General features: G+C 39.9%; 1 protein-coding gene and 1 pseudogene across 15 annotated transcripts; one reads left to right on the plus strand and one right to left on the minus strand.

Annotated features, from left to right (window-relative positions):
* Positions 1-50,522: 50,522 nt before the first annotated feature.
* On the minus strand, positions 50,523-219,691 carry HUWE1 (HECT, UBA and WWE domain containing E3 ubiquitin protein ligase 1). 15 transcript variants are annotated; one of them, XM_045051047.1, is made up of 86 exons: positions 216,915-217,144; positions 213,201-213,340; positions 208,075-208,140; positions 207,725-207,858; positions 184,638-184,706; positions 178,744-178,842; positions 177,828-178,034; positions 176,312-176,464; positions 155,337-155,399; positions 152,706-152,783; positions 151,601-151,648; positions 151,450-151,518; positions 150,746-150,845; positions 149,339-149,460; positions 148,894-149,044; positions 148,631-148,758; positions 147,897-148,037; positions 147,581-147,686; positions 145,941-146,075; positions 145,335-145,436; positions 144,766-144,846; positions 135,354-135,460; positions 135,003-135,180; positions 127,286-127,377; positions 126,472-126,683; positions 123,462-123,519; positions 122,234-122,410; positions 118,705-118,950; positions 117,551-117,684; positions 116,632-116,726; positions 106,568-106,759; positions 104,225-104,441; positions 103,694-103,816; positions 102,514-102,751; positions 101,894-102,124; positions 100,493-100,615; positions 99,900-99,995; positions 99,054-99,323; positions 96,979-97,131; positions 95,274-95,401; positions 94,966-95,047; positions 94,134-94,310; positions 93,514-93,673; positions 92,879-93,237; positions 89,809-90,004; positions 88,418-88,585; positions 87,190-87,335; positions 86,708-86,774; positions 85,519-85,733; positions 81,794-82,005; positions 81,167-81,349; positions 78,413-78,585; positions 77,911-78,059; positions 77,078-77,153; positions 76,145-76,243; positions 75,423-75,556; positions 75,067-75,235; positions 73,491-73,719; positions 72,680-72,858; positions 72,306-72,395; positions 71,992-72,146; positions 70,789-70,834; positions 68,564-68,848; positions 67,241-67,496; positions 66,910-67,040; positions 66,168-66,382; positions 65,804-66,092; positions 65,563-65,665; positions 64,267-64,813; positions 62,977-63,580; positions 62,166-62,287; positions 61,897-62,053; positions 60,524-60,656; positions 60,044-60,246; positions 59,314-59,441; positions 57,935-58,031; positions 57,226-57,381; positions 56,321-56,566; positions 55,895-56,012; positions 54,947-55,087; positions 53,713-54,000; positions 53,492-53,597; positions 52,696-52,813; positions 52,214-52,395; positions 51,735-51,925; positions 50,523-51,147 (listed from the first exon to the last, which is right to left on the minus strand). In XM_045051047.1, exons 5-86 carry the CDS (start codon positions 184,680-184,682, stop codon positions 51,045-51,047), a joined length of 13,281 nt encoding a protein of 4,426 aa, XP_044906982.1. In that variant the 5' UTR covers positions 184,683-184,706; positions 207,725-207,858; positions 208,075-208,140; positions 213,201-213,340; positions 216,915-217,144; the 3' UTR covers positions 50,523-51,044. The 15 variants fall into 15 exon arrangements, with proteins under 15 accessions (XP_044906982.1, XP_044906979.1, XP_044906981.1 ...); XM_045051044.1 differs by lacking the exons at positions 207,725-207,858; positions 208,075-208,140; positions 216,915-217,144 and adding exons at positions 219,256-219,354; positions 219,557-219,691; XM_045051046.1 differs by lacking the exon at positions 207,725-207,858.
* A 10,996-nt stretch (positions 219,692-230,687) lies between these two features.
* Positions 230,688-231,570, plus strand: LOC101092087 (annotated as a pseudogene).
* Positions 231,571-288,358: the final 56,788 nt, after the last annotated feature.

Raw genomic sequence — 288,358 nt, forward strand, 5'->3', positions numbered from 1 at the left:
AAAACAAAAATAAACTATTGTGATTACATCAAAATGAAAAACTTCTGCACAACAAAGGAAACAATCAACAAAACTAAAAGACAACCTACTGAATGGGAGAAGATATTTGCAAATGACAAGTCCAATAAAGGGTTAGTATCCAAAAAATATGGAAAACTTATACAACTCAACACCAAAAAAACCCACAAACAATCCAACTAAGAAATGGGCACAGGACATGAACAGACGTTTCCCCAAAGAAGACATCCAGGTGGCCAACAGACATACGAAAAGATGCTCAACATCACTCATCATCAGGGAAATGCAAATCAAAACTACAATGAGCTATCACCTCACAGCTGTCAGAATGGCTAAAATCAAAACCACAAGAAACAACAGGTATTGGCAAGGATGCAGAGAACAAGGAACCCCTATGCATTGTTGGTGGAAATGCAAACCCAAAGAATACAAAAACACTAATTCAAAAGGATACATGTACTTCTATGTTTATAGCAGCATTATTTACAATGGCCAAATATGGAAGCAGCCCCAGTGTCCATCGATAGATGAATGGATAAAGAAGTGGTATGCATATACAATGGAACACATTATTCAGCCATAAAAAAGAATGAAATCTTGCCATTTGCAACAACATGGATGGATCCAGAGGGTATAATACTAAGTGAAATAAGTCAGGAAGAAATACCACATGATTTCACTCATATGTGGAATTTAAGAAACAAAAGAGCAAAGGAAAAAAGAGAGAGAGAGAAACCAAGAAACAGACTCTTAACTATAGAGAACAAACTGATGGTTACCAGAGGGGAGGTGGGTGAGGGGTTGGGTGAAATGAGTGACGAGGATTAAAGAGTACACTTATCTTGATGATCGCTGAGTAATGTACGGACTTCTGGAATCACCATACTGTACACCTTAAATTAATACAACACTATATTAACGATAATGGAATTAAAATTTAAAAACTAAGGGGTTTTGCGAAGAAGAGAGGGAGAATGTTTGAATGTATCCTCTGTACGCCAAGGATTTAAATTTTTTTAAATGTTTTTTATTTATTTTTGAAGGAGAGAGAGACAGAGCATGAGTGGGGGAGGAGCAGAGAGAGATGGAGACAGAATTTGAAGCAGGCTCTAGGCTCTGAGCTGTTAGCACAGAGCCGAATGCAGGGCTCGAACTCATGAGCTGTGAGATCATGACCTGAGGTGAATTCGGATGCTTAACTGACTGAGCAACCCAAGCACCCCTGTATGCCAAGGATTTAAAAAGAACTCTCATATTGAAGAAAGAACAATTGACTCTCATCATGTTGCAAATATCTAATGAAATAATGGATCCAAGCAATGCCTATCTAGGGCCAGAAAGTCAGGAGAGAGGGCCAGACATACATGCCTCCTGATGGAAGAACTCACAGTACCACCTATGATGAATTCTTGCCCAAAGATTGAACCTATACCAGATCAACCTGTAGGGACAACTCCCAGTTTATAGATATCTAGGCAACAAAGGCACATGTTGAACAAGACCATGAGACGCAATCAGCCCGATATTGAAAACTTACTTCAGGTTTCTACTTGAATGTCACCTCTTCAGTGAGGTCTGCCCTGACCATCTTATATAAAATAGCACTCCCTCCCTTATCCCAAACCACCTGGCACTCCTCCCTTTGCTCTGCTTTGCACTTAGTATCATTTGAGTTTTAAATTATTACTTGTTTATTATTTGTCTCTGTCCTTCAAGAAAGTGGCATTCATGAAGGCAGGGGCTTTGTCTGGTTGTTGTGTTGCTCTGTCCCCAGCAGCTAGAACATGGCCTGGTACTGATTTAAGCAATACATAAACATCTGTGTAGTAAATGCATTCATGAGTGAATGGATCTGGCAGAGCATCAGAGCAGTAGTCCCAGCCCATATCAGCCCTCATGATAATTCTCCCATCTGCTTTCTGTCCATCAGAAGCAGGTAGGCTCCTTATTTCCAAACCCTTCCCCTTGCCCCCAGGACATTAAGGCAGAAGTGGGGCTTACAGGTCATCTTCAAAGGCTATTGCACATTTTGTTTCAAAATATACTCCCTCAGTCTTATATATAATAAATATGACTTCTGTTTCTCTTTTCCTGGAGTGAGGGAAACTGAAGTATAAAATCCTGTCAACATTCTCTAGATAAATTCCTGGTACATAGAATTACTTGAGTCACAAGAAGTCAGTTGGCGAATTTCCTTTTTCTTTACTCTGGAGCAGTTAATAGCAATAGCAGTTGATAAATTGAGACAAAGTGACAGAAGCATATTATCTAGAGCTGTACTCTTCAATATGCTGGCTACTGGGTGTATGTGTGTATTTACATTTAACTTAATTAAAATTAAATAAAGTGATACGTGCTATAACATGGATGAATCTTGCGGACATTATACTAAGTGAAATAAACCAGTCACAGTAGGACAAATACTGTATGATTCCACTTACTTACCTGGAGTAGTCTAATAGAGACATAAAGTAGAATGGTGGTTGCCATGGGCTGAGGAATGATTAATTGCAGAGTTTTAGTTTTGCAAGAGAGAGGAAAAGTGTTCTGGAGATACATGGTGGTGATGGTTGCAGAGCAATGCAATGTACTTAATACTACTGAGCTGTATGTTTAAAAATGGTTAAGATGATAAATTTCATGTTATTTTGTTATTATTTTGTGTATTTTACCACAATAAAAAATAAAACTTCAGTTTTTCAGTTACACTTGCCACATTTTTTTAATTTTTAATTTTTAAAAAATTGTTTTATTTTAGAGAGAGACTGTGCAGGGGAGGGGCAGAGGGAGGGAGGGGCAGAGGTAGGGAGGGAGAGAGAGAGAGAGGTAGAGAGAGAGAGAGAGAGAGAGAGAGAGAGAGAGAGAGAATCGCAAGCAGGCTCCATGCTCAGCATAGAGCCTGACATGGGGTTTGATCTCATGACCTGGAATCAAGACCCCAGCCGATATCAAGAGTCAGACACTCAACCTACAGAGCCACCCAGGCACCCCTATACTTGCCACATTTTAAGTGCTCAATAGCCATATGTGTCTAGTGGCTACTGTATTGGACAGTGGAAATATAGAACATTTCCATCAATGAGAATGTTTTATTGGACAGTGCTGGTCTAGAGTTATGGCAGAAATCACTGGAAGAACTAAAACCAAAATGAAGTTGAAGAGGTAAAAATAGTTGTCTTTGGGGCTGCAATATGGGGGTGGGAGGGGCAGACAGAAATCTGCTTTTCACCAAAAGCCTCATGGGACTGTGGGACTTATTCCCAGGCTCATGAATTACTGTGATAAAAACGTTTAAAGGCCAAAGGGTACAAACTTGCAGTTATAAGATGAATAAATTCCAGGGATCTAATGTACAATGTGGTGACAACACTGCATTGTACACTTGAAAGTTGCTATGAGAATAGAGCTTTAATGTTCTCATCATAACAATACACAACAGCAACAACAAGATGGTAATTATGTGAGGTAAAGGAGGCACATTAACCTTTTTGTGATAAGCATGTCACAATATATATGCATATCAAATCAACACATTGTACCCCTTAGACTTATACAGTGTGTTATATGTCAATTATACCTCAATAAAGCTGGAAAAAATGTCTGAAGGAAAACTCACTCTCTCAGGCCCCATCAGAGAGTTGGATCACACTATCTTTCCCTTTTTTCTTCTTCTCCTGTTTCTTCTTTTTTGCTTTTTAAAATGTTACGATAATTATCATAAAGCGAGAAATTCAGTGGCAGTTAGTATATTCACAATATTGTATAGTCACCACCTCTGTCTAGCTCCAAAACGTTTCCATCACCCCCAAAGGGAAACCCTGTACCTGTTAGGCAGTTTCTCCCCGTTCTACCCCCTTGCCCCTCCCAGCCTCTGACAACCACCAATCTGTGTTCTATGTCAATGGATTTACCTATTACAATATGTGACCTTTTGTGTGTGGCTTCTTTCACATAATGTTTTCAAGATTAATCCACCCTGTAGTATGTATCATGTACTTCATACCTTCTTATGACTGAATAATATTCCATTGTATATATGGAAAAAACACATTTTGTTTATTCATTCATCTGTTGATGGACCTATGGGCGGCTGCTTCCACCTTTTGGCTATTGTGAATAGTAATGCCATGAAGATGTGTGTACATGTATTTGTTGAGTACCAGTTTTCAGTTCTTTTGGGTGTCTACCTAGCAGTGGAATTACTGGAATTGTGGTTAATTCTGTTTAGTTTTTTGAGGAACTTCCAAACTGTTTCCACAGTGGCTGAACCATTTTTCATTTCTACCAGCAGTGCACAAGGGCTCCAATTTTTCCACATTCTTGCCTACACTTGTTTGTTTGTTTGTATTATAGCCATCCTAGTGGGGATGATATCTCACTGTGGGTTTGATTTGTATTTTCCTAGTGATGAATGGTGTTAAGCATCTTTTTGTGTGCTTCCTGGCCATTTGTATATCTTTGGAGAAATATTTAAACCCTTTGCCCATTTAAAAAAATGTTTTTCTTTTTGTTGTTGAATTGTAAGAGTTCTTTACATATTCTGAATATATATCAGATACATAGTTTACAAATATTTTCTCCTGTAGGTTGTCTTTTCATTTTCTTGACGATGTCCTTTGATGCACAAAAGTTTTCAATTTTGATGAAATCCAGTTTATTTTGTCTTTTGTTTTCTGTATTACTAGAGCCTCTTCCTGGGTGAGGCTCAGCTTAAGACTCTCAGTATCTAGAAAAGCTCGACTTTGAGATGGACCTTACTACCTTTCATCTTCACTTTTTAACTCCTGCTCCATCCCAGCTCTGGGCCCCCATGGAAGGATATTTGTTTTTTGGGTGTTGAGTTTGATAAGTTCTTTATAGATTTTGGATACTAACCCTTTATCAGATATGTCATTTGCAAATATCTTCTCCCATTCTGTCAGTTGCCTTTTACTTTTGTTGATTTTTTTCCTTCACTGTGCACAAGTTTTTTTTATCTTGATGAGGTCCCAGTAGTTCATTTTTGCTTTTGTTTCCCTTGCCTCTGGAAACATGTCTAGTAAGAAGTCGCTGAGGCTGAGGTCAAAGAGGCTGATACCTGTTTTCTCCTCTAGGATTTTGATGGTCTTCTGTCTCACATTTAGGTCTTCCATTCATTTTGAATTTATTTTGTGTATGCTATAAAAAAGTGGTCCAGTTTCATTCTTGTGCATGTTGCTGTCCAGTTTTCCCAACACCATTTAATGAAGAGACTGTCTTTTTTCCATTGGATATTCTTTCCTGCTTTGTCAAAGATTAGTTGACCATATAATTGTGGGTTCATTTCTGGGTTCTCTATTCTGTCCCATTGATCAATGTGTCTGTTTTTGTGCCTATACCATACTGTTTTGATGACTACAGCTTTGTAATATAGCTTGAAATCTGGAGTCATGATGCCTCCAGTTTTGTTTTTCTTTTCCAGTATTTGGCTATTCAGGGTCTTTTGTGGTTCCATACAAATTTTAGGATTATTTGTTCTAACTCTGGAAAAAAAATGCTGGTGGTATTTTGATAGGGATTGTGTTAAATGTGTAGATTGCTTTGGGTAGGAAATTTTCTATTGGGTTCTAAAAAGAAAGTGTTATCTTTTTTATAATAAAGAAGAAGAAATAAGAATATAGACATATATCTGCTCATTTTTGCAAAGAAAGAAACCCAGGAAGGATAAACTATAAATGAATGCAACTATTCACCTCAGAGCCAGGGTGGGAATCTGGGCACTCTGAGAAGCCCGCCATTTCTGACACTTTCAGGGCCAGGGGAAGGGGTAGAGAGCAGAGGGACCCCCCCCCCCCCAGAAGGACTGTAGGTCTGCTCCCCACCCCAGGCCACCAGAGGCTTTTCAGATGGACAAAATTTCCATGTTGCTGATCTGAGCTGGCATAGTTAGGGCAAAGGCCCTACCCAGCCCTCCAGGTGTGAGATCCCTAGGAACCAAGGCTGGGTGCAGGGAGTGTGCCCAGCATAAGAACTGCCAGGTGCAGGTTAGCTGAATGCCCTTGACCTAACTGGTTCTGTGACTTCACCTTCAGCCTGCTTCATCCTGCCCTCTGTTAGAGCCATTAGCATCCAGGCCCACAGTAGGGGGTAGGGGAGATTAGGGCCCATATCTAACACCAGGATATTTTTTAATTCATCCAACCAATTCCTTATTGAGCACCTATACTGTTCTAGGTGCTAGGGAAACCATGGTGACCAAAACAGACATGAACTCCTGCCCCAGGGAAACTGCCATTCTGGCAGAGACAGCAAACAGTTAACAAACAAATCAGTACATTATGTCAGGAGGTGATGAATGCCCTGAAGGAAATGAAGCAGGGCTAGTACTTACCAGTGGTGATCAGGGAAAGCCTTTCTGCGGTGACACAGGACCTGAGACTGGAATGATGACCTGAAGGAGCCAGTTGTACATTGATATGGGAGAATGGGTGTTCCAGGCAGAAGACAGTGTAAAGATCCTGAGTTGGGGGTGGCTGGCTTAATTGGTTAAGTGTCTGACTCTTGATCTCAGCTTAGGTCTTGATCTCAGGGTCGTGAGTTCAAGCCCCTCATTGGCTGTGCACTGGGCATGCATCCTACTTAAATAAAATAAAATAAAATAAAACAAAATAAAATAAAATAAAATAAGTAATAGTAAAGTAAATATTAAATACAATACAATACAGTACAACACAACACAACACAATACAGGTCCTGATTTGGAAATAAGCTTTGCTAGTGACAAGGATCCAATAAGGGCAGAAATGCTTGTGTTTTTGCCAGGCACACATTCCAGCATGGCTCAGTCTGGTAGCACAGAGGGAGAAGTGAGGGAAAAGGTTCTTTTGGAGTGGGGCAAGTGCAGATGGTGGTGGAAAGGGTCATGGGCCCAGAAGGTAGGTATAGATGTATGGCATTTCAGTGACTCTGCTGGGGGTAGGGCTGGCATAAAATTAAGAATTGAGGGTAAGTCAGGGTTAGAATGGGTGGGGGGAAGGGAGGGGATGTGGACAGGGAGGTGGAGTATTCCTGGACACTTTGAAGGGTACCAAGGGACCGCCTCACCTTCCTGCCCCTTTCTTTTCTTCCTCCCCAGGGGAGGCCCCTCCTGCATCTGGGGAGAGCCTTGGTTGCAGATGGCAGGTGCTTCCCACCCAGCAGAAGACCTGACCCCTATAGTGTATGCCTGAGACTGCATGATGGCCTTGGCCTATGAGAGTGGGAGGGGAGATTTTAAATCAGAGTCTTTTTGCTCCCACTCCCTTTTCATCCCCCTCCACCCCCTTTTTTAGTCAGAGGCACAGACACATAAGAAGGGGCCAGCACAGGCACAGCCCCTGGGTCACCCAGAGACATCCACATACAGTGACCATGCATGACTTACACACACACAGACACACAGCACAAACACAGATATAGGCACACATATTCTGACATATGGCAACAGCAAACAGAGACACATACAGACAGAATCACCCAGAGACACTGAGTATAGTGATTTTCAGTCACTCACAAGGAGATACAAGCCACATAGAGACCTATGCATGCATAGACAAAGCCCATGAGTACAGACAGAGGCAGAGTCCACACAAGCTAACATACGGTGATACCAAACCAGACCTGTGCAGATACAGTCACACAGGTACACACTCACAAAGATACTGACTGAGAAACAAAGGAGCATGCAGACTGGAATCGTGCATACCTATAACAAGCCATAGAAATTTTCTTAAAACACATTGTCAGAGACAGGCACACAGAAAAAGATATCATCATGCACAACCAATGATATCCAGTGTGTCTCTTTTTGGGATGTAGCATCCATTAGTGATCACTGCCTGGACCCATGATTTCATTAGGAGCTAGGCTTGAGTGAATTAAATGAAGTGAGAGAGGGACAATTAAACAGATAAATCACAATTATGGACCATAGAATTTAAGCTGGGTAGGTTAGGAAGTGGGGACATGAAAGAGGTGGAACAGTGAAAAGGTAATAGAGTCAATAGATTCTAAGTGCAAATGGGGTTGAAGGATGTGATGGTTAATTTTATATGTCAATTTGACTTGGCCACAGGGTGCTTCCTGTTCCCATGACCTTATGCTCTGAGGGCCTAGAGGTCTTGTTTCCAAAAGGAGGAATGCTTCCACCAGGAGACACAACAATGACTACACTGAACTGGTGTCACCTGGACACTTTGGGCTCCTCATACCTCTGAATCAACAAGTAAAGAAGGGAGTTACTGTGCTTGCTGGGGTGACTGATCCTGACTACTCAGGGGAAATTGGACTGCTGCTCCACGATAGAGACAAGGAAGAGTATGTCTGCAGAAGCCTAGCTGGCTTAGTCAAAAGAGCATGTGACTCTTGATCTCAGGGGTTGTGAGTTTGAGTCCCCACATTGGGTGTCCAGATTACTTAAACTAACTAACTTAAAAACAAAAAGTGGGGCGCCTGGGTGGCGCAGTCGGTTAAGCGTCCAACTTCAGCCAGGTCACGATCTCGCGGTCCGTGAGTTCGAGCCCCGCGTCGGCTCTGCGCTGATGGCTGGGAGCCTGGAGCCTGTTTCCGTTTCTGTGTCTCCCTCTCTCTCTGCCCCTCGCCCGTTCATACTCTGTCTCTCTCTGTCCCAAAAATAAATAAACGTTGAAAAAAAATTAAAAAAAAAAAAAGAAAAACAAAAAGGAAGAGTACGTATGGAATACAGGGGATTCCTTAAGGTGTCTATTAGTGTTACAGTGCTCTGTGATTACAATGAAAAACTACAACAACCCAATCCAAGTAGGAGTGCTAATGGCCCAGACCCTTCAGGAATGAAGGTTCAGGTTACCCAACCAATAAAGAATCACAACCAGCTGAGGTGCTTGCTGAGAGCAAAGGGAAGGAATACAGAATAGGTAGTGGAAGAAGGTGGTTGTAAATACCAGCTACAAGCATATGACCAGTTACAGAACCAAGGACTGTAATTGTGAGTATTTCCTCCTTGTTTTGTGCTATAGGCTGAATTTTTTGTGTCCCTCAAAATACATATGTTGAAGTCTGTGAGATAGTAGAAAATATATATTAGTCTCTATCCCTGGTTCCTGATGCAAGCCTCCTGAAACCCTTGTAATTTCCTGTGTGATAGAAGGAGTGTCTTTTGTTCTAATGAAGTGATTCTGGGTGGGCTCCTGGATGGCTCCTGGATGAGGGCTGGTCATTGGCAAAACTAAACCATGATTAGAAACTTGGAATTTTCAGCCCCATCCCTCCATTTTCTTGAGAAGGGAAAAGGGATAAAAATGGAGTTAATGATTGATTGTGCCTACATGATGAATCCTCCATAAAATCCTCAAAGTAGAAGGTCTATAGAGCTTTGGGGTTGATGAACAAGGTGTGGAGGTGTTGAGAGAGTGGTGTGCCCAGAAAGGACATGGAAACTCAGTGTCTCTTCCCACCTACCTTTCCCTATGCATCTCTTCCAGGTGACAACCTGGACTTGTGACTGGCATCTGGATTTGGGGGTGGGGCAGTCTTATAGGACTGAGCCCTTAACCTGTGGGATCTGACTCTATCTGTAGGCAGATAGTATTAGAATTGAATTGAATTGTAGGACAACCAACTGATTTCACAGAGAATTACTAGGTGGTTGGAATGTGTATTTCGAATCCACCGTCAGTTTGGGTTTTGAAACCACCACGATTCTGGACAAGAGAGGTATTGGAGAGTGTCACAGTGAGCCAGGAAAATGTCCTCAAAACCCAAAGGGGAGTGATGAGGGGCTCAGCAGATGACGAACAAAGATGCACAGAGGGCCATATAACCTGATGTTTGTGTCTCAAAGGAGCTGGGGGACTTCCTGAGGAGGGAAGGAACATGGTTTGGGGTTGTGCATGAAGTTCAAGGAGAACACCTGTGCCTCCTGGATCAATGGTATGAGAGCTATGGGAGAGAATTTACTGCTTGAGAGAGCTGCAGTATTGTCCAGCAAGATTCAGGTTCCCATTGGAGCAAGAAGGTAAATTCAACCTTCAGTGAGGAGGCTGAGGATGTAGGGATTCTGGTGATAATCAAATGTGAGTTCTAGTGTCTCAGATGGGTCAGAAAAGAGGGTTTTGGGATCTCTGTTTCCAGCCATGGTAAAGCAAACAGGATTAGATTCACTCTTCTCCTTTAAACAACTGAAAAACCAGATAAGATATATGGAACAGTGGTTTCTAGAGATTAGACAACAGGATACATGGGACTGTGATTCCTGAGAGAAGGTAAACAGATAGTTGAACCATATGACTCCCTGGAGAGAATTTTCAGGTGCCATGTGGGGTGTGGGAGGGACTCAAGAAGAGCCTGGTGATCTTCTTGAGTTTAGAAGACATAGTAAGAGGGGCGCCTGGGTGGCGCAGCCGGTTGAGCGTCCGACTTCAGCCAGGTCACGATCTCGCAGTCCGTGAGTTCGAGCCCCGCGTCGGGCTCTGGGCTGATGGCTCAGAGCCTGGAGCCTGTTTTCCGATTCTGTGTCTCCCTCTCTCTCTGCCCCTCCCCCGTTCATGCTCTGTCTCTCTCTGTCCCAAAAATAAGTAAACGTTGAAAAAAAAAAAGACATAGTAAGAGTTTGTGGAGGTTAACAACAGCTAGAATTCACAGAACTGGGCAGAGTACTATGGAGGAGGAAGCTTCACAGAGAGAGAAACCTCCTTTGGAGATCTACAGAGGGTTCCCTTCAAGTCTTCAACCAAATACTGATCAGCAAATGTATGTGAAGATACTGCCTGAGGCCAGGAAAAGTCTACTGAAGAGGATAAGAGGAACAGTCCTCAGAGGTAGTTCATCTCCAAACCAGTTTGAGTGGAAAAACCTCTTATGAAGCATTGAATAAAGGACTCAGAAGGGTATTGCCTCAGTACCAAGTTAGCTCTAGACTATCAAATTAGCTCTGAACTAAAGACGGTTTAGGTCCAGCTTTAAAAACCTAAAAGCATGCTTCAAAAGGATCACATTGATTAAATGTGTCCCAGAACAACTCCCCACCATGTTTAAATACCCCCCAAATTCAGCACTCAACAAGGTAAAATTTACAATGTCTGGCATCCAATAATAGATTATCAGTCATGCAAAGAAGCAGGAAAATACAACCCATAAGGAAGAGAAAAATAATCTATAGAAAATGACCCAGATGAGAGAACCAATAGACAAAAAACATTAAAGCAGCTTTTATAAATATAATCCATATATTCAAGAAGGTAAAGGAAAGAATGAGCATGGCTGAAATACCACACCCAAAGAAGACCCTGCTGCATCCCCCAAAACTCAGAGCCGAGATCCAGTACTTGCTAGAGAGAATATGGTTGTGGCTCATTGAATGGTGGAACTTGCTCAAAATCTGCTTTTTGGAACTTGCCAGAAATCCACGCTCTAGGAAGCCAAAGAAGGCTGTTCATGGGGAGCTATGTCATCAGAGGCACTCTGCTACAAAACTACCTGAGGGAAGGTGCCAGGAGAGGTTGCTGGCCACTGGGCACTGCTGCTTGCTGTGCATCACAGGAACTGGAAAATGAAGCTGTGAGTATTTCAAATACCAGAAGCAAATCACTACTAACCCATATGATGGGGGATTTCAGAGAGAATCTGATGCCATTGGGTGCTGGTGGTCACCATGTACTGCAGGAGCCAGGCACTGGAGAATCTGAGAGTGCTTTAGGACCCTGGTGCTGGAGAAAGCTGTGTATGGTGCGGGAACCTGCTGAGTGGGCACAACAGAGCCAGGAAGAAAAACCGTTTTCCTTCTTGCAATGTCTCTCCAGTGCCCTCTACTGGCAAAGCTTCAGGGCCAGCTGGCAAAAGAAAAATTTTTTTTCAAAATTTTTTTTATTTATTTAAATTTTAGCTAGTTAACATTCAGTGAAATATTGGCTTTGGGAGTAGAATTTAAATGGGCCAGATCCATTTTCACAGAGCAAGCATAAAGAGTGAATTTGAAGCCAAGAGGAAAAATCAGCAACTGGCACAGTCTACCCCTTTGACTACTCAGCTTATGTGTGCACCCCTCTACACATAATTGAATTCTTATACAACAAAACAATGTATAGCTCTCCTTCTCATAAAAGAGGAAGTTGTCACTCCCCAAAATAAGACACATAGTCTCAAGAGTAATTGTATCCATTGTTGCCTGTGTTAATTATTCCTCAAATTTAGTCACAGTCCACTGATATTCTAATATTGAAAGACTAAATTTTAAGATTAACTTCCAACAACTATTTGTATATAAAATAAAAATGGGAAAGAGAGAGAAAAATAAAATAGCCTAAATTGCTAGCATATACATAAACACATAAATATAACAAGCAAAAAGAAAATAGGCAAAGCTACAATAGTACTCATTTCTGTAATTGATCATGAAGCTGTAATTGTCATCTGTGGCTTTCTTCTTCCACTATCAATTCTGTATTTCCCCTGCCTTCCTCCAGCAACTCAGGTACTCTTTTTTTTTTTAACCTAATGGAATGACTCAAACTTTCATTTCTAAAGTGTCTGAGTCCTCCATCATCCTGTCTGTTGTGAATTACTTTAGTTTTCCATTAACTTTTACTATTGGGCATGGTAGTACTAAGAGGCATCCCAGATAATCCTGAGTTGCAGGCATAGTCTTCCTTGCCTCCATTGTGTAACAGCAACCTGATTTCCCCTTGGTAATGAAAATCAGTCACTACAACCAGTGAATTAACTCTACCTCCCCCCACTTTTATTTGCCTGTAGTTTCATTGGCATAGGAGCCCAAAATAGCTCAGCTTCCAATTCAGTGGAGCTGTTGTTGTGCCCCCTAGTGGAGGCTTCTTCCACTGGCAAAGAATCACCAAAATGTAGAGGACAATGTCTCCAGCTTCATTAGGGTCTTCCCACCCATACCCATTCCAATTTACAGGACCCTCATCCTTCCCCATCAATGCCCTCACTTTAACAGTAGACACCCTGCAAGACTACAAATTCAGTTTGCATTGTAATTCAGCCAATTGCAGGGTGAGAGTCTGCATTTGATTTTCAATAATCTTAGCTCTCCAGCTATAGGAGATAAGGGTCTCCTTCAGGGCACACCTAGATCTTAGGTCATTTATATGGTGCTTAAGCTGAGAATTCAAATCTCTGAACTCATCCTTTTCTTCCTCTACTTTGTCCAGCAATATTAGGAGCAACCGGCCAATCTAATTATTTTTGTTAGTTTTCAAAAAATGTTTCAAAGTCTCATATACACTATCACTCAGCTTTTTCTTATAAGCGGTTGATTAGGACGATCCAATGGATATATTTTCTCTTTAGAAAATATATCCATTTTCATCAGTGCTCTCTTTATAATGGAAATTGAGTCAGTAGCATCTTTAAATTTAATCAGATTAGAGAGCCAACTCCAGAAACTCCAGACCCAATTTAGAAAACTCATCCTTAACACTCTGTTCATCTAACCCCACTCCTGGCACCAAAATCTGTATTAGTCAGTGTTCTTCAGAGAAACAGAACCAACAGGATATATTTATGTATAAAGAGATGTATTACAAGGAATTGGCTCATGAGATTATGGAGGGTGAGAAGGCTCAAGATCTGCAGCCAGCAGAGATGGTGTAGTATATAGTACATAGTATGTAGTATATAGAGCTAATGGTATAGTTCCAGTCCCAGTCCAAATGTCTGAGAACCAGGAGAGCCAATGGTGTAGTTCCAGTCCGAGTCTGAAGACAGAAGAAGACTGATGTCCTAGCTGAAAGACAGCCAGTCAGGCAAAGAAAGAGTGAATTCTCTGTTACTCAGCCCTTTTGTTGTTTTCAGGCCTTCAGTGGACTGGATGAGGCCCACTCACATTGGGGAGGCAATCAACTTTACTCAGTATACCAATTCAAATGTTAATCTCATTCAGAAATATTCTCATAGGCGCACCTAGAATAATATTTAGTCAGTTATCTGGGTATCCCATGCCTCAGTCAAGTTGACACATAAAATTAACCACCACAGGGGCTTAGACTTCCAAACTAGCAGAGCTCAAAGTTGCTATGATGGGAAGCAAAAATTCTATGCATGGGTTATTAGACACAATAGTGAGAGGGGCCATTCCTACTCTTACCCCTTGATTTCAGGACCCATTTATACTGGTCATGGGGGAGATGGCACCATGTAATGGTCTCTGATTCAAAGTGCATACTCTGTCCTATAAAACAGAATCTTATCCTTTCAAGGTGTTGTTTTTTAACTAGCATCATAACTGAATCTTCAAAGCCATTCCACCTTTCAATTAAGCCAGCTGCTTCCAGATGGTATAGTATGTGGTAAGACCAGTTAATTCCATAGACATGAACTCATTGCTACATTTCCTTTGCTGTGAAATGAGTTTCTGGATCAGATACAATGCTGTGCAAAAGAGTCCGCAGATGGTGGTGTTGGCACAAGCATTACGGGTGGGAAAGGGAAAAGCATATCTAGAAAATGTGTCTATTCCTGTGAAGATGAATCTCTGTCTCCTTCCATGATGGAGGAGGTCCAAAATAATCAACCTGCCACCAGGTTGGTTCCCAAAAGGAATAGTGCCATTCCAGGGACTCAGTTTTCATCTCTGTTTGATGGCAGATTAGGTACTCAGCAATAGCATTAACCATACCATCCTCAGTATAGAGAAGCCCATATTGTTGAGCCCAGGCATAGTTCCCACCCTCACCACTTTGTTCATGGGCTTCTATGGACTGAATTGTGTCCCCAAAATTTATATGTTGAAACCCTAACCCACAGTGTGATGGTATTTAGAGATGAGGCCTTTGGAAGACAATTAGGTCATGAGGGTGGAGTCCTCATGATAGGATTAGTGCCCTTGTAAAAAGAGCCTTTCTCTCTGTTACATGAGCAAGAAGATGGCTGTTTGCAAGCCATGGAGAGAGATCTTAGCAGGAACTAAATCAGCCTGCACTCAAATTTTGGAACTTCTTAGCCTCCAGAACTGTGAGAAATACATTTCTGTTGTTTAAGTGACCCAGTCTATGGTGTTTTGTTGTTATGACAGCCTAATGAGACTAGTCAAAGAGGTTGTTGCCTGTTTTCTCCTCTAGGATTTTGATGGTCTCCTGTCTCACATTTAGGTCCTTCATCCATTTTGAATTTATTTTTGTTTATGGTGTAAGAAAGTGGTCCAGTTTCATTCTTATGCATGTCACTGTCCAGTTTTCCCAACACCATTTGCTGAAGAGACTGTCTTTTTTCCATTGGATAATCTTTCCTGCTTTGTTGAAGATTAGTTGGCCACATACATTTGTGGATCCATTTCTGGGTTCTATTCTGTTACATTAATCCATGTGTCTATTTTTATGCCAGTACCATACTGTCTTGATGATTACAGCTTTGTAATACAGCTTGAATTCCAGGATTGGGATGCCTCCAGCTTTGGTTTTCTTTTTCAACATGACTTTGGCTCTTTGGGGTCTTTTCTGGTTCCATACCAATTTTTGAATTGTTTGTTGTAGCTCTGTGAAGAATGCTGGTGTTATATTGATAGGGGTTGCATTGATGTGTAGATTGTTTTGGGCAGTATTGACATTTTAACAATATTTGTTCTTCTAATCCATGAGCATGGAATGTTTTTCTATTTTTTGTGCGTCTCCTTCAATTTTTTTTTAATTTTTAAAAAATCTTTTGGGGCGCCTGGGTGGCGCAGTCGGTTAAGCGTCCGACTTCAGCCAGGTCACGATCTCGCAGTCCGTGAGTTCGAGCCCCGCGTCGGGCTCTGGGCTGATGGCTCAGAGCCTGGAGCCTGTTTCCGATTCTGTGTCTCCCTCTCTCTCTGCCCCTCCCCCGTTCATGCTCTGTCTCTCTCTGTCCCCAAAAAAATAAATAAACGTTGAAAAAAATTTAAAAAAAAAATCTTTTATTTATTTTTGAGAGATAGAGAGAGACCGAGTGAGAGCAGGGGAGGAACAGAGACAGAGGGAGATACAGAATCCAAAGCAGGCTCCAGGCTCCGAGCTGTCAGCACAGAGCCCGACACGGGTCTCAAACCCACAAACCGTGAGCTCATGACCTGAGCCGAAGTTGGATGCTTAACCAACTGAGCCACCCAGGTGCCCCTCCTTCAATTTCTTTCATAAGTTTTCTATAGTTTTCAGTGTACAGATCTTTTACCTCTTTGGTTAGGTTTATTCATACATATCTTATAGTTTTTGGTGCAGTTGTAAACAGGATCAATTCCTTGATTTCTCTTTCTGCTGCTTCATTATTGGTGTATAGAAGTGCAACCAATTTCTGTACGTTGATTTCATATCCTATGACTTTGTTGAATTTGTATGTCAATTCTGGCAGGTTTTTGGTGGAGTCTTTCATGTTTTCCACATAGAGTATTATATCATCTGCAAAGATTGAAAGTTTGACTTTTTCCTTGCCAGCTTGTCATACGGCATTCTTATTTGTCACAGACACTTCGAGTGCCAATGGATCTGCTGGATCATAAGGTTTCAACTGAAGAGGAGCTTGTACTGAAGCTGCAGAGCTTTAGCTTGCTCTGGTCCCATTCGAAACTGGAAACTGTGTGGGCAACTCTGTAGATGGGTTCAAAGTAGCATACTGAAATGTTGCTTCCAAAATCTAAAGAAGCCTACCAAGGCATCTAAATCCATTTGGGCTTCTATAACAAAATATCACAGGCTGGGTGACTTATAAGCCACAAACATTTATGTCTCCCAATTCTGAAGGCTGGAAGTCCAAGATCATGGCACTAGCAGATTTGATGTGTGGTAAGGGCCTGCTTCCTTGCTGATAGCTCACTTCTCACTGTAACCTCACATGTAGAAGGTGAGAGGTGAGAAAATGAGAGGTGAGAAGGTGAGAGGGAACTCTGTGGGGTCTTTCATAAGAGCACTAATCCCATTTATGAGGGCCCCACCTTCATGACCTAAGCACATTCAAAGCACCTCCTAATACCTTCACATTGGGCATTAGGATTTCAACATGTGAATTTTGGGGGACATAAACATTCAGACAAAGCACAAGGGTTATACCTCTTTATGGTAGGAGGTATGAAGTGTAGCAACTTGTCTTTCACCTCAGAGGGAACTTTTCAACATACTCCAGACCATTTAACCCCTAGAAACTTCACCGAGGTGGTAGGTCCCTGAATTTTTGTGGGGTTTATACCCAACTATATTTGTCAGTGTTCTCTAATGAAAGAGAATGAATAGGATGCGTATATATTGGAGAGAGATTTATTTTAAGGAACTGACTCACATTATTATGGAGGCTAGCAAGTCTACAATCTGCAGGGTGAGCTGGCAGGCTGGAGACTCAGGGAAGAGCCAGTGTTGAAGTTCAAGTTTGAAGGCCATCTGCTGGCAGAATTACTTCTTGCTCAGGGGAAGTCAGTCTTTGGTCTAGTCAGTCCTTCGACTGATTATATGAGGCCCACCCACGTTAGAGGATGATCTGCTTTACTCAAAGTCCACCAATCTAAATGTTAATCTTATCCAAAAAACACCTTCACAGAACATCTTAGAACAATATTTGACCAAATATGTGGTCACAAGCCCAGCCAAGTCAATGTTATAAAATTAACTATCACACCAACCTTTTCATTCTTATTAAGGCATCTAAGGTACTTGATACTTCCTTTTCACCGGATCCAATCAGCATTTCATCAATGTAGCAGCCCAGTGTGATGTTTTGTTGAGTGTCAAGATGATTAAGATTTCTGCAGACTATATTATGGCAGACACCAGGAGACTTGATGTATCCCTGAGACAAACTGCTGTTCTTTTCTTTCTTTCTTTCTTTCTTTCTTTCTTTCTTTCTTTCTTTCTTTCTTTCTTTCTTTCTTTCTTCTTTCTTTCTTTCTTTCTTTCTTTCTTTCTTTCTTTCTTTCTGTAACTCCATGCCCAACCTGGGGCTTAAACTCACAACCCTGAGATCAAGAGTCACATGCTTGGGGTGCCTGGGTGGCTCAGTTGGTTAACCGTCCAACTTCAGCTCAGGTCATGAGCTCATGGTTCATGAGCTCAAGCCCCACATTGGGCTCTCTGCTGTCAGCGCAGAGTCCGCATTGGATCCTCTGTGTCCCCCTCTCTCTGGCTCTCAAAAATAAATAAACATTTTTAAAAAAGAGTTGTATGCTCTACCAGCTGAGCCAGCCAGATGCCCCCAGGTTATACTGTTGTTCTCGGCAGTTAAAGCAAATGGTTTCTGGTAGTCCTTGAAATTTAGTATGGAGAAAAAGTCATTAGCCAAGCCAATACCTGCATACCAAGTTCCAGGAGTTATATTGAACAATTTCAGTAAATACACTGTATTTGGAATAGCAGCTACAATTGGAGTCACCACCTGGTTAATTTTTTTAAGTTTATTTATTTGTTTTGAAAGTGCACACACACATGCAAGCAAGGGAGGGGCAGAGAGAGAGGGAGAGAGAGAATCCCAAGCAGGCTTCAGTTGTCAGCACAGAGCCCAATATGAGGCCCAATCTCATGAACCACGAGATCACGACCTGAGCTGAAATCAAGAGTCAGACCCTGAACCCACTGAGTCACCCTGGCATCCCACCACCCAATTAAATTTATGATAGTCTGTAGTCATTATCCAAGATTCAGCTGACTTCTACACAGGCCAAACCGGTGAGTTAAATGGAGACAGGATAAGTATCACCACATCTACTTTTTAAAGTCTTTTATGGTGATACTAATCTCTGCATTCTCCTCGGGATGCGTTATGATTGGTTTACTAACGTTAAAGGGAGAGGAAGTTCGCTTTCACTTAGTCCCTTCTTACCATAATGGCCCTCATTATTAACAGCAAACTGATGTGGGGATTATGCCAGTTTCTAAGTATGTTTATTCTAATAATAAATTTAGGAACCAGGGAAATAACCACAAGGTGGGTTACTAGACCAACTGGGCTCAAGGGGAATTGAGGTAAAATTCTATCACCTGACCATCACTTTGTAAAGTAAAAGTGAAGCCCCCACTTTCTTGGGCCACAGTGGCATTTTGGGTCCCTGGGAATTAGTGTCAATTCAGAGCCAGTGCCTAGGAATCCTCATAAAGTCTGGGTATTTCATTTTCCTCAATGCACATTCACTCTATTAACTGGCCACAGGTCCCTTGGGGGAAGGCTTGGAGGAAGCTTTGTGGTATGTTCTTACAGCAATGGTGCATGTTCCTTCCTCAAGGGAACCTGACCTTCCCTTCAGTCAAAGGGCTCTGGGTCTGTGAATTGACTTCAGACTGAAAACAGCAAGAGGCTGATTCTCCACTGTGGTGACTTGAGTCAGATTTCTGGCTACTAGATCTAGAACTTATATAGATTAGCAATATTCTAATAGGCCATTCATCTGTTTCATTCCTAGGGACATCATGATCAGTTTGCCTATACATTCATGCTGCTCTTTATGGTAGATGTTCCTACCTTGTCTTTGGCAGTTAAGTGTTGCCACTTGGCCTCTACTTTTCTGGGAAGCCATCATCCCCGTTGAAACCAGAGAGCTTGTCTTAGTGTATTCAGGCAGTTCGAACAGAATATAATAGATTGAGTAGGTTAGAAACAACATTTATTTCTCACAGCTCTGGAGGCTGGGAAGTCCAAATAAGGCACTTGCAGATTCAGTGTCTGTTGAGACATGCTTTCTGGTTCATAGATGGCTGTCTTCTTACTGTGTCCTCACGTGGTAGAAGGGATCTCTCTGGAGTTTTTTTTAAGGGCATTAATTCCATTCTTGAGGGCTCCACCCTCATGACCTAATCACCCCCCAAAGGCTCCACCTCCTAATACCATCACACTGGGGGTTAGGTTTCAACATATGAATTGGGGAGGTACATTAAGGGTATAGCATTCTCCCCCTGCCCCCCCCCAAATTCACGTCCATTTAACATGCAAAATACACTCATTCCAACCCAATAATCCCAAAAGTCTTGACTCATCTCAGCATCAACTCTAAAATTTAAAAGCCTCATCAAAATATTATCTAAATCAGATATGAATGAGATTCAAGGTACGATTCATCCTGAGGCAAATTGCTCTCCAACTGTGAACCCAGCAAGTCACGTGCTTCCAAAATTTAGTTTTGGCACAAGCACAGGATAGACATTGCCATTCCAAAAGGGAGAAATGGAAGAAAAGGAAGGAGTGACATGGTCTGCGCAAGTCCAAAATTCAACGGGCAAATTCTGTTAGACCTTAAGGCTCAAAAATATTCCTCTTTAGGGGTGCCTGAGTGGCTCAGTTGGTTAAGTGTCTGACTTCAGCTCAGGTCATGATCTCAAGGTTTGTGGGTTTGAGCCCCATGTCAGGCTCTGGGCTGACAACTCAGAGACTGGAGCCTGCTTCAGATTCTGTGTATCCCCATCTCTTTCTCTGCCTCTTCCACCCTTGTGCTTTCCCTCTCTCTCAAAAATAAATATTTTTATTTTTTTCTTTTCTTTTTTTTCCAATATATGAAATTTATTGTTAAATTGGTTTCCATACAACACCCAGTGCTCATCCCAAAAGATGCCCTCCTTAATACCCATCACCCACCCTCCCCTCCCTCCCACCCCCCATCAACCCTCAGTTTGTTCTCAGTTTTTAACAGTCTCTTATGCTTTGGCTCTCTCCCACTCTAACCTCTTTTTTTTTTCCTTCCCCTCCCCCATGGGTTTCTGTTAAGTTTCTCAGGATCCACATAAGAGTGAAAACATATGGTATCTGTCTTTCTCTGTATGGCTTATTTCACTTAGCATCACACTCTCCAGTTCCATCCACGTTGCTACAAAGGGCCATATTTCGTTCTTTCTCATTGCCATGTAGTACTCCATTGTGTATATAAACCACAATTTCTTTATCCATTCATCAGTTGTTGGACATTTAGGCTCTTTCCATAATTTGGCTATTGTTGAGAGTGCTGCTATAAACATTGGGGGTACAAGTGCCCCTATGCATCAGTACTCCTGTATCCCTTGGGTAAATTCCTAGCAGTGCTATTGCTGGGTCATAGGGTAGAACTATTTTTAATTTTCTGAGGAACCTCCACACTGTTTTCCAGAGTGGCTGCACCAATTTGCATTCCCACCAACAGTGCAAGAGGGTTCCCATTTCTCCACATCCTCTCCAGCATCTATAGTCTCCTGATTTGTTCATTTTGGCCACTCTGGCGTGAGGTGATATCTGAGTGTGGTTTTGATTTGTATTTCCCTGATAAGGAACGACGTTGAGCATCTTTTCATGTGCCTGTTGGCCATCCAGATGTTTTCTTTAGAGAAGTGTCTATTCATGTTTTCTGCCCATTTCTTCACTGGGTTGTTTTTCGGGTATGGAGTTTGGTGAGCTCTTTTTTTTCTTTTCTTTTTTTTTTTTTCAACGTTTATTTATTTTTGGGACAGAGAGAGACAGAGCATGAACGGGCGAGGGGCAGAGAGAGAGGGAGACACAGAATCGGAAACAGGCTCCAGGCTCTGAGCCATCAGCCCAGAGCCTGACGCGGGGCTCGAACTCACGGACCGCGAGATCGTGACCTGGCTGAAGTCGGATGCTTAACCGACTGCGCCACCCAGGCGCCCCTATGGTGAGCTCTTTATAGATTTGGATACTAGCCCTTTGTCCGATATGTCATTTGCAAATATCTTTTCCCATTCCGTTGGTTGCCTTTTAGTTTTGTTGGTTGTTTCCTTTGCTGTGCAGAAGCTTTTTATCTTCATAAGGTCCCAGTAATTCATTTTTGCTTTTAATTCCCTTGCCTTTGGGGATGTGTCGAGTAAGAGATTGCTACGGCTGAGGTCAGAGAGGTCTTTTCCTGCTTTCTCCTCTAGGGTTTTGATGGTTTCCTGTCTCACATTCAGGTCCTTTATCCATTTTGAGTTTATTTTTGTGAATGGTGTGAGAAAGTGGTCTAGTTTCAACCTTCTGCATGTTGCTGTCCAGTTCTCCCAGCACCATTTGTTAAAGAGACTGTCTTTTTTCCATTGGATGTTCTTTCCTGCTTTGTCAAAGATGAGTTGGCCATACGTTTGTGGGTCTAGTTCTGATGTTTCTATTCTATTCCATTGGCCTATGTGTCTGTTTTTGTGCCAATACCATGCTGTCTTGAGGATTACAGCTTTGTAGTAGAGGCTAAATTCTGGGATTGTGATGCCTCCTGCTTTGGTCTTCTTCTTCAAAATTACTTTGGCTATTCGGGGCCTTTTGTGGTTCCATATGAATTTTAGGATGGCTTGTTCTAGTTTCGAGAAGAATGCTGGTGCAATTTTGATTGGGATTGCATTGAATGTGTAGATAGCTTTGGGTAGTATTGACATTTTGACAATATTTATTCTTCCAATCCATGAGCAGGGAATGTCTTTCCATTTCTTTATATCTTCTTCAATTTCCTTCATAAGCTTTCTATAGTTTTCAGCATACAGATCTGTTACATCTTTGGTTAAGTTTATTTTTAGGTATTTTATGCTTCTTGGTGCAAAAAATAAACATTTTTAAAAAGTAAATTTCCCTGGACTCTCAACAAAAGTTTTTTTAAAAAAGAATATTCCTCTTTGGCTGGATGCTCTGCTCTCCAGGCCCATTGGGGTGGAGGTCCTACCTTCCAGACACACTGGAGAGAGGCACATGGTGGCAGGTTTACTCCACAGCTTTTCTGGGCATGAGTTGGGCCCCTAAGGCTTTGGGCATCTGGCCCCCAGGCAGTTCTCTGCTAGGGCCCCATGGTTCAGCTGGCTGGGGTCCTCAGCTTGCAGCTCTGCCTGGAGGCCTGGTCCTTTGAAATCTAGGTGGAGGCACCATGTCCCCATGGTGCAGCCCATGCCATCTTGGGCTGCCAGAGCTGCACCTGAGGTAGCTGGCGAGCTTGGTATTGAGTGCAGGAACAGAACCCACCACCATGTGAGGCAGTGTTGGGCAATATGCCAACACCTCCTCCTTTGAAACCGTTCTGTCCACAGAGCCCTTGTACTCTGGGCCTATGACTGGACAGGCAGCCCTGATGATCTCTGGATTGCAATCAGGGTCATTCTTCCCTGAAGTCATACCTGGCATGCAAGGAAGACAACCACAGAGCTTCCAAGGATGCAGGTGTTCCTCTCACTAATGGATTTTTTTTTCTTTAGAGAGAGAGAGCATGAGCAAGGGAGGGGCAGAGAGAGGGGGAGGGAGTGAGGTAGGGGAGGGAGAGAGAGAGAGAGAGAGAGAGAGAGAGAGAGAGAGAGAGAATGAATGAATCTCAAGCAGGCTCCATGCCCAGTGCAGAGCCCAAAGCAGGGCTCAATCTCATGACCCCAAGATCATGATCTGAGCTGAAATCAAGAACCTGACACTCAACTAAGCCACCTACAGGCCCCATTAATGGATTGCTTAATGTCTTAGTGAATGAGGTGTCTTCTGAGCCTCTTCATGGAACATAGGGGTTGTATGCAGGCCATCCATGATAAATTCTGTCCAATATTCCTATCACCCTAAGCTTGTGGGTTCCCTCCTGTATATCATGCCAGGGCACCTCTGGCATCTCAACCTCATTAATATGGGCCACAAAGAGTCCCAGTTTCAGTTAATCAACGAAGTAAGCTCTTAGAGCCACCTTCAGCTGCATGTGCTGACACATTAAATCCAGAATCTCTAGTAAGTGTATCAATTCATATCAATGAATTATGCCCTCATTCATCTAACATCCTTTAGAATCTGCTTCTGCACTGATATCCCAGGCTTTGGCCAATATACACCATCAAAGTCTTACAATTCTTTTGGTATATAAGCTGTTTTCTCCTTGGTCATAGCATGCACTTGTTCCCCTGGAACGTGCTGACCTTAGTTATGGTTCTATCAGCAATAAGGGGTGGTTGTTATTGGTCTTGAGGAGAATCATCATCCCCTTTCAAGGCATTTGGACCAAGTTTTTTACAGTATTTTCAAAGAGAGAAAGGCTAGGCTCAGACACTGAAGGGCAAGCTACTTCCATTAGTAAGGGAGGCTCAGAATAACTTGGTAGTTCAAGATTGTCAGTGTCATCTGGAACCAAACTGATGTTACCATTCCAATTTCAGGATCCCATTTTTTGCCAGTCAGTGCCCTAACTTTCACATGAGAAGCTTGCCGAGACTGTGAATTCAATTGTCATTGCAATTCAACAACCCCTACAGTTAAATATTGTATTTTATTTTCAGCAATATTGGCCCTGTAGCTACAATAACTAAAAGCATCTTTTTAGGCATCATGAAAGCTCTCTGGTTCTTAGACTGTGGCTTGAGCTGAGAAATTAATGGGCCTAAGCTTGTCATTTCTCTTTGTAAGTGCTCAGTGCACTCAGAATAATCCATCCCACATCTGAGTTTTTATTGCCAGCCATTATTATTGCCATAATGGTCAAATGCAGCAGCCATTTAGGCTTCCAAGGATGTGCTTCAGTTGACATTTCATCATAATTAACCATAGATTGATTAATCATGATGCTACTGTATGCCATGGATTACAAGCATCCATTTCTCATTGGTAGGCACTGTGCTCAAGCCCAGAGGTGTGAACAAACCAAACCCAAAGTCTCATCTCTGCAGGTCTGTTTCCTAGGACCACTCTTGGTGACAGACAGACACTATTGGTATCAGCCTGAGTCCTATCTGTAAAGAGGAATGACACAGTAATTTGAACAGGGTAAATTAATATAAGGAATTACCTATAACAGGGATAAGAATAATGAGAGGTTGGCTAGGAGGATATAAAGAGAACTCTAAGGAATACAGGAATAGCAGATATAAGAAGTAGTCACTAGGGCGCCTGGGTGGCTCAGTCTGTTGAGTGTCCAACTCTTGATTTCAATTCATGTCATGATCCCAGAGTCATGGGATTAAGCCCCACATTGGGCTCCATGCTCAGTGTGAGCCTGCTAAAGATTCTCTCTCTCTCTCCCTCTGCCCCTCTCCCCAGCTTGCCTTCTCCCCCCTCAAAAAAACAAGTAATCACTACTTCTAGGGTGAAGTACAATGCCCTGGGACTGAGATCCAGATTTTGTTGGAGAGGCATGACTATAGCTCATTGAATGGCAGAGAAGTCACTGTGGTGCTGCACTGGTGAACTTGCTGGAAATCTATCCTCTGGAACTTGCCATAAATCTGCCTGCCATGGGATTCACGGAGTGCTGCTGGCCTCTGTGCACCTAAGGAGCCAGGCCCTGGGGAAGCTGCAGAATCCAGAAGCACTCAGCTTGCTACCAAAATGCCTGAGAGTTAAGTGCTAGGGGGAGCAAAAAGCTGCTGATCACTGGGTGCTACTGGCCATCATGTACTGTGAGGACCAGGCACTAGAAAAGTTGTGAGCATTGCAGGAGTCTGATGCTAGAAAAAGTGATGTAGAAGGAGACTGCCAAGCAAGCACACAGGAATCAGGAAGGAAACCTCTTTTTTCTCTTGCAATATCTCTCTAGCACCCTGTACTGAGAAACCTTCAGTGCTAGCTGGCAAAGGAAAAATAGGTAAAATATGCTCCATTATCACAGAGCAGGCAGAAAGGGTGAATTTGAAGTTGAGAGGCAATAAATTGACAAATAACACACCAGGGGTCAAAGAAGAAATCATAAGGAAAATTAGAAAGTATTCTGAATGGAATTAAAATGAAAATATAATTTATCAAAATTTATGGAATCCAGAAAAATCAGTGCTTAGAAAGAAATTTGTAGCATTAAACGCTTATATTAAAAAAGAATAGTCTCAAACCAATGACCTCAGCTCAAGAAATTATGATAAAAAGAGGAAATTAAACCCAAAATAAGCAGAAAAAGGAAATAACAAAGATAAGAGCAGGAATCACAAGTAGAAAACAGAAAAACAAAGAGAAAATCAAAGAAACCAATAGCTGGCTTTTTGGGAAGATTAATAAAATTTACAAACCTCTAGCCAGAATGAGGAGGGAAAAGAGAGAGAAGACCCAAATAACTAATATCAGGAGTAAGATATGGGACAACACTATAAATCCTACAGAAATTGAGATAATAATAAAGGGATGTTATAAAGAGTTTTATACTCACAAATTTGACAATTTAGATAAAATAGACACATTCCTTAAAAGACACAAGCTACCAAGCTCACTCCAGAAAAAATACAACCTGAATAGCCATATGTCTTTAAAGAAATTTATTTCATAGTTAAAGACGTTTCCATAAAGAAAATCCCATGCCAGATAGCCTCACTGGGCATTCTATTTGACCAAACAGTTAAGGAAGAAATAATAGTAGTTGTATACAAACTGTTCAAGGATATAGAAAAGAAATATATTAATTTTCTATTGCTGCATAACAGACTACTATAAACTTAATGGCTTCAATCAATATTCATTTATTATCTCGGTTTCTGTAGGTCAGAAGCCCAGCACAACATGACTGGGCTCTCTGCTCAGGGTATAACTAGGCTGCAATCAAGATGCTGGCCACACTAAGTTCTTGTCTGGAGGCTCTGGGGAAAAATGCTTCCAAGCTCATTCTTGTTGGAAAAATTGAGTTCCTTGCAGTTGTAGGATGGAGGATCCCACTTTCTTGTAGGCAATCAGCTGAGGCTATTCTTTTCTCCCAGAGGCCACTGTATTCTTTGCCATGTGACCCCCACCCCCAGGTCTTCGAGCCAGCAACAGTGTGTCAAATGTTTCTAGTGCTTTTGATTTTGGACAGTTACATCTTCAAACTCCCTTAACAGCAGTAACTAGATTCATGTTTAACTAAATAACTAGGAGAAGGTATGTGTATACCAGAGACTGGGAATCTTGGGGGCCATCATAGAAATTTGCCTAACACAGGGTGGGAACACTTCCCAACATATTCTATGAGTTCAGCATTATTCTAATCGTGATACCTAATCAGACAAAGAAATCCCAGCAAGTAATTTCATGGATATCAACACACTGATTGTAAAATGTATAATAGAGAGACAAAAGACCACAGTGGCCAACATTCAATATTGATTGAAGGAGAACAGAGTAGGAGGACTGATACTACCCAACTTTAAGACTTACTATAAAGCTACAGTATATAAGCCAGCATGGTATTACCAAAAGAATAGACCTAGATCAATGGAATAGAAGAGAGAGCTCAGAAATAGATCCACATAAACATAATCAACTGATCTTTGACAAAGGAGCAAATGTAATACAAGGGGGCAAAGATAATCTTTCAACAGGTGCTGGCACCTGTCAGGATAGCTATTATTTAAAAAGGGGGATGGCACCTGGCGGGCTCAGTTGGCGGAGCATGTGACTCTTGATCTCAGGGCCATGAGTTCAAGCCCCATATTGAGTGTGGAGATTACTTTAAAAACAAACAAACAAACAAACAAACAAACAAAGTATTGGCAAAGATATGGAGAAATTAGAACCCTTGCACACTGATGGTGGGAATACAAAATGGTGCAGCCACTATGCAACAGTATTGGGGTTCCTCAAAAAATGAAAAATAGAATTATCATATGATCCAGCAATTCCACTTCTGGTTATATCTCCAAAAAAATTGAAATCAGGATCTCAAAGGGATATAAGCACCCCTGTGTTAATTGCAGCAGTATTCAAAATAGCCAAGATACAGAAACAACATAAGCATCCATTAATTAATGAATAGGTAAAGAAAATGTAAATATATACAATGGAATACTATTTATTCAGCCTTAAAAAAGAAGGAAAATATGCAATATGCAACAACATGGATGAAACTTGATGACAATATGCTAAGTGAAATAAGTCAGTCACAGAAAGACAAATACTACATGATTCTACTCATATGAGGTATCCAAAATAGTCAAATTCATAGAATCACAGAATGGAATGGTAGTTGTCAATGGTTGGAGTAAGAGGGAAATGGGGAGTTACTGATCAATTGGCATAAAGATTCAGTCAAATAAGATGGATAAGCTCTAGAGAGCTGCTGTACAATGCTGTACCTATATAGTCAACAATAATGCATTGTACTTTTAAAAATTTGTTAACAGGGTAGATCTCATATTAAGTGTTCTTACTACCAAAAAAATGGTGCTGGAACAACTTGACACCCACATGCCAAAAAAGGAATCCAGATACCAACCTTATACCCTTCACAAATATTAATTCAAAATGGATCACAATCCCAAACATAAAATGCAAAACTATAAATCTCCTAAAAGATACCACAGGAGAAAATCAAGATAATCTTGGGATTGGCAATAACTCTTTAGATATAATGCCAAAGACATGATCCATGAAAGGAAGAATTGATAAGCTGGACTTTGTTAAAATTTAAAAATTTCTGTTCTGTAGAAGACAGGAGAATGAAAAGATCAGCCACAAACTGAGAGAAAATATTTGAAACGACCTATCTGATAGAGGACTGTTATCCAAAATATATAAAGAATTCTTAAAACTCAGGGTACCTGGGTGGCTCAGTTGAGTGTCCGACTTCAGCTCAGGTCATGATCTCAAGGTTCACAAGTTTGGACCCCACATCAGGCTCACTGCTATCAGGGCAAAGCCTGCTTCAGATGCTCTGTCCCCCTTTCTCTGTGCCCCCACCCCTGCTCGCGTTCTCTCTCTCTCTCTCTCAAAAATAAATAAAAACATTAAAAAATGTACTTAAAAAAAGAATTCTTAAAACTCCATAGTAAGAAAAGTAACAACTCAATATAAAAATGGGCCAAAAACCTCAACAGGCACCTCACCAAAAAAGATATCAGGTGGCAAATGAGCATATGAAAAGATGCTCCATATCCTATGTCATTAGAGAAATACAAATGTAAACAACAAGGAGATAATACTACATACCTATCAGAGTGGCCAAAATTCTGAATGCTGACACCACCAAATGCTGGTTAGGATACAAAGCAAAAGGAATTTTCGTGCATTGCTAGTGGGAATGCAAAATGGTACAGCCACTTTGAAAGTTTGGCAGTTTCTTACAAAACTAAACATACTCTCACCATATCATCCAGCAGTCATGTTCCTTGGTATGTTTACCTAAAGGAATTTGAAAACTGTGTCCACACAAAAATCTGCACATGGAGGGGCGCCTGGGTGGCTCAGTTGGTTAAGCGTCCGACTTTGACTTAGGTCATGATCTCACGGTTCGTGAGTTCGAGCCCCGCGTTGGGCCCTCTGCTGCAGGCTTGAAGCCTGGAGCCTGCTTCACATTCTGTGTCTCCCTCTTTCTGTGCCCCTCCCTCACTCACACTCTGCCTTTGTCTCTCTCAAAAATAAAATAAAACATAAAAAATTTTTTTGGGGGCGCCTGGGTGGCGCAGTCGGTTAAGCGTCCGACTTCAGCCAGGTCACAATCTCGCGGTCCGTGAGTTCGAGCCCCGCGTCAGGCTCTGGGCTGATGGCTCGGAGCCTGGAGCCTGTTTCGGATTCTGTGTCTCCCTCTCTCTCTGCCCCTCGCCCGTTCATGCTCTGTCTCTCTCTGTCCCAAAAATAAATAAACGTTGAAAAAAAAATTAAAAAAAAATTTTTTTTAAAATCTGCACATGGATATTTGTAGCAGCTTTATTTATAATTGCCCAAACTTGAAAGCAACGAAGATGTCCTTCAGTAGGTGAATGGATAAACAAACTGTGGTACATCCAGACAATGGAATAGAATTCAATGCTAAGTAGAAAAGAGTTATCAAGCCATGAAAAGACATGGAAGAACCTTAAATACATATGACTAAGTAAAAGCAGCTGATTTGAAAAGGCTGTATATTATATGGTTCCAACTATATGACATTCTGGAAAAGACAAAACTGGAGACAGACAAAACTGGAGATCAGTGGTTGCCAGGGGTTAGGGAAAGGGAGGGAGGAAAGAATAGGCAGAGAGAGAACAGAGGATTTTTAGGGTAGTGAAACTATCCATTATAATGGATATATGTCATTACATATTTTTCAAACCTATAGAATATACAACACCACAAGTAAACTCTAATGTAAACTATGGACTTTGGGTGATTAGGATGTGTTAATGTAGGTTCATCAGTTATAACAAATGTACCACCTAGTACAAGATTTTGATAATGAGGGAATCTATTCATGTGTAGGGGTGGAAGGTTATATGGGAAATATCCATACTTTCTGCTCAATTTTGCTATGAGTCTAAAACTGGTAAGGGAGCCTGGTGGCTCAGTTGGTTGAGCGTCTGACTCTTGATTTTGGCTCAGGTCATGATCTTGCAGTTGTGGGATTGAGCCCCACATTGGGCTCCATGCTGAGTGTGGAGCCTGCTTAGGATTCTCTCTCTTTCTTCCTCTGCCCCTCTCCCCTGCTTGGGTACTCTTTCTCTCTAAAATAAAAACATAAATAAATAAAACTGCTGTAAAAGTAAAATCTTTGTTACAAAAAGGATATTATGAGAAAAGAAAGCTACAGATCAAATATCCCTCGTAAACATAGATATGCAAGTTTTAAACAAAATTTGAGTAAATCAAATCCAACATAATATATAAAAAGGATTGCATATCATGACCAAGTAGGGTTTAATCCTAAGAATACAAGGTTGGTTTAACACTTGAAATCCAATCAGTGTAACTCATCATATTAATGGACTAATAAAGCAAAAATATATGATCATCTCAACGGACACAAGTAAAAACATTGACAAAACCTAACATCCATCTGTGACTTAAAAAAAGAAGAAACAAAAACCAATCTCTTACAAAATTAGGAGTTTGGGGGTTTCTTCAACCTGATACAGAGTATCTACATACAACCTACATCCAATTTCATTCTTCTTTTAAATCTAATTTCATTCTTAAAGGTAAAACGTAGAGTGTTTTCACCCTAAGATCAGAAAAAGTCAAGGAATGGGGCGCCTGGGTGGCTCAGTCGATTGAACGTCTGACTTTGACTTAGGTCATGATCTCACCGTTTGTGAGTTTGAGCCCCGCATCAAGCTCTGTGCTGACAGCTCAGAGCCTGGAGCCTGCTTCAGATTCTGTGCCTCCCTCTCTCTCTGCCCCTCTCCCACTCATGCTCTGTCTCTGTCTCAGAAATAAATAAACATTAAAAGAAAAAAGAAAAAGTCAAGGAAGGATGCCTACTCCCACCATTTCTGTTTAACATTGTGCTGGAGGGTCTAGCCAGGGCAATAAGGCAAGAAAAATAAATAAAAGTCAGACTGACTGGAAAAGAAGTAAAACTGTTTTTACTTGCACACAACATGATTACCTATGCAGAAAATCCTGTAGAATCTACAAAAAAACCTACTGGAACTAATAAGTGAGTTTAGCTAGATTGCAGGATACATGTTTAATAGAAAAAAAATTGTATTTCTATATACTATCAATGAATGGTCAGAAATTGAAGTACAAAATACAATACCATAAAAAGGTGAAATACTTGGGGGAAAATTTAGCAAAAGACTTGCAAATGCTTTACACTGGGAAGCACTGGAAATTAAAGAAGAGCAACATAGATGGAGAGATATACCATGTTCATGGACTGAAATACTCAATATTGCTGCAATGTCAGTTCTCCACAAATTAATCTATAGATACAATGACATCCTAATCAAAATACCAGGAGATGTTTTTTGGAGGGGTGGGTAAAAATTGACAAGCTTTTTATAAAATTCCTATGCAAAGTATCTAGAATAGCCAAAACAACATTATAAGAGAGGAACAAAATTGGAGGGCCTAACACTACCTGATTTCAAGGCTTCTTACAAAGTTACAGCAGTCAGGGGTGCCTGGGTAGCTCAGTCAGTAGAGCGGACTCTTAGTCCGAAGTCTTTTACATGTCTAGATATGGTTCTGCACTTCCCTAGCCGCTCTTTCTCTTCCCTTTGTCTCTCCGCAGAAGGGGGTCCCTCCCCTCTGTGCCCATGTGGCCTTTTTTTTTTTATCTCCCCTAGTTTGCAGTTACCTACTTATCTTTTTTCCAGCTTTCTCATTTTCTTCCTAGTAGATTCAGTCTCTTTTCCTCCCAGGCTCTTGTGTTCAAAGCCCTTTGGCTTCTACACTTCTTTGTTTGAGAGACGTGGGACGTAAGGATCCCCCTATTTCTCTGCCATGTTGGAACTCCTCATTACCAGAGCATACGACTCTTGATCTTAGGGTCATGAGTTCAAGCCCCACATTGGGTGTGGAGCCTACTTAAAAAAAATAAAATAAAGTTACAGTAATCAAAACAGCATGGTATTGGAATCAAGATAGACAAATAGATCAATGGAACAGAATAGAGTCAAGAAATAGAAGAGGCCTAAATAGCATCATGAGGATGGACTACAATAGGTGTAACTAGTCACCACTGATTTAGATAATCTTTCCTGCAATATATTTGTGCCCACGCAATTTTGTACATCAATAAGTAAGTGTATCTGTAGTGTTAAAAGTGGTCAGGGTGGTCAGATCCCGAAGGTGGTAGTTGACTGAAGGCAGGGGCTTATGGCTGTTTTTTTTTTTCATAACTGCATATGCAGTGTCTAGTGCCTGGTATCTGGGAGGTGCCAAATTAATATTTCTTAAACTGATGAAACCCATAAGAGTCATGCATAAATGCATGATCTCTGAAATGCCGGCAGAATCACAAGTGCACACTCCTGCAGGTACAGTCACATGTTAATATGAGCAAATGTTTACTCAATGCTTCTTATGGGCCAGGCACTGTGTTGAGCACCAGATAAGTATTGTTTCATCTTATGCTCCACCAAATAGAAATGATTAGGATTTGTGTTTTGCAGATGAGGAAACTAAGGAACAGGGAGGTTCAATACTTTGTTCAAGGTTACTTAGCCAGTGTCAGAGCCAGGATCTGTACCCAGGCTAGTTTGTCTAATTCCAGAACCTATGGCCTGACTACTATGCAAGTACACACAAGCCCAGAGAGACCCAGGGATACACAGAGAAAATTTTTGGCTATAAGAAAGCTAGTTCCAAACTCAGAGGCAATTCCATGCAGACATGTGCTCACACAGTCTCTCTCCCTCTCTCTCTCTCTCTCTCTCTCACACACACACACACACACATACACACACACACACAGAAACACAAACACACTCACTGATGGCCACTCTTTCATGTCAAATACTGACTGAAACTCACACTGTTAAAAAGGAAACCACAGGCTCAAAATGGAGTCACTTACGCTAGGCCAAGTCACCAAACTGGGGCTTAATACCTAACCTAGTTGTAGTTTCAACCTCTCCCAGACATGTAGTCTTAACCAGTCAGCCAGGAATTTTCTGGTCAGCCCCGATAAGGTAACCTGTCACATGGGCCTTCTCTATCCCCAAAAGGAAAATGAGGTAATCTACCTAATACGACCCCTTTTCCCCCAAAGGAGGTCACCGCACCCCAAACAATCCCCTTTTCTGTTTCTGACTTCCTTGTCTTGCCTTTAAAAACCTTTCCCTTTCTGTGGCCCTTTGGAGCTCCCCTCTACTTGCTAGATGAGATGCTATATGATTCATGAATGGATTAATATGGCCAATTAGATCTTTAAAGTTTACTTGATTGAGTTTTTGTTATTGAACAGATTTGGTGGCAGCATCAGGATCCAAAGTGAACTTCTGACAGCATTTGGGGACAATGAGAAACATAGGTGTGGTGCCTGTGAGCTCTTGAGTTCTCTGTTTCTCCCTGTTTCCAAGGGCCTTTGGTAAGTTTCTTTCAGTTCTGAGCTCCATTTTCTTTATGTTGAGCTCCCAATACTAATTTGCTTTCCACAGTTCCCTATTTTGACTGAAAAACCTCAATCCTGTCCCCAGGCCCCAGATTCCACATTCGGAACTGTTGTAGGTTACTGGACTGAGTTGGACTGGGTCTGGTTTAAAAACTAGATGGGGTCCAGGATCAGACTGGGTCTGATTTAAGCTGGGCTGGGTACAGTATAAGGCCTCAGGTCAGTAAAACTGTATTTTAAATAAAGCCTAGTTGCTAACGGGAATCTTGGAATTAAAAAAAAAAGTCTCAAACATTGGTGGGCATGGATCAAACATTTGAAGGTTGTTTAAGCACTTGGCACCTCAAGTAAACTGCCCTGATAGGATAAGTTAGTCACAGAATGGGTTAGAGTGATACTCGCCAACCTTAAGAAAACTTCTTTGCAACAAGGTACACTGTAAAACACCCCACAATTCCAAACCTCATGTCATGTCCTTCTTAGGCATTGGTTTGGCTCTGAGAAACCCAAAGGTCTAGCTAATTGAAGTGAGATCCTTTAAATTTTGAGAGTTGAGTGTGCTACCTTCAGGCACACCTGCTTATGTCTAAAAACTATAGTCCCTGAAGCGGCAGATATTTAGTAAAATGGCAAAATCTTTCTAAAAGCAACCTAGAATTACAATGAGCATTACAGGGAATGTTCCAATTAGACAAGATTGTTCATATACAAAGTGCACTTGAAGGCAAGAGATCCCAAATTAAACAGAATGAGATACCTGTTTTAACTGGTATGCAGAAGTCTCCAAAAGACTTCAATATTCCAAAATAGCTTCATTAAGAGATTCATCACAGAAGGCTAATGAAAAATTAAAGACACAAGGGGTTATGTGAAACAAAACACAGGCTGCCAGCTCTTCATCAGCTTGTACACATGCTGGTAGGACCTGGTAAAGCCCAGAAATGGATGCAGGAAGCAAGATGGTAAAACCCCGAGGATGATATTCAATATCCTGGACCTTCAACATCTCAGAGACTGGAAAAATCTCGCAAAATGGCACCTGAACCCTTACAAGCCATTCCTAGGGTCTTCCTTGCCCACACTGATCGGTTATTATACAAACTTGCAAACAAAAAGAAGGTGAATCAGTGGAAGACTTTAAAGCCTGTTTAGAAGCCTTCTTTCTACAGCATTTGGGGTTCCATACAATAAATAAGGTCACCCAGCCTGCTCTATTTGTAAGTGGATTATCTCCTGAAATTAGTGGATTGGTAAAAAGACAGAAAACAGGATGGGAGGCCACTGGCCTGACTGAACTCATGACCATAGCTGAGCATTTTAGAAGAGCCCTGGAGCAAGACCACAAACAATAATCTGCCAAGCTATTAGCCTTATAGTTACAGCGGCCCCAAGGCCAGAGACATAAAATAACATGTGGGCCTCTCAAATTGCACCCTCCTAGGGGTACAGCATCAAGACACTGGCTCAAGGATCCATGTCTCAGCTGTAATCACCTGGGACACTGGAAAAGAGATTGTCATCAAAGGTCCTATGCAAATTTTTCCTGAAGGCCCTTATATGTACCTCCAAAGGAGGGCCCCCACATGGTGTCCTCCCACAGCTGATGGGACTTCGAGGGGTTCTCTGGTAAAGTATTAACAATAATTCCCTTAAACAGCCAAGAGGAAACTAAAATTAAAATTAATGGGAAACTGTGCCAAATTCTAGTTGATAGCAGAGTTATGCTTTTCTACCTTAAACTCCACGATCACAGGACAAATCCCTTGGAGTAATAAGGAGGTTTCCATAGTGAGGGTATCTAATAAAATTCAGAGAGAGTTTATATCTCAACCAATACAAATAACTCTGGGACACTTCACTGAGAAACATTCTTTTTTGCTGAGATGCAGCCTTAGTCAACCTATTAGGTAGAGATCTCTGTAAATTAAAAGGGCTAATATGTTTTGCCTCCAATGGAGACCTCCTCTTGGAATTTACTCACCAACTCAAGCCGATCTTTTTTAAAAAATGTTTATTTATTTATTTTGAAGGAGAGAGAGTGTGTGTGTGTGAGAGCAGGGGAGGGGAGGGACAGAGAGAGAGAGAGAGAGAGGGAGAGAGAGAATCCCAAGCAGGCTCCACACCATCAGTGCAGAGCCTGACGTGGGACTCGATCTCATGAACTGTGAGATCATGACCTGAGCTGAAATAAAGAATTGGATGCTTAACCAGTTCAGCCATCCAGTCACCTGCAAGCCCGATCCTTTATATTTCTTACAATTTGTCCTTGACATAGAAGAGGAAGACTTCTAACAAAAGTACCCTGATTTTAATCGAAGTGCCCCCAAATCTGTGGGCTACTTCTAATACAGACACTGAAAGAATAAAAAGTGCAGAGCCTATAAAAATTCAAATAGACATAACTAAACCTCTTTCTAAATCACCTCAACATCCATTAAAGTCCGAGGCCAAACTTCACACCCATAGTGTAAGACCTGATCCCCCAGGGGCTAATCATTCTCTGTACTAGCCTCTGTAACACACCCATAGGTCCTAAACCTAATGCGTGGGGATGGTGATTTGTCCAGGATTTGAGAGCTATTAACAAGATAGTTATTCCCCATTTCCCAGTTGTCCCAAACCTGAACACCTTTCTGTTACAAGTCCCACTAGACTCAAATGGTTCATTGCTGTAGACCTTTGTTCAGCATCTGTTAGCTTCCCTGTAGACCTTAACAGCCAATATCTGTTTGCCTTTACTTGGGACGATTGACAATATACCTGGACAGTTATGCCTCAAGGGCTCACTGAGGCCCCTTCTTATTTCTCCCAAGTGCTACACCAAGATTTAAGTACCCTCCAATTCCCCAGGAAATTGAGCCTTTTACAATATGTAGATGATTTCTTGCTGTGCTCAATTACCAAAGAAGCATCCATAAAGGATTCCATTTACTTGCTACAACAGTTAGCTGAAAAGGGACATAAAGTCTCTAAGGAAAAATTGCAAATTGTCTTTAAGTTCTGTTCATTACCTAGGTCATAATCTAAGCACTGAAGGAAGTCAGCTATTTCCAAAAAGAATTAAACTAATGCAGGGATTTCCTAGGCCCACAAGCAAAAACTTCATGGGTTTCTGGGCTTGACTAGCAATTGCAGATTACGGCTCCTAATTTTTCTCTGTTAGCTTCTCCATTGTATGAACTTACTCAAATTTCAGTCCTTGAGCCCCTTCCTTGGGAAGATAAACATGAGCAGGCCTTCAAGAGCCTAAAACAAGTGCTAAAAGAACTGTTTGTCTTAGGGCTACCTGACCTACTCAAAACCTTTCACCTTATTTGTGCAAGAAAGGGATAGTGAAGCCCTTGGAAATGCTCATGCAAGAACTGGGTAATGAACATATGCCTATTGCCTATTATAGCACACAACTCGCTTCACTTGTTTGCACCTGTTCCAGCAGTCTTAAGGCTATAGACACAGATGTGAAGTTAATAGAAGCCTCAGAGGATCTAACTCTAAAAAATCATGTCTATTTACAAACTCCTCATTCTGTACAAAGTTTTCTTAATTCTGAATTGACTAAACCATTTTCTCTACAAGCAGATTAACCTCCTATGGGATCCTCCTGCTTCTACCACCTCATCTACATCTTTAACATTGCAACACCCTTAATCCTGCTACACTACTACTACGCCTGCCCAATGAAGACAAGCCCCGTGACTGCGAGGTGATAACATCCATTTCATTGCATTGCATCCTGATTTATGAGACACCCTTTTAACTCATCCTGATTTAATCTTGTTTGTGGACAGGTCATACTGTAGACATGAAAAAGGGAATTTCCAGGCTGGGTATACTATTACTATTCGATATGAGCTACTCAAAAAGGGAAACTTCCCCAAGCTAAATCAGCCCAACGAGCAGAGCTCTGTGCCCTTACCAGAGCATGCCAGTTATCAGGACAAACTGTTAATATTTATACTGATAACCAGAATGTCTTTGGGGTTATCCATGATTTGGGGATGTTATGGAAACAAAGGAGTTTTCTTACATCCTCTGGGAGCCCAATGAAAAGTGGGCAAGTAAATGGCCTTCTCACTGCTATTCTCTACCTTCTGTAATTGCTGTCATTAAACTTGAGGCTCAGGGCACCTGGGTGGCTGAGTCGGTTAAACATATGACTCTTGGTTTTGGCTCAGGTTGTGATCTCATGGTTCGTGGGATCAAACCCCACATTGCGTTCTGCACTGACAGCGCGGAGCCTGCTTGGGATTCTCTCTCTCTCTCTCTCTCTCTCTCTCTCTCTCTCTCTCTCTCTCTTTCTCTCTCTCAAAATAAATAAATAAATAAACTTAAAAAAAATAAAATTGAGGCTCACACTGAAAGGACTGAACCTGAGTATCAGGGAAATGCCCTGGCTGACTCTCATGCAAAGTCAGCCACAACAGAATCTGTAAAGGTTGTGGCACAAGTGGATGAAGTCCATTCTGCTTCTGCTAGACTTTTACTGGGATGCCCTCAATGCCAGAATTTTGCCATCCTGATGTCCTTACAACATGGCCACAGTCAGAATCAGAGAAATTAAGATGGGCAAACAATGTGAATTAAATGGTCAGGGCTATGGGAAACCCCAGATGGCTACTTAGTTCCTCCCAGCTCCCTGGCAAACCCTGTTTTTCAGTTTTTACATTCCTTCACCTACTCTGGTGCATTTAAGATGACTTAAATTGGAAATAGACATTGGTGGGGAGACTTCTATAAAACTGCAAAAACAGTTTACCACCAATGTCTGACTTGTTAGGTCTATCATCTTGGAAAAAGAGTTTTTGTTCCCTGAGGCCTCAGACCTTCCTCTGGACCCTTTGAACACCTGCAGTTGTACTTCATTCAGCAGCCACTTAATATGAAGGTATCAATATGTTCTTGTTACTGTATGTGTGTTTTACTGGATGGATTGAAGCATTCCCCTGCCACAGGGCTGATCCCCTAACAGTGGCAAAGACACTGTTAAATGCGTTTTCCACTTGGGTTATACCTTCCATGATCTCCAGGGATGGAGGAACCCACTTCATTGGGCAAATCATACAAGCTTTAACAAAAAACCTTGCAAACTTCTTGGAATTATCACTGTCCTATCACCCTCAGTCATCAGGCAAGGTCAAGCGAACTAAAGAGATCCTCAAACTTAAAATATCTAAATTTGTGGAAACTACCAGAATCCCTTGGCCTAAGGTACTGTCTTTGGTCTTGCTGACTATTTGTAGCACCCCCTTTGGAAATCATAATCTCACTCCATACAAGATAGTCACTAGCAGACCAGTGTTTATTGCCATAAACCTTCTGCTGATCCCTTATCTCAAGCTAGTATGGCCAGCTACTGTAATTCCTTAATGTCTTATGCTCAAGCCTATCAACAGGTTAAAGAAGTTTTCCCATATCCCAATTCAAAGGTCCCAGCCTAGAGCCTGGTGATTGGGTATTCTGGAAATGTCATCAGAGGAAGACAGCCCTCCAGCCCCATTGGGAGGGGCCTTACCAAGTGCTCCTGACCACTGATATTACTGCAGAACTAGAAGGCATTGAGCCTGGGGTACATACACACCTCACACTAAAGAAGGTTTCACCTGAAAGCTGATTCTGTGCAGTCTGGAGGCCTCCAAAGCAAATTGTCAAGGAAGAAAAAACAAAAAAAACCCCACAAACTGACAAGGAAGAGAAGTAGCTGACATTGGGGTAGACTGCTTCTGCTCAAGACATCAGACCAAAAAGTAAGGAAAAACAAGCAAACAAACAAGCAAAAAAAAAAAAAAAAAAAAAAAAAAAAAAAAAAAAGAAAAGAAAAAAGACATCAAATCAAGACTTCCTACTTTATTTTTTTAATTTTTTTTCAACGTTTATTTATTTTTGGGACAGAGAGAGACAGAGCATGAACGGGGGAGGGGCAGAGAGAGAGGGAGACACAGAATCGGAAACAGGCTCCAGGCTCTGAGCCATCAGCCCAGAGCCTGACGTGGGGCTCGAACTCCCGGACCGCGAGATCGTGACCTGGCTGAAGTCGGACGCTTAACCGACTGCGCCACCCTGCCACCCCAAGACTTCCTACTTTAAACATGAAGCCCTTTCTCCTTTTTTCCCTTTCCTTTACTGGCATTGGCCAGGAAACATAATGCCCTCATCTGTATTTCCTAGGTCATTGCTAAGATGAGCAGTAACCTTTCAGATTGCTGGATTTGTCATCCAAGATAGCAGTCTACCCATGATGCTAGAGACCCCCTGGTCCTCCCTGTGGCCAATTTCTATTCCTATGTCACTTCAAACTACAGTCAACCACACCCCACCCTTAGAAGTCTTTTACTGAGCTCAACTTCTAAAAAAATTTTTTAATGTTTATTTATTTATTTTATTATATTTTAAAATATAATTTATTGTCAAATTGGTTTCCATAAAACACCCAGTGCTCATCCCAACAAGTGCCCTCCTCCATGCCCATCACCCACTTTCCCCTCTCCCCCACCCCCCATCAACCCTTATTTATTGTTGAGAAAGAGGGAGACACAGAATTCAACGCTGGCTCCAGGCTCCAAGCTGTCAGCGCAGAGCCTGATGCGGGGCTCGAACTTACAAACTGCGAGATCATGACCTGAGCCGAAGTTGAACACTTAACCAACTGAACCACCCAGGAGCCCCTTTTATGGCCAGAACATCCAGGGCCTTGTTTTTACCTTTCTCTAATTATAAATGTACACACCCAATTTGACACAACTACCTCCATAAATCTTAGTACACTTGCACCCCCACATTCCCATGATTATCTAGATCAGACCTACTCTACTCCCCACTCACTGAGATCTACCCAGCAGCGCCCATCTTTGCAAAGCATTTAGAACGACTATTTCAGGCTCAGGGATTCTCTTCCCCATAAGAACTGAAAACCTGACTGACCGCTGGCTTGAGTGAGTAAATGCAGGAATCCCTGTGGGTGAGTCTGTTAACAGTATCACCCTAATGGGAATGCTCTGTGCAAAGACAGGGTTTGTCTTTGTCTGTCATTCTCTATGGGTTTATGAATGCCTAGATGGCTGGGCTGGCATGTAACCTATCAATGCCTTTTAGGTTTTCTAACTGTGCCCCTAACTTTCCACAACTGAACTAAGACACATCATTGGTCAACTCTCCTGTATTTACATCATTGAGTTAGAAAGGACTTACCAGGAGGTTTTCAATGACTCAGAATTCACTGAACCAGGGCCCTACTTCTCTGGCTAGGAACAAATGTAAATGAGGCTATGATCAGGACCCCCTCCTTAACTCTTGAAGATATTGTAGATTCTGTTGCTAAGACAATAGTTGCCCTAAAAAGATCCTTAGACTCTCTAGCCAAAGTAGTTATTGATAATAAGGATAGCCCTTGACTATCTTTTAGCTGAGTAAGGAGGTGTCTGTGCTGTGGCCAACACCACCTGCCGAATTTGGATTAACGCTTTTTTTTTTTAATGTTTACTTATTTATTTCAAGAGAAAGAGAGAGAGCAAGTAGGGGAGGGGCAGAGAGAGAGAGGAGGAGAGAGAGAGAATCCTGAGCAGGTTCCTCTCTGTCAGCGCAGAGCCGGGGGTGGGGCTTACTCATGAACCGTGAGATCAAGACCTGAGCCAAAGTCACCAGTGGGACACTTAACCAACTGAGCCACCCAGGTGTCCCTGGGGAAGTTGAAACAATTGCATAAGATCCTGGAGCAAGCCACTTGGCTTAAAAAGGGGATTCCTTCAGCAGGGTCTTTCTTTCACTTATTTAATTTTGAGTGGTTTGGGTCTTGGGGACCATCACTCCAAAGTGCATTCCAAACACTGGAAATTCTCCTGCTCGTTATAATCATAATAATCTCCCCAATGCATTGTATTCTCTCAAGAGCTTGAAATGCGTGTTTGTAGCTGCTCATGCCAAGCAAATTATCTTCCTGAGACTGGGGTGTCAGAAAAGGGACTAAGAGAATGACCAACTTAAAGACTGTGACCCCCAAACCATGACTTGTGAACATCACAAAGGTTAAGACCTGTGGATACCACACAAAAGGAGAAACAACTGCAAGAACTTCAGAGTGAAAGCTGGGAGTAGTTCTAATTCCTTAAATTTTGATCACATTTCTAAATTAAGCTGACAGTCTGATCAAACGGGGGAAACTATTAAAAAGGAAACCACAGGCCCCAAATGGAGTCATTTATGCTAGGCCAAGTCACCAAATTGGGGCTTAATACCTAACCTAATTGTAGTTTCAACCTCCCCCAGACATGTAGTCTTTTAAAAATCTTTTTTAACATTTATTTATTTTTGAGACAGAGAGAGACAGAGCATGAACGGAGGAGGGTCAGAGAGAGAGGGAGACACAGCGAAGCAGGCTCCAGGCTCTGAGCTGTCAGCACAGAGCCCGACTGGGGGCTGGAACTCACGGACCCGTGAGGTCATGACCTGAGCCGAGGTCAGACGCTTAACCGACTGAGCCACCCAGGCGCCCCCGCCCCAGACATGTAGTCTTAACCAACCACTCAGGAATTTTCTGGTCAGCACCAAAAAAGTAATCTGCCACATGGGACTTCCTTCTCAGTCTCCAAAAGGAAAATGAGGTCATCCACCTAATAAGACCCCTTTTCCCCCAAAGGAAGTGACTTCATCCCAAATAATCCTTTTTTCTGTTTATGACTTCCTTGTCCTGTCTTTAAAAACCTTTCTCTTTCTGTAAGCCTTTGGAGCTTCCCTCTGCTTGGTTAGATGGGATGCTGCCCGATTCATGAATGGATTAATAAAGCCAATTAGATCATTAAAATTTACTCGGTTAAATTTTTGTTATTTAACAACCCAAGCACCACAACTCAAGGCACCAAACCAGGGTCACGCGCGGTCACACCGTCACACATCCACTTTTGGAACGACAGTGCACAGTTAGCCCCCACGAGCCCATTCGGTTACAGCAGTGCACACGCAGTGTCACACGATCACTTGCAGTTAGACCACACGCAATCTCCCCAACACAGTAACAATGTCCCCTCCCCTAAGTCGTCCTGTTACACAAACCCAGAGTCACACCCACTAATTTTCCAGGAGGAGGGGCTAAGGGAAGGCGGTCTAGGCGTGGGGCCTCCGGCTGAGCTGTTTCTGGTAGGCGCTGGGGTTGCCGGGCAGAGAGCGCCTGGGCTCCATATCCCGCTCCGCCATTGGCTGGAGGTCGCGCTGGGGCGGGGCTTGACGCCCGGCTTCCGTCCTCAGTGGCCGAGGAGCAAGTTTGCTTGGAGAGGGTGACCAACTGTCCTGGTTCGCCCGGGAGGTGGGATTTTCAGTGTTTAAACCAGGCAAGCACCCGGCAAACTCAGAAGAGTTGGGCGAGACTTTCCTGCAGTGGCGCGCAAGGCTGGGTGGGGCGCTTCTAGATCCTAGAGATTTCGTCTGAGAGGGGAGTGGGCAGGGCGTGCCCACTGGAACTAGGCTATTTATTTTCAATTGTAGAAACACATGCTCACGGTGAAAAATAGACAAGGAAATCACCATCATCATCATCATCATCATCACCATCATCATTATTCAGAGGTGGCTCTGGCTTACCTTAGGCCCTCAGTCGCCTTTCCCGTTAACAATGCTTTGTTTCACCTAAGCCTGCGTAAGCCTATTAATGACTTTTTCAGAGTCCTCGCCGGTGACTTGTGTCCCGCCTGGAAGAGGGCAGCAGCAGCCTCCTCAGACTTCCCCGGCCTCCACGCTGGCCCCTCCCACCTACTCTTCACCTGCAGTAGAGAGGTCTGCGTCACATCTCTTCTATGCAATATATTCCCTTTGGTAGTTCCCACCTAACTCAGAGTTAAAGCCTGGGATTTGGCCCCTGTCTCTCTGACCTCAACTCTTAGGACACTTCCCATCATCACTCACCTCTCTAGAACCCCACTGGTCTTCCTTCTAGATGCCATGCAAATTCCCACTTCGGAGCATTTACACTGGCTGTTCCCTCTGCCTGGAACACTATTCCTTGAGATACTCCGATGGCTTATACTCTTGCTCCTTTCAGGCAGGTCTTCTGAGCTTAAATATCATCTCTTCAGAGACGCCTTCCTCTGACCACCTCAGCTAAAATAGCCTCCCCCCCTCAACTCTCTTTTTACATCTGTATTTGTCTTCAGAAAAGAAAATACGTCACTCACTCCCTGATATATGTGTTTATTGTCTGCCTTCCCCATTAGAATGTCAGCTTCATGTTAGCACGAATTTATGTCTCAAGTGTTCACTGCTTGCATCCCTAGCCTGACACACAGCACATGCTCAATAAATGTTTGTTCAATGAACAAAGCAGGAGGATAGAAGTGTAATGAGTGGTGGAGGCTGTGGGGCCTCAATGTTGTGGTCCACCCAAACCATTCACATTAACATCCCCCCTCCACCCCCCCCCCCCACGCACACACTCACCATGTTGTTGGCAAGCCAAAGAGTTTGGGCTGCCAATTTCCATTTGAATTTATAATATTAAAAAGCATTAACAGGAGTATAGGATACATATCATTTGGCACCTTATTGTGCATATTTTGAGGTTCTTCATTGTGTCAGTGCCCCTGTAGCTAAAGTGCAGGAGCATGAACCTGCCCTGAGTCAAGAAAGTTGGTAGTGAGGGAGAACACACAACATGGGGTCTGTGGGGTATCTCAGAGGAAAGATGTATCATGGGATTTGGGCAGGTGATTTGGGGACAATTCAAAAAAGTGAAAATTTGGTCTAGATTGAATAGTATCCAGAAGTGGGGGTAATTTTGTGATTGGGTATGCTACTACATCTTCTCTATAGAGAGGACTAGAAAGAGGCTAAAACTGTAACTGGCAAAAAAGAAAAAAAAAAAAAAGAAAGCAGCCACTCATTAATCAGGATAGGGGATGTTGGGTGATTTCTGTGGTTTAGACAATGTCTCTGACGTTTTGTCTGTGTTCAGACATGATTTTGAAGTGGTTTCAATTTTGTCTTTTTTTTTAAGTTTATTTTTATTTATTTTGAGAGAGAGAGAGAGGAAGCAGAAGAAGGACAGAGAGAGAGAGAGAGAGAGAGAGAGAGAGAGAGAATCCAAAGCAGGCTCTGCACTGTCAGTACACAGCTCAATGTGGGGCTCGAACTCATGAACAGTGAGGTCATGACCTGAGCTGAAATCAAGAGTTGGATGCTCAACCGACTGAACCACTCAGGCGCCCCTCAATTTTGTCTTAATCCAATGGTTACAGAATGGCCTTCTCTGATGTTGATATTCTGTGAAATTGTTTATGTTCAATGGGAAAACATTAAAGCCTAACTGTGAATGTCAATCAGGCCAGACTGCTCCCAGAAGTCAGGGGCTGCTTTTCTCTTTCTCGGTAGACATTACAAAACTACACATCAGAAAGGTGGTGCCAGTTTCTCCGTACTATACAACAGTACCCGTTTCTTCACATTCTCTCCCACCTGTGTTAACTGGAATTAACGTAAAAACTTTATATGAGTGTGTGTGTATATGTGTGTTATATACAATGTTACATTAGTTTCAGGTGTACAATATAGTGATTCAACACTTCCATACAACATCTGGTGCTCATCATGAACTTGCACTCCTTAATTTCCATCACCTGCTTAACTCATTCCACGTGCGCACCCCACCCCCGCCCTGCCGTGCCCCACCCCAACCCCACATCCCTTCTGGTAACCATCTTATATTTTAATTTGGTAAGTGGTTTCCATTGCGCTTTTAATGGATCTTTGATTATTACAGAGGTGGTAATAATTATCACAGAGGTAAGCATTTTTATATGCTTATTGCTCATTTATATTTCTTCTTTTGTGAATCACCTTTCATGTACTTGTATGTGTTTCTGTTGGGGAGTTTGTTTCTTAGTGATTTGTAAGTTTTATATATATATATATATGTATATATATATATTTTAACTTTTTTAATGTTTATTTTTGAGAGAGAGAGAGGAGAGAGAGACAGAATGAGCAGAGGGAGGGGCAGAGAGAGAGGGAGACACAGAATCTGAAGCAGGCTCACAAACCACGAGATCATGACCCGAGCCAAAGTTGGATGCTCAACCAACTGAGCCACCCAGGTACCCCATAATATATATATTTTAATATATTTAAATATATAAACACATAATACACTATACACACACACACACACTATATATATATATATATATATATATATATATATATATATATATATGATTAACCCATTGTCTGTTAGAGACATATTTTTTCCTAGATTGTCATTGCTTTTTTTATTTTTAAATTTTTTTTTAGTTTATTTTTTGAGAGAGAGAAAGAGAGGGCAGGGGAGGGGCAGAGAGAATCCCAAGCAGGCCCTGCAATGCCAGTGCAGAGCCCAATGTGGGGCTTGAACTCACGAACCATGAGATAGTGACCTAAGCTGAGATCAAGAGTCAGACACTCAACTGACTGAGCCACCCAGGCGCCCCATAAATTGTTATTGCTTTTTAATTCTGTTCACAGTGTTGCCAACATTTTAGTAGTCAAATATATCAGTCTTTTCCATTATGCTGTCTCTTATAGATTTTAGCCTTAGATTTTCCATATCCCTATCGGTTATTATTTGCTCATATTTTCATTGTGTGCTTTAAAGAATAAGTTCATATTTTTCATGCTTGACTCTTCCATTTGGAACTTATGTGAAGTGTAGAGCAAAATTTGTATTTTTTTAAATTTAAATTTAAGTTAACATACTGTGAAATACTGGTTTCAGGAGTAGAATTCAATGATTCATCACTTACATACAACACCCAGTGCTCATCACAAGTGTTCTTTTTAATATCCATCGCCCATCTGGCTCATCCCCACCCACCTCCCTCCATCAACCCTCAGTTTGTTCTCTATCATCAAAAGTCTCTTGTGGTTTGTTTCCGTCTCTTCTCTTCACCACCCTTCCCATGTGCTCATCTGTTTTGTTTCTTAAATTCCACATGAGTGAAATCATATGGTATTTGTCTTTCTCTGATTGACTTATTTTGCTTAGCATAACACATTCTAGCTCCATCCATGTCATTGCAAATGGCAAGATTTCATTCTTTTTGATGGCTAATATTCCATTATATGTATGTATATGTATATATATGTGCACACACACACACACACACACACCCCATCTTCTTTATCCATTCATCAATCGATGGACATTTGGGCTCTCTCCATAGTTTTGGCTATTGTTGATAATGCTGCTATAAACTTTGGGGTGCATCTACCCCTTTGAATATGTATTTTTGTATCCTTTGGGTAAATACCTAATAGTATAATTGCTGGGTCATAGGGTAGTTCTATTTTTAGTTTCTTGAGGAACCTCCATACTCTTCTCCAGAGTGGCTGCACCAGTTTGCATTCCCACCAACAGTACAAGAAGGTTCCTCTTTCTCTGCATCCTCGCCAACACCTGTTGTTTCTTGTTGTTAATGTTAACCATTGAGGTGGTTTCTCACTGTGGGTTTGATTTGTATTTCCCTGATTATGAGTGATGTTGAGCATCTTTTCATGTGTCTGTTAGCCATCTGGATGTCTTCTTTGGAAGTGTCTATCATGTCTTTTTCCCATTTCTTACCTGAGTTGTTTGGTCTTTGGATGTCAGAATCCCAGAGAACACAGGCAGCAACCTCTTTGACCTTGGCCATGGCAACTTCTGAAGGCAAGGGAAACAAAAGCAAACCTGAACTATTGGGACCTCATCAAGATAAAAAGCTTCTGCACAGTGAAGGAAACAAACAACAAAACTAAAAGGCAAAATTTTATCTTTTACCTTCCCAATACTTAGGCAAGTTTCCTAACCTTGACAAAGCTATTCCTCTGTAACTGGCTCTTGGCACTTCTTCTTCTTTTTTTTTTTTTACAGCCCACAGCATGCTGAATATTCATGGCCGAAGCCATTCTGCCAGGTCTATTTCAACTCCCATCTTGCTTAGCATGTCAGTTTGTCCCCCAAAGTCTCAAAGCCAGCTATACTTGCATTTTTATGCAAATTGATAGTCTTCATTTGCCTTTTTATGCTTGTGAGTTTTGCCATTTTTTTTCATGAGTCCTAAACACTCCTTCTTAAGGTTATTCTTGGGTATTTTGTTATCATTGTGAAGATAATCTATTTCTTGTTATGTTCTCTGGTTATTGCTTGTACTTGAGAAAATGTTTAATCTTGCTACCCCTGCCTGTTAAGTCTCTGTGTGCCCACTGCCCCCTGTACTTTCCTAACACCTGCCTCCTTCCCTTCAGTAAGTTTTTGGAAAGCACGGCCTTCTCAGTATTGTCAGCACATGGTAAGTGCTCAATAATATTTTATGTTTATTATGGGTAATAATTCTCTCCCCAGCCAAGGCAGATACACATCCTAAACATAGAACCATATGTTCCAGTTTATCTGGTTTGCGCCTGTGGCCCAGCATAATTATTGATAGCATCCTTTTTATTCTTAAAATTGTCTAACTTTGGATGACAAAATACATGGTCACCCTATAATTAAAAGAGGACTATTTTAATAAGGAAACAACCCATGGTAATCATAATGCACAGGCAGATCAGTGGGAATTACTAGGGGGCAAAAAGATACCTGTTTAATCGTATCAAGAAAGCAGCTATTAATTAGCCTTCATGTAGAATTAGGCCTGTTACAGACTCCCCTGCTGCCTAACTCAAATTCATCGTGAAATATAATAAATTGTCTATCTCAAAAAACTACGAAATATTTCAGATGTTATAAAGTATTATAACAGCATTGTAAGGAACACCCACGTTGTCTAGCACCACCCAGCCTAAGAAATAAAACATCACCAACATAGTTGAGGCTGTGTAATTATCCGTCCCAAACTGCATCTCCTTGTCCCCCATAACTTATCCTGAACACTGTGCAGTACTTTGTCATACTTCTGCATGGATTTTCATACTCTTTACATATACAGATGTAGTTTTTCACGCTCCTGGTATGTATGCCATGTAGTAGTTTTGTGACTTTTAAACAGGTCTCATACTTGTCAAGATTGTGCATGTTGATAAATTCAATGGATATTTTTACTGCTACACAGAATCCCACTGTATGAATTTATTACCTACTCATGCGTGTTGGACAATAAATGTTTACACGGGTGAATGCTTTGTTCATTGTTAAGTAGTCCTCTTGTTGGGAGTCAATTTTAAGTTCTAACAACTTGTGGTTCTCTTTGTTTAGTGAAGTTTCTCAACAGTTATACCTCATTTTCTGCTTTATTGAACTGGTTAGAACTGGTGTTAAGTGTTGATAGTGGTGATTGGCCACATTATGCTTCCAGCGTGATGTTGGCTGTTGGTCTAAGGCAACCTCATCAAGGTACTGTCTTTACTTTTAAGTTACCAGTAATCATTTTTAGCAAATGCCTTGCATCAATTGACAGGATTTTTTTATTTGACTGACATTGAGGTGATAAATATTACACCACACACATATCCCAAAGGCAAATCATACTTGGGGTCCCATTAGGTTTCTGTAGTATGCCACTGAATTAGATGTTTTTGTTTTTCAGGGTTATTCCATCTGTACTCCCAGCCTCCATACCCAACTCCCAAACCTTGTACCTCTCCAACTTAAATGTTAGAAGTTTATTCTTTGATTTTTTCCAAGAAATCAGTTTTTAACGAAATTTTTTAATGTTTATTTTTGAGACAGAGTGAGAGTGGGGGTGTGGCAGAGAGAGAGAGAGAGGGAGACACAGAATCCAAAGCAGCTCCAGGCTCCAAGCTATCGGCAGAGCCTGGCACAGGGCTTGAACTCAAGAACTGTGAGATCATGACCTGAGCTGAAGTCGGACACTTAAACTGACTGAGCCACCCAGGTGCTCCAAGAATCAGTTCTTAAGCTTATTTATTAATTCTACCATATTTCTGCTTATTCATTTCAAAGCCCTGCTGGACTCCCAGCCTCATCTTAGGCCACCACCATCCTTTGCTTAAGTTGTGTCAATTGGACTCCTACTGCCTTGACCTAGATTAATCTCGCCTTCTTAATCTTGACTCCCAGCCTTGGGATTCAAGTCGAGTGGCTGACAATGGAAAGCCTTCCCTGATCTTCCAGGCTAGGTCAGGTACTTCTCTGGGAACCTGGGGACCCCTTCCTACATCTGTCACAGAACTACTCAGTCTCCTCCTCCTTGGACTAGAATCTCAGTAGCAGGGACAGGGCCAATTCATCTGTCCTCTCAGGTGTCAGCCAGATGAGGCAAAGGTTAAGTGTCAATTTAAAAAAGGGAGAAAATATCTAGCAGCCATTTGCATCAGGGCCAAAGGGGATCAGCTTAAGGGGAAAATCTTTATGAAATAGGACCTCCAGAAAATGAGAAAAACCACACAAAGCAAGCATCACTCGGGGTTGTTTTTCTAACTAAACCTTTATTATTTTTTTCTTTGAAGGCTGGAACCAAAGTCCTTCGATCAGCTGTAACTGCTGGATGGAGTAAAAACCACAAGAGACTATTGGATGATCTGTGAACAGACTGGCAGATGACGAAACAAACCCAAAAAGGATGGGAAGACTGTTCTTCTGGAAAGCTAGTCAAATTACTTGCTTATTGAAATTTGTTAGAAATAAACTAAAATATTAAATGAAATCAAAATTTTAAACTGAGCTCTAGACTTGAGGCTGTTATAAAGGCTCACCAAACAGAACTGTCGGTTGGGTTGAGTTCTCAGAATGTTTCTTAAAACCTGGTTTGTTCCCCTCAAGCAAGGTGATGCTTTGTCCTTGGCTGCAATCTGTAACACCATCACCGCCCTCAAGTGCAGGTCCCATTCTAAAAAACATGCTTCCCTCAATTCCTGGTGGCTGCTGATCTCTCCTGATAACTGGGAAACCGCCTTTGAAGAAGGAAGATGCACCAGTAGTGGTGGCAGAGATGGTTTTCTGGAGTCCATTTGCATCTTTTCTCCAGATGTCTAGCATGTGCTCAAGAGTTGTTTCTTTTAAGTTTGAAAAAAACTCCATTGTGAAAAGTGAGTTATGAAGAGTGCTCTTTATTTGAAACCTCCACAACACAGACGCCAATCTTGTCTCGCATTGAATCATTAGCTGTGCACATCAACACATTCCAAGCACAAATTAAGAAATGCAAACAGAACAAAAAAATATATATATATATAATTTTTTCCCCTATCCAAAGGTTTCAAGTCTCAATGCAGCAAATCCTTCTGAACACAGAATCTGAGGAGCACACTGTTCAAACAGTTGGGACAAACAGGTCCCTGCAAAGGCTAATGCCTTTTTAACACATGGGCTGGGGATCATGGACGGCATGGAACAGGGAGGAGGAGGTGAGGAAAAGGGAGAGGGAGAGAAAATGAGCAGGAGAGGGGCAATGGGTATGCGCTGGGGAAGCTGGGACACACACATGGTGAGTTGATGGATTTCATTTATTGGTTTTTGACATTTTCTTTCGGGTTCTTTTTTGTTTTCATTTCCCCCCATTCCCAGGTCCAACAATGATAGAAAAACCCCACAGTGGTGGGCAGAGCCTTATTAGGCCAGCCCAAAGCCTTCAGAGCACTCCTGGATGGCCAATAGTAGCATGTGGCGGAGCTTCTCAAAGCTCTCATAGGCAGGCAGGTCCAGCTGATTAAAACTAGGGAAAGAAGAAAAATCAGTTTGTGACAAAAGATTATAACCAAATCCCTGTGTTCCCATGGTGCCCACTGACATGTCCTCCCTAAGGGAACCTACTCCTCACTTCTTGAAGACTTGCAGTCTTATCCTAGCCTTCTCTGCCCTTTTCTAATCTGGCCCCAATACTGGCCATGACGCACCTAAAATGTAAATCTGACCCTGTCACTCCTTAAACACCACAGCCTTGCCTATGGGCTAATGTGCAAGCTCCAAGGATGCCTTTGGGGTCACTGGTGATCCAACCTCTGCTGAGTTATTCAGCCTTCTGTTGCCTGCAACCTCTTGCTCCAACTGAGCCCTGGAGTACACTGTGCTCTCATGTGGCAGTGTTGATCTGCAATGTCTCCCCAACCTACTGTGAATCTGGGCCAGCTTCTCATCTCAAACATCACCTTTTCCACAAAACTACCAAACTGTGAGCTACCCCAAGGTCTAGCATTGCTGGGGCCAGATTTGGGTTCCTGCCCTTGGGTAGGGGCCTAGAAGCAGCAAATATGTAAGCTCAATCATGAATGCTTAAAACAGGGAACAAATCCTTCCTCTTACCATGTGTGAGCTGAAGGCAGGCGATCTGTGGACCTGTCATCTCGATGGATCTGAAACTTCTGAATGCCATTCATACCTTCAAGGGCAGCAAAGCCTTGCAAGGGCACTTTGGAAGTACCCGTGACAAACTGGAGGAACTTGGCACGGTCAGCTTGGTCGAAAGAACGCAATGCTCTCCAGAACCACTGGATCTGTGGGAAAGGACACAAGAAGCCAGTGTTAGGTAGAGAGCTCTTGGAAAGAGGGGGGATAGGATTTGAAATCTTAGGCAAGTCCCTTCCGTGAAATGGGCTTCAGTTCCTCCATTCATAAGATGAGCAAAAACATCACCTGAAAACATGTTCTAGAAGGATGAAGAGTTAGGTGTAAGTAAGCTGTCACCTATACCCCCTTCATGCCCCCAAAGAGTACTGGTTTATGTGGTGTCATACAAACTAGCACTGCTTAGGGATAGGAGAAAGATGCCAGTAGCAGCTCACCTGAATAGAGTTGGACTGGTACTTGTGGTATTCAGTGTTGGATTTCAAATCATCAATGTCAATTGTGGGCAGTCCTGATATGAGTAGCTCTAACTCCTGCTCAGTGAAGATAGAAATGAGGCGCTTTGGAATGATCTCATAGAAGCCTTCTAAGAAAGCTGCCAGCTGTTTACGGATGGCTCCTGGGGAGAGAACCAACAAGCCATGCGGCATCTAAACTCACACAACTGTTAGAGGTCAGAGGTCCTCAATCTAGCTCCAGCTGCAACTAGGATTGTGAATGGTATACCTGCCTCACCTAACACTGTTTCTGGGCCCCTGTATAGGGTGAATTAAGGGAAATATTTTTTGGTCAGGTGTTTGGACTCTGGCTGGGATTTGTGGCTGGCACAGGGGAAGAGAAAAAACAATATCTGTGAAATGAGTGAGGCCTGACCTCTTCCCATATGAGCAACAAGGAGTATAAGGGACATTTCCCCTACCTGTCATTCTCATCTGGCACACCAGGTGTACATACTCCTTCTTATTCTCTTCTGTTACCAAGATGTTGGCCCCATTAGGTTTGAGGTCACGAACTTCACAGACTCCAAACTCTTGGACCTGGAACACCCAAAACACCAATCATTCATACCAGGCTTGGTCCAGGATGGGATTTATATAGCTACCTGGGAATATGTAAAATCTTTGCCATGTCCTGGGCAGAGAGATGAAGCAAGGTCATAAAAAAGTATCTTTTCTCAGGAGCTCATAACTTTGTAATAGAGAAAAGCCAAGGGTTTGGCCTCAAAACACATAGAGGCTGAAAATAAGGAAATTGTCAATGGTAAAAGGGAAAAGGCATGATTAACATGTGTAATATGATACGGTACAATCTGTATGAAAAACAATTTGGAGGAAGACTAACTTTGATATTTATTTATACAATTTTTCTACAATGAACTACTTCTGGAAATGAAGCATATGGAATTGGAGGCTTTAAATACATATATACATATATATATATATATATATATATATATATATATGTATATAAATAAAGAGGAAACTAGGAACTTGAATTGTTTTACAAATCCTGGTTTTTCTGTTTGTGATGTCTCATATAAATACCCACTGCTCACTGCACTGCTCACTGCTGGATGGGGAATGGAGCATGGGACTTAAAAGTTGAGATGCTTCCTTAGAAGCATAAGAGATTATCCAATCCCAGTTCAAGGGTGGCCCCATAATGGGTTTCCTGGACTAGCTAGAATGTGCTGTGGTGACAATTTCTTGACCTACCTCAGTGCTGAAGGTGAGGTCATAACCTAGTGTGGAGACATCATTTTCCAGCAGATAAACCAGGCCCTGGTAGAAGTGGTAATCTTCACTCTCCATATCCGTATATCTAGAAAAACATGATCAGGGTCACCATGGGTTAGGGTGCAGGAGAGAAGCATGGGGGTGGGACACAAGAAAAGAACCTGTCAAAAGAGAATGTGGATCCTTTGCCACATCCTCACCTGACAGACTTGCCCAAGATGTGTTTGTAGAAGGACCGAGTAAAATAGCACTCCAGGAGGCGGTTGTCATATACAGCTTTGGCCACAATGCGTCCAACAAACTTGAAGTAGCTGAGGTGGTTGGGGTTGCAGTGGGAAGATGGGTTGATGGTGTAGGTGACCCGGTCACCGGGTGAGGTACGGAACAAGGCATACATAGGATTAAACATCTCCCGAGAGATGATCATATACCACTCCCGTAGGAGCCCTCCAGCATCCTGCCCTTCTTCTCCTTCAAACACTATATACCTGCGTAAGAGACCAGAAACAGATGTGCAGAAAGCCCAGGACAAATCCATTCATTTATGTAGTATGACCCGAGTGAGTGAGTGAAGCAATGGCTGGGGAGTACAGGATCAGAGAACAGAAGTGAATACAGAGTGCCAGGAAAGCCCAAGGGTAGGGATCTGGGACAAAAAAAAATGCATCGACAGAAAAGAAGTCCTGAATTATCAGTAAAGGTTCATCAACAGGAAAGGTACAGAGGCTTAAATGAGGGCCTCCTCACTTAGGGAAAGCAGGGAGAGGAGGAATCCAGCGGTGTCAGAGAGGGCTGATGAGGCTGATTATCTGTTAAGGATTTGGCGGTGGAGGAGCAGGGCCCAGTCTGTCTCAGAAGTGTCTCTGACTTCCTATATGATTACATGGATGGGGAACCCATGCCAAGAGGGAGAGGAGGAATCAAGTTCCTGAGCTCAGGAGCGTCAAACTACTCCCAACAGGTCTTTCATCTCGCTGGCATTAAACTGCTGATCTCTTCTAGGTGGCTTCAGAATCACCAGTGAACAATTACCAATTTGGTGAGGAGCCACTCATGCAAGTGTGGTCTCCCTGAAGCCAGGATACCATCTGCTCAGCAGTCTTCCCATTCCTAATGTAACAACAGAGAAAGCTCTCTGCGAAGCCATCAGGTTTATCCTTATAAATGACAAAGACTCTTCGCTCTGGGATTTGTTGCGTAGCTCATCCCAAAGGCCAGCCTAGCCAGCATTAGACCGGTCTTCTGAGACCAGACCGAGAAGACAGAAGACAGCTCAGTGAGACTATCTATACCAGGTTCCTATTTGGAATTTCTGCTGGGGAGGGCAGCACCTCCCTCAGTTCCTGGGCACATCTGGTGCTTAAGTAAGTCTTCACTACCATGTAGGAAGTTGCTCCACCCTCCCATCCTCTTTTCTCTCTTATGGGGTCTTACAATCGATTCTTCATTTCTTCAGGGGATTTCCGGTGCAGTTCACGATAGGAATCTTCAAACACATGATCACGGCGGACGTGCACAGCCATGTCTTCTTTCCGAAGCCCCTCATCCAAACGTTCTAGCTCTTGGCGGAAATATCTTGGGAGGTAGAAAAGGAAAATAGGATTGGGGGTGGCAGAGCAAACTTCTGTTTGCTTGATCTTTTTTTTTTTAATGTTTATTTATTTTCAAGAGTGAGAGAAAGAGAAAGAGAGCATGAGCAGGGGAGGGGCAGAGAGAGAGGGAGACATAGAACCCAAAGCAGGCTCCAGGCTCTGAGCTGTCAGCACAGACCCCACGCGGGGCTCGAACTCACAAACCACGAGATCCTGACCTGAGCCAAAGTCAGATGCTCAACTGACTGAGCCACCCAGGCGCCCCCTGTTTGCTTGATCTTGATTAGGATGAAGACCCACAGTGATGGTCCTCCCATCCTCCCAACACTTTGATCCTTGCTCCCCACATGTTCCTCTGGGGAAGTGCCCAGTAGTTTGGAGAGGCAGGTTATTCATTACCAACTCTAAATTTTTCCCATCTCCACCGAATAAAGGCCCACAGAGTCTGTGGCAGAGAATTTCTGCTGAGCCATGCTGTAAGTATACTATGGCTACCTGCACCTCCTGTATTACCCCAAAGGATGAAATGGAACTTTAGGAGTCATGTGATTAAATAAAGGTTTTGCACTTCTCTGAGGAAGGATGGAGAAGACCAGGGAGTATTTAGGTATAATGACTGTCAGAGACACAGATGAATCTCTTCCTTCCCACCCAGCACCATTTCCAAGGGCTGCCACCAATGGAAACTTCTTTCTCTAGAAACACTCCTTCGGGAGGAATTTTGGCTCCTTTCTCGGAGAGAAGATAGCATTTGAAAAGTTCCCATCCCCACAGCCTCCAGGGCACATACTTGCGCTTGACATCAAAGTCGAGGACACGAATGTAGTCTACCAGGACAGCAAAAGGTCCATCAGCGAGGTGGGTGGTGGACTGCCGTAGGATCTGGTTTAACACAGTGCGGTGAGTCTCTGTGGGGAGAAAGGGACAGCAGGAATCAGCACGTCCTGGTTCCCAGAAGACTACAGGATAGCCAACCAACCAGCAACTTTCTTATTTCAGAGAAAAAAGTGTGGCACAAAAGGGCTTTCAGATCCGGTCCCTACCCTCACTAGCTTCATTCTCTTTCTCCCCCTACCCACCCAGCCACCCCCCCCCCCACTCTCTCTCTCTCAGTCCCATCCCTCTCCCCCATGAAACAGCTAAGAATAAAATGTATGAAATGACCCTGTAAAAAAAATGAATCCTTCTACGCTGGAGGCCTAAGAGTTCCCTGTACCTGCAAAGCGAAGGAACTTCTGCGTGTCAGGGGGCAGGCTTGAGGAGATGTGCATAGACGAGGGCTCCCTGGAGAAGAATGGGTCAAGGGAGGAAGGAGTGGCTGGGGTTAAGGGGGCAGGGGAGAGTGGAGGAGGCTCGTCCTTGATGTGTGCCAGCTGGCTCTCACGGGTGTCTCGGACAGGAGGCTTGCTCTCTCGCTCTGTGGCATGGACCAGGAAGAAGGCCTCGACGGCTGGCTGTAGCACTGGGGGTAGGAATGATAGGGAAGTTTTGAAACTTCAACATACAAACCTCTTTTCCTTCATGATCAAATTACAGAAGTACAGTATGGAAGAAATACTGAAAACCTGCAGGAGAAATACAATGGTAACAAAGAAAAATGAAGCCACGGAGGAAGTCTGAGCCTCCTTGAAACTAAAGAAAAATGGAGGGGCGCCTGGGTGGCTCAGTTGGTTACGTGTCCGACTTCGGCTCAGGTCATGATCTCGCGGTCCGTGAGTTCGAGCCCCGCATCGGGCTCTGTGCTGACAGCTCAGAGCCTGGAGCCTGTTACAGATTCTGTGTCTCCCTCTCTCTCTGACCCTCCCCTGTTTGTGCTGTCTCTCTCTCTGTCTCAAAAATAAATAAACGTTAAAAGAAATTAAAAAAATAAAATAAAAATAAAAATGGAATAGGCTGCCAGTTATAAAGATTCCCCTGGTCTAAAAAGTGAAAGGTACCAGCTACTAAAAGAGAAGGCAAATCTTTTTTTTCTGATACTAAAGTGACAGAATTTGAATTCTCCTTTGAATTCTCATTTCAGAGACAGTGAGGGGGTGATCTGGAAGGAAGAAAGTTAAGCTGGCAGAAAGGGCCCAGAGCAGATCAGTGGGTTGGGACCTTGGCCCAAAGGCCACAACTCACCTAGCACCGCATGCTGGTCATGGGATTCCTCCAGTTCCTTTAGACACTCTCCCAGCATGTCCCATAGCTCGTCCAAGCTCAGCTGCTCACTGAGCAGGGGTAACTCAGGTGGCCTCTCCTCCTTCTCCTTTTCCCCTTGTGAGGTTCCATCTGAGCCTATAGGCCACACAGAAGAGAGGCAGAAAGCCTTTGAGGTATTTCCTCCATTTAGCTTTTTCCCAGACCAGCTGTGCAGGCCATTAGATCAAGTAGACTGGCTCACCGGCTACTAAGTAATACTGAGTGACATCTGGAAGTAAGCTCTAATCCTACACTGGATGAAATTTAAATTTAAATAAAATTAATACAATAAAAAATTTGGTTTCTCACTTGCAAGAGCCACATTCAAGGAAACTGAAGCCAAGAGAGATTTGCTTCAGGTACCAGTCACTAAATGGGGGAGCCACAACTGAAACACGTGCTGTCTCCACATCTAACATCACATCACAGTTTCTTAACTCCAGGAATTGTAGTGTATGCTACGAATCTCTAATAAGGGCGTGAGATGGTGATATCGATCTTCATTGGTAAAAGCTTATTAACGTTTACAAAAACCAGCGTTCAGTGGAACTGGAAAACAGAGCTTATATATGTAGAGAGCAGGGGACCCAGCAGACACTTCATGAAGACTGGCTCTTTTGGTGCACTGGAAACAGGAAGTAGTACTGACCGATGGACGGAGTATCCTGAGCACCGGGAGATGGCTGGTCCACATCCATGGGTGACTCCTCCCTCCGGACAGAGGCCTCTGACTGGCTTGACTCCGACTGGATAAAAGGGAGACAAAGTCACATAAAGGGTGCAATGCAACTCTGCTTTCCTCAGGGAGAGGCTAGAGGCTGTTTCTACCCATTCTCACACGTACTAAGTTTGGAAAGAGGATATTTGGTCAGAAAACCCTGTGGCTTTCCAGAACAAAAGAATGGCCTTCCCACCTCCTTTGCTGTCCTCCACCCTGAGCTAGCAAGCTTTTCCGAAAAGCTCCTTAGATTCCTGCATTGCCTCCACTCTACTCTTGACCTATATCTAGTCAGACACCAGCCTTCTGGATACAGACTTGGAAGACTTCTTATGGGGACAGATTACATATATGCGCATCTACATATAAAACTCAAGTGAACAGACTGTAGGTTTGGCTCTCTGTTTCTGTTTGCTCAGAAAAGGGGAAATAATAAGGGAAAGCCTTTGATGGGTGGCATTATTCACAAAGCCAACATCTACCCTATCGGGTGTGGGAAAGACGGGGCAGAAAAAAGTACTTCATAATAATAGCTGTTTTCCCTTTCTCCCTTGTTGGGAGTCACAGCCTGCAAATTCTAGGACGTTCCCAGCATGCTCAATGAAATCATACTGTAGAATAGTAATTATACGTAAAGAAAAACCAAGCCTCAGGATACCTTTATTTCCTGGATCTTGGGAAGGTGACTTGCATGTTTCAAGAACAGGAAAACAATGAGAGTGCCACAGCATACATACATGATGCCAGGCTTTTCCTGCAGCCACTCTGTGCTGGGATCCCAACAATGAGTTGGCTATCTAGAAACCTGAGGGTTTCTTCCTAAAAGTGACTGAGTGCCTAGGTGCCAAGGTACCAAGAGAGTATGGAAAACAGAAGCAGAGGCCAGGGTAGATGGACCAGCCATAGCCTAGAAGAGGCTGTGGGACGTAGACCAAGCTTGGGAGAATTTCAAGGGCTGGATTCCTGATGTATTTGCGTTATTCCAGGAGACTGAAAAATCTTTATTCCACAGCCCCTCAGAACCCAGACACTTAGCATTATGCAGTATGCAAAAGCGCCACTATTGACTGGATAGCTGGGAGTGGGGTATGATGGCCAAGCTTTAAATCATATCAATCCAAACCAAACCAACAAAACAATGAACAAACAGTAGAGAAAACACCAACAGAAAGTAACCCTGTTGTCCAGAAGCATTCATACAGCAAACTTAATGCAAAAGCATACAAGGTAAGGGCAGTGAAACCCCACTGACGATGTGGTGGGGAGGGGAGAGAGACAAATGAATGAGGGGCCACAGGCATCATGCTAACCGTTGCTGCTTGTTGCTGTCTCCGCGCCCTTTGACCCTCACGTACCATTTGTATAATGGCATCAGCCTCAGCCTCCAGCTGCCGAACAGCTGCCTGGATGCTGCTAGCTGAGCCTAAACCGGAGGAACCTGGGAGAAAGAAAAAGAAAGGCAAGATATAAAATGTAGAAAGAGAAAATGCCCAATATTCTCTCTCCCATCACCTGGGCTGCCACAGGGCATCCTGCTGAAGTCTCTGAGCTTTATTTAGCTCAGGCAGCTACACAGTGCTCATCACCAGGCACTAAGAGCTACCATTACAAGTAAGGGCAGGGGACATGGTGGTACACAGATGGATAGTAGCAGGTAGAGAAGGTTCTGTGGGACAGGAAGAAAGGTAGGATTTGGCAGGCCATGGCTGAGGCAACATGGCTGCAAAGTTTTAGTCAGGAGTGAGCCAAGAAGCAAAACGGAGACACGGTGACTTAAACCTTATTCAGCGAAAGATCTGCCCCCAATTTCTTTGCCAGATTTCCACTCCCTTTTAATTCTCACTTGCCCTAATAAATTTCCTATGCAGACAGCTTGAGTGAGATACAGAATGCAGCCATCAACATTCTAGCAAAGTATCATCATTTCCTTTTTTGGAAAGTTCAAGCAGGATGGAGACATGACATTAGGTCCTGCCCTCCAGGGACTCTGAGTTCACCACCACCAACCCTGACCCTCAACTGGACACTCCAGTTCCATACCTAGCCTGCCTGTCTGCTTGGCTTTCTTGTTAGCTCGGCGTGTGTCGTCCCGGAGCTGGATGATGACCTGCAGTACCCTCAAGAAGAACTTCTGGGTAGATGTCTTGGATGTCAACATGGACATAGAAGGCAGCTGGAGCTCCCGGCCACCCAGAGGTCGCTTCTGAGATGCCACAATTACCACATTCTCAGCCATGTCAAACCTGGACAGTGTAGAGGTGGCTTGCGTATATTGACAGCATCAAAGCACAAACATCCAGAGTGAGCAGGGCTTTTTGGTGTTGACTAGAGGGTTAAAGAATCTCCAAAGGAAATCCCACAGTGGGAAAAAAATAGGGTCAGGTATGTATAGGACAGATAAAGAAATCTGCCCAGAGAGGGGGGAGAAAAAAAACCAAACAAACCAGGAAACCAGCAAGAGCCACCTTTTAGAATATCCCAGATTTTGGCCCCATAGCCAAATGAGTGGCTACCACCCACCTGCTCTGCATTTTGCCTTTCAGCTTGGTGGTCTGTGGCTGCTCCTCAGGTAGGCCATCAGGAGAGAGGGTCTCACACTGGGCTCGCCGTTGCTGTTCTAGGTTATATTCCCGTAACTCAGCCAGAAGGGTACCTGGGTCAAGTAGAGGAGCCAGCAAGTGTTCAGACTTCCCTAGTGAAGCAGCTGAAAGCCAAACCTTTGCAAGAAACCTACCAGGCTATTGTCTTTGCTCAGCTGCAGAGAATCTGGAGTGAGCAGAATTTTGCTGTTCACCTATGTGTGTTCATGGATCAACCATCCAGAGACTACCGATTTACCCTGCCTCAAGAATCTGTACAATCTACATGAAATGCAGATCAGTACAGAGAACAAAAAGTATCGGTTTGGGAGCCTGTATACATTTTGAACTTGAGGTTTTTGTGGTGATCTCAGGCAAACTGCTTAGCTCCTTCTCCCAGTTTACTTATCCATCTTAATAATGAGACTAATCTCACAAGGCTATTTTGAGGATAAGGAAAGAATTGCAGGAGAGTGCCTAGGACACTGCCTGGCCCATGGGTGTTGAATGGTAGCAGTCAAGAAAGGTCAGACTGTGGCCAAATTCCTCCCGAAAGAACCATATAGTTCTCATGTAGCAAAGAACATAACGTCCTGGGTCATAACAGTTTAATTAACACCCATATCACCTAAGCCCCAGGCACATTTGTGAGGAGAGAACTAACCAGGTAACCAAAATCTAGGGAGAGCCATGATTGGGATGGGAGTGGGAGAGAGCAAACAGGCTCTCTATGCTGAAAGAAAACCTGGCTCTACTCGTCAATTCAATTGCTTCATCAACCTGGGTTTAGTTTTCTCTTGGTAACAACAGGAAGGAAGATTGAAACGAGACAATTTCCAAGTGTTCTTAGAACTTTTGTACCCTCACAAGTACACAAAGGCAGAGGGTACCATTTGGACTCTCAATTCTTGAGCCTAACCTAAGTGCAGGTGCATCTCTGAGGTGGTGAAGTTGCCTAGGCAGGTTCATCATAGGACTCCTATAAGTGCCCAGAATGTAGAAGTGGAAGAAAGAGCACTGCTGGTCCTATACATGATTGTTTTCCTTTACTAATAAGCATGGATTACATGCCACATGCCAGGCACTGGCAATATAGAGAAAAGCCCAGCCTTGCTCTCCATGAACAACTGAGCAGAGGAAAACAGATGACAACCCAGTATTATCAGTGTTGCAATAGACGAAGAGTACAGGGGGCTATGCTACACAAGCGGAAGGAGTTTGATTCAACCTGGGGATTCGGGGAAGGCTTCCATAAAGAGGGGACACCTCAGTGGAAGATTTCAGAAAGACAAGACGTTTTACTCCTGTTATTACCTATCTGTTTACAAAGAGTATAGCCCAGATGGCGAGCTCCATTCAGTAGCAGCTTGAGAACAGTGTCCCGGGTTGCAGGGTCCCCCCGAGAGAGCTGTAGTAACACATTTGCTGCATCTTCCAGACCTTCTTCAGAACAAGAGTGTGACGTCAACACCTGGGAAAAAGAAAAGAGAAGGGGTGAGCCTCAACTTAAGAATTAAAACTTTATCTACTCCCATTTACCTTTTCTCCCCCAGTCTTGGGAATTCAGAAGAGCCTGGACTCACCTCCACAGAGAGCTGTAGCTGGTTTTCCGTGAGGCCAGAGGATACCATCTTAAAGTCTGCACTGCTGCTGCCCCCATCACCCACCTTTGCTGGAGATTTGCTGGCCTTAGTAGTTGTAGAAGCTTTGAGGAAACAGATGAAATACTGTAAGCCTCTAAAACTCACAGGCCAGAACCAAGAAATCACTAAATCATCCAGGGCTTCAATACGGGAAAGTAGTGAAAAAGAAAAGCCACCCACCAAAGCCAAATCCCAATGACTCAGTTTGTCAAGGAGTCTCAGGACTGTACCTTCTAAAGTGATAATCCCAAACGTTTCTCAACTGTTTCCCTACCATTGAGCCCCTTCCTCAAAATCTTCTTCAAATAATTCTTACTAGTCTGCTGTAGGGCTCATTCCCTTTACTTCCTAGGACAGCTTGGCTAGTCCTCCCTGATTCACATGGTGTCCTGCCTGTTCTTGAACTCTTTCCTGAGAACTGGCTCCTTCAACCTGGATGGAAAGGTTGGGAATTCTTTGAAAATAGGGACTTTCTCTCTCTACCCTCCTTTTGGTGCTTAGCCTAGGGAAGCCACATTCAGTGAATGCCTGCTGGTCTTTATGAGTGTCTGTGTGGGTGGATGGATGGGTGTGGGGAGGAAAAGGATGGAGAGAGTGAATTGGGACTGATGAGGTCAAGAATGAATGCCTCTGGCTCTCACAAACACAAACCAAGCTGACTGCTATCATTTAGGGAGTAATACCTGGATGGGGGAGTGAGGGGTGAGGTGGGTGTACACACCCCAGGCTTCCAGCCTACATCCACACTTACTTGAAACAGTAGTGGTAGCAGTCGTGGGGGTAGTCACCGTGGTCGAAGCAGCTACGGCAATGGTGGATATAGCCGTGGCAATAACCAGAGCTGGAGCAGAAGTGACAGGGGTGGTTGCAGCAGGGGGAGTGGGCGTGCTGGAGGCGGCAGTGGTAGTGGTGGTAGATGTGGTTGAGGTGGCAACAGTGGTGGAGGAAGCACTGCTGCCAGAATTAGCCTGTGCTTCCGATACTTTGTTTTCTGGGAGAGCAATTGAGATGAGAGAAAGGAGTCTGAGGAGTTTCTCAGTTAAGAGAGAGCTCCGGCGGATGACTGGGTGTGACAACATGTTCATGAGCTGCCCCAGGGGAGAGGCCTCGAGGCTGTATGGGGAGGTTTCCCCCTCACCACCAGCGCTCACTGGCACTGACTTCACGGAGTTCTTGCCTTTCCGGCTGACATTCATGTTGTCCAGTTTTACCAATAAGTCCCAGAAGTCTGTGCAAATGCCACTGCTGGTGGACTGTGAAGAGCATGGGCTGCAGGCCTGCTTACTGCCCCTCTCCCGATCGCTCTCACAGTTTGTTTCTTTGGTCCGCTGCTGTGTAAAGTGGCTGGGAAATACCTGCCGGCAAGAGAAGGACATGCTTGATCTAGGGGGTGCACAGAGAAAATATGTCTTCTTGACAAGGAAAGACAACTGGTTCCTAGACTCTCTACTCCTTTGGATAGCTTTGGTGACATGGGAGAGATGTCATACAGGAGTTTTATCTAACTGATGGTGAAGTGGCCCAGAGAAACAAACAAGGGCTTTGAAGGGAGATGATTAGCTAACTTCTGAGCATCAGTCTGTGTATTTATGAAATGGGGAGCACACCTATGCTGCATTGAAAAATTGTTGAGATAAAAGGAGATAATGTATTTCTGCACAGTGCCTGGCACAAGGCACGCCTTCAACAAATGGCATCAATGATTATTAAAAAGAAAACTGAACTAAGTTCTAGGTCCAGCTCCATCACTTACTAGCCACGTGACAAAGCCACTAAAAATTTCTGTACCCCAGCTTCTTCATGTGTAAAACAGCAATCATACAGATTACCGAAAGTTGTTTTGATAACGAAATAATGCACAAAAATTGTAAAAAGTAAAAAGAACCCCACAAAATTATTCACTTGACAACTCTCAGAAACAATACAGGCCTCAGCACTAACGGTGAAGAAAGACCTACTTGCTCTCTCAGAGTTCAGATTTCATCTAGGCTGTGACTGCCATCCCTCTTCCCCAAGAGTTGGTTGGGTTCAAGCTCCTCACCTTGGCCAACTGAATGAGCGTGTCCAGAACATGTCTGCAGACAACAGGAGCAGCCTGGGGGTGGATGTGGACAGTGGAGCCACTGCTTGCATGTTTCTCAGTATGTTTGCGACCCCCTGAACGTTGAATCTGGAATATATTAGTCCTGCAGCCTAGGGCTGCGTCCATAGATACTGAGAGCCAGGAAAGCTGGTTGGAGCTCTTAGACTCCATCTTGTGTAGGAGGTCCAGGGGCCGGTGTTCATGGCTGCTTGACCCACAGCTCTTGCTTGACTTTTTGCCCTTCTCCTCACTTGAGGAGAGCTTGGGTGTTTCAATGCACAGCTCACTCTCACTGCTACGCTGCAAAATGGACAGCAGGCTGCGGATGACCCAGTGGCGAGTCTGGGCATGGTAGCAGAGATTTCTCAGTACTCGGTGTAGACGGCTTGTATTAAGCTTTGGCTCATCCACGAAAAGTAGGACCAGGAGACAGGATAGGGCTTCGTGGTCCAGGAGGAGTCGTCCTCGGAGGCGGAGGAGAGTGTCTACATTACTGCCAGAAGGCCTGGAACAGAGCATAGTTTCTGGGTAACACGTAGCTAGAATGCTGGGATTAGGTAAAAGGCCTGGGTAAGGGGGATGAGCTGCATACCTCCAAGGAGGCATAAGAAGGAGAAGTGCCTAAGTCTAAGGGCTCTTAATAATAAGAGCTGCCCTCTTGTGTGCCCACTGGGTACCAAGCACTCTACAATGTCCATACCAGCTGGTACGGGGCTGCTCAGAAGACTAAAGAATTGCCCATTTTTGAGGTGATGAACAAGAGGCTCAAATAGGTTAAGTGACTTGCCTTACATCACACGATGTCTGTATCATCAATTGGTAAAATTGGATTGCACTTGAAGTCTTAAAAATAATGTTTATTTCTGCCTTCTCTAGACTACTAGGGGGTTGCCTGCCTGCCTCATATAGACTGATCACTCCCTTTGCATTTTGGCATGTTGGGTACAGTCTGCTTCAGCCTGGGTAGTAATGAACTCCTCTTCTTCTGTGGCCTAGATATTACAATCTCTAGGCAAATGGCTTTCCTTACACCACAACCTGCTGCCAGCCTGCCTTACTTTGTGATTATGGTTTACAGTAGCTACACCAACCCCAAAGTGTGGCTTTCTGAAGGCGAGTCCAAAGATTTGGCTCCCCACTCATTCAAGGCAACAGCTAGAGAGGTCACCGAGCCTCTCTACCTGTAAATTAAGGACGTTGGACTGGCAGTATATGGGAGAGATGATATGGCAAGGTGAAAAAAGACAAAGGTACCTGTTATGGCTGCTGCTACCCCCCATTTGAAAGGTGCCGCCCCTCTGCACAGCAAGGCGAGTGTACTGAACTCCACGGTTGCCACTGAGGCGACTGGTGAAAGCTGGAAGAAAAGAAATAGGAAACTGAAACTAGGGAGGCGGGTAGTATGCCGGGTCCGAGTAACACAAAGGGCAACAACAGAGCCTTGTGTATACAAATTCAAACATTTCAGAGCCCTCCCACTTGCCTCCCTCTGTACCCGGGCTTCGGAGAATGGCAGAGAGTGCAGAGGTGCTACTGTGGCCAAAGAGCCGCTCATGCATGAGTTGTCGCTGCCGGGCTTCTTGTTCTCGCCTCAGGGCTTGAGCCTCAGCTGCAATGTCAGGTGGCATCACAGCCAACACGCTATCCTCCATGTCCTCTAGGACACTACGGCGCAGGTCTGAGGGTAGGGTCTGGATGAAGGTCACAGGGTCCATGGGGGTGTCTGAGCTAGCATTCTGTGCCAGTTCCCGTCGCTGTTGCTCAGCTCTTTGCTGCGCCAGCACCTATAGAGCAGAAGATGTCAATGGGGCACACCCACAACCAGGCAGCCTGGTCCCACCAGCTCCCTGCTCACATACTTCCTCTTGGATAGCTGGAGGCAGGGCGGCCAAGAACTCAGGGCTCACTTCAGTCACACCAGGATTCCCCACCACTGCAGGAGCTGAGTTATTTGCTGAAGGGGCAGTCCGAGTTGGTGGACGAATGCCCAGCTGGTTCTGCAGGACTTCCCGGCGAATGTCATCAGGCAGAGCAGCCAGGAAAGAGGGGTCCACCCCTTCGGGTAGACTGATACCTGAGGGGAGGTGCAAGATGTGAAGGAACTCGCACCTCTACCGATGCTTAAGATGTACTTGAGTAAAGAAACTCAGGGCCTTGCTTGTGGGAAATGAGCTTTGTTTGTCCTCACTGCACACAAAAGACAGAGGACACACAGAAGGCCCACTCACCTTCCCTAGGCTCAGAATAGCACTTGTTATATGCCAGATTCTGTGTGTACACTGTCACTTAATCTTTATAAAGACCCTACAATGTAACTATTATTACTGCCTCATTATCAATGAGAATCAGAGAAGTTAAGTGATGCCCCCAGGTTCTGAAGGTAGGTCGCTGCAGAGGGAGGAACCTGAACTAGTATCTGTTTAACTCCAAAGCCTGGGCTCATCCTATCATGCAGCATTAACACACCCTTACCGCTAAGTCCTCCTCCCATGTGTATGCCGCCTTCCAAATGGAACCGTTTGACTGGTGGGGCATTTCCATGCCAAAGGCTAAAAGAAGCCTAAACAACCCCTGGGTGGCCTGAGCACACATGGAGCTCACCTGCAAGGGGATCTTCTTCTTCACTGCTTGTTGAAGGCAGTGGCTCTTCTAGGATTCCCCGGGAATCTGCTCCAGAAATGGCCACAGCAGAATCTCTGGTGGAAGAACTCTCAGAGGATGCAGGGGGAGAGCTGAAAAAAATAAATTTCAGGTTGTTTTTTGTATTAATGCTTTCCTATTTAGAAAACACTCCTACAATATCCCTTTCTCATAGAAGCTATGTTGACCTCCCTAATGCACCAAGTGTATGCAGTAGCTAACAAGTCTACATGTGGCTTGGAAGACCCGCCATCACATCTTGCCCTCTTCTTGCTCTGTACACAGTACTTACCTGTCCTCAGGGGGTGGGGCAGGTTCCCCTGACCCATCACCCCTGCCTTGCACTTCTGTGACAACTGGTGGGGCATCCCCAGGAGTGGAGCTGCCTACTGTGGGCTGCTCAGAACTGCCAGCTGCTGAGGTGTCACCCACAGCTTCCTCTAGGGTACAGGAAGCCAGGCTACTGGTGTCCATGGGAGAGCCTTCCAGTTGACTGCTGACAGCTGTCAGTGCATCAGAATCTTCAGCTCTCTCTGGGGAAAGAGAGGCTAGGAGGAAGTCACATGGAGAGGTTAGATCTCTGCCTAGAAGAGGGGGCTGAATTAAGATGCAGCCAGATTAAGGGAGCCTGTCACTTTCAGATTCCCTGCAGGCAACATTTATACATGCGTGTTGGTACTGTTTATCTAAATAAACAATGTTCCTTGAAGGAAAAAACTCCTACACCTTAAGACTTTTCCAGAGCACATCATAGGCAGCATGGTATACAGCAGGAATAGTAATTAGGTTTCAATTCATCCTGCTGGAACACTGCTGAGAATTCTGAGGCCCCATTTTAAACCAGTGGGAAACAGTGCCATGATATAAATGGTGTCTGCCAGGATGGGAGAGCTATATGTGTGTGGGGTCAGATGCTTGCCATCCCTGAAGGATACTGAAGCAGAGCAAGCTTTAAAATCACCCAGATCTGGGGGCGCCTGGGTGGCTCAGTCGGTTAAGCGTCCGACTTCAGCTCAGGTCACGATCTCGCAGTCCGTGAGTTCGAGCCCCGCATCGGGCTCTGGGCTGATGGCTCGGAGCCTGGAGCCTGCTTCCAATTCTGTGTCTCCCTCTCTCTCTGCCCCTGCCCCGTTCATGCTCTGTCTCTGTCTCAAAAATAAATAAAACATTAAAAAAAAAATTAAAAAAAAAATCACCCAGATCTGGATTTTAATCTCAGCTCAACCACTTACTGAGTGATCTGGGGCTAATATTTCATGTGAGTTTCAGTTTATTCATGGAGATAATACTGCCTACTTTAGAGGGTTGTTTCTGCATGCTCTTCTGACTGAGCCACCCAGGTGTCCCAGGAGGGTTGTTTGATTACGTCAATAAACTGCTGGCATCATCACTTGTATCATTAGACACTCAGATATATTATCACTTGAAGACACAGAGAAGAAACCTCAACTTTAGGAAAGCTAATGTGCAAGGTGAGAACATACTCTTTGAGAATTTGAGCTTCTATTATTTCTCTAAGAAAAGTAAAGAGAAACTACAAAGATGTCCATTCTCCACCCCTATACCCTCCTGCCCCCCCCCCCCCACCCCGGCAAAACCTTGAAATTCTACTCACTTATAGTGGGAGCTGGGGACAACTCCATCTGAGTCGTTTCTGCTTCTCCACTTGGCCTTGTGGGACCTAGTTCCTCTGGCTCTACGGGCATCAATAGCTGTGTAGAGCTTGCCCCTTCACCAGCTGGGGACTGCAGCTCTTGAGGAACGTCTCCCAAGGCTGGTGGGGGTGGGAGTGTTTGTTGTTGTGAGGGCTGCAGAGCGACAAGGGTCTCCTTGGACTCAGATGTTGCTGCATCGGTTGAAGATGGGGTTGTTGGGTAGCTGTCAGGCATAGGAGTCCCATCTTTCTCGGAAAGAATGACAATGGGGGTGTTAAGGGGCAATCAGCCAAGAACCCAGGGAACCACTTAATCAGCACAAGTGGCCTGACAAGTAACCCTGCCCACCCCCGGGCTATGACCGTTCCTAGGAACAGCTTGTGGCCCAGGATGAGGGCTAAGGCACAGTGCTATCTTAGTCTCAAGAAATGGAGATCTGAATCTTTGTAGATCCTAAGAATTAAATCTTTCTGTTTCCTGGGTGGAAGGGGAAAGAGTTCAAGTCACTTTATAATGATATTTGCCTCACCCTAAATATCACCTATTCCCTTCCACCTCCCTTTTTTCCCCCCGGTCCTGATTATCCAAGGAATATCTACAACTCTGATGGAGGCAACAGTGCCAAGACTAAGTATGAATATGCCACACACCAGGGAAAGTAGTAAGTTGTATAGTTATCTTCTAATTGGGGCCTAAAATCCCTACCCCACAACAATACAACTTACTACCTCACCCCGGCATGAGCAGAATCCTCTAGCAAGGGCAGCAGGCAAAAGGCCATTTTTCCTGATGACAGACCTTTTCAAAGACCTTTCTTTCATTAAAGGGACCAGGACACCTACCACCCACTTTCACTGCTTTAAAAAAAATACAATAGTCTTTAGTATAATCATTTTGCAACTCAAATGCCAAAGGAGACAGAAGGTATAGGAAAGCAGAGGAAAATTCTGAGGAGATGGGGTGGCGGAGAGACCTAATACCACACGGACCAGTTACTAAAATCATGAAATAGCTACTGACATTAAGATTAGAAGGAGGAATACGAAACTTACAGCAGTAATACCATTTAACCCACAGAGCTACCTTCCCCAAAAGCAGATTGCTCAAGATAATATCTGTATTAGACTTTTAGATTCCAGACCCACAAAGTTTATACAAAAAGGAAAAAATAAGAAGAGACTAACATAGGATTACCAACTTTTAGTTTAGCCAAATAAAAAAGAATCCCGTCAATATCACTTAATAAAAATATTTTGATACCAAAGACCTAGAAAGGACATAATTTCTTTAAATCGAATAAATTTAGCTTTCTGAAAAACTCATTAATCCATCTTTAGTTTTTTTTTAAATAAAGCTTCCTTACTTTTTAAATTAAAAAAAATTTTTTTAAATGTTTATTTTTGAGACAGAGAGAGACAGAAAGCGAGCAGGGAAGGGGCAGAGAGAGAGAGAGAGAGAGAGAGAGAGAGAGAGAGAGAGGGAACTGGAAGCTGGCTCCAGCCTCTGAGCTGTCAGCACAGAGCCTGATGTATGGCTTGAACTCGTGAACTGCAAGATCATGACCTGAGCCAAAGTCAGACGCTTAACTGACTGAGCCACCTAGGCACCCCTAAATTTTTTTTTAATGTTTATTTTTGAGAGAAAGAGAGAGCATGAGTTAAGGGAGGATCAAAGAGAGAGGCAGACACAGAATCTGAAGCACGCTCCAGGCTATCAGCACAGAGCCCGACACAGGGCTCGAACCCACAGACCATGAGATCACGACCTGAGAAGTTGGACACTTAACCGACTGACGCGCCCCGATCCCTCTTTACTTTGTTCATTTCCACTAAGGACTGGCATTTGGGAACTACCGCCATCAGGTATTCTCATGAAGCACCACACCATGGTGGTCACCAAAGGGGGCAGGACACATGGCCTTGCTATACATGCCAGAATGCAGCACAGCAAGATCAGAGCGAGAACCTGAACAGAGCACGTCGGAGGGGAAGTGTACCGCCGTGGGAAAGACAGTAGACTGTATAGTTATCTCCAAGATGGGGTATGACCCTAAAACTATACAATCTACTACCTCATCCCACAGAGCACCAGTGTTCATTCATCTTCAGCCCACCTGGGCCAGCTACTTGGGTCAGGAAAAAGAGCCAACCAATTAGCAAGAAGGTAAAAAGGCGGGTAGAGTTACCTGAGAGGTTCTGTTCGGTGGAGTCACTGGTCTTAGATGCAGTACACTGGAAAGAGAAGAGACAGACCCATGTGGGACTTTGCAAGCACATTAAGATAGGGGTCAACTATAATAGCCACCAGTTCCAACATAAGCCACCTAGGAGTTCAATGACCTGGATGAAGATGAGCACTTTAGTGAGCAAATGTATCTCCAATTTCTCTAATACATACTTGTGTTCAAGGATGGCTTGGGGACAGGGGGGACTTCCAGAGGGCTGACTGAAGAGTGAGCTGGGCTTGGCATAGGACATGACCTAAACACAATTGTGAGGCCAGCAAGAATTTCTTAAAGTTTCACCTCTCTTTATTTCCCTTCCTTGGGCTCATTTTGTCTACTCCAGCTTCTTAAATCATATACCAGGCTTACTGATTTTCTATCCCTTTTCACATGTTTGAAACAATGTTATTGTTTATATCAAGCAAAACTTCCATACAAAGTTATTTGTTAGGTCAAGCTTGTTATCCTAACTGAACATTTTGATATCCTTAACCTAATAATACCTTAACTGCTGAATGGGACATAACAGTCTTTCAACTCAAGTCTTTTAATTTCTTTGTATTTCTGTTAGCTTTTACTTCATATATTTTAAAGCTAATATTGTTTAAAGTCCCCAAAACTTCTAAACCAGTAGCTTCTTTCTAAATCAAAATGAAAAGTCAAGCCTTAGAAATGACATGTGGTTATGGGGTTCAGGGAAGGAACATTTCCTGATCTGAAGCCGAAACCTAAGCCTAACTTATTTAAATGATGGAATGGGGCCATGTTGGTAAGGTTGCCCCCACACTTGTTAAGTCAATCCTCAGAGAGTGAAGTGGAATTGAACCCCCAAGAGCATGGGCATAATCAAATTCATTCTTCTAATCTAGCTGCAGTCACTGAAGGTAGAGATTACACAGTGTGACTGGTAAGTCAGGAGCCACTCTGGTTCTTTCTCCAGTTTTCCCCAGTGAGAGACAATGGAGAAATAATTTTCCCTCTGGGTTTGAATTCTTTTTCCTAAAAAACATGTGAATGTATGGTGAATTTGGAATGAATCATTTCTCAAGTTCAATGTGAACATCCCAGGATTCTTCAATGACTGGTGCTATGTGTATGCCAAAACCACATGAAAGTAAAGGCAGACATAGCCAAAGATGAATCCTCCCAGCCCTTGCAAATCACCTGTGCACTCTGATCTCTGTTCTCCTTATCTTCTTTGCCTTTGTCAGTTATCTTTGTTTCTTCCTCAGCCAACTGTTTCCTCCGTTTCTCCCGCCTTTCTTCCAGCTCCTCATCCCTCAGGAATTCCAGGTGATTGACAATGGGCACTTTAACAACTGGATCACAGAAACAAAGATCAGAGGTTGCTCAGGGGAGGTGAGGAAGGAAGCCAAGAGGCAGAGCTTGTGGCCAGAGAATGAGGGCAACATTCTCCCATGCACTCATCCTAGCTGTGGAAGGCTCACTACTGCTCAGATAAGCAAGCTACCACATACCTGAAACACAGTCATGCATGCTCTCAGCATCAAGAACTTTGCATTCCTCTGTCCAGCGGGTTAGGGCTGTGGGGATGCTGGACAGGGTCCCTGTGAGGGAACAAAAGAGAATGAGATTCCCGGCCTGGTCACATGTCATCTGATGCAAAAATTGCCATATTTTTCTAACAAGACCCAATGTCTTATCACAAGGTTTGGCACATCACAGGTATCCAGAGATAGTAAAAGTTTTGAACTTGGCTAAATTATCAAGTGGTTCTGCCCCTATAATATGTGGTTTCTCTAGGCAGGGCAGATAATGTTCTCCTTTCCCTCAGCAGGGAAAAAGTAGAAGGCGAAAAACTCTATGTATCCTCCCTTTTCACCAAACTTGCCTGCTTGACTTGTAGCTGTGCTCTGGTCATGGAAAAAGTCATCCAGCAGCTCATCATCAGATCTGGCAATAATGTGGACATCATCGTTGCCCACGAGGAGGCGGGCTCGGCCTCGGCTTTGTAGGGGAAGGCTGCTGCTCAGCTGAAGGATGTCAGCAGCAGCAGAAGGACCAAGCAACCTGTAGGGTGATGGTGGAGTGCCATGGTCACTGTAATCCATAGGGGTGTTGCAACTGTTGTTGTGATCCTTTCTGTAACCTCTAGGAAATGCTTAATGCTATTATAGACTTGATCATACTTAAGCATAAATCTTTTTTTTTTTTTAAAGTCTTATTTATTTAGGTAAATCTCCACACCCAATGCAGGGCTCTAACTCAAGACCCTGAGATCAAGAGTCGAATGCTCCTCCGCCTGAGCCAGCCAGGTGCCCCACTAAGCATAAATCTTAGTTATCTTTCTAACCATTCCATCTGTCTGTGAACTTTATTTGGGTTGAGGTCACATATTATTCCATAGTTCCTTGTACAGTGAGTGTCACTGATAACTCCAGGAATTGTGTTAGGATATATCTCTCTTGTATACCCACTGTTGCCTGTACATGGATTATTATGTCCTTTCTTCTCACTACACTCTAAGCCTGAAGGCAGAAATACCATCATGTCTATATTTAAAGTGTTAAGTGCTTGGCATATGAAATGATTCACTGACTGTTGAATGTATACATAGGACACTGAAGCAAAAAGATACAATCTGGTATTCTCCAGAAGGCTGCACATATAACCCAAAAAGAAATGGGACAAACGTAACTCACCTCTGGAGTATAAGAGGAGGGTTGGGCTGGCGATTCCCAGGGTAATGAACATGAATGGTGTGGCCTGTATTGGCTGTCAGCTGCCTTAGGGTTCTCTGACTGCGCCCGATGCCCTGGGTGAGACGTGTTGTGGAGGAGCCACTGCCCAGCGTCAGAGAACTGTGGTCTGCATGGCGTACCATCAGTGGGTGAGTGGTAGGGATATTTCCTGGGGATGGGGGGATGTCTGCTGCAAGGACAATATGTAAAGGGGTCAGTGTCAAAAAGAAATTTTTTCCAAGGTTGTTCAACCAGAGCCATGTCTCCTGGGCCTTACTTCCTCACACGGAAACCTGAGCTTTGTCCTTTCTCCCTCATTCCCATGCCTCATGTATAATCACTGACACTACCATAGCTTATGCCACCATCTCTTACCTAGATATTGCAACAGTCTCCTAACTAGTACCTTCTCCCAATCCATTTTCCACACTACAGCCACAGTGATGCTTTTAGACCCCTCAGAAACATGCTACTCCCTCCATCTTGAAGACTCCAATCCTCTCCCCCTTCTTTATACTTGCTCTTTTGTTTTTGGCCCAGATGTCACTTGCTCAGATTCTACAGATTGGCTTAATAACCCTTTACTCTGGGCTTTCTTACCATACTACAGTGTAATGCCTGCTTACTTATGATTCCTAATAGACCATAAGCTCCTTTGAGGGAAAGGGACCGTTTTCTTTTTCACTGCTGTATTCTTAGTACCTAGGAAATAGTAGGCATCCTCAAACATTTGTTCAATTTGATTTACTAAATGAAGGGAGGCTCAACGTAAGGAAGACTGAAATCACAAAAATGTAAAAAAAAAAAATCACAGAATAGAAGGCACCTTGAAAATTATGTAATACAACCCATTTTCAAAAAAAAACTTTTCATTTACAGGTGACAAACTGAGGCTCAAAGAGGTAAGAGACTACTTGGCCAAGACAACAGACCAGCACAGTTCAGTATTTTCTGCTATACCATGCTTGTGATTTGGGGTCAAGACCTGCCTTCTCAAGACAGCTTGATTTTAAGAACTAGATGCTAAAAGTGAACTTTGATGTTGATAGAGGAGAAGGAAAGAGATTCACTCTCTCCTCCGAAAAGATGCGTCCTTGATGAACAGAGTGAATGTGCTCAAATCTACTCCCCAATGCCAAGCTCAAAGGTGTTCATTCAAACTCTCAAGATCCAGTGTTACAGATATAAGAATTGATTGCCCTGTCACTGTAGTGTGCACATGGGTGCGTGATGCAGTCAGCCTTGGTCTCACTTAAAAAAAAAAAATTCAAGCAAATCATCAAGTTGTCCAGGCTCTAAAATGGCTGCCTGTTTACTGAGGTGGAGAGAACAAAAAGCAGCCTCTCACAATTTTTTCTTCTAAGTATACATTTATTGAGAGAGATGGATTCAGATATCCCTTGCCCCAGGAAGTCAGCATAGGAAAAGAAGTGCTGTCTGTATCAGATTGATAGCTGCTCTGGTTCACTGCTTGGTTTACCCTAAAGAAGGGTATAAGAATCAAGAGATAAAACCCAGCTGAGCCCCTGTATCTTACTAGCACTGGAGAACATGTTGTCAAACTCAATGATGAGATCATCCTCCCGGTCAAAGCGCTCAAATCGGACCAAGGGAGAAGCGTTCATATCAGGGTAATCCTCATCCAATTCCATTTCAGAGCCATCGTCGTCATCGTCTTCATCTCCCTCTTCACCTTCATCATCCTCCTTAAGGGGAAAATAGGAGATGGAGAATTGCTGGAGGTAAGGGTTTTCTGAAGTCTGATGTCATGGCCACATTTGCACATGAGGGAGGGAGGCGCTGAGGCTAGCAACCCAGACTGTTGGTTTTCTCCAGCTCTGTGTTCCCATGGAAGAGGTTGTCTGAACCAACCCAAACACAGTCCCCCCTCACCTGATCATCTTCCTCATCTTCCTCCTCCTCCTCCTCTTCATCCTGACTATCATCCTCATCCTCGTTACTGCCACTGCTGTCCTCTTCCTGAGTGTGCTCCTCCTCATCCTCAGGGTCCAGGATATTCATGGAATCTAAAACAAAGGGAGCACATTGGAGGACTATACTGAGCAGCTAGCAAACAGGCTACTGTGGCAGGCCGGCAGATTGAGTGGGAAGGCGATGGGGTATCTGACTCTAGGAGAGGAAGAACCAGATCTGGGGTGATGTACAGACTTAGTGAGCCAGCCCTGATTTCCTGAGAGTGCCAATCAATGCATCAACACGCTGAGCAGGGTGGCTGAATGTGGAGGCTGGCTATAGGGTGGTGCTTCAGGAGCCATGGTCTAGGACTTGGCCAAGTCTGCTGGTGCCCCCTTGCCTTTCCAGCTCTACTTTGCTACTGACTGCATCCTGTTGGTAAGAGGGAATCTGGAGCGATGATAGCAGGTGGGTGAGAAGAAAGCGAACCAAGTAAGAAGTGACAAACTTTTGGGTAAGCAGTAGTAACATGTTATTTGAAAAACTGGCTGAGTATAAAGTGGATGATATATGTCAGCGCATGCAGACAGATGCTTCCTTATTCTGCACATGTGGGCAGCTGCCTCCAGGAAAACCCTAGTGTAGTGTCTGTCAGACGTGCAGGGCAAGAAGGGAGGCCTTTCTGGCCTCGGCACTCTCACCTTCTCGGTTGGCCTGCAAGGTGGAAGCTTGGCTGAGGTTGGAAGGAGCTTCATCCATCAGCACGTCCTCTTGTGATTCATCCTCTCCACTTCTGCTCACTGAAGGTTACAGAGCAGAGCCTTCACTGAACAACAGAGGACTTCCCTTTCCAGATTGGGTGCGTCTAAAGTAGCTATGTACACCCAGCAGATATCCACTTTTTTTTTTTTTTGGATGAGGGAGAAGACCTAGGTTCTCTGCTGTCGACTAGCTAGGTGAGCTTGGCCAGTCACTTTACCTGTCTGAGTCTCAGTTTCCTCATCTGTAAAATGGGATGATCACATCTGCTCTGCCAATCCCACTAATTGTGAAACCACAGAGGATAATGGGTGTGAAAAGTCTTGTCAAATTTAAGAATACAGGTCTACTTCCGTTTATCCTTTGATTTCCTTCATCAATAAAATAAAAACAAGTAACACATAGACCCTTGGAGCCAGGTGACAGTAGGGTACCTTTGCCGTTTTCCATTTGAGTTGTAAAAACGGGCCACCCTTAGGGAATGATCACACTTTTTACACTACTGAGACTCAGAGGCGGAAAGCCCCTGGATTTTGCTAAAGAACTGCAAGGAAAGCACTTTCTCACCCTACAGGCTCTACAGCCTCCTCTAGGATTCCATGAATAAAAAACACTCTTGATGTGCCTGATGTATCATTTATACTGATGGCCACCCCCTCCACCTCCCCCACATAGGCAACACTTCAGATCCGCCACAGGTCTGTAGATGGTTTGTGAATTTCTCATCTGTAAGATCGTCAACATCAAGACAAGCAGCAATCTAGGCTGGCTATGAGCCCTTAGGCAGAGCTGAGCAAGCAGATGATGAGAAAAAGGGTCCTCCCAAGAGAGACTGAGGCAAAGGTAAAGGCTATACTCAGTTCTGGGGCTCTCACCTATAATTGTACTGTTCCCAGATCCGCCATCCCTCTCAAGCAACTCATCTATCAGGTCCTCCAGCTCATTCTCAACCTGGAGAGAAATAGAACATATATATGGATGCACACAAGTCTATCATTGCGCTAGCATGGAAACCCTAAAAAAAGCCAGCAAGGGAGTACATATTTCCAGGATAACGTGTGACAGAGAATGTTGCATAAACACCACACATTTGGTGCTAAGAGCACAGAAACTACCATGTGCTGTCAATCCACACTCAGACTGTCCTTCAAATGGGTTCATCCCAGTTATCTCAGACCAGGCGAGTCTGTATACTATCCAGAAATACATGCAGATCTCCTCAGAGCTAGCAGCTTAGGACTGTACGCCCCATTTCTTACAACTGCTACCAGCTCCAGAAATCACAATGCTTTCTTTAGGGTCTTTAGAAAATAGCTGTTTGAATGGCTCCAGTGAGACCTGGTGCTATAGGCACAACAGTGATATTAAGGAGTTTCCATTAATGACCAGCGCCAAATAAATCAAAGACCTTGGGCCCAAAGGGCTCAGGCCAGTTTTCTACATCCACATTTCACCTGTGCCTAAGTCTGGGATTCCTGCTGGGATCCATTCCATTTCATAGTACATGGATGGCATCCTGGCCTTATCCCCACCTCTCATTTAATACAATTCAAACACATTTACTGAACATCTACTAAGCATATCATCTGTGCTCCTGTGCAAAGCAGACAGCACTGAGGCAAGGATCTAAGGTACTCACCCACCCACACCACTTGGGGATTCTGTTTAGCGCCGCAAAAGGGGTATGCTGGGTGATCTGCCTCCCTACCTGCATCTCTTGTGAACTGAGCACCTCAGGCTGCCCAGCAATCACCACTGAGTCGGTTTCAGCCTCCCCATCCATGATATCCCCATCTGCCACCTCTGTCTGAGTGACATCATGATCCTCCTCCTGCACTTCTGCTTCCCCAGGCTCGCCTGAAACAATCAACCAACCAGCAAAATAATCAAAGGGTGCCTATATGCAGGGCACCACGAGGCAAGCATGGAAGACAATAAGGTCCCTTCCCTGGGCAAGTTTACAAGTTCTCAGAGAAAAAATGAATGGGTGACAAAGGAAAAGACAAGGCTACGTGTGAGGATAGCCAAATAAGGCTGCAATTTTAAGGAATTCTTTGTGGGGCAGATTCCCACGCCACTATGACAGATCTCTATAAGGCCAGCAATTTCCCAGGGAAACAATACCAAGCCAGAAGAGTTGTGATGCCATGCCCATAAAGTAACTATGCCCACCCAGCCTGCTCTCCAGTCCATTGGCTCTAATTCCCTACCTGGGTCCTGCTGGTTGCTATTGGAGTCCTGAGCAGCTCCTTGGGCATCCTGCTCAGACTTGCTCTTGCTAGAAGCACTCTTGCTGCCAAAAAGGCTACTAGGCTGGTTCACAATCCGGGAAAGTGTTTCCAAAGGCTTCAAAGCAGCATTGACTGTGTTGGCCATGTTTGGACTGAGGTAAAGATACAGAGACGGACTTAGCACAGAAACCTGCACTAAAAGGAACCAAGGCTCATCAGAGTAACAACTGATTCCAGGGGATGGGGCATGGAGGGTACAAGGTGAGCCTGGAACATCTTGTTGTGCCAGAAGGCTTTAAAAAATTGATGGGGTCATTACCACAGGCCAAATCTGAGAATAAAAAATAATTGACGGTAGTGGATTATACCATATTAAATATAAAAAGAAACTGCAGCCACAGGGATACAAACATAAGCAGAAGGAATCTTCATTATAAAAGAATGCCTGCTAATAAATAGGAATGAGAAAATCAGAAATCCTCACTTTTCGAACAGCAATGTAAGCGATCCAGGCAGGGATCACCAATAAATGCTAACCTACTGAGTTAAAAATCTTCAGGGCATAAGATATTCATGTAATCTTCATATGAACTCAAAGCATCACCCAAAAAACATTTATTAAGTACAAAAGGGAAAGCTAATGTTTATGTGATCAAACTTAGCATCACCAATAATGGGACAAATTAGCATTATGTGTCTCCTGATGTGATGCACCAAGGGCAAATATCACCCATGTAGTATTCATGCCAGAAGTTTAACCTGAACCTAGCCATAAGGAAGCAATTAGACAAATTCAGGTTATGGAATATTCTATGAGACATTTGGCGCCTTCCAGATTCTTCAAATAGTCAACTGTCATAAAAAAACAAGATACACATGACATCAGATGCAATTAGTGATGCTCACTGGATGCTGGATTAAAACGCTCTCTCCCAAGCTATAAAGACATACTTGGAATAACTGGGGATATTGGAATATGAACTACATGTTGAATACTATTATATCAATGGTAAAATTTCTTAGATGTGACGATATTCTAGCCACGTATAAGAATGTTTATTCTTAGGAGACACATGCTAAAGTATTCAGAGGTTAAGCATCATGTTGTCTGCAATGAACTTCAAATGACTCTGCTCCTAAAAGAGGGAAGGAGAGGAGGAACTAAAGCAAATAGGACAGAATGATAACCACTGGTTAATCTACATGAAACATATGGTGCTCATTACACTGTGAGTCTAAAATTTTTAAATGTTTTTAAAAAATTAATGAGCTTGTATCAAGAAGACAAAAATCAACTTGAAGAGGCCCCATGGGCCAAAGGTGTAATGGAAAAGAATAATGACTGCAGAGATCCAAATAATTCAATCACTGGCTTAAAAAAAAAAATCAATAAAAATAGAAAAACCAGAGAAAAGTTGCATTTGAGGTGGTGATTAAATCTATTTTGACTTTACTCTAAAAATTAGTGACTTAAGAAAAAAAATTAAGTTTTTATCCTGCCTCTTAAGTAGGAACTGTATTTCAGGGTAACCAGACTTTCCCCCTTGAACTGGGGCTGTCACAGAAAAATGCCAGCTAATAATGTCGAAGGAATGACAGAAATTAGAAAAGTCATTGATAATCCCCAAAAAAACTGACACAGGAAAGGATTATCAGTTGGTGTTAAGATCATTAATTAGGTATACGGCTGATAGGAAACCAGACATTTATATAGCACCAAAACAGTAATATAGGCTACTCTCTAATAAGAAGGGGGGAAATTTAACAGTACTCTACTCTAGAGTAAGTCAATTTTATCATGATTATTAATGACAGTTCAGAGATGTGTCTCCCCATGATGGAATATGAGATACACCTCATTTATGATATATCCTAACCAATAATTTCAAATTGCTCCATTAAGCCTCTAGCTCTAATTAGAAGTTAACAGAAAACAGGGAGTAAAGGAACAAGTTAAATGACACTGCAAGGAACCAAATGGACCAAATCTAGAAGGCAAAACATTCAGCATGACAGCAGGCCTGGTCACCTTAACAAGTTAGTGTCATTAGCAGAAATAAAATGAAAATTAAAAAATTAATTAATATTCTGTGTTAGAATAACAGATTCAGAGGATATAGCTAGACGTAATGCAAGGTCTGTAACTAGATTCTGGTTCAGACAAAAATTCCTGAATATGGATTTGGGTGTTATATATGATGAAAATTTACTTACAAAAGCAAGGTAGAGATTTATAACTGGAAAAACAAAAAACCCTAATCCAACCTAGGTTATACAACAGCATATATAATATCATTTTAGTAAAAAATACATTTTGTATGTATATGAAAAAACCATCGAAGAATGTAGTAAAGTAACAGTGATATCTGGTGGTAGAAACCCAGTATTTACTTTTGCTCATCTGCATTTTTCATGATATACATATAATCTTATAATAAAAGGTTACTTTTAATTAAGATGGGGGAATCTTGGGGAAAAAATTACTGATACAGTCCAACTCTTGAGTTTGAAGCAAATGAGAAAACCAAGGTCTAAAGAAAGGCAAGTGCCTTGCTTAAAAACCACAGTACTAAGAACTCAGGTTCCCACCTATACCCAAACTTTTCCTATCACACCAGTGGCTCACTACTGATTCTGGTGAGGATACATGAAACACAAGTAAATGAAGAAATAAAAGCAGCATGATTAAAGAGAGGGTAAAAGCCTGCAGCTGGAGTTCAGGAATAATTTTACCTGGACAGGTCCAGGCTATGAGGCACTCTTGCCAGGTCATTAACCAGTCCTTTCTTCAGGAAGAGTCGAATAATGTTGTTCATGCCATTGTGCTGGGTCTTGGCTGTGGCACTGCTGTAGAAGCTGGACGTTGAGGGGCAGGACTCCATGATAGTACTGATGATACACATCACTGCTTGAAGCCTGGGAGAGAAGTTTGACACCTCTATCATATGAATACTGCCCATTCTTAGGAGTCTTAAACTAACCGGCCTCAGATAACCCTCCTGGTGCCCTGTGTTTCCTTCTGGAAGTAACATTTAAACAGGTGAGAGCTCACTCCCTGAGTGGTAGCATTCTTAATTTTCTTTACACGTAATTTAAAAAATAAGACTGAATAATCTGCTCAATTTCTTGAAGATATCAGAACTATAATGACAACATCCCTTTGTTCTAAGCTGTTTACCCTCCTCCAAATGTAATCAGTTCTCTAGGTATTTTGAGGCACTAGAACTATTTGAGAGGACCAGAGAATATACAGTGCCAGTGTGACCAGAACTCTTGTTCAAGTGCTAGGAATCCCACAGGCCAAGAATGGAGTAAAGAGATGCTACTGATTATCAGCACTAGGTCAGGCATGGGTTTTACCTGGCATGTTTCTCTGTACTCTCAGCCATAGCCAGTGCCCGTCCCAGAGCTGCTTTTACTTCATTCACAAGGGCTACTTGGGCATCTGTGCCACTCCCTGCAGCAGCTAGGCTTGCGAGGAATAGGCGGGCCAGGGCAGGTGTGTCCTTGTCTTCTGCATTCTGGGTATGTGGGAGGAGGTGGTCCAGAACAAAGGCTAGCACACTGCAGTCCTGAAAAATCATTAATTATGACATTTACTCACAAGCATAATTATGCCATATTGTTTGCACATCAACAAGGTACACATACACAAAGTTGATCCTCAAGTCACCCAGTCAGTGATTATCAGGTCCACTTTACAGATGAGAAAACCAAGGTTTGAAAGTACAAACTAAGTGAGCAAATCCAGATTTTATGCTTTTAAACTCCACTCATTTCTCACTAGTTTACACATTTTCATTTATAGGTTACTTGATATTTCTCAAAACATTTTTATGTGTGGTATTTAAAAGAACTGTTCACAGTAAACCTATAGAACAGTTAAGGCAAGTTCAGTATTTTCCCATTCTGACAGATGGGTAATATGAGGCCCAAAGAAACAGGGCCTGTGCAAAGAACTTAACCAATGGCAAGGATTCAAATCTTGTTCATAATTAAGTGCTATAATGCCTTCACGTATTCAATTAAGTTGTAATGTTTACTGATACCTATAATGTGCTAAGGACCCTAGGCTAAAAATAGGCATTTAAAAGAGAAACAGCACAGCCACAGATAGATATGCAAAAATATTTAATGCAAAGTAAATAGCAAAAAAAGGCCCAACAAGGGAAAGAAATTACGTGAGACTTGTTCCTTCTAACAAGGACTTCTGTCCTGATAATTCTTTATATTAGAAAGAAGCTTAGTTCTATTGTCATTTAAGCAGATATTGGATCAAAATTTTGGAGTTAATTAGAAAGGATGGCTGTATAACACTGAATGTACCAAATGCCACTCAACGGTACACTTTAAAATGCTTGATTTTATGTAAATTTTGCCTCAATAAAAACTGCATTGAAGAATTCTAGAGTCTGGAAAATTAGATACGGTGGCTAGGTTAAGATGGAACTATTAGAAATAAAAATTCCCCAGTACTGAATAAAATACAAAATTGTGTAAATATGTTATGTAACATTATTAGTAAAAACTGGAAAAAAAGCTTTGCAATTTGGGAAAGCAGGGTGATGTAGTAAAAGACTTGGATTTATAACCAGAGACCTGGATTACAATTCTAATCCTGTTACTCTGCAGTTTGGCCTTGAACAAGTTACTAACCTTTCTGAGCCTTCTCTACTTCTCTATTAAGGGGAGCAATACCAACAACCTTCTAGTGCTGAGGTAAGGATTAATCAACAGTATTTGTAAATCACCTAGGAGTACCCAGTACCACAAGGTCATGTGACACATAATAGATACTTAATAAATTTGCAATTAAATGTCTTATTCCACAAGGAATGCTTATATTAACTACAACTGGCATAATGAGTAAAAGCTTTGAAATAAAAGCCTAATGTATATTTAGTATACATAACTCCACAAAGGACTTGTATCTAGAATATGTAAAAAATTCAGTAGAGAACAAGAATATAAGACTTGGACACCTCACAGGAGAATATCCAAATAGCCAATACAGAAAAGGATATTTTAACCATAATGCAAAATCTAGTGGATTTGTAGTAATCCACTAGAACAGCTAAAATGAAAAATAAGAAAATACCAAGTGTTGGCAAGGAGGTATGGCAAGCATACCACATGCTGTGCTTGGTAATAATATAAATGGACACAACCACTCTGGAAAACTTTTGGTGCCATTTGCTAAAGCTGAAGAGACCAGCAATTCTACTCCTTAGGCATGTTAACACCTAATAGAAACACTTAATCCAGTTTATCCTTGAATAACACGGATTTGAACTGTGTGGGTCCACTTATATGCAGATTTTTTTTCAATATATTGGTGCCATACTGTAAATACATTTTCTCTACATTTTTTTTTTTACTGAAACCATTAGCAAGTCTTTATTTCCCTTACTGCCTTTTCATTTGAAATTAAATAGTTTTGATTAAATTGTTTCTTTCTATTTAATTAAAAAAATTGTGAACAAGCAAATTTGTATTTAAGAGTTTCAGCTCAAAGTTGCAACAATCTAAGAATTAGTGATCCAAGCAGAAATTACAATTTTATTTTTTCTCAGGGGTAATAACATTTTTCTCCCTCTAATATATGTAACCATACAAAATATGTGTTAATGGAGTGTTTATGATATTGGTAAAGTTTCTGGTCAACAGGAGGGTATTAGTAAAATATTTGGGGGAGTCAATAGTTTATGCAGATTTTCAACTACATACGTGAGGAGAGGGGAAGGAGGTGTCAGCACCCTTAAAATCCCTGCGTTGTTCGAGAGTCAACTGTATATGTTCACCAAGACATATATAAGAATGGACTGTAGCAACACTACTTTCAATACCTGTAAAATGGAAAACTACCCAATTGTCTATTAGCACTAGAATGGACAAGACTGTGTTACATTCACACAATGGAATCCTATACAGCAAATAAACTACTACCACACACAAAAATGGATATTGCAAACAAAGGAATATACACTGTATGATTCTATTTATATAAAGTGCAAAACCAATCTATGACAACAGAACTCAAGATAATGGTTGACATTATGGAAGTTTAAAAGGGAGGGGGAGCTGTAGAAAGGCATGAAGGGGTAAACTTTTGTGGAGTTTTTAATGTTTTAATTTGGGTAATAGTCATCCAAGAAAAACTAACGACTCATTCAGGAATTGCATATTTTTGTATGTATTTTAAAAAACTCAGATTAAAGTAAAACTAGCTTAAAAATGGCAGCTGATTTCATATTCTTTGCCTGCAACATTAATGCCCCTACTCTACTCTCAGACCATTTACTGCTTACTAACCATGAAATTAAAATATAGCCTCCCAAACAAGGTTCCCTTTTTGAAAAAAATCTCCTTGGGCACCCCTTTTATGTATATGGGAACATGATCAATTCCATATCAAGACATTTCTTTCCCACAGCTCTGATAAACATTTAGGCTTTCCTTATGTTCTATGTTACCAATACTATTACCATATCAGGTGTCTTTGCACAGGTGTGAGTATATCTGGAAGATAAACAGCCATTTTGTCTATTTGGCTTATTCTACTGTCCCTTAGACACCCTTATGTAGACAAACCACAGATACCTTTCAAATTACACATTTTCTCTTCAAGCCATTTCTTCTAACATAAAAGGAATAGAAAAACATAAAACAAGAAACATCGGAATCCTCGATTTTGTTTTTATTTTCCAAAGATCCATTTCTACCTTTAAAACATCTCTTCAACTTACCCATTTTTTTCCCCAACAACTTCACCAAGATCCTGTATTACCTAGATTGCTATCTACATCAGATTCCTAATTGGTCTGACTCCAAATCTTGCGTTTTGCAGTCTTTACACTGCAGAACAAGTGATTTTCTGCAAACAAATTAACAAATGGCACAAACTCACTCCCTGTAATGAGCCCGATAGCTCTGCATCATGGGGAAAAGCCTAGCTTCTTTAACGTGTCTAAGAGGCCTCTGCCTCTCAACATTGGGCTAACATGTGCAGGTTCCTAGCAAACTGTCTGACACATTTGTATCCAAATGATGACAGTATCAAATCTTAAACAGACTAGAAATATTACCTCTTTAATCAGCTCAGACTGGCCCACAGTGTAGCTGTAGTTGGCAATCAGAGTAGCGATACCAACATAGGACCTCACCAACTCTGCCAGAAGACGAAGAATAGTGGAGGTGGGCATTAAAGGTTTGCTGCCCTTGCCCTTCTGTTTGCCTTCCTCAGAGGCTCGGTCCCCTTCTTTATCTTTCTTCCCATCACGAGACTCTTCTGGAGTTGATGCTGTTGAGAAAGAGTCAAACACTGGTTCAATTTCACACTGAAATACTGGCAAACATCAAGCCTTATGTGGAAAGAGAATACTACTTCTATTCCACTTTAGGTCACTGATACAAATGGAATGTCCTCCTCATAATGCAGTGGAAGGACACATAGGATGACAGGTCTCAGATATAATTTGTGGATATGGTGCAGCAGGGAGGCTTTGCCCAACTGTTCACATATCTTCTGCCATTTCCCTCCTTTTATACAAAATTTTGCACTCCAGAAATACTGTACTAAGAGTTCTCCAAAGACACCTTACGTACTCCCTTTTACCTTTCCTTCCCACATGTCTCCCTGGCACACATTTACTTATCTAACTAAATTCAAATTCTGATCTCCTCCATAAATACTTTCCTGTCTCATCCAGGAATACGGAGACATAGTGGGTACATGTGCCCACTGTACCTTATCCCAGCATGCCTCCATTCCAGCAGTTATATTAAGTATGGTATCTCCTTGGTTAGATCTCAAAGATCTTTCCTATCCAAGAAGCAGCAGCTCTTGGAAGGTATCCTTAGAATTGTTTCCATGTGACATTTCTCTAATTGTTGACTAAGTAGCCAATGGGCTCTGGTAACACTGCTAGAATCCACCATGCAAGGTTTATGGCTAGAATTGTGTCACTGGCACCAAAGCTCTATACGCCAGCATAAAACCCACCATAAGAAATATATGTGGTGGTTTAAAGAGTAGATCTAAAAGATCTCACCACAGCAACCATTACTTTGTTAGGTAAGTCACAGTTCTACTAATTTTAGCATAGAGAAATCCTTTACTTACAGAACATGGAGCTCACCCTTGAGAAAAGTTCACTTAGACAAGTAAATGTGACAATTATGCCTGTATTCCCATATCCCCTGCCCAGGACACCCACAGTTTCTTTGTTCTCTCAAGAAAGTAACAACAAAAGAGGGAGAAAAGTAAACCATTACCTTCTCCTTGGGATGTCCCAGATGTGGAAGTCTCAGTGGAGGTACCATCTGCAGCAAAGACCTGACTCTATGGAGGAAGAATACCCCTGAGCCATTATTAATTTCAGAGACAGTTGTCTCTAAATGGTAGGAACCCTTCCCAGGGTACTCATTACGAATGCTACAGACTCTTTGGCTGATCTTTTAACCATCTTCACTCCGTACATACTATAATCTGTGGGAAGCTATCATTATAAACAGTGACTGGAAGATTGGGGGCACGTACAAGGGACAATGAGAATGAAAAATGAATTTAATATTTCCAATCCAAAGAGAGAAAAATCCCAGGGATACCCCAAATTTATCTTCATTCTTAGGCAACAGATAATTTACAGATACATCAAAATTAATACCTTTGAAATTTCCCTGGCATAACCTTAAATATGGAGAACACATAGGTATCAGAAAGCGAGAAGGAAGACAGGAGGTTGGAATTGACTTACATTAATGGAAAAACCTGACTGTGCATCAAAGTCACTGCCCTGACGAGTAAGTGACCGGTACTGCTGGTATACATCATCACCCATGTCTTGCAGGAGCTGGCCAACCTCTTGGGTCATACCCCCAGGTTTAGGATCAGATTTCTCTGCTAGAAAAACAAAAACAAAACAAAACTCATTAATAACTATGCAATGCTAATGCCTATTTGGCAGCTTGGTCAGTTTCACTTCACTTACTGTGACTATTTACATAGTGATGTGGCTAGACTTTCACTTAAGAGGAGAAACGTAGTTATGACCAAGAGAGCATGGTGGAAAGCCTCATTCTTTTACTAACTAGTTTTGTGACCACAAGCAATTTACTTATTTTTCTCACTTTCCTCAGCTTCACAACTAAGCTTAAATGAACATACTTGGTATTATACCTAGTGCAACAGAGATCAATAAATGGTTACCTAGCTATATAAGCTAAATTATTTTGGGGGGTGGGGCTGATATGTGAGGTAGAATAAAGGTTCTATGGTTGTAGAAGCAAGAAGCTCTATATGGATCAAAGTGCTCAATAGATGAAAAGCACCAAAGACTCATATTTTGACTTAATTAAAGATTATATTCACCAATTTTTGGCGATTCTGTGGGACCTATCAATTAAGTATGTCCTAAATAAAATCCTGAAGGATATGACTGGAATGCAATCTTAAGTTCCAATTAATTCACTCATGACTTTACCAGTACTTACAAGCAGCACCTTAACTAGGAATAAAGGTAGATTGGGATGGTGGTCTCAAAGGTCAGGAAGCCTAATCACACCTTCTAATACTGATCCCAGTTTTTTTGGAAACAAAGATGTTTTAGCAACAAAGAGAATGAAAACATTAGAGACTTTTTGGTATAAATTTTCCTGCCCACAAGATGCCATTATCTCCTCTTTAATCTTTGTTCATTCTTCCCTCTGTATGGGATAGACTCTCATATGTCAGCATTCTCATTCTTATCATTCAACACTTATTTCAGAAACCACTTGTTCTAAGAAACCTTCCTATAGGTCACCCCCACAAGGTCAGATGCCTTGCTTTAAGACTCACCACTACCTTGCCATCTGTCATAATGTATGACCACTGGTTTTTTCAGAGAAGTGCACATGGGCACACAAGGAGTGCTCACTATGCCATAAGTTGGTTGAGAGATCCAGGCAAAGTGCCCGGCCTCCTGAGGTAGACTAGATACATACCTTCCTCTGGAGCATGGTATGCAGCCAGGGCATTCAGCATATCATAGATCACTTCCTTGATGGTATCAGGAATGACAGGCAGAGGTGAGGGCTTCAAAGGGGTCGTCTTCACTAGCTGTACAGCATTAGGACCTTTAATTCTAAGATTCTCAAATTCATCATCTGAAGCTAAGCCAAAGTCAGACAGAGAAAAATCAGTCAACAGTGAACCAGTACCTATACTTGATTACTGATAAAGACTCATAACCAGTACCTATACTTGATTACTAATAAAGACTCAGAAGGGGGTTTGTATAAACACACATGCTTGGGACAAAAAGCCATTTCCAAACAACGTTCAAGTAGCCTACTAGGAAATCTAGCTTTTACTTTCCCTAAATCCCACAGAATTTATTACAGCAGTACCAAATAGTAAAAAGAGTACAGGCTTTGCAGTTGGGGGAGACTTGGTTTTGAAATCCAGTTCTGTTACAGAATCACTGGCCAGATTACTTCAAAAAACCTTAATTTTCTCACTCCTAAAATTATTCTTTTTTCATTCCTAAAATTTGAGGATTAAATGAGATCATACAGGAGACATGCCCAGCACAGGAGGTCAGGCACATATCTGGGGGCTTCCAAAAATAATTAGCTCCCTTCCCAACATTTTATTAAAAAACAAAACAAAACAAAACACAACTCTCCCTCCACAACCCTACAGAAAAGTTGAAAGGTTAGTAAAGCACCCATATGCTTTTCATCTAGATGCTAAGATCAAAGATATTTTTCTACATAACCATAATACCATCATTAACACCCAAGGCATTTAACACAGATATAATCATCTAATATACAGTATTCAAATTTCTCCAAATCTCTTTACCTGGGTCCAGAGTCCCATCATGGTTGGTAGTTCTTTCTAGTTTCATCATCTAGGAGAACCTTGCATTTTTTTCCCTTTATGACATTAATATTTTTGTAGAGTGCAGGTGAGCTGTCTTATAGAATGTCTCAAAATTTGCATTTAATTGCTTCCTCATAATTAAATATGGGCCAAACATTTTGGGCAAGAACACACTGATGATACAGTGTACTTCCTACTGTACCATGTGAGTCACATGTCCACTTGTCCCTCAATTACCACTTTATCTGTAAACCATTCACACTCTGTTGTCACACTAAGACAAATTCTTTGAGGGCAAGGACTAGACCAAATGAGTCCTTGGTGTCTCTGGCAGGGATTACCACAGGGCAAGTAAGATAGACAGATAGACATAAGAAATATTGAAGTACCTCTGAACTGGCCCACATGTCCCAACACTTGCTTAAGGAAGCTTTCCAAGTTATCTCTGGGGTTACACTAGGCCATAGACTTCAATGTCTCAAAGGCCAGGAGAAGGGGAGAAACTCACCAGTTCCTGAGCCTCGAGGGGCTGGAAGGGCAATGCGGATACAGCAGTTGGCTACTTCAGTGAAAATGTCTGGATTGCGGCATGCAGCTGGCCCCAGGACACGAAGGATATAATTGATTTCCCGAGAACCAAGGCTGCCAGATACAACACCAGAGGTAGTGCTACCAGCTCCACTTGTAGCTGCTGAGCGAACCACCTAGTAAAGAAAGGAAGAAGCAATGTGGATTAATGACCACTTTCTAAAACTCCAATTGCATTCAAGGAAGAGTTACCAAGGATTAAAATACTATCCAAACTCTGCCTCAAGACACTGGATGATAGTTTTAGGTTTTTGGGAAAAGATGCACTTGGGTCTTTTAAGTCCCATTCCTTCCTGATTCAAAATATGTGGCTTATAAAAAGTTACAGGATTCAGCACATCCCAAAACTATCAATTATTATAACAGATGGCATGTTATCTTTATAGAAATTGGGAAATGTATCTAGACCACTGATCATCTAAATTATAGCCCTCACATGTAAGTGCCAGCTCCTAGCCTTCCCAAATGCTGTCCCAATTTTAAACCAGAATGGTTCAAACTCTAAAAATATGCAATACCAATATCCACTCAGTGTTTAAGAACGAAATTAAACGTTTCTTTATGCCTCAAAGTCAATCATCAGTCTTAGACACAGGAAATACTGAACTATTTACAGATGGCTTGCTCTGAAACTATAGGGCTTACACATTATGCTTTTGGTCTTCACAAAAGGACTCATTAATCAATAGAAAATACAAGAAGGTATAAAGAAAATAACTACTGTATTTTCCATTATCATTCCTTTGTGAACTATGTTCACAAACATCTTTTGGAACCTTAATGCTTTCCTTACCAAATCAGTCATCTCTTTAGCTGAACATATTAACCCCAATATCTTGCCTGTAAAGCTATAATCCTAAACTCTCATTTTTTAAATACTGAAAAGTCTAATTTCACTATAAAGAATGTGCTGTAATTTAGTTATCCAGTCCTCTGCTGGACATTAGATCTCCAGTTTCTTCTATAGTGAACATTCTTGTATATGTACCTTGGCATACTTGATTTTAATTATCAAATAAATTCCTAGTCATAGAATTTCTAGGTCAAAGAATATCTCAAACTGACAGTACCAAATTGCCCTCCAATGTGGCTGCACCAATTTTCACTCCTACCAAAAAAGTAAGAGTATGCCTGGTTGTCCATACCCATACCTTCAATGGATATTATCAAGCATTTACATTTTGCCAACTTGATACATTAAAACTGCCACTGATCTTCCTTTGCTCCTCATAATCCTAAATACAATTAAGCTTAGAAAGCTCTTATCCAACAAGAACCTATATTTTCCAGGCATTAAATTTTTTTTAAATGTTTATTAATTTATTGCGAGAGCGAGTGAGCAGGGGAGGGGCAGAGAGAGAGAGAGACAGACAGACAGAATCCCAAGCAGGCTCCACAACTGCTAGCACAGAGCCTGACGTGGTGCCTAAACCCACAAACCATGAGATCATGACCTGCGCTGAAATCAAGAGTTAGACGCTTAACCGACTTAGTCACCTAGGTGCCCCCTTAGCATTTAAAAAAAATTAAAGTTTTATTTATTTTGAGAGAGAGAGACTGAGCAGGGGAGGGGCAAAGAGAGGGAGAAAGAGAGAACACCAAGCAGGCTCCACACTGTCAGCACAGAGCCCAATGCAGGGCTTTAAATCACAAACCATAAGATCATGACCTGAGCGGAAATCAAGAGTCAGATGCGAGCCAACCCCAGTGCCCCTTCCTAGCATTTTTTAAGTTGTATAAACGTTAAACGTTTTAAGTATTTTGTTTTAAAGTCAGAATTCCATCTGTATGTAGCTGTTTCTTCCCTGTTGGGCTGTCTCTTGCCCTGGATCAGTATATATGCTGTTTTTAATAGTGCTCCTTCTTTTGATTTTGCTCCTGTCAGATGAAATCAAATAGGCTGGGTGAATGAATGCGAGATGTATACTCATACACACAGAAGTATAAAGTGGTTCCACCTTTTTGGCAAGCAAGTTAAAAAATACTCATACGTTTTCATCCAATTTCTAGGAATCTCTGAGAAAAACAAATCTTAAATGTGACAAAACCATGCACAAAAATGCAAATTGCAACACTAATTATAAATGTAGGAAACAGTGTCCCAAGAGAGGAAAATGGAAGTCCAATAACATTCACATGATGACTGTTGACAAAGAATTAATAGGAGGAAATAAGACATTTGTCCTCCCTACTTCTCCCCTTTGAGGTCTTATGTTGATGTTACAAAATTTTTTTCATGTTTTTAAAAATTTATTTTTGAGAGAGAATGTGCATGAGTGGGGAAGGGGAAGAGAGAAAAGGGGACAGAGGATGTGAAGCAGGCTCTGTGCTGACAGCAGGCAGCCTGATGCAGGGCTGGAACTTATGAACTGCGAGATCATGACCTGAGCCACCCATGTGCCCCATAAACATTTTTCTCTTTTCTAATTACTTTGTCATTTTTTCCACTGCTTTGTGTTTCCTAAAATAAACATATAAACGTCTTAATTTTCCAATCTGCACAACGGGTATCTGCAAATGCTTATTAAAGTATCTGGCCTATTATAATATTCCCCAAACTTTACTACTTTTACAACTCCAAAATACAATGTTTGGAAAATGTGCTCACAGGTGAATACATGAGAAATACTCCTATAAGGGAATCAACTTTAAGACATATACTTGGTGAAAGGTATCCCAGTTCCTCATTAACAGTTTTTGGTTCAAAAAACCTATACTGCCAAAGGGGACTTTATAGGTAAGATTTATTACTGTAGTAAATGTTAAGGACAGAAAATGTTATTTTCTAGTTAAAAAAAAATCATTCAATGGGACAATCTTTCATATGTAAGCAAGCACTTGAGCACACAGCTGGGAAAGTTTGCTGGACAAAACATACAGTCTGTGTATCTAGTTATATACCCTATGAAAAACCAGAAGTGTATCTGAGATCAAGGAGAACAAAGGTATGATATAAAGCTAAACCAGCTTCTGACATCAAAAAGACTCACCTTTTCCATGGTATGACGGAGGGTGCAGGGATCCTCAATGATATGTCTTAAAAGAAGGGTGACCAGGGGGGTAAACCCATTGAAGCCTGAACTCTGGGTCAAATTCAAGATCATGCGGGTACTCTTTAGCTCTGCAAACATCATGGCGTATTTGTGGTCTCGGGTGAGCCTCAGGCAGAGACGAAGGGTGGCATGCAAAGTGTCTGGGTCTACAGGGACTCCTAGCATGCTCACACAGGCCCGGATTAAAACAGTCACCATATCCTCTGTCAGGCCCTGGATCAGGATCTCCCCAATTTTTGTTTCTTCCAGGCTCGTCTCCTTTTCAGTATTTGTACTCTCTAGGGCCAAAGGAGTATCTACAAATGAGAAAGTAAGAGTTCAGAAGTTTAATTTGACAGTTCCTTCCATATCTCTCCCGCATAGCTAGGTCAAGCACTTGGGTTTGTTTCTATTAAAAAATATACCAAACACCAATTCTAGGACCAGATAAAAGGGACTGTGTATCTTTAAGTCACCAAGCAATATGATGGGTAAGAAATCACTCATGATAAAATTGGCCAAAACTTAAGCCATAAAGGCACATGAAGCTTTATGTAACACTCCTTGAAAGATTCAAAACTGAAGGTCCATACCACTGGGTTTATTTTCTTTACGTTTGATATCCATTTCTTTGCTTTCTTCCAGCGTCTTCTCTAGTTCCTGTCCATTGCTATTTTTTGAGTTTTTATTCAGCCGTGGTACCCTCAGGAGAGTCAGCATCACAGGGCGCCGATTCCCTGTTTCCTCATTAACCTAGAAATTCAAGAAGACAAAGAACAGCTCTACAAAAGAAAAGGAAACTATAAGAGGGGCTGCAACTCCCAGGTAAAATGCTGCAATAGGAAGGAACCCTGGCAACTTTTCCCATCCTTATCACCTACAGAGAGAAAGCCTGAAGGTCCCCAAAAGTAAAGCAGCATACACAAGGCCCTATAACAAACTGGAAACTTTCCAATAGAGTATATACCATCCCTAACACTTAAAATCATTTCTGGTTGGAACAGTATCAAATTGCCATAAACAACAGACTCACGGTCTAACTAATGACTTTAGGAAGACTCCATTCTCTGTCAGCTATACCGAATTTAGTAGTGGTAATAGCGCTTCTTATAACACATGTCAGGACGTCTGGTTCAGGAAGAAGCAAACCAAAAGGCATACTCAGCATCTTCCCTCTTTTCAAAGAAGTTTACAGCACTGAGTGAGCACGTACCTGCACCATTGTAGTGAACTGGACAGTGTATCTTCTTCGGCCTGCAGTGAAACGCACACTCGTCTCTCCAGATTTCCAGGCAGAATCAATAGTGCTGTTGTTGCTTGCACTGTAACTACACCAACGCCCAGAGCGGTCATCAAACCAGCGCCAGTTGTTGTTGTTGGACTGTAGATACTAAATACAAAAACAAAAAATTTCTTTGTATTTTCTACAAGTTTGGTTGTTAGAAGAAACAGTAACTGTTCACTACTAAAGCTAACCAGGAAAAAGAAAGAATACTGTGAACATTGAGTAGAATTTTGAGAACCAAGAGAAGTTTTTTGTATACATTAATTCTCACATTCCTGATCCCTTCCGTAAGCATGAAGACCTCTACACCCTTGTCCTGCAATCCTCTGCTTTTCTTTTGTTTCCAACTGTTTTCCACAAATGGGAAACATTAGTTCAAATGTGCAGGAACCAAATTTCTGTTTCTGAGAAGGCACTGAGATAATGTGGCCTATATAATTTTTGTATAAAAAGCACTTGGCTTTTGTAGGAATTGCTGCACACTCAGTCCTTCATATAGAAGCCACTCTCTCCTCTGGAGATAGTACACTCCTTTAACATTTTCTTCCAGGTAAGTTCTAGGGTCCTTCACCCAGAAGCTCCATAAAAAAATAATTCTAACTCGCCATTCAGAAGAAAAATATAGCTACTGAGATCCCTCAAGAGATTTAGGTCTTGATCAGGCAGCTTTCCATTCATTCTTTACTACTCTACCATATTCTCTTCTGGTCTATTCTTACCTCAAGAAGCTAAGCAGTTTTGTCAACTATGTATTATATACCTTAGTCATTTGGGCTCTCCTTTTTGAAGAGATGGCTGTTTTCTCATAGAAATCTATCAGGAGCAACACGGGGGTGATCCACCTAAAAAAGAAAGAAATGATTTACTTTGGGCAAGCCAGAAAACCTGTACAATATGGGAAAACTTAACGTGATTTTATTAGGCACCTCATCTATTTTCAAACCACAAAAGGTACACAAGATTTGCCCCATACATGCTCTAGAAAAGTGCTTGATTTAGGGCCTGAGCTATAGGGCCCAAGTCTGAGAGGAACAGAAATGAAACCAGGTGAGATACAAGATCACTCACTTCGGGGTCTGGACCTCTTTTTGCTCCTTGGCGGCCTGTAGGCAGGGTTGAACCACTTCCAAGAGTTTGATTAGGACATTAAGGATGCCACTAGATTCAACGACCCAGGCACAAGGTAGCTTCAACTCCTAATTGGCCAAAGAAAAATAAATAAATACAACTTTTATTCACCATTAAGGATTGGCACAGTATAGGAAAACACAAAGCTGAACACTAAGAGAACTGCTGAATTAAAATTCCACCTCTACCACCTACTAGCTGTGTGATCTGAGTTACTTAAATTCTCTAGGCCTTCAGTGTTTAGACCCTCAGGGGTCATAGGAAGTAATAATTTCTACTTCGAATGTTAATTGTGGGGATTAAATGAATGAATGTGTGTGTGTGTGTGTGTGTGTGTGTGTGTGTGTGTGTGTACTCGTTCACTCTAATGCCCAACGCATTGCCTGGCACATTAGTATGTACTTATACAGAAGCTGTTATTAGGATCATTAATATCATTATCATTAAGGATTACCATCTAGGAAATATAATCTTACTTATGTTGAAGTTGAAAAGCTTCTGATTTACAGAGAACCTTTATATTCTTTCCAGGAAGATGGAATAATTAAACATAGCAACAGTTAGTTAGTAGTTCCCCTACAGGTGCTACACTATAAAGTAGTTCCTTTATAGGGGCTGCACTGGAAGTAATTTAAATGTCCAATAGGCAATTACTTAAACTAGGGGACATCCAAAAGATGGAATGTATACGTGACATGGAAAATATTCATAATACTGAGAGAACAAAATACAAAATTTTCTTTTTTAAAATGGTCTGATCCTAATTATTTTAAATGCATAAAAAAGGACTAGAAAAAAATTAAAGACTGTTACTTGTGATTTTTAAAAGGGGGGGGAGATTCATGAGTGATTTACGTCTGTATTATAATGTTATTGGGGACCCTGCATTCAGTACTTTGCAATCCTTCCCAAAAGTTATTTATTCACAAGTGCTATAATAAGAATTACCACTTCCATCAAAAAAGAAAACCCCAAGACTGTAAACACACAATTTGACACATACACTGGACTTAATCTCCTGAGTTCTTGTAAAGGGTCTACTCCGTTAAGTTCAGGTTTTACTGTTAAGCCTGACCTACAAATGAAGAGTCACTTGTTCAAGGTCAGTTGCCTCCTAATTCCTACGTAGGATGAAACAAGAACATGTCCTGGCCATTGTCTTGCTTAAAATAATCTGTTGATTGACCAAGTATGAAGGAAGAATCAGATTCTATCTGATGCCCATCATCCAATTTCCACATCTGACCCCACCTTTTGTCTACCAGTTAGGTTTCCTCAGAGAGGCCAAACTATCCCACAACTGTACTGGGATAGTCATTCTAAAAACCTTATAACTACCACCCCCCAAATCCTCTAAGACATGATTCAATTAATTAACACTTGTTCTGAGAAGCTCTTCCCTCATTAGCCAGAAGTGATACATTTGCCCTCCTCCTGAACTCAGAGAAAATTCTTTATACTATTCATGTGGCACAGAACACTGCATACTGTACTTAATTATATGTCTTATAGCCTATCGGACACTGTGGGCTCATGAAATGAAGAGATCATGTCTTACAATTCTACCTTCTTGAAGGTCTCAAATGGTAGGTGTTTTATAGTTCTTTAATGATGAATTACAGGAACCAAAAGATCTAAATCTTACCTCAAAAAGCAGTGTTAAAAGCAAGATTCTAGTAGCTAAATTGGAGGCTTGGGGCAGGGTGGCCATCTGACTGATCCACTCTGACACAGTTTTTGTGTCACTCGTTGTCAGGGGAAGAGCAGCTTTGATCAACACATCAGCAGCTTCCCACACCTAGAAAAGCAGAGAAGTGGCCAAGTCAGGTAACTGTAGATAGAGTATGATAAGGTTTGTCAAAACATCCTTAACCTTATAAAACACTCCCTCCACTCCCAACACATTTGCTGAAGAAGGATGAGTGAATAATGAAACATTAACTAAAGGGATTTAGTGTATCAAAAGATGCATGCTACGAAGGGAATGCCTCTAAAAAGAGGAGTTTCTTAGGCTAGATTACAAGAAGCCTCAATTTTAACTTAAAGGAAATGAATATTTAAAAAATTTCTGGGTGCCTGGTTGGCTCACTAAGTTAAGTGTCCAACTTTGGCTCAAGTCATGATCTCATGGTCCCTGAGTTAGAGCCCTGCGTCAGGCTCTGTGTGAATATCTCAGAGCCTGGAGCCTGTTTCAGATTCTTTGTCTCCCTCTCTCTCTCTGCCCCTTCCCCACTCGCACTCTGTCTCTCTCAAAAATAAACATTAAATAAAAATCTAGGGGTGCCTGGGTGACTCAGTTGGTTAAGCATCTGACTTCAGCTCAGGTCCTGATCTCATGGTTCACTGAATTCGAGTCCTGTGTTGGGCTTTGCATTGACAGCGTGGAGCCTGAAGCCTGGAGCCTGCTTTGGATTCTGTGTCTCCCTCCCTCTCTGTCCTTCCCCACTCAGGCATAGTCTCTCTCTCAAAAATAAACAAAAAAAGTTAAAAACATTTTTAATTTCTAGTGCATGTAAGTCAACCCCAAAGGTTCTCCAACTTACATTTCCATCAACAATCTTTTACTACAATTGCCACAGAATTACCATTAAAAACAAAAATAAACCAGAATGTTAGAAATGTTGGTCTTTAGTCTGCATGTTCAATTTCTTATAAATTTGACATAATTGCTGTTTTCTAGGTTTTAGTTTTCTTAAAACCATTTCTATAAGCTCTTAATATAAAAGATAACTAAACCTAGATAGATCCTATCTTGGGAAAAAAGGTTTACCCAGTTCTCCTTTTACTTTTGTGCTATCTCCATACACTAAAATTATTATGTTTACATATATCACTTAAAAAAAATTTTTTTAAAGGTTTATTCATTTTTCAGAGACAGAGAGAGACAGAACATGAGGCGGGGAGGGACAGAGAGAGAGGGAGACACAGAATCTGAAGCAGGCTACAGGTTCTGAGCTGTCAGCACAGAGCCCAACACGGGGCTTGAACCCAGACACCATGAGATCATGACCTGAGCTGAAATCAGATGCCTAACTGACTGAGCCACCCAGGCACCCCACATAAATCACTTTTTGATTTCTTCCTCTGCTCTCTTGACTTAAAAAAATATACAAAAGAAGATTCCAATGATTTAAAAACATGAACAGTTAAAAAAAAAAGGTAAATAGGACTAAAATATTAACTATCTTTTTGTGTGGGGATTCAGGGTTATTTCTTATCCTTTTCATGTAACTAGTACACGTTAATTTCATAATAAAGAAAAACACTTTAAAAGAAGACAAATATCAGGTCACAACTATTAATCAGGATGGGGACTTGTCAAAGTGGTTGTATAGGAGAGGGAAAATAAAACATTTATTCACGGTTAGTCCAAGGGGACTAACTTGGCTCAAGAGTGAGACACATTTGGAACGTTTTGGATGAATTTCAGAGGAGATGCCTAGAAAAAGAAAGCTTTGTTTTTTCCTTGAAAAGGTATTTTTTTTTTTGTTAAGTAGTTTATTCACTTTTTGCAGGGAACACTCAAGAAAGAGCAAGATTACTAGATCTAAAAAATTCAAAGAGAATATATCCATATCAAGCAAAATGCAAAAACAAAACAAAACCCTCCAAGCCCCAAGCCAACAGTTTTATTTAAAAAAATAATAATAAATCAGATTTTGATGGATGGCAGAAAAACCACTTCACACACTCCTTTCTTCTGGCTCCTGGAGAGCTCACCTGATTGACTACTTGCTTCAGAATCATGTCTCGATAGTCAGCTCCATTACGTTTGATTGCGGTCATGATCAGATCACACACCCGGTATACTGTGTCTGGCAGCTCATCAAGAAGGTGAAAGCAGCCTGGCAACATGGTATCTGTGAAAGTGTGGAGCTCATCTTGTTCCAGTGGATCAGCATCCTGGAACTTCTCTAGACATTTAGCTTCTTCCTCCTCCTGCTTTTCCCGAGCTTTTCGTTCCTCCTCCTCCTTCCGACAAGCAACTTCCTGGAGGCGGGGAAGGAAGAATGATAGCATATGGGAGAGGCGAAGACAGAGAATACTCTAAAAATGTACTGGCCCTACCATACTGAATACCTACTACCTTTCTCCTCAAGCAGGAGATATGTTCTTAGGCGTGGCAATTATTCATGAGGGCAGCCACAAAGGCTAAGGCAAGACAGGAAAAGCAGAGAAAGACACTTCTAACTCCCAAAGCATTGCAAATTTATTTACAGCATCCTGTATCACAGCCTCCCAAGAAAATCACCTGGAGAAATGGTCCTGCATTCTCTGCCAGTCTAAGTAAACTGAAGCAATTGTTATTTAAGAACAGACAAGCCAAGATTGGCCTAATTTTGGGTCTCTTATTTGACAGTAAAGGTTAACATTTCATCTGCCTCACTTAGCTTCAGGTCAGTACAATGTAGATCAGTGATGGCAAGGTTGGGATGAATGAATACTCTCATGACTTTTCTTTAGACATTAATTCCACCAATTACATTGCAGTAGTAGCAGAATGTTCATAAAAACAGTAAAGATTAATGTTGTCAGACCCTTTTGGATGTCCTATGTCCTAGTTACCTCAGGTGATTCCGCTCTTTGATCCATTGGGATATCCTGTCCTAGAGACATGGCAATTGCTCTCATCATCTGGTCCTCTTCCGACATACTCAGATCCTACAGAGAAGCAACAGAAAATCCAGCAACAAAACACATAACAACTCACAAGAAATCAGACATCCTGTGCTCAAGCTTTAGAGAAAAAGAGAAGGTGCCCTGAATGATGCTCTCTAAATTCAAATCCTAGGCTTACCTGGTTGCTACAAAAACAAAGAGGGGAAATCACAACGAAATTAAGCATAGGAAGGGGACTTCAATGTGACTACCTAGTCTGCATTTCAGAAAAGCATTTCTTCTATTGATTCCTGACTGTGGATACTAAGAGTTCTTCTGCAAAAAAAGTCCAGTAATTTGTATGGCTGGGAGATAGGAAGCTTCTGCTTATTACATTCTAGAACAGTGTTATCACAAAACAAAAATACTGGCATGCAGAAGTCTGAAAATGACAAGTAGTTTATAGAAGGGAAGACCAATGATGGAAACACAACAGAAGAAAAAACATAGCAGCAGCCAAACCAATGCCCTAGAAAATTACAACTGCTAAGCCAACTTACTCGAACAACTCCTCCCATGATTGGGGGAGGGTGGGTTAGAAGGTACTCTGTGGCCTGCTCCATGGTGCTGGTGTTCAAGAGGGCCTCCATGGCATGTTCCCTTGTGAAGCCCATGTCCATGAGCTACAAAAAGAATGCAGGATCTCAGAACCACAATAAAAGAGAAATTCAAATACATTTTTAAAAGGTTGAAACCCTTCCAAGATGAAAACAAGGTTTTCTAACTTCATATGAACTGAGAACAGTAATAAGCTAAGGCAGTTAAGTAAATAAACAATCCTTTCCATTTGGTGCTTCCACAGCATTCAAACATCAGACCTACACATTGGGGCAGGGAGCCAAGGTGATTCTCAATTCTATCCTCTAAGAAAACGGGGCTAGATGTTTATCACCATGAACAGGATCACTCTAATTCACAGATTGAGATTCATACACAGAAGCAAAAATGGATCCCCACTCTTCTGGAAAACAAACTGGTAACAGAACAAGAGCCTGAGAAACTGACCCAGACATTTTATTACTAGGAAATAATCATGAGATGTACAGAAAGATATGTACAGAAAGAAACTATACACCACTGATTTACAACATCAAATAAGAGGATTAACATCCAGTAATAAAAGAATGACAGGAAGCTAAAAAATCACCCATTTTCTTAATGACAGCAGTACAATTCTACATACTGTATGATGTTAATTAGACATAAAATCAAGTGATGAAAACCCATCTTTTCTGCTGACATTATGAATGCCTTTAAAAATAGTTATATTTCCAAATTTTCTTAAAGTGAGCATTTAATAGTTATATATGTATATTTAAAAGACATATTTGTATTTAAAAAGGACTCTAGACATAAAGAGAGCACACATACACACATAAATTCCCAGAGGAATATGCTAAATGCTCTGTGATACTGAATTGTCAGGATTGTAGAGCCTCCTCAGTCTGCTTCTAGCCTCCAATTTTCAAAATGTGGTTTATATATTTACTTAAAGACGACAAACAGAAGTTTTGTAGATAAGGTTTCAGAGAGCTCTGTTGGAGAATAAACTTGGGTCACGATACCCCTACCCTTTCCCTCTACAGATTAATGAGAAAGTAGCTAAGAACAGTTTGTGTCCAAAGAACATGGCAGCCACAGCCTATTGAGAATACTGTAAAAAAGTTTTAATACTTAACAACATGCTTGGGAGGACACAAATCTTTTACCTGTTAGGAGCATGAAAATTACACTCCAGCTTTCTCAGGAGAAAAAAGAAATGCTAAGAGGGAACAAATTTAAACATATCTCCTATCTAAGAGGACCAGGCACTCAGTGGCATGTAAACTTAGAAAACCCACAAGCAGTATACTCTATCAGGTGCAAAGCCTAGGCCCTGGAGTGGGAGGCTAGGACCCTACCTGTTGCAGTTGCTGCTGGTTGACTTGAGGTTCCCGGCGAGAGCCACCTTCTTCTTGCCCTGTGTCCTCTTCTCCTCGAGACCCCTCCTTCTCTTTGCTTAGTCTCTCTCGAATCACAGGTTCTCCTCGGAGAATGTGGCATAGGATGGCCAGCATGGACTCAGCCATTCGCCCACCATATACCTTCAGGGGTTTCCGGTTCCAAAGGTTCTTGATGCAAGTAAAGGCTGCCTAGAAATCATTTGAAAAGCTGCGTGATCATTCTATCTCAATTCAAAGCTACTGGAGGAGTAAGTCAAGGACTTACGGGAAAGTCTTTCCACAAAAGGTCAGTGCCAACAACAAAATCCTTGATCAGTACTGAGGGGGCATGGAGAAGCACACAGAAGGAGCACTGAACCCAATCTAAAGAACCAATCTCAAGTTTACAGTTCAAATATTTACACCACAGCATATTCTCCAATGGTCTCTATCCCCCTCTTCTGTAAGGCAGCCCTTATCTGGGAGTAGGATCCAATGGTTCTCCAACAATCAAGTTATTTCATTAAGGACCAAAAAGAAGGAGAGCTACCTAATCAGCATGAGAAATTTCTCTTGGTTTCAGAATGCTCAATACTCACTTTCTGAGTTACCACAAGGAAGCGGAGGGCACTGAATTGTGGAAAGTTCTGGACACCTCCAGGCAATTTGGCAGGCAGTGAATGTGGAGATTCAAGCACCGTGGTGGGATTCACCATCTTCTCCACTAGCATTAGCCAGGCATCTAGGAATTCTCCTGTGCCATCAGGTAAATCTGAATGTTCTAATCCCTCAGCAACAGGAACTTTGCCTCCCATGGACAGAGCCCAGTTGAAAGTTCTAAATTCAAAAAAGAAAAAGTATATACAGAGAATATTAGTATTGTAGATGGCGGGGGGGGGGGGCATTCAGAAGGTTCCCAGTATCTACACTGGCACTACACGTCCCTCCTCTTAGAGCTACAGCTGCTAATCTATCCAATATTTATTAGCTTTATCTTTTGGGGGAGGAGGGTTTACTCCAGATTTATTGGGGTATTACTGACATATAACATATGTAAGTTCAAGGTATACAATGTGATGATTTGATACACATACAGACTGCAAAATGATTACCACTTTTAGCTTTACTTTTCAAAGCCAAACTGAACAAACAAAAAAACAAAAGTGGTTACCAGAAGGGAAGGGAGTAGGGGAATGGGTAAAATAGGTGAAGGGGATTAAGAAGTACAAACTTAGTTACAAAACACAAGCACTTCACAGAAATGAAAACTGCGGCATAGGGAATGAAGCTAATAACATTATAATAACTTTGTATGGTGACAGATGGTAACTACACTTATTGGGATGAAAACTGCATAATGCACAAAACCGTCAAATCATAATGTTGTACACCTGAAACAAACAGAAAACTATATGTCAACTATACTTCGATAAAAAAGTGAAATTCAGCTTAGAATCTTCAGACTAAGAGAAGGAGAAAAATTATCAGTCAGAGAAACAATAGAAAAAGACAAGTCTATTAGAAAAATATGTACCAAGCACTAAAAACCAAATGAGAAAAAGCAGAGACCCTTATGAACACCTCTAAGACAGGGTGAATCCCAACCTCCAAGAAGACAGACAAATATGTCTAGTTCCCAGAATGTAAAAGGGTGTAACTAATGGCTGTCTCTATGTATCTCATGGTCACAGGACAGGTGATGTAGAAAGTTGTGTGCTAAGGCACACAGAAAGACCAAACTCCAAAAAATGCTTCTCTGTGAAACAACTCGATTCTTACTCAAAAAGAGCATTGTGGCCTCCAGAGCAGAGAAATTTCTGCAGCATGAGGTGGTAAGGATATTTCCTCTCATCAAACAGCATTGGAGATGTAAAACCAACGGAACAGATGAAGAATGTCAGCCTGAAAGAGGGGAAAAAAATTTTAGACTTCTCTGAAGCATTCACAGAAGCAGTAGGAAAATTCATGTAGAAGCCTAGAGTAAAATTTAACATTGTACTGAAGTGACTGAGAGACTGACTGGAATTCAGGTGGGTGGCTAGTCTGGTTGTTAAAATTTCTAAAGCAAAAAAGGTGATGATTTTTACACCTAGGAAAAAATACAAGGTTACTGAAATATAGTTTGATTATAAATACTTGAAAAATCTCTATATTCTAGACTAAGAAAAACCAAGACAGTACATTAAACTGCATGTAGGCTATGCATCTATAGTTAACAGGGGACCTTTCAAGTCCTCTAGGTCAGTGGTTCACTCTCCATTTAAGTAGAAAAGCAATGAATTTGATTCTGTATCTCAAGCAGAATCTCACCTGAAGCGGGGAGTAGGTGTATATGGTGGAGGTTGCCAAGATAAGCCCTTTGTGAGGAGCTTAGTGAGGGCTGAAGCTGTGGATCGAGCAGCAGGTGTCGGTGCTGTGGTGGTGCTGGCAGCATGATGGCTCCTTCTCTGGCGGACAGGAGACCCCACGCAAAGTTTAACAAGGAGTCCAAATAGTTCAGCAAGTGCTCGGCCTAATCTGGAGGAAGCTGGAACCCAAAAGTCAAAATAAGGCATGAGAGTACTCTCAGAATGGTTTCATTATAACTGACATTACTGACGATATATTTTTATGATCGACCACTTCCTCCCACACAAACACCTGGATTTGTTTCTACATCTGACAATCCAAAAAGGAAGTTCCAGAGAATAAATGCCTCTTTTGAAGGCAACAGAGAAGTATGTTGGCACTCATTATATATGTGAAAGACAAGATAAACATATTGTTAAAGTAGATATTAATGGAAACCGTCTTTGTAGAAAAAGCAACACAGCAATATGAACCAGTTAAGTAAATGAATACATCTACTGGGTTATGGAATCACTTAAAATGCCTACAGAACTTTAAACATAGCAAAACCGTTAACAATTTGGACAAGGAAAGAACATCAGATATACTATATATTGTCTGATCACAACATTAAATGTATGATCCCCAAAGGAAAAAAGATTGCTATGAAAAGCTTAACAATTTTATAAATGCCTTTCTTAAGGTGTTAGGTAGATTGTAAGTATTTCAAATTTTCATCCTTGTAGGATGCTTTTTGGTATACGTTGTTGAACCAAAGAGTAGAATCCAAACTCATGTTTGAAAATAGAAAAAGGGAAAGGAAACATGGCCAAACATATTCTACTTGGGTGTTTCTTTGCTTTTCTTAAACCATTTCTCTGTATTTTTGTTCTACAATATTACTCAAAATCATAAATGAAAATACTGCTATAGAATTTCTAAAACAAACATTTCATCATGATCCAGAGTTAAGAAAGGTTAGATCTGAGTCAAAGTAAAATCTCTTGTGTACAACAATGCACTGTGAAAAATAGGCTCTATTAGAGCTGGCAGTACATATCATACCCAAAACTTAGTAAGCTGAGTTAAACAGCCTAAGAAAAAAGGAATATGCCTTTCTTCTTAATCCATCCGAATTAGGATTTCCTAATATTAAGCGGTACAGATACTTGCACTGCTTGGCTGGATGCTGGGTATGCCCAGACTCTGAAAAACCAATGCATTCAAACCTAAGACTGCACTTTGTTTCACCTTCAGGTGAACAAACAGCAAAGTGGCTCAAAGGTTGTTAGCAAGGATAAGAAAAGAAGATAAAAGGCCAGTAGCCACAGATAAATAGACATTAAAAGCATGGGCTGGGCCCACAAATAAACCCCAGATTTTTCTAAGGTCAGAGTTGTCCAAAAGGTCTAGCAAAGAAAGTAGAGGTAAACCATGAGCACCTTCTTGGTCAATTTACCTTCAATATGGGGTTTGTGGTGGTAGATTTTCAAATTAAAATGAGTAGAAGTAAACAAATTAGAACAGAATGTAAAATTCAAGGGAGTTAAAAATAATAAACAGAATAACCAAAGTCCATTTTCTGCTTGTTTTGGGGCACAGCTCCAGATTCCCAGGAGTTATGTCTTCACTTTCCTCTACATTAAGGTGTCAGAAAGAGGTAAATATTGAGGAACATACAAAATAGGTTCCTTAAACACTGACATTAAGAGGCAAAAGACGACAAAGATCCGTGCACATCTTTAATGCAGTCTTGTATCATGTTAATGTGGTCTCCACAGAGCTGCCAAATTTACATTATTAAAACATGAATCAACCATGTCACTTGCCAGCTATGTTTAAGGGACAGAGAAAGGAAAAGGAGACTGGGTGGAGTAGCCACACAAGTAACAGGAAAACAGGACAGTTTCATACCACAGAAGCCAAGAAAAGAGTATTTTGAGGTGGTGGGCCAACTATCATCCTGCAAAAAAGTGAGAAAGGAGCTGAAGAGTATCCAATGGACTTAGCAATAGGTTACTAATGAGACATTTCAGTGGAATGGTAGGAGTAGAAGCCATTTGCAGTAGTTGATGAATAGGTAGGAAGGAATTAAAGACAAGGAGGGGTAGCTTTCAAGAAGCGAGTCTCTTATGCCTGTATCCCTAGCACTTAGTACAAAGCCTATCACACAGCAGATATTGTATTAAGTACACCTGAAAATAAGTCACCAAAGTTGAAAAGTTCCTTAAAGGAAACAACGCAGCCATATCAACTGAATTTGTCTGAGAACTGGTTAAAGCTCTGAAACCCAGAAAAGGGAGTAGAAAGAAAAAAATCACTCACCTGACAATAAAGGCTTGATTTGCTTGATTCTGGCAGCCATAGCAGGTGTGATTTTAGATTTGCCCTTAGAATCTGAAGCAGTAGGTTCATCTGTCTCCATGGGAGCCAATGTATCACCATCAAGCCCAATGCCTTCTAATAAGCCCTGGGTAGAAGCATCCATACTTGCAGCTGTTCCATCCTGTTCCCCATCTGTAGACACAGAGGAAAGCAGTAAGACCATGTTGAGTTGTCACTTACCTGGTTCCTTGTTCTGAAGTCACAAGAAATAGCTACCCATGGTGCTTGTTACACTTTAAGTTTCCATAACTTCCTAAATCTGAAATAGAAAAAGAAAAACAAAACAAAACTGTACTAACATGCTCCTCTCCTTGAAGCCCTTCTAAGTAGCTAATACTGACATTTTCCAGTGAGAGCATATGAACTGTCTTAAAACAGGGCTACCTTCTAAGACTAGGTACTGCATGACACAGGGGCACCATTCACACAGACTACAATATGAGTGGTACACCCTCCCTGCCCCAACCAATGCTGTCAAGGTGAATACCCTGTTTGAATTTCATGGCTTGCTAATAAACTCAAATTAAATATCATAAATTACCACTGGAGAAATACATTTTCTAGCATATAAGATTTTTGCATATGAATGTGAGGTGTAATCTTTTTCTTTTTTGGTGGGGATATGTGTGCTCTTAGATCTAATAATCAGCTTTAGACAAACGTTAATAAAACACATCACCAAGTTTTTTTTGTAATGTTCTAAGAAACCCTGTGGAAATGGGAGTCATCTTTGTTAAATATGTAAAAGAAATTGTTAGAAAAAAAATATATCCAGATTGTTAGGTGAAGCAATTCTTTGACAGAGTCTAATTTTGTTCATATATCCTTCCTAGTAAATTATTTTATAGTTTCTTTGAGTCAAAATTTGGTGTATTTGACTAAATTCGAGGTTCTAATTTTTGGTTTGGTCCTCTTTCTCCGAATTTATTAATACTTTATTATTTTTTTTATTTTAGAGAGTCAGCGAGTAGGGGAGAGGGGCAGAAAGAGAGTGAGATTATCCTAAGCATTTTCAACATGGAGCCCAAAGCGGGGCTCAATCTAACTGTGAGATCATGACCTGAGCCAAAATCAAGAGTTGGATGCTTCAACCTACTGAGCCACCCAGGCGTCCCTCTCCAAATTTAAATGGGCCAAAGGTTTGCGTTTGTTTTATTAGTGCTCTCCCCTCCCCCATAATAACTAGCTATTGTGTAACTCCTTATTTGGTTAAGTTATGCCTTTATTCCTTAAGCATTTTCCCTACGTTTAGTTAAACTCAGTACAATTTGTAAGCATATCTTATGGGTTTTTATATATGGAACTGTCTTCACTGTTTTCTTAATAGTCCACCAAATTAATTTCTTCCCCGTTGCAGAATATAGGGGAAAAAAGTTTCCAGGGGCACCTGAGTGGCTCAGTCGGTTAAGCGTCCGACTTCAGCTCAGGTCATAATCTCGCAGTCCATGAGTTCGAGTTCCACGAACTCACACTCTGTCTCTATCTCAAAAGTAAATAAACATTAAAAAAATTTAAAAAAGAAACTTTCCAGAAAGTTGCCTTTATTTTTTTTAATTAAAAAATTTTAAGGTTTCTTGATCTTTGAGAGACAGAGCACGAGTGGGGGAGGGGCAGAGAGAGGGAGAGACAGAATCTGAAGCAGGCTCCAGGCTCTGAGCTGTCAGTACGGAGCCCAACACGGGGCTGGAACCCACAAACTGAGATCACGACCCAAGCTGAAGCCAGATGCTTAACCAACTGAGCCATCCAGGTGCTCCAAAAGTTACTTTTATTAATTTTAGGTTTGTTGCATTAGAATCTGAAAATTGTGTATAATTTATGCTTACTGCAATTTGGAACTTTTATTGTGATATAACATAAAAGCTATTCTCTAAAATACCATTGTACAGGGGTGCTTGGTTGGCTGGCTTGGTTGGAAGTGCATGCAACTCTTGATCTCGGGGTTGTGAGTTCAAGCCCCACACTGGATGTAGAGATTACTTAAATAAAAATACCACTGTACAAAGGAGCCTAAAAGATGGCAGAGTAGGACGGCCCTGAAATCATCTACTCCCACGTTTACAACTAGATATCATCCACATCCAAGTCAATAAACTGAAGAGCAATTCGAAGACCAGCAGAACAAACTCCACAACTAAATATAGAGAAGCAGCTGCATCTGAGAGGTTAGGAAGGTCAGAAAGGCCGAGGGAGGCTGCCCACAGAAGGGAGGGAGTATAGGGTGCAGAGAGGGTAGGGAAACAGGCACTCGCACCAGGAAACTCACAAGAGGAGATTAATTCCCATAACGTTTGGCTTTAAAAACCAGAGGGGCTGTGGGCACCTAATGTGGCTCAGTCAGCTGAGTGTTCAACTCTTGATTTCAGCTCAGGTCATGATCCCAGGCTCATAGGATCGAGCCCTGCATTGGGCTCCTTGCTGAGCAAGAGTCTGCTTAAGATTCTCTTTCCCTCTTCCCCTCTCCCAGCTAGCGCATGCGAGCTGGGAAATATGCACATGAAAATAGACCCATCAAACTCACTGAGTCCACAAAACATAGGATTCATTACTACAAGGAGACCCAGAAGAGAGAGAAAGGGGGGTAGAAAATTTATTTGAAGAAATAATAGCTGGAAACTTCCCTAATCTGGGGAAGGAAACAGATAGGCAGATTCATGAGGCACAGAGAACCCCCAACAGAATCAACAAAAGCAGATGAACACAAAGACACTGTGATTAATTTTGCAAAATACAATGATAAAGAAAAAAACTGAAAAGCAGGAAGAAAAAAAGAAATAAATATGCAAAATATAGTGATAAAGAGAAGAATCAAAAAGCAGCAAGACAAAAAAAGTTGGTAACCTATGAGGGAAAACCCAGAAGGCAAGCAGATTTTTCAGCAGAAACTTGGTAAGCCAGAAGGGCATGGCATGAAATATTCAAAGTGTTGAATGGGAAAAAAATCTGTGGCCAGGAATAGTTTATTCAGCAAGGTTATAATTCAGAACAGAAGTAGAGATAAAGAGTTTCCCAGACAAAAACTAAAGGAGTTCACAAACACTAAAGCAGCCCTGTAAGAAATAGTAAAGAGGACTCTTAGTAGAAAGGAGAGATCAAAAGTGACAATATCGGGGTGCCTGGGTGGCTCAGTCAGTTAAGTGTCTGACTTTGGCTCAGGTCATGATCTTGTGGTTTGTGAGTTCAAGCCCTGCATTAGGCTTTGCAATGAGAGCTCAGAGCCTGGAGCCTGCATCAGATTCTGTGTCTCCCTCTCTCTCTCTCTCTCTGCCCCTCCCCTGCTCACTCTGTCTCTCTCTCAAAAAACAAACATTAAAAAATTTTTAATTAAAAAAAGTGACAATATCAAGGAACTCACAAAAAAGGATATAAAATGTAACAACAAATACCTAAAACATGGGGAGAGAAGAATGGGTTCAAACTTAAACCACAACCAACTAATATAGACTGCTATATGCAAAAGAAGTTATATACGAACATCATGGTAACCATCTATCAAAAACCACTAAAATATTCAAAGAATAAAAAGAAAGAAATCCAAATAGATCACTAAAGAAAATAGCAAACCATGAAAGATAAGAAAGGATCAGAAAATTTCAGAAACAACCACAAAACAAGTAACAAAATGGCATTACATATCTATCAATAATTACTTTGAATGTAAATGGACTAAACACTGCAATCAAAAGACACACAGTGACAATATGGATAAAAAAGCAAGACCCATCCTGCCTAAAAGAGACTCATGTTAGTCCTAAAGACACCTGCAAGTGGAATTCGAGGGGCTGGAGAATCATCTATCATGCAAATGGTTGTCAAAAGAAAGTCAGAATAGCAACACTTATACTGGACAAAATAGGCTTTAAAACAAAGATTGAGACAAAGGAGGACACTATATAATAATAAAAGGGACAATCCAACAAAAAACTGTAACAATTGTGAATATGCACTCACAAAGGAGCACCCAAATACACAATACAGTTGATAACAAACATAAAGGAACTAATTGATAGTAATACAATAATAGGGGACTTTAACACACCCACTTACATTAATGGACTGATCATCTAAACAGGGAATCAACAAGGTAACAAGGACTTTGAATGACACACTGGACCACATGGATTTAACAGATATATTCAAAACATTCCATCCTGAAACAAAATAGCAAAATAACACATACACATTCTTTTCAATTATACATGGAACAGTCTACAGAACAGATCACACATTAGTCCAGAAAACTAGCTTCAACAAATTTAAGAAGATTGAAGTCATACCATGCATCTTTTCTGACCACAATGCTATGACAACATAAGTCAACCACAAGAAAAAATCTGAGGGGCGCCTGAGTGGGTCAGTTGGTTTAAGTGTCCAACTCTTGATTTCAGCTCAGGTCATGATCTCAGGGTTTTTGAGATGGAGCCCCCACATCTGTGCTGACAGCACGGAGCCTGCTTGGGATTCTGTCTATCCGTCCCTCACTTGCATGTGCTGTCTCAAAATAAGTAAACATTTTTTAAAAATCTGGAAAGACCACAAATATGTGGAGGTTAAACAATATGCTACTAAACAACGAATGGGTCAACCATGAAATCAAAGTAGAAATTTGAAAAGTACATGGAAACAAATGAAAAACACAATGGTCCAAAATCTCTGGGATGCAGCAAAGACAGTTCTAAGAGGGAAATATTTAGCAATATAGGCCTACCTCAACAAGCAAGAAATCTCAAACAACCTACACCAAAAAGAGCTGGAAAAACAACCAAAACCTAAAGCCAGCAGAAGGAAGGAAATAATAAAGATTAGAGTAGAAATGATCTAGAACTAAAAAAAAAACATAACAGAACAGATGAATGATAACTGCAGCTGGTTCTTTAATCCTCAGTAAAGAGAAAGGACAAAAATAAAATCACCAATGAGAGAGGAGAAATAACAACCAACACCACAGAAATACAAAAAATCATGAGAATGTTATGAAAAACCATATGCTAACAAACTGGACAACCCAGAAGAAATGGACAAATACTTAGAAACATATAAACTACCAAAACTGAAACAGGAGGAAATAGAAAATTTGAACAGACTGATAACCAGCAAAGAAACGGAGTCAGTAATCAATAAACTCCCAGCAAACAGAAGTCCAGGACTGGATGGCTTCACAGGCGAATTCTACCAAACATTAAATCAAAGAAGACTTAATTCCTATTCATCTCAAACTATTCCAAAAAATATAAAGGGAAAGAAAACTTCTAAATTCTTTTTATGAGGCCAGCATTACCCTGATACCAATACCAGATAAAGACACCACTGAACGAGAGAACTACAGGTCACTATCCCTGATGAACACAGATGCAAAAGCCCTCAATAAACTCCTAGCAAACCAAATTCAACAGTATATTAAAAAAACATTCACCATGATCAAGTAGGATTTATTCCCGGGTTGTAAGGGTGGTTCAATATTTGCAAATCGATCAGTGTGATATATCAAATCAGTAAGAGAAAGGATAAGAATCATAAGATAATTTCAAGATGATGCAGAAAAAGTACGACAAAGAACAGTATCTATTCATGATAAAAAAAAAAACCCAACAAAGTAGGTTTAGAGGAAATATACCTAAACATAATAAAGGCCACATATGAAAAACAAAGCTCACATCATCCTGAATGGGGAAAACTGAGAGCTTTTCTTTTAAGATCAAGAATAAGACAAGGATGCCCACTCTTATCACTTTTATTCATCACATCACTCGAAGTCCTAGCCACAGGAATCAGAAAAGAAAAAGAAATAAAAGACATCCAAAAGTAAGGAAGAAGTGAAATTTTCCCTATTTCTAGATGACATAATACTATATATAGAAAACCCTAAAGACTCCACTAAAAAATGCTAGAACGGATATACATATTCAGTAAAGTCACAGGACACAAAGTCAACATACAGAAATCTGGTGCATTTCTATACACCAATAATGAAGAGAAAGAGAAATTAAGAACAATCCCATGCACCAAAAATAACATACTCTAGGAATAAACTGAACCACAGCGGTACTCTAAAACACTGATGAAAGAAATTGAAGAGAACACAAAGAAATGGAAAGACATTCCGTGCTCATGGACTTGGAAGAACAAATATTGTTAAAATGTCTATACTTCCCAAAGCAACCTACACACTTAATGCAATCCTATCAAAATACCAGCAGGAATTTTTACAGAACCACAACAAACAATCCTAAAATTTGTATGGAAACACAAAAGACCCCCAATAGCCAAAGAAACCTTGAAAAAAAAAAAAACAAAGCTGGAGGCATCACATTTTCAGACTTCAAGTTATAATATAAAGCTGCAGTTACCGAAAACTGTATGGTACTGGCAAAAAAAAAAAAAAAAACAAAAACAAAAAAAAAAACCAGACACACAGATCAACGGAACAGAAAAGAAAACCCAGAAATAGACACAACTATATGGTCAACTCATTTTGTCAAAGCAGGAAAGAATATACAATAGGAATAAGATGGTCTCTTCAACAAATGCTGTAAGGAAAAATGGACAAGATGTAAAAGAATGAAACTGGACCACTTTCTTACACCATACACAAAAATAAATTCAAAATGGGTCAAAGACCTAAATGTGAGACCTGTATCTATAAAAGCCCTAGAAGAGAACACAGGCTGTAACCTCTATGACATTAGCCATAGTAACATTTTCTAGATGTCTCCTAAGACAAGGGAAACAAAAGCAAAAATATACTATTGGGACTACATCAAAATAAAAATCTTCTGCACAGTAAAGGAAAACAACAAAATTAAAAAGTAGCCTACAGCACGTGAGAAAGTATTTGCAAATGACGTGTCCGATAAAGTGTTACTATCCAAAATATACAAACAACTTACTTCTACAACTCAACACCCAAAAAACATATAATCCAACCAAAAAATGGGCAGAAGACATGAACAGATATTTTTCCAAAGAAAGTATAGAGATGGCAAAAAAACACAGGATGTTCATCATCACTCAGCATCAGGGAAATGCAAATCAAAACTACATTGAGCTATCACCTCACACCTGTCAGAATGGCTAAAATCAAAGCCACAAGAAACAAAAGGTGCTGGTGAGGATGTAGAAAAAAAGGAACCCATTTTCACTGCTGGTGGGAATGGAAATTGGTGCAGTCACTTTGGAAAATAGTATGAAGGTTCCTCAGAAAGTTAAAAATAGAACTACCCTACAATTCAGCAATTGCGCTACTAGGTAGTTATCCAAAGAATGCAAAAACACTAATTCAAAGGGATACATGCACCCCTATGTTTAAACTAGCATTATTTACAATAGCCAAGATATGGAAACAGACCAAGTGTTCACTGACTGATAAATGGATAAAGAAAAAGTGGCACATATGAAAATGGAATGTTCTTCAACCATAAAAAAGAATGAAATCTTGCCATTTGCAAGGATGTGGATGGACTTAGTATAATGCTAAGCAAAACAAGTCAAAGACAAACACTGTATGATTTCACTCCTATGTGGAATTTAAGGAACAGAACAAATGAGCAAAAGGGGAAAAAAGAGAGTGAGACAAACCAAGAAACAATTATACAGAACTGATCATTACCAGAGGGGAGGGGTTGGGGAAGGGGTTATATAGGCAATGGGGATTAAGGAGTGTACTTGTCCTGATGAGCTTGTCCAGGTGATGTATGGAATTGTTGAATCACTATACTATAGAACTGAAGCTAATACAACACTTCATGTTAACCTACTGGAACTAAAATAAAAACTTTTAACAAATATAAAAGAAAAATTTTAAATATATAACATGGAATCAGAAAAACAAAATAGCCCTGTCCATATATGTGTGAGCCACATATAATTTTAAATTTTCTAGTAGCCACATTAAAAATTAAAAACATAATTTTTAAAAAATTTTTTAATGTTGGGGCGCCTGGGTGGCTCAGTCGGTTAAGCATCCACCTTCAGCTCACGTCATGATCTCACGGTCTGTGGGTTCGAGCACTGCATCGGGCTCTGTGTTGACAGCTCAGAGCCTGGAGCCTGCTTCAGATTCCGTGTCTCCCTCTCTCTCTGCCCCTCCCCTGCTCATGCTCTGTCTCTCTCGGTCTCAAAAATAAATAAAAACATTAAAAAAAATTTAAAAATTTTTTAATATTCATTTTTGAGAGAGAGAGAGAGAGAAAGAGAGAGAAAAGCAGAGAGAGAGGGAGACACAGAATCTGAAGCAGGCTCCAGGTTCTGAGCTGTCAGCACAGAACCCAGTGCAAGGCTCAAACTCACGAATTTTAAGATCATGACCTGAGCCGAAGTCGGATGCTTAACTGACTGAGCCATCCAGGCGCCCCAGATAATTTTTAATATACTGTTTAACCCAATTTATTCAATTTTTATTTTTCAACATATAATCATATATAAAAATTGTTAAGTTTTTATACTCAGTACGTTTAGAGTACATCTCAATTTGGACATCATATTTTCATAGAAATAGCTGATCTACGTTTATTTCATACATTTTATGCATGTATGAATATATGTGTGTGTGTGTGTATGTGTATACACACACACACACACACACACACACACACACACACACACACACACACACACACACACACACACGTAGGATGCATGCCCAGCGTGGAGCCCACCCTGGGGCTTAAAGTCATGACCCTGAGATCAAGAGCTGAGCTGAGATCAAGAGTCGGACACTTAACTGACTGAACCACCCAGGTACCGCTTTCACAGAATTTAGTTGAAAAAAAAAAAAAAATACATTCACATACCGAAGTTGTTCTAAACATACTTAGAAGCCTTCTAACAACTGAACACAGTAATAGTTGTTATATTGAAACTAACAAAAATTAAGAATTCAGTTTTCTCCATCCAATCTATATAATCTCAACTACATGTTTAGCAACCCTATTTCCAAATAAAGTCACATTTTGAGGTGCTGGGGGGTTAGTGCTTCAACATAGTTTTTTTGTGTAGGTGGGGTGGGGAGACACAATTCAAAACATAATACCCTCCCCTTTTAAGAGGAAATAAAGAAAAAAAAAGAGCAAGAGGGAAGATAGAGAGAAAGGGGAAGAAGAAAGATTGGGGGGGGGACACCTGGGTGGCTCAAGTCAACATCTCATGGTTTGTTGAGCTTGAGCCCTGCATCAGGCTCCCTGTGGTCAATGCGGAGCCTGCTTCAGATCCTCTGTCCTCCTCTCATGCTCTCTCTTTCAAAAATAAACATTTAAAAAAACAGGGAGGGAGAGCAAAAGAGGAAGAAAAAAATCCAATTTTTTTAGCTGTACTGGCTACCTTATGAGTGTTCAACATTCCACACATGGCTAGTGGCTACCATATTGAGCAGTGTGGTTCTAAAGTGTTCCACAGTCACTTAAGACAATCATTTGCCATCTTTAAGCAGGGAAATTAAGCTTCTGATAAGTATGCATACACAAATTAGAGTCCCACCATACGCTCTGATACAGTAACTTCTAGGAATTAATCTTCCCTTTACAGAAAACTATATAAAAAGATACTCATTTTTAAAAATAGTCCATTAGAAACTTAACAGGGAATGGTTACTTCACAAACCCTTTCTTTACATGGCACTTAATGTCAAGTGAAAAGAGATCTAAAATATTACCTCTAAGATAATCTCAACTATGTTAATAAAATGTATCCCCAAGGGGAAAGATCAGGTAGATACTTCCAAAATATTATTTGTGATACAAGTATGAGTAATTGTTCTTTCTACTACATCCTATAATTTTTACCATTATGTGTATATACATTTTAGAGAGAAAATGAGTGAAAATAATTTTATAATAAAAATGAAAGGAAAAAAAATTGAGGACTAAGGAAAACAGAGGTAACTAAATTTTCACACACACACACACACACACACACACACACACACACACACACACACACACAGTCACCTATAAAGACACAGAGACAGAATTCAGGAGAATTAATGGCTAAGATTTTGGTTTCTTGGTTACCTGATCTTTTTCCGCCCTGGGTCGTACCTGCCTTCTCATCCTTTGGAACCAGTTTCTGCATGTCCGCCTGGCCAAATTCACACCCAGATGGTAGGCTGCAACAAGACAAACCATGAGCAAAAAGAACTGTCATAGCTCATTTTTAAAGTTATGCTTGGTTCCTAATCTGCTTGACTGACACTATCCTCCCTGTAACAGGTAAGTTAACCTAATAGGGTATCTGCAATGATCAAGTTCCTGAGGTAGCACTCAACAAGGTTTTGAAATCAACTCTTTGGATTTGGATAACAAATTTAAAATACCTATCATGCTGACACTGCATAATAAGGACATAAGATCAAAGATGTAGAAGATAATACATTTATAAGCAAGCCCCCAGGCTGGTAAATGGGAAGGACAATACTATGGACTGAACATTTGTGTCCCCTCAAAATCGTATGTTAAAATCCTAACGCCCAATGTGATGGTATTAGTCGGTAAGGCCTTTGGGAAGTTCTTACATCTTGAGGGAGAACCCTCATGAATGGGACTAAGCATAAAATGAATAAATAAATAAGCATAAAATTAATGGGACCAAGCATAAAAGACGCTCTAGAAAGATTCCTAGTCCCTTCCACCATGTGAAGATAAAAACAATTAAAAGTCTACAACCCAGAAAAGGACCCTCACTCAACCATGCCAGCACCACAGCCTCAGACTTCCAGTTTCCAGAACTATGAACAAACAATAAAATTCTGTTTATAAGGATCCAGTCTGTGGCATTATGTTACAGCAGCCTGAATGCACTAAGACAGATAAGGAACCCTCTGAACTCTTTACTAATAGCCTTCTATCCTTGACCAAAACAATCCTCCAGGATAATTGAACTTAGTTTCTGTTAGGAAAGACAAAGATAATAAAGAGATGACCATTCCCTTACCTGTTTGGGGTACACAGGGAGAGAAGAACAGTGCTTTCCCACACCAGGGAGCAGTATAACTGGCTCAGCTTGCTCAGAACACTCAGACCCAACTGAGAACCCCACTGGTTTACGGAGATGGAACGAATTTCACTCTGCAATCAAAGTAAACAGAAGCTGATCTTTGGGATGCCCTCCTCAACATTTGTCTGTGTCTAACATCCCTTCTCATTTTCTTCTCATTGCTTTCTTGGAAAGTGAAAGACAACAGTCATGTGCAACCTTCTAAAGAAACAGTTCTGTAGATTCATTGACAGCCTTCTAATTTTTTTAGGTGGTAGGGAGCTTGTTATTTTCCTCTTGTTTCTTAATTTCAATAAACGTTTGATTTAATTTCTTGAAGGGAACATTTCACATGAATTTTATTTAATTTAATAAAAAGTCATGAAAATAAATCCCTAAGCTTTGTAATGCAATTGAATTGTTTTCTAAATAGTTTATACCTGTGCCTTTCATTTGATTTGATCCAAAGAATATACTCCTGTTCAAAGGCATAGAACAGAGGTGCTGAAACATTACATCATTAATCTTTAGAACTGAATACTTGAGAACTAAAGGCTGTAAAACTGTGAGCACACAAAAACACCCTTTGTTTCTGGAACCACAAGAGGAACCTCACACGGATGGCAGGCATAGGGTTTGATATTTAAGTAATCTTTATTAATCTGTTAATTACCACTGACTTAAATGTTCTGTGGTCAAATTTCTTTCTTGCCATCCCATTATTAGGCCTACATGCATTTGTAGAAAGATTGGGAAACAATAAGGCCAGATAAGCACCCAATTGAGGCTTGCCTACTAAGAGGTGACTACATATTCCAGTTGGCCTATATAGCTGCCCATTATTTATAGCAACCTCTTTTCCTCTCAACAAAGTCCAATTCAGAAAACAAATTATATGGTAACCCAAATTCTAATGAAAAAAAAAAAAAATACTAAGGCAAAGCGAAACTAGACAGCAACCCGAAACATAAACCTATATTACTCACTGAAAAAAAATCTGTTCTTTTAGCAGCTAGCCCAGGTAGAACTGCTTCTAAGCACAGTAAGATGCCCAGTATATGCCACAGGTATTTTACCAGCTTTAAACCAACTTGCTCACCCCTAGTTCTTACCTGTCCAACTCTGCAAGTATGAACAAACATCATGATGTAGGCGTGGGCAGCAGTAAGTGCATGCAGTAGAGGTGTGGCCTGAGCTGAGAGGGTAGCATCAGCAACATTGCCAGCACAAGCCAGTTCTCTCAATAACACTGAGCCCCCAGGGGATTCAATTGGGCGGTGTAACGGCTCCAAGGATGAAAGGATGGAGTCCAACTGAAGGAGACCCTCCTGAAGAACTTTGGGTTCATGTGACAGTGTCTGAAACAAGAATAATAATTAAATCATTAATGTACAATGAATTTCATATGCATCATGTCTTTAATAGTCACAATGGAAGAAGTGCAAGACAAGTCTCACAAATTTCAAACCTGGCCATGGTCTCCCATCTGGGTAAATGGCAGAGCCAAAATATGAATGCAGGTAGGACATACCTAAATGCTTCCTAAAGAAACATTTTACTTCTCTCAAATGAGAGGCTTTCAAATGTGGTAAGCCAATCATATTTAAAAGCTTGTGATGGCCAAACTGAAATACTGTTACAGGAAGGACTCCACACTATGTGATTAATTACAAATTTTTCTCAATAGGGAGCAATATTAGGCAAGGTTCCAAAGCATGGAAGTAAACCGGTATTAGAACTGTTCTTTTCCTAAAATAAGAGGTGATTCTAGAATAGGTATCAGCTAGGCAATCTCCTTTTTTATGAGACGACTCAAGATTATATGGCCCTTGTAATTTGCTTTTTGAGTCCACAGAAAATTCTGTCATCAAAAGACAGGAGAACTTAAGTGTCTTTCCTGTGGCTTTAAACACATCTATCCATTCTCACACAGTATCTTAGAGGTAGGATAAAGATGGATCACAGCCCCTTTTCCTCTCTCTCTTATGAACAGCACTTAATTAAATATTGCAAAGAGTAAAGCAAAATAAAACATTAATTACAGCTATGTCACAATTATGGACCCTTCCAAGTCCATAAGCAACTGGATTACTGATTTTTAGCAGCAATTACTTGCCATTGCACAATCCAGCTAATAAAGGAACTTCATAGATTTAATGCAGTCCCTATGAAAAGGTCAATGGCCTTTGGGTGGGGGTAAGAAATAGAAATCTCTCTCTTAAAATCCTTAAGAATCTCAAGGGACCCCAAATAGATATAACTATCTTGAAAAAGAACAAAGTTGTAGATCTCAAACTTCCTGATTTCCAAACTTATCACAAAGCTACAGTAATAAAAATGTGGTTCTGGCATAAAGACAGACTTTAAGACCAACAGAATAGAATAACGCCCGAAAATAAACCCTTACATCTACAGTCAAATGATTTTTGATAAGGGTGTCAAGACAAAGGTGCAAGTGGGGCGCCTGGGTGGCGCAGTCGGTTAAGCGTCCGACTTCAGCCAGGTCACGATCTCGCGGTCCGGGAGTTCGAGCCCCGCGTCGGGCTCTGGGCTGATGGCTCAGAGCCTGGAGCCTGTTTCCGATTCTGTGTCTTCCTCTCTCTCTGCCCCTCCCCCGTTCATGCTCTGTCTCTCTCTGTCCCAAAAATAAATAAACGTTGAAAAAAAAAATTAAAAAAAAAAAAAGACAAAGGTGCAAGAGAAAGAACAGGCTTTTCAACAAATAGTGGTGGGAAAACTGGGTATCTACATGCAAAAGAATGAAGTTGGGCCTTACTTTACACCATATGAAAAAATTACTCAAAATAGATCAAAGACCTGAAGGTAGCAGCTAAAAATATAAAAACACCTAAAAGGAGCCATAGTGTAAAAGCTGTGTGACACTGGATTTGGCAATGGTTTTTTAGATTTGACATCAAAAGCACAGCAATGGCAGGAAAAAAAGATAAAATGGATCTCATCAGAATTGAAAGCTTTTGTGCATCAAAGTACACTATTAACAGAGGTAAAAGGCAACCCATAGAGTGGGAGAAAATATTGCGAATCATTTATCTGATAAGGAGTAACCAGAATATATAAAGAACTCCTACAACTCAACAACAAGAATCAAACCCCACTAAAAAATGGGCAAAGGACTTGAGTAGACATCTCTCCAAAGATACACAAATGGCCAATAAGCACATAAAAAGATACTCAACATCACTAATCATTAGAAAGATGAACACTGAAACCATGAGGTTGCACTTATACCTACCAGGTTGGCTACTATCAAGGAAAAACAAAGAAAAAGAAAATTAACAAATGTTGGTGAGGATGCAGAGAAATTGGAACCCCTGTGCATTGTTGGTCAGAATGTGAAATGGTGGAGCTATGAAAAACAGTATGGTGGTTCCTTGAAAAATTAAAAATTGAACTGCCATATAGTCCACCAATCCTACTTCTGAGTGTATAACCAAAAGAACTGAAAGGAGTCTTGAGTATGATCACACTTTTATGTGGGATCTAAACAAGTTAAATTCAAAGAACCAGAGAGCAGAATGATGGTTGCCAGGGGCTGGGGGGAAATGTGGAGATGTTGGTCAAAGGGCAAATTTTCAGTTATGAGTAAGTTCTGGAGATTTAATATAAGCATGGTGTCTAGTTAATACTATATTATATACTTGAAATTTGCTGAGAATAGATCTTAAGTGTTCTCACCACACACACACACACACACACACACACACACACACACACACACACACACACACAGCCTTGAAGAAATACAGGCACACCCGTGTTCATTTCAGCAGTATTCAAAATAGCCAAAAGGTGGAAGTAGCCCAAATGTTTATCAGTGAATGAATGGATAAACAAAATGTGGCTTACACATATAATAGAGCCATAAAAAGAAAGGAAATTCTGACATATGCTACAGCATGGGTGAATCTTGAAGACATTATGCTATGCAAAATAAGCCAACCACAGAAAGACAAACAGCTTATGAATTACATGAGGTACCTAGAACAGTCAAATTCAGAGTAACAGAAAGTAGAACAAATTTACCATGGGCTGGGAGGGCAAGGGGAATGCAGAGTTGTAATTTAATGAGTACAGAATTTCAGTTTTGCAAGATAAAAAACTTCTGGAGATTGGTTTGCAACAATGTGAATGTACTTAACACTACCGAACCATACAGTTAAAAATGGCTAAAGTGGTAAATATCATGTGCTGTATATTTTACCACTATTTAAAAAAAATAAAGCACTTAATTTTTTGGCAAAACTTGAACAATCTTGAAAAAGGAAAAAAAACTACATTAACTAAACAATACCAGATTGTGTTAAAAGCATCTATGAGAAAGGATGACATAATAAAACCCAGCTCCAAAACATTCTTGAAGATATACTTTCTCTTCCAATAAACTCAGATGTTAGAACTATGTACCAAACCTAGGAACAATAAACAACTTCAACTTTTCAATGAGAAATGATGTGACACACTATTTATTAGGCACAAAATTCACCTGTAGCACATAACCACAAATTTCTTCATTATTTTTTGGTTGTAGGTAAAGGGAGACCACAATAAAAACATGTACACAGAAGTACTGCAAAATTGATTTCTAAAAAGAAATGAAAATATTTAGCCAGATGCTCTTACCAATATGGATTTGCAGACACCTGCAACAGCCTGACAGGCTGCAGATGTAGGAAAATCAATGGGCAGATTGGGAAGACCCAAAATGGTGACCAAAGGCAAGAGTCCTTTCTGATTCACAAATTCCTGGCAGTGGTCATCTGTTGTATTGTTGCTCAGAATAGATTCCACAAATTTCATCTAGGTAATGAAAATGAAAAAGAAAATGTTAGAGACTAACACCTGGAACTAAAAGGCCAGCTTGGAGTAAGAACAGGGGTAGCCTTGTATTCATGTAATCAGTATTTTCTAAGATACCAAAACCTCAGGTAAGTAAGTATAGAGATGACATGGACCCTAAACATCTGCCAAAAACACCCACAAAAAACAAAAAACAAACACCACAAATACGAATTACTTCTCCCCAATCTACCTTTTTGGCTACCTAAAGTTATATAATTTGAGTTACATAATTTGAGAGCATAGAGAGGATAAATGACTTGCTCAGAGCCACACCCATGAATTAGTGGCAAAATCAGATCTAATTCTCTTAATTTGCTCCTAGTGTGACAGTGCATTACCTCTCTCCTGGAAGCAAAAATGGATACTTTCCCTCAATGTGCCCATAATACAAATGAAAACTAGAACTCTGGAAGAGTGGTTTGGACCAAACAAAGCATTTTTTAAGGGTAACAAAGTAAAATGTGGGCAACAAACACACAGGCACATCTCTTCCAAAGATACCATCTCTGAAAGTCTTGGAAGTGCTTAGTGGGCTAGAATAATTGCTAAGTGGGCTTCCTCTTATAGAGAAATAATTCTGGGAAAATTCAAACTCTTTACTTTTTTCTTGAGACACACGGGAAGTTAAAATGAAACATCACATTACTATTTTTTTATACAAAAGAGAAATTAATGGGAAATCTAGCAAATAATGGGAAAAAATATATGTTGGACATGTTCATAGAACACAATACTGGACTGGCCTAACAAATCCCACTCTTCTGCTTGGATTCCAATTGGGAATAGTAACAATGAACAGAAAATTGGGAGTATCTAAAAAAGGGGAAGAGTGTTGTCCATTTTTGGCAAACCAGTCTCACAGAACAAGGTTTGCACATCTTTGCCCACTGTTCTGCACTGTAAAGGCTCCAGTGAAAATAAATGTAAAATCACTGGACTATTTGGTAATCCCACACATTTTCCAGAATAACACACCCCTTTACTCAGTTTGCCCTACCATGAATCTTACCACATTAAGGATGTAATCCATGAGGGGAATAGGAATACGTTCTTCTGTACCAACAACCCTGTTAAGGGAGAAAAGAGTGAGTTACACAAATTCGCAATACTAGTGCAAGAAAACAAAGGAAAGGGAAACAGCACGAAATTCTAGGTTCTTTCTTTAAGTTAGTCTTTAGTACAGCACAAGGAAAAAGAAAAAACTGAAATCAAATCTGAAGCTAGCTTTTCTAGCCTGCCTAGGTTGAGAGCACAAAAGAAAAAACCAGGCCTTAACAAACTCAGTATTTGCACATATCTCAAAAGAAACTATCCTATCTTAGGCAAACTATCATAGGAGGAATTCATTGGTATGAAAACAGTAAGTTCGACTGAGACTACTGACACATTTGCTTAAAGATAGAAGCTAGGCAAAGAAACAAATACAACATCTTACCATGTTCTTGAATTAGGTTTAAAGTTACAATAGACGGCAGGAAATGGAATTTAATTTTGTTCAAAATTCCATGCTTAGATTGACAAACCATTCAGAACAGTTAATCAAAGATGAAGCCAACACCCAAGCCCTCCTTCCCTAACTATTTATACTTGTATCACAACAGTCCCTGAAATATCCAAAACCTGTGATCAGGTCTTTTGCTTCAAATACTTAAATGCTGCACCACAGACAAGGCGGCTGGCAGTAATGCCATAGCTGCAGGAAACGAAGCCTTTAAGCCCAATCTTGGCTTTTGCAAGAAACAAAAGGGGGGAAACCCACAATATCTATTAAAATGAAACACAATTTACCTCAAAGATGAACCCTAGGAAGGGTCAAAACTTCAGTCGAATAGGGAGCATTCTGGATATAGGCCCTTGAAGACATTTGGGTAAAGGGCAGAAATAAAAGAAGGGAGAGGTGGGGGGAGAGAGAGGGCAAGAAAACTGGCAAGAAGTTAATAGTCCTCAAGATGTAAATAAAGATTTACCAGGCATCAAAATGCAGACTAGACAGTGGCTTCAGTGATGACATACCTAGAGCTAGAGTTTGACAAGGATATTTGAAGAATACAGGGAAGAACTTACTACAAAGGGGGAGGGGGTGTCTATAAGCCAGGAGTGAAATGATTCCATGGGAAGACTGCAACTTTTCCTTGACTATAAAGTTCCTCCTCAACCACTACAGCAATCCCTACGTACAGTAATCATCCACCCCAGCCTGACTGTACCTCCTGGGAAAGAACCTAAAGATCCATCTCTACAGCTAAGGAGTGCAGGTGTGTTTCTAGCCCAGATGAAACACCTGTCCCTTTGTAAAAACGGTAATGGCAAAGAGCCAAAGTAATATTATGAAATGGGACCCAGGTACTTCCCTCATTTGCTAGATGGAAGTTAGGGAGGAGAATGAGAGAGAAAACAAACCAATAATGGTTCTTAATCCACATCTAGGAGCAAACTGGTAACCACTTTTTTTCACTATCTTCATCTTTTGGCTTCCAGGCTGACAACGTCATGCAAGAATAGTAAACATGATCAACTCCCCCTTTGGAGGTAAAAAAAGGAAAAGCTCCTTTAAGAATGAGACATCTGAGCTGGCTTTGCAGGAATTTGGTAGATAGAAAAGAAGGAGATAAGATAATCTGCGGATGGGGATAAATATGGCTATAACACGGTGACACATATCCTAAGAAAAGCATGGAGTGAAAAAACATGAGGCCATGAGAAAATGTCAATTTACTATGACAGCTTGAAATCTGGGCATGTTAGATCTAAGGTGTAAGATGTCCAGGCAGAGAAAACATTATATGCAGATGAACAAGCCCAGCTTCACTCAAAACCACCCTCCCACCTCTCAAGTTTAAGAAATCCTTCTCTTGTTTTGTGGCCAGGAAATCATATCCCAGCAGGGTGGCAGACAATCAAGGATGTGGCAAGGAAGCACTGATTCTGACTCCTTTGCATGTGAAGTCTTGCTTTCTTTCAGGTGTCCTCCTCTTCCAGAAAGAGAACATTTTAATCAAAATAGAAGATGCTGTTAGAATGAAGGTAGAGTTGCCTTCTCAGACAAGGGTAAGACATCTGCTCAACAAAGCAATGTACAGTACTTAGTGGTTAATGCCTCTCCTCAAAAAGAAAACAAAAACTCATACCAACAGGCTCATTACTTCCTAGAGTTGTAAAAAGGCACCGATTTGAGTCTAGGCCTTCACTCCTTCTATCTACTCGACCATAATTTTCTCTTAAGTTCCCAGCAATCCTTCAACACTAGCCTAAACCCATTCATATCCACACCTAAAACATTCCTGCTTTTCTCAGAACTAGTTATTTATAAACCAAAAGAGCACTTATTAAATGAATAAATGCATGACAGTCCAGAGGGATCACACCCCTAAGAGTTATACCTACAATAGTTACATTTCATTCCTAGCATGTGAACAATATAAGCTTCAAAGAGCCACTATCAGCCAGCAGTCTTTAAACCCACCCCCATCCCCATTTCACCATCTACGTAGTCAATTTTAATATAAAACAAACCTTAAATAGAAATAAGAAGGAAAATCTACTGTGCCTGGTTACAACCATACAGTACATTCCAAAGACTTCTGATTTATCTGGAATGAACAGATAGTAATCAAACAAAAAACAAAGACCCACAACAAATCCCTGTAATTCTTAAGGACTTCTTAGGAGACAGGCTTCAAAAGTAGGATGTTTCATATGTGCTCACTTATGCAAACAATTAAGCAATGATACGAATACTATACCAACAATGGGAACATAAGTTCTCTGAGAGAAGCCCATCAACTTGATATAGTGAACTGATTCAATTTCATGAACTTTTTAAGAAGGACACCTTCCTAAGGCAACCAATACAATTAAATATGAAAGGATAAATGATACACAATGGTCAAAGAAAGAAAAACAAGACTCCTAGGGCTGGAAGAACCTTATAATGATCTAATCCAACTCCCTAGCTTTTATGGATGAAAATGACATGCCCAAGGTCACAAGGCTAGGGGACCTGTCTTGCAAACACTTACTGCTGATTAGGCTCAGTTTCATTCTGTTGGGCAGAATTAAAGCTCTGCATGGCCTGTACTTCTTCCTCCTCCTCATCCTCACTAGAGGCCTCTTCTGCAGCATGATTAGACCTTGGAGGAGGAGCAGTGGCAGTGCCATCTGCCTTCTGGATTGATGGCTTCTGACAAATGTATTTAGGGTCTCTTCCAAGGTTACAAATTTCTTCAAGTAACTGAAAGACACAGGAAATATTATTTATTAGTAAATAAGAAATGGGACAACTAACACATTTTTGGAGCATTTTCTATGTGTTGTACACAGAAGTGCTGACACAAAACACTTTATCTTGACACATGTATGTAACATACATCACTCCTGGAATATAGTCATCAATCCTATTTTACACACAAGGTAACTGAAGTTTCGTGAAGTTAAGTAACTTGTTCAGGATCACATAGCAGTTAAGTGACTAACCTGACTCCATGTCCTAATTCATAAGCACCAGGCATATACTATACTGTAACTGGCAGGGCTACTAAATGTGAAAAAAATACCAAGAAACAAAGGTTAGAAAAACTAATATGCTTTTACAAATAGAAGCTAAATCCTGGCAACTTGTTAATACCCTATAGAAGAAAATAATACTTAAGTGACTTTCTGGGGGTGGGGGGGGGGGCAAGGACCAACCCAAGGATAAGGAGAAAATAAGGTAGACATAATCATCTTCTAGGCATAGGCCAAGAATCCCAATGACCTCCAGTAGGCCAAGCTTTTTCTTAAAAACTCCCCCTTAACTGCTCTCTCATGCCCACGGTCAGCCTTATCACTTCATACCTTAATGATTGCAGTTGTTGCATCTGTTTTGAGGGTGGGCTGATGTCTCATGAGCTCATCAACAGCACTCCCCAGGTTAGATGCGGTATCCCCTTAAAGCAAAAAACGAACTGTTAGAAAGACTGAAGAAAATAGAGCTTGAGCTATTTTCTCTGCCAATACGAGGAGGAAAGAAGAAACTGAGAAGGTTGTTGTGATTTTCTAATGCCATGCTTTCTCAAATGAATTCACACCAACCTCTGAAAGCAAATCACTGGGGAGGAAAAAGGAACTTTATCAGTCTAGCGAAAACATTAAAAAAATTTTTTTAACTTATTTTGCGAGACAGAGCGAGCACACAAGTGGGGGAGGGAGAGAGAGAAGCAGAGACAGAATCCCAAGCAGGTTCCACACCATCAGTGTAGAGCCCATTGTGAGGCTTGAACCCACAAACCATGAGATCATGACCCGAGCTGAGATCAAGAGTGGGATATCCAACCGACTATGCCACCCAGGTGGTCCTAGTGAAAACATTTAAAAATAACCACATATTCTACATTCTACTCTGGCAATCTCTAATGCCAAGGTCTGAACTAGGAGGGAGGGAGAGAGAGGAGCATAAAACCATTAACACACTGGCTGCCCCAATTAAGAACGATATTGGCTAGAATGCTACAGTGGTGGCTGAAAGCACAAAGCACATTTGTGAAAACTAGATTCTGGAGCCCTACTTTCTCATTATTCTGTAATAATCTGGCCTCAAATACACTGAGAAGAAAATCTATTAATTTCTTACTATCGTAGGGATTTGAACATTAGAATAGAAGATCACGGAGACCAACACCTTGGGACTTTATATCTCCTGTTGCAACAGATTAGATGGTGGGCCTGGAAATCTACTGCCCCTAATACCCATTTCTCACTAGCACCATAACCGTACATTTAATAACGAATGGTTGATAGTCTGAGGAACACCACTCCTTTGTTGCTGACATCTAAAAGGTCACCGGAAAAGAGTCGTCAGCATCTTTCAAGCTCTGGTCACTGAGGTGTCTCAGTGGCACAGAGTGATGACAGGTGGAAATGTGGACTCCCAAGGAGACCCTCCTTCTCTCTGTTTTGCCGCCTCTGTCAGACCCCATGCCCTAAGTGACCTCGCCCCCAAGATCTTCACTGGATAATTCTTGCTCCTAGGTTCTCCCATTGTGGTAGAAGCACAGTATAGGCCTTGCTACCTGGGAGCCCATAGGGGAATCTGGGACTGCCTCTCCTGCCCTGACCCAAGAGGAGGGGGTGTAGTCTCTGCAAGTCACTCTACTACAGTTTAGCTTCTGACCAGCCCAAACCCTGCAGCCAATTGGAGCTTGAGGATATGGCCTGGAGGCACCACCCAGAGATCTGGAGCCACTCAGGGGCACCTGGGGACATGATCTGGTCCCCTTGGTGGCCTAGGAAGGAAAAAGTTTGGTTTTCCCAACACTTGTCCCAATTCAGATTAAAACCCTGAACTTATACGCACACACACACACACACTGAACTGTTGAGAAGCATGAAAATATGAGCAGAGGATAAGGATGAAGTCTTCTTTTCTACCTGCAATACAACGTAAATAGTGATATAACGATAATTACAGTGATAATTCCCATTAAGCTTAGCAAATCTAGCCAGAGAAACGACGTGAGTTCAAGAAAGGACTTCCTTGACAATTGGTGGCTTGATAACCATCTAACATCTAAAATCTTGGCACCAGGGGAAGATGGTGACATAGGAGGATGCTGGGCTCACTGCGTCCTACGGATCATTTAGACTCCACCCACACCTGTCTAAATAACCCAGAAAATCGCCAGAAGATTAGCAGAACGGATTCTCCAGAGCCAAGCATAGACAAGAGATCCATGGAAGAGGGCAGGAAGGGCGGAGAGGCGGTGCGCGCTACACAGAATGGCGGGAGGGAGCCAGGGCGGGGGGCAGCCTGCCAGCAAAGCAGAGGCCCCGAGTCTGGCTTGCAAAAACGGAGGGGCAGGATGGAGTGTGCTCTGACGGCAAGGGGGACTTAAAATCTGGATGGTTATAAGTTAACAGATTTGCTCGGAGAACGGGAGGGCTGGAGGACAAAGGGAGGGCTGGAGGAAAACGGGAGGGAGAGCTGTTGAGCACCGGACAACAGAGCGCAGCTTGGTGGGGAACAAAGGCGCTCGCCAGGCCCATCTCCCTCACCCATCCCCCAGCCAAAATCCCAAAGGGAACCAGTTCCTGTCAGGGAACTTCCTTGCACCATGCAAACACCCAACGCTGTGCTTCTGCGGATCCATCCCTCCGGTGGGTCTGACTCCCTCCTGGTGCCACAGGGCCCCTCCCGAAGTGAAGGAAAAGTGAGCTGAGCCTGCCCCTCCTGCCCCTGTGCACCTTGCCAATCCACCCCAGCTAATACACCAGATCCCCAGCACCACAAGCCTGGCAGTGTGCAAGTAGCTTGGGCGGGCAATACCACCCAACAGTGAATCCCGCCCTTAGGAGAAGGGGAAGAGAAGGTACACACCAGTCTGACTGTGGCCCCAGCGGTGGGTGGGGGCAGACATCAGGTCTGAATGCGGCCCTGCCCACCAACGCAAGTTATTCAAGATAGCACAGAGGAAGTGCCCTGCAGTTCCGCACCACTCCAGGGACTATCCAAAATGATGAAATGGAAGAATTCCCCTCAAAAAAACCTCCAGGAAATACCGACAAGTAACGAACTGATAAAAAACGATTTAAACAATATAACAGAAAGTGAATTTAGAATAGTCATAAAATTAATCGCTGGGCTTGAAAACACTATAAAGGACGGCAGAGAATCTATTGCTACAGATCAAGGGACTAACGAACAGCCAGAGGGGGTAAAAAATGCTATTAATGTGCTGCAAAATAAAATGGAGATGAACATAGCTCAGAATGAAGAGGCAGAGGAGAGAATAGGTGAACTAGAAGATAAAGTTATGGAAAAAGAAGCAGCTGAGAAAAAGAGAGATAAAAAAATCCAGGAGTATGAGGGGAAAATGAGACAACTAAGTGATGCACTAAAGAGAAATAATCTATGCACAATAGGTATTTCAAAGGAGGAAGAGAGAGGGAAAGGTGCGAAGGGGTACTTGAAGAAATAATAGCTGAGAACTTCCCTGATCTGGGGAAGGAAAAAGGCACTGAAATCTAAGAGGCACAGAAAACTCCCTTCAGACCTAACTTGAATCGATGTTCTGCACGACATATCATAGTGAAACTAGCACAATACAAGGATAAAGAGAAAATTCTGAAAGCAGCAAGGGATAAATATGCTCTAACATATAAAGGGAGACCTATAAGACTTGTGACCGATCTCTCTACTGAAACTTGGCAGGCCAGAAAGGAATGGCAGGAGATCTTCAATGTGATGAACAGAAAATATGCAGCCGAGAATCCTTTATCCAGCAAGTCTGTCATTTAGAATAGAAGGAGAGATAAAGGTCTTCCCAAACAAAAACTGAAGGAATTCATTACCACTAAACCAGCCCTACAAGAGATCCTAAGGGGAATCCTGTGAGACAAAGTACCAGAGACATCGCTACAAGCATAAAACATACAGACATCACAATGACTCTAAACCCGTATCTTTCCATAATAACACTGAATGTAAATGGATTAAATGCGCCAACCACAAGACATAGGGTATCAGAATGGATAAAAAAACAAGACCCATCTATTTGCTGTCTACAAGAGACTCATTTTAGACCTGAGGACACCTTCAGATCGAAAGTGAGGGGATGGAGAACTATCTATCATGCTACTGGAACTCAAAAGAAAGCTGGAGTAGCCATACTTATATCTGACAAACTAGACTTCAAATTAAAGGCTGTAACAAGAGATGAAGAAGGGCATTATATAATAATCACAGGGACTATCCATCAGGAAGAGCTAACAATTATAAATATCTATGCGCCGAATATGGGAGCCCCCAAATATATAACAGATTTACTCACAAAAATAAGCAACCTTATTGATAAGAATGTGGTAATTGCAGGGGACTTTAACACTCCACTTACAAAATGAAAAGATCATCTAGACAACACGGTCAATAAAGAAACAAGGGCCCTGAATGAAACATTGGATCAGATGGACTTGAGAGATCTATTTAGAACTCTGCATCCCAAAGCAACAGAATATACTTTCTTCTCGAGTGCACATGGAACATTCTCCAAAATAGATCACATACGGGGTCACAAAACAGCCCTTCATAAGTATACAAGAATTGAAATTATACCATACATACTTTCAGACCACAATGCTATGAAGCTTGAAATCAACCACAAGAAAAATTCTGGAAAACCTCCAAAAGCATGGAGGTTAAAGAACACCCTACTAACGAATGAGTGGGTCAACCAAGCAATTAGAGGAGAAATTAAAAAAATATATGGAAACAAACGAAAATGAAAATACAACAATCCAAACACTTTGGGATGCAGTAAAGGCAGTCCTGAGAGGAAAATACATTGCAATCCAGGCCTATCTCAAGAAACAAGAAAAATCCCAAATACAAAATCTAACAGCACACCTAAAGGAAATAGAAGCTGAGCAGCAAAGACACCCCTAACTCAGCAGAAGAAGAGAGATAATAAAGATCAGAGCAGAAACAAACAATAGAGAATCTAAAAAAACTGTAGAGCAGATCAATGAAACCAAGAGTTGGTTTTTTGAAAAAATAAAATTGATAAACCTCTAGCCAGGCTTCTCAGAAACAAAAGGGAGATGACCCAAATTGATAAGATCATGAAAGAAAATGGGATTATTACAACCAATCCCTCAGAGATACAAGCAATTATCAGGGAATACGATGAAAAATTATATGCCAACAAACTGGACAACCTGGAAGAAATGGACAAATTTCTAAATACCCACACACTTCCAAAACTCAAACAAGAGGAAATAGAAAGCTTGAACAGACCAATAACCAGCAAAGAAACTGAATCAGTTATCAAAAATCTCGCAACAAATAAGAGTCTAGGACCACATGGCTTCCCTGGGGAATTCTACCCGACATTTAAGGCAGAGATAATACCTATCCTACTCAACTTATTGCAAAAAATAGAAAGGGAAGGAAAACTTCCAGACTCATTCTATGAAGCCAGTATTACTCTGATTCCTAAACCAGACAGAGACCCAGTAAAAAAAGAGAACTACAGGCCAATATCCCTGATGAATATGGATGCAAAAATTCTCAATAAGATACTAGCAAATCGAATTCAACAGCATATAAAAAGAATTATTCACCATGATCGAGTGGGATTCATTCCTGGGATGCAGGGCTGGTTCAACATTCACAAATCAATCAACGTGATACATCACATTAATAAAAGAAAAGATAAGAACCATATGATCCTGTCAATCGATTCAGAAAAAGCATTTGACAAAATTCAGCATCCTTTCTTAATAAAAATCCTCGAGAAAGTCGAGATAGAAGGAACATACTTAAACATCAAAAAAGCCATTTATGAAAAGCCCACAGCTAATATCATCCTCAATGGGGAAAAACTGAGAGCTTTCCCCCTGAGATCAGGAACACGACATGGATGTCCACTCTCACCGCTGTTGTTTCACATAGTGTTGGAAGTGCTAGCATCAGCAATCAGACAACAAAAGGAAATCAAAGGCATCAAAATTGGCAAAGATGAAGTCAAGCTTTCACTTTTTGCAGATGACATGATATTATACATGGAAAATCCGATAGACTCCACCAAAAGTCTGCTAGAACTGATACATGAATTCAGCAAAGTTGCAGGATACAAAATCAATGTACAGAAATCAGTTGCATTCTTATACACTAACAATGAAGCAACAGAAAGACAAAGAAACTGATCCCATTCACAATTGCACCAAGAAGCATAAAATACCTAGGAATAAATCTAACCAAAGATGTACAAGATCTGTATGCTGAAAACTATAGAAAGCTTATGAAGGAAATTGAAGAAGATATAAAGAAATGGAAAAACATTCTGTGCTCATGGATTGGAAGAATAAATATTGTCAAAATGTCAATACTACCCAAAGCTATCTACACATTCAATGCAATCCCAATCAAAATTGCACCAGCATTCTTCTTGAAATTAGAACAAGCAATCCTAAAATTCATATGGAACCACAAAAAGCCCGAATAGCCAAAGTAATTTTGAAGAAGACCAAAGCAGGAGGCATCACAATCCCAGAATTTAGCCTCTACCACAAAGCTGTAATCATCAAGACAGCATAGTATTGGTACAAAAACAGACACACAGACCAATGGAATAGGATAGAATCCCCAGAACTAGACCCACAAAAGTTTGGCCAGCTAATCTTTGACAAAGCAGGAAAGAATAGCCAATGGAAAAAAGACAGTCTCTTTAACACATGGTGTTGGGAGAACTGGACAGCAACATGCAGAAGAATGAAACTAGACCACTTTCTTACACCATTCACAAAAATAAACTCAAAATGGATAAAGGACCTAAATGTGAGACTGGAAATCACTAGAACCCTAGAGGAGCAAGCAGGGAAAAACCTCTCTGACCTCAGCTGCAGCAATTTCTTACTTGACACATCCCCAAAGGCAAGGGAATTAAAAGCACAAATGAACTATTGGGACCTCATGAAGATAAAAAGCTTCTGCACAGTAAACAATTCACAAAACTAAAAGGCAACCAACGGAATGGGAAAAGATATTTGCAAATGACATATCGGACAAAGGGCTGGTATCCAAAATCTATAAAGAGCTCACCAAACTCCACACCCGAAAAACAAATAATCCAGTGAAGAAATGGGCAGAAAACATGAATAGACACTTCTCTAAAGAAGACATGCAGATGGCCAACAGGCACATGAAAAGATGCTCAATGTCGCTCCTCATCACGGAAATACACATCAAAACCACACTCAGATATCACCTCACGCCAGTCAGAGTGGCCAAAATGAACAAATCAGGAGACTATAGATGCTGGAGAGGATGTGGAGAAATGGGAACCCTCTTGCACTGTTGGTGGGAATGCAAACTGGTACAGCTGCTCTGGAAAATAGTGTGGAGGTTCCTGAAAAAATTAACAACAGACCTACCCTATGACCCAGCAGTAGCACTGCTAAGAATTTACCCAAGGGATACAGGAGTACTGATGCATAGGGCCACTTGTACCCCAATGTTCATAGCAGCACTCTCAACAATAGCCAAATTGTGGAAAGAGCCTAAATGTCCATCAACTGATGAATGGATAAAGAAATTGTGGTTTATATACACAATGGAATACTACGTGGCAATGAGAAAGAATGAAACATGGCCCTTTGTAGCAACGTGGATGGAACTGGAGAGTGTGATGCTAAGTGAAATAAGCCATACAGAGAAAGACAGATACCATATGGTTTCATTCTTATGTGGATTCTGAGAAACTTAGCAGAAACCCATGGGGGAGGGGAAGGAAAAAAAAAGAGGTTAGAGTGGGAGAGAGCCGAAGCAGAAGAGACTCTTAAAAACTGAGAACAAACTGAGGGTTGATGGGGGGTGGGAGGGAGGGTAGGGTAGGTGATGGGTATTGAGGAGGGCACCTTTTGGGATGAGCACTGGGTGTTGTATGGAAACCAATTTGACAATAAATTTCATATATTAAAAAAAATAACAATAAATAAATAAATAAATAAATAAATAAATAAATAAATAAAAAGAATTAAAATATTGGCACCAATTATGAGATAAATCCTGGTGACTTACCAAGAGGATCAGAGCTCCGCCTCCTTCGCATGGCTGGGAGGTAATCTGGAGACAGAAGAACTTTGAAAAGACGTTCAAAAGGCTGACACTGTACAAATGACTGAAGACCTCGGGCATTCAAGCAGAGTGCACTAAATACATTTGGGAGGGAGCCAAGGACTTCACGGGTAGCAGGAACCTAGAGAGAAGATAAAGTGAGTTTGAAGACATCTAAAATAATTCAGATGTAGATGCCAGGAAACTTTGACCAGGGTACTGCAAAGAGATAGCAGGGTGTATGTCTCTGTATCATCCTCTGTGGGGAGGGGTACGTACAGAGCAATCTTCACACAAAAGCAGAAAAGGACTCACATCTTTGATAAGTAGTGCATGAAGCATGACATCTGTTAATCCATTGTCCTGGAGTGAGGAGAGCAGTGATGGTTCTTGAAATACAAACACAGTCACCACTTCAGTAGCTAAAAAAGATAAGAAATATGAGAAAGTGGGAGATTCTTTACAGGTATTAACAAAACTCCAAAGGCTTAAAAAAACCAACTCAATATATACAACAAATGAAATGCCTCTGAAATGAAACTTCACTGCTCATCAAAAGATCACTATTAAGAATTTGGTGACAGGGGCGCCTGGGTGGCTCAGTCGGTTGAGCGTCCGACTTCGGCTCAGCTCACGATCTCGCGGTCCGTGAGTTCGAGCCCCGCATCAGGCTCTGGGCTGATGGCTCAGAGCCTGGAGCCTGCTTCCGATTCTGTGTCTTCCTCTCTCTCTGCCCCTCCCCCATTCATGCTCTGTCTCTCACTGTCTCAAAAATAAATAAATGTTAAAAAAAAAATTAAAAAAAAAAAAAAAAAGAATTTGGTGACAAACCTTCAAGATTTTTATGGGCAATGTACAGGCATAAAAATAATTATGAATACCATACTGAATACTGAAAAATATACCAACAGAGATTTCAGGTACTCTCATAACATAAAAAAAAAAAAAAAAGGTAACTATGTGGATGCCTTGTTAATTAGGTTGATTATAGAAATCACTTTGCTATGTATACCACCAGATCATGCTCTTCACCTTAAAAGTATGTAGTTTTATTAAATATATAAATGAAAAACAAAAACAACTAAGATTTAATGAGCATATTTTTATAACGATGAGGTTATACTGCTATATAACCTATTTCTTCTAAATTATAATACGTATCATACATACTCCTTTATTTTTCCCATCACTGTAGTTCATTCAATTTGACTGGCTGCATACCAATTCCCCTAAATACATGAATCTCTGTGGATATAAACTAGTCCACAACTGTGAGAACTGATAAACCTAAAAGCATATCCTTTTTTGTCTGTTTAAGCAGAAAAAATATCTAAAGTTGGGGAGAGGGGTTTGCTGGGTTGAGGTAATTATAAATGTAACTGATGGAATAGACAAAATGTCTTCTAAAAAGCCTTTCACCAATTTTAAAATACCATTAGCACTATTAAGAGTTCTTAGGTATTATTCTGACCAATTTTTGACAATATTTCAAATGTGCTGTCGGGGCACTTGGGTGGCTCAGTCAGTTAAGTGTCCGACTTCGGCTCAGGTCATGATCTCATGGTTCACGAGTTTGAGCCCTGCCTTGGGCTCTCTGCTGTCAGCCCAGGGCCCACTCTGGACCCTCTGTCCCTACCGTCTCTCTGTCCCTCCCTTGCTTGTGCTCAGTCTCTCTTAAAATAAATAAATGTTAAAAAAAGTGCTTATAAAGACTAATATCAATGCTCAAGAAGAAATTAACATTAAAAGGTAATCAAAAGTGAAGCTAGAAATAATTGAAAAAACACAAAATTTAGTGAAACTGTAAGCAAATAGCATGAATAATTAAAACCAATATCTAGCCCTTTGAAAAGACTGAAAAAGCTTACAGACTTATGGGTAATCTAAGAAAAGCAAGCAATATGTCAGCAATGAAACAAAGGATCTAACCGGGTTCAGAACAATAAAGTTCTTTTACAAACTGTATGTTAATAACGAATGAAATGCAATGCTTTCTTTCGTAAGAAAATGTCATAAAAATTGATTCCCAAGAAATGATAGCAAAAGAGACTACACCAATAGCCACAAGAATTTTTAGAAGTAAAAACACCAAGTAACAGAAAGGCACTGAACCAAAAGTTTTAGATGGGAGTGTTATTAAACCTTCTAAGAGCCATTAAGACAAGGCTTGCCAGCTCATTTTACGAGATTAAAAATTTTTTATTTTAAAACCTGACAAAGAGGTGCACACGCATACAATATTAATAAACCATGTGTAAAACAAACTTGTAATGCTGATACCTGAGATCTAAATGATACCAAAGGATTTTATCAGTTTAAGATGGTGAATAGAGCACCTCTCATCTATTCCAAATGTCATTGAAATGGCAAATACATGACAATTACTGGGGACCAACAGCTGTCAATGGTCTTTGGGATTTGTGATGGGCTATAAACTTAAGGAAAAGTTAAGTCCTTTTGTGGGTTCCTACTGGTATATAATACACCCTTCCGTAGATCTTCTTTTTTTTTTTTTTTTTACAAATGTCTTAATTCCAAGGGGTCACTAAAATTTAGTATTCATAAACTAAAACTAATGTTCTACTAGAGGTTACTAGGACATCAAATTTTTATTTTCCAGAGGTCTAACTAAAAGGCTATGTCATAATGCTACTAATGCAATCTGACAGTTTAAACCCTCTTTTAAAATTAACAGATGACCAAATATTAGAATTTAAAAAAGGAAACACACAAAATCCAACTGGCTCCATATGGGACCTAGCAACTGACTCCTAAGAGTTAAATAATGAAAGACAACTCTCAAAAAATTAATGATTAAATTGAAACTAGAATCTACAAAACCCATAAAACAGCAATGGTGTGTTAAGACAAAGGGTCCCTTGAGAATAAGGAAACAGAGGGGCGCCTGGCTAGCTCAGTTGGTAAAGTGTCCAACTTTGGCTCAGGTCATGATCTTGCGGTTCGTGGGTTTGAGCCCCATGTCAGGCTCTGTGTTGACAGCTCAGATCCTGGAGCCTGCTTCAGATTCTGTGTCTCCCTCTCTTTCTGCCCCTTCCCCACTCCTGCTAGTTCTCTCGCTCAAAAATAAACATTATAGGGGCGCCTGGGTGGCGCAGTTGGTTAAGCGTCCGACTTCAGCCAGGTCACGATCTCGCGGTCCGTGAGTTCGAGCCCCGCGTCAGGCTCTGGGCTGATGGCTCGGAGCCTGGAGCCTGTTTCCAATTCTGTGTCTCCCTCTCTCTCTGCCCCTCCCCCGTTCATGCTCTGTCTCTCTCTGTCCCAAAAATAAATAAAAAACGTTGAAAAAAAAATTTAAAAAAAAATAAAAAATAAAAAAATAAACATTATAAAAATTTAAAAGAATAAGGAAATAGAAATTTTAAAAGTTTGTAACAAATAAGAAGTTTGATAATTCAGTAGGCATCTTGAAAAATTATAGAGAGAAATTCTCTCAGGAAGTGACATGCGATCAATGTGGTAGGCTTACTAGCTGTATAATAGGGCTTCCTGGAGAGAATAAGAGGAACCAAATTCAGGAATTTTCCTGAAGCAAAAAAAATATTCAGATATTATAAAGGGCCTAACCAAGTGCTATGAGAGAATACTGAAAAGAAACAGAATGAAATACATCCTGGTGAAATTTGTGAACTCTAAGAATAGAGAAAATGAAGTTACCTACAAAGGAACAAGAACCAGTTTAACATCATGGTTATCTACACTATGTAACATTAGAAGACAATGGAGAAAGGTCCAAAAAATTCTGAAAGTAAAAGAAGTATAACACTTTAAAAATTACCCAAAGATGCACTCCAACAAAATTAAAATGAATCAGAAAGGAAAAATCAAGAGTTACTAAAAAAAGAAGACAAAGAAAATGATGAGAAAAGGGTGAAGGCAGGTTGAAGGTCTTATTTTATTCAGCTTGGCAGAAGATAAACTGAGAAATGTTTAAAGTTTAGATGTCAATAAAATACAGGAATAACTATTACAAAAAAAGGAGTAAGAAAATTAAGACTCAGAATGTGAAAAAAAAAATTAACAGAAGACACAAGACTTGAGAAAAAAGAAAAACACTGGCAGTCACAAAAAATTCGTCAACATATAAAATTCTTCAAGATAAAAAAGGCACAATAGTTGTATGAATAAATCATTCTGCCGAAAACAACTAAAGGGTGGATTGAATACTTGAAACATCTTTTAAAATGTGAAGAGCAGACAAAGTAAATTACAGTTAAAAGGTCCAAAATAAGTCAAAGTGTGAACTTACAGCCTCAGGCTTTTGTCTTAAACGCACAGGGACATAACCTTTATTGAGTAGGAAATCCAGTAGAAAGGGAGTCTATTTATGTTACAGATGGCAATAACACCAATTACATGTGATGGAGCCTGCTGGAAAAGTTGTCGCTTTCTAACTCATGACCAGGTCACTTCTGATAAAGGATGGGGCTCAAGAGTCAGCCCAACTAGACAGCTGACTGCAGTCATTCTAGTACTGGAGGACACACCTCAATAAAGGTATGACCATTGTTCACATTTTTATAGACACCTGGATGATAGCTAATGGTGTTATTGGTGTTTTGGTCAATGGGCTCAAAAGTTACCACATTCAGGATGGTGCCCAAAGGGCTTTCTACACTGGGAATACATTGCTGCTCAAACTTTGCATATTAGAATTGAAGTCTGATGTCTCCACTCATGCCAAGACTGCCACAGAGGAAGCTCATACTTATGCCATAGCTGACTGACTTGTTCATACTTTTCAAATAAGTTCAGATATTGTTCCTTGCCCATGGCTCAACAGGCCCTATGAGACCTCCAGCCATCGCAGTCCCGGAACATTTAAAATTTGGGCTAAATGCCACAGCATCCAATGCTACTGGCCTTGGCCCAAGCTCCATCCTCCCAATGTGATCTTTGCACAACGTCCTGCCATTGGTGTCATAGTCAACGGGAATACATACAAAGGGGTGAACACCCCTTCTCTGATTGGGAAATTCATTTTATCGAGCCACTGTCCCTATCTGCTGGTTCAAGTACTATGCCCTCACAAAGATTCAGTGTTATACAAGCCTGTTCTTGGTTTACCCTTCCTGCCATGCTACTACCAACACTTAATATAGGCCGCATTAAATGTTAGTTTCCTTTTAGCATCCAGATAACACTGACTCTGATGTGGGTACACATTTTATCCATTCAGTCTGAGCATGGGCAGTACAAACAAGGCACCACCTGGGACTTCCAACTTATCACCTGCAGACAGCAGACCTAATACAAAAACCTAATAATCTACTTACAGACATGCTCTTAAATTTATGAAATGGACAATGGTCTACTGAATTGGTCTCTATTTGCCCACTTTTTTCTTATCCTAAACTGTCAACATTTTAAGTCATAGGACATCCTAACAAAATCCTCAACAAGGACCTCTCTATTCCTTCTCTAGCCACAAAAGGGACAATTTCCACGTATGAATCTATAATACCTAAATAGAATCAATCCCTCCTCACTTAAAGACTTTTTTATCCTGGTGCAACCTATGCTAGATTGGTGCCTGTATTGAGTTAGGTAACAAAGGAATCCACTGAAAACTGAAGGCCTTCACCCTATAAGACTACTCTGTATGCCACAAAAAGAAGGTCTTTGCTGAAGACCTTTCCCAATATAATAGTTTCAAAGGTTGGTTAACTGGAGGTCCCTCTTGGTAGGAAATGTAGGTCTTGGTGCCTGCCTGTTCCCACACCTATAATTTTATGGTTCTTCTAAACAGGAAAGGAAGATCTTAGATTAGTTCCCAGTACTAACCTTCTCAAACAGGACTAGCTCTTAATCCACCCTATTAGAGAGATAACGAACAGCAAACCACTATAGAATCAGGGTTAACAATACCTGTGACTTCCATAATAAATGGGCACTTCCACCACACCAAGACCTATAGACCACAACAGATCTGAAAATATTATGGAACATTCTGGTTCTGGTTGGCCTGGCAATGCCTGATTTGGCTCATGGCCTGGGTCTAGGAATCTACCATTCCAACTCAATCAATGCCATACTCTTTGGCCTCCTCTATGCCCATGCTATGACCTCAATTATTTGGGGATATTCAATCAGTCCACAGGTCCCTGTAAGAAATTACTCTATAACTCCTAGACACAATGTCATACTGACATTCAGTCACTTTTGTAATTATTTCTCAAATGTATAAAGCCTTCCGTTAAAGGTTTTGGGCTAGGCCAGCACTCCTATCAACCCAGCATCCTAGATGATGATTTCAGTACAACTGGTAGTCCCAGGCTCAGTGGTGACACCCCCAAATATTAACTGCACCTGTAATGGGTGGCCACATCACTTGCCACCATTCCAAGAGCCCCATTATCTGACAGTCCCACACTTCACTTTCCATTACTCCACCATAACTGTACCAACATTTCCCATCTTCCTCAACCTGACAGACAATATTTATGTAATATTAACAGAGAACGTAACCTGAGCACTAAAACTCTAGCAATGTTAACAGGTGCCCAAGCCCAGGCAATCAGTTATATAAGTAACTCTTGTCCCCTTGAAGGTCTTCAGTATTGATATTGACTACCTACCACCCTCTCCGGTTAAGTAGTCCATAATAACCATCATAGTGTTGGCATCAGCTAAGCTAGGAATAGAGCACAAGCAGACATGAACACGTTAAAATGTGGCAGCACTAAGACAGACGGTGAGAGAGAAGAAAAGGCAGTTAGAAAAGTTAAAAGGGGTACAGTTGGGTATAAAAGTGGGGTAAAAGGGCCAGAGGCTGAATTTGGGAGGAGGTTTCAGCACATAGTTGTTGAACAAGACTTCACAACCTCACCAGACGCTTCCTCAACTGACTTCCTTCATGCCCTTCCAGCTTCCCCCACCAATCCAGTCTACACAATGATACCCTCCACCAAGTTGAGACTATTTTGCCCTTGCATGTCTTCCCTGATATAATTTGGCCACTAGAAACTCCACCCTTCAACCACCTTAGGCTACTGGATCTATGACACAACTCCTGTTCAGCAAAGTCATACATTCTACTCCATCAACTGCTCCCTTCTAACCCATACGATGACCTGTGTCCTATGAACATTTAGTACCCAGGTACCCTAGTTTCAACCAGAATGTCTAGCACTTTCATCGAGTTTTGCCACAAAAGGGAGCACTGGGCCATCTTTTTATCTATTATATTGAGCTGCACCTTAGGTGTTTTTAATTCTGTAACACAGATACCTTTTATAGAGACTATCTCAACAATGGCACAACTGGCCGACCATATAAATCAAACACCTCAAGCCTTAGAAGCCCTTAATGAGGGAAAAAGGAGTCTAGCTGCTATGATAGTTGGTAAAAAGATTGGCATTTAACTATCTACTGTTATTTTAAGGTGGTGTTTGTGCCTTAAATGGGACTTCCTGCTGCATGTGGGCTAATATACAGGTTCAAGTATCCAGAATACTTCAACAAAATAAAAGAACTAAACATCCAACTATATTATAAAAATGTGCCAAGAGATTCTCAAAACCCCATTAATTTTGTTTCCTGGCTCTCTCCTTCTGCCTGGGGTGAACGGCTGTAGTATCACTTATGGAGCTAAAACAGTAATTGTTGGACTAATTATTTTAAATTGGCTTTGCAAATCTGGTCCCTCTCAAGTACAAGTTTATTTATAGGAATCCAGGAAGGTTGCTATGTTAATTCAAACATCAGGGATGAATCAGGACTCTAGAGAAGGAATTCTGCCCTCCACTAATGTTTGCTTTAGTGTTCTAAGTCTCATTTCTGGCTTCCTGCGTCATTCTGAGAGGCCTCACTTGCTCCCCGCCCACACCCCACATGTCTCCTCTTGCTGTCTCCTTTAAACTTCCTCTTTATAAGATGCCTGTGCACCTGGCTTTTCTCTGTTCTGGGGTTTCCTCCCAGAAAGAGCCATCCTTCTCTGCATCTTGACTTGGGACTTCTCTACCTGTGTTAACAAATCTTCAATCTTACCAAAAGGCTGCTGTCATGAGTTCTGTCATATGAACCTAACCTTGGGAGGGAGTCTATGTCAAGATGGAGTTGCTATAATACAAAGAGACACTTCCTCAACCTGACAAAAAGGAAGAAAACCTTCTGCTAACCTCAAACTTAAGGGTGAAATACTGAATGCTTTTCCCCTGAGTTCATGAACAAAGCAAAAAGGCCCATTCTCACCACCTCTATTTAGCACTGTATTGGAAATCTTTGCCAATGCACGAAGACATAAAAAGCAAAAAAAAAAAAAAAATATATATATTAAAAAAAAGAACTATTTGTAGATGACAAAACTGTATAGAATAGCTTAAGAAATTAACAAAGCAATTATGGGGGTGTGCCTGCGTGGCTCGGTTAAGTGTCCAACTCTTGATTTCAGCTCAAGTCATGATCCCAGGGTGTGGGCTCTGTGCTGAGCATGAAGCCTGCTTGGGATTCTCTCCCTCCCTCTCTCTGCCCCTCCCCCAATCACCCATGTGCTCTCTTCTCAAAATAAATAAACTGGAAAAAAATCTTTAAAAATAAAAACAAAGCAACTATAAACTACAAAGTGAATCTAGCAAGGTCATAGGACATAAACTTTAAATTTAAAAATCCTAATTTGCTTCAGCAGGGGAGTAAGTATCAAGTTGAAGTAGCCAAAACTACTCCCTCCAGACATCCCAAAGTATCAAAAAAACATGTTACTGGTACAAGGAGGTTTCCTCTATTTCTACACTACTTCCCATTACATTCCTTTAGTTTCTTTCATTTGTATTTTAGAGAAAGACTGCAGATGAGGAGAGACGGGCAGAAGGGGAGAGAAAGGAGGAGGAGGAAAAGGGGGAGGGGGGGAGGGAGGGAGGGAGGGGGAGAGAGAGAGAGAGAGAGAGAGAGAGAGAGAGAGAGAGAGAGAAAGAGAGAAAGAGAGAAAGAGAGAGAGAGAGAGAGAGAGAGAGAGAGAGACGCACAGACACATGAGGTGAGAGGGTGGGGGGGGGGAGAGAATATGAGAATCCTAAGCGGGCTCCATACTTAGCACAGAGCCCGACATGGGGCTTGTTCCCAGGACCCTGGGGTCATGACCTGTGTGGAAATCAAGAGTCGGTTGCTTACATGACTGAGGCACCCAGGTGTCCCCATTCCTTTAGTTTTAAGGAGAATTCTAGAAGCTAAATATCTCAAACACTGTCCTAAATATGTGGCACTCAATAAATGCCAGTTAACAAAAATGAGGTTTTAACAACAGCAATACTCAAAGTATTGCCAACATAAAATTGCAAAGATGTTTTTACAAATACAAAGTATCCACAGCTTCTGAAACTGCATTTTCTACAGTGAGAAATGATTTTCTATACTGTAGTTTGTGGGGTCTGACATTCAATTCCAAGAATGGAAACCATGCTGACTGAATTTTCTGGACCAAGATTAAGGACTAACCATTGAAAAAGTCACACTTGCAGCAGTTAGTATGGCACAAATGTACAACAGTACTTATCACACATGGTTTATAACGTATTGCTTACATACTGTATGTTTGGCATTCCAGAAATGGATATTTGAAACTGAATTCTGATCTTTATTTCATCACTAACTAGAAAGATACATAATCACACAGTGGACAAATGTGGACAATAAAACCCTGCAAGAATGTAAAATATACAGAGAACTGGCAGGTCATTCCAGCTTGGTATAACCAATTATTAACACCACTTACCTAGGAGGAAGAGTGATGGGCCATAGTATTCTGCATTGCTGATGATGTGCTTCAGGGAGGTAGGGAGAGAACCATCCATCACTAAGAGAAAAGAAAAGTGAACATCAAGGAGAATATGATTAGTCCAGGAGTAGTTTGATGGGTAGGGTTGATGGAGCAATATATTATGTGTACCACCACTGTGGTAAACAAACTCTTGTGCTGATTCCAGTCTAATGGTTTCTACTTGTCTCCTCCTCACATTCTATTATTTATTCCTTGTCCATGAAATAGCCTCTTAACAGTGGATCAAAGAATAAAAGAATACAGACACAGACAAAGTGAAGTAGCAGGCCAGAAGTGAGCACAGAGTCAAAAGCTGAAAAAGGAAAAACATAGGTGAATCATTATGAAAATGGCTAGAATCCTTAGGTCTAGGAAAAGTGACACTAAATGACTAAAGGCTATTCAAAATGGCAGGCCTTTTCTTAAGCCTGTCTTACAAAAAAAGAGTAACATCAGAAAGTATCAAAATCACTAATCTCTGAGAAAGTCAAACATCCTTCAAGAAAGTATCTAAAATCAAATACCATGTCGTATGCCGTCTGAGAAAGCAGGGTCTTGAATGGCCTTCTTGAGGAAATTTAACATGGATTTGAGAAGTGCTGCTCTTTGTGGAATACACTGAACTCCTGGCAAGGGAGAAAGATGGAGGATTATGTTGAGTTCACCATGAGACCAGATTGAACAGGCACATAGAACAAATTTTTAAGAGACGCATATACACTATATCAACACTAGCATTCAAAGTGACATCTCTGAATGGTGGGAAGAATACTTACTAAGCTTTGAAATTGGGAAAGTAAATCACTGAGGCCTACACAAAACTAATGCTAAAATTAAAAGCCTGAAGTAAAACCACAAAGTAAAAAGATTAACTTTTTGATCCTCAGTTCCTGTTTTAGATATTATCTGTGTTCTGATATGGCTGGTTTGATAAAATAATCAATGTGTGAACAGTTGGAGAAGTATGAAATACATGTTAATATAAGAAAATGGACACCAGAATGGCACAGTAACATGCACAGTCCTAAGAAGCAATCCTCAAAATATACCACTAAAGCTATTCCCAAAGCACCTTCTTTACTAGTTTAGTAATTCAGTGTGAAAGACTATGTATCTACTTGTCTACACACCAGGACGGGGGCCAGGTCCAGAGCCAGAGGAGATGCTAGTGCTGCTGCTGGAACTTGATGCCCTTAAGTCAACATCTAGCCGGTGCTCCACAGAGATGGATAAGCCTGGACTACTTTCCATAGTCACATCTGCAACTAGAGTAAAAGTTATGATAAAGAAACTAGTTAGAATAAAGGCACCACCAAAAGAATGATTGTTTGAGAAATTTTTTCCCATTAAGGTGAGATGAATGATATAAAAATGGAGACTAGATTAGAATATTGAGACCCAAAATAAAAATGTAAACTTTTCACAAATAGAAAAGTATTTAACGTCATGGGTTAAGATATGCAAATTAAAAACAATCCTTCAAAAGAAATCCCTTTCAATATTTCTTACCCACCAAATGTGGTGGGAGGAAAAAGAATGGTAAGTAAAACATGGAATTTCATATACTACTGGTGGGTAGCAGACAGCAGGCAGAGCTTTTTGGAATTTTAATGAAGTAAATGATACAAAATTACTTCTTACAACTTGTACAATATAATAAAGCTCCACTAGCAATAAATCAGTTTACATTTTTAAATACTCTTCCAATCTTTTTATTTTTTTAATTTTTAACGTTTATTTAGTTTTGAGACAGAGAGAGACAGAGCATGAATGGGGGAGGGTCAGAGAGAGAGGGAGACACAGAATCTGAAGCAGGCTCCAGGCTCCGAGCTGTCAGCACAGAGCCCGACGCGGGGCTCGAACTCACGGACTGTGAGATCATGACCTGAGCTGAAGTCGGATGCTTAACCGACTGAGCCACCCAGGCGCCCCTCTTCCAATCTTTTTATACATAAACATTCCCATTTGTGCCTACTTATATACATGGAAGCACAACTCATGATTTTGTAACCCGTTTTTGTTGAATAGGAAATTTTCTCTACAAACACATCAGAATCACCTGGATTGGTTGATAACAATTTAAATTCTGAGAAAGCTGTTTTGGAGAAGTTTTTTGTTTTTATTACTATTATCATTAACTATGCATGGAGAGGGTAGGGAGGTTTAAAAAAAAAAAAAAGCACACACACGATGATGAACCCAAAGATTAAGACTATTGGGCCACCTATCTTTTTGACTTTATGATTTAAAACATGTTCCCTATTCAACAAATTTTTCACCTCTCCTCATCCTTCTCAAAATAGCCTGATAGTTTCAAAAGAGCCCATTTTAGAGTCTATGTTCTCCTTATTTTCCCCAAACACATATTTAAACACCTACGATATATCAGGCACTGTTGAAGAATAGAGCAGTGAACAAAACAGTACCTGATCTCATGGAACTTACATTTTAGCAGGAATAAGATAATGAATCAATACTTAGAAGACACCTATTAAAGTCTTGAAATAAAACAGAGGGGCTCTACTGCTGCTCTACCATCTGCTTCACCTTCCATCTCTATTCCCAACAACTTGTGCCTCCCCCATTTACAATTATCCTCATGAAAAACAACATACAAATCACTTATATAGAAAAATGTTTTGTATTTATACAAATACATAATCAAATCAGTTGTGCACTTTAGAATTTATAAGAAGGAAGAATGAAAATTAGGGTTGGATGATAGGAAAATGCCAAGCACAAATATATTGACTTAATAAGTGTTCATTACCATCCATATCTGTTTCCATTTCTTCTCCTTCTTGTGTAGTACTAGGTCTCTGGATCTTTGGCTTGATCACAAATGGACATTCTTTTCGGCACAAATCTACTTCATGCTACAATCAAGGGAAAAGTAGTAAGAAAATCCTACATATATATCAGAGATTAAAAATAATTATAATGAAAGAATGTCAAAGGCAGATTACAAAATTGGTTTCTAAAAACAGAAAAGGGCTAAGATGGCTCTTTGGGGGTTATTAGGATACTTCCTAGGCTCAAATCTTACTGGGTAGGGTCTATGTTAAGTGCTCCTTATATAATAATACCTCAAGTCTATAAATGAAGATAGAAAGTCCACTATGGGATTGAAAAGCTGCCATGTCCAGGTTGGTGATGAGGTCAACCACTCTGACAGCTCTGGTGACAAACGTTATCTGATCCTGTTCATCGCCAAGAAACTTTATGACCTATCGAGGAGAAAAGGAGGCAAAGCTAATCAACTGAAAAAAACACAAAACTGTGAATATACTTTTAGAAACATGCAGTCTAGGGTCTCGGGGAGGTGTGGGAGAAAAAACAGGTGTTCGTCAAGTCTATCACTTCTGGGACTCATCCTTCAGAGATAATGCGGACCTAAATTACCTTTCAGGATTAAATAAAATACTCAGGGAGAAAAAAAGCTGGTGTCTAGTGCCCAGCACACACTAAAGCCTATTACCTTAATAGCACAATTTACAAAGTACCTTTACATACATTTTCTTTAGGGTGACAGCCTAAGGTCATCAGAAGATGTAGCTAGTCTTGACTCGTACCTGGGGTCTTCTGACTATCACACCATGCTGGACTTTGATCAATTCTTAATAATGGAGATGGCTGCTCTTAAAAGTTATTAATGAGACAGATAACTAGAATGCCAAACTAGAAAAATTAAGGATAACATTTTCTGGGTAAGCTTTCTTATGCTGTTTGCTCTCACTGTGAACCATTCCAAACTTGTAATTCTATACTTGCTCTTAGTTCATTTCCCCACAAATGTTATTTTTTAAAAAAAGTAGAGCACCTTCAATAAGGCTTCCATCATTCCACAGGAGACCAAGGCTTCACCACCTGCATCATAGCTGGCCAGATGGTATAAAAAAGAGAAGAGAGCAGTGGCAAACTGGTGAGGGTATGGATCCATGGAAGGATCTATAAGGGAAGTTGGGAGAGACAGAAAAAGAGCAAGCTGAGAATGTGATGTTAAGCTGGCAAGATGTTAAACAAAGACTCACGAGCAAAAGGGTAAAGTTCTTGCTGCCTAAAATAACAATCATCAAAACTTACCAATCATGGCCTGGATGCAGTTCCGCACAAGTACAGGCAAAAATCCATGGTAGGAGGCAGTTCCAGTACAGTCAATAATACTGCTGAGTTTGGGAGTTCTCTCCAAATGGACAATTGATGTTAATGTTCGTAAAGACGCGGCTTTAATCTCCTAAGAAAGTAGAAGGCAAACATGGGATGTGTTAAACATTGGATGTGAGCCAAGTTGCTAATACACAATATTCCAAAATTTAACTCATTCTATTGTTGACTGTTTAGGGGAGATGGAGGTCTGTTGAGAACACTGAAATTCCAGCACTTGTTAACTCTGTAGGTAAATATCCAAAGAAGAAGAAGTAAAAGAGCCAAGCTTCCCTCTTGGGGTTCATTCTCAATCCCTGGGAAAAACCAAAAGGAAAATAAATACACACAAGCCTGACACACACAGGAGAATATTAATACTTACCATAAGCTGCTTATCTGTTATCTGAAGGACATCTACCAACTCCTCTATCAACCCATTATACAAGATACTGTTTGCGGACTCCTGCAAGGCATTGGAATACACTGCAAAAGGAGAAATAAACACTTTAGGCAAGAAGGCAGTGGTCAAGCCACTGCCCAATGACAAACCTTTTGGCACCTACTGGTTCTAAGAAAAGATTCCCTTCCAACCAGCACTGGAGGACAGAATCACTGAATTCTAGAGGACTGATCAAATATAGTGATAAGCCCTAAATACCCTCCAAAGTGACAGATTCTCCTATTATTAGCATCGGTTGTCATGAGCAAGGATTTTGGGGAAATGGAAGTATGAAAAGAATGTGAAGAGTTAATGTGTTTTAGCACATCACTACTTGATATAACAACTACTGTACACTGGAGATAGACTTCCATTTTAGTCTCTTCATGTGCTTCTGTTTTTCACTGGCAACACTTTATAGGCTGTAAAGAAAAGAATTTTGGACAACTATAGACTAAGTCAGAAACTTGTATGTCACTGTGGAATAAAAGCTGAGAATATCTATAATCCACTTTCAAAGAATCCCTCACAGAAGTAACAGTAGACATAGTCTCCTAAAGTGCAAACTAATGGGATTAGAACATAATTCATTTAGTTTACCAAAAACATACCCACCAATGTGCCAGAAGTTATGCTAGGTGTTGAATACAAAGCGAAAAGCAGGAATTTCACTTCAAGGAACTCATAGTTTAAAAGAGCAGACAATAACATACTAAGGCTGGTAATATTAACAGCAGCTATCATTTTATACCTTCTATGTGTCTGACATGCTAGGTGCTTTATAGGTTTTCATTTAATCCTTATATCAGCCTATAAGGGAAGTGTTGTCCCAGTATTAAATGAAGAAACTGAGGCCAAAAGCATAACCCATAAGCTAATCATTTGCAGAATCTGGATGAGAGCCCAGGACTGATTCCAAAACCAGTGTCCTTTCCACTCTACCACTCTACAGTAAAAGTAAAATGCACAGTATTGACTTCTTAACAAATACCTTCTGACTTAAAATTATACCACTGAAGGGACAGAAGAGGAAGATGAAATGGCAAGAGGAAGACTAGGGGCCAGGGGAGAGGGCTACCTGAACACCCATCAAAACAAGAAAAGGGCAAAAATCAAGACTAAACCCATGTGCTATGTCTGTAAGTATTATATCCTTTTTCTAATACAACATTAAGGAGCTGAAGAATGATGAATATGGTGAACATTAGAAATGCTGGCAATTTTACAATTTAACTTGCCACTTAAAGTAACTACAATAAGCCTCACAGCATCAAGGACAGATGAAGCTCAAAGGAATTTATCTCTAAATTGCCAAATCAGGGCCTATTAATTACAGTGCTATTCTCTTACCTAATATAGATATAGCATGCAACCTGGCTTGAACAGCTTGTAATCGCTTCCTGTGATTAGAAAAACCATGGGCCAGCCGTATGTGTGTAAATAACAGCATCTGTAAAGATACAAGACCTAAATTAGCAATCAATGAAAAAGGGGACTATACTTTCTGAAGGTTAAATCTTACCTCTTGGGATATTTGTTAAATGGTTTATAGTTGCTGTTTGTTAAGGTGTCAAACAGAACAATTCCACTCTGAGGCTGCTGACAAAATGAGTGCCACAAAACACAGGCTCAGAGACTCCTAATATCCTAACATAAGCCAAGAACTATCACTATACTGACAGGAAACAAACTGAAGACATTTGGCAAGAGTTCAGATTGTAATTAATCAAATCAAATATTTTATTACTGTAACAATGAACAGAAAAAAATAACACAACTAAATGTTTTCTTCTTTGGCATGCAAAGTGTTAAGCTACTAACACTTATTAGATTCACATGGTGGGTAAGGCAGCTTATGTTTTACCCAAACTCTCATAAGGACCTAGGAAGTTAGTAGGTGTCGGCCTCATAAAAGATGAGGAAACTAAGGCTCACTGAGGCTAACTAATTTACCCATGATCCTTTCTGATATACTGTCTCTCAGCCCAGCACACATCATTAATCTATATGGATAACAACCACACCCTTTAGATAATTATTAGGACCTACCATACCTGTTTATCCTTAGGAATGCTGTACATTTTGGTAAGAGATTCCATGATTTCAGAAGGGCTTTCTGAAATCTACATTAGAAAAAAAAATGGTTAGGAACAAAAAGTAAACTGAATGTTAGGAAACTAGCCAATAGTAAAAAATTCCTCTTACCTTGTCAAGTTGTTCTATGTGAATATAATGTAGTGTGTTACTAGTCGTCTGAAATTTAAGATAGGAGAGTTATTAGGAGTCACTGTAATACCTCAGCTTGCCTTGCCATAAGACTGCAAGAGAGTCGTCTGAAAACCAAGATGCCACCCTAGGCTGAAGCCTAACTGAATGCTCTTAAAGTCAAAGCAACTTTAGAATGCCCCAAAATATCCATTTTATATACAGAATATTTTCAAGAAAGCTTCTTTGAAGATAATAGTATCAAAATATAACGCACAGACACATTTCATATTCTTCCTCATTCCTTAAAAAAAAAGTTTGTCATTTTTAAATTGAAGTATAACTTACATACAGTGTTTCAAGTGTACAGTATAAGGATTTAGCATTTCTACACATTACTTAGTGATCACAGTACTCTTTATCTCCTTTATTTACTTCACCTACCCTTCCACCCACCTCCACTCTGGCAACCACCAGTGTTTTCTGTTATTTGTATTTTTTTTTTGTCTTTTTCTCTTCCTTATCCTACAGATCATGTATTCATAGCAAAGACAAAATCCATGAAAATGGCTTCACTCTCCAAATATGCATTACAACTGTTTTCAAGGAGTCATTAATCTATAAGGATTATTCATTATGCTATAGATCAAAAAGAAGATCTTATTCACTAAGCTACTTCTAAACAAAAATAATTTTAGTATTTTCTCAAAGAATATGGAGTGATCACATAATTGAAGCAGTACCCTGTAAGCAATATATAGACTTCTTGCAAACTGGCGTAAGTAGAGAAAGTTGAGTGATAACTATCCAGACTTAAACTGCATGTTGGAATTCCCAACTGAAATGAAGAAAAATGCACGTCATGGCAACACACCATAGAGGAGTCCTATCTTTCGGCAGCTCCAACATAAGTAAGATCCAAACCTACCAGAGCAGGGCATACAATAACACTTATTCCTGAGAAACTGGTAGATGTATATAAATTGGGAGGGCAGCAATGTAGCTCAAAACCATTCCCTCATTTAACTGAGGAGTCCTAGAAAAAGTCAACCCCAGTTACAGTACATGATAGACCCTATCAGAACAAGTCTATCATGAGACTTACCCTTTTCTCGATTTTGACCTCGGCCCCAGGGTCTGCATAGAATTCAAAGTGTAGTGTAGTTGCACTGGGTGGGTATTTCTGTGTATAAAGCACATGAAAGAATTAGATACCATCTTTTCCCCCACTCTTCCTTCCAAGTCCTAACCACTTGTCCAAATCATCGTAGCAGCAGAATAAGCAGTATAGTCACAGCAGCTACACTGCCTTTACTCCTTTCTTAGCAGAATTCAGATGTCTTATAAGACACAGAATCAGGGGCGCCTGGGTGGATCAACTGGTTAAGTGACTCTTGAGTTCGGCGCAAGTCATGATCTCAGTTTGTGAGATGGAGCCACACATCGGGCTCTATGCTAATAGCAAAAAGACTGCTTGGGATTCTCTCTCTCCTTCCCCCCACAGCTCACGTGCACACTCTCTCTCAAAATAAATAAATAAACATTAAACACACACACACACACACACACACACACACACACACACACACACACACACACACACACACACAATCAGGAGGATGAAGCCCAAGGCTCCAAATGCCTTCATATTTCTTACTTATAAGTTATCAGTTGCCCTTTCTTTCAAGAGATCAATTCTGGCTGCAGCTATTCTTAAGAGGGAAAAGAGAGGCAAGTCCACCAACCAATAATGAATAAGAAACCAAGAAAGGATGGAGAACAAATATAAGAATCTAGGTACCAGCTCAAGAAGGGAAAAGAACATTCTCTTGGAAATTTTAGTGTACATCATCACCTCTGGAGATATTTTATTCAAACTATGCCTCACTGGTGTACCTTCTTAATTCTTCAAATAGTCCCTTTCATATCATTCTACACCACTTCCTATGATATAAAAATGCTTTCTGCACAGGTAAATACCAAGTCACTATGAACCAGACCCTGGCAACAAATCCTCTTTAACTCTAAAAAAGCAAAAACAAAATTAAGACCACAACAGAATGTACATTAAAATGAATCCTTAAAAGAAACCAGTAGCAGTATGGGACACCTGGGTGGCTTAGTTGGTTAAGCGTCTGACTTTAGCTCAGGTCATGATCTTGCAGTTCATGAATTCAAACCCTGCATCAGGCTCTGTGCTGAAAGCTCAGAGCCTGGAGCCTGCTTTGGATTCTGTGTCTTGTTCTCTCTCTGCCCCTCCCCTGCTTGTGCTCTCTTAAAACATGAATAAATGTTAAAACAAACAAACAAACAAACAAACAATCGCAGTGGTTGTCTCTGGAAATGGAGAATTATTGTATACAATAATTCTTAGAAGTTTTTAAAACATGTATATATATGTTAATTCCTTTGAAAGTATATATCATACTTTTCAAAGTCTCACTGATACACCAAATATCAATAAATAGAAGGATGTGTGTGATTTCTCAACAAAGGCTGGGCCCAAAACAGGCATCATACAAACCTAGTAGAGTATATCATACTGTTTTGCCCAAGGGGTAAAGAACAAGCTTGATACACAAATGGAGGCTCAGAATTAACCAACTTAAAGATGAAATGTTATTTTCTCAGAATTAGAATTCCAAACTGAATACTCTTTAAGATTTATGTAGCTTTGCTCATTAGGTAACACTTATTTCCCATACTACCCAATATTCATTCCTATAATGCACACTAAAGAAAATATACCAACTAAGATGGGAAAGTAATTTGTTCTAATTTGTAGTTTTCTTTGATCAGAAAAAGAACCATTCCTCCAGGGGAAAAAGGCTTGCTAAAATAAAATCACTACATTTCATCACAGCTATTTGTCCTATACACGACAATCTGACAAAGGCAGCAACATCTGCTAAAAAATATAGTTGCTTCCTGACATAGAATTGTTTTCACACACCCAATTGTGATCCCAAATTGGGATCACAAAGCAACATATCAAAGCAGAAAGGAGGATGGCCTAAGCTTGTAAACTAAGCACAGATAAAAAGGTAGGACAGGGCATGAGTGGTAAACTTGGAAAGCACATGTAACATTGTAAAGGTCCCAATAACTCTCATGGCAGAACTGTTCCCAGTGTCCATTCTTTTTTTTTGTCTGTGTGTTTAAAATTTTTTAAAGTTTATTTTATTTTGAGAGAGAGAGAGCAAGAGAGCGTGTGAGCACACACAAGTAAGCAAACGGGAGGGGCGGAGAAAGAGGGACAGAGGATCCAAAGCAGGCTCTATGCTGAAAACAGATAGCCTGATGCGGGGCTCGGACTCCAAACCATGATATCATGACCTGAGCTGAAGTCAGATGTTTAACTGACTGAGCCATCCAGGCGCCCCTCAAGCATCCATTCTTAAAAACTGCACCACACTGCCCAGAGTTCCAACAGTTACAGTGAAAGAATGCAAGCAAATGCACTTTCTAGGATTTCTCATCACTTTCAAACTGATTCACCAAATGCAGCGTTCCACTTAAGACCTGGGTATGAACATACACCGTGTTTCTGAAATTCTTCCAAATGCCAACACAATGAGGGCCCAAACACCTAGATAAGGTGTGTTCTGTCTTAACTGATGTCAGGTTCCTCAAAGATCTTGATCTGAAGTGGCAACTTAATATTCCATATATTCATTGTAAAGTAAGGCTCAAAATAATAGCTCTGCCAAGATACCCATATCCAAGAATTACTTACCATCATATGCAAGTCTCTGCAACATTCTGCAAGTCCAAAGCCATTCTCCTTTCCACCCCAGCTCTTAACAAAGGAAAAAGACAGTGTTAAAATAGTGTTTAAGGTAGCCTTGTATATAAAATACTTAAAAAGAGTATGTGGCTGCTTGAAACACAGCGTCAAGGAGACAGCCAATGTGAAAGTCCAACAAAGAGAAGGAAGAAATAGAAGCAAGGACTAAAGACTCAAGGCAAGGGGCACCTGGGTGGCTCAGTCAGGTTAAGGTCTGACTGACCTTAGCTCAGGTCTTAATCTCAGTTTCTGAGTTTGAGCCCTGCGTTGGGCTCTGTGCTGACAGCTCAGAGCCTGGAGCCTGCTTCGGATTCTGTGTCTCTCCTTTCTCTCTGCCCCTCCCCTGCTTGTGCTCTTTCTCTCAAAAATAAACAAACATTAAAAAAAAAAGACTCAAGGCAAGATGATCTGGGCTAAAGGTAATTTCTCCAATGAGATCAAATAGCGACTGGGAAGAACATAAGCAACTATTGCAAATAATCGAACTGTGCATGTTTGCAGTCATACTTGCTGACAGGTAAGTCTTATCTCATCAGGCCTTCAGTATTCTGCTTTCCAAATACATTTTCACCTCCCTCACTAGACTGAGGAATCACATGCTCTGTATCTCCTTTTTTTTTTTTTTTAAGTTTATTTATTTTGAGCCAGGGGTGCGGTGGTGCAGAAAGAGAATCCCAAGGAGGCTCCAGGATGGGACTCAATCTTGCAAACCATGAGATCATGACCTGAGCTGAAATCAAGAGTCGAACACTCAATCTACTGAGCCACCCAGGAGCCCCTGTACAGTTCCTTTTTGACATGGTTGCCAAGTTGCAAAGCAGAAGACTGTATGTTGCTTACTCCAAATATACTCTGCCTCCACAAAGTCTAAAAACTCATCAAGTACTAGCCCCTAAGGTACTGGGGGAGAATGACTAAATTGTACATTATTATTGGCTTTCAAATCCAAACCTCTGACCATATAGTCTTGCTTAATAAACTAGCTTGCATTTTCAATGTGTTTGATATCAAACATTTTTTAGTCTGATTCGGATGCTATCAAGGGTGGGGTGAGCATTTATTGAAATCCTTCAAAGGCAAATGCATTAGTCCTCACTTCCTGGGACAAGGCATACAATACAATTGGATAAAACAACAGACAAAGTGAAAAGCTTGGAGAAAAAGGCTGGGGAATGAGATGCTTTGGAGAATAAGGACTTGGAAAAGTTCCACAGATTCCTGGGAATCTAGAAGGCCATGTGTGTGCCTGAGGCTAACTAAGCACATTCGTAGAAAATACCTGAGAAGGCCCTAAGTTCCACACCTCTGGATGTGCAAGTCAGAAGTAAAGGCTAAGGCAGAGTTATAAACATCCTGGTTAAGTACTGAAGATATTGAGTACTGCCACTAAAGATACCAACATACACACAGAACCCACCTACAAAGACTGGGAAAAATATGTATTTTTTTGTTCCAGGAGTCTAAGGCAAACCACTAGCTGACCACTAAACTAAGAGAACAGACTTCAATGACCACACAAAAAGTTATGAAATCACTTCAGAAAAGTCTAACTAAACAACAACAAACCATAACAAGCCCTAGGAAAGAGTGAGAATTTGATTTCCAGAGCAGCCACATTATAATATTAAAAATATTTTTAAAGTATTAAAATAATTTAAAAATATTAACATTAAAAATATTAATGCAATATTAAAAATATTAATATTAAAATATTTTAAAAGTTATATATTAAAATATAAAAAATTATAAATATTAAAAAATAATATCCATTATTCAACAAAAAAACTATGAGGTGTGCAAAGAAATGAGACACTGTGAAACACATAAAGGGGAAAAAAAAGTTACACCAACATGAACATGAGCAGTGATATCAGCATCCAAATAAGGCCAACATGCTGCCACCATGCAACAACAATTTGGCATCCATCCATGGACATAAGTGCCTCTGTTGGAGTTGGGAAACCTAGCCCCATAAGCCAAGGGATGGGGGAGGAGTCTCACCCACCTGTTGGGTAATAGACCTACAGACCTTGGTCTCAACTATAGACCCTGCAGTAGCCTGTGAACCAGCTGCAGCCAGTCTAAGGAGCCCCAGAAGAACACGGTCTTAAAGAATCATCCACAGATGATAAAAGTTAAAGGATAAAAGTATTAAAAATATTAAAAGCTAAAATAATTTCTTAAAGAATATACACTACAAAAAGAGGTAAACTGAACATTAAAAACATAAAATGAATTTGGAGGAAGTAAAAGGGTGGAATATTTGTATACAATCAAAGTTGTTATCAGCTTAAAATACACTTTTATATCTATAAGATGTTTACATAAGACTCATTGTAGCCAGAAACAAAAACCTAGTTAGATACAAAAAAGATAAACAGAAAGAATCAAAGGATATTATTATGGAAAACCAATTCACAAAGGAAGTTAGCAAGAGAGGAAGAAAGGACGAGGAAAATACAAAACAGCCTGAAAACATTAATATGGCATTGCCTTTGCCCATTAATAATTACTCTAAATGTAGGTGTACTGATTTTCCAATCAAAAGGCACAGATGGAATACTTAGATGGATAAAAAAAAAAACAAGACCCAGCAGCTTCCAAAAGACTCACTTCACCTTTAAGGGTACATGCAGACTCAAAGTGAAGGGTTGGAAAAAGATATTCTATGCAATAGAAACCAAAGGAGAGCCAATGGGTAAGCTATACTTATTTCAGACAAAATAGACTTTTACTCAAAACCTGTAACAAGAGACAAAGAAGGTCATTATTTATAAAGTGGTCAATTCAAAGAGCATATAACAATTGTAAATTATATACATACAATACTCTAACACCTAAATATATTAAGCAAATACTAACATCTAAAGGGAGAAACAGATAACAATACATAATGGTAGACTGGTACTTTCAACAATGGTACACGCTACTTTCAATGAGGGATAGATTGCCCTGACAGAATATAAGGAAATGTTAGATTTGAACTGTACATTTTTTTAAGTTTTTATTTAAATTCAAGTAAATATACAGTATGATATTAATTTCAGGTGTATGATATAGTGATTCAACACTTCCATACAACACCTGGTGGCTCATCACAAGTACACTCCTTAATCCATATCACCTATTTAACCCACCCCGAACTCACCTCCCCTCTGGGAGTTTTTCTCTATAGTTAGGAGTCTGTTTCTTGGTTTGCCTATTTTTCCCATTTGCTTGTTTGTTTCTTAAATTCTACATATAAGTGAAATCATATGGTATTTGTCTTTCTCTGACTTATTTCGCTTACCATAATACTCTGTAGCTCTATCCATGTTGTTGCAAATGGCAAGACTTCCTCTTTTATATGGCTGGGTAATATTCCTGTGTGTGTGTGTGTGTGTGTGTGTGTGTGTGTGTGCGTACACACACGTACATCTTTATTCATTCATCAGTTGATGGACACTTGACTGTTGCCAATAATCTGGCTATTGTAAATAATGCTGCTATAAACATTGGGGAACATTGGGTGCATGTATCCCTTTGAGTTACTGAACTATACTTTTTAGATCAATGGACCTACCAGGACTATACAGAACATTTCACTGAACAGCAGCAGAATATACACTTTTCTCAAACACACATAGAACATTCTCCCAGATACATTATATGACAGGTCACGAAACAAGTCTTAGCAAATTTAAGAAGACTGAAATTATACCAAGTATCTTTCCTAACCACAATGGTACAAAACTAGAAATCAATGGGAGGAAAACTGAAAAATTCACAGTATGTGGAAATTAAACAATACACTCCTGAAAAATCAAGGAGTCAAAAAAAGAAATCAAAAGGGAAATTAAAAAATACCTTGAGACAAAAAATAAAATGCAAACACAACATATCAAAACTTATGGGATGAACCAAAAAAAGCTATAAGAGGAAATTTACAGGGATAAATGACTACAGTAAGAAACGAGAAAGATCTCAAATACAACCTAACTTTATAACTAGAAAAAGAACAAACTAAGCCCAAAGTTAGTAGAAGGAAGGAAATAACAATGATCACAGCAGATATAAATGAAATAGAGACAAAAAAAAGAGCCAACAATACAAAAGCTCAATAAAAATAAGAGGTGTGTTTTTTGGAGTGGGGGGAAGATAAACAAAATAGACAAAACTTTAGCTAGACTAAGAAAATAAGAGTGAAGATTTAAATAAAATCAGAAATGAAAGACACATTACAATGGATACCACAGAGAAAGAAAGGATTATTAAGAAACTACCTATGATTTCTCTAATATATGGAATTTAAGAAACAAAACAAAGAAGAAAAGGAAAAATACAAAGAGAGAAAAACCAACAAACAGACTCTTCACTATAGGGAACAGATGTTACCAGAGGGGAGGTGGGTGGGGAGATGGGTGAAATAGGTGGTGGGGGTTAAGAGTACACTGATAATGAGCACGGAGAATGTAAAGAATTGTTGAATCACTATACTGTACACATTAAATAGAACATTGTATGTTAACTATACTGGAATATTTAAAAACATAATAAAAATAGAGACTACTTATGAACACATTGCCAAATTGGATAACCTCTAAGAACTGGGTAAATTCCTAGAAACAGAGAACTTACCAAGGGTAAATAATGAAATAGAAAATCTAAGCAGACTAATAATGAGCAGGAATATTAAATCAGTAATCAAAACACAGAAAAGCCTAGGATCAGATGGGTTTCCCTAATACATTCATCAAACATTTAAAAAAATTAATACCAATTCTTCTCAAATTCTTACCAAAAATTTGCAGAGGCCAGACTTCCAACTCATTTTAAGAGGCCAGAATTACCCTAACAGGATACTAGAAGAAAACTACAGGCCACCATCTCTGATGGACAAAGACACAAAACTGTCATCAAAATACTAGCAAACCAAATTGCACAGCATATCAAAACGATCATACACCATTTTCAAGTAGGATCTATCTTTGGGATGCAAGGGTAGTTCAACAAAAACAAGTCAACAAATATGATACACCATAATAACAGAATAAAAGACAAAAATCATGATTATGTCAACAGATGCTGAAAAAAACATTTGACAAAAATTCAATGCCCTTTCATGATAAAAACTAAAACAAAAGGGATATAAAAGGAACACAGCTCAACATAATAAAGGCCATATGTGACAAGCCCATAGCTACTATCAAAATCAAATGGTAAAAGGATGAAAGCTCTCCAAGATCCTGAACATGATAAGGATCCCCACTCTTAACACTCCTATTCAATACAGTACTAAAAGTCCTAGCAGAGCAATTAGGCAATTAAAGAAATAAAAGGCAACCAATTTGGAAAGCAAGAAATAAAAGTCTCCATTTGCAAATGATGTGATCTTATGTATACAAAAAGCCAAAAAATCCCACCAAAAAACTGTTAGAATTCAGTAAAGCTGCAGAATATAAAATAAACATATAGAAATCAGTCACATTTCTAAACATTAATGCACTATATGAAAAAGTAAAGAAAACAGGCAGCACCAGAAATAGTAAAATATTTAGAAATATATTTAATGAGGGCGTCTGAGTGGCTCAGTTGGTTGGGTGTCCAACTTCGGCTCAGGTCATGATCTTGTGGTTAGTGAGTTCCAGCCCCATGTTGGGCTCTGTGGGGACAGCTAGCTTGGAGTCTGGAGATGGCTTCGGATTCTGTGTCTCTGCCCCCCCCTCTCTGCCCCTCCCCCTCCACCGCTCACTCTCTCTCTCAAAAATAAACATTAAAAAAAATAAATTTAAGGAAGATGAAAGACTGTACACTGAAAACTAAAATGCTAACGAAAGAAATTAAAGACACAAATAGAAAGATATCCTGTGTTCATGAATCCCAAGAACACTGTTAAAACATCCATACAATCCAGGGCGCCTGGGTGGCTCAGTTGGTTAAGCGTCTTGACTTTTTAGCTCAGGTCATGATCTCACGGTTCCTGAGTTTGAGCCCCATGTCAAGCTCTGTGCTGATAGCTTAGAGCCTGGAGCTTGCTTCAGAGTCTGTCTCTCCCTCTGTCTGCCCCTCCCCCACTTGCACTCTGTCTCTTGCTCTGTGTCTCAAAAATAAACACTAAAAAAATAATTGAAAAAAAAAATCCATACAATCCAAAGCCACTTGTAGATTCAATGTAATTGCTATCAAAAGTCCAATGACATTTTTCAGAGAAATAGAAAAAAAAAATCCTCAAATTTATATGGAACCACAAAAGACCCCAAATAGCTAAAGCAATCGGAAGAAAGAACTGTAAAGCTAGAGGTATCATACTTCCTGATTTCAAACATTATTACAAAGCTATAGCAATAAAGAAGACCCAGTATGATACTGACATAAACACAGACAAATACACCAACAAAACAGAATCAAGAGCCCAGAAATAAACCCTCACATATATGGTCAACTAATATTTGAAAGGGAGCCAAGAATAATCAATGGGGAAAAAATAGACTCTTTGATAAGTGGTGCTGGGAAAACTGGGTAACAAAATGCAGAAAAAAGAAAATAGATTCCTTTCTTATACCACTCAAAAAAATGAACTTGAAATGGATTAAAGACTTCAACATGAGACCTGAAACCATGAAACTCCTAAAAGAAAACATACAGGAGGGGCGCCTGGGTGGCTCAGTCAGTTAGGCATCTGACGTCGGCTCAGGTCATGATCTCACCGTTTGTGAGTTTGAGCCCCACATCGGGCTCTGTGTGGACAGCTCAGAGCCTGGAGCCTGGTTCAGATTCTGTGTCTCCCTCTCTCTCTCTGCCCCTCCCCCACTTGTGCTCTGTTTCTCTCTCTGTATATCAAAAATAAACAAAATGTAAAAACAAAAAATTAGGAAAAAAAAAAAAAGAAAACATAGAGGAAAAGCTCCTTGACACTGGTCTTGGTAATAATTATTAGTTTTTTTGGATAGGATACCAAAAAGCATAAGCAACAAAAGCAAAATGAAGTGACACAACACTAAAATAATTCATACAACTCAGTAACACACACAAAAAAGATTTTAAAATGGGCACAGGAGTTAAATAGACATTTTCCCAAATAAGACATACAAATGGCCAACAGGTATTTGAAATGGTGCTCAATACTGCTAATCATCAGGGAAATGCAAATCACAACCATAATGAAATACTGCTTCATGCCTGTTAGAATCAAAATACAGTTAAGAAATAAGTATTGGCTAAGATTTGGAGAAAAGGAGACCCTCATGCACTGTTGGTACAGTTCCTAGTGAAAGGCTATCCTCAAAAAATTAAAAATAGAACTACTGTATGATCCAGCAATCCCAATTCTGGGCATATATCCAAAAGAGATGGTATTAGGACATCAAAGAGATATCTTCCCTCTCATATTAACTGCAACATTCACACCAGCCAACCTATGGTGACAAACTAAGTGTTCATCTATGGATGAATGGATAAAGATGTCACACACACACACACAGACAAACACAGGACTAATATTCAGCCAGGAGAAAGAAGGAAATCCTGCCTTTTGTGACAACATGGATGGAGTTTGAGGGTATTTTAGTAATTGAAATAAGACAGAGAAAGATAATTACTGTATCCTATCACTTATATGTGGAATCTAAAAAAGCTGAACTCCTAGAAACAGGATGGTAGTTTCCAGGGGCTGGGGCTTGGGGCAAATGGGAAGATGTTGGTCAAAGAGTATAAACTTCCAGTTATATATGATAAGAAGATCTGGGGATCTAATGTACAGCATGGTAACTATAGTTAACAATACCGACAATATACTTGTCAATATAGTTGACAATATACTTGTCAGTTGCTGAGAGTAAATATTAAATGTTCTCACCACAAAAAATGGTAACTATAGCAGGTGACAGAGGCTGAGCACAGGAGGAGGTACCGGCCAAGCAGACATAGAAGGGCAGTTATGGAAAACTCAAGAGGACAAGGAGGGCAGTTTAGAAGCCAAGACTAATGTCCAGTCAAATACTGAAATGAAATTAACTTTATTATTTTTTTAATCTTTAAGCCAACACATATTTTATTTATGCATTTTTATTTTACTACTAGTATAGTTGACATACATAATTGCTAAATTACTTTCAAGTACACAATACAGATTCAATAATCCCATATATTACTCTGTGCTCATCAAGGAGTGTAATCTCCTTCAGCTATTTCACCCATCCCTTCGCCCCCGCCCCAGCAACCATCTGTTCTTTGGTTTTCCCTTTGCTCATCTGTTTTGTTTCTTAAATTCCAAATGAGTGAAATCATATGGTATTTGTCTTTCTCTGATTTATTTCACTTAGCATCATACGCTGTAGCTCCATCCATGTTGTTGCAAATGGCAAGATTTCATTTTTTTACGGCTGAGTATTATTCCATTACACACACACACACACACACACACCCCTTTATTTATTCATCTATTGATGGACACATGCTACTTTCATCATTAGGCTGTTGTAAATAATGCTGCAATAAGCATAAAGGTGTATATATATCCTTTCAAATTAAGTGTTTTCATATTCTTTCGATAAATACCCAATAGTGTGATTACTGGATCATATGGTAGTTCTATTTTAAAAATTACATTTTCAAAGAATATTTAATTCGTGTGGGAAAATACCATGGGTTATGTGGGGGAAAAGCAGCATATGAAACACAACGTTATCAGTTATTTTTTCTACATGATGGTGACTGAGGATTATTTGTTATTTTCTTCTTTACAATTTTCTGTGTTTTCTTAATTTTTAATACTAAACATGTATTACTTTTGTAAAAATTCTGAGACAAATAGATTTGAAAAATAAATTCTGGAAGGTGAAAAAAAAAATCAATAAATCTGAAGCTAGGTCAATTGCATTACCCAGTTGAAAGAGTGGAAAGAAAGAAAATTAAAAGTATAGTCTAAGAGTTATGTGGGGACTCCATCGAGTGTACCAACATATGCATAATGAGAGTCCCAGAATGAAAGGAGTAAGAGGAGCAGAGAAATTAAAGAAATAATGGCCAAAATCATATCATATTTGACCAAAGACTTGACCTATAAATCCCAATTCAAGAGAATAAGGACTTGTCAAGTACCAGGCATCCTCAATAAGATCAATAGCTAATTTTTCATCAGAAACCACGGATGTCAGAGTACAGTGGGAAGACACAGTCAAAGTCCTAGAAGAGTAGAACTGCCAGTCAAGAATTCTGGACCTGGCACAATTATCCTTCAAAAATGCAGGAGAAATTAAGACATTCCCAGATAAAAGCTGAGGGAGCTTGTTGCTGGCACACGTGATTCAAGAAATGCTAACTGGAGTCCTTCAGGTTGAAATGAAAGGGCGTAAGACAGTAACTTGACTCCATATGAAGAAATAAAAGACACCAGTAAGGTAACTACATAGGTAAATTATAAAAGCACTGATGTATTTTTAGTTTTATAACTCCTCTTGTTTCGTGTGCTTGAAAAGACAACTATATAAAAGAGTAATTATACATTTATGTTGATAGGCACACAACGTATAGATGTAATTTGTGGCAACAACAATACAAAGTGGGGGAAACAGCTACACAGGAGCAAAGTTTTTGTGTGCTATTAAAACTAAGTATTTAAAAAAATGTTTATTTTGAGGGAAAGAGTGCAAGTGGGGAAGGGGCAGAGAGAGCGGGAGACAGAGGATCCCAAGCAGGTTCCAAGCTGTCAACACTGGGCTCGATCTCTCAGACAGTGAGATCATAACCTGAGCCGAAACCAAGAGACGCTTAACTGACTGAACCACCCAGGCTCCCCAAAACTAAGTTGGTATTAATTCAAACTAACTTCTCAAAAATCAAGATGTTAGTCTAACCCACAAAGCAAACATTTATAACTAGACAAAAGATAAACAATAGAAGACGAACTAGACCTAACAGATATAATAATCCACACAACAACAGAACACACATTTCTTCTGATGTACAAGTAAAACATTCTCCCAGATAGACCACAAAACAAGCTTCAAGAAATTTAGAAAGAATAAAATCATATAAAGGTATCTTCTCCAGAACAATGGAAAGAAATTAGAAAATTCCCCAAAATGAATGAAAATAAAAACATGACATACTAAAACTTATAGGATACACTGAAAGCAGTGCTTACAAGGAAATTCACAGCTATAATTGCCTACATTAAAAAAAAATATCTAAAATTACTAACCTTTCACCTTAAGGAACTAGGGAAAAAAAGAGTGAACTAGACCCACAGCAAACAGAAAGAATAGTAAAACTTAGAGCAGAGATAAATGAAACAGAAAATATAAGTAAACCAAATTTGGTTCTTTGGAAAAAAAAAATCAACAAAAATAGACATGCCTTTAGCTAGACTGACCCCCCCCCACCCCCCCGGAAAATAGAAGTTCTTGCTTTCTCTTGCTTTCTTTTTCAAAGGTACATATAGATAGCAGGAACCAGTGAAAAGGGAAAGATTTAAGGCAGCTGGCTATTATGATGTTCATCTTTGACAGTCAGAACAAGTTACTAGATTTTTCTGATTTTTACCTCAATCTATGTATAAAATTGAGAAAATGATGCAGCACGCCTGGGTGGTTCAGTTGGTTGAGCATCTGACTTTGGCTGAGGTTGTGATCTTGCAGTTTGAGTTCAAGTCCTGCATCAGCCTCTCTGCTGTCAGCTCAGAGCCCACTTCAGATCATCTGTCTCCCTCTCTCTCTGCCCCTCCCCCCTCTCAAAAATAAACATTAAAATATACAGTAAAAAAATGAAACATTCCTGTTAAAAAGAATTGAGAAAATGATGCTTGTAGCATCTTTCTCAAGATTAAATGAGACAAGAATGTGTAAATTAGAAGGTCCAACATTAAGAACTTAATAAAAGCATCTGTTACCACATACTGATGCATTAAAGATATTCACTGTGGCATTATTTACAATAGAAAAATATTGAAAATAACCCAAACAAATAAGAGCAATGTTATGTAAACAGAGAGAATCGTATGATGGCATAACTTCACAGTATTTAAAGTATTCACTTACAGAAGATATAAAACCGTACCTTAATATCAATTTTTTCTCTGATGGTATTAGTTTCATCCCCAAAAAGACCTTGCCCACCCAAACAACAAAAGAAGATGGAGTTATACTTTCTCTGAATGCTTTTACCTTCATACTTTCAACACTCCACTTTTTAATACATCTTCATTTGATGCCACATAGAAGAGACTGAGATTCAAGTCAAGGAATTATTGGCTTGAAGGAATTATTCTGCAAGGCAGAATAAGCTTGAAAAGCTGTACACCTTCACAATTATTTTCCTTTTGTTCTTCTGTTGTCACAATTGTTTTAGTATTACTTCCACTATTCATGTCATCACAGAATCCTTCTTCCCATGTTTTGTAATTAATAAAAATCAAGCACCAATGACTTGCCCTAATAAGCTGGAATCCTTAAAAGACCATGTGCCAAGTCAAATCTGATTCATGAAAGTCTGTGATAATGTGACATTCATATTACCATTATATTAAACACAAAGAAACATTTCTTACAAAATTATGCAAAATTAACAAGGGAAAACACCAATGCTAGTATATTAAATGAAGTTATAAAATTATATATACCATGTGTTCAGCTATGTAAAGAAATATGTACAAAATAAAGTCCAAGAAAATCTACCAAAATACTAAGGATACATGATAATGATAAATTATCTTCTGTAGATTTCTGAATTTTTTAAAAATATCAAGCATATATATTTTATTATGAGGAAGTTTCTTGTGCAGCCAACAAGGTAAATCTATGGAATGTTTGAAATTTTAGGGTACTTATTAGTACTACTCAGAGCAACTAGTTCTTTGTCCTTTTTATTATACACATATACCTGCTTTTTCAACTACTACATGAGCTTTATAAAGAACAGAACATGTTTTATCCAGCACAGGGCTGGTTATATACTTCTTGAATGGTGTCAACTGGAAGGTTTGGGTGTGGATTCAAGAGCCAGGTCTCAGGCCGACACCCAGGTTTGGAATAAAAACCATGCTATAACAACCCCAAACACCTAAGACAGTAACAGCAAATAATGCATTTCACACTTTATCAGGGACTAAGAGCCTATAGGCTTTTCCCGAAAATAATATAACTTCTGAATGTCATTATCCTCATCTATCCTATAGTGTTATCATATGATCCTAGCAATTAAGCAGACACCCAATAAATAACTATTGTATCAACCATGCCATAAAGGCATATTTGACACCACGTCACTAGATGGGATTTGCTAAAGAAAAAGTATTCAGACATCAGGAAAAAGCTTGATGTTCTTTGAGATGAAACTGTAAGAATTCAGTAAGATTTTGTAGCTTTACTCAATAGGACAGACTAGACCAGTGGTTTTCAAAGTGTGGTCCCTGGATCAGCAGCCTTAGTATCACCTAGAAATTTGTTAACAATGCACATTACCGGGCCCTGTCCTAGGTCTACTGAATCAAAAACTGGAGGGGGAAAGAGGTAAAGGAGTGTGAGCAGGGGACGGAGACCAATCTATGTTTTAATAAAGTGACTCTGCTACATGGTCAAGTTTGAAAACCAGTGTACTAGACCTTCACCAAACCAACTGGCTTTTAACAATTCAATAAGCCTTCTTGGAGAACTTCCCCTACATTTGCAGTTCACTAGCCACTGTTCATATTTACAACTGGCCCACATCATTGGATTAACTGAGTCACTAAAAACCTATCATGAGAAAAGATACCACATACACAGTCATTTTTCATAAAGACCAAAACATGATATTCAACACTTTTCCTAAAAGCCATTCCACACTTTTTCTGAACCATTTCTGAAAACAAGTATGTACATAAACACAATAAACAAAACAACATGAAGATTTGGAAAAAAATTAACAGATGACAAAGGGCTATTATCTCCAACGAGCTTTTATAGCAGAAAAACACTAAACTAAGAAAAAAATAGGCAAACGAACAGACAATTCACAAGAGCAAATCCTAATAGCCCAAAAAAGATGCTCGAATTCACTACTCATAAAGTAAGGGCCAATTAAAGTAACACGGATTATTACTGGGACTCTTTCACAGAATCAAAACTATCAGTAAGTAAGGGTAAAAGTACAAGATTGCTTAATGTACCAATCACTGTTAACAGGAAAAAAAAAAAGAGTATGCATTAATAGGGAAATAGTTGTATAAATTACAGAACATACAAACTATGGAATACTGTGTAACCTTTAAAAGAATGACATAGCTATACAGCGATTTAGCGAATTTTAACAAAATATTAAATAAGAAAATTTAGATGCAAAAGTGTCCTGCCTTTGTAATTCAATGACAAAAGTACCCTTAAAAATACCCTCTATGAGGTTAGAGAGGGAGAGAGCCAAAGCATAAGAGACTCTTAAAAACTGAGAACTGAGGGTTGATGGGGGGTGGGAGGAGGGGAGGGTGGGTGATAGGTATTGAGGAGGGCACCTTTTGGGATGAGCACTGGGTGTTGTAAGAAACCAATTTGATAATAAATTTCATATTAAAAAAATACCCCCAATGTGTCAATATAATATGAAGATAAAATACATACAGGATTGTAGGAAGACTGTAGGAAGATGACCCAAGAGAAAGAAGAATGCACAAAAAAACTGTGTGACAGTTATGTATAGGTTTGTGCAAAATAATGTATATATGGTCTTAAAAGAAAGCAAATATAAAAGGGAATATCATGTAGTTATGTGCTGACAACCATCTTCAAAAACAGCTTCCATTACGTACTTGCAACATGATCAGCATTAAACCTAAATGTTTCATGACCTGTTAGTTTATACCTGAAATCTAGGAGGTAGATGATCATAATCCCCAATTTACAGATCCATAAACTGAGATTAATTTGATCTGTTAAGAGCTCTAGGTCCTCTAAATCCAGGTTCTTAACCACATGCAAGTGAATACATGTATTTGTTGCACAGGCGTGGATAACAAAAGAATTGATTCAAAAAGCAGTCTAAAAACTGAAGAGACATGAACCAAAATGTCTATGAAGACCACTGTTATAAAAACTGTTACATTTCAAAAGGAAGATGTAGGAAAAAGCAAACCATGTCAACAAGTTACATTTTTAGAGAATTTTACATTTGAGAAAAATGAAGTTTTAAAATTTTAATAGGGAGTGAAAGTAATGATAGTTATTATTACTTAACACCTAGCATATTATGTCTAACCCCTCAAAAACCTGCAAGATTCTCTTATTTGTAATAACAAAGCATCACACACTATGTATTAACAAAAGCTGCAATGTATTGCACCCATCAAGATTCTGAATTGTTTGGGACTTAAAAATCAGCCTTCAATCTACAGTCTCTATGTTAGCCCAATTCAGAGGAAAAAGGAAGCATATCTGTCAAAGGTAAAAGGAGTCCAAAACACAAAAGAACATACAGCAGTCCCCCAGTATCTGCAGTTTCATTCTCCATGGTTTTTGGTACCCACAGACAAGAGCAATCTGAAAGATGATCCTGTCAGATAGTCAACAGTAGCCTAAGGCTACATTATGATGACTATGTCACATTGCCTAGTCATTCACCTCACTTCATCTCATCACATAGGCATTTTATCATCTCATATCCTGACAAGATGAAGACTGAATACAGTACAGTAAGTTATTTTCAGAGAAACCATATTCATGTAACTTTTATTACAGTATATTCTTATAATTATTCTATTTTATTATTAGTTATTGTTAATCTCTTACTGTGCCTAATTTATAAACTAAGCTTTATCACAGGTATGTACAGGAAAAAAAAGCAGTATATATGGGGTCAGTACTGTCTGCAGTTTCAGGCATCCAGTGCGAGTCTTGGAATATATCCCCCATGGATAAGGTGAGGGGGCAGGGAGAATACTGTAATAGCAATCATTTAAGCAATCCTTCCTGGTAATAGAATGGTCCAAGGGAAGAAATGAACCTGATAATCCTGAACTATCCAAAAACAACAGCAAAAAAAAAAAAAAAAAAGAAAAAAGAAAAAAAGAAAATCCTACACTTCCACACTTTGCATATGCGTGCCATGTAAGAGTACAGTATACATCTTAATTTTTACTTTCTAAATTAGTATCTGGCAAGATATTAACTCTGGTAGGTGTGTTATGGCTCTACACAAAATACCAAATTAACTAGAATGTTCTTCCATCTTTAAATGTAAAGCTTGTTTTGAAATCTGAAAACCATTCAACATAGTATAGCTCTTGGAAAGGGGATGGCACATATAAGCAAATAGATCAGGTTTCAAACCCCAGTTCCATCAATGCCTGGTTGTGGGAATTATAAGCAATCACTTCACCTTGCTTAACACCTCATACTCTTCATCTGTAAAATGAGGATAAGAATTCCTAGCTTCAGAGTATTAAGAGGATTACATATAATAGGTACTAAGTCAGGTTAACAACCATAGCACAATGGAATATAATAGCCATTAAAAATGTATCTACAAAGTCATTACAAATTCTCAATTATAAAAATAATACATAATACACAATGGCTATAAAACATTCAAAGTAGAGAATATAAAAAGTGAAACTCACCCACCATCGTTCCCCCCAATTCCCTTTCAGAGCTTACAATTAGATATGTAACTTTCTGGACTTTACTAATACAGTTTTACTTTTGGACTTTTAAAAAACCATAGACGGGATCTTCAACTAAGTTTTCTTGCTAAGAGATCCTTTCATTGAGGAGCTTTTTTAGTGTCATACATCCGTTGATGCCATGTTAATTATGACATTTCAAAAATTTTTCTCAAACAATGGTGCAATAAGAATACTTCAATGTAACTTTTGCACACATCTGAATATGTTTCTAACATTTCTTTAAAATAGAACTATTGGATGAAATAAAATATATACATTTTTATTTTCTTAGAGAGAGAGAGAGAGAGAGAGAGAGAGAGAGAGAGAGAGAGAATCTTAAGCAAGCTCCACACTCAGAGTGGAGACCAATAGAGAGCTCAATCCTACAATCCTAGCATCATGACCTGAGCTGAAATCAAGAGTCGGACGCTCAACTAACTGGGACACCCAGGCACCCCTAAAATGTATACATTTTTAAATGAAAGATGTGCCCAAACCCTACAAAAGGACATTTTGACACCAATAGTTTATATGTACCTTTAAGTACTGTTTCCCTACAACCTAGTCAATACTATAACTATTGCCAATCTAGTGGTTAAAAATGACCTCACATAATATGCATTTCCCCATTATTCCTAGTGTAAACTTTTCATGTTTTCTTGACCAATTCTTTAAAAATATTTAATATTCCTCTGTGAACTGTCTGTTCATATACTTTTACATGTTTTTCTACTGGATTACTTACTACATTTTTAATAATTTATAGATGCTATTTATATAACATTATTCCTTTGTTGTATACAGTACAAATATTTTTTCCCAGCTTAAGAAGTCATCTGCCTTTTAATTCTTACACACAAGTTTTAATATTTTCACATAAAATCTGTCAACTTTAAAAAAGGGCTTATAGGTTTCTTAACTTAGGAAATCCTTCCTCATGAAAGATGTTCAAGAGTTGCCTATATTTACTCCTAAATATGTTTCTAGGATTTATGTGAATAGGGTGAAGAAACGACCTACAACACATTTTTCCCTCAAACAGCCAACTGTACTTTTCTTTATAAATGAGGCTATTTTATTCTGCAGATATGTCTATTTCTATGCCAATTAAAAAAATTAAAACTACTCGGGGCGCCTGGGTGGCGCAGTCGGTTAAGCGTCCGACTTCAGCCAGGTCACGATCTCGCGGTCCGTGAGTTCGAGCCCCGCGTCAGGCTCTGGGCTGATGGCTCGGAGCCTGGAGCCTGTTTCCGATTCTGTGTCTCCCTCTCTCTCTGCCCCTCCCCCGTTCATGCTCTGTCTCTCTCTGTCCCAAAAATAAAAACATTGAAAAAATATTAAAAAAAAAAAAAAAAATTAAAACTACTATGGCTTTATATTTTGTTATCTGTTACAGCAACTGACCCTGATTCTTTATCAGTATTTTCTTAAGATATTTTTGTGCCTTCTGCTTTCCAGTAAATGCTATTAACAGGGCCTCTACTTAACCAATTTGACAGATTAACTGCATTCTCCATGCCTTCTGTAAAATATATTGACTAATGCAATCTTGCTGCAGTCACTCTTTTGCTCCCACCAGTTATCGGTAAGTGTACCAAGCCAGGTGTTGGTCTTCAAACTCATTTATGTCAGCTGTCTGTAGAGCAATTAATGGTGTCAAGATTTTAGTTTCTAAAGGAACCTGAATATAGAAGGATGTTAAAATACTAGGGGCACCTGGGTGGCTCAGTTGGTTAAGCGTCCGACTTCGGCTCAGGTCATGATCTCACAGTCCGTGAGTTCGAGCCCCGCGTCGGGCTCTCTGCTGACACCTCAGAGCCTGGAGCCTGTTTCCGATTCTGTGTCTCCCTCTCTCTCTGACCCTCTCCCGTTCATGCTCTGTCTCAAAAATAAATAAACATTTAAAAAAAAATACTATACAAGGCCACCTGGGTGGCTCAGTCAGTTAAGCATGTGACTCTTGATTTTGGCTCAGGTCATGATCTCACAGTCATGAGACAGAACCCCATGTTGGGCTTTGCACTGAGCATGGAGCCTGCTTAAGATTCTCTTTTTGTGCCCCTCCCCCACTCATGCACATGTGCATGCTCTCAAAAAATATTTATATAAATAAAATACCATATAAAACAATGATTTAAACTGAAAAAGGAACTATCTTCTTAAAATAAAAACTAATCTGAATATTTGGCAAAACTAAAAGGCAAGATGCTAAAAGTAGTGTCAGGGCGCCTGGGTGACTCAGTTGAGTGTCTGACTTCAGGTCATGATCTTGTAGTTTGTGGGTTTACGCCCTGCATTGGGCTCTGTGCTGACAGCTCGGAGCCTGAAGCCTACTTTGTACTGTGTCTACCTCTCTCTCTGCCCACCCCCTCTGCTTGTGCTGTCTCTCAAAAATAAATAAACATTAAAAAAAATAAAATAAAAAAATATAAAAATAGTGTCAAGTTAGGGGAAAGAGATTCAGGGGTAAATTATAGAAATTTCTAATTCTGTATTCAAGTTCCTTTACAAACCATGCTACTGGTGCAGAGCTCACTTGGGATTCTCTCTTTTCCTGCCACTCCCCTGCTCGTGTGCATGCACGTTTTCTCTCAAAATAAATAAACTTAAAAAAAGTTCTGCTTTAACAACATTTTAACAATAATTAACCTACCAACTATTAACCCTAATTTGATCTAAGAGGGCTTCTACTATATTGAGTCTTCTCATGCAAAAAATGGCATCATCTGTCTTTGCTAACAAATTTAGATCATTTTTTAAATCTGTAAGTAAGGGTTGTTTTGTTCTAACAGATCTTAAATACTGCTGGTTAGGTTTATTTTCTTTTACTTATTTATATATACCATCTGTCCATCCAATTACTGCCCATACACATTACTTTCTCCTTGCCAAAGACAACACTTTTCACCACTTCCTATATCCTTTAATTTCTGTTTTTTCAAAACTGTATGTTGCTTTGGGTGCACATCTTTAAGTTTCAGAAACGGTACTACCAATAAACATTTTTAACTCCCTCTCACTCAACATTATTTTCAAAAGCTACTGATGTTGCTACATGCATTATTTGGTCCCCTGCTTCTAACTGCTACAAAGTCCACAATATGCATAAACTCCATTTTGCTTATCCAATCTACTGCCACAATGATGCAATATTCTCCCACATGTTACCTGACGGAATAATGTGGTATCTTTGGGATATATACCAGGAGTACCAGTCAAGGGTTCCTATAGCCTCACATGCCTATTAGCACTTACCATTACACAGCTTTCTAATTTTTGCTGATCTGACAGTTTAAAAGGCTGTATCTTGCTTTAGTTGTATTTCTCTAATTACTAATGAGTCTGGAGCATCATTAATGTGCTGAGTTTTCTGTGAATTATCTATCCATACTTTTGTTTATCCACGTTAATTTGGAGGAGTTCCTTAAATATATTACAGGGACAGTCCCTTGACAGTTTTAAAACATGGCTAAACACTTCTCAATCTATCACTACTAAGTTTTATCTTTGGCAGTGCTGCTTAATATTGTCCACAGACCAGCTGTTATTCCACCAACTGTTTGAATGTGGTATTGATTGGTCCATGACAAAATGAACTGGCACCAGAATGTTGTTAGCCACATCAGTAGGTGCACTGTTTAGGTCAACTAGTGTTTCTCTCATTCAAGGAAGCAGTGTGCTGATTTACACTCCAGTTAAGTGCTAGCATAGCAGTGAATTATGATGTTTTCCATTGAAAAGGAAGTCTTAATTTTGTATTATAAAATTCAAATTTTTACAGTAAGATTTACGCTTTAAAGTTTTTAAGAGTTCCTTCCCTACCAGTATATCACAATATAACCTTCTACATTATCTTCTCTTAAATGTATGGTTTTGCCCAATACAGTTTAACTATACTTGTTGATCCTGTGAATGAGGTCTTTATTCTAATCATCTAGTTGTTTATTACTACTGTACAGAGGAGATATTTGTTTCTATACACTGATTGTTGACTTGGTTGTCTCACTGTACTTTTATTAGTTCTAGTAATTTTATGCTATCTCCCCAAAAAACCCAAAAGCCTCAAACCTATCACCTTCATATAGTAACAAGTTTTCTCTTTTAGTATGTATCGTTCATTTCTTTCTTTTCTCTTGTATTTGTTAGGACCTCTACTACAAATTCCAGTGGCAAAAGTAGTAGGTAGCATCTTGTCTGACTTTAGAATTCAATGGAAATGCTTCAGCTTTCCCATTATGACTTCTGGTAGATGATTCATAAATTTAAAGTTTGTTTTCCTATTTCTAAGAGTTTATATTAGTTTTTATTAATGTGCTGAATTTTATCAAATGCTTTTGAAGCATCATCTACTTGAGATATGGCTTCTTTTCCCTTTTACTGTTATTTGGGTAGCCAATGTTGAACTGTCTTACATTTTTTTAATAACAGAAAATTACTTATGTTAAAGAAAACAGGTTGCATGTCTCTATATGCATATTTGCAAATGTAAGAAAATATGCTCAAATTTTGAAGGAAGCTGCATCTGGGTAAGTTACATACAGGTGATTAATATTCTCTTTACACTTTTCTGTATGTCCTAGAATTTTCACAATACATGTTGCATTCACTATCCTACAAAAATGATTTTTAAGGAATCATGTACCTAAAAATAGCCTGAAACTTGAGTTACATTATTTGAGTTAACCATTCAATTGGCTTTTAAAAAGTCAGACTTACCAACTTCTTCTAACAAAACGTTCTAGCAATGGCTACCTCTTTCAAACCTAAGTACGTATCATCCTTGTGTCTAGAAACATTAGACAATAGTTTGGTGGAGTTGAACTTTTACATGAGAGTTCTTTTTGCCTTCAATTACAATTACTACCATCACAAGCCAATTACTGAGCACAGAGCAAAATACCTTGTATTTTATTCTGAAACTACTCTGAAGGTAGATATACTAAATTCCCAAATGAAAAAACTGGTATCAGAGCTAATAAGCAGGGACAAGACAAGACTCCAATCCAGATCTTTCATTGCACTATACCTCCCTCGTGAGTAGAATCTGATTCTGAACTTTCCAGAACGAAGTTGTCATTTTTGAAAAAAGGGAGATTCTACTTTGTGAGTAGAGATTCATGAAATCTCTCACGATTACTTCATAACAATTGAGAATACTTCGTTTAGGGGGAACTTTGCTAATGGGGCCCCCATAATTCCATTTAATTAGGCCAGTAAACTTAGGGATTACTATCCATTTTGACAATGCAAAAAACACCTGTGGAAAGGAACTATATGGTCCAATTTTGTGCCCTTCCACTCTTTACCCATGACTCACCTCTGCCAAGTGTTGCAGCCGGGTTAGCAGTGGGGTTCTCTTGTCAGATCCAAGGCGTGTGATATAGTTTGATCTTTTGCTAAATACATACAGAAGATTAAGGACTGCCAGCACCACTTGCATATCGGAGGAAGCCAATAAAGTTGTCAAATGCTACAGGGAACAAAAAAGGGCAAGTTCATGATATTAGGCACACTAGGCCTTGAAAACTTAAAATACCAATGTAGTAATAGATTTGTCAATATATACAAAGCTATTAAGAAGTTTAACAATACAAAAAAATTTATAAATATTTGCGCACCTACAACATGCAACCTTGTTCCCAAGCAACTTATAATCTGGCAGCAAGCCACAAAGTCCAATAAAAGTAAAACAAAAACAAAAACACATGAGCAGCAGCTCAAAACTGCACAGGTGTCCCCACAAGAAAAAGAAATTACAAAAGAGACAAATGTGATATTTTAATACATAGTGGAACTCAAGAACATTAAGTCTCCAGCTAGACTAAAAGAACTGTGAAAGAAAGATAATTTTATGCTCCTGTATTCTTTGAGATATAGAATGAATTAAAATGTAGGGTTCTCCATATGGAAGCTAAAGATATCAACAACAGCTGGTGATGGGGCACCTGGGTGGCTCAGTCGGTTGAATGTCTGACTTCAGCTCAGGTCATGATCTTGCAGTTCGTGGGTTTGAGACCTGCATCGGGCTCTGTGCTGACAGCTCAGAGCCTGGAGCCTGCTTCGGATTCTGTGTCTCCCTCTCTCTCTGCCCCTCCCCCGCTCATGCTCTGTCTCTGTCTCTGTCTCTGTCTCTGTCTGTCTCTGTCAAAAGTAAACATTAAAAAAAATTAAACAAAAACAAAAAAACAACAGCTGGTGGCACTTATGACTGTTACAGTATAGTGTATGCAACATTAACCCAAGAGTGACTGCTTTGATTTTTTAATAAAATCGAAGTCTATCAATATATTTAAGTATCTAGTCAGTGTTAAAATCAGTATGTCATTTAGATGGCAATAAACCTAGGTATTTCTGGTTGCTGATAATCCTGAAGGCCATGGTCTTCCTTTTGCAACTAATGTATTTTATCTTTAACAGACTGCTTATCTGTTCCTCACTTAAAACTCTGGGTGCTATACTTTAGTTCAGTTATTCCACTTCTTTTCCCAAACCATTTCCTTTCAATTCTGTTTACCAAAGAATTAGAAAAATTAACACTAACAACAGGGCACTTAGGCAATGAGTAATGTGTCAAGGAAATCAAACTATTTCCAATAGTTTAAGTGGTTTGGGGCTGCTCTAATAATGAATGCGGAACAAAGATCAATTCCCACAAATTCCCAGGAATACTTCAATATATGTATTACATTCTCAATTTTATCACTGTCTTTGACACTGAAAACCCCAGAGCTCCAAAATGAAAAGAAAGAATTATCAGAGAGAAATAGCAATTTATTTCTAGATATGAGCGATTCTAGTTAAGAACAGATCACATAGGCTTGAACCTCTCATACCTCTATGGAACTGTACAGATGCCGGGAAAAGCTGTACTCAATGAGCAAGGCAGTGAAGTTCAACACAGCCAAGAGAAGCATTTTTAGTTGTTCTCTCTCCGGCCTATCACACACGAGCATCCATGACATATTCTCCACTGTTTGTCCAGCATCTGCCAGAATTCCATCAAAGCGGTCCAACAGATCCACCCAGTGATATAACTCACACTGAGAGAGGAAGAGAAAGAGGAACATGTAAGAATAAGGTCGAAGTACTATGTGGGTACTTTGCTACAATGGATTGCTGAGCAGGACACCTAGACAAGTTCACTTCCCACCTTTGCTTCTCTTCAATCCCCCTACCAGTACAGAAATCCACATGACAAAGATCATACTCTGAGCCACATAAACCTGTGATCATTGTTATATCCATCAAAGTACATTATGTACAAACACCAGTAGACACCCTAACTAGGTCTTTAAAGGGAGAATTCTGGCTACCTTCTGAGGTCTACAAAACAATGACTCTCCCTGCCAGAATCCATTTTATCAAAAATGTTCACTTTTAGAGTTATCTAAAGAAGATTCTTTTAACTATCTCAAACTCATACTGTCAGTCAAACTAAAGGAATTCTGTGGTTGAGGTTCTTTATCATCACCCGTGTAAATGTTCCTCACCGTCAGCTAGCAAACTTTTCCTTTCACATTTTCTTTCAAAATTTCCTTGGTAACTATTCATAAGCTAAAAGCTACTGACCTAGAGCTATACTAGACATACAGCTTAGATAATACAGCATATAACTGTAGACATACAGCTTATCAGATACTAATTGATGAATGATGCTACCTCACTGTGGTTTCTCTTTCCATATCAGAACATACAAAATGATGTACTAGTCCAGGGAGCCCTGCCTTTTGGGAGTGTGGGTTCACATACCTTTCCAATGTTCCATGTTTTGATTTGCTGCAGTTCCAAGAGTAGTTGCTCATCATTACAAACTTTGAGTTTGTCTATTAAGGCTCTGCAGTCTGCAGGCTGAGAAAAACAGGTATTCACAAAAGGTTTTTTGGAGTAAAGGAATCTTTAAGCCAACACACTCAGCAATTTAGAAAACTGGAAATTTGCCAGACAATCACTTGGGATTAAATGGAAATCTTATAATAAAACCATCCATCTGTTCATTTTCATTTTTTTAATGTTTATTTTTTTTGAAAGAGAGATACAGAGCATGAGTGGGGGAGGGGCAGAGAGAAAGGAAGACAGAATCTGAAGCAGGCTCCAGGCTCTGAGCTGTCAGCACAGAGCATGACACGGGGCTCAAACTCACAGACCATGAGATCATGACCTGAACTGAAGTCAGACGCTTAACTGACTGAGCCACCTAGGTGCCCCCATCTGTGCATTTTTAACTTGGATAAACTTGTACAATAGAAATAAAGGAAACAAGCTAGACATAAAAAAAAATGGAATCTGTACCACAGTCTGAAAGTTAACTAGAATACCTGATAAGAAATCTTGAAATCAGAGGAACACTGAAAAGCCCTAGTGAATTCACAGTTAAAGGTGAAGTTAAAGGTGGCTATATTTTCCTACAACTATTAAATCCTCTTAACTGTAGGAGGGCCAAGAGCTTCTGAACACCGGGACTTCATTCTTATGGGGTTCCCATTGCCATACATTCCTGCTCTCTTTAACTGATGAAAGGCCTGTTTGTCAGGTAACAAGGTGTGGATTGACAGTTTATAGTAAAGTTTCTTAAAGCAGAGGAGGAAGGATAGGGAATGGGACATAGAAGTCTTCTATTATGGATGGCAGCTGGAAATGACTACACTTGCATGGCATCCTGAAAATGGGCCTAGATTTGCAACCAAACAAACCTGGGTTCAGTTCTTAGCTTGATGTTTACTAAGCTGTTTGATCATGAGCTACTCCAATCTCTCAGCCACAGTTTTCTTACCAGGAAAACACACTTAATAACTACCTTGGTAATGTGAAGCTCAAATGTTTGCAACATACATAAAGCACTTATTTCACATAATAGGAGTTTAAATATTGAGACACAGCATACTACTCCAAAGAGTATGAGCTTTGGAATTAGACAGTTGGTAAGCTACCTCTTTGAATCTCCCTATCCTCTTCTGCAAAATAAACTAACATCACCTATTTACCCAGCAATGTCGTCATGAGATTTAAACTAGAGGTACCTTAAGTACCCAAAACAAACATGGAATAACAGGGGTTTCTCCCTCTGAAGTAAGCGTTATTAAGAGCTACCTCAAATTTTTGTGGTGATTAAATGCATGTAAAATTCTTGGCATAAAATCCTTCCATAAACCAGGCCTGCACTTTTCTCTCCTCTCCTTGAAGTCATATAGGTTGAGGGAGAGGTGATGAAGCAGGATAAACATAACATGGGAATCTAAACCATCTACTCATGTAGTTCACTTGTGCTTTCTGAACCTACTGAAGTTTAGTATCAAATATACCACTTCAAATCTAATCTGCAGCTATGCAGAACCAATTTTATGATTTTGTGGGTTAGATTACACCCAATTCATGATGAACATTTGAATACTATAGTCACTTGGTATCTCATAATCAGGCATTCAGTTTTTATCAAGTTCCAGTAGCAAGCCTGAAACTGCTTTTCTGAATGTCAGAATACTTGTTGGCAGGTAATAGTATTGCCAAATTCTAGGAATCTTAGCTGCACTTCCCCTATCAGGGCTTGCCAGAGGCATCTTTGGCTGACACCTAAATCAGACATCTGGATCTACTAGGTCAAAATGTCTGCATAGTAGGGCAGCTTGCATCATAGCCTGAACCTTTTGCAGAATCTTTTCTAGATCCAGACCTCACTATCACTTTAGTGGTTATCCAGCAAATGAATCAAAACACCAAGCCCATATTGATACATGGTGTTTCCAAAATCCAAAGAGAACCTCATATGTTGTTCCTCTGTCTTCATGGTGCATGGTACAAGGTGCAGCAATTTATCTCTACTTTAGAAGGGAAATCTTGACATTTCCCAGACTTCTGGACCCCTAGAAACTTTCCTGATGTGGGAGGCCCTCAAGCTTCAAACGGCACTCTCTGGTACACAAATGCCTAAGGCATCTAAGGTACTTGTGTTTTCTGCTCACAAGATTCAGTCAGCCTAATGGCATCAATGTAATGTGTCAGCACAATGTTCTGTTTTATCAGCTGTATCAAGGTCCATAGTTTGCAGAATGCACCAGGGACAAAAGTGTATCTTTACCATCTTGTTCCTGCTGCATAAATGCAATAATACAAACTGATTATTATTTTCCTTCTGGCAATACAAAAGAAAGCATTTGCCAATTCAATGGCTGTGTACTAATTGCCAAGGTTCACTTTGATTTGCTCCAATAAAGATATCAAATCTAGGGGGAAAATCCTTTGCACAGCTGCTAATATACAAAGTGATCAATAAATGTCTTTCATGTGCAGACACTATGGAAAACAGTGTGAAGAATCCTCAAAAAAATTAAAAATAGAACTACTATAAGATCTAGCAGTTCCACTTCTGGGTATTTATCTCAAGAAAATAAAACAATAATTTGAAAGGATATATGCAGCCCCAGGTTGACTGCAACATTATTTACAATAGCCAAGATATGAAACAATCTAAGTGTCCATCTTAAATGAATGGATGAAGATGTAGTATACATATACAGTGGAATACTATTCATCCATAAAAAAGAACAGAATCTTGCCATTTGTGACAACATGGATGGACCCCGAGGGCATTAAGCTAAGTGAAATAAGTTAAAGACAAATACCCTATGATCTCACTTATACACAGAATTCAAAAAACAAAAAAAACAAAATAAAAACCCAAGCTCAATAGACTGGTGGTTGCCAGAGGTGGCCAGGAGAGGAAAATGGGTAAAGGGATCAAATGGCATGCATGCATGCACAAATAAATAAATATCCTTCTTAAAAATAGTATCTAGTATTAACCACAGTACAGAGAATTGAGTATGTTGCTCAAGGAAACTAGGCATCTTTAAGCCTTAAAAATGTATGGTCTATGATCTAAACATTCCAATTCCAGGAGTTCGTCCTAAGTAATTAATTAGTAGCTATCAAATGTTGTGAGCCAGAAATTTGTATATAGGTGTCACCCCAAGAACAAATCCCTAACAATCCATTAGGTAATAAAAGAAAAAAAAATTTTTAATTTGCATTTCTTTATCTACAACGTTAAATTATTCTAGAAGTTTACTGAATCTGTTCTTTTCTGAAATGATCTATGCCCATTTTGTCATTGGGATATTCATCTCTCCTACTGATGTAGCTACTAAAGATATTAACTACAGTTCACTGAACAACATGGGAGTTAAGGGTGCTGACAAACCCCCATGCAGTAGAAAATCCACGGGTAACTTTTGACTCCCCAAAACCTTAACTACCAATAGCCTACTGTTGACTAGAAGCCTTACTGATAACATACACAATTAACACATATTTCTTTTGGTGTGTATATTATATACTATATTCCTACAATAAAGCTAGAAAAAATAAAGTGCTATAATTTTTAAGAAAATCATAAGAAATATACATTTACAGTACTGAATTTATTGGAAAAAGTCCACATATCAGTAGACCTATGCAGTTCAAAACCAGGTTCCTCAAGGGTCAACTGTATACTGGGTTACAAATATTTCCCCCAGCTTGTCATGTGCCTTTTTCTTTGGATATACTACTTTATGCTTCCATTATTTTTTCTCCTTTGCTTTAATGCTCGGAAGGGACATCTCCATCCAAGACGAGGTAAACATCCATCTATATTTTACACCTATAATCTAGGTGTGAATTTCTTTTAAAAATATTTGACTTTTATCTAGAATTTATTTCAGTATAATAGTCCCCACCCCTCAAAATCAACCAATTGTCCTGAAACCATTTCTTGACTGATATTGCCTTTCCCTAACAACCAATAATTCCTACAATTATCATATGTTACATTCTTATGCACATGAATACTAGGATCCTTTTCTAGGTTATTTTCTTACACTGATGTTACTGTTTTAATTTGTGTCACTTCTTAAGACAAGGTTTCTATTTGCTCTTTAGTTTCCAAAATAATTTGAGTACATAAATGTCAAAAATTCAAGATGCCCATTAAAAAATATATTTAAAAGTGGGGGGGCCTGAGTGACTCAGTCAGTTGAGCATCTAACACTTGATTCTGGCTCAGGTCATGGTCTTGCGGTTCATGGATTCGAGTCCCACATCGGGCTCTCTGCTGACAGTGTGGACCCTGCTTGGGATTCTTTCTCCCTCTTTGTCCCTCTCCTCCTTGCACTCTCACTCAAAATAAACATTAAAAATATACTTAAAAATCCAAGATGCCAAAACACATCAAAACCAAAATCAAATGTATCTGCAACAGCTATGAAAGTGAATATACTCATTATGTACGGCATTCAAGAAGAAACAACCTGACATTTCAACGGCAAACACAAAAATGTATATAGCATGTGCAGACAACCAATATAAGGTCAATAAACTTGAAAATATATTTAATTAAGGCATGCAGATTATAACCATGTAATATTTTCCCCCCTTATTAACAAAAATTTAAAAGATAATCTGTAATGCTAGAGAGGGTATGGGAAGACAGCATTTCTCGCACTCATCAGTGTAATACTTAACAAAAAAGGGCAGAGAATGTCCATGCAATAATCTTTTAAAGACTAGAAGAAATATAGCAAACTGTTAATAGCGATATCCATAGTGATACTTGCCAGGTAGTTAGTTTTTAAAAACCAAGTGACCTGTATTTAGCAAATAAACTGATTATGTGCCAAATCCTTTGCTAAGCATCTGCCTCATACCAAGGAGGGAAGAATTATCAACCCTGTTTCACCACTGTGAAAACCAGGTAAGCAAATAAATGCTTAGCCACAAAAACTAGTAAGATTCAAACTCATGTCTAATTCCAAAACTTGTGCTCCTTGAACAACGGGGTCTACAGGAGAGTCGTAACAAGGCAATACTTTCTTAACCTCAAAACGCAGTTTAAGACAGCTGATAGAATACTGGACTGAAGCTAGGATTTCTGCTGCTAGGACATGGTCACCCAACACACAGATTAATACAGGTTAAACTAAACTGTATGATTAAGAATCCATGATTTAAAAAAGCTACACCACTGGCCCCACAAGAAATCTAGTTAAGAAACATGTTACTACTTTAATTTTCTCGAAAACAAAATTGAGAAAGACCACACAAGTACAGACAGAATTTGAATCCACACCTGCTCTTTCCATTATACCATACTGCCTTTCAGTGCATAAGAAAAGCAGCCAGAGAGCCTACTTCAGGTACATACAGCTACAACAGTTTAGTGCTTACTTTCCACTGGCGACTAGCTTATTCACTTTTTTCCAAAGTTTTATTTAAATTCTAGTTAGTTATCATACAGTGTAATATAGGTTTCAGGAGTAGAATTTAGTGATTCACTACTTACATATAACACCCAGTGCTCAACATGCCAATCGCCCTCCTTAAAGCCCATCACACATTTATAGCCCATCCCCCACCCACCTCCCCTCCATAAATCCTCAGTTTATTCTCTATAGTTAAAGAGTCTTTTAATGGTTTATTTCCCTCTCTTTTGCTTATTTGCCCTTTTAAACAAGGGAAGTTCAAAAGCAAATTTGACTTTTTCAAGACAACTTGCTGTTTTATTGCACTTTGTATATATAAATGATGATGTATTTGGAAGGTCAGTATGGTGAACTTTCTACAAGAACTTTTTCTAAAATGAAAAAAATAAGACCATACTTTTGGATACTTACAGCCTCAGTAGGTGTCTTTTTCAGTTTAGTCCTGTCTACTTTCATGTTTTCGATTTTCTGTTTTATGATCTGAAAAGAAATTCCCCAAAAAAGTGAGAATTTAAAGTTGCAATCTTGAGCTCTACATGCTCGACATAAGATAGAATGAAGAGCATGCAAAATGCTTAAAGCAAAAACTCTGGAGTTATGATGATGCTACGCGAACTCACAGGCACAGCTATGAGGTAGGGAAGGATAAGGAATATCTCCAGATAAAACTGGCCCACATCCATATGTTGCATAAGACTAATCAATTTAAGCCAAAATTAAAGCGCTTTTTAAAAACAAACCTCTCAAACTCATAATTGAAAATAAAAGATCACAATGTTTTTAACACACCTCAGGATGGAAAAATTCACCATATCCTTGCAGTTTTCTGGAAAACTTAGCAATTCTACTTCTGGGAATTTAGCCAAAGAAAATCATAAGGATGCACAAAATATTTAACCATAAAAACCTATACTCCATGACCATATGTAATAGTGAAAAATTGGAAAGAACACACGCCCAAAAAGGATTGGTTTAAAATGAAATATTTCACAATTGTTATAAACACTGCACACAATTATATAACAGAAAGATGTTCATGGTGAAATAAAAATTACAAAACAAATAGTATAAACCTATCTAAACCACTTAGAAGGGGTATGCATCAAAATGTTAACTCACTGCTGACCAAAAGGATTATGTAGATGCATCTTTGTATCTTTTACTGTTTTAACCAATAAAAATACATTAGTTGTGTTATAAGAACAAAGGCAGCATAATACTTTAATTTTTAATTAGAAAATGAGATAGAAGACTCCCACTAGAAATTTCCTGAGCACAGAACACAATCATTTTACTAAGATCTTTCAGTTTGGAAGGCACAAAAGTGGGTAACCCCTAGTATAAACCTACGTGATCTTTCATGGTAGACAGGTCCCTCAAGATGCTCTGACCAAGGCACAAGAAGAAATAAAGGATTCTCCCATTAGCAACCAGGACACATGGACAGAGGTAGAGGTGAACTGAAAGCTCTTTATATACCAAAGATTCTCCTGATAATAATGTATTTGCTACATAGCAGTAACTGAAGGTGAGTGTCCCTTCCCCAAGAAGGCTGTCATAATATAAAGCTGACCAAGCACAGATATAAAATTCAGGCAGCTTCTGGCCTAGATTTAGTCCAACATACTCAGTAGTGTGGAAATAAAGTGTTATTTGCCTACATGGTCGGTATCTCTTCAACAAATGGGCATTCAGGAAGAACTGATCAAACATCCAGAGTATATTCTAAAATGCATTCCTGGAAGAAAAAAAATGTTTTCCCTCTAAGGTTCACATTTTAAGATATGGGATTCCAAATTACTTTTTAAAAAATTACCTCAGCATCTAAAAAAAAAAAATGAACCAAGTGCCAGCTGCCAACAACTTCCAAAATATCTAAAATGAGGCCAATAGGATTCTGGCAACAATCCGATCCATGTAGTAAAAACTGTAAGTGAGCTACTTATATTCAGTTTTGATTTTTCTCACAAAACTTCTCATACTCATTACCTAAAGCAAGTGGCTATCACATTATTGTGGCTGCAGTCATTTGCTGGGAGGCTATAAGACTAACTCTGCTGCAGGAAGTAGCAGCCAGCCCCAACACCATACAACCCAAATCACTGAATGCCTTTCCCTTCAAAATTAGGAACAAAGTAAAGATGTCCATTCTCACCACTTTTATTCAACACAGTGTTGGAAGTTCTAGCCACTGCAATAAGAAAAGGAAATTAGAGGTACACAGATCAGAAAGGAGTAAACAAAACTCCCTATGTGCAGATGACACAGGATTATTTAAGTATAAAATCCCCCAAACGTACAAAAACACCTCTCCCAGAATAAATGATATCAGTAAAGTTGCAGGATATAAGATAAACATCCACAAATCAATCTATTTCTATATACTGGCAATAGACACATACACTCCAAATCTAAAAGTACACTACCACTCACAATTGCTCAAAACAAAACTTGAAATACTTAGGTGTAAATCTAACGAAGCATGTACAGGACTTGTATGTTGAAAACCATAAAATGTTGATTTAAAAAAAATCAAAGAAGGGGGCACCTGGGTGGCTCAGTCGGTTGAGCATCTGACTTCAGCTCAGGCCATGATCTCGCCATTTGTGGGTTCGAGCCCCACGTTGGGCTCTGTGCTGACAGCTCAGAGCCTGGAGCCTGCTTCGGATTCTGTGTCTCCCTCTTTCTCTGCCCCTCCCATGCTCACACTCTGTCTCTTGATAATAAGTAAACGTTAAAAAAAATTTTTTTTAAATCAAAGAAGATCTATATATATGGAGAGATATACCATCCTCATAGATTAAGATGGGTCAACATAGTAAAGATGGCAATTCCCCTCAAATTGACATGCAGGTTTAACGCAGATCCTATCTAAATCCCAGCAAGATTCTTTTTTTTTAAATAAACTGAGATTATTATAAAATGTATATGGAAAGACAAAGGAACTACAATAGCTGAAAGGAACTACGATAGCTAAAATAATTTTGAAAAAGTAGGAATCCCTCTCTCTGATTTTATGACATTCATATGTATACCACCCTGTAATAATCAAGACAATATATGTAGTACTGGAGGTGGACAGACACATATACCAGTAAGAATAGAAATAGACTCATACAAATATGCCCAACTGATTTTTGACGCTTAAAAAGGCAATTCAATCAAAGGATAGTTTCATCACCAAATGGTACCAGAGCAAGTAGCCATCTATAGGCAAAAAGATGAACTTTGACCTAAGTCACATACTTTACATAAAAATTAACTCAAAATGAAACATGTGATGATTGTGGAGAAAAGCAAACCCTTGTGTACTGTTGGTGGGAATGTAAACTGGTGCAGCCAATATGGGAAAACAGTATGGAGGGTCCTCAAAACATTAAAAATATCCATCAATCCACTTCTGAGTATTTAGCCAAAGGAAATGAAAACACTAACTTAAAAAGACATATGCATCCCCATGTTTACTGCATTATTCACAACAGCCAAGACATGGAAACAACCTAACTGTCCATTGATGGATGAGTGGATACACACGAATATTATTCAGCCACAAAAAAGAAGGAAATCTTGACATTTGTGACAAATGGCTAGACCTTGAAGGCATTATGCTAAGTGAAATAAGTCAGAGGAGACAAATATGGTATGGTCTCACTTACATGCAGAGTATCAAGAAACAAAAAAACTCCCAAAATGCTAAACTCACAGAGAACAGACTGTTAGATGCCAGAGGCAGGAGTGAGTGAAATGAGTGAAAGTGGTCAACTGGTTATAAAACAAATAGGTCATGAAGATGTAATATATAGCATGGTGACTATAGTTAACACTGTATTATATATTTGAAAACTGATGAGAGCAGATCTTAAAACTTTTCAATGCAAGAAAAAATTATAACTAGACTTACTGTGATCATTACACTATATATACATATACAATCAAATCACTATGTTGTACACCTGAAACCATTATAATGTATGTTGATTATCTCAATTTAAGACTGCAAAGTAAAAAAACAGATCAGACTTAAACTATAGAACTCACTGGGAGAAAATGTTTTCAAAACTATATATAATATCTAGAATACACAAAGAACTCTCAAAATTCAACAAAAACCCAAACAACCCTCCAAAACAAAAGGATTAGCTTGTAGCTGCAACTATTTCTTTTTTTAGCTCCAAGTATTTTAATGGCTTAAGAAAATGTAGATGAGGTCATGGGCAAATCTTCACACACATATCTCACTTTAACTACAGCTGTTTTGACTTAGGATTCTGTACCAGTCAAGGGCCTGGGTTGAGAATAGACTCTGGCTAACTAAAGCAGAAAACTGATTTAATGGAAGGATAACAGACAGCTCAGGGAATCATCAGGAAGGCTTACTGATCCACATTCAGAAAATGGGGAGGAACCAAGGAAGCTATGCAGTCTAGGACTACAGCCAAGGGACCTCCCACAGGCACAGCTTAGCTGGGGGTGCCTCTACTGTCAACACCAGACTCTGGATGCCTAGAAGCTACCCCTGGTGGCAGAATGATTTCTGAACAGTCTCAGGTTATTTGCATCAATGGCTCTAGACACCAAAAGTTCCAAGTGTGAGCATCTGATTGGTAAAGTACAGGGGTAAGTCCAGGCCATAATTGTCAAGGTTCAGGGAGAGCAAGTATTTTTTCAGTTTCCAGTGTTTGGGCTCCAAACTTTTCATAAACAGATTCAGATGATAGGCACCCAATTAAATAACCAGTCTAAAACAAATGAATGAACACACATGTTCCCTCAAACAAGTGCAATGTTAACCTGTTTATATAATTTTGTTGCAAGAAACACCTATAGTTTGAAAAAGAAAGGTATCACAGTCCATGAGACATCAATTATGAAAATTTCAAAAGTTTTTTCCCCCTAGTTATTCTAAGCTAGTTTCACAGTGGGAAGGGAAAGTATTTTTTGAGCACTCACTATAAGCCAGACAATACTCAGGTTGGTGTTTCCTAAAGCATTTTAGACGATTTTGCTCCTTGAAAGAAGACAAGGTTTCAGTAACTTGCGAAATGTTACAAATGGAAGTACAAAAGGAATTTTCCTTTAGAATAGTTAGGTGGCTGACTTACGTTACTAATGGCTCCAAGAAACCTTGGGTAAAGGAAACTTATTAGACCACAGAACAATTTTTTCAAGTGTTATCTACTCGAAGTCCATGAATGTAAGTATCCCAAAGAACAAACTTTGAGACATGCTGCTTAGAGTCTTCATATAATAATAGTCTTTCATACAATCCTCACCACTCAAACCAAGTTTTGTCCCATTTACAGATAGAAAAACGAAGGCTCAGAGAAATTAAGTGGCTTGTCTAGCTAGTTGGCACCAAGATTTAAATCTAGGCCTTTTTGGCTCCCAAGTCCATGCTTTAATAACATGCTGTTCGCTTTAGTTTTATTTATTTTTTTAATGTTTATTTATTTAAAAGAGAGAGAGCAGGGGAGGGGCAGAGAGAAGGAGAGAGACAGAATCCGAAGCAGACTCCAGGCTCTGAGCGCTCAGTGGAGAGCCCAATGCAGGGCTCAAACTCACAGACAGTGAGATCATGATCTGAATCAAAGTCGGATACTTAACCAACTGAGCCGCCCAGGTGCCCCACTTTACTAGTTTTATTACAATAAATTCCTGCAGATGAAAACATGTATTTGTGACAGATTCTTCTACACTGTTAGATCCTATTCAGAAAATTACTGCAAGACAGGAAGCTGGGGCACAATGTGAGAAGCTGAGATACCGTCAAATCATACTAATGACCAGGGAATGAGTTCTACCTAATGCTTAGAAGTTAAACAAGTTAAAATCCCATTACATAAAAAAGCCTCTAACAAAAAGAAATTAGTACTAAACAAATCTCTGGAAATGGCCTATTGCCTTTGTTGGTTCAGACCAGAACTCTGAGCACCAAGCAATCTTTACAGGTAATAAAGATTTCTTCCTAAAATAAGGTTTAAAGATCGACTTTAAGGAAATTAATGAATTATGAACCACCATCCACAGCTATACATTACTTAACACTTCTATTTCAACGTTTTTTTTTTATTTATTTATTTTTGGGACAGAGAGAGACAGAGCATGAATGGGGGAGGGGCAGAGAGAGAGGGAGACACAGAATCAGAAGCAGGCTCCAGGCTCCGAGCCATCAGCCCAGAGCCTGATGTGGGGCTCGAACTCACGGACCGTGAGATCGTGACCTGGCTGAAGTCGGACGCTTAACCAACTGCGCCACCCAGGCGCCCCACTTAACACTTCTATTTAATTAACCATTTCTTTTTTCCCTTCCTCCTTTCCCCCAAACTTCATTTACCTTTGAGGTTTCTAATCTTGGTTTTACAGGGTTTGTTTACATCAAGGCAAGGGTGTTCACTTAATATATACTGAGGAGAAGTCACTCTTTAAAGGGCAACTCACTCTGTGTAACCACCTCCAGGTGATAAAATTTAGAATGACTTTCAATACTGAATTAGCTTAAAGGGAGAGGAGTAATTTCCAAGCTGGCTCAATAGCAGCTGAGTATAGTGGCAGGTTAGCCTTACAATTCAAAGTATGGCTGAAGGATCAACAGCACTGACATCATCTGAGAATTACTGAAAATGCAGAATCTCACCCAGAGCTGAAGAATCAACCTGTATTTTAATGAGATCTTTTTTTTTAACGTTTATTTATTTTTGAGACAGAGAGAGAGCATGAACGGGGGAGGGGCAGAGAGAGAGGGAGACACAGAATCGGAAACAGGCTCCAGGCTCTGAGCCATCAGCCCAGAGCCTGACGTGGGGCTAGAACTCACGGACCGCGAGATCGTGACCTGGCTGAAGTCGGACGCTTAACCGACTGCGCCACCCAGGCGCCCCTGAGATCTTCAGGTGATTAATATATTTAAAGTTTGAGAAGCACCAGATCAGAAAACAGGCTCAAAATCAGGAAACCCAGGTTAGAATCCCTGCTGTATCACTTACTCACTGTATGAGCATGGACAATCAGCCTCTGTGCACTTCTGTTTCCTCAACTGTGAAATAGGGATAACTGATCTCACTTCCATACTCACTTTCATCCAATCCATTCTCCAGAGAGCAGGAAAAATAATCTTAAAACATAAGTCAGCTCATGTTACTTCCTTGCTTAAAACCTTTCAACAGTTTCCCTAAAATTATATCCCAACTCTAACCATGAGTCTCAGGGCTCTGGCATGATTTAGTTCCTGCAACTCTCTCCAATCTCCTCTTTGCACTACCACTTTAGTCTTTCCATTTAGTTTCTAGAATGCTTTAAGTTCCTTCTGGCCTCTAGACCTTTGCAACTGCTATTCCACTGGAATGCCTCTGCCCCAACACACCTATTCTTCCCTCAGCTAGTTCCCTTTAAGGAGTGACCTTAAGACCCAAAGTGGCTTCCCATGGCAACCCACCTAAAGCTGGTCTGTTATTTTTCAATTACACTACCTTGTTTGTTTCTCTCATAGCAAGTATCAATATAACTAGTCTGACTTTCTACAGTATTAAGCTCTTGGCATGTATCACATCATCTTCCACATGATAGGTAGACAAATATTTACAGAATGAAGTTCATGAAAGAAGTACACACTGAGAATAAAAATCTGTGACTGTCAGCATATAGACAGTATTTGAAGCCATGGGTCTGGAGATGATGACTTAAAAAGAAGGAAGGAAAGAGGCCCAGAACTAAGTTCCTACTTGATACAACATTGTTTTTTTTTTTTAATGTTTATTTTGAGAGAGAGAGAGAGAGAGCTCACGTACAAGCAGGGAAGGGGGAAAGCAGAGAGGGAGAGAGAATCCCAAGCAGGCTCCACACTCTTAGTGTGGAGCCTGGCGCGAGGCTTGATCTCACGAATGGCAAGATAATAACCTGAGCCGAGATCAAGAGTCAGACGCTTAATTGACTGAGCTACCCAGGCACCCCAATCTACCAGAAAAGGCGAGGTTGGTGAGGTAGAAGCAAAACTAGTTCATTATGCTATCATGAAAGACAAAAGATGGCCAGACTGATCTATTGTGTCCAATGTCGAAATGAGGTATGTCCCGAAAAATGTATGTTGAAATTGGGGGTAGAGATAACTTGACCAACAATAGTTTCAGGGGGATGGTGGGAAGGGAAGCCAGACTGGAGTGAGTCAGGGAACCAATGGAAAGCGAGGCAATACAGATGGAACGTGTAGAAAACTCTTCTGAAAAGGTGGCTGTAAATGCAAGCAGAGAATTATGGGGTCACTGAAAGGTAGAGGGCAAGAGGAGGTAACAGAAAGAAAATCCCTAAGAAAGTTGAGGGTAGGGGACCCTTAAACCTCTATTTCACCTTAACATAATGAACACTTATCTGGATTTTGAAAGCACAAGTACTAACGAGAATTATGACAATCCTCTCCCCAATCTCTTAATACTTGACTATCTCTGTATGTGCTTACATTGTACCCTGTACCTATCACGTCCCTATTAATGACAAAATGTTTGCCACAAGGGTGAGGAAGTTTAAAACAAGCATACACACAAAACCCCACAAGCCTGGGAGCAAGATAAAAAAAAAAAAATACATTATCAGTGGTTGCCTCTAGGTGGCATGATAACACGGTTTTTATTTATTTATGCTTCACGCTTTCCAGGTCCTTCCAACCTTTCTATAATCATGCATCCATTTATAGTAAGAATTTTCCTTTTGTACAATTTTTCTTAAGGTTGAAAAGAGTGGCCCCTATTCCAAATGGCACGAATCAAATTAAGAACAATATCATCTAAACAAATGCCCTGGAGTGGCTGCTGCCTGCTCTTGGAGCTTCTTTCCTATACACTCTGCTGTTTAATCCTGGAGTTTAGCACACAGCAAGCACTCAATATTTATTGATTTAGTATTCATAGGTTAAGAAATGGTTCAAACATGTATGGGAGTATGGTTGAATCTGAGTCAGCCTAAAATTCCCCCTTGAAATCATGGAAAAGCATTATGGCCGTTTGTAAACAAAAAATGCTTTAGAGAACCGTAACCTCCAATGTACCACAAAGCAAAAGCCTTTGCCTCTAAAAGTCTCTGAAAGAAAATTCAGGTGAGAACTGCCTGGACCATCCATTATCTCACGAAGCAGTGAAGTGAATCTTGAAATCCAGCCTGCTATACACTGTTTGATTAGGAAGGCACAGACAGCAATTAACTGATTTCTTAAAGGGGGCACATTTCCATCCAGTCTAGTTTCTGATTATTTATATTAATATCCATCCAACAAATAATCACAGAACCCATGTGTCATCATAATAACATCAGCTAATATTTACTGACCACCTAACTATGCGTTATCTCTAATCCTCATATGAAGCTGTAACAACTTGAAGACTGTTCCCAGTTTACTAAGGCCAAGAGTAGCCACATACTAAGTGGTAGAGCTGGATTAAAACCAAATCTGCTCCACAACTCTACAGTACACAAAATGTCTATATACATAGTCCATCCTGCCAAACCCCTCCTGTAGACTCCAATAACCCTATCTTTGGCCATATAAATAAAACATGACCCTGAGGATTGCTGACCTAGATTTTATTGGACACTGATAGTAAAATGTAGTAATAAAGCAACCAAAAAATAGCTTTTATTCACTCAAGACAAATCTGGAAATTTGATTCTGGTTGATTCTCCTTCAAAATCTGTAAACACTATATACCTCAAGTAAGTGTATATCTTTGCTCTGCAGTATACTCAAAAAAATCTCTTGCAGGGATACCAAGGATGAGGAATATGAAACCTCCAATACCGACTCTGGAGGTAAGAATGGTGTGTGAGAGGGTCACCTGGGTTGGCTCAGTCAGTGAAGGGTCCGACTTCAGCTCAGGTCATGATCTCATGGTTCGTGGGTTCAAGCCTCGCATTGGGCTCTGTGCTGATAGCTCAGAGCCTAGAGCCTGCTTTGGATTCTGTGTCTCCCTCTCTCTCTGCCCCTTCCCCCATTCATGCTCTGTCTCTCTCAAAAATAAGTAAACATTTTAAAAAATTAAGAAGAAAAGAATGGTGTCTGAGAATGCATCCCCTACATTTGCTCTACCCTACAGCCCTGGGAAGCTGCAGATCTAAGAGTTATCCTTTTGGTCATTACTCCCAATTACTTAATAGAGACAAACTGACATCAGAAAAATCAGGTAACAAAACAGGGCTCACCAAAGTCACAGATCAGTTTCGCCAGAAGAAAGGAAATGGCAGCATGCCAAGCAGCCCCTTCTTAGCATTCCCAACAATGACCAAAAAAAAACCAAAGAGTAATGCCAGCATGAAAATTATGTAAATTAAGGAAGACAGGAAGAGATTCCTTGTCTATCTATGCCTTTTCAACTAGTGCTCTGGAATAATCCTAGTACACTCTCTAAGACTGATCTGTCTCACATCCCCTTCCTTACTTGTGGCTGGATTTGGTGTAAGAGATCAATTGTAACAATAGTTATTTCCTTTTCATCATATCCAATTTCAAAGATGCAAATGCGTTCTCTTTCAGTCTTGCCCACATCTACCGAAAATTAAGACATCAGCCTTTAAACTAATACTCTCTATTCAAACTAATATTAAGAACTTAACCATAAAAAAAGCGTGCCACTTTCTAATAGGTGAACTTCACCCAGAAGGGCCACAGGCAACATTCAGTTGAGTTCAGAAAAAACATCTGCCCCCTGATGAATATGGATGCAAAAATTCTCAATAAGATACTAGCAAATCGAATTCAACGGCATATAAAAAGAATTATTCACCATGATCAAGTGGCATTCATTCCTGGGATGCAGGGCTGGTTCAACATTCGCAAATCAATCAATGTGATACATCACATTAACAAAAAAAAAAGAGAAGAACCATATGATCCTGTCAATCGATGCAGAAAAGGCCTTTGACAAAATCCAGCACCCTTTCTTAATAAAAACCCTTGAGAAAGTCGGGATAGAAGGAACATACTTAAAGATCATAAAAGCCATTTATGAAAAGCCCACAGCTAACATCATCCTCAACGGGGAAAAACTGAGAGCTTTTTCCCTGAGATCAGGAACACGACAAGGATGCCCACTCTTACCGCTGCTGTTTAACATAGTGCTGGAAGTTCTAGCATCAGCAATCAGACAACAAAAGGAAATCAAAGGCATCAAAATTGGCAAAGACGAAGTCAAGCTTTCGCTTTTTGCAGATGACATGATACTATACATGGAAAATCCGATAGACTCCACCAAAAGTCTGCTAGAACTGATACAGGAATTCAGCAAAGTTGCAGGATACAAAATCAATGTACAGAAATCAGTTGCATTCTTATACACTAACAATGAAGCAACAGAAAGACAAATAAAGAAACTGATCCCATTCACAATTGCACCAAGAAGCATAAAATACCTAGGAATAAATCTAACCAAAGATGTAAAGGATCTGTATGCTGAAAACTATAGAAAGCTTATGAAGGAAATTGAAGAAGATTTAAAGAAATGGAAAGACATTCCCTGCTCATGGATTGGAAAAATAAATATTGTCAAAATGTCAATACTACCCAAAGCTATCTACACATTCAATGCAATCCCAATCAAAATTGCACCAGCATTCTTCTCGAAACTAGAACAAGCAATCCTAAAATTCATATGGAACCACAAAAGGCCCCGAATAGCCAAAGGAATTTTGAAGAAGAAGACCAAAGCAGGAGGCATCACAATCCCAGACTTTAGCCTCCACTACAATGCTGTCATCATCAAGACAGCATGGTATTGGCACAGAAACAGACACATAGACCAATGGAATAGAATAGAAACCCCAGAACTAGACCCACAAACGTATGGCCAACTCATCTTTGACAAAGCAGGAAAGAACATCCAATGGAAAAAAGACAGCCTCTTTAACAAATGGTGCTGGGAGAACTGGACAGCAACATGCAGAAGGTTGAAACTAGACCACTTTCTCACACCATTCACAAAAATAAACTCAAAATGGATAAAGGACCTAAATGTGAGACAGGAAACCATCAAAACCTTAGAGGAGAAAGCAGGAAAAGACCTCTCTGACCTCAGCCGTAGCAATCTCTTACTCGACACATCCCCAAAGGCAAGGGAATTAAAAGCAAAAGTGAATTACTGGGACCTTATGAAGATAAAAAGCTTCTGCACAGCAAAGGAAACAACCAACAAAACTAAAAGGCAACCAACGGAATGGGAAAAGATATTCGCAAATGACATATCGGACAAAGGGCTAGTATCCAAAATCTATAAAGAGCTCACCAAACTCCACACCCGAAAAACAAATAACCCAGTGAAGAAATGGGCAGAAAACATGAATAGACACTTCTCTAAAGAAGACATCCGGATGGCCAACAGGCACATGAAAAGATGTTCAGCGTCGCTCCTTATCAGGGAAATACAAATCAAAACCACACTCAGGTATCACCTCACGCCAGTCAGAGTGGCCAAAATGAACAAATCAGGAGACTATAGATGCTGGAGAGGATGTGGAGAAACGGGAACCCTCTTGCACTGTTGGTGGGAAAGCAGATTGGTGCGGCCGCTCTGGAAAGCAGTGTGGAGGTTCCTCAGAAAATTAAAAATAGACCTACCCTATGACCCAGCAATAGCACTGCTAGGAATTTATCCAAGGGATACAGGAGTACTGATGCATAGGGCCACTTGTACCCCAATGTTCATAGCAGCACTCTCAACAATAGCCAAATTATGGAAAGAGCCTAAATGTCCATCAACTGATGAATGGATAAAGAAATTGTGGTTTATATACACAATGGAATATTACGTGGCAATGAGAAAAAATGAAATATGGCCTTTTGTAGCAACGTGGATGGAACTGGAGAGTGTGATGCTAAGTGAAATAAGCCATACAGAGAAAGACAGATACCATATGGTTTCACTCTTATGTGGACCCTGAGAAATTAACAGGAACCCATGGGGGAGGGGAAGGAAAAAAAAAAAAGAGGTTAGAGTGGGAGAGAGCCAAAGCATAAGAGACTGTTAAAACCTGAGAACAAACTGAGGGTTGATGGGGGGTGGGAGGGAGGAGAGGGTGGGTGATGGGTATTGAGGAGGGCACCTTTTGGGATGAGCACTGGGTGTTGTATGGAAACTAACTTGTCAATAAATTTCATATAAAAAAAATAAAAAATAAAAAAATAAAAAATAAAAAAAAATGAACAAAAAAAAAAAAGAAAAAACATCTGCCAGAAATCAAGCTGCTTAAAAATTATCTTAAAAACAATTTACTTAAAAATTAAATCCAGAGTTCTCAACCCTGGCTGTACAAAATCATCTGAGATTCATTTTAAGAACTAAAAATGTCAGGCCACACAAGTATCTGACTCAGTAAATAGGAGGTGGGAACTTTTTTCTCAAGCTACATAGGTGATCTAGTTGCACAGCCAGATGTAAGAGCTGCTTTGTTAGATAGTATTAATTGTGCTTTGCCTATTTGTAACTCACTTAGGAATTTTCTTTAAAAGAATGGGGTATAAATAAAGCAAGAATAGCCATGTGTTGATAACTGCTGAAGCTGGGTAACAGGTACACCCAGGTTCATTATGTTATTCTCTTTTGTACATGTTTGAAAATCTCATAAATTAAATTTAAATTAACACTTTATCCCGCCAGGTCCCTCCATTCTATCTTCCACATCACTACCAGAGCAATCTCCTCAAACTCAAAATCTACCTACATCATCAGGTGCTAACTCCTTACCTAACCCAGCATCCAAGACCTGGTCCCTGCTCACCTCTCTTACCAGGGCCACAACATTACATATTACTACCCTTGGCTCCCCAGTGCTTTAACCATGAGAGGCTTTTTATAGTTCCCCTAACATTCAAGACTTTTAATACCTTGATTCAGATTGTGCTTTCTGCTAAAATGGCTGCTCTCTGCATACCCCCTAGAGCTCAGCTTAAATGATACTTCTATGAAGCCTTTTCAGATACCATCTTCCCCAGAGTAAAATTGATCACTCCCTCCTTTGTGCCCCCACTGTGTACTGCATATATCCTCAATCAACACACCTCTTTATTTACATGTCAGTCTCCCCACTAGGGTAGGTTCTGCATGAGTGGGACTGTGTCTATTTATCTTTACTGTCACCAGAATAGGAACCGTCACTTATTAGAATAATACATGAAGGACTATCCAGTAAATGTTTAAGGAAGCTAAAAATCCAAGTCACACTCTTGGTGAAATTTTCAACTGAGGAAACCAATTTATGATTCATTTATTCTGCATATATTCTATTCAACATATAGGTATGAATGCACTACACACAGGGCATTGCAATAGGTGCTAGGAGATAGCCAGGTGTTCAGAAATGTAAATCAGAGAAAAAGGAAAACTAGAAGCAATGATCACATAAAAGCAACAAAAAGTACATGAAAATGCACAATGAAATTACAACTTCCTGGTGGCCAAAGCAAAGCCAGAAACAAAATTACAAGACAGCAACAGAATACATACAATAAATCCTTATATAACACCAACCACAATTCTCTTGATTTTTTAAAAATTTGGATTTTTAGAGATTCACGTTGCATAAAGCAGAGTACAGCTTCGGCAAAAGTGAAACAATTAGCCCAGTATCAGTTTGCAGGCATAGTGCTTTATATCTGGATCAACATATACACGAAAATATAAAAACAAACAACACAGCAATTTGGACATAATCAAAACATTTCCTCTTGTCCTATACCAAGGGATCCCCACAATAATTCTGACGTTCTATGGAAAGTTTCTGCATATGTTGGTATTTTTCTGAGAACACAGTTTATAGCTTTCACTGGCTTCTTAAAGCGATCTATGACCTAAAACATTAGGAACCATCACCCCACAGAAAAGATCTCCAAGACATAGCCTGCTTAATGACTACATTGTTTTCACTTTCACTTAATGAAACACAGGCATATGTTTTTTGCCTCTAAAGCCACGATAGGCTACTGTCAAGTACAAAAAGTACAGGAAAACGAAGAACACAATTCCAACCCTTTTGCATTATTCAGCTCCAACTGTCTCATATCCCTGGATTTACAAACAAATATACAGCATCTCTCAAGATTAAACCTCCTCTGTGTAAGAGGGAATTCTGTATTCCTGGATAAAATCCTCTAATCCCATATCCTGAAGAAAGGTAGAGGAGGCACAAACCTATTAAAAGGCTAGATTAGGGGCGCCTGGGTGGCTCAGTCAGTTGAGCATCCGACTTTGGCTCAGGTCACGATATCGCAGTTCATGAGTTTGAGCCCCGCGTCGAGCTCTGTGCTGACAGCTCAGAGCCTGGAGCCTGCTTCAGATTCTGTGCCCCCCTCTCTCTCTGCCCCATCCCTGCTTGTGCTGTGTCTCTATCTTTCAAAAATAAATAAACATAAAAAATTAAAAAAATAAAAGGCTAGATTAAGTATATTTCTAAATAAAAGCTAAGTTTAATGCCTAAAAATAGTCTAACAAAAGATGTATCTGTATGGGGAGAGAAGAGACCTCAGTAACATATTTACTTGCTACCGTACATTGTGGATTATTTAAGTTTAAAGGTAGAAATTGAGGAATACTACTGGAAGAAAAGTCAAAATGAAGTAGAGGACAACAGCACAGTACAAAGGCCTGGGAGTTGAATGGGACTGGGCTTAAATTCCATTTACTAGCTGTATGATCTTACACAAGTTCCTATACCTCTATGAATGGGTAACCTCTGTAAAATAAACAACATAGTCCATCTCAAAGGACTGTATCTGGCAATGAATAAGCCATATTATTTTTTGCTCTAGTTCTTTTATTTGTATTTAAAAATTTTTTAAATTTATTTTGAGAGAGAGACAGAGCAGGGGAGGGGCAGAGAGAGGAGAGAGAGAATCCCAGGCAGGCTGCACACTGTCAGCACAGTGCCTGATGCAGGGCTCAAACTCATGAAACTGTGAGATCATGACCTGAGCTGAAACCAAGAGTCAGACGCTTAACCAACTGAGCCACCCAGGCGCCCCTGTTCTAGTTCTTGTAGTTCCAGATTAATCTCAGGGCAACAATCTTTTCTTTAATGTTTATTTTTGAGAGAGTGAGCTACAGAGATCAAGCGGGGGAGGGGCAGAGAGAGGGAGACACAAAATCTGAAACAAGCTCCAGGCTCTGAGCTGTCAGCACAGAGCCTGACGCAGGGCTTGAACCCACAAACTGCGAGATAATGACCTGAGCCAAAGCCAGGCGCTTAACCAACTAAGCCACCCAGGCGCCCCTAAGGGTAACAATCTTATGACAGATATTACAAACAGAAAGAATCAAAAGCAAGGAAGAGCTGGTCTTTTCAACCTTTCTACATGTTATCTGAATATGAAAGAGAATATTAAGCATATATCAATCTCTAGAATATTAAAGTACTGACATGAACCAAAAAATTAAACTCAACTTTGATGAAACCGAGCAGCTCTGAATCTCATTCTCAAGTTAGTTATAAGTTCTCCAAAGATTAAACAGTCTACTAACTACTGTCTGGGCCATACAACTTAAGAATCAGAGATTTTAAGTGTATCTCAACTATTTTGAGCTGGTTCAAATGAATTTAGAAGGAAGAGAGACCAAGATTCTTTTATATGATTTAAAAGAACAATAATTAGAGCAATTATCAACAGGGCAGCAAACTCCTCTCAGTATAAAATAACTCCAACCTCATAGGATTTTTATGAGGCTGAAATTAGTTCATTGACAAGAAAACTTAAAACAATGCTTTTAGAAAAAAAAATTATATCCCAGCATATAGACAAAACTGGCTGAGTAAATTTAATGGCACGACACACAGACTGGCATACACTCATTTCCAATGTTCTTTAATTAAGCCAAATAATGTGAACAATCTGCTGCTTTAAAACATTTATGTCTATAACACGAAAGATGTTTGCTGAAAATGAATGAATAATATGTAAAGGTACTCTAATTCCCTGCCACCAACTAACTTTGTGACCTTAGGATAATCTGGGCCTCAAACATATAAAATGAAAATAAAGTAATTACAATCTCTTAAAGCAATATTTCCAGTTCAAGACAAATGTTAAATATTAAACATGAACGATTTGAATTATTCTCAAAAACTAAAGACCAAAAAGTAACCAAGCCAGTTTTCTATTTGGCACAAGTTCCAACTTTTATGTTTTAACAAACTACACTTTCCCAAATAATTCAGTTTTAAGCTGAACATATATTCAAAAACCAAATAGTCTTTCCCAAGATAAAATAGGAACTACCCGTTAACCATTTGGACAAAAATAAAAGCACACACCTATTTCACATTATTACTTAAACACAAAAAGCTAAACTGTAAATGTATTAGAAGATAATGCGTGTAAATATTCTTTTAATCTTGGCAAAAAACTTATTTCTAATATACAAAGAACTCCCAAAACACAGTAAGATAATCTGACTGAAAGTAAAAGGGCACAAACTTGGGGCACCTGGGTGGTTCAGTTGGTTAAGCATCTGACTCTTGATTTTGGCTCAGGTCATGATCTCATGGTTCATGGGATGGAGCCCTGCATTAGGCTCTTTGCTGACAGAGTGGAGCCTGCTTAGGATTCTCTCTCCCCTTCTCTGCCCCCCCCCACTTGTACTCTTGCTCTCTCTCAAAATACATAAAACATTAAAATAAGATAAAAAGGGCAAAAACTTGCAATTTACAGAGGATGTAACATTTGCTCATCCTAATCCTTACAAAAATTCTAACCAAAGCAAGAAGGTGCTATTTCTCACTTATCAGACTGGTTAAAATTAAAAATAAAAAACAGTATCTTGTTTTGGCAGATATATGTGGAGAAAAGGGCACTGAAAGACACTGCTGCTCAGAATGGTAATTCAGTATAGCCTTTCTGGAGGTCATTTTGGCAGTACTGATAAAAAATTTAAATGGTACCACTCTGACCCAGAATGAATTCTACTTCTAAGGCTCAACAGTAGGGAGTGATTAAATTATACTAGATCCATGCTTTGAAATTCAACGCAACCATTAAAAAGAATGGAGTTGAGCTGTATGTTTTGACATAAAAATACACATAGCACATAAATAGATAAGCACAGTATGTAAATGCTAAAAGGTATAAAAGAATATACACTAATTGTCAGAAGATTTTTGAAATGTGGTATGAATAAAACAAGACTATCATTTGGGGAAGGACAGGGACACTAATTTTTAAATAAAATATTTTGTTTGAATCTTTTAACAGTAAACGTTACTTTTATAATTTAAAACGTTTGAAAAGGGAAAAAAGATGAGCTTAGAAAACATTAATTTGAAAGTTTTACAAATAGGAAATCCAGTCCTATCTACAGGCTTATGGCATCCATAAATACGCATGGTAACACACATAGCCAAATTGAATTGTCCCATGAAAGAGCTCAAAATTGATCCCCGTGTTGAAAAGCAGCCACCACAGTCAAAATGACAAAGAAACTGAGCTTTCTTTGCTTTTTCTCATTTACCTTTCTACTTCCCTAAAATTTCCCGATTATGAGGGGTAACTTTCTTATAGGAAGAGGCCACTTATTCTGCACTTCTATGGATGATATCTGCTGGCATATTTAGAAACTGATTCAGTTCAGTTTCAAGAAAAGATAGAGCACAGTGAAAATAGGTTCACCTGGGTTTGACACCCAACTCCACCACTAATCAGCAACATTTGTTATCTTGGACAAATCACTTCCCCTAACCTGAGCCTAAAAAATAAAGAGTCTGATGAGGCGCCAGTCAGTTAAGCATCCTACTCTTGGTTTTGGCTCAGATCATGATCTCACGGTTTCATGAGTTCAAGCCCTGCATCAGGCTGTGTGCTGACAATGCAGAGAGAGCCTGCTTGGGATTCTGTTTCCCTCTCTCTCTGCCCCTCCCCCACTTGTGCTGTCTCTCTCTCTCAATATTAAATAAACTTTAAAAAAATGAGTTTGATATGGATAATATCAAATACAGGTTCTTTCTCAGCTCTTCTGTTAGACCTGGAGAAGACTACCATTTTTAATTTTTTTTAATGTTTTATTTATTTTTGAGACTGAGCATAAGCAGGGGAGGGGCAGAGAGAGAGGGAGACACAGAATGGTAAGCAGGCTCCAGGCTCCGAGCTGTCAGCACAGAGCCTGACGCGGGGCTCAAACTCACAAACTGTGAGATCATGACCCGAGCCGAAGTTGGACACTTAACCAACTGAACCACCCAGGCACCCCAGAAGACTACCATTTTAAAGTCACTGGTGGGGCACCTGGGTGGCTCAGTTGGTTAAGTGTCCCGACTTTGGCTCAGGTCATGATCTCACGGTTGTGAGACAGAGCCCTACATCAGGCTCCACACTGAGCACAGTCTGCTTGAGATTCTCTCTCTCTGCCCCTCATCCCCGCTCCCACTCTAAAATTAAAAAATAAAAATATAAAAAACCAAAATGCTCCATGTGAAAGGTTGTCAAGTGATACCTGCATCTCTCCAGACTATACTGCCTCTTAAGGATGGCCTTGCAAAGACAGTTAGGAAATTTGAGGAGCCTGGAAATGGATACCCAGATTAAGTCAAAGGACTGCAAGGTACTCTAGGCTGGAGGAGTCAAGCTAGCCCCCACAAAACATGGCAGTAGGTATAAATGTAAGGAAAGAGCCACCTATAGCAAGGATACTGAATCTATCCGGATTTATGCTCTTCTCTAATACTAATGTATCAGGGCTTACCCTGAGGTGCTGTCATACTCTAAGTCAACATGGATTATATGCTAAACATACCACAGTGAATAATGCAGGATAATATTTCTGAAGGGCAATTTGAGAAGTATCAAGTCTTACAGTTTTGCATTCCAGTTCTAGAAATTTCTTAAGGAAATAAACATAATGTCACAAAGACTTCTCATTTGGATGCTCTTGAGTTTCTTTCCTTTACTCAGCACTTATTTACCAAATGGACTACTGTGTGCTAGGAAGCATTGTTAAAGATCATGGAAGACTAGGACTTAAAAAGGTTTGAACATAGGGAGTTGGTTAATAAACTATAAATCATGTACACAATATAATCCAGCCATTAAAAATGTTATAGAAGTGGGGCGCCTGGGTGGCGCAGTCGGTTAAGCGTCCGACTTCAGCCAGGTCACGATCTCGCGGTCCGGGAGTTCGAGCCCTGTGTCAGGCTCTGGACTGATGGCTCAGTCTGGAGCCTGTTTCCGATTCTGTGTCTCCCTCTCTCTCTGCCCCTCCCCCGTTCATGCTCTGTCTCTCTCTGTCCCAAAAATAAATAAACGTTGAAAAAAAAAATTAAAAAAAAAATGTTATAGAAGTATATATTATGACAGAACAGAGATCAATATATTAAGTGGGAACAACAAATTTCAAAACACCATTTCTATATTGGTTTGGGGAACAGCTAAAAAAAAAAAAAGACAATTTGGGGACAACCAAGGAAATGTAAATATGGACAGGATACTAGATAATATTAACAAAAAGAACGAATTTCCCAGGTGTGATAAATGGCATTGTAGGTCCTGATTAAGACATGCCTGCCAAAGGATTTAAGGATGAAATGTCACTCTAACTTCATATGCTTCAGAAAAATTAAATGCCCATGTGTACATATAAATCAAATATGGCAAATTTTAACAACTGTTGGTGATATAGATGCTCATTGTGCTAGTCTTTCAACATTTTTATGTTTGAAAATTTTCACAATAAAAAGTTGGAGGGAAGGTTATGAATTACATTTTTGCAAAGAATAAATTTTTGAAAAAAAGTGTGCTTATGCTACTCAAACATAAAGAAAAGCATTGGAAGAATATATTACGTACCAACATACTAATAGTATTCATCTGAATGACAAGAAATTTCTGTGCTTATCTGTATTATTTCAATAGTAAGCCATGTATACTTCTATAATCATGGGGAACATTACTTAAAGTCAGGAAAGCATTTTCAAACAAGAATTACAATAAAATGAACAAATGACTCAATAACATCCCATTCCCAAAGTACTCTTATTAAAGGGTTTTATAAACTTTTAACAAGTATGCAAACAATATTACATAAGTAATAGTGTGAACATCACATAGTTTTTAAATTTCTACTTACATGAGTAATTTATACCATTCTCACAATATAGTAATTCAAGCAATTCATGGTAAAGATAGCAGTAGGGAGGGGAATGCTGGGAGAAAGTTCTTAAATATTTCCCCTTATATCAAACCTCCCCATTAAAAGATCTAAGGTAAAAATAAATGTTAAAGATGATCATCAGCTCAGGAGAGGGGGGTAGGGAAAGGGTTTTTGTTATATTATTCTCTGTATTCTTCAGTATATTTTGAATTTCTCAGAAAAAGAAATGCAATAATTACAGAATAATTACAGAAAAAGCTAAAGTTTGCCGTGGCTACTCCTTCCAAATAATCAGTTTACCCTAGTTTTTAAAAAATATATAAATAGCGCCATATAGTACATGCTATCTTGCAACTTGCCAAAATTATCTCCGTATAAATAGCTGTATTAATTTATACCACTTGTGGCAGTATTCTAAGACCATACTCTCACCTGTATTTTTGCCATGACCTGGTAGTATCTAACTATTTTTTGCCAATCTAATGGTTAAAAAGTATCTCATTTTAGTTTGCAATTCTGGTATTTGAGTATCTTTTCTTGTTACCAGACAGTTTTAGTTCCTATTCTGGGTAAAGTCTGTCCCTAATTTTCTGCTCCTCTTACTTTTAAACCGTTACTCTTATTAAGATGGGAACACACCAAACAAAATGTTAATGATGACTGAATATTTTTGTGGGAGTAGGAATCTTTTCCCAAAATAACACATTTCCTAGTTTTTCCTAAATTAATTCAGTAACAGAAAGTAGAAAATGATGTAAGTGAATGAAAAAGATCCTTTTAGATGCAAGTACAGTAAAACCTTGGATTTCGAGTAACTTTTTCTGTGAGTGTTCCGCAAGACGAGCACACCTTTCCAATAAATTTTAACTTAATAACAAGCGATGTCTTGTAATGTAAGTGACACCAAACGTCACATGATCCCAACTGAGTCAATGGTTCTTGAAATTCGCTTTGATATATGAGTGCTTTGGATTACAAGCATATTTCCGGAACGAATTATGCTCGCAAACCAACGTTTTACTTAGTACTTTCAGGATACCTATTATAGGAGCACACAACACCACCCTAGAGGAGCTCATAAAATCCAGCTTAAGGAAATAAACACAACTAAAGCACAAGTCTTGTGAAGAAATCAAATAATGGTTGTGGCTACTGATTCATTTGGGATACATTTAACTAACTTCATTTTTGTACAGCATTTCTTTGAGTTCATGATGTACTTTTCACAAATCTTGTTTAACTGGAATAAATTTTTTTGTGACATTTTCTGATGCCCTCCCATAAACTGCTATAGCACATTTTGTTCACTCCTCCTCATTGTAATGATCATTTTGACTGTGATTTACAAGTCTCTCTCCCCTGGTATACCATGCTGCCCTCCCTCCTCCAGTTGCTTGCCTCTATATCCCCAGTATCTAGCATTATTGGGTATGTCCTCAAATATTTGTTGAGTGACTGAGATATCATCACCCTCATTTAAAGGATGAGGAAACTGTTTCAGTGATGAAGTAATTTGCCCCAAGTAACATAGCTATTAAGTATTTATTTTACATAAATTACTATGGCCTTACCTTTGTAGTATACTGTACAATTTAAACATTTGAAATAATACATCATCTCACTTTAATGCTCATAGCAACTTATGAAGCAGGCTTTTTGATTACCATTTCATAATTGAGAATGAAACCTGAGGCACACTCCAATTCTAGTTTATATGAAGCACAGTGATCTCTTTACATACTTTATAGATCACTAATTGGGTATAGGAGCCAATACTCAATACCTCTAAAAATAGATACCTTTATGCAGCAAACATCTTGCGGAATGATGGGGGAGGGGAGGGAAGAGGAGGGAGAGCGCAGAAGACAGTCAAAGCAATAGGATGGAGACTGGAAACCAGTTAAAGGTCCACCTGAAGACTATAAACTGGTATCACAGTGTTAATCACATGTGCCATTCTGAAACCCAAAGGTTTTTCTTGGTATTACCCAGTATTCATAGAAGACAACTGCAGGCTTTCTCACATATCAGCAGTCTCAAAGGCTGGGGATAAAGAGTTAAGGAGAGCTTTAAAATATAATAGGTTATATCATGCATGGACAAAGCAGGGAAAAAATGTTAACATAAAGGAAAAGGCTAAGGACCTTTAAACATCATCCCAGTCCTTAAATGAACTGAGTTTCTTCAGTGAAGAGAACAACTACCATTCATTTTATGTCCCTAGATCCTTGTACTTAAAAACACTCAGTAAATGCTTACTGAACTAAAAAGAGGTTAAGACATGAAGAAAAAACATACATTAATTTAAAAAACAATGGCTTCCAATTTACTGAACACTTACTATATGCCATGTGCTGTACTTCAGAGAATATATAAAATGTTAAAAGGGATAATATTTACCTCTTTTCTAATCTGTGTATGGTGCTACTGAAGTATGTTAACAGTGGTGATATTGATGACCATTACGAAGACTCATTATGGGTTACTAAGGTTACAGCAGAATCATGAACAGAACAAAGTTGAGCCACAGGGGGCTGTGTAGACATAGGGAGATAAAGACAACCAATGTATTATTACACATCACCACAGAATTGGATAAGACCCTTCAGAGGATATGAATGTGATTCCTAATGCGTGGCAAAGTGAAAAAACTACTCTGGTTAACACCCAGTTATCACTGGCCAGAGTCAGCCCAAAAATGACCAAAGAACAACCCTTTCCTCCCCACCACTGATGATCCCAACACAGACCTGAAGGGTCCAGACAGGCTTTGCTAACTGGCCATCACTTCACCACCGTGACTGCCCATCTCTGAGCTGTTGGAGGGGTTAAGTGAAATAGTATGTTAAAGAAATAACCATCTACTGACCACATAGAGTGTACTAACAACTTACATTTTCCCATTTAAGCCCAATAACCCCACAAATAATGTATTTCCCCCAGATGAGGCAACAGATACGTTAATGTGTCCAACATGACAAAACTAATACGTGGCCAGAAAAAAATTTTTTTTAATTCATCATTAATCCTATCCTTCTCCTACAAACTGTATCACTGAGTAACCTTATAATTATTCCACTTAATATATGAAAACAAAATGACAGAGTTAGAACATCAGCATTTTGACATTCCCAATGACTAATGTTCAGAAATCGCTGTTAATATAAAAAAAAAAAAACACAAGACATCATTACAACTTAATGAATGCTGTGAACACACCACCAATATTCTTGCCAAAGGGAATGAACCTAAATTTATAAAATCCTCTGAATCCACTGTCAATTTGCATGAAATACAGAGGACAGAGGAATATGTAAGAACTGTACTGAGTAGGCAATAAGCAAAATCCAGTCTGTGGGAAACTCCACAGGTCAAATGGCCTGAGTTCTTCAACAGATATAGCATAAGGAAAAGAAAAAAAGGGAAGTTACAAGTATTTAAAATACATCAAGTTTTAAATAAATGGACAAAGCAAATTAACTGTCCAGGGATATACACTTGGATAATAAAGACAGAACAGAATGCAAGTGATTACTATAAACTCAGAACAGTAGATACTTTCCAGAGAGATACTTTCTGGATTCTGTGGTTGGGATGGGCAGGTGGATGGACTTAACAGGGTAACAGGCAAGGTTCTATTTCTTGAGTTATGGTTACAAAAGTGTTTGCCCTAAAATAATTACACTATAAATTTGTTTTGGGGGTGGTTTTTCCTATTTGTATATTATTAGTTACAATAAAAGAAAAACACTTTAATCACATTAATGCTGCTTACATATGATATGATTCTATTTCTATGATATGCCTAGACTAGGCAAATTATAGAAACATAAAATAATGAGTGGTGGTACTGGGTTTCCTCTAGGGATTAAAATGTTTTAAAATTGGTGTGTAGTGGCTCTACAACCATGAAAACACTGAAGACCACCGTACGCTTTAAATGGGCAAGTTGTATGGTATGGGAATTATGTCTCAACAAAACTGTTTTAAAAAAAAGTCTAAGACACCCCAGTTAAGCCAAGACACACTTTTAAAATAAAGACTGGGATAGAGCCCAAAAATTTCCATTTTTGACAAGCTCCCAGATGCTGCTGCTGTTGCACACATTTTGAATGACCACATTTTGAGAACCACTGCAACAGAGGATTTTAAAAACGCTTCCAGCTCAAAGCAGTACTAAACAGCACTGGAAAGTAAAGTGTTTTACTCAGGGACTGAGAAATCAGTCCAGAAAAAAGTTAACACTATGCCAAGCATTGTTCTATTCCCTTGATTCCATGACCATAAACATCAGCAACTCCTGGGAACTTGCTGGAAATGCAAAGTCTCAGGCCCCTCCCAGACCTACAGGATCAGAACCTCTGGAGTTGGAGCCCAGCCATCTACTTCAGCAAGCCCTCTAGGTGAATCTGATGTTCCCTGAAGTTTCAAAACTACTATTCTAAGCATTTTAAATGCATTAACTCAGCTAAACTTTTCCAAAACCTTATGAAATAGGTAACATTATCAGCATTTTACAGATTAAGAACTGTGGCACAGAGGTTAAATAATTTGCACAAGGGGCGCCTGGGTGGCTCAGTCGGTTGGGCATCCGACTTCGGCTCAGGTCAGGATCTCGCGATCCGTGAGTTTGAGCCCCACGTCGGGCTCTGTGCTGACAGCTCAGAGCCTGGAGCCTGTTTCAGATTCTGTGTCTCCCTCTCTCTCTGACCTTCCCCTATTCATGCTCTGTCTCTCTGTCTCAAAAATGAATAAACCTTAAAAAAAAAATAAAAAAAAAATAATTTGCACAAGATGACAACTAGTAAAAAATGGAGCCAGAACTTGAACCCAGGGAGTCTGGCTCCAAAGTCCATGTTTTTAATCACTACGCTGAAAGATCTTTCCACCTATAAGAACTCAATTGGCAGAATGCAATAATAAAGAATTAGCAGATAAAAAAAATGCAAAGACCAGGAGAAATACACTTCACTATAAAGACAGGTGAATAAGAAAATCATCAGGCAAATAATGTTATCATTAAAAAAGCAATCTTCCAAAAGCATTCCAGAACATAAGCAGCCACCAAATGTTAATATATCCCAGTATTTCCAAAGCAATTATCTCTGATATCTAATTATAAGGACTTAAAATCTGGGTTATGCTAAAGATGGTACATAAATTCATGGCAGTATGTTCACATTTACCAATCTTTAAAATCTAAATCATTCCAGAGTAATTTGAACCTCCCTACTCCTTGTCCCTTTTAGTCACTATACAATCAGAATCTAGGGTTTGAAAAAGAACTTTCACACTTCTCGAGTCCAATGTGCAACCCAGACTGAATCCATGTATAATACCAATTTCCATTCAATATTCATAAGAAGCTAAAAGAAATTCCAACTTTTGTAAAATCACATTCTGGGATCAATCCATGTCACCACTGTAATTTTTAAAGCCAAACAATTAAAAACTTTTTAAGGGAACTAAAATGTGAAAATGCTCAGTATTAACAGTCCAAATGAAACCCAGAGTTGTTCTACTCATAGAGAGCCACTCTTTCACTACTTGAAAACATTTCTATAACCAGAAGACCAAGCTGATCAACAAGTACATCAAGTTTTAGGAACTCAACCCCTATGACACATCAAATGAGAAGGCTTCCAAAGAATCTTCAGAGCTGAATTATCCCTGACATTAACATATAAACATCTGGTAACCAGTCATTGAGGAAACAAGTTGGAGAACAATACAGCAAACACCCAGAGCCCAAGTACTTTGACTATCAACCTTATAGATGGCGAGATCATTGTAAAGCAGCTTAATATGGTTACAGCTACACATGAGATTTTAACAACTTAATCTAACTGCAGGAAAGGTAACATGGAACATGAAGGGCAAATATTTTCAAAGCAACCAAGTTTGGCATTTCAATACTCTGAACCCATGGTTGAAAACACTCAACAAAAGAGAAAAAACCAACAGCTCTTCCATTAAAGACTTGTAGCTGTTAAGAACTCTGGAAACAATTCAAACATTGCAATGCCTACTGTGTAAAGTTCTGTTCCAAAAATCTAGTTATCCCAGTTTCAAAACTCTGGATTAGAAGGTTTAAGTGACCTTGTTCAAACTTCCTAGTAACTACAGAAAACTCAAGACAGGAGTAAATACCTAACCACTACATCCAACATGCTCAAAATTTTTTTGCCAAATAAATGGACTTCGCTGTAATTCCCAAGAAATTACCTCTTTACGTGGTCACTTTTCAACTAGTGATCTGATTTCTCCATTAATGAACGAAGAACTGAAAAGCCTGAACTCCTGATCCGTAGCACTGGTGATTCAAAATCATATTTCATCTAAGTACCTCAAAAACTTTCATTCATGACCTCTATCCTCTCTGCCTCTACAACTTGGAATGACTCTCATTTCAAAAGTAGACACAAGTGGCCTTGTTCTGCCCACATTTGTGCTTAAGTCAAAGGCTGGCTGGAGCCTTTATGTGCCAACTTCCATTCCCAGGTTTGACCATGGAAGGGACATACAGTAGATCCCAAGATAACCAATTCTGCACAAGGAGAGAAATGAACAGTTTAAACGACTTTATGCTGTAGAACATTATTTCCAAAAGAAATAAAATGAAAAATAACAACAGAAAAACCATGGTTGTATATTAATAGCTGAAAATCAAGAGGAAAGTGAAAGTTCTCAAAAATTGTTTAGTATTGCCATTTCAAAAACTTTATTCTAGCCAGAAGAACTCACCACTAAGTCTTAATAGCTTGGAAGTTATGAGTCAGAGCAGCTGAGATACCAACATCAAAAGAATAAAAAGCAACATTTTAAGATAGTATGAAAATAACTAAGCCACCTAGGAAATTGAAACCATGAAAAATCCCAAAGGCACAGTCAGGTCATTATCTAGAAAACATTAGCTTCTTCCATAAGGAGGCCTACTTTTCATGTGGAGCTGCAAGCAGGGCCAAGACATGGAACTGAGATCAGGTATCAATTAAATCAGACTCTACCACAGTAAGGGGAATCCATGACTAGTTATTTCAGGATAGTGCCTAGGCCAGCACTATCAACTCCAACTGGGATACAGGAGATTACTGCCATTGTCCCATTATAATGGGGGTCCTCCAAGGTCTTTAACTTAGTAAGAATGAGCTAGATACCACTGCTGGGATGTAATCACCAAATGTGAGGGAAACTGCAGAACAATTTCTTCAACACATAAATCAGAAAAAGAGAGAGGGAACCTGCAGATTAAAACAGATTTAAGAAATAAACATCAATCCACCTTTGTGACAAATGGACTTTCTTTGGACCCTAATACAAACTAAAATTTGAACATTAGTTTCATATTTGATATCTTCAAAAATCATTGTTAATGTTTTGAGTTGTGATAATGGTTTTGAGATTAATATGTTTAAAGAGCCCTTTTCTTTTAGAGATACAAATATTTTACAAATAAAAATATGACAGCAGGGGTTTATTTCAAAATAATGGGTGGGGATAGTAGGTAGAAGTACAGATGAAGAAGAACCGCTACAAGTTGGCAACTGTTAAGCTGGTTATGGGTACACAGGGGGGTTATTACACTATCCAGTTTCTGTATGTTTGATATTTTTCATAACTCTTTGAGAAATAACTAATTAGACATAGTATCTTATAATTTTATTTTCTGAATGGTGCTTAGGGTGATTTAAAAATCATGTGCACACAGAATTCATTTAAACAATAACATGATATGCAACCAATGCCACATCAGATCCAAATAATGAAAAAAACCAAAGTAGCTCAATTACAGAATGGAAATACATACACTCCCCACCACCACCTCCATTCCAGGAAGTAAAATACAAATACTACCCAAAGATCTACAAAAACTAACCTAAAATCACAGCCAATCATACTCATCCTGGTGGGAAATCCCAACACTTCTACAGCCTCCTGAACCTTCCTGACCAAGTTGGTCTTGGTCTGCTGGTTCCTCTGGAGTGCTAACCCACTCAGATCAGACTACTGGAGGACCTACAAAAAAAAAAAAAAGGTGGGGAGAGAGAGATACACATTTATTAGGGTGTGGGGGAGTTAACCATTATATAAATGTTCAAACATACTCAATTATTATTTAAGTAATAGCCCTCACATATCAATTTGCATTTTTAAGGACCTGCTTTAGACAGTAATAAGAATTCAAAACCAGGGGCGCCTGGGTGGCGCAGTCGGTTAAGCGTCCGACTTCAGCCAGGTCACGATCTTGCGGTCCGTGAGTTTGAGCCCCGCATCAGGCTCTGGGCTGATGGCTCCGAGCCTGGAGCCTGTTTCCGATTCTGTGTCTCCCTCTCTCTCTGCCCCTCCCCCGTTCATGCTCTGTCTCTCTCTGTTCCAAAAATAAATAAAAAACATTGAAAAAAAATTAAAAAAAAAAAAAAGAATTCAAAACCAAAAGCCAAGCCAATTCTTCCATTCTGACATTCAGACAACACCCCCTGAAAATTCAACTCAGTCCTCAACCCAAACGAAATTATAGGGGACAGTAATTACTTTATAGAAAACTTTATATACTCACTGTAAACTGATACTAAGGCAATGTTAAATTTATTATTTTTTTTGTGAAAAGAACCACACACTACTTTACAACTTCACACATCTTTTTGGGCATACTGGGAGACAACTGATAAACACCTGGGAAACTCAGGTTGAACTGTGCCACTGAACCTTACACAAAGCTTTTAACTGGTATTGCCACTCCTTCCTCACTTCTCTGAGATCTACCTAGAATAAATTAAACCTTTTAGGTCACACCTAGATTATCATTCCCAGATTTATTCTAGTTCTGAACAAGAATCAAATTGAGGTTTAGTTAATTTCTGATTCATTACTTGACCCACTGTAAAAAAACACCAAGGCAATATCACAAAACAGAAAGTGATCTCCTGTCCTCCAATGAATAGGGGGAAAACTCTATTACCTCCAAAGCACTTTAAACTGAACAAAGCAAACCCGAAAGCTCAAAACTAGTGCCCACGTAGTTAATTACCAGATGGTTACCTATGGTATCTTTACTCCTAGGTAAACTTTTCACCTCATCATATTCCTATTTCAAACCTCATCACCCGGCCAAGGTAATACATAAAAGTGTTGAGTTTAATATTGGTCTAATCAAAATATTAACAGTAGGAAAAACTACCTTCAAATTGAATACATTCACTTCTATTTAATAAGAATGCTGGAAAATATAACATGGTAAAATACAACAAGGAGTAGTATATTAAAAAAACTAGCAGTAACTCAACTTTCCTAAATTCTCTCAGATAGGAATTGCCTTGTGCAGGTTAAGCCAAATAGCAGATCCCCACACTAATCTGAGGAACCAAAGAAAGGAGGTGGGAGAAAAGCAGTATGAACACTTGAAAACTAACTGGCAGAAGTTCCCTTGCTTACTGTGTAAAGCATGGTAACAAATTTCATCTTTGGGCGAACAACAGGACAGACTCTCTTTGAAGCAGTGGAAGGGAGTAGGCAAGGGATGAGGCATCCCTTCTAAAAGGCAAACACCTGGATGTGGTTCTTGACAGGATTCTCATGGCCAGTGGTCATTTCAAGATAGTGATTTTGCACTAAAATTCCTAGACTAGTAGGTTAACACAGGTGGGAATTCCAATCAAACATCATGAACCAAAGAAGATAAAATAGTGTGATCCAAAAGGAGGAAAAAACTACAAAAACGATAGGACAAGCCTAGAAATATACTAAAAACTTAGAGGAATAAAAATCTCTTCTTTCTCAGGTCATAAAACTACCCTATGACACAGATACATCTTCCAATCTATTCTTACACCAATAAAAACTAACTACAATTTATTGTGTGTCTACCATAAGTCAGACACTTTACAAACTAATTCTAGCACCTATAAAGCGCTACTATCCCTATTACACAGATGAAAAAACTGAGAATCTGAAGTCATATGCCCAAGGTCACAAACTCCCATGTGAATCCAAAGCATACAGTTATTTCCACCATACCAGTGCCTCCCTTGACTGGAGAATGTTGGTGTCTCCTCAATCTATGCAAGGCTAAGGGAGCCTAAGAGAAAACAATGGTGAATATGTAATCTATAAAGAAAACAAATGATAGGGAATTGTCTACAGTAATGGTGGAATGGGGGAAAGGCAAAGAAAAAAGTAGAACAGGGCAATGATTGAGGGTCAGAGGATAATCAAAGCTATTTTATTTTCTAGCACATGGGGGAGGGGAAAATGTAGTGGAGCCTGACAGGAGGGTATCTTCTCTCTAAGGGATGGAAGTCCTGAAAAAAGAACACGGGGAGGGGTATAAAAGAATTGAGAAGCATGTTAGGAGGTGATCAGAAGCAAAGATAGAGGTGCACAGACCAAGAGGACTCAGGAACTCAGACGAAGGCAGGGAAAAGGGGCAGTTCCCAAGCTTGCAAAGAAAGACTGCAGGGGATAGAGAAGGACAAAAAGTTGGTTTATTGGAGGATTATCCTCCACAGCTTTTCCTTTAGGGTTCTGGCGGGGGGCCGGGGGTGTCGGGGAGTGTAATGAGGAAGGAAAGGCTAACAGCCCCAAGAACAGATGATCTGCAATCATCCAACCACCAATCCATTCACTGTTCCATCTAAGAGTTAAAAGTGGTCGAGCAGCCTGCAAAGTTGCAGAAATCAGTGTCGTGTACTCGAATCAGGGTCATACAAATCTGAAGACCTGAGGAAACGGAAGGCTACTGTACAGTTCCATCCACAAAGATGGAGTAAATGCAAGAAAGGGGAAAGGCTCTACTCAACGCTTGCGTCAAGAGGACCAATGGAAGAGGGAGACAGGACAGGTTAGAGAACTTGGCTAAGCTTTTCCTTAATAGGGCTGGGGTGGGGGTGACAGGGAAAAGCTCCTCTTAAATACAATCCTCAAATATCCATGTGGATGAGGACAGAATTAGGGGAAAAGGAGGAGGAGTACGTCAGAGACACCAAAACTAGACCCCTAAATCTTAGTTCAAACACCAAGGCAGTTGGGGAAGTAGAACCCACCTCAACTCAAGAAAAACCAGGTGATTCATCTGGGCCGCTGAAGGGGCGGAGAACAGAGGCAGGCCCGAAAAAAGGTAGTGGAAAGGGAACCAGCCGTCGTAGGTTGGTCCCCTTCCCCCCACCGCCCAATCTAACCCCCAACCCCAGTCCCTAACTAACTCCAGGTCTCCCGCCCCCCACCCTTCCCAACCCGCCCACTGCAGTGGCGACAACCGATTGGTGGGGCAAAGGCGGGCCCACACGGGACTGAGGCCCGGGAAATGGTGTCGCCTCAACCGAACAGAGACGGCGTGGTTTTCGCCTCAGGTTTGGCTTACCGGCACCTCACTGTTTCCCCAACCTTCACCTCATTAACGTTGGGTGCCTGAGAAGCGTCATAAACGCGGACAGCCAACACTTCAGTCTCGGGTCCTGGCCGGACAGACATCATCTCCCGCCGCCATCTTAACAGCAAGCGGACCGACCCTAGTCACTGCCCCCCTCCCCCAAGCTACCTCCGCCACCGCCAACGGATCCCACGAGGACGTAACCCCGCTCGCGCGAGAACTCACCGGATAAGAACAGCACGAGCCGAAGACGCTACCGCCGCCTCCGCGGCTGCTGCAGTCCGTACGCTAACCGCGGCCGCCTCCGCGCGATCCCGCGAGAACCTCCTACCGGACGGGAAAAGCCTGAGCCCAGCCCTTCCCAGACCCCTCCTCCCACCAAAGCCGAAGTCTTTACGGTTCCGCTCTCACCCTACGCGAAGCGAAGAGCAAATGACGCACAACCTCACTAAGCACCGAGGGGCGGAGCCAATCTGCCGCTGCCGTCGGCTCCCGCATGCGCCGAGAGAACTATCGCGATATTACGTTTTAGTTTCTGCGAGACCTTCGAATTCACTGCAGGATGCCGCCCGCGCCTCGCCTTTAGGAAACACGAGATCTCGCGAGACCTAATGCACGCTCCTAAAAAGGAGAGAGGCGGAGCTTCATGAAAATGACTGGGAGTTTTTCGGGGGGAAGGGAGGAACCTCCCGTCCTGCAGGGATCTCGCCTACCACGAGGTTTCCGACCCACTGCGGAGCTGGCTGCCAAACCTCGCGATGACACAGCTCAGCGCCAAATCTCGGCCATGTCCTGAAAACTGCCTCCGCCCCCGATCTAAGGTGTCTAGAGCCTAGTGCTTAAGGAAAATTTAAAAAGTCAACCTGTTTATTCTCACGCTCCCGGACAGAGCTGTACCAATTAACCAAACTGCGTCCTGGAAGAGGAGCAATGGGTCCCCTATTGTTACCTGCCTCCAGTAGTCACCTATTATCCTGGACTAACACATGAAAGACGTTCAGTCTCACAATAAGCTCACAAATGCAAATGAAAACAATGACATAACATTTTTTGCCCATTAGATCGGGGGAAAAAATTTTAAGACCTAATAACCACACTCCTTCCATCGCCGCACTGCAGGCTAACCTGAATCCATCTTAATGTAACGAAAGGCTCATATCGTTAGTTCTAGCTCTAAAGCCACTAATTTTTAACTCCTGACGCTTTACCTTGGCATAACCAAAAGATCCAATAAAGTGGTTTTCTCCAAACAAAGGAGTCTGCCCTCAAAGGAAAATTCAAGCGGGGGATGGGGGGTGCGTGCTTGCAGTTTTTAATATGGCAGTTTTTCCACGTCTAGCCAACAATGTTTCTCCAATAAATCTTGGATCCAATCTGGCTCGATTTGTGGGCTTTTCTATTCTAATGCATTGTTCTGTCCATTCTAATTTAAATACTGTTCCTTTAGAGTACATTTTAATAGCTGGTAGTACAAATACCCCCATCTTTACTTATCTTTTAAAATATTTTCTCGGTTTTTCTTAGCCATCTTTTTTTCTGGATGAACTTTAGAATCATATTAAGTTCCAAAAACTTGGCATATTTATTGAAATTCCATCAATTGTATAACTCAACATAGGAAAAATTACCATCACTACAAAATTGAGCCTTCCTACCGAGAAGCATGGTATCCCTTCTCCATGTATGCAAACGTTCTTTTATCATATACCTCAATAAAGTTTTGTAGTTTACTTCTAGGTATTTTTTTCGTTTTTCTTGCTACTGCGAATGGGGTTTTTAATATTAAATTTTCGAAATGCTTATTGCTTATAGATATTTTATATTTGCCTACTTACTTTTATAATCGGGCAAATAAAAAATATGTTCAATTTCACTGGTAATCAGAGAAATGCAAATGAAAACAATGACATACCATTTTTTGCGCTTCAAATTGGCCCAAATTACAAAGATTGATAATAATTCATGTTGGCACAACTGTGGAAAAATGGGCAATATTGCACAACATTGAAAGAGTGTAAATCAGTATAGCCTTTTGGTAAGGCAATTTGGACAAATCTATCAAAATTCAAAATGCATATACACTGAGTAGCGATTACTCTTCTAAGAATTTCTTCTACGGAAATACTCATACATGTGCATGAAACGTATATATACAAACCCATTCATTATAGCATTGCTTGTAATAGCCCCCTTCCCCCCGCCAAAGGAAAACCAGCTAATGTACACCAATCGGGAAATGGTTAAATAAACTGTAGTACAATCATACAATGCAGCTGTTTATAAATGAGATAAATTTAGAGTCCCCGGTATATGAAGATCTACAAGATATATTAAGTTTTTAAAAAGCAATTAACCGAAACGAATGTTTTTGCGTGTGTGTGTGTAGTACCATTTAGATACCAAAACATACATATACAACGCCTAGTAGTTACCCGCGAAGCCTGCCTATCGGCCCCTCACCTTCCCCCTCCTCTGAGGCCGCCTTCCGAGAACCCGTGAGATAAACGCTGAAGGCCTGGCCTCTACTCCCTCTCTAGGGCCACTTGGCCACAGCTAATGCCGGTACCTCGCATCCCCACTGTCAGCCGCTCTCCCGCCGCGCTGCCTGCCGCTGCCCCGCTGCCCCAGAAGATGCGGCTAGCTTAGGGCTGGCTCTTGCCAAGGCCTGGGGGAGGGGAGAGAAGGCGGGGTTGAGGGAGGGCTGGGGCAGGCCGCCGGGCCCCTTCACCAGCCTCCCCTGCTGGCTCCCCAAGGCCGCCACCTCCGCGACTCTGCGCAGGGTCCCGTGGGAACAACCTTCCGCGAGGAGCAGAGGACGGCCTCGCGAGCAAAGGCCGCCCCCCCCGACCCGGGGAAAAGACGCTTACCTCGGTGGCAGTAGCTCCGCGGGGCCCGCGAGAGCGTGCCCGGTCCGCGGCCCTGCTTCGGCCCTGCTCCCTTCGCTCGCCCTCCGCGGAAAACCTACCCCTCTGGCTCTCCTCACACCCGATCTGAGGCTCCACCCCCCCGCTTGAGAAGCCCCGCCCCTGCCCCTCTAGAGGGCACTCCCTCCGCGGTGGAGTAGAGTCCCCTATAGCGGACTGCGCCTGAGCTATTTATTCCCTGTCCAGCATATCCAAGAGTAGAGGATAGTAGGGTCGTTAAGGAATTGGGATCTGATTCGAGGCACGATGTGAGCCGCTGAAGGGTGACGTGATTTGATTTGATTTGATTTGATTTACGTTTAAAAATTAACAATCTCTCCGGCCGCCTTGTGAAGAATGGGGGGCAAGAGGGCAAGCGGGGACACGGTGTGGAGGGCTGGAGACGACGGGGACGCTGACCACAGTGAATCCCTCCCCCCCTCCCCCCCCTCCCCCGCGGCAAACCCTTAGAACACGTACTTCAGGCACGTAGTAAGCTCTCAATAAACATCCTCTTTATTGTTCTCCTTGGTATTATTTGGGGTGGTAGTGCGATTGGCAGAATTTATAGAGGATCTGCACCTGTGAATGCATAGGAATTAAAAAGGATCTGGTAGGAGATACCCCTATTAATCGCGCTTCATCTGGGTTGCAGAATGAGATTAGAAGGTGAAAAGAGAGGGGAATTTTGAATCGCAACTTTAAATACTTCGATAAGGTTTGAGTTTTTTTAAAGCATGTATTAACTTAGTATTTTAAAGCATAAAGACAAAACGCACTATCCAAAGTACTCTTGAGACATAGAGGAAATAAAAACTATAATTATACCTTCCAGTTCTAATTCTAGCCCTCCAGAACAGTGGTTCATGCCTCGAATTGAGAATCTGATGAATGGATCCACTGCCTGCCAAATAAATATTTATACATAAAATTTTGTGTATGATCTCTGCTTTATGGAGGCCCCTTTTCAGAGAGATTGATCCATTAAATATTTAATGGGTGAATGTTATTCCATTGTAATGTTAATTATTTAACCAGGATTCTATTTTTAGGTTTTTTTAATTAAAAGAAATACAGACATGAACTTTGATATAACTAAATATGTGCATATTTCTAAGATTTTTCTCGAGGAGAAATTTGTAGAAGTGGAATAGATAGGGTCAAAAGGTCACTCCTCCCAAAAGCACATGACAGGCTTTTCAGAACAATTTTAACAATATATGGTCCCACCAGAAATATGTGAGAATTCCAATTTATTTGGATATTCCAATATCCTCATCAATAGTGCTTATAGTCTTCAAAAAACCTTTTAATTTAGTAAGGTTTTTGACTCTAATTCCAATCTCTCACAGCAACTGCATTAATTCTAATAATCCATGGGCTCTATGCCTAATTCTAACCCCTACATTTCTACTGTTAATTCCTAGGCCCCATAAAGTCTAGTTTTCCAACTCCTAATTCTAAAATCCCACTTACCTCCACAATCCTCGTTATCATTTCAATCTGTAGCATCCTTCAGTTCTCTTGGCAATTGCACTCCTTTTATAGTCTTAATTCCAACCAGCATCCGCTTACACACACACACACACACACACACACACACACACACACACTTCTATTTTTCTTATTGTAGAATATTCAGAAAATATATGAAACCATAAAGAAAATACCAAAAGATAAAAAACTTGTAATCTCACCACCTAGAGAGGACCACTATTAATGCTTTAGTTTTGTCCTCCTTGCCTTTTACTATGCATTATATATGTATTTATAGTTTTTTTTAATGTTTATTTATTTCTGAGACAGAGAGAGACAGAGCATGAGTAGGGGAGGGGCAGAAAGAGAGGGAGACACAGAATCAGAAGCAGGCTCCAGGCTCTGAGCTGTCAGCACAGAGCCCGACGCGGGGCTCGAACTCACAGACTGCGAGATCATGACCTGGGCTGAAGTTGGATGCTTAACCGACTGAGCCACCCAGGCGCCCCTATAGTTTTAAACAAAAGTATGGCATGCTGTTATTTAATAACCTAGTAAATATTTTCCATATAATTAAATATTTGTCTATAACATTTTATTTTATTTTATTTTATAACATTTTAATGACATGAAACATTGCTTTCTTTAGCTTTTTGTCCTTTTTTCATTTTACAAAGGTTTTCCTAATTACACATGAATGAATACATTATTGCAAAACACTTAACACAGATAAATTTAAAGTTCCTCTTAGATTCATATACACATATAGAAATACATAGCTTTGTTTTGTGTTTTTTCCTTTTTGAAGATATAAATGACATCCTATTTTATGTATTGTTCTGTTCATTGCTGTATTCACTTTCTGTGGCTTGAAGATCTTTCCATGTCAGTGTATATAAATCTACCTCAATTATTTTATGTACTGCATAGTATTCCATTGAGTGAGTCTACTATAGTTAACTATTGATATAGTCACCCATTGATAAATATATATTGTTTTCAATTTTTTACTATTAGAGTGTTATTTTTTCTTACTATTGACAGTGCTGCAGTGAAAATCCTTGTACATTTTTTGTGCATATGCTAAAATATTTCTGTAAGACAAATATGGAAAAGTGAAATAGATAGCTCAAAGACAGCACATTTTGAAATTTTAATATTTAATGCCAAATTGCCATGCAGAATGACTCAGTTTATACCTCCACCAGCAGTGAATAAGAATAACCATTCCCCTAAATTTTTATCCACACTCAATATTAACCAATTGTTTGAATATTTTGCCAATGTGATGGGTGAAAAATGTCTTATTATTTGCATTTTGCTGATTGTTAGTGAGGTTAAGGGATAGTTTCATATGTTGGTGGGCTACTTGCTTGTGTTGGTTTGTGACTTGCCTGTTCATATCTTTTATCTGTTTTCCAGTTGCATTATTTGGCTTCTTGTTATTGAATTATGTAGTCTGGATATAAATCTTTGTTACATGTGTGGGAAATATTTCGCAGACCTCTGCTTATTTTTTTTTCAACGTTTATTTATTTTTGGGACAGAGAGAGACAGAGCATGAACGGGGGAGGGGCAGAGAGAGAGGGAGACACAGAATGGGAAACAGGCTCCAGGCTCTGAGCCATCAGCCCAGAGCCCGACGCGGGGCTCGAACTCACGGACCGCGAGATGGTGACCTGGCTGAAGTCGGACGCTTAACCGACTGCGCCACCCAGGCGCCCCCCTCTGCTTATTTTTAAACTTTGCTCGTGGGGTCTTTTTGGGCATAGATGTTTTTAAAGTTGGTGTATTCAGATTTATCAGTCATTTCTTTTATGGCTTTTGCATTTTGAATCTTGCGTAAGAAGGCCTTTCTACTCCAAGATTAGAAACATTGTTCTGTATTTCCTTGTATTATTTTAGATTTTTTTATGTTTAGCTCTTTAATTATCTGGAATTTTTCTGGTAAACATTTTTCTAAGTCATTAAACATTCTAACAATATTATGCTTAATACGTGACTATTATTCCCTTGTAATACTAATTACTTATTAGTATTTTTCATTAGGCCCTAAACATTTATTGAACAGATCATTCTTTTCCCCTTATCAAAAACCAAATTCCTAAGTATAGACATGGGTTTTAATGTAAATCATCAGTTCAATAGTCCTAAAATCCATATGAGCATCAATACCACACATTTTTTAAGCACTTGAGCTTTAAATTATTATTTCATATCTGCTAGGGCAAGCCCCTCTCTTTTTTTCCCATGAATTTCTTGACTTTTCTTGTGCATTTCCTTTCCCAGATGAATTCTAAAATTAGCTTGTAGAGTTCTATAAGAATTCCTATCGGCCTTCTATTTGCATAAGTTTACTTCATCAAATGGTTGTAGGATATTACATTTGACAAACCAGTCTTCTATTGCTGTATAATCATATTTTCTTTTTTTTAATGTTTATTTATTTTTGAGAAAGAGAGAGATAGAGTGTGAGTGGGGGAGGAGCAGAGAGAGAGGGAGACACAGAATCTGAGGCAGGCTCCAGGCTCAGAGCTGTCAACACAGAGCCCAATCCTGGGCTAGAACCCACAACCTTTGAGATCATGACCTGAGCTGAAGTCGAACACTTAACCAACTGAGCCACCCACGCAGGTGCCTGTTTCTTTCTTTTTTTTTTTTTTAATGTTTATTCATTTATTTTGAGAGAGAGAGAGAGAGAGAGAGAGAGAGAGAGAGAGAGCAGGGGAGGGGCAGAGAGAGAGGGGCAGAGAGAGAGGGAGAACAGGGAATCCCAAGCAGGCTCCGAATGACCAGCACAGAGCCTGACATGGGGCTCGAACCCACGAACCGTGAAATTATAACCTGAGCCAAAACCAAGAGTCAGACCCTCAACCGAGTGAGCCACCCAGGTTCCCCACTCATGTTGTTTGTAATTGTCCACTGTTATAAGTAGTTCTGTAAAGGATATTCAGAAAAATCTTTGCTCACCACTATGTTTATTCAACTACAATAAATTTCAACAAAGTAAAACATATCCACATTTTAGGGGCCCAGTGTACTTTGGGAAAGATTTTACCAATTTACATTCCCTTGGGGCATGTAGGTGAGTCATTTCCCCATCCTGCTTGCATGACTGGGTCATTAAAGGGTTTTAAACCTTTGAAAATTTGATAGGCTACATATTTCATTGTTTTGCACATGTAAAGTATTTTGTATTTGTTTTCTATTTTTGCATAACAAATCACTACGTATTTAGCAGTTTAAAATAATACCTTATTGTCTCACAGTTCTGTATGTGAGAAGTCTTGGTGAGCTTGTCTGAATTCTTTGTTTTGGATCAAACAATTGCCAAAATCAAGGTGTCTCCAGACTTGGCTTTTATCTGGAGGCTCTGGGGAAGAATCCATTTCCAACTTCATTCAAGCTGTTGTCAATATTTAGTTCCTTGCCATTGTAGGACTGAGATCCCCATGCTCCCACCTTCTAGAGGTCACCCACACTTTCTTCTCCTTACTTACCTCTTTCCATCTTCAAGCCAGCAGTGGCATGCTGAATCCTTCTTTTGCTTAGGATCTCTCTGCCTTTCTCTTCTGCCACTAACCTGAGAAAGCTTTCTGCTTTTAAAAGGCTTATGCAATTAGATTAAGGCCATTGGGATAATCCAGAATAATTTCCCCATTTTAAGGGGAACTTTAATTACATCTGCAAAATCCCTTTTGGCAGGTAATATAACATAATCATAGGTATTATCATATTCACAGTCTGAAAATCTGAGGAAGGGAGCATTTTAGGATTCTGCCTACCATAGATTTATTTTCCCTTTTTCAAACAACTACGTGAATCATTCTGGTTATAAAAGATTCAAATATCACAGAAGTACTGAACATGGAGCAAAACATGAAAGACACCTTTCACACATCTCTTCGCGCTACAACCTCTATTTGGAAGTAGCCTTTATATTTTTTGTGCATAATGAGACATCTTTTTGTAACTGGCCACCCTACCTACCTTCTTTATCAGTTCTAATGGTTTTTATATTCACTCTCTTTAGTTTTAGAGGTAGATCATGATATCATCTGCAAATAATGATTTCCCCTCTGTTTCATGGTTATAATTCCTATGTGCAATGACTTGACATATTACATTTTATTGAATTTCTAGAAAAATGTTAAATATAGAGGTAACAGTGGGCATCTTTGTCTCTTCCCTGGTTTTAATGAAACTTCTAATGCAATGTTCCCAAAACTTATGTTCTGGATGATAATAGATTTTCATATATTTTATTATGAACGTTTTCAAACATATAGAAAAGTTGAAAGAATCTTATACTAAATACCTGCATACCCACAAACATACATTTTACCATTAATGTTTTAATACACTTGCTTTATCACATAGCTATCATCTATCCATGAATTAAACAGTCTTATTTTTTGATGCATTTCTTTCTTTCTCTTTTAACTAGACCGTAGAGGTTTTTCTGCTTTGTTGATATTTACAAAGGACCATTTCTTGGATTTATTTTCCTATTCTACCATTTTCCCCACTCTCTACTTGAGAAATAATTATTTTCAGCTTTTATACTTATTAATATATTCCTCTAGTTCTCTCAAGTGTATTTTGCTGCTTTCTTTGTAATGGCTTACATGAAACATGTGGTTTATTCATTTTCAGTCATTTATTTCTAAAAGCATCTAAAGTTATAACCTTTTTCTGTGTTTGACCTTAATATGTAGTGCTTTAATTCTTATTAATTTCTAATCTATAATTTTGGTTTTGATTTATTCTTTGACCATGAGTTATTTAGAAGTGTTATTTGATATTTGAAGTGACTCAACTTTTTTTTTCTGTTTTTGTGGTTATAAGTTAGTTGTATTGCACTGTGGGCCAATAATGTGACTTTTATGGTTTCTACTATTGGAAATGTATTGTGCTTTCTTTTGTGACTCAGTATATGATCAATTTTTGCAAGTGTTGTATAGGCATTGTTTAAAAAATACACATTATAAGGTATAACTTATCTGATTTTCTGTTTTCATATATTTTTATGTAATATTGTTCAGTATGTATGTTTATGATAGAAGATATTCTTGGTAGATAGTTTCTTTTATCCGTATCTCTCTTTACCCTTTTTAAAACATTTTGCCTTGAATACTAACATTTCTAATGTTGATGCTATCACTCCTCATATATATCTTTATTGGTTTTTCTGATTACAGAATGTCAAACTCATAAACTATTTAAATAGAGTTAACAACCGTTAGTATGGTTTATATTCTTCCAGATTGTATTCTATCTATATATTGATACATATGTGTATTATAATATAGGACTTTTTAAACCATAAAAAGGGGGAGAATCATGCCATATATGCTTTACAACCCGCTTTATTGACTTAATGTATTTTTTAAGTTCTAATTTAAATTCCAGTTAGTTAACATAAAGTGTAATGTTAGTTTCAGGTGTACATTTAGAGATTCAACACTTAACATACAATACCTGGTGCTCATCACAAGTGCGCTCCTTAATTCCCATTATATATTTAACCCATCCTCCCACCTACCTCCCCTCTGTTACATTGTTGGTGGGAATGAAAACTGGTGCAGTCACTCTAGAAAACAGTATGGAGGTTTCTCAGAAAGTTAAAATTAGAACTACCCTATGGTCCAGCAATTGCACTACGAGGTAGTTACCAAAGATCACAAAAATACTAATTCCAAGGGACACATGTACCCCAATGTTTACAGCAGCATTGTCAGCAATAGCCAAATTATGGAAGAAGCCCAAATGTCCATTGACTGATGAATGACTTGGTGTATTCTTGACATTCTTTCTATGTCAGTGTGTGTGTGTGTGTGTGTGTGTGTGTGTGTGTGCGTGTGTGTGTATTATTTTAAACTAATCTCTGGAGCTGGCATTTATACAAGTGCTTGGCCTATCACTATCTTTCTTTTTAATTCAAATACCACTACAGAGAAGCCTTCCCTGACCCCCCAAAACTGGATCAGGGCACCCTGTAATACTTTCATAATATTCTGCTATTTGCCTTCCTAGGCACCCAAGACAACTGTACAGTTGTGTGATTAAGGTCTGTTCCTTCTCCCTGCCCACACACACACACACACACACACACACACACACACCCCACATACACCCTACACTAACAGTGATCTTCTTGAGAGCAGGGTCCATGTCATTTTTGTTTATATTTGTACCCCAGCACCTAACATAGTGCCTGACAATTGTATCTTTTCAATAAATATTTTTTGAAAGATTGAATGAATAAAAAACCCTGTAAGGCAAGCATCATGATTATGCCCATTTTAGTCACCCTATATGAAATCCCTTGAGAATCCTCAGAAATAAATAGATAACACTCAGTTATGAGTTTCTTAGTATGTCAATATTTAAAGGTATACACTGGTTTTTAATTATTTGCATAGGGTAGATGCTTCTTTGGATTGTTACTGAGCTTTCATCATTATAGAGTGCTAAAATGAACATCCTTGTAAATAGCTTTGTACATGTATGTACTTCTGTAAAACAAATGCCTGGAAATGAAATTGCTGCAATGGGTATGCACATTTTGCAACTGGATAGATATTGCCAGTTATCCCTCCCAAAGATATTATACACATTTATATTCCTAGTACCAGAGTATGAGAATGTTTTTTTCCCCATACCCTTACCAAAGCTGTGTATTTTCCCTTATTTTATCATTGCTAATCTGATACAAGGTGATATGTCATTGCTTTCATTTTCATGTTTTTGATGTTTTGGTGAAATTGAACACCTCTTAATTTGTTTCTTAGCCATTTGTATTCTTCTTTTTTCAAATATGTAGCCTGTTTGTGTTGCTTGCCCAGGTTTTTATTGAATTTAGTATTTTCTTATTGATTTGGAATAGTTGTGTTTATATTGTGGATAATAACACTTTGGCTTCGTGTCACAGATACTTTCCTCAGTTTGTCTTTTAACTTGTAAATTTCTTAGAATATACAAATTTAAAATATTTTATATAATCAAATTACTGATTATTTCTTTTTTTTAATGTTTATTTCTTTTTAAGAGAGAGAGAGAACGCAAGTGGGGAAGGGGCAGAGAGAGAGGGAGACACAGAATCTGAAGCAGGCTCCAGGCTCTGAGCTGTTCACTTAACCGACTGAGCCACCCAGGCACCCCTGATTATTTCATGTATAATAGATGGCTTATGTGCTGTACTTTGAAAACGTTTCCCCACCTTAAGATTATAAAATTCTTTCTCTACGTTTTCTTTTAGCACCTTTATGGTTTTAATTTTCACCTTTAAATGCATGTTCCATATGGGTTTTATTTTGATGTGTAGTATAAATGTAGGTTTCCAACTTTAATTTTTCCCAATAGCTATCCAGTTATTTCTATATAATTGTTGAATAGTCAATGTTTTACTCATTTGAAATCATACTAATATCTCAGATATTGTAGAGTTCATTTCTAGAAACTTCTGTTCCAATGGGTAATGATTAAAGGTGTAAGCAATGGAGCCAGACTACCTGGGTTTCTGCCCACCTCTGCCATTTATAGTTTACACATCTGTAAGATGGGGATAATAGTACCCACATCATAGGGTTGTGATTACAAAAGTTTGTTTATGTACAATAATCGGAACAGTCCCTGGCACATAAGTACTGGTATTTTTGTAATATTTATTATTGTAAAATTTTTATTATTGCTTTACCATTTTTCATAGTACATGATCACATCATTTGCATGTAATATTTTTGTCACCTTGCTGTAGAATGACTTCAAAGCAACTTGAATAATTTGCAGATGACCTATAACAACTCTATTTATCCTCCACTCTTATATTTCATCTGAATTAGGCAGCTCAACTGTAGGCAGTTAGGGATGGAGAGGAGAAGAAAGGAGAGGGGATGAATAAAACCATCCCTATTTACAGATGACAACCCAAAATAACACACACATACACACACACACACACACACACACACACACACACACACCTAGAACTAATAAGTAAATTTAGCAAGGTTGCAGAATACAAGATCAACACACAGATATCAATCACATTTCTGTATACTAGCAATAAACAGTACTATTTATAGTAGCTCTAGAAAATGAAATACTTAGGGAAAAATCTAACATGTATAGGATCTTGGGGCGCCTAGGTGGCTCAATCGGTTAAGTATCCGACTTTGGCTCAGGTCATGATCTCATGGCTCGTGGGTTCAAGCCCCACATTGGGCTCTGTGCTGATAGCTCAGAGCCTGTAGCCTGCTTCATATTCCGTGTCTCCCTCTCTCTCTCTCTGCCCCTCCCCTGCTTGTGTTCTGTCTCTCTCAAAAATAAAAAAAAATTTAAAAAAGAAAAAAACATATACAGGATCTATATGCTTAAACCTATAAAATTCTGATGAAAGAAATTTCCAAAGACCTAAATAACTGGAGAAACATACCATTTTTATGGACTGGAACACTCAAAATATTAAAGATGTCAGTTCTCCCTAAGTTGGTCTATAGATTTAATGCAGTTCCTATAAAAATCTCAAGATTTTTTGTAAAATAGAGTTGGGTTGAGTCTAAAATTCATATAGAATGGTAAAGGAAGTAGAATAACCAAAATGATTTTGAAAAGATTAATAAACTTGGAGGAGTCACACCACCCGAATTTAAGACTTACCAAATAGCTACAGCAATCAAGACAGTGTGGTGTTGGTGAAGGGACAGATATATAGAACAATGCAACAGAATAGGGAATTCAGAAATAGACCCACACAAATATGGTCAATTAATTTGTGACAAAGGTACAAAGAATTCAATGGGGGAAATGACAGTCTTTTCAACAAATGATATTAGAACAATTGGACATCCATATATAAGAAATGAACTTTGACTAAAACCTCATACTTAATACCAAAATTACCTCAGAATGGATCACAGATCTGAATGTAAATCATAAAACTATAAGATTTTTAAAGGAAAATATAGGGAAACATCTGGAACTTTCTTATATTGCTGGTGAGGATGCAAAATGCTATAGACACCCTGGAAAACAGGCAGCTTATAAAGTTAAATATATACTTACTGTATAACCCAGCAATGCCAAGCCTAGTTATTTGCCCTAGAGAAATAAAAACCTGTGTTCACACAAAACCTGTACATAAAATCTTTAGAAGTGTTCTATTCATAATCACCAAAAGTTGGAAACAACCCAAATACCCTTTAAGTGATGAATGGATAAACTGTGATATGTCCATCCAATGGAATACTACTTATCAATAAAAAGGAATGAATATGCAAGAACTTGAATGAATCTCAGAAGCATTGTACTGAGTGAAAGAAGATGACTTCAAAATGTTATGTACTGTTTGCTTCCATTTATATGACATTTTTGAAAGGACAAAAATATAGCGATGGAGAACAGATCAGTGGTTAGGAGTAGAGAGAGGGTGTGACTTCAAAGCAATAGCATGATGGAGTTTTATGGGATGTTGGAACTATTCGGTATCCTGATTATGTTGGTGGTTACATGAATCTCTGTATGTATTAAAATTCATGGAACTGTACACACAAAAAATCAAATTTACTGTATACTAATTTAAAATTAAAATACAGTTGCTTCTCTGGGAAAACACCAAATGGCGGATGACGCCGGTCCTGCTGGAGGGCCGGGAGGGCCCCGAGGCCCTGGAGGGCCCCGAGGCCCTGGAATGGGAGGCTTTGGCGGCTTCCGCGGAGGCTTCGGCAGGCAGCGGCATCCCGGGCCGGGGCCGGGGCAGCGGAGCTCATGGAGGCAAGGCTGAGAACGAGGAGTGGATCCCCATCACCAAGCTGGGCCACCTGGTCAAGGACATGAAGATCAAATATCTGGAGGAGATCTATCTCTTCTCCCTGCCCATCAAGGAATCTGAGATCATTGACTTTTTCCTGGGGGTGTCCCTCAAGGAGGAGGTTTCAAAGATTATACCTTTGCGAAAGCAGACCCACGCTGGCCAGCGAACCAAGTTCAAGGCATTTGTTGCCATCAGAGATTACAATGAACACGTCAGTCTGGGTGTTAAGTGCTCCAAAGGTAGCCACTGCCATCCGTGGGGCCATCATCCTGTCCAAGCTTTCCATGGTTCCCGTGTGGCGAGGCTACTGGGGGAACAAGATCTGCAAGCTCCACACTGTCCCATGCAAAGTGACAGGTTGCTGTGGCTCTGTGCTGGTGCACCTCATCCCTGCCCCCGAGAGGCACTGGCATTGTCTCAGTCCCTGTGCCCAAGAAGCTGCTGCTGCTGGCTGGTATTGACTACTACACCTCAGCCAGGGGGTGCACTGCCACCCTGGGCAACTTCACCAAGGCTACTTTTGATGCCATTTCCAAGACCTACAGCTATCTCATGCCTGACCTTTGGAAAGAGACTGTGTTCACCAAGTCTCCCTATCAGGAATTCACTGGGTCTTGTAAAGACCCAACCCAGAGTCTCTGTGCAGAGGACCCAGGCTCTGGCTGTGGTCACCTCACAAGAAAAATAAAGTGAATGGAAGCTTGAAAAAAAATTAAAATACAAAAAAATGAAGCTAGATTTAGAAAGACACCTGGTATGTCTGGTGAATCAGTACACAATTGCAGCTTTGTTCAACCATTTTTCATCCTTGCCATCTTGTTCCACTATCCTCTGCCTGTTGGTCCTTCACCTTATGACGCCAGGATAGCTGTAGCTACTCAGGCATCACATGGTCATACACTAACATCAAAAGGCTGGAAGAAAGATTATAAATATCATGTGTCCCTTATTAAGACCAAGAGAAATTTTCCTAGGCATCCCCAGTAAACATACCCTCTTGTCCCTGTTTTTTGTCCATGCCCAAACCAATCATTTGGTGAGGGAATTAGAATTACCATGATTAGTTAGCTCAGACCAGTGCCACTCATAGTCTGGCCCCTGGGCTGGTGCTAATCTACAAACTGTTGGTTACTAGTCCAAGACAAACTAAGTGCAGAAATTGAGATTACACATGTAGAAACTTTTATAACAAGCTGACTAAGTAATTGTGATGTCTTTTGAATGTAATAAAAATTGGGGGCTGACATTTTGTGGGTCTTCATTTGAGATCCCAGCTCCCGTGAAGTCTAGGATTTCCCTAAATATCAACAGAAATGGGGGTGTATCATGGAGGGAGAAACTGAAGGATGGCCATTGGGTAGGGTACCAACAATGTGGGACATGAAAAATGAATGATGCGAATGATGTGACTCCTAAAAACCCTGGAAAATTCCATAGTATATTGCAATACAGACCTACCTCAAGAAGAAAGAACAATCTCAAATAAATAATCTAATCTTGCATCTAAAGGAGCTAGGAATAGAACAACAAATGAAGCCTAAGCCAGCAGAAGAAGGGAAATGATAAAGATAAGAACAGAAATAAATGATACCGAAACTAAAAACAAATTAGAACAGATCAATGGAACCAGGAGCTGGTCTTTGAAAAAATTAATAAAATTGATAAACCCCTAGTCAGACTTATCAAAAACAAAAAAGAAGGGACCCAAATAAATAAAATCACAAACGAAAGAGGAGAAATAAGAACTAACACCACAGAAATACAAACAGTTATAATATTATGAAATTCTATATGCCAACAAATCAGACAGCCTGTGAGAAATGGACAAATTCCTAGACACATACAAACTACCAAAACTGAAACAGGAAGAAATAGAAAACTTGAACAGACTGATAACCAGCAAAGAAATTGAACTGGTAATCAAAAATCTCCCAAAAAACAAAAGTCCAAGGCCAGATGGCTTCACAGGGAAATTCTACCAAACATTTAAAGAAGAGTTAATACCTATTCTCAAACTATTGCAAAAAATGGAAAAGGAAGGAAAAATTCCAAACTCATTCTATGAGGCCAGCATTACCCTGATTCCAAAATCAGACAAAGATCCCACTAAAAATGAGAACTACAGGCCAATATCCCTGAAGAACGTAGATGCAAAAATTCTCAACAAAACAATAGCAAATCAAATCCAACAGTACATTAAAAGAATCATTCACCACGATCAAGTGGGCTGCAGGGGTGGTTCAATATTCACAAATCAGTCAATGTGATACACCACCTTAATAAAAGAAAGGATAAGAACCATATGATCCTCTCAATAGATGCAGAAAAAGCATTTGAAAAACTACAACGTTCATTCATGATAGAAAACCTCAACAAAGTAGTGATAGAGGGAGGCCATATATGAATAATAATGGCCATATATGAAAATGGACGTATATAATATGGCCATAATGGCCATATATGAAATATGCATATTTCATATATGCATAAATGCCATATATGAAATAATGCCATATATGGCCATATATGAAATAAAGGTCATATATGAAAGGCCTTATAAAGGCCATATATGAAAAATGCACAGCTAATATCATCCTCAGTGGGGGGAAAACAGAGCTTTTCCTCTAAAGTTAGGAACAAGACAGGGATGTCCACTGTCACCATTGTTATTTAACATGGTTCTGGAAAGTCCTCACCACAGCAGACAACACAAAGAAATGAAAGTCATCCAAATCAGACAAGAAGAGGTCAAACTTCTACTGCTTACGGATGACATGATACTCTATATAGAAAACCCCAAAGACTGCACCAAAAAATTGCTAAAACTGATGCACGAATTCAGTAAAGTTGCAGAATACAAAATCAAGGTACAGAAATCTGTTGCATTTCTATACACCAATAATGAACTAGCAGAAAGAGAAATTAAGGAATCAGTCCCACTTACAATTGAACCAAAAACCAGAGCATATGTTGGAATAAACCTAATCAAAGAAGTGAAAGACCTGTAGTCTGAAAACTATAAAGCACTGATGAAAGAAATTGAAGTTGACAAAAAGAAATGGAAAGACATTCCGTGCTTATGGATTGAAATAAAGAATATTGTTAAAATGTCTGTATTACCCAAAGCAATCTACACGTTTAATGTAATCCCTATTAATCACCAGCATTTTTCACAGAGCTAAAACAAACAGTCCTAACATTTGTATGGAACCACAAAAGACCCTGAATAGTCGAAGCAATCTTGAAAAAGAAAAGAAAAGCTGGAGGCATCATGATTTCAGACTTCAAGTTATATTACAAAGTTGTAGTGATCAAGACTATATGGTACTGGCACAAAAACAGACACATAGGTCAGTGGAACAGAATAAAAAACCCAGAAATGAACCCACAACTATATGGTCAATTAATCTTCAACAAAGTAGAAAAGAATATGCAATGGGAGAAAGTCTCTTCAACAAATGGTGTTGGGAAAACTGGACAGCAATATGCAAAAGAATGAAACTGGACCACTTTCTTACACCATACAGAAAAATAAATTCAAAATGGATGAAAATCCTTAATGTGAGATTGGAAACCATCAGAATTCTAGAGAACATAGCAACCTCTTTTACGTCAGTTGTAGCAACTTCTTACTTCTAGCAACTTCTTACTTCTTGTCTCTGGAGGCAAGGGAAACAAAAGCAAAAATAAATCATTTGGACTTCATCAAGATAAAAAGCTTCTGCACAGCAAAGGAAACAATCAATAAAACTAAAAGGCAATCCAGAGAATGGGAGAAAATATTTGCAAATGACATACCTGATAAAGGGTTAGAATACAAAATATATAAAGAACTTACACAACTCAACACCCAAAAAACAAATAATCCATTCAAAAAATGGGCAGAAGACATAAATAGACATTTTTCCAAAGAAGACATAGATGGCTAACAGACACGTGAAAAGATGTTCAACATCACTCATCATCAAGGAAACACAAATGAAAACTACAATGAAATATCACCTCACACCAGTCAGAATGGCTAAAATTAACACAGGAAACAACAGGTGTTGGCAAGGATATGGAGAAAGGGGAACCCTTTTACACAGTTAGTGGGAATGCAAACTGGTACAGCTACTCTGGAAAACAGTATGGAGTTTCCTCAAAAAGTTAACAATAGAACTACTCTGTGATCCAGCAATAGCACTACTAGGTAGTTACCCCAAAACCTCAAAAATACTAATTTGAAGGGATACGTGCACCCTGATGTTTACAGCATTATCTATAGTAGCCAAATTATGGAAAGAACCCAAATGTCCATTGACTGATGAATGGATAAAGAAGATGTGGTATGTATACACACACACACACACATAAATACACATACACACGCACACACACACACACACGCACACACACACACACGATGGAATATTACTCACCCATAAAAAAGAATGGAATCTTGCCATTTGCAATGACGTGGGTGGAGCTACAGAGTATTATGCTAAGTGAAATAAGTCAGTCAGAGAAAGACAAATATATGGTTTCACTCATATGTGGAATTTAAGAAACAAAACAAACGAACATGGTGGGGGGAAGAGAGGAAAACCAAGAAACAGACTCTCAACTATAGAGAATAAACTGATGGTTACCGGAAGGGAGGTGGGTGGGGGATGGGTGAAATAGGTGATGGACATTAAGGAGGGGACTTGTGATGAGCACTGGGTGTTGTATGGAAGTATTGAATCACTAAATTCTACACCTGAAACTAATATTACACTATATATTAACTAACTGGAATTTAAATAAAAATTTGAGGCAAAAAACCTGGAAAATTCCCGACAAAAGCATAATTTGGGTCCACTACTGTGGAGCAGGCTCTCCTTTTGGCTTCACCTGCACAATCACCTGCAGTGCTCCCACTCCTAGTGGGTAGAGTCTCAAGCAGTCAGGTGGAGTTGCACTTCTTCTGAGAAGCCACACCTCAAAACCTGTTTCCCAGCTGGCCCAACATAACCTGTATTTTTTCTGATACCAGAGAGTCCTCCTTAGAAGGTTATAATTGGCCTACATCTGCCATTCTTGCTCACAACAACAAAAACAAAAGAGCAAAAAGCTCCACTAGACATGCCAAATGAGGCACATCCAATCAGCTGGCCACGGTGACTGACTATAGCCTGTGACAGAGGCTTTCAAACTTCTTTGTGCTCAATTTACATAATAAGAAACATATTTGACATCACAATTCAGTACGTGCATGCACACGTACACTCAGAGACATCTGAAACCACTGTTTCACAAAACAGTATTTACTGTGTGTAATGCACTCTGTTGTTTAAATTTTGTATTTAGGGGTGCCTGGGTGGCTCAGTCAGTTAAGCGTGGGACTTCAGATCACGATCTCACGATTCTTGAGTTCGAGCCCCGCATCGGGCTCTCTGCTGTCAGCCAAGAGCCTGCTTCACATCCTCTGTCCCCCTCGCTCTCTGCCCCTCCCCCACTTGCTCGCGCGCAAAAATAAACATTTTAGGGGCGCCCGGGTGGCGCAGTCGGTTAAGCATCCGACTTCAGCCAGGTCACGATCTCGCGGTCCGTGAGTTCGAGCCCCGCGTCGGGCTCTGGGCTGATGGCTCGGAGCCTGGAGCCTGTTTCTGATTCTGTGTCTCCCTCTGTCTCTGCCCCTCCCCCGTTCATGCTCTGTCTCTCTCTGTCCCAAAAATAAATAAAAAACGTTGAAAAAAAAATGAAAAATAAATAAAAAAAATAAACATTTTATATGGAGAACAGAGGGTTACTGGAGGGGTTGTGGGAGGGAGGATGGGCTAAATAGGTAAGGGGCATTAAGGAATCTACCCCTGAAATTATTATTACACTATATGCTAACTAACTTGGATGTAAATTATAAACAAACAAATAGAATTTAAGTATTTTTAAGCAAAAAAAAATTTAGAAAATTATAAAATATTGTATTCATTTGTTTTGTTTTTAAAAATGCTGATCGGGGGCACCTGGGTGGCTCAGTCGGTTAAGCATCAACTTCGACTCAGGTCATGATCTCGTGGTTCATGGGTTCCAGCCCCGCGTCGGGCTCTGTGCTGACAGCTCAGCTCGAACCTGGGGCCTGCTTTAGATTCTGTCTCTCTCTCTCTCTCTCTCTCTCTCTCTCTGCCCCTCCCCTGCTCTCTCTCTCTCTCTCTCTCTCTCTCTCTCTCAAAAATAAATAAACATTAAAAAAATTTTAAATGCTGATCTTGTCCCACGAAATTAATTGCATAGCCCACCAATGAGTTACAACCTGCAGTTTGGAAAGAAGTGGCCTGAAGGGTGGAGACGTAATGGTTCTAAATTCCAGAGGCCTTTAGAGTAGCCACCAGTAACTCTTGTGTGGGATGTTGTGGCTCCCTCTGTACCTGTTACCAAGACTGGAGCCCTAACCCAGGACAATGCTTCAGCAGCCTTATCTTTTCCCCCATAAGCTTCCCTGACCTCAGAGCTCTAGCCTCCTAAATCAGCTGCCTTAGCAGTGAGAGGGCCAGAGGCCCTCCAGGCTGTTCATGGAGACTGAGTTGCCCTAGCAACACTTGGCTGTAATTGACTCCTGCTGTCACCTGCTCCAGCCTAGCCTGCTTCTCCACACTGCGGGCTGTGGCCCCCTTTTCTCCTGCCTCTAATAACAATTTCTTCATCCTCGTTACATAGACAGATGTCTTCTCATCCCTCCCCTTGCTGATGGATGGTCAGATTCTTGGCACACACCTCCTTGGCACTCTCTACATTGCCAAATACTCACTCTGACATGATTAAACACTCCCAGAGATGGGTGATTTGCATTTCTTTCAGATCACAAACAATCGCTAATGCTGGTCAATTTAAATCAGAGATCACAAACCCAAATGTAGGCAAGTCACACAAAAGCCTAGGTGGGGACTGTGCCCCTTCCTAAAAGAAGCAGTGGCTATTCTGTCCAGCTGATTTTGCCATACAGAAATGCACATTGGCATGGCCAGAATCTTCCAACTTTTCCAGAGAGGCCATAAAATCTGGGTTTTTATATGAGCTCTACCAATTTTTAGGTGCTGACAATTAATTTGAAAAATATCTTTTTAGGGGTGCCTGGGTGGCTCAGTCAGTTAAGCATCCGACTCTTGATTTCAATTTAGGGCTTGATCTCACAGTTTGTGAGTTTGAACCCTGCTTTGGGCTCTGCACTGTCAGTGTGGAGTCTGCTTGGGATTCCCTCTCTCCTTCTCTCTCTGCCCCTCACCCGCTCATGCGCGTGTGCACACACGCTCTCTCTCAAAATAAATAAATAAACTTAAAAAGATCTTTAAAATCTTACAAGCCAATTCAAGCACATCTGTGGACTGGATCTGTTCAGCAGGCTACCATTTTGCAAGCTCTGTTTTAAGCTCTCTTTTATTCTCTGTCTTGCATTTGGACTTGATTGTCTTCTGCCATCTGGGGCAAAAAAAAAAAAAAAAAAAAAAAAAAAAAAACACAAACCACCAATAACTGGGCTTAAATTAGCTCTAAAGTTCTCTCCCTCCCATATGGCCACAGTAATCAGGCAAGACTCTTAAGAGATGTTCATGGAGCGAAACCAGTATGTTCCAGTGTTTCTACTGGGCACTGGAGTACCCATTTCTACATATTACTGCATTCTGGTTTGTTCCAGTCATGCAGTGAGTATGTAAGGCTGGCCACTGGAGAAAGCCCTGGCCTTGTGGGGAAGGAGCCCTTCTCTTGCTTCTTCCCCTTTGACCATATTTATTAGTTATGTGATGTTTCCCTTTCTAGTATTTCCATCTGTACATGAACTAGAAATTTCTGCCCTTTCAGAAGTGTTGGGATGAGAGCTTTGCAGTCCCCACTATGTGTCACGCCACCTCTTTCACTCACCACCTCCTCCCCACAGTGACTGATTGGTGAGATTCCAAAATTTAATTGAGGGCTTATTGCTCAGCCCCTGCTGAGCTCCCTGCCATGTTTTTCAGAGCTCCCTTGCCTATATAGCATGCTATGTCCTCCTATCTGCCCCTCCATGTGGCCAAGCCTTACTAAGGCCAGCTTAGCGGGGTAAGGCTCCGCTGCACAGACACATCTATTCCCTCAGGAAGGCACAAAAATCTAGGTTTGGGATAAAAAAGTTGAAAACCCGATTCAGGCTGCAGGCCACGGATCCATTCTCCAAATCAGTCTTATCAACAATAAATCTCAATATTCAGATCCCTCTTTGACCCTTGTGTCTGTTTATTTTTTTAATGTTCTATTTATTTTTGAGAGAGAGAGAGAGAGAGAGAGAGAGAGCAGGGGAGGGGCAGAGAGATAGGGAGACATAGAATCTGAAGCAGGCTCCAGGTTCCGAGCTGTCAGCACAGAGCCCAATGTGGGGTTCCGAACTCTCCGAATGGCGAGATCATGACCTGAGCCGAAGTCGAACACTTAACCGACTGAGCCACCGAGGCACCCCTCTTGTGTCTATTTCATAACTAGTTTGGAATTCAGGGGAGAAAGTGATATGATTATAGATAGGACCTTTAGAGGTACCCCCATGGTGTCTGAGAAACCTCAAGAAATCTCAAGAATTCTTGAGAAACCTCAAGAATCAAATGCAATGACTGGCATTTGAGATCTAGAATAACATTTGAGGGAAGCAGTTCTCTTTGTGGGAGTGTGGTGGCCGGTGTGCACATGTGTTGCAGCTGGTTTTCTTTCTTTTCTTTCTCTTTCTTTCTTTCTCTTTCTTTCTTTCTTTCTTTCTTTTTCTTTCTTTCTTGTTTGTTTTTGCCATAAGGTCAAGCCTTGGAAAGCACTGGCCATGCTCATCGACTTTGGGAGTTTGTAGCAGTTTACATTATGATTGGTGTCTGCAGACATGCCACTGCTTTTAATAGACAGCAGCTTTAGAAATCACAGGCCCTAGAGGTCTTTGACCTTACAACTGTGGCAGGTGTCTAAAAGCAGGTGGAACCAAGTGAACCCTAGTAAGAACAGACTGTGCATGCTTTTGTGGCTGAGAAAGGGATTAGAGTATCAGGAAAAGAATATTTTGGCCTTGGTTAGGTTCACCTCAAAACAGTTTTTTGAAGTATAATTGACACACAATGTTACATTAATTACAGTGTTGAAAACAGCTTTAACAATCAGAGGGCTGAAACATTTTTGCTCCTTTTTTCCCCCTATTTCTCAGAACTATAGGCTGAGGCTTTTAACTGCAAAAGTAGCTAAATTCCATGTGAACCACAAAGTACTAAAGAGTGACATTATATATTTTGCATTTAGTAGGTGACATTCTATCAGTACCATCCCTCTATCTTGATTTGAATTGCATCTTGTTACAGAGGCAAGGAAAAAATATGGAGGAGCTGCCTTTTTGAATTTTTGTGGCATGTCCACAGACTCCTAGACTCATCCCCTTTCCCCCCAACACCACCACCATCTCCGCCTGGTGTCAGGTTGGCACTGGACTTATTAATTACATGAAACATGATTATGACTTTGGATTTTAAAGACCCAGACTCTGGTTTTAACCTAGGAAGGCAGGTGATTTTTATCAAGGTATAGGTAGAGAAATGGGAGCCCCTACCATGTAAAGTATATATATGCTATGCTATAACATCTTCTTGTATTGAGGTGAAGAAACAAGTCTTAAAATTATTAAAGTTCCAAAGACTAAACCAAAAAATGTAAAGACCACCATCTCTAGGAATAGGGTTTGCTTGCGAAATCAAGGAGGCACTGGATTTCCTTCAAAATAATGCTTTATTCTAATTTATGTGTGAGTGATATGACATTTCTGAGATTTGCTTTGAAATATTCCAGAAAAACAGTATGAATAGATGAATTAAAATTGGCAAAGTGCCAGGGTGTCTGTGTGGCTCAGTGGTTAAGCGTCGGACTCTTGATGTCCACTCCGGTCATTATCTCACAGTTTGTGCGTTCGAGTCCTGCTGACAGAGCCTGCTTGGGATTCTGTCTCTCCCTTTCTCTGCCCCTCCCCTGTTTGCGCTCTCTCTGTCTCTTTCTCTCAAAATAAATAAATAAACTTTTAAAAACTTAAAAAAAATAAAATTGGCGAAGTGTCGATAATTATTGAAGCTGAGTGATTCATTATACTATTCTTAGGGGTTCATTATAGTATCTCTCTAATTTTGTGTATGTTTGAAATTTCCCATAATAAAACGTTAGAAAAATAAAAATAAGCATTACTGTCAGAACAAGAGCAGTAGGAGAATGAAAGAAAAAGATACAAAATGTTATGCTATTTAAGCTGGAGAAAGAGAGGGATTGTCTTGAAAAATGTGATCTTAGGAAAACTGGATAATGAGCTAAACAGAGATGAAAGGGAAAAAGAGATACTCAGATCTAAAAGCTTTTAAAGATGTAACTAGACAACAGGGAGATATTTTAATTGTTACTAGGTCAGAGAGCTTTTCTGAGTCCCAAAGAAACCAAAAAGAGATAGGTAGAGAACAAAAACACACTGGAATTACTCTACCAGTGAGAGTCCAGATCTACAATGCTATGGGCAAGTATTTGCATATAAAGGTGTTCTCTGAAAGCTGACCTTAGAGACCTCAGCTTAGTAGGCAAAATGTCCCCTCCCCCAAGATGTTTACACTCTAATCCTGAGAAACTGTGAATATGATGTATTACATGACAAAAGGGATTTTGCAGACATAATTAAGGATACAGACTTTAAGACAGGGAGATTATCCTGGATTTTCCAGGTAGACCCAATATGATAGCCCTTAAAATCAAAGAACCTACTGCTGGCAGCAAGAGAGATATGGCAGAAGGAGAAATCAGAAAGATTCCAAGTGTAAGATGTAAGGATCAACGCGCAAGGACTGGAAATAGGCCTTTAAACTAAGGGCCACTCCCATCTGACTGCCAACAAGAAAACTCGGTCCTCAGGTCTGTCAGTGCAAAAAACTAGATTTTGACAACAGCCTGAATGAACTTTGGAAGCAGATTACTCCCAGAGCCTCTCAGTAAGAGCCCAGCTGGCCGATACCTTGATTCTGGCCTTGTGAAATCTGGAGCAGAGAAACCAGTTGGGCCAATCTGGACTGCTGATCTACAGAATAATGAGATAATAAATTTGTATTGTTAAGCCTGGAAGTTTGTGGTAATAGAAAACTACTATAAACCGTAACATCAAGTGAGTATAAAAATTTGGACAGATTTGTGAAAGAGAGACTAAGGATCATTGTAAAATACTTCAAGCATTTTAGATGAGTTTCAAGGCAACACAAATATGGGTGGGAGAACAAGTATGACATGTCCTTGTGGGCACAAGCTTAGAACCTGTGTAGGGTTAGGACTCCAAGACAAAGAAATGGGGAAGATGACATACAACAGGGAAATCAGGCAAGAAAATAATGGATTGAGTTAAGTCTGGAATAGATGTTGATTTTAATGGGAGAATATCTTCTGGTGGAATTATCCAATTCTGGAAGGTGAAGGTAGACAAGAATTGTTGAACTGTAGATACTTTTGCCAGCTCCAGAATTTCTCCCCCTCCAAGTTTTATTGAGATATAATGGACATATAACATCTTATTACTTTAAGGCATACATGATAATAATTTGATATATGTATATATTGTAAAATGATTGCCACAATAGGTTTACTTAACCACAATTTCTCGAGTACTTGTTTTTCACTATGATGAATTTCACAAGACAAAAGATATAGGATTTTTTTAAGGAAAACCAAGTGGCTGAGTCTGAATCCAAAATTAAAGAAAAAGGAAGGAATGCACTGTGATTCAAAAAGTAGTAACTAATGCGTCAGACATTGCTAATTGTCCTTCAATATCTGTTCTCACCTTCTTTCAAGGTAATTATGTTTTTAGGTATGCACATACCTGCCCAGCTAAAGATTGCATTTCCTATTCTCCATTGCAGCTAGGTGTGGCTAAATATTAGCGGATGGGATGTGACTGGAAATGATGTGTACAACTTTCGGATAGAGACCTTAATGTAAGAGCTCTTCCCTTCTTCATCTTACTGGCTGAAATGTGAGCCATTTTGTATCATATGGTTAGGAGCACAATTCTGGTGATTGAATCTCTGAAAAATCTTATAGAACAGCTACCACACTAGTCCTGAACTGCCTTCTTCTGGTCTGTTACATCCAAGGGAAATAAATTTCTGCTTTATTTATGCCTCTGTCAATTTGTATGTCTGTTACAAGAAACTGAACCTATACCCTAGTGAATATAGCCATGTACACTTTAGAGAAGGAGAGGTAACCAACCTAAGAAGCAGATTAAAATATGAAAAATTTAGCTGAGCTTCTGGATCAAGATGGTGACTTGGGCATTTGCTAAAACCTCCCCTCAGCCCTGTTTCAAATACCTAGAAACCTACTGTAAAATGTTCCCAGTTTTTAATTGTGAAAAATCTCAAATGCATAGAAAAATCCAAATTAATACAGTGAATATCATTATGCTCACCACTCAGTTTCAGTTGTTAACATTATGCCATATTTGCTTTATCTATCATCATATATCTAATTTTTTGAAACATCTGAAAGTGAGTTGACTTACATTATTCCTAAAAACTTCAGTGTGCATCTTGAAAGAATATTCTCCTTATATAATCACAAAACCTTTGTCATAGCGAAGGAAATTAACAATAGTAGCCTCACAATAATATTTTAATATCTAATAATATCATCTAGGCCATATTAAGATTTCCCTGGTTGTCCCCAAAATGTCTTTAATAGCTTCTGTTTTTATTTATAATTGAAATACTTTATTTCTAAAAAACCCCTCTTACTTACACACTAAACATAATTAAATGGATATTCATTTACATTGTTATTTCTCATTCCAACTCTACCAAAAATACAATTAAGGAGGGGCACCTGGGTGGTTCCATTGGCTGAGCATCCAACTCTGGATATTGGCTCAGGTCCTGATCCCAGGGTGGTGGGATTGAACTCTGAATCCGGCTCTGTGCTTAGCGTGGAGCCTGCTTAGGATTCTCTCTCTCTCTCTCTCTCTCTCTCTCTCTCTCTCTCCCTCTCTTTCTCCCTCTGCCCCTCTCCTGTTAATTCTCTTTCTCTCTCAAATAAAAAAATTACAATTAAGGAAAAGGAGAAGTAAATAAGGTCAGTAGTAGACATCAACAAAAATTTTAAAGGTGGAAAGCAGCTGAACAATTGTTAACTGAGAAAGTTGAAATCTAAGTGACTATATAAATAAAGACAAAATGAGGGCACTTGTTAGGATGAGCACTGGGTTTTGTATGGAAGCCAATTTGACAATAAATTACATAAATAAATAAATAGTTTTATAAATAAATAAATAAAGATAAAATGAAACAAACCCATTTATACTGGGGAATGTTTCTAAAATTTACCACTTCGTGTATTGTAGGAAGAAAACAAAATAAATATATTACCACTTCACCATAATGTCTATTTAAACTTCCTCATGTAAGAAAGATATTGTATTGGTTTTACAACTTAAAACACTGCAAATTTATCATTTGAGTGATTTGTCCCACATATTTACAGTGAGAATTGGGCATATAGGATTATTTCTAGTACAATTTATATTTGGGTGTTCTTTAAAGCATCATACTTTATTACTCTACACACACCAAAGTAGATGCACTTAGCTTTCATTATCATTTCCTTTTGGATGCTCAAATTGTCACTATATCAGTTCTCTGTAGATGATGGCCATATTGTTGTTTTTAAGGATATCTTGCTACCTCTCAGTGTGTCCTTGATTTCTGATAATAGCAAGAGATCACATGATCATCTTGAATTCTTCTGTACTATATAAAGTATCAAGGACTCTCGAATCCTTTTAGTTAGAAAGCCATTTTCAATATCATATCAGGATTATTGTTGGAGCAGAGTATACAGCTTCTCATTACTACTGAATTCATGGGTAATAACATTAGGAAAGAAGCTAATTAAACGTATAACAAGAGTCATCTCAAAAAATAACATAAGAAGATAAGAATAATGCATGTGTTCAAGCAGATAGTTCCAATCCCATAAAATTATTACCTGGTTTTCATGAGATCTTATTAATATACTTAACCTATTTTCTCTAACCCTGATATACTATTCTAAATGCTGTCATAAAAACAGTGAATTAAAGTTACATTCCGCACCCCCCCCCCCAATTTAACAATCTCCATTAATGTTGAACTTTCTGACTCTTTTATCAAGCACCCAGAACATTCTGAAATATTCAGGGCCTCATGATACCAAGTGTCAGTATCACTTGGTCACTTACTGATTGAAGGAGAAAAAGAAAGCAAGCTTCTCTCCAAATGAACACTAAATAATACACAAGCTTAAAAACACACAGCATCTTATAAAATCTCTATACTGTTAGTCGGCAAGGACAATGAGGTAGTCCAGAGACATATATAGCTGTTGGGACTTATTTGAAACTGTCCTTTAGCTTTCCATTTGGGAAATTCTTTATCCTCTATCACAAATATCTTATTATAATTTTCATAGCTTTCTTAAAAACCAGTATCCAGTCGAGTTTCATGCATTGCATCTTATGTCTCTTTAGTTTAAATTTGAAACAGTTGTCCCACAGTTTTATAAAATATTTTTAAAGTTAAAAAAATGGATGGCTGAGCTTGAAAACTATAAAAAAGGAGCTCTCCAGGGGTCAGAAACAGAGATAGCCCAGTCTAAACACACCAGTCTTTAAAAGTGGAGGAAGAGTGGGTCTGAGAGATTCAGTGTTGCTGAGTTTGAAGGTGGAAGAGGGGCCGCAAACCAAGGAATGTAGTCAGCTTTAGTTTGTAGCTAGCAAGAAAATGGGAACCTCTGTTCAACAACTTCAAAAACCCTGAACTCTGGGGCACCCAGGTGGCTCAGTCAGTTAATCGTCCAACTTTGGCTTAGATCACGATCTCACGGTTTGTGGGTTTGAGCCCTGTGTCAGGTTCTGTGCTGGCAGCTTGGAGCCTGCTTCAGATTCTGTGTCTCACTCTCTCTCTGCCCTCCCTTGCTCAGCTCTGTCTCTCCCTCTCAAAAATAAAATAAACATTGAAAAATTTTTTTAAAAACCTGAATTCTGCCAACAGTTCAAATGAGCACAAAATGGATTCTCCTCTGGAGCCTGCAGACAGGGAATGGGGCCGGTAACACTTGATTTTCAGCCAGTGAGACTTATGTGGGATGTCTGACCACTGGAACTGTAAGAGAATGCATGTGTGTTTTAAGCCACTAAGTTTGTGGTAATTTGTTTCTGCAGCAATAGAAAATTCCTGCAGTAAGGTTCTGAACCATGCTCAGAGCCATGCTTACTGCTTGTAACTGCTCACAGTGTGGAGGCTGGGTCACCACACAAAGCCCATCCTTAGGGGAATACGGGATGCCAGGAGCACAGGGTTCAAAATGGGGAATTAAGTGGTTTCAAATAGAGTAGAGGTTGAGGAAAGGAGCCACAAAGATGACCTAAGGACTAGGGTGCCACCGCAAAATATCTTTTAACTTTTCAAGAAGACAGGATTGTCTCAAATGCCACTCTCTGAGAGAGGTAACAGCAAACATGCATGGAACTTCATCCTCTACCATAGGGTAAACTGAGTGCTACTGTTAATCTCTTGATAAATCCCAGCAGAGTTCAAAGTGAAAGGTTGTGGACCCTAGACAAATAGCACGATGTAAGTTGCCTCCTGTTGAGACTGAAAGCAAGACAATTTCCTCTTTCTCTCACGTTTTCTGTGGTTACTCTTCTTTCCTCCAGATATTGCTGTCTCTGATAGACATACGCTTTGCTTTCTGACGGCGGTGTGGGTCTGGACTGTATTATATACTACTTTCTAGCATCATAATTTTGCTTGGGACAACTGCTTCAGTGGCTGAGATTTGCTTGTGACTAAGAATTTTTTAAATAATATTTTATTAATACAGAAGCAGTCCCAATGCATTATAGGAAATGAGACTATATAGACAAGCAGAAACATGATAAATAATTACGTAAGTAAAATTTCTACTACCCAGCAATCACCACTGTAAGACCCTGGTGCATTGCTTTCAGGATCTCTCCTTTCTCTCTCTCTCTCTCTCTCTCTCTCTCTCTCTCTCTCTCTCTGTGTGTGTGTGTGTGTGCATGAGCATGTGTGTGTCTATACGTGCTTTTGTTTTATCAACAAACTGAGATCTTACTACATATACTGTTGTATTACCCTGTTCTTTTTTTAGTTATCAACCTCTGTTTTGCTATTTCAGTAAAATTTCAACTGACTTAACACCAAGATCATATTTATATTTCCCCAAATCACCTAAAAATGTCCCTTGCAGTTGCTTCATCCAAAGCAGTACCCAATCCAGACCATGCATTACATTTTGCTCTTATGTCCCTTAAGTCTCTTTTAATCTATCACAGACCATCTTTAATAATACTGATTTGCTGAGGATACCAGGCCGATGGTTCCGCAGAATTTTTTTGTCTGGTTGCTTCTTTGCATTATGTTCTTCTGAAGTTGTACATGTGGCATCGGAGATGGGAAAATCTTATGTGTCTAAGTAATTTTTTTAACTCTTACACAATGGGATTTATGAGAATCTTGGAGTTGGATTAATTCTTTTTAGGGGATCCTGAGTGAACTTCACCTATTCCAGTGGATGGCAGCCCAGGTTTAAGTTGTCAAAGGAACCTCCATTCTCTTCCCACCGCAGAGTGAGACCCTTCTAGCTGAGAGTGAGCAGAAATAGTAAAAGGGAAGGAAATAATTTTGGACCTAAATTTCCTCAGAATTTTGAAATTTACTTTCCTCCTAAGAATTTCAGGAGAGGAGAAATTTCACATTGTTCAGAATTTGGACATTGATACATTATTTGTGACATTTTAATACTACATTTGGGCTGAACATGTAACTTCTGGTGAACTGTTTTAGACAATGTGGGTATAATCTGGTAGGGAGATATGACAGGGATAGACTTTACAGCTTAGGGTGCAGCAGGGAATTTGAAGTTAATTTGATTAATGTCCTATGCTTATCCACCTCATAGACTTCTGGAGACAAAGCAGAAGTGCCCAACATTGGTCCTAAGAGAAACAGTGGTTGGTATTGAGAGAATTGTCTTATTAAGATAGAAACTGGGCTGGCCTGTTGAATTCTAGTCTCCTACCCTTGATTCAGGCAACCACACTCTCAAAGTACCATGAGTTTGTCTATGAAGCCCAACAGGTTAAGCTAAAAAAGTTAAGGAGTATTACCAGGAACCATGATCTCCTTTGTTATAGGCTGAATTATGTCCCCCATCCCCATCTCATATAAAGCCCTAACCTTCAGTACCTCAGAACATTACTGTATTTGGAGATAGAGCCTTTAATTTTTTTAATGTTTATTTGTATTTGACAGAGAGAAAGAGAGAGAGAGAGAGAGCATGAGTGAGGAAAGGGCAGAGAGAGGGAGACCCAGAATTCGAAGCAGGCTCCAAGCTCCGAGCTGTCAGCACAGAGCCTGATGAGGGGCCCAAACTTACGGAGTGCGAGATCATGACCTGAGCCATAGTGGGACACTTAACCTACTGAGCCATCCAGTGCCTCAAAAAGGAAATTAAGTTAAAATGAGGCCACTAGGGGGGACGCCTTTCTGCCCCTCCCCCGCTCGCGCTCTGTCTCTCTCTTGCTCTCAAAAATAAACATTACAATAAAAAAACAAAAACAAATTTTTAAATGAGGCCATTAGGGTGGACTCTAATCTAATCTAATCTGACTGGTGTCCTTATAAGTAGAGGAGATGAGGACACACAAAGAGATGCCAGGGCGCATGACACAGAGAGATCACTTCGTGAAGAGGCAGCAAGAGGGTGTCCATGTACAAGCCAAAAAGAGAGCTCAGGGGAAACCAACCTTGCTGGCACCTTGATCTTGGACTTCTAGCCTCTAGAACTGTGAGAAAATAAATTTCTGTGGTGTAAGCCACCCAGTCTGAGATATTTTGTTATGGTGGCCTGAGCAGACTAATACATTCCTTTTCCTGTGTTTCTGCCAGTCCATGAAATGGAAGGATGCCCCCTTTCCATTTTCATCTATTTATTTTGAGAGAGAGAGAGAGAGAGACAGAGCACAAGCAGGGGAGGGGCAGACAGAGACGGTGTGAGAGAAGTCCAAGCAGGCTCCATGCCGTCAGCACTGAGCCTGACGCCGGGCTCAAACACAAGAACTGTGAGATCATGACCTGAGCCGAAATCAAGAGTCGGATGCTCAACTGACTGAGCCACCCAGGCACCACTGGCATGTCCCCTTTCCAAAGTAGAGACATCACCTGAGGTATTTTTAAAAAATAGCACTGATGTTACGTCCCACACCCCAGAGATTCTTACCTAACTGCTCTGAGTGGTAGTCTGGGTATCAAGTGATTCTAAACTGCAGCCAAGGCTGAGAACTACTGGGATAGGAGGTCAACCAAGAGTTGTGTGACACAGCACCTGAAGGTGATTGGGACCAGGGCTTTACCGACTAAGCAGCAGAATAGTGGGAATCCAGCCACTCCATAAAACTTTTAGGGAAAGTTGGTCCTATTACTGGGAATTTGGGTCTTATGGGCTGTTCAGTGAAAATTGCTTTCTCAGCATTAGGTGATCCTACAAAGCCTTTCATTATGCACATAGGTGTTAGCTTTTTGGGTCTAGGAATAAATAGTTCTATATCAAGACAAAGGGGAACAGATTCTTTCACTTCCAGCAGGAGCCTGAAAGAAAGATGCCCAATACCCTCCTCATAAATTTGAATTCCTTTCCCTAAATTGTGCAGTCAGTCACAAGTGTTAGAAGTTCATGTTTGAGGTGGCTATTTAAGTGTGAACTGACAGTCACATAGTGCTTTCAGATTAGCTGGAGGCACTGTCCTTTATGGTGGTCATGTGCCTGCTTGCTGTGCTACTGCACAGCCACAATTTACATATGGAAAATAGATGTTCCAGCAGTCTTATTCTTTAAAGAAAAAAAAACCCCTGAATTTCTCTATAACTTATATACAAGAAAATTTACTCTTATTAGTGTATAGTTCTACAAGTTTAGACAGAGCCTAGAGTCAGTCATACAACCACCACCATAATCAAGATATATAACAGTTCTATCATTCCCCCAAATTCCTGTACCAGCTCATATATTCTTGACTTGCAGAAACCTTGCATCCATCCCCTCAAGCCCCAGGTGCTTAGTGCCTGTAGGGATAGCTTTGGTACAACATCCAATGCAGCCACATTTGACCCTCCTAAAGTGGGCACAGCAGGTGGAAATAAATGGGAAAGGTGGATCCTGGCAGTCATGACAGAAGGGCTGGCCCCACTGTCTTCCCAGACAGACTGACATGGCTAAAATTCCAATTTCCAGCAAGGTGTGGCCCTATTTTGGTCAGGTTTGAGGACATTGTTAGTGCCTTATCATTTAGGGCTAGATTCTGCCCCAGAGCTTAGAAAGGGAACTAGTCGCTTACTAGGTTTCAAAGGTACCAAGGTAAACTTTGAAAACCTTCCTGCCAGCACACACTGGAGAAGCAGGCTCAATACCAGGCAGCTACTGCGTCATCTCAAAAGAAACAAAATCAATTTTACTCATTACATTTGAATATTTATTTCCTGCCAAAGTACATTTTAAATCCCCATTTCAAAATAATGTGTTCACAAAGATCAGGTCTACTATGTACAGGACATCATGAAACTAATTATTTCAAGAAGCATTATAAGGTCTTTTGCCAGGACAAAATCTCTTTAAAAGGGGCTTTCTGGCATTGCTCAGAACATATGTGTTCACTGATAGTAAACTAGATACCATGGGACAATAGTGGGTAGCTTTACTGTTTATAATTTTAGTATGTATAACAAAATGGAAATCTATGAAGAATCCCCTTCAACTCTCCCTGGGGACAAAGAAAGCCTTTGGGGTCTTCTTGGAACTAGGACAAATTCCTGAAGGAGAGGCAGCTGTGTAACAGCACAGATCCTTGATTGCAAGCAACAGAATTGGACTCTGGCTGATTTAGGTAGAAAAAGAATTCATTAAAAAGATATTGACTATAGATGCTGGAGAGGATGTGGAGAAATGGGAATCCTCTTGCACTGTTGGTGGGAATGCAAATTGGTGCAGCCACTCTGGAAAACAGTGTGGAGGTTCCTCAAAAAATTAAAAATAGACCTACCCTATGACCCAGCAATAGCACTGCTAGGAATTTACCCAAAGGATACAGGAGTGCTGATGCATAGGGGCACTTGTACCCCAATGTTTATAGCAGCACTTTCAACAATAGCCAAATTATGGAAAGAGCCTAAATGTCCATCAATCGATGAATGGATAAAGAAGTTGTGGTTTATATATACAATGGAATACTACGTGGCAATGAGAAAGAATGAAATATGGCCTTTTGTAGCAACACGGATGGAACTGGAGAGTGTGATGCTAAGTGAAATAAGCCATACAGAGAAAGACATATACCATATTTTTTCACTCTTATGGGGATCCTGAGAAACTTAACAGAATACCATGGGGGAGGGGAAGAGGAAAAAAAAGTTACAGAGAGGGAAGGAGGCAAACCATAAGAGACTTCTTAAAAACTGAGAATAAACTGAGGGTTGATGGGGGGTGGGAGGGAGTGGTGGGTGGGTGATAGGTATTGAGGAGGGTACTTTTTGGGATGAGCACTGGGTGTTGTATGGAAACCGATTTGACAATAAATTTCATATTAAAAAAAAAGGATATTGGGCAGCTCCCAGAACGAGCAGGCAGGCTGGAGAAGTAGGTTTGCAGGCAGGAACAACACTCAAACCACATCGCAGAACTGGTCTGGCGAGGAGCCCACTGCAGCACCTCTGAGCACTCCAGTCTGTAGCTTTCACCACTGTTTCCCTGCAGGAAGCTCTGTGTGGCCGTGAATCCTAGTGCTGCCTGAGAGAGAGACTCAGTCTCCGAGTCTCTAACTTTTAAGACAAAGTCTAGGGTGATTGGTCTAGGTTATGTGCCAACACCCTAGCTGCAAGGGAGAGTAAATGTGGCATTCTTAAGTCCGTGGAGGCAGTCAGAGCCTGCCTCCTTCCAAGAATCATAAGATGGGGAAGTCCCTAACCAGAGGAAGTGGGTTCAAATGTACACGCAAAAAGAGTAGCAAGAGACAGAGTACAGGCTGATGGTTGGGGGGGGGGGGGGGGCTGCCTGGTGTCACGTGGCACCAAGTTAGTCATCGCTACCTCATTTGGGGGTAGAGTAGAGGAAGGCAGAGTGGGCTGACCCTGAGCTGAGGAAAGTGATCCAAAAAAAAAAAAAAAAAAAAAAAAGAACAAGGGTTCTATTTCCCTCAGGGCCTTAATATTTTGCTGCCAGATTGGAGTGAATGAGAACTGCCTAGGACCAGGAGTTTCAGTCCCCTATACAAGGCAGAGAAAGCAATTAGTATTGGCCTTAGAATATAACTTCCTTGTTTAGAGGCCCTGGCATGATGACTTGGGTGATCTGGGAGCAAGTAGGTGGTGGTGGTGGGTGGAGGGAGAGAATTTAGAGTACTTTTCTCAGCAAGTCATTGCCTTTGATCCCTCAATGGGATGCACCCAAACACACCTGGGGACAAAATCAGGCACCAGAGTATATTTTCTGATAGCAGCCATTTGGTGCCAAAGATAAGAAATCTATGTATAACAACTTTAGGGAGTTTCTGTTCTAAAATTCTCAGTATAGGAGCTATCCTCTAAATTTATATTTGCCAACGACAATACTTCGAATAGCTAGGGTACAGAAGTTCAGGACTGAGCCCTACCATCCCTGGGGAGACCCATAACCAGAGGGGTTTAAATGACTTATATTAGATATATTTGGGATGCTCAGGCCTGATGAGAAAATGCAGTGGAACCAATATGAGGCATTCTTGGCACACATCTGAAATACACTAGGATGAATTAATGCCATAGGATTTGCCACTGCTTTTTTGTATTTGGATAACATACTTAGCTGCTCACTGATCTCTGATTTGGAATAGGTGAGGGAGGCAAGACTACAGGTAACTTCATTCAGTGTTCATCTACCCTTAATACCCTTAGTAGTGGTTGGTAAGCTAGCTACTACTGTCTCTCATCATAAGCAAGAAGAGGAAAAGGCAAGGGAAATGACAGGATAAGGGGCCTGAGTGCTGCTGTGAAATTTGGGGCTGCTCTGTGAGCCATCACTAGACAGCTACTTCCTAGCACGTGTTAAGGTAACTTGGGTACCATTACTGTGTACAAAGTGTAGTCAGAAATGTAGTCAAGTCCAGATAAAGTGATCTACCAAAATAGCTTATTGCTTATAAAGGAACTGATTAGAAAAACTACCTCCACATACCCCAATGTAGACAGGGAACAATCTTGCCACATCCGTAACAGAAGGTAGGAACAAATTCTTTGAGGGATTCAGCTGTGTACGAAATTGAGGGAAACAGAACCCAAAATACCAGGTGTGAGGGAGCTTGGTGGTGAATTCAAGTGGGAAGATGGAGACAGCCAGTTATCAAGATGCCCACTCATCTACACCTCTGGGGGATCCTGTGCAGCACCCTTTGGACCAATCCATATGAGGGAAATCTGAAGGTAGGTAGGTAAAGTAGACGACGCTAATTGCTTAAATTCATTTCTTTCTCTTCTTCCTTGCTGGCATAGTCCTGAAGTGGTCATGTGCTTAGGGAAGGGGCCTTACCCCAGCCTTCTTTTGAGGTGATGGTGAAATCTTGAATATTCAATGCCAATCATTAATGGGCTCATTCTCCCGGTCCATGATTGGTTTAGGTATGGGCATGTGATCTAGGATCTGAGGGGATCATGTCCTAGGATCTGAGGGGAAGTCTATTGGGGGACTTTTGGGAATGGGTTTCCTCACTAATAAAAGGAGATGTATAGAAGGAAACTCCCCTCTTCTTAACAGGACGTTTCTGTGTCTGCGTGCAATCCTAGAACTGCTGCAGCCACCTTGCAACCAGGAAGAAAGATCTGCTGTCAGTAGAGGAAGACAGAAAGAAGAATGGAAGACCCTGTGCCTTTGATGGTGTTGGTTGTTAATTCAATCATCTCTGAAACCACCACACGGGAATTTTTTAATCAGTTTTAGAAAATGACACATTCCTTTTTCTCTTGGGAAGGGGAATGAATTTTCCTTGTGGAGACACAAAGATTTTTACTGGGAGCATAGCATAGTAAACTGTGAGAGCTCCAATTGTGACACACACATTGTGGCAAGAAGTCCTTCTTGAGGCTAGGTTGAGATCTTGAAAAAATGAAAACATTTACTCATCCTTTAAGGTAATGGAAACCAGCCACTGGCTGTAGTTACATAGCCTGAGAAGGGCCTGTCAATGGGTGAGGAGTATTGTCATGAGAAACACTGATTTGGACCAGGGAACAAAATCCAAACCATGGCCAGGGGCTAAGTCTCAAAGGTATCCATCCCATGAATGAAACATCACTTTGTTCTTTGAGATCTTGCCTCCTAGGCATCTTCATGACAAAACAGTTGCCCTGCCTGTACCCCAGGGCCTCATCTTCTTACTGCTCTCTTGTGACATGAATGGAAACAAGATCCTGTCTGTGCCTCAAGACCCTATATCACTATCATCTAGCTAGTGTGTGAAGACCCTTAGCTCTAGCACTTGAAGGGGTGCTTTCAGGTTACCTTGGGCATCTACTATACTGTGTCAAAGAGGAAGTCCTATATCTACACTTTGAGACAAGGAATGGGACATATGAGCACATCACTAGCTAGGGACAGAGGGCCACAGACACTATTATACACCTGACAACTGAAATAATATGCCTGGGTACCAACTTTATAACAAAATCAGTGGTAACATGGCTACCAAAATTATATAGCCGGACTTTACTATGAGGTGATCATCCAAATCTAGAATTATAATTGTTGCATTTAGATTATCATCAAAAGAAAAATTTTAAAAATGAAGTATTTGTGAACGACTGAGAATATGCTTTTGAACCCTGGGAAGGGGGGACTCCAGGCCACGGACCCTAGTTTGAGAAGCCATGTTAGGACACTCTCAGAAGGGATTATCAATATGAGAATAAATAATATTGAAACCTAAATTAAACTTTCCTTTGTATGAAATGAGAATGACAATTCAAGGCTTGAACCAATGTTTTTAAACTACAGTATACCTAAGAATCACCCAGAATGATTGATAAAATGTAGATTTCTAGGCCATACTCCCAGTGATTATGATTCAGTAGGTCAGAGGTGAGACCCAGGTGAGCCTGCATTTTAAACAGGGGATTCTAGTGCAGGTGGATAAGGTATCATACTTTCAGAAACACTGAATCTGCCAACAAAAAGTGTGCCATTAAAGTGATACAGCCTCAAGAAGAGGATTTCTTCCCAATAATCCCAAACGGGACAAAGGGGGTTAATAAGCCAGGGTAATTCTCCCAAGACAGACCCAGAGGTAGGAACAGACAGATTGGTGGATCAAGGAATGTACTGTACCGAGGGAATGGAATCCTTGTTACCCCCACTAGAGTCTGGACTTTGGCCAAGTAGTAACTGCTGTGTGCTATTTCCTTTTCTCTGCTTCAAATGGGAGTTTTAATTTTAGCTACTTAGTTTTTCTTCTACCACTGTGCAACTGGGTGCATTGAAGGTTGGTTAAATGTATCATTTAGACATAGTTTGCTTAACTATGATGATTGTATCAGGCAAAAATTTTAGTTAAAAAGCAGGGCACCTCGGTGGCTCAGTTGGTTAAGTGTCTGACTTCAGCTCAGGTAATGACCTCATGGCTCGTGAGTTTGAGCCCTGCCTCCGGCTCTGTGCTGATATCTCAGAGCCTAGAGCCTGCTTTGGATTCTGTGTCTTTCTCTGCCCTTCCCCTGTTTGTGCTCTCTCTCTCTCTGTCTCTCCAAAACATTAAAAAATTTAAAAATCGTTGGGGTGCCTGAGTGGCTCAGTCGGTTGAGGGCCCTACTTCGGCTCAGGTCATGACCTCACAGATCGTGGGTTGGAGCCCCGCATCAGGCTCTGTGCTGATAGCTCAGAGCCTGGATCATGCTTTGGATTCTGTGTCTCCCTCTCTCTCTGCCCCCGCCCCCACTTGCTCGCACTGTCTCTCAAAAATAAATACAACATTTAAAATAAATTTTAAAAATTGTTAAAAGCAATAGAAAACCCATCTTAACTTGTGTAAGCCAAGAGTTTTTTAAGAGTTTTATTGAGAACTAATGGATTTAATAAACTGCACATATTTAGAGTGCACAATTTGATAAGTTTTGACATATGTGTATGCCAATGAAACCATCAACACAATCTATATAATGAGTATATCCATCACCACCAAAATTTCCCTAGCCCCTTTGTAATCACTCCTACCTACCCTGGCTCCCTCTACCCCTACTCCTAGCAACCACTGCTCTGTTTCTGTCACTATAGATTAGCTTGAACTTTCTCTTTTTTTAAAGTAAATTAATAAACTATTTTTTAGAGCAGTTTTATGTATGCACAAACATTGTGCAGAAAATACAGTTTCCATATACCCCCTCTCCTCTATGTCCCCATTCTCCCCTATTCATAACATTTGGCATTAGCATAGTACATTTGTTACAATTGAACTGATATTGATAACATTACTATTAGCTAAAACCGTAGTTTACGTTTGGGTTCACTCTGTGTTGTGTAGTTTTCTTGGTTTTGACAAACGTGTAATGTCATCCACCATTACAGTATCATACAGAATGGTTCCTCTGCCCTAAGAATCCCTGGTTTTCTACCTATTCATCCCTCACTTCCTCTCCCCAAACCCTTGGCAACCACTGATCTTTTTACTGTTCACTCCATAGTTCCGCTTTTTCAGGGTTGTCATATATTTGGAATCATACATTCTGTGGCCTGGCTTCTTTTACTCAGCAGAGTGAATTTAAGATTCCTCCATGTCCTTTTATGGCTTGATTAGCTTTCATATTCTAGCCCTTTATAGGAATGGAGTCATGCAGTATGTAGTCTTTTTTGTCTGGCTTCTTTTACTCAGTGCACTTTATTTTGGGATTCATCCATGCTGTTGTATCAGTAGTTCATTCATTTTTTTTTTAATTTTTTTAACGTTTATTTATTTTTGAGACAGAGAGAGACAGAGTATGAATGGGGGAGGGACAGAGAGAGAGGGAGACACAGAATCGGAAGCAGGCTCCAGGCTCTGAGCCATCAGCCCAGAGCCCGACGCGGGGCTTGAACTCACGGACCGCGAGATCGTGACCTGAGCTGAAGTCGGACACTTAACCGACTGAGCCACCCAGGCGCCCCAGTTCATTCATTTTTATTGCTGAGTAGAATTCCATTTTATAGTTGTACCACAATTAGTTCATCCATTTACCTGTTGATGGACCTTTGGACTATTTCTAGTTGGTGACTGTTAAAAATAAAGCGGCTATAAGCACTCTTCTACATGTCCGTGTGTGAAAATACTTTTTTTTTTTTTGAAGGTAAATTCCTAGGAGAAGAATGATTGAATCATATGGCAGATGTATATTTAATATTTCAAAAGACTACTGAACTGTTTTCCAAAGAGGCTGTACCACTTTACATTCTGCTAGCATTGTGTGAGAGTTCCAGTTCCTCCACATATTCCACAATTGGTTTTAGTAGTCTTTTTAACTTTAGCCATTCTAATAAGAGACTAGGGGTATCACATTGTAATTTTAATTTGCACTTCCCTAGTGGCTAATGATCTTAAGTCTCTTTTTTTAAAGTTTATTTATTGATTTTGAGAGAGAGGAAGAGAGCGCACACTAGCAGGGTGAGGGCAGAAAGAGAGAGAGAGGGAGAGAAAGAATTCCTAGCAGGCTCCATGCTGTCAGCATGGAGGCTGCCAAGGGGCCTGATCCCATGAACTACAGTTTTATAATGTGACCCAAAATCAATAGTTGGACGCTCAATTGACTGACCCACCCAGGTGCTCCTTGAATATCTTTTTATTTGCTTATTGACATCTATATATCTTATGTGGTAAAGTGTCTGGTCAAATCATTTGCCTGTTTTTTATTTAATTGCTTTTTTTATTATTGAGTTTTTTAAAAGATTATTTATTTATTGAGAGAGAGAGAGACAGCATGCTCAAGAGGTGGAGGGGAAGACAGAGAGGGGGAGAGAGAGTGAGAGAATTCCAAGCAGGCTCGATTCTGTCAGCACAGAGCCTGATGTGGGACTCAAACCCACAGACTATGAGATCATGACCTGAACCAAAGCCATTCTTACAGGTGTAAGGTCATATCTCATTGTGGTTTTGATTTGTTTTTCCCTGATGATGAGTGATGTTGAGCATTTTTTCATGTATCAGTTGGCTATCTGGATGTTTTCTTTGGAGAAGTGTCTATTCATGTCTTTTGCCCATTTCTTCACTGGATTATTTGTTTTTTGGGTGTTGAGTTTGATAACTTCTTTATTATCTTTTCTTTTATTAATGTGGCACATCATGTTGATTGATTTGTGAATATTTAACCACTCCTGCAGCCCAGGAATAAATCCTACTTAATCATGGTGAATGTTTTTTTTTTTTATATATGAAATTTATTGTCAAATTGGTTTCCATACAACACCCAGTGCTCATCCCAAAAGGTGCCCTCCTCAATACCCATCACCCACCCTCTCTTCCCTCCCACCCCCCATCAACCCTCAGTTTGTTCTCAGGTTTTAACAGTCTCTTATGCTTTGGCTCTCTCCCACTCTAACCTCTTTTTTTTTTCCTTCCCCTTCCCAATGGGCTTCTGTTAAGTTTCTCAGGATCCACATAAGAGTGAAAACATACGGTATCTGTCTTTCTCTGTATGGCTTATTTCACTTAGCATCACACTCTCCAGTTCCATCCATGTTGCTACAAACGGCCATATTTCATTCTTTCTCATTGCCACGTAGTATTCCATTGTGTATATAAACCACAATTTCTTTATCCATTCATCAGTGGATGGACATTTAGGCTCTTTCCATAATTTGGCTATTGTTGAGAGTGCTGCTATGAACATTGGGGTACAAGTGGCCCTATGCATCAGTACTCCTGTATCCCTTGGGTAAATTCCTAGCAGTGCTATTGCTGGGTCATAGGGTAGGTCTATTTTTAATTTTCTGAGGAACCTCCACACTGCTTTCCAGAGCGGCTGCACCAATTTGCATTCCCACCAACAGTGCAAGAGGGTTCCCGTTTCTCCACATCCTCTCCAGCATCTGTAGTCTCCTGATTTGTTCATTTTGGCCACTCTGGCGTGAGGTGATACCTGAGTGTGGTTTTGATTTGTATTTCCCTAATAAGGAGCGATGCTGAACATCTTTTCATGTGCCTGTTGGCCATCTGGATGTCTTCTTTAGAGAAGTGTCTATTCATGTTTTCTTGAATGTTTTTTTTTAATGTACTGTTGGATTTGATTAGCTAGTATTTTCTTGAGAATTTTTGCATACATGTTCATCAGGGATATTGGTTTGTAGTTCTCTTTTTTGTTTGTTTAGATGTTATATATTTTGACAGAAAGAGAGATAGACAGAGAGAGGGAGAGAGAGAATCCCAAGCAGGCTCCTTGCTGTCAGTGCAGAGCCTGATGCAGAGCTTGATCCCACAAACCGTGAGAGCATGACCTGAGTCAAAATCAAGAGTTGAATCCTTAACCAAATGAGACACCCAGGCACCCTTGTAGTTCTCTGTCTTAGTGGCGTCTTTGGTTTTGGGATCATAGTAATGCTGGCCTCATAGAATGAATTTGGAAGCTTTCCTTCCATTTCTAATTTTTGCAATAGTTTGAGAAGAGTAGGTATTAACACTTCTTTAAAAGTTTGGTAGAATTCCCCTGGAAAGCCACCTGGCCCTAGACTTTTGTTTTTTGGGTAAGTTTTGATTACTGATTCAATTTCTTTGCTGGTTATTGGCCTGTTCTAGTTTTCTATTTCTTCCTGATTCAGTTTTGGTAGTTATATGTTTCTAGGAATTTATCCATTTCTACTCTCTCATATGCGATAAACCTCCAAGCAGATTTATCAAGGAAAAAAGAGAAAGGACTCAAATAAATAAAATGACAAATGAGACAGAAGAAATAACCAACACCACAGAAATATAAATAATCTTAAAAAATTTTTTTTACATTTATTTATTTTTGATAGATAAAAAGAGACAGAGCACAAGTGGGGGAGGGGCAGAGAGAGAAGGAGACACAGAATCCGAAGCAGGTTCCAGGCTCCAAACTGTCAGCACAGAGCCCGACGCGGGTCTCAAACTCACAAACCGCAAGATCATGACCTGAGCCGAAGTCAGACAGTTAACAGACTGAGCCACCCAGGCGCCCCAGAAATACAAATAATCTTAAGAGAATATTATGAAAAACTATATGCCAACAAATTGGATAGCATAGAAGAAACGGATGAATTTTTAGAAACATTTTAAACCACCAAAACTGAAACTGGAGGAAATAGAACATTTGAACATACTGATAACCAGCAAAGAATTTGAGTCAGTAATCAAAAAACTCCCAACAAACAAAAGTCCAGGACCAGGAGGCTTCACAGGCAAATTCTACCAAACTTTTAAACAAGAGTTAATATTTGTTCTTCTTAAAGTATTCCAAAATATAGAAAAAAGGGAAAACTAGGGGCGCCTGGGTGGCTCAGTCGGTTGAGCGGCCGACTTCGGCTCAGGTCATGATCTCGTGGTCCGTGAGTTCGAGCCCCGCATCGGGCTCTGTGCTGACAGCTCAGAGCCTGGAGCCTGATTCGGATTCTGTGTCTCCCTCTCTTTCCGACCCTCCCCCGTTCATGCTCTGTCTCTCTCTGTCTCAAAAATAAATAAACATTAAAAAAAAAAATTAAAAAAAAAAAAAAAAAAAAAGGGAAAACTTCCAAATTTATTCTATGAAGCCAGTACCCTAATACCAAAACCAGATAAAGACACCAGTAAAAAAGAGAACTACAGGCCAATATCCCTGATGAAAATAGATGCAAAATTCTTTTTTAAAAATATTTTTTCACATTTATTCATTTTTGAGAATGAGAGACAGAGCATGAGTGGGGGAGGGGCAGAGAGAGAGAGAGAGGGAGACACAGAATCTGAAGCAGGGTCCAGGCTCCAAGTTGTCAGCACAGAGCCCAACGCAGGGCTCAAACTCATGGATCACGAGATCATGACCTAAACTGAAGTCAGACCTCCACCAACTGAGCCACCCAGGCGCCCCATGATGCAAAAATTCTTAATAAAATACTATCAAACCAAATTCAACAATACATTTAAAAAAAATTGTTCACCACGATCAAGTAGAATTTATTCCTGGGTTCAATATAGGCAAGTCAATCAAAGTCATATATCACCTCAATAAGAGAAAGGATAGGCACCATAGGATCATTTCAATAGACTCAAAAAGCATTTGACAAAGTACAACATCCATTCATGATAAAAACCCTCAACAAAATAGGTTTATAGGGAACATACCTCAACATAATAAAGTTCATATATGAAAACCCCACAATTAACATCATCCTTAATGGAGAAAAACTGAAAGCTTTTCCCCTAAGGTCACAATCAAGACATGGATGTCTACTCTTACCACGTTTTTTAAAGTTTTTGTTTTGTTTTGTTTTGTTTTTTAGAGAAGGAGAGCACAGGAGGGGCAGAGAGAGGGAGAGAGAGAATCCCAAGCAGGCTCCACACTGTCAGCACAAACTCATGAACCATGAGATCCTGACCTGAGCCAAAATCAGGAGTCAAACGCTTAACCAACTGAGCCACCCAGGCACCCCTACTCTCACCACTTTTATTCAACATAATACTGGAAGTCCTAGCCACAGCAATCAGACAACCAAAAGAAATACAAGGCATTCAATCAGTAAGGAAGAAGCATTTGACAATGACATGATACTCTATATAGAAAACCTAAAAGACTCCACCAAAAAACTGCTAGAACTGATCTACAAATTCAGTAGTCACAGGATACAAAATCAATGTACAGAAATCTCTTGCATTTCTATACACCAATAATGAACCATCAGAAAGAAAAATGAAGACAGGTTTGCAAGATGGCGGCTTAGGAGGACGCTGGGCTCACCGAACGTCCTGCTGATCACTTAGATTCCACCTACACCTGCCTAAATAACCCAGAAAACCGCCAGAGGATTAGCAGAATGGAGTCGCCGGAGCCAAACGCAGACGAGAGGCCCACGGAAGAGGGTAGGAAGGGCGGCGAGGCGGTGCGCACTCCACGGACTGGCGGGAGGGAGCCAGGGTGGAGGGGTGGCTCGCCGGCCAAGCAGAGCCCCTGAGTCTGGCTGGCAAAAGCGGAGGGGCCTGACGGACTGTGTTCCCACAACAAGCGCGACTTAGCGTCTGGGAGGTCATAAGTTAACAGCTCTGCTTGGAAAGCAGGAAGGCTGGGGGACAAAGGGAGGGAGAGCTGCTGAGCCCCCTGACAACAGAGCTCAGTTTGGTGGGGAACAAAGGCGCTCGCCAGCGCCATCTCCCCCGCCCATCCCTCAGCCAAAATCCCAAAGAGAACCAGTTCCTGCCAGGGAACTTGCTCGCTCCGCGCAAACACCCAACTCTGTGCTTCTGTGGAGCCAAACCTCTGGCAGCGGATCTGACTCCCTCCCGCTGCCACAGGGCCCCTCCTGAAGAGGATCACCTAAGGAGAAGTGATCTAAGCCTGCCCCTCCTGCTCCTGTGCACCTTGCCTACCCACCCCAGCTAATACGCCAGATCCCCAGCATCGCAAGCCTGGCAGTGTGCAAGTAGCCCAGATGGGCCACATCACCCCACAGTGAATCCCGCCCCTAGGAGAGGGGAAGAGAAGGCACACACCAGTCTGACTGTGGCCCCAGCGGTGGGCTGGGGGGCAGACATCAGGTCTGACTGCGGCCCCGCCCACCAACTCCAGTTATACACCACAGCACAGGGGAAGTGCCCTGCAGGTCCTCACCATGCCAGGGACTATCCAAAATGACCAAGCGGAAGAATTCCCCTCAGAAGAATCTCCAGGAAATAACAACAGCTAATGAGCTGATCAAAAAGGATTTAAATAATATAACAGAAAGTGAATTTAGAATAATAGTCATAAAATTAATCGCCGGGCTTGAAAACAGTATACAGGACAGCACAGAATCTCTTGCTACAGAGATCAAGGGACTAAGGAACAGTCACGAGGAGCTGAAAAACGCTTTAAACGAAATGCATAACAAAATGGAAACCACCACAGCTCGGCTTGAAGAGGCAGAGGAGAGAATAGGTGAACTAGAAGATAAAGTTATGGAAAAAGAGGAAGCTGAGAAAAAGAGAGATAAAAAAATCCAGGAGTATGAGGGGAAAATTAGAGAACTAAGTGATACACCTAAAAGAAATAATATATGCATAATTGGTATCCCAGAGGAGGAAGAGAGAGGGAAAGGTGCTGAAGGGGTACTTGAAGAAATTATAGCTGAGAACTTCCCTGAACTGGGGAAGGAAAAAGGCATTGAAATCCAAGAGGCACAGAGAACTCCCTTCAGACGTAACTTGAATCGATCTTCTGCAGGACATATCATAGTGAAACTGGCAAAATACAAGGATAAAGAGAAAATTCTGAAAGCAGCAAGGGGTAAACATGCCCTCACATATAAAGGGAGACCTATAAGACTCGTGACTGATCTCTCTTTTGAAACTTGGCAGGCCAGAAAGAATTGGCACGAGATTTTCAGAGTGCTAGACAGAAAAAATATGCAGCCGAGAATCCTTTATCCAGCAAGTCTGTAATTTAGAATAGAAGGAGAGATAAAGGTCTTCCCAAACAAACAAAAACTGAAATATTTGTCACCACTAAACCAGCCCTACAAGAGATCCTAAGGGGGACCCTGTGAGACAAAGTCCCAGAGACATCACTACAAGCATAAAACATACAGACATCACAATGACTCTAAACCTGTATCTTTCTATAATAACACTGAATGTAAATGGATTAAATGCGCCAACCAAAAGACATAGGGTACCAGAATGGATAAAAAAACAAGACCCATCTATTTGCTGTCTACAAGAGACTCATTTTAGACCTGAGGACACCTTTAAATTGAGAGTGAGGGGATGGAGAACTATTTATCATGCTACTGGAAGCCAAAAGAAAGCTGGAGTAGCCATACTTATATCAGACAAACTAGACTTTAAATTAAAGGCTGTAACAAGAGATGAAGAAGGACATTATATAATAGTTACAGGGTCTATCCATCAGGAAGAGCTAACAATTATAAATGTCTATGGGCCAAATACCGGAGCCCCCAAATATATAAAACAATTACTCATAAACATAAGCAACCTTATTGATAAGAATGTGGTAATTGCAGGGGACTTTAACACCCCACTTACAGAAATGGATAGATCATGTAGACACACGGTCAATAAAGAAACAAGGGCCCTGAATGAGACATTGGATCAGATGGACTTGACAGATCTATTTAGAACTCTGCATCCCAAAGCAACAGAATATACTTTCTTCTAGAGTGCACATGGAACATTCTCCAAGATAGATCATAAACTGGGTCACAAAACAGCCCTTCATAAGTTTACAAGAATTGAAATTATACCATGCATACTTTCAGACCACAACGCTATGAAGCTTGAAATCAACCACAGAAAAAAGTCTGGAAAACCTCCAAAAGCATAGAGGTTAAAGAACACCCTACTAACGAATGAGTGGGTCAACCAGGCAATTAGAGAAGAAATTAAAAAATATATGGAAACAAACGAAAATGAAAATACAACAATCCAAACGCTTTGGGATGCAGCGAAGGCAGTCCTGAGAGGAAAATACATTGCAATCCAGGCCTATCTCAAGAAACAAGAAAAATCCCAAATACAAAAGCTAACAGCACACCTAAAGGAAATAGAAGCAGAACAGCAAAGGCAGCCTAAACCCAGCAGAAGAAGAGAAATAATAAAGATCAGAGCAGAAATAAACAATATAGAATCTAAAAAAACTGTAGAGCAAATCAACGAAACCAAGAGTTGGTTTTTTGAAAAAATAAACAAAATTGACAAACCTCTAGCCAGGCTTCTCAAAAAGAAAAGGGAGATGATCCAAATAGATAAAATCATGAATGAAAATGGAATTATTACAACCAATCCCTCAGAGATACAAACAATTATCAGGGAATACTATGAAAAACTATATTCCAACAAATTGGACAACCTGGAAGAAATGGACAAATTCCTGAACACCCACACTCTTCCAAAACTCAATCAGGAGGAAAGAGAAAGCTGAACAGACCCATAACCAGCGAAGAAATTGAATCGGTTATCAAAAATCTCCCAACAAATAAGAGTCCAGGACCAGATGGCTTCCCAGGGGAGTTCTACCAGACGTTTAAAGCAGAGATAATACCTATCCTTCTCAAACTATTCCAAGAAATAGAAGGGGAAGGAAAACTTCCAGACTCATTCTATGAAGCCAGTATTACTTTGATTCCTAAACCAGACAGAGACCCAGTAAAAAAAGAGAACTACAGGCCAATATCCCTGATGAATATGGATGCAAAAATTCTCAATAAGATACTAGCAAATCGAATTCAACGGCATATAAAAAGAATGATTCACCATGATCAAGTGGGATTCATTCCTGGGATGCAGGGCTGGTTCAACATTCGCAAATCAATCAACGTGATACATCACATTAACAAAAAAAGAGAGAAGAACCATATGATCCTGTCAATCGATGCAGAAAAGGCCTTTGACAAAAATCCAGCACCGTTTCTTAATAAAAACCCTTGAGAAAGTCGGGATAGAAGGAACATACTTAAAGATCATAAAAGCCATTTATGAAAAGCCCACAGCTAACATCATCCTCAATGGGGAAAAACTGAGAGCTTTTTCCCTGAGATCAGGAACACGACAAGGATGCCCACTCTCACCGCTGCTGTTTAACATAGTGCTGGAAGTTCTAGCATCAGCAATCAGACAACAAAAGGAAATCAAAGGCATCAAAATTGGCAAAGATGAAGTCAAGCTTTCGCTTTTTGCAGATGACATGATACTATACATGGAAAATCCGATAGACTCCACCAAAAGTCTGCTAGAACTGATACAGGAATTCAGCAAAGTTGCAGGATACAAAATCAATGTACAGAAATCAGTTGCATTCTTATACACTAACAATGAAGCAACAGAAAGACAAATAAAGAAACTGATCCCATTCACAATTGCACCAAGAAGCATAAAATACCTAGGAATAAATCTAACCAAAGATGTAAAGGATCTGTATGCTGAAAACTATAGAAAGCTTATGAAGGAAATTGAAGAAGATTTAAAGAAATGGAAAGACATTCCCTGCTCATGGATTGGAAAAATAAATATTGTCAAAATGTCAATACTACCCAAAGCTATCTACACATTCAATGCAATCCCAATCAAAATTGCACCAGCATTCTTCTCGAAACTAGAACAAGCAATCCTAAAATTCATATGGAACCACAAAAGGCCCCGAATAGCCAAAGGAATTTTGAAGAAGACCAAAGCAGGAGGCATCACAATCCCAGACTTTAGCCTCCACTACAATGCTGTCATCATCAAGACAGCATGGTATTGGCACAAAAACAGACACATAGACCAATGGAGTAGAATAGAAACCCCAGAACTAGACCCACAAACGTATGGCCAACTCATCTTTGACAAAGCAGGAAAGAACATCCAATGGAAAAAAGACAGCCTCTTTAACAAATGGTGCTGGGAGAACTGGACAGCAACATGCAGAAGGTTGAAACTAGACCACTTTCTCACACCATTCACAAAAATAAACTCAAAATGGATAAAGGACCTAAATGTGAGACAGGAAACCATCAAAACCTTAGAGGAGAAAGCAGGAAAAGACCTCTCTGACCTCAGCCGTAGCAATCTCTTACTCGACACATCCCCAAAGGCAAGGGAATTAAGAGCAAAAGTGAATTACTGGGACCTTATGAAGATAAATAGCTTCTGCACAGCAAGGGAAACAACCAACAAAACTAAAAGGCAACCAACGGAATGGGAAAAGATATTCGCAAATGACATATCGGACAAAGGGCTAGTATCCAAAATCTATAAAGAGCTCACCAAACTCCACACCCGAAAAACAAACAACACAGTGAAGAAATGGGCAGAAAACATGAATAGACACTTCTCTAAAGAAGACATCCGGATGGCCAACAGGCACATGAAAAGATGTTCAGCGTCGCTCCTTATCAGGGAAATACAAATCAAAACCACACTCAGGTATCACCTCACGCCAGTCAGAGTGGCCAAAATGAACAAATCAGGAGACTCTAGATGCTGGAGAGGATGTGGAGAAACAGGAACCCTCTTGCACTGTTGGTGGGAAAGCAGATTGGTGCAGCCGCTCTATAAAGCAGTGTGGAGGTTCCTCAGAAAATTAAAAATAGACCTACCCTATGACCCAGCAATAGCACTGCTAGGAATTTATCCAAGGGATACAGGAGTACTGATGCATAGGGGCACTTGTACCCCAATGTTCATAGCAGCACTTTCAACAATAGCCAAATTATGGAAAGAGCCTAAATGTCCATCCACTGATGAATGGATAAAGAAATTGTGGTTTATATACACAATGGAGTACTATGTGGCAATGAGAAAAAATGAAATATGGCCTTTTGTAGCAACGTGGATGGAACTGGAGAGTGTGATGCTAAGTGAAATAAGCCATACAGAGAAAGACAGATACCATATGGTTTCACTCTTATGTGGATCCTGAGAAACTTAACAGGAACCCATGGGGGAGGGGAAGGAAAAAAAAAAAGAGGTTAGAGTGGGAGAGAGCCAAAGCATAAGAGACTGTTAAAACCTGAGAACAAACTGAGGGTTGATGGGGGGTGGGAGGGAGGAGAGGGTGGGTGATGGGTATTGAGGAGGGCACCTTTTGGGATGAGCACTGGGTGCTGTATGGAAACCGATTTGTCAATAAATTTCATGTATATAAAAAAAAGAATATTAGCTTCATGACAGCAGAAAAAAAATAAATTCTAATTTCACATGTACATTTAAGAAAGAATATAGAATAAATGATGGGCATTGAGGAGGGGACTTGTTGGGATGAGCACTGGATGTGTATGTAAGTGATGAATCATGGGAATCTACTCCCGAAGCCAAGAGCACACTGCATACACTGTATATTAGCTAACTTGACAATAAACTATATTAAATAAAGAAAGAATTTAAAAAAAAAGAAAAGAAAAATGAAGACACCAATCCCATTTACAATTACACCAAAAAATAATATGATTCCTAGGAATACACATAACCAAAGAGGTGAAAGACCTGTACTCTGTAAACTATAAAACACTGATGAAAGGAATTGAAGGTGACACAAAGAAATGTAAATGCTCATGGCTTGGTAGAACAAATGTTTAAATGTCTATACTGTCCAAAGAAATCTAAGCATTTAATACAACCCCTATCAAAATAACAATAACATTTTTCACAGAGCTGTAATAAACAATCCTAAATTTGTATGGAGCCACTAAAGACTCTGAATAGCCAAAGCAATATTGAAAAAGGAAAACAAAGCTGGAGGCATCACAATTCCAGACTTCAACTTATATTTTAAGGCTGTAGTAATTGGGGGTACCTGGGTAGCTCAGTTGATTAAGCGTCCGACTTCCGCTCAAGTCATGATGTCACAGTTCGTGGGTTTGAGCCCCGCATTGGTCTCTGTGCTGACAGCTTGGAGCCTGAAGCCTGCGGGTTCTCTCTCTCTCTCTCTCTCTCTCTCTCAAAAATAAATAAACTTTTAAAATGTTTTTAAAAAGTTGTAGTAATCAAAACTGTGTGATACTGGTACAAATATAGGCACATAGATCAATGGAACAAAACAGAAAACCCAAAAGTGAACTCACAACTATATGGTCAATTAATCTTGACAAAGCAGGAAAGACTATCCAATGGGAAAAGGACAGTCTCTTCAAAAAATACTATTGGAAAAACTGGACAGCAACATGCAAAATACTGAAACTGGGCCACTTTCTTTCACCCATACATAAGAACAAATTCAAAATGGATTAAAGACCTAAATGTGAGACCTGAAACCATATAAATCTTAGAGGAGAACATAGGCAGTAAATCTCTGATATCATCTGTAGCAAATTCTTTCAAGATATGTCTCCTGAGGCCTGGGAAACAAAAGCAAAAATAAACTATTGGGACTTGATGAAAATAAAAACTTTTGCACAGTGAAGGAAACAATCAACAAACTAAAAGGCAGCCTAGGAAATGGGAGATTTTTGCACATGACATATCCAATAAAGGGTTAGTATCCAAAATGTATAAAGAACTGACACAACTTGACACACACAAACCAAATAATCCAGATAAAAAATGGACAGAAGTCATGAACAGATACTTTTCCAAAGAAGACATGCAGATGGCCAACAGACACATGAAAAGTGGCTCAACATCACTAATCATCAGGGAAATGTCAATCAAAACTACAATGAGACATCACCTCACACCTGTCAGAATGGGCAAAATCAACAACACAAGAAACAACAGTCATTGGGGAGAATGTAGAGAAAAAGAAACACTCGTGCACAGTTGGTGGGAATGCAAACTTGTGCAGCCGCTGTGGCAATTAGTATGGAGGTTCCTCAAAGTGTTAAAAATAGAACTACCTTATGATCCAGCAAGCACACTGGGTATTTACCCACACTACTGGGTATTTACCCAAGGAATAAAAGAACCCTAATTCAAAGGGATACATGCACCCCTATATTTATAGCAGCATTACTTACAGTAGCCAAGATATAGAAGTAGCCCCAGTTTTCACTGATTGATGAATGGATAAAGAAGATGTGAGATATATATATATATATATATATATATATATATATATATATATATATATAATGGGATAGGATCCAGCCATTAACAAGAATGAAATATTGCCATTTGCAAAGACATGGATGGAACTAGAGAGGATAAATGCCAAGTAAAGTAAGTCAGTCAGAGAAAAACAAATACTATATGATTTTACTCATATGTGGAATTGAAGAAAAAAGCAAAGGGAAAAAAATAAGAGAGGGGGGGGGAGAGAGAGAGAGAGAGAGAGAGAGAGAGAGAGAGAGAGAGACAAAGCAAGAAACAGACTCTTAATTGTAGAGAACAATCTGATGGTTACCAGAGGGGAGAGGGTTGGGGAATGGGTTAAATACGTGATCAGGATTAAGGAGTGCACTTGTCAGGATGGGCACAGGGTGATGTATGGAACTATTGAATTACTATATTGTATACCTGAAACTAATATAATACTGTATGCTAAATAAGTGGAATTAAAATTAAAATTAACTAAAAATAATTTCTTCAAATGAACATAATTATTTTGATGAAGTAAAAGAATTTTTTTAATTTATTATTTTTATATCGGGTATATTTACAGTGTTGTATTAGTTTTAGGTGTACAATATAGTGATTTAACAATTCTGTACATTACTCATTGCTCATCCTAATAATAGAACTTTTTTTTGGTAAGTGTACTCTTTTTTATTCATATTACTTAATCCATTTATTTATCCTAAAAAGTTTCACAATATGGTAAAAGTGACAAGCATGAAAAGTCATTGGCATATTCTAGGAAAGCATATAATTTTTAATACCTTCACCTTCCATAAGACTTCTATACTCATACAACAACCACCACCTTACATCACTTTCTTTTTCTTTTCTTTTCTTTTCTTTTCTTTTCTTTTCTTATTTTTTTTTTTTTTAATTTTTTTTTTTCAACGTTTATTTATTTTTGGGACAGAGAGAGGCAGAGCATGAACGGGGGAGGGGCAGAGAGAGAGGGAGACACAGAATCGGAAACAGGCTCCAGGCTCCGAGCCATCAGCCCAGAGCCCGACGCGGGGCTCGAACTCACGGACCGCGAGATCGTGACCTGGCTGAAGCCGGACGCTTAACCGACTGCGCCACCCAGGCGCCCCATTCTTTTCTTATTTTTAACTTGTTTTATTTTTAAAAATTTACATCCAAACATAAGAGACTCTTAAAAACTGAGAACAAACTGAGGGTTGATGGAGGGTGGGAGGGAGGTGAGGGTGGGTGATGGGTATGGAGGAGGGCACCTGTTGGGATGAGCACTGGGTGTTGTATGGAAACCAATTTGACAATAAATTTCATATTAAAAAATTTTACATCCAAATTAGTTAGCATATAGTGCAACAATGATTTCAGGAGTAGATTACTTAATGCCTTTTACCCATTTAGCCCATCGCCCCTCCCACAACCCCTCCAGTAATCCTCAGTTTGTTCTCCATATTTATGAGTTTCTTCTGTTTTGTCCCCCTCCCTGTTTTTACATTATTTTTGTTTCCCTTCCCTTATGTTCATCTGTTTTGTCTCTTAAAGTCCTCATATGAGTGAAGTCATATGATTTTTGTCTTTCTCTAATTTCACTTAGCATAATACCCTCCAGTTCCATCCATGTAGTTGCAAATGGCAAGATTTCATTCTTTTTGATTGCCGAGTAATACTCTATTATATATATATATATATATATATATATATATATATATATATATACCACATCTTCTTTATCCATTCATCCATCGATGGACATTTGGACTCTTTCCATACTTTGGCTATTGTTGATAGTGCTGCTATAAACATGGGGGTGCATGTGTCTCTTTGAAACAGCACATCTGTATCCCGTGGATAAATGCCTAGTAGTTCAATTGCTGGGTTGTAGAGTAGTTCTATTTTTAGTTTTTTGAGGAAACTTTATATACTGTTTTCCAGAGTGTCTGCACCAGCTTGCATTCCCAGCTAAGTGTACTCTTGATCCTCTTTATCTATTTCACCCATACCCCACCACTCTGGCAGCCATCAGTTTGTTCTCTATAGTTAAGAGTCTTTCTTTTGTTTGTCTCTCTCTAAAAAACATGAACTTTTGACTTATTGTTTTAGTTAGAATGTCTAACAGAAAATATAACTCTAAAATACCTATAATTAAAGATATTAAAGATATAATAAATTAAATAATTAAAGATATAATTAAAGATAAATTGTATTCTATAATATGTTATGAGGTAGGATGGCTCCAGTGTTTGTTAATTTAACTGCTCAACAATGTCATCAAGGACCCGAGAATCTTATCTTTCTGTTCTGCCACCCTCAGCTTCCTGAGGCTAGTCCCCTCACAGTTGCAATGTGGCTTCTCAAGTTCTGTGTATCACATTCAGTCATGCAACATCAAAAGGAAGAATCTGGACTGTCTTTTTTATGTGCCTCTCAGAGTAAGGACACATCCAGAACCTTTCTTGGAAGATACTCGGTAGACATTTTCCCATATCACATGACCATAAGGTAGCATAAATCCCTCAGATCAGGATTGGTAAACTACCACTAGTGGGCCAAATCCAGCCTGTTGCCTGCTTTTGTACAGGATGTGAGCTAACAGTAGTTTTAAATTTTTCAAGAGATGAAAAAAATCAAAGGAAGAATAAAGTTTTGTGACATATGAAAATCACATGAAATTCAAATTTCAGTCTCCAATGAATGTCCAGTTTCAACTTGGAGATGTTGAGAGCTAGAAAGATGTCACTTTTAACCCTTATCAGAAAAAGCTGGAGGCACCTGGGTGGCTCATTTGGGTTAAGCGTCAAGTCTTGATTTTGGCTTAGGTCATGATCTCATGGTTCTTGAGGTCAGGTCCGCTTCAGGCTCTGTGCTGAGCATGAAGGCTGCTCAGGATTCTCTCTTTCCCTCTCTCTCCCTCTGCCCCTCCCCTGCTCCTCTCTCTCTCTCTCTCAAAATAAATAAATAAAATATTAAAAAATGAAAAAAGCTGGCAAGAAGTAAGAACATTAAACTAGAAGTTTTGATGAATTGCTGGGGGCAATTGCTGGAGTGTGAGCCAGCATGAGAGTATGGATCTCGTGGGAGTGACAGGGGCATTATTGCTGCATTTTCATCCAGGAATTCCCCCACCACAGGTTCTATATATAGAATGAGAAGAATCCAAAGAAAGCGCACACACTCTCTCTCTCTCCCTCTGGTGCTGGCTGGAGGAAGGGAACATCAACCATTTCAAAATCCAAAATCCATTCAGACTCTTTCCCCTATCTCCATTATGGAACAAACAGCTTAATGTGCAATGGGAAGGGATTCTATGGAAAGCCCTGATAGGGAAATCACAACTGAGATGTTTAAGAGTTTGGAATAAATCTGTGCCCCTCTCATCAAACACTGATCTCCTTTTTAGTAGTACATCATGGTTTGCTCTGGTGGAGACTGAATACCTGATCTTAGGCATACAACATCCTTAGGCATACAACCTAAGCTGCTTGTCATTATTTTTTTTCTGATCTAACAAGCAATAAAATTGGTGTTCCCACAAATATTCCATAATGAAAGGGAAATAGAGATCTAAGGAAGAAACATGCACACAGAACTCTCAAAATGGTCCCAGATTTTGGGACTGTTTGTATACTCCTAGAATACTCACCAATGCACCCAACTACAGAGGAGGCTCTCGATAAGCAGGTGGACAAGATGCACCATCCTATGAACATCAGTCAACCTCCCTTCTCAGCCAACCCAGAACTTGCTAAATGGACTCATGAACAAAAATCCAACTCCCCCCTCCTAAGTTTGAATTGGTCTTTGCTGAGTGACTATGTTGTTAACCCAGATTGCTTGTCATAAGCTTTCAATGAGGGATTATGGCTCAAGAGGACAAACCAGCTACAGTGACATGTTGATTATGCTAGACCCCTTCCCTCATGGAGCAGGCAGTGATTTGTTGTCTCTGTAATGTCTAATTATTCTGGAAACATATCTACCTCCCTTGCTCACTGTGCTTCTGCAAATTTCACTATCCATGGGCTTATTGAATACCTTATCCATTATGACAGGTACATAGAAAGATGTCACTGACCAAGAAACTTACCTTACAGAAGAAAAAGTCAGGCAAGGAACTGACGTGCACTGGTGTTACCACATTTCCCATCAACCAAAACCAACTAGCTTTATAGAATTGGAAGGATAGTTGTGCCTCAGTTGGTAGGCAGCATCTTGTTAAGACAGGATGCCATTCTATAGTAACTGATAAATATATGGTGCTTTTATTTCATAGCTAGAACACAGGGACCAAGGAACCAGGGGATGTAAATAGGAGTGATCCTTCTTACTATTATACTTAATGCATCACTTGTAAAAATGTTGCTTCCTGTTTCTGCGATTCTGAACTCTATCAGTTTAGAGGTTTTAATACTGAAGAAAGGAATGCTTCCCCTGAAGTATATTTGACAACAGCCACGTTGTCATTTCAAGCTCCTCATGCTGCTGGGAAGACAAGCCAGAAAAAGGAAGGGACTTACCGATTAGGTTGGAATGACTGACTCTATCAAAGTGAAACAGGATTGCTACTACCCAATGGGGAATGGTTGAGTATGGCTGCTCCCCTGCCAGCAAATCTTCTGGGGCACTTTCTGCTACTACTGTGTCCAGAAGTAAAAGCTAGTGGAAGACTAAACCAACTCCATGTAGACAGGCTCACCAATAGCTCAGAATTTAGAATGGGTAATGGGGAAGGGAAATCATAAATACCAACCACAGCCTCCTGGCCAGTTGTAAAAATGAATATTTACATTTTCACTTAACTATTATACTTCATGTTTTACACATACATATGTCTATATTTACATATATTTAAATATTTTTTTAAACTCTCCTCCATTGCTCTATGTAGAAGTGATGGATGTGATAGTGAATGCTATTATTTAGTCCATGGATTACAGAATATACGGATCAGCATGGAAGTGGGGAAAGAAAGTTATCATGCGGAGATTCTAGACTTGGATCTGGGTGTAGTAACTGATGAGACTTCAGTTGACTCTAGGGGAAAGGGCTGAGTGTGCTTTGAATTGTACACGGAACAGTTGCATTATATAAGGGGGCATTTTTTGAAATTGTAGGTATAGGAAGGTGGTTATTGGGCAGATGAGGATGGGCCTTTGGTGGGCAGCTATTGTTTCTTGTCTGTATAGTATACTTCCTTTAGTAATAACTCCTCCTTTTTCATGTGAAAAACTATCCCATCCCAAAAATTACATCAGTCTTTTTTAATGTTTATTTATTTTTGAGAGAGAAAGAGAGAGCAAGTTGGGGAGGGGCAGAGAGTGAGGAAGACAGAGAATCTGAAGCAGGCTCCACACTGTCAGCACAAAGCTGGATATGGGGCTTGAAACCACCAACCGTAGTTCAACACAGGACTGTGGTTCAACACAGAACCGTGGTTCAACACAGAACCATTGAAGCACTGTGGTTCAGCACAAAGTTGGATATGGGGGCAAGAACCCACCAACTCTTGATGAAACTACCCATTAAATCCTCTTATTTACCATGTTGAAGGACTGAGCATGTGATCTAGTTTAGGCCAATAAAACTCTCTCAAGAACTTGAATCTTGGGTGTAATCACACAAAAACAGGAAAATTATTATAGGAGCAAACCTCTCTCAACAGTGACATCCTGTTCATTAGAACTGATTACCGAGATCCTACAAGTTGTCCTGGTTCTTGTCTTTTCTCAGGTTCAGTTGTTAAGCTTTTCTTTGATTCTGTGAGTTATCTCATTCTTCTTTCAGTAAATTCCCTTTTTTTATTTTGTTAAAATAAATCGGGTTTGGTGGCTTGTAATCAAGGGATCTTAACCAATACCCCATTATATATTGCTGAATGAAAAAGATAAGTCATAAAACAGTATGAAGGAGAGTAGATCAAGATGGAGGACTAAGCACATGATCCAGCATCTTCCTCCTACTCTATTTGGAAACTATAGAAATTATATATATATATATATATATATATATATATATATATATATATATATATTTTAATTTTTTAACGTTTATTTATTTTTGGGACAGAGAGAGAGCATGAACAGGGGAGGGGCAGAGAGAGAGGGAGACACAGAATCTGAAACGGGCTCCAGGCTCTGAGCTGTCAGCACAGAGCCCTACGCGGGGCTCGAACTCACGGACCGTAAGATCATCACCTGAGCCGAAGTCGGACGCTTAACCGACTGAGCCACCCAGGCGCCCCGATATATATATATATTTTTAAGTTTATTTATTTGTTTTGAGGGAGACAGAGAGAGAATCCCAAGCAGGCTCCTTGCTGTCAACACAGAGCCTGATGCAGGGCTCAGTCTCATGAACTGTGAGATCATGACCTGAGGTGAAATCAAGAGTTGGACACTGAACTGGCTGACCCACCAGGAGCCCCAGAAATTACATATTTCTAAAATAAATAGATGTGGTGCTTGAAAACTGAAATAGATACGCCCAGAAGATCTAGAATTATGAGGAATCTGTGAAAGAGAGAAGGCAAATGTGATTGGAAAGATGAAGGAAACCAAATACTTGAATCACACAATCAGGCAACAAATGCTACAAAAGGTGGAGGCATCTTGGGGCACCTGGATGGCTCAATCCGTTAAGCATCCGACTCTCGGTTTGGGCTCAGGTCATGATCTCATGGTTTCGTGAGTTCAGGCCCTGCATCAGGCTCTATTCTGATGGTGCCGAGCCTGCTGGGGATTCTCCCTGTCCCTCTCTCTCTGTCCCTCCACTGCTCACGTTGTCTCTGTCTCTCTCAAAATAAATAAATAAACTTTAACAAATTTTTAAAAATTAATAAAGCAAAAGGTGGAGGCATCTTGAAGAAGGGGGTGTTCCAAATTTAGATATAATAGAAACATAGCAAAAGAGAGTCAAGGGTGAAGGATGAAACAAGGGCAGCTGTGTGAGCTGAAGCCCTTGGGATGCAGAGATAAGGTAGTACCCAGGCAACGGATGTCCCCTGGAAGGCAAGGAATTTTCCTACCCCCAGAGGACTACCTAGGGGTGCACTCTGTCCATCAGCATGTGGACCATATCCATCCTACCCAACACTGAGTGCAGGCTTTGGTCAACACAATGTAGAACTCATGCAAGGTGCAGAGAAAATTTTAAAACAGCATATAGTATGATTCTATCTATTTGAACCTTGTGAAAGAGAAAAAAAAACCTCACTAAACTTACTTATGGAGAGTATATGTACATTTTATATGTATAACAAAAGGTCTGGGAGAATATACAACAACCTGCTAACAATGGTTACTCCTTAGAGGTGATCAGAAAACTACTGCCTTTTTCCTTTATGGGGTTCCTTATTGTTCAGATTTTTAAAGAAGAATAAGCATTGTTTTTAAAGGTTTCTTTCATTTTTTCCCATACAATTATTTTGTTGAGACATATTCACATATCAAAAAATTCATCCTTTTAAAGTGTACAATTTAATGATTTTTTGGTGTATTTACAAGGTTGTGCAACCATCACCAATAACTAATTCAGGGTATTAAATGTTCTAGAATATTTTCTTCATCCCATAAGGAAACCCCATACCACTTAGCATTCACTACCCACTTCTCCTTCCTCTAGACCCTGGCAATCATTTCTTGTCTCTATAGACTTGCCTTTTCTGTACATTATATATAAATGAAATCATACAACATGTGGCCTTTTATGTTGGCTTCTGTTACTTAGCATGTTTTTAAGATTTATCCATGTTATATCATATACCAATACTTCATTCTTTTTTATGGTTAAATCATGTTAAATTCCATAGGTATATCACATTTTGTTTATCTGTTTGTCAATTGGTGGACATTTTTTTTTCCACTTTGGGGCTATTATGAATAATGCTGCTATGAACATTTGTGTATAAGTGTTAATGTGGGCATATGTTTTCAATTCTTTTGACTATATGCCCAGGAGTGGAATTTCTGGGTCATATGGTAACTCTGTGCTGTACCATTTAAGACGTTGCTGAACTGTTTTTTAAAGCAGTTGCACCATTTCCATTCCCGCCAGCAATGTATGAGGGTTCTGATTTCTCCACATCCTTGCCAACAGTTGTTATCATCCAACATATTCATATTTGTAATTAAAATAGTCTAAGGGCACCTGGGTGGCTTAGTAGGTTGAGCGTCTGACTTTGGCTCAGGTCAGATCATGATCAACGGCTCATGAGTTCGAGACCTGCATCAGGCTCTGTGCTGACAGTTCAGAGCCTGGAGCCTGCTTCAGATTCTATGTCTCCCTGTCTCTCTCTGCCCTTCCCCGCTTGTGCTCTGTCTCTGTCTTTCTCTCTCAAAAATAAATAAACATTTAAAAATTTTAAAGAAAAATAAAATAAGATAGTCTATAGTCGACACTTCTTAGGAATACTTTGGGAATCACCCTGGATACATGTGATTAGACTGGGAGTGGGCATCTGATCCAAACAGAACCAATAATCCTTTTCCCTGCAGCCCTTGGAATTGAGTCTAAGAGATTCCCATCTCAGGCTGAAAGCTCTCTTAAACAATGGAGGAGATGGAAACTCTAGAGCTGTCGGTAATCATTTCCCAACAGGTAGACTAGGAAGCAGTGAGAATCAATTGGCAACAAGAGAGAGAAGAATGAAACAAATATATATTGAGAAGCAGAGATTAGCGATGGAAAGAGGTTACTTCCTGGGTGTTTAAGACTTTGTTTCCTGAGGTTTGGTTTCATTTTTCCTTTGGATTTCTCAAGCCACTCTTACATCTTTATAAAGTATCCCCTTTCTTGTATAAGCTAATCCTAATTTGTTTCTGTTACTTCAACTACAAGAACATTAACCGATACAGAAATAAAACATGAAAAATGACAAAAAGGGGTTTTATAAAACAAAAACAACAGCATCTTTACATAACCAAAGACAGGAAAATAAGTCATTGTCTTTCTTTTTTCTCTCTCTCTGGATCCACTTCATTCTCCTGCTTCTTTCTGCAAATCAGATTCTTCCTCTCCCTCAGAGCCTCACTGCTCCACCATAATTTGAACTTGCAGGTTTGCAATAATGGCGATTCCCACCTTGACTCTAAATGACCTTTTGCTTCAAATGCCCAGAGCTCTCTCCCTGACCAGTCTCTCAGGGTCCCATTTCCAGTTCTCTGAATAACCTGATATGTTCAGTTTGGGGGCATGGTCCATAGAGCCAGGTGTTTGGGGACATTTTCCATGGTCTGTGCACAGAAAATTTTTTCTACAAAGCAGGATTGGGCATGGGGGAAATAAATGTGTATGCCTTCTGAGTCCCTGACTATCTGGGAATGTCTTTTTTTCTACCCTCATACATGAGCGATAACTTGGTGGGATATAGAGTTCTTGGATCACAACTTTGGCTTCCCCTAAACTCTATAGATAATGCTCAGTTCTCACATTTTATGATGTGGAAAAGAAATCTGATGGTGGCCTAATTTTTTTCCATTTGTGGTTAACCTACTCTTTTCCTTCTGGATTCTTATAGGATTTCATTCCTTACTCATGAAATTCTTTCATGTGGTTTTTCTTTTGACTCATTATCATCATCTTTTTTTTAATTTTTAGATTATAAAAGAATTTCTTTAGCTTTTATTCTAAGTAGCTGACTTTTTGCTGCAATATCCAATGTACTGTTCACTATCACCATTATGTTTTCAAATTCAGCAATTATGTTTTTCATCTGAAATTAAGCTTCGATTGTTCCCTCTGTAGAAATGGAATGTCCTCTAAAAGCTCATTGAGAATACTAATTTACAATTTTCTAAAGTTATCACCTATTCATCCCATCAAGTCTATTTCAAAGGTAAACATTTCCTTGGAATGGTCTTCTTTCTAAAATTTTTTGAATTTTTTTCACAAGTTCATTACTGGTCTCTGACTGGTAATTCTGAAGAGGGAGCCTATGTTTGTCTCTTCCTGACATTTGAGACAGATTCCCTCTGAGATGATACTCTAGACAAAGAAGAAAATTGAAAGCTTGTATTTTCTGTAGTTTTATTTTATTGTATTGGGGGAATTCAATTAAGACATGAAGAGTATGGAATGAACTACCAAAATGTAGTCATATATGAAGGAGGTTAAGTATTTTGTCAAATGACTAGTTTTTTCCCTCAGCTATTCTATGTGCCAGCAACATGGTGGGTGGTACCCAATGTCTCTCTTTATTTGAATTTTTCCCTAGAGTGATCTTTTATTCTACTCTCGCCTCAGGCTCCTGCTGTCTGAGATTTAGAGCTCTTGTATTGGGTCCTAAGTGCAGTTTCCCATGGAAAATAGGGAGCCCACAGTGCAAGGAAGTTCCTGATGTGCCAATGATAATTGTGACAGCCTGCAGCTAATTGGGGCACATCACACCTTCTCTAACTGGTTCACCTACCTATTTTAGAATCTTCCTATGGTAATGCCGCCCACTTTCCTCACCATCTGAAGCAAATGAAGGCTGGAGTCAGACTTGAGCCAGTTGGTCCACATGTGGGATGCTGAAACAGTTACCCCAGTTGTTTGGTTTTCTCCCTTGTATCTATCTTGTAGCCTGCCTCTGTTTCCAGTCTCAGCTGCTAACTTTGGACATTTCCAAAGCTCTTCTGAGAGAACAGTCCTCTTCTTACATGAACCTCTACTTTGTTTTGAGTTGAATTTAGGTTACTCACTGCTTTTATCTGACAGTCTTGTAGATGCTTTTAAAAGTTTCTAATCTGTTCGTTGTTCACCTATAAAGAGCTTTTCCTATCTTTATAGTTCTTAGGTTGTTTCAATGGGATTATGAAAAGAAGGGACTTAAACACATGTGCTGAAATCATTACCTTTTATGCATTCTGAAGTGCTTGGAGATGAGTGTATTGATGTCTCTAGCACTTTGAAATGCATCAAAAAGTAATATGAGGGATACCTGGGTGACTCAGTCAGTTAATCGTCCAACTTCAGCTCAGGTCATGATCTCATGGTTCATGAGTTCGAGCCCCGCATCAGGCTCTGTGCTGACAGCTCAGAACCTGGAGCTTGCTTCAGATTATGTGTCTCCCTCTCTCTCTGCCCTGATCCCACTCATGCTCTGTCTCTCTCTCAAAAATAAATAAATGTTAAAAAAATTTTTAAAAAGTAGTATGAGTTGCTATAGATAGTGACAAAACAAATTTAGCTAAATATTAATTATAGAATCTAGATGGTGAATATATGAGTGTTCAATGTATCATTCTTATAATTTTTCTGTATGCTTGAAAAAAACACAATAAATGTTGAAAATTTATTATTTTCAAACTAGAAGTTGATTCCTTTTTAAATGTTTATTTATTTATTTTTGAGAGAAAGAGAGCACAAGCAGGGGAGGGGCAGAGAGAGAGGAAGACACAGAATACGAAGCAGGCTCTAGGCTCAAAGCTGTCAGCCCAGAGCCCTACATGGGGCTTGAACTCACAAACTGTGAGATCATGACCTGAGCAGAATTCAGACGATTAACTGAGCCAGCCAGGCATCTCTAGAAGTTGATTCTTAAACTTAACTTTGCCTCATTGTTTGGAGATCATTTTCAAGTAATTTTCACAAGGTACTGGTGATATATATTTTCTGAGCCTATGATTAATGTTTTGCCTTTTCAAGGACTTTTCTTCTTGTGTTATCCACTATTCTGCAGAACAGTATTTTTCTTTCAAGTAGATTATTGACATATTCTAGCCTTTCTAACTTCAAAATCCTCCTTTGAGTCTTTATCCGGATAATTTTCCACATTAGGGCTTTCCCACTGTGTTTTGTTCATAGATATATTCCCAGAGCCTAGAACAATACCCAGACTATATTAATCATTCAGTAACTATTTGCAGAGTGAATGAATGAAAATCCCTGTTCTCCTTCACAGCCACCCCTCCAAAAATGGTTGTCTATGCTCTTCTTTATGGTTACCACCTCTTGATTTCCCTTTATTCGTCAGTTCATTCAAATTTGGCTTCCAACCTCATAATCCAACTTAAACTGCTTTTGTCAATATGACAAGTGGATTCCATGTTGCCAAATCCAGTGGCTACCTTGCTGACTTCTAATTTCTGTTTCCATCATGATTTGGCACCATTTACTACTCCTTTCTTTTTGAAATGTTTTCCTTTCTCAACTTCTGTGATACCAGAGTCACAGAAGACTTGCAGGCTTGCTGCCTACATCACTAGCCTCTTCTTATAATTCTTTTATGATTTTTCTGCCTCTACATATTGGAGCTTCTCAGGACTTGGTCCTGGCTCTCTTCTCTTTCTATATGTTCTCCTTAAGTGACTTTCTTTAGTACCAAGGTTTTAATCTGAAGATTCCCAATTTAAATTCTCTAGCCTAGGCCACTCTTCCAGGCTCTAGATGTCTACATGACATCTCTGCTAGTTTTTTGGAACAGACATTTCAAATTTAACACGTTCAAAATGAAAATGCTGCTTTCCTTTCCCCTCCCCTTGAAAGCCATCCCTGCCCCAGTCTCCTCCATCTCTGAAAATGCCAGATATTAAATGATTTCTGTTTGATTCCTTTCTTTTCCTTATCCCCCATTCCTAATCCAATAGCAAGTCCATTTAATTCTATTTCTAACATATATTTCAGATTTGTTGGTGTCTATCTGATTCTACTGCCATCACCTGTCTGGGAACAATGCAACAGTTTCCTAATAAATGTACATGCTCTATCCTTGCCTCTATATAAGCCAGGCTCTACAGAGCCAGAATGAACATTTAAACTAGTTTCTGGACTTCCAGTTCTCCCAGATGGAATAGCTTATTCTTTCCAGGTCTTCACTCTTACAACTAATAAATGCTGGATGTATGCAACAAACAAGCATATGAAGACTCTGAATGGTGGAAAGGAGATAAACTGCCTAGGGACCTTGGGACTTGAGGAATAACACAGCAGTGAGTCCCTTTGTTTCCTTAGTGCCTCCCCTATGTCCTGATTGGATAGAATACTGCAGAAGCCTCCAACTCTGAATTGCCAACAGGCCCAGACAAAAAAACTTCAAGAAAAGCCTGTTCTCCTAGCCAAAGGACCAGGAAAATAATGGCCTAACACCAGAAAACGTTTTGGCTTTTGTTATCAACCTATTCCCTTCAGGGGTCTGCCATAGCTTCAGTCATCAAAAAATAGGAAAGAAAAAGTTTTCTTTGCATTTCTATCAGGAAAGGAAATCTTTCCAAGAAGCCTCAGAACAGATTTCTCAGGTCCATGCCTACTCCTTAGTTGTGAAGGAGGCTGCCAAAGTGAACATTTAGCTCTCTCAGTTGAGAAGAAAGGGGCTGGGAATGATTTGGGATGGCAAACCAATAGTACTGGTCACACATTCTAAATTAGGTTCTCCCACATTATTCTAAATAATGGCACTCCATTCTTTATGGAAATGATTTCAGTTTTAAAGTATTTCTACATTTGTTTCTGTGCTAATTTATTCTAAGCACCACACAATACTTTTGGAGGGCTTCATGAGGGAAGGAAACATATTTATATTTTTACCTTTTTATCCCCAGCACCTAGCATATTACCTGGTACAGAATATCTTACCTGAACTCAAAATATCTTGTGCAATAAATGAATGAAGTTGAGCATGCCTTTCTATTTCCTTTACATATGAAAGGCAATTTGGCTAAGTATAAAATTTTGGAGTCACAGCCATTTCCATTCAAAACTGTAGACATAGATCTATTGTCTTCTGGCATTTAGTGTTACAGGGAAGATCAGCCTGATTTATAAACAAACATTTTTGTTTGTTAAGGAAACTTTTTATTTTGAACCAACTTAGATTCATAGGAAGTTAAAAAGGTAGCACAAAGAGGTTAAGTGTACCCTTCACTCAGTTTCCCCAAATGACATTAGTATAAAGTACGTAGATATGTGTAGCCACCATTGCAATCAACACACAGTACTATTCCATAACCACAATAATCCCCTGATGCTATGCCTTTATAGATACATCCATCTGTTTCTTACCCCTACCATCCCTAATCCTTTGCAGCCATTAATCTGTTCTCCATCTCTGTAATTCTGTAATTTGAAGAATATGATATAAAAAGAATCATACAGTGTGTGACTCCTAGGTATTGACTTTGTTTCATTATCCATGCATCAATATTTTGCATATATCAATTTAATTGTTGAGCATTATACCATTATATGGCTGTATCAGAATTTGTTCAGCCATTCACTCATGGAAAGATACTTGGATTGTTTCCAGTACTTTTGCCATTAGGAATAAAGTGCTTATGAACGTTTATGTACAGGTTTTTATGTGAACAAAAGTTTTCATTTTTCTGGGATAAATGTCCAAGAGTGCAATTCCTGAGTCACATAGTAATTGCATGTTTAGTTTTATAATAAACTGTTAAACTATTTTTGAGAGTGGCTCTACCATTTTGAGAGTGGCTCTATCAGGATTGCATAAGAGATCCAGTTTTTCCACATCCTTGCCAGCATTTGGTTTGTCACTATTTTTTATTTTAGTTGTTTTAATAGGTAAGTAGTGGTACCCCTTTATGATTTTAATTTGCATTTGTCTAATGGTTGATGCTGTTCAATATATTTTCCTTTGCTTATGTGTCATATATCATTTTTAGTAAAATGTCTCTTCATATCTTTTGCTTATTTTCTAATTGGATTATCTATTTTTTACTGCTGAGTTTTGAGATTTCTTTATGAATTTTTTTTTCAACGTTTATTTATTTTTGGGACAGAGAGAGACAGAGCATGAACGGGGGAGGGGCAGAGAGAGAGGGAAACACAGAATCGGAAACAGGCTCCAGGCTCCGAGCCATCAGCCCAGAGCCCGACGCGGGGCTCGAACTCACAGACCGCGAGATCGTGACCTGGCTGAAGTCGGACGCTTAACCGACTGTGCCACCCAGGCGCCCCTCTTTATGAATTTTAGATAGAAGACCTTTATCAAATATGTGGTTTGAAAATATTTGTCCTAGTTTATAGTTTGTCTTTTTATCCTCTTAACAAGTTCTTTTGTAGAACAAAAGTTTTAAGTTTTGATAAAGTCCAATTTGTTGATATTTTTCTTTTATGGGTCATGTTTTTTTGTGTCAAGCCTAAGAACACTTCAACAACCCCTAGATTCTGAAGATTTTCTTCAATATTTTCTTCTAAAATGATTATAATTTTACATTTTATATTTAAATCTATGAACCATTTTAGTTAATTTTTGTATAAAGTTTGAGGTTTAGGTAGAAGTTCATCTGTCTGCTTATGGATATCTTATTGCTTCAGCACTTTTTGTTGAAGAGGCTATCTTTCCTCCATTGAATTTATTTTTCATCTTTGTCAAAAATAAGTTGACAGGACTTTTGTGGGTCTGTTTCTGGGTTTTCTATCTGTTCCATTGATCTATGTGTCTATCCTTCCACCAATAACACATAGTCTTGCTAATTGTAGCTATGTAATATGTCTTGAAATCAGGTGGAGTGGGTCCTCCTATTTTTTTTTCCAAGTTGTTTTAACTATTGTGTTTCCTTTGTCTTTACTTATATAAATTTTAGGGTAATATTGTTTATATGTACAAAAAAAATCTTGCTGGGATTTTGATAAGAATTTCACTAAATATGTACCCTAATTTTAGGAAAATCGACATCTTCATTAAATCTTTCACAGTATTCTTACAGTTTGTGTAGGTCTTTTTAAATTTTTGTATTTTATTAAAAATTTTTTTAACAATTATTTATTTTTGAGAGAGAGACGGGGAGGGGGAGGTGGACACACACACACACACACACACACACACACACAGAATCTGAAGCAGGCTCCAGGCTCTGAGCTGTCAGCACAGAGCACGACACAGGGTTCGAACTCACAAACCGTGAGCTTATGACCTGAGCCAAAGTCGGATGCTTAACCAACTGAGCCATTCAGGCACCCCTCCATTTATATAGGTCTTAAAATCTCGTTCAATGATGTTATATAGCTTTCAGAGTGTAATTCTTGCACTCTTTGTTAAAGTTGTTTGTATTTTATACTTTTTGATGCTTTCAAAACTGGAATTATTGTCTTAATTTATTTTGAATTGTTTATTGCCAGTATATGGAAAAACAATTGATTTTTATATATGGATCTTGTATCCTGTGACCTTGGTGAACTTGCTTATTCGTTCTAATGATATTATAGATTATTCATATCATATCATATCATCTATGATACATGTGGTTTAACTTCTTCCTTTTCAATCTGGATGCTTTTTGTTTCTTTGATTGCCTAATTACACTGGCTAGCACCTTCAGTACAATGTTGAACAGAAATGGCAAGAGTAGATATCCTTGTCTTTTTCTTTATCTTAGGGGTAAACACTCAGTCCTTCACCATTATGTATGTATTAGAGGTAGGGTTTTCATAATGACCTTTATCAGGTTCAAGAAGTTCCACTTTATTCCTAGTCTGCTGCATGTTTTTATTATGAAAGGGTGTTGTATTTTGTCAAATGAATTTATGTGTCTACTGTGATGACCATATGACTTTTGTTCTTTATTGCTTGATTTTTGTATATTAAACCAACCTTACCTTCCTGGGCTAAATCCTACTTGGTCATGTGTATAATCCTTTTTATTTGCTGCTAAATTCAGTTTGCTAGTATTTTGTTGAGTATTTTTGCATCTATATTAAGGGATATTGGTCTATAGTTTTCTTTCCTAATGATGTCATTGGTTTTAGCATCAGGCCTCATATAAGAAATGTTACCTCCAGAAATGAAGGGACCACATCAAGATAAAAAGTTTCTGCACGGTGATGAAAACAATCAACAAAAGTAAAAGGCAACCAATGGAATGGGAGAAGATATTTGTAAATTACATATCTGATAAAGGGTTAGTATCCAAAATCTAAATGACATATAAATCTATGTCAATCTAAAAACTTATCAAATTCAACACCCCAAAAAACAAATAACCCAGTTAAGAAATGGGCAGAAGACATGGCTAGACACTTTTCTGAGTAAAACATCCAGATGGCTAACAGACACATGAAAAGATGCTCACCACCACTCATTACCAGGGAAATACATATCAAAACCACAATGAGGTACCACCTCACACCTGTCAAGAATGGCCAAAATTAACAACTCAAGAAACAACAGATGTTGACAAGAATGAGGAGAAAGGGGAACCCTTTTGCACTGTTGGTGGGAATGTTGACTGGCATAGTCACTCCAGAAAACAGTATGGAGGTTCCACCCCAAAATTAAAAATAGAACCACCTTGTAAACCAATAATTGCACTAGTAGGCATTTATCTAAGGATACACAAATGCTGATTTCAAGGGGCACATGCACCCCAATGTTTATAGCAGTGCTATCAACAATAGCCAAATTATAGAAAGAGCTCAAATATCCATCAACTGATGAATAGATAAAGAAGATGTGGTAGATATATACAATGGAATACTACTCAGCGATCAAAAAGAATAAAATCTTGCCATTTACAACAGCATGGATGAAACTAGAGTGTATTATGCTAAGTGAAGTAAGTCAATCAGAGAAAGACAAATATATGATTTCACTCACATGTGGAATTTAAGAAACACAACAGATGACCATAGGGGAAGGGAAGGAAAAATAAAAACAGAGGGAGGCAAACCATAAGAGACTCTTAAATACACAGAACAAGTTTTCAGTTTTTCTCCATTAAGATATTACTTGTGGATTCTTCATGTGTGGCCTTTATTATATTGAGGTATGTTCTCTCCTTGCTGAGAGTTTGTATCATGAATGCATGTTGAATTTTGTCAAATTCTTTTTCTGTAGCTATTGAAATGATATGATTTTTAAAAAATTTTTTGATGCTTGTTTATTTTTGAGAGAGAGAGAGAGAGAGCGAACATGTGGGGAGGGAGGGGGGCATATAGAGAGAGGGAGACACAGAATCCAAAGCAGGCTCCAGGCTCTCAGCTGTCAGCACAGAGCCCTATGCGGTGATCAAACTCGTGACCGCAAGATCACGACCTGAGCTGAAGTCGGATGCTTAACCGACTGAGCCACCCATGCGCCCCTGATCATATGATTTTTATTCTTTGTTTAGTTGATGTAGTGTATTATGTTGATTGATTTGTGAATATTGAACCACCTTTGCATCCCCAGAACAAATTCCACTCAATTGTGGTGAATGAACTTTTTAATATATTGTTGAATGCAGTTTGCTAATACTTTGTTGAGTATTTTCGTATCTATGTTCATCGGGGATATTGGCCTTTAGTTTTCTTTATTTTTGTTATCTTTGTCTGGTTTTGGTATCAGGGTAATGCTGGCCTCATAGAATATATTTGGAAGCTTTCCTTTATCTTCTTTTTTTTTCTTTGTGATAGTTTGAGGAAAATACATAGTATTTTTTCTTTAAATGTTTGGTAGAATTCACCTGTGTGTCTATATGGTCCTGAACTTCTATTTTTTGGTAGTTTTTTAAAATAGACAATTCCATTTTGTTACTAGCAATTGGCCTGTCCATATTTTCTATTTATATGCTTCTAGGAATTTATCCATTTCTTCTAGTTTGTCCAACTTGTTGGCATATAATTTTTCAAAGTATTTTATTGTAATTATTTGTATTTCTGTGGTGTTAGTTGTTGCCCCTCTTTTGTTTCTGATTTTATTTATTTGGATTCTTTCTCATTTTGTTCTTCATGAGTCTGGCTAAGGGTTAGCCAATTTTGTTTATCTTTTCAAAGACCCAGCTCTTGGTTTCATTGATTTTGT

The sequence above is a fragment of the Felis catus genome, chromosome X, assembly GCF_018350175.1.
Source record: "Felis catus isolate Fca126 chromosome X, F.catus_Fca126_mat1.0, whole genome shotgun sequence".
Classification (NCBI taxonomy): domain Eukaryota; kingdom Metazoa; phylum Chordata; class Mammalia; order Carnivora; family Felidae; genus Felis; species Felis catus.

Coding starts and splice junctions, on each gene's coding strand:
- HUWE1 (XM_045051044.1), bottom strand. CDS start 184,682: ATGAAAGTAGACAGGACTAAACTGAAAAAGACACCTACTGAGGCT. Junction 86,775..87,189: donor AGTCAGGTTTTTCCATTAAT/GTAAGTCAATTC, acceptor CTTCCTCCATAG/AGTCAGGTCTTTGCTGCAGA. Junction 85,734..86,707: donor TGGGACATCCCAAGGAGAAG/GTAATGGTTTAC, acceptor CTTTCTCAACAG/CATCAACTCCAGAAGAGTCT.